The following is a 288,358-nucleotide window of genomic DNA, read 5'->3' on the forward strand; positions in this document are numbered from 1 at the left end:
CATTCCCATATTTCCCAATATATTTCCATATATTCTCTGCTACACCTACAACTCTGTAAGTAACTTCGATCAAATTCAATCTGCGTGTATGACGTATCTTTTTTTTTACTCTTCCATTTAAACTATCTGGAATAAACTTATTACAGAACAACCACCAAAACAAATCAACTGGCATTTTATTGAAAAAAATGTTTTAATGTGAATGTTTTAAATTGTTTATTGAAATATTTTAGCTTAAATTTTGCTATAAAAAAAACTTAAATAACTTTTTTATAAGCTGTTGTAATATTCTTATGTTAAATAATTTTTTTACCTAGTTGTGTGATATTACGTATAAATTTTGTTTTTTTGTTTTGTTCATATGACTATTTACAGTAACAACATATTATATACCGTGTACTACTATTAGCAGCCTGCCGTATGTTTCTGTGGTTGCCTATAAACAACCTAACAGGGAGTTAGTATTTATGAAAAGATCTGGCGCGCTCAGTAACCGCTTGGATGTCGTGCGTGAAGGATGTACTTCATTAATAATTCGTTCTATGTAGTGTTTTATTTATATATAACACATATACCCGTACTGTTTGCGAATAATTAAATGGCGTAACGAACAAGAGTTTTATTTATTTATCTTTTTATTGTGCCTGAATTATATTTACGACGGATTTTTTGTATAGTTATGAATTTTTTTATTTTTTACAATATGAATGTATCAGTGAAATTTATTTTTTAAAAAAATGAAAATTTTATTTTTAATTTTTATATTTTTTATTTTTGCTGAACTTTGTTCTTGTTCAACACCGCAATCTCTTCTACAGGATTTTCATCCAGAAGAGCAATGCACAATACGATGTCCTCTTCAGGTAAATTATTTTTATTAATTTTAAAATTGCATTATATTGACGCTTTAAAACATGGTTTTTATTATATTATTTTTTATTATTTTTTTTTTAATTCAAAATAATATTTTGTTCTGTTCAATGCTTTTTTGTGTTTTCTTTTGTCTCAAATGAAATTATAATTTCATCTTAACCAATAATTAATTAATTATAGACGACTAGTGAAAACAATTTTATTTAAGTTTATCAAGTATTGTAAAAGTATTTTGTGTAGGTTAAATATTGTAAAATTTTGGTCCGTTCCTTTTATTCAAAAAGCGGATTATGTTAACAGAATTATTAAAAAATTATCAATAATATTATTTATTTATAGATTAATAATAATTCATTTAGTTTTTATATTATTAATAATTATTTTGATTTACTTGAAGTCCGTCTAACCAGTTTTCTTGAAGTTTCGCATGAAAATATTTTGAATACAAGAATAATTATTAAAATATAATAATCAGTAACTTATAATATTAAGTGATTATAGGATAATCATAATTATTATTAATTTTTGTTAAATTGTTATGAATTTATTATAGATTGATTTTATAATTAAGTATAAATTAATTTATACTGCAATCGTTGAATTTGAGAGTTAATAATTTGGTCTTGTTTTATTCTTATTTACTTTACTTATTACTTTTCTGTTAATCTACGCAATTTTCTTTTAAAGTTATCTTCAGAAAATATGAAGAAAAATAAAAAAATGAATTATATTTTTTTTCATGACTGGAATTTAAATCCGTTTTATTCAGAAAAAAAAACAGTGAAATTATATCCTATTAATTCCTTTATTACTGTTTTTTTTTTTTTTTTTTTGATTACTCTAGTTTAATCACCGTTATTATACGAACAGTTTTACAGTTATTGGTCATTTTAAAAGATAAATATTTAAATCAGGAATGGTTATTTTAATTTAAAAAAAAAGAAAAAAACCTGGTCGAGTGATATTTGTATATGTAATGTTAATTCGCGCCATTTCACTGACGTACAGTTACTTTCGCAAGAAAATGGTTAGCCGGCGCCTTGTCTGATCAGCAATCCACAGTACATAGTGTATTTATTAAATGGTCATTAGAGTACTGTTCTCTCCGTAGCAGTTACAGCATGTTTTATTCTAAAAGATTTTTTTTTCAAGTAATATTTCGTCTCTACCATAATAATGGTACTTTTAATTATGTTCTTATAGTTAAACTTGTCAAATTAAACATATCATTTTTTTTTAGCGGATTTCCAAACAATTTGGAAATCGCTATTGTGCCTGGTCATGTTTATATACATGTGTATGTGTGTATAATATTTCTTCGTCCCCCTCTATTGAACGCAAATCTAAACCGATTTTGATGAAACTTTGAAATTTTTATAGGGCAATAGAAAATTATTGGAAATAGAAACCAATTGATTTGTAAGCGAATCGGTTGGCAGGAACCGGCATTAGAGCCAAAAAACGGGGTTTTAGGTTACATTTTCAGTTTTTTCGTTCTACTGAGCGCAATTTTTTTTATATTTCCTTTATTTTCTTAAGAATAAATTATTTTAAGAGATAAGACTAGTTTGATGCTTATCAACTGTTTCATACAAAGCCTATACAGCACTGGTGAAGAGTACAAAAATATATTTATACTATCATAGGTATATTTAAATAAATGATAATATATACTAAAAGAAATGTTTAATTGTATGTCACAGGAAATATTTTTTTTGATATCCTAACAGAAAAATCTTAAATAAATAATTAAAAACATTAATGCAATAAATGTATTATTTTTAGCGGATTTATAAATTTGTAGAAGTCGCTACTGCGCCCGAGCGAATTTCCTAATAGTGTGTCGGGGCGACGGGAACCCCAACTTTCTTTACGTTTTGAAGTCTCCTGAACACGATTCTGCAATGTGTGTGTGTGTGTGTGTGTGTGTGTGTGTGTGCGCGCGCGCGCGTGTGTGTGTGTGTGTGTGTGTGTGTGTGTGTGTGTGTGAAACATTATGTCTTATATTATGCTTAAGGAAAAAGCTGAAAATGAAACCATTAAACCCGTTTTTTTGGCTTTAACTCCAGTTCCTGTCTACTGATTCGCTTGAAAATCAATAGTAGACAGGAACCGGAGTTAAAGCCAAAAACGGGGTTTTTGGTTACATTTTCAGCTTTTTCCTTCTAATGAGCGCAATTTTTAATCGATCTTGATAAAAATTTGGTACGATGATGTAAACTTAATGGGAATAGAGCCTTATTAATTACCAAGCGAATCGGTTCACAGGAACCGAATTTAGAGGCAAAAAACTGGGTTTTTGGGTACGTTTGCAATGTTAACTAAAACCGGAAATCCGTCCTTCTGACGAACTTACCGTATTAATTTTATTTTATTTGAAAAATGACCGTTCCTGACCAAAATATAATATGAAAATTGGCTGTTAACCTGAAAATTCTTTGTCCAAGTACACCTGTCCAAGTACACCTAAATTGGATGAGAAACTAATAAAAAAATATACAGTTAACTGGTCATTTTTTTTATTTTTAAGAAAGATGTCTATCTTAGAGTAGTAATGAAATGAAATTATACGAATCAACAAAAAACATTCGGCAGATATGGGGCATTATTTTTGTACCTTTATTATAAAGAGAATTATTAAGTTTCATAATCATCAATAAAGATATAACATGACTATTGTAAAAGTCAAGGACTATGTTATAAATATAAATATTATAGAAATGTTAATTAATTGACCCCATTTAAAATTATTTATTTATTTTGTAGTTATTTTACTTCGCGATCGGTTCAGAAAATTTGATTATGTGAATTTATATTTAAAATAATTTCACTGATTCCTAATTGATTAATTAAGTTTAATAATTGATGTAACTATTTTTTAATTCCATTACAAATTCAATTTGATTGAACGGATAAATTTCACAATTATCTAGGAATTTTGAATATTATTATTTTTTTAAATACAATATCTATGTAATATCTTATATGACATGAAATCATTTGCTAAATTAAATTGTCAAATAATTCTCTGCATAATGTATTTTATTAATTGTACTGTTATTTTATAGTCATCAGATTAAGATGGATTAGGATATGAAAAGTCCTGTTCCAGCATAAAAAAATACAATCTATCCATCTATTCCAAGGTCTTTCAATTTCTCTTTTACCTTCAGGGTGAGTGGCATTTTGAAATTCGTAAAGGAAATCTATTTTCTTTCATTCTTTCCAAATGATCATCTCTTTTATAATTTTTAATAATGTTTTAATTTGAAATTCACTTATTATGTCATCTTTGATTCAAACGAGTTACTTTTTTTACTGCTCTTAAACATTTTTAACTCTTCTTTGTCGCAGTCGGTCGTTTTGTTGCAACTCATGTATCGGTAGCATACACAGTAATTGAAACAATTAGAACACAAGTAAACGTTGTGAAAATTATAATTTGTACGATAATATCACTTATACCGCATACTAAATTAATTTAACCCAAACAAAAACTTAAAAGATAAACGCAAAAAGATCGGTTGCAGAAATGTAGACGATTCACAAATTTTACAAAACCACACTTGTAATATCTTAATTAAGATTGGTTGAATATGAGGTTGTTTTTAATTACGTAGGTGCATCGCATCCTGTAATTTCCGTTTACTAATTTAATTTAACCCAAACAAAAACTTAAAAGATAAAACCTTAAAAGATAATCGCAAAAAGATCGGTTGCAGAAATGTAAACGATTCACAAATTTTACAAAACCACACTTGTAAGATCTTAATTTAAGATTGTTGAATATGAGGTTGTTTTTAATTACGTAGGTGCATCGCATCCTGTAATTTTTATCGAACGTGAATCACGCGTGAAACATTTCTAATGAAATAAAATCAGATTATAAAATAAGTATTTTATTTAAAGCGTCGAACGAAAACTTAATTTAAAAAGGAAATGCAGATAAGGAAAAAGATTAAGTCAAACATTTTTGATATCTTTATTTTATATATTTGTCTTCCTGTTTATATGTTGCAGCTAAGTGTAATTTTACAAAGAAAAATATATTAGCATATTTATCTATTCTGTTCTATTCATTAATAGATACGTATACTTATTTAAAATGAGTTTCTAAATACTTACTAAAAAATAGATATATTGTTTTGAATCTGATGACAGTTCTTTTTTTGGAGGAAATCTTTTTATCCGCTTTATTTTAAATGGCGTTATACCAGGATCGTACTGTATTTGGTTTGTTAGTTAAAAACGGTTTGTTATATGGTTTGTTATATGGTTGTTATATGGTTATATGGTAAAAATGGTTTGTTATATAACTTCATTTATTATTTTTGAAAATTTTATTTATTCAAGTAATTTGATCTTTCAGTAATTGCTGATCATTATTGGAATACGTTTAAAGTAAATTAACAATTTTTTTTTTTTAATTAAACTTAAAAAGATATTAAAAGCAATTAAAGTATTTACCAGCAAAAGAATCGTTTATCAAATTAGAAAATTAGAAAAAAATTAAAGAAAAAATTTTATTGCTTCAAAAATGCTCTGATGATGATGATGATGAAGATGAATAACCATTGAAAGAGCCAAATAGTTGGATAAATAAATATTTCTTCCTTTACAAAAAGTTTATTTAAACAATTTTTTTTATCGTTCAATAAAAGGTATTGAATAATAGTACATTACGCAACGAGCCTACAGTGATAGCTATTAATGTACGAGTACAAAGTAATTTACAACACGAGCCTTGGCGAGTGTCGTAAACTTTGCAAGAGTGCATTAATGACCACTATAGAGAATTGTATACCGTATCTTTTCTACGGCTGAGAAAATATTGGTATTAATGATTTAAATCAGTGGTAAAATATATTGTTTAAGGAATATATTATTTTATTTTTTTTAAAAATGCATAAAAATACATTTCTTTGGCAGTAAGTTACCGGTCATATGTTCTGCCTTTTCTTTAATATCGATCGGTGTTAAAGACATTTCTTCCACAGAATTGGACATAATTAACAAAAATATACAGTATAATGTAGAAAATTTTTTCGTTTTGCCTGTTTAGCCTCCGGGGAACCACCGTAAGGTATTACTTAAGAGGATGAATGAGGAAGTGTATGAATGTAAATGAAGTGTAGTCTTGTACAGTCTCAGATAGACTATTCCTCAGATGTGTGGTTAATTGAAACCCAACCACCAAAGAACACCGGTATCCACGACCTAATAAAAGTAACTGTCTTTACTAGGATTTGAACCAATATAAAAACTTAGTTATCTATTGGTGTACTTTCAAATTAGCCTCTGCTTGCTAACTACTAAAATTGCATTAAAATCAAAATTAAAAAAAACAGCTGATACATTAAGCAATATCCGCTTCTGATTGGTCAGTGGTTGAAAAGAGTAGGTTATTGATTGATTGGTTGAACACCTGTACATCATAATGAAAAGCTGTTTAATAATTAGGGGTCATTATGATACAGGTTCAAGTCGCGTAATTCACACATTATAATACAGCCGTAGAAAAAAAGTAATACGTATTTTTGTTTTAGTTTTTAAAAATATCTTTTGTTCGTAATTCAAAAGCGTTATCATACGTACATATATTTTAAATCTGTCTTTAAAAAGTTTTTATGTGATAAACCATTTAAATTTTTTAGGTTAAACAGAATGGCTTCTACCATCCGCCATTCTTTTTTACCAAATTTTTATATTCACTCGGGTAATTATTGAGACTAATACCACGGGTATTTGATACTAATACCATTAAAACTTTTTGAGTTACAAACAAATACAGGAGGGTAATATGTTACCCTCCAACTGGAGTAGTGAAATGCTTCGATTTCTTATTTTTTAGAAAGTGATAATAATAAGGTTCCCATAATAGTTTATTTATAGATAATTTTATTTTATCAGAAATATTGATATATTTGTTTGCATATTACTCCGCATTGTTTCTTCTGTTTTATTACATTTTTTTTTTTTATAACATAACTTTTACTTACTGAAAATTTAAAAAAATTCTCCCTCATAATTAAACCAGATGTCGGAAGTTCTTAGCAATTAGAATTGGTACAATACAGGACCCAATTTTATTGTTCTTTTTGATATACTATTCCATGAATATATCATTTGTATAAACATATTTATTGTTTACTTTTACATAATTAAATTAACTAGTTCAAATTCATAAGAGTTACAGTTACATATAAGTTGAAATTAAAGTGAGAATAACGTGCTACGTAATATTAATAAAGACTAATCATGGACCACCAGTTCAGTTTTTGCTTCCGTTGACGCCTAGATATGAATTTAGTTATTGTAATAATGGAAATTATAAATTCAGTTGAATTCATTTAAAAAAATGTCAGCTCCTTCATTTTTATAACTCTGTTTTGTTCTTAAATTATAATTCTTCACTCATTCGAAGTATAACTTATTTTAAATGAATGAATTAAGTTTTAAAAAGTTATGTTATTGAAACTTTAATTTTATTCTGTTGTTTTTGAAGCCATTATATAATAGGGAAAAATGTTATCATCAGATTGTATTTCTTGTTGTTTGGAGACCAGCTTTAAAATTCTGGCTAAAAAGTCTGTTTTTTTCGTTACTTTTTGTGTATAAATATGTATTTCTGCATAAAAATACCATTCCCATCTCAGAAACTGCTTAATTTATGATTATAAAATTTCATCTGGTAGGTTACGAATAGATGGTTAAATAAAAAAAAAAAAAATTGACAACGTTGTTTATACTTTCCTGGCATTGGTTATTCATACTTTGGAAGTTTAAAAATTCAATTTTTTTATTTTTATCGTCTCTCCTCCCCAAATATTATCCTTTAAGTATGTTTTTTGGGTCATTTCCCTTACTTAAGGGTGGTATCTTCGGAACCACCTTAAGTACTGCTCAGTTGTTTTTTTTTATTCTCCGGGACCACCGTTAGGTGTTTACTTCAGAGGACGAGATGAATGACAATTTTTGTAGCGTGTGAAAATGCCATGCCTGACCGGGATTCGAACCCGGGACTTCTGGATGATAAGCCGAGACGCTACCACTCGCGCCACGGAGGCTGGCGCATTATTACTATGTTTAGGAAGACATTTAAAAAAATCGGTTAAAAATATACAATAAATAATAAGCTTTTTCTATTTTTGGGAAGGGGCAAATTGGTGGTAATTTAAAAAAAAAATGGTAAGTCAAGCATGTACGCATATACTAAGCTTAATAAAGAATGAGGTATTATTTTTTTTAATTTTTGAAATTAACCATAAAGAAACTATCCGTCCCAACCCCTGGAGATAATTACCCCATATTTTTACCAATAAATTGCTCCATATATACGAGTGTGTGCCAAATTTTATCAAAGTCGGTTTATCCAGTGAAACGTTATGGTCATTAGCTCGGTAAAGTTGGTAGCGTATGAAGAGATGCCATCCCTGACCGGGATTCGAACCCGGGATGTCCGCACGAAATGCATTTTATTATTTTAATCAATAGAACTCAGTTTTTTTTAAAATATTTTATTAAATGTGAGGCTTTATCGGGATGAAAATATTTTTCGATATATTCTCCACATTAGTTATGAGGGTAAGCAATTCAAAATTTTTTCTACCATTTTTAGTTTTTAATAAAGCAACATCTGTAATTTATTTTTAATTTTTATTTTGTATCCGTTATTCGTAACAAATTATTTATTATTTCCTTTATACCTTTTATATATTTAAAAACGTATTGCAAAATCATGCAATAACTTCTTATAAAAAAAGATTCCTAATAAAAAATTAATTTAAAAGAGAATTGTTCAAAAACATTAAAAAAGTAAAGTATAACTTTTACGAAAGTAATAAAAAAAATTGGTTCTCATTTTTGATCTGGAATGTAGTAAAGTTCCCAAACATATTTTAATTTTAATAACCCTTTAAATGACGGAGAAAAATACAAAAAAAAAGAATTAATAATAAAAATTAAAAGAGTTAGAGCTAAAAAACAAAAATAAAAAAAAAATAACAGAATTTATATTATTTCGAGGTGGTGAATAAATTTTAAGAAACATTTTTTCTAAAATATTTCCTTAAAGTTTTCTCTATATCTAACACCCCTTCAATAAAGGCTAGATAAGAAAAAAAACATTTTCAAAAAAAATTTCTCTATTTCAGGTAAATTAAAAAAAAAAATGTAAATATTTCTTAATAGCTCTGTATATATAGTATAAACTTTCAAAAAAATTTGAAAAATTTAAACTGTAGCGAGATAGATAAAAAAAACAAAAACCTACATTTCAATAAGAAGTGGGTGTTGATTTTTTGAAAACAAATTTTTTGGTTTATTTATAAATAATTATGTAGGTAAAATCATTGCGACACATATACGTACGCACTTAGATACATACATAGCTATGTTTTTATTTGTCTCGATGAACTAGTTAGTCCCTAAAACGTAATGATTAACCAAAAAAACTCCATATTTCATTTTTTACATGATTACTTTTCCCTTTAATCGAGAAATGAGAAAATAAAAGTAAAATCTTTGTTTCTCTTCCTTTATTATTGGATCTTGGTTTCTCCTTCTGAATTTATTATTGTATGACAACCTCTCTCTCTCTTTTTCTGTTCAGCCTCAAGAACCATCGTAAGGTATTGCTTCAGAGGAAGAATGACGATGATGTGTATGACTACCTGATTATTACTGAAATAATTTGTGAATACTTCTGTTCCATTTTTTCATTTCAATTAATATTTTTTGAATATATTTAGTGTTTGTTTAATTTCTTATTTCACTTCAATAAACTTTATTCCTGCTGATCTAATAAAATTTTATAAATTTATTCGTGGTGTCATGTGATCGGAATTTTTATATTAATATTGATAATATAGAGACGAGGTCCATTATTCATTTATTTGGTATAAACTAGATTACTGATTTATCTTTTCGACAATAAAAAATATTAGTGTTTTAGTATAAGCTACATTATTCCATAATTTTTTTTGTTAATTTTTGTAAGTAGAGCAGAAATATCTGTAGGGTGAAGTTTAAAAATTAACGTAGTAGATAAAAATATGATATAAAATATGATAATTTTTATTACTATTATTATTATTACTTTATGATATGCCTAATAAAATTTCTTTTGCAAAACACATAAATATATTTTTAATTTCTTTCTCTAGTTATAATTGTATTTCAGTAAACCGTAAACGTACAGCAGATAACTTCTGTTTGTAAACACTTAGCATTATAAATGCATTTGATTTGCATGAGTGCGTAATTAGATTAATGACTTTACAATAATTTACGATTATAGAACTGAAGTATTTGTTTTCTTTTCCCGTGGACACAATGTTTAAAACGTCACACTTAAAATAAACATTATTTTTTTGGCTCTACATTGTAATGTAAAAGTAATTTTTAATCTCTTTTATCTTTGTATATATTTTTAATATTTCATCTCGGTTCTCTGTACTATATAGAAATAAAACCGGAGATTTTTATTCGGTAACTTTATTTAATCAGGTAATACTTTGGGGTACTTTCTGCTTATATATTATTTAAATAAAGTGAACCGTTTTAATTAAAGAAAAAAAGAATACTTTTACGCTTTTCTACGTAAAAAGTGATATATAAAAGAGAAAAGTTATTTTTGAATGATGCCAGGTGCAACAACTAAAACGGTTGTAGGCGGCCTGACATGAGATATGTCACTCTCAAGTTAATAAGTAACTTCATACCATGCTTAATGGGGATAGAAAAGGAGTGAAATAGGTTACGTTGTGTTCTTTTTTAAGTCGGTACATTTTACAGTACGGCAGTAGTGTCTTACTGTCGTAAAACAGTACAGTACATCGGTATTCCAAACCTACCTAAATACAAGAGATGTTTAGCAATATAAGTTAAAATTTTCACCTACTACATGGGGTGGTTGTGTAATAGTATCATCTCAGTCAAAAACTTTCCTCTCCTAGATTTTTATGTTTACGACCTTTTGAGATTTTCAGATTTAAAAATTATTATAATTCAGTTATTTTTAAACCTCCGGGACCACCGTTAGATATTGCTTCAGTGGATGAGATGAATGACAATTTTTTAAGAGTGAGAAAATGCCACGTCTGACCGGGATGGGAACCCAGGACCTCCGGATGAAAGGCCGATGTTAAAAAATTCTGAATACATATGTCAGCCTCTCCACTTAGTTTTATATCTGAAGATTCGAGTTTAAATTACTAAATTTTATGTAATTCTTTATGTGTTTAGGTCATTGATTGTTTTCAGAGGATTGGATAAGGGATTAGAAGGAATTGAAGGAGCTTTTATCTTCCGTAGAGTAAAATATTTACTAATTGTTATTTTTAAATTTATAAAAAAGTAATATATCATCAGAAGGAACTTTTTTAAGTAGTAAAATCTGAATCCATTTCCAAAAATCTGAATTCTATAAATTTCTGTACTTTTATTTTTTCAATCAATAGACTGAAATTTTTATTATTATATTTTTCTAAATGAAGAGTTACCGGTGTAAAAATAATTTTCAACCCTGATAAGGATATTTTTTGTTATTATATCCGAAAATCTTGTCATATAAGATATTTTTAAGAATATTTAATGACATCTAAAAACAGAATATCTTGACAAAAGAGTACAATTTCCGTTAATCTTTTCTTTAAACTTTTTCAGAATGTATCATATTTTATTACGTTTTAATTTAATTACTTTTTATTGATCAATAAAGTGATTAATTAAATAAATACAGTATTTAAAATGAAAGTAAAATAATATAGTATTAAATAAAATAGTGGACATTATCAGTGGGTAATTAAATAAAGAACTCTTTACAAAAAGTATTGCACGACTTTCCGGGCTACGAGAGTCAAGTCAAGCAAGATCCGGAATATAATGTAGATGCCGAAGCTACTTCAATTTTAATAGCTCTTTAAATGATGAAGAAACTGCAAAACAGTTTTTTTAATAATACAAATTAAAAGGAAGGTAAGAAACAAGAAACCGAATACGAATATATATTTTTTAAAGGTAGAGAATAAATTTTAAAAGGCTTTATATAAATATTCATTTATCGGTGTGGTAATAAATTTGCTTAAAGTTTTCTCTAAATCTGACAACCTCATCAATAAAAGCTACATAAGTAAAATAGAGTTTTTCACCATTTTTGGTCCGGGATCTATAATTAAAATTTTTTTTGTTGTGATTTCGTGATAGTTCCCAAAATTTTACCAACAAATTGCCTTATATATTTATATATATATATATATACAATTATATATATTAAATAATATATATAAATTTATATAATATATTATAATAATTTATATGATTATATATAAATTGTACAAGTATATGTATTTTGTACAAAATTTCGTCAAAATTTGTTTTACAGTTAAAAGTTAAGTTTCAAATATGCCAAAACACGTACATATTATGTACGTACGAACATTAATTCCATTTTTTGTTTGTTTTTTTGGGGTCCCTGGGTTATGAAACGTCGAGAAATGTAAAAAACCCAAATTCCAATTTTGATTGGTTACCGTACTTTCCTCCTTGCAGCCTATTTAGAACTATGACTTCAGGAAAGTAAAATGAAGTTTAAAGATATATGTGTATGTGTGTGTGTGTATATATATATATATATATATGTATGTATTTATCAAACTGCATTATTGCTCAAATAGCCGTAATATCAGAAGTGCAACAGGTTTACTATATGTGCAATATACAGGTTTGTTTAAGATAAATTTATCTTTAGTTTTATGGTGAGAAATTCAGTCATTTACGAGCATACAAGTAATATTAAAAAATGTACAAAAGTATTTCAGCATACTATTGTTTACTTATTCCTTAAAAAGGGTTGCGTTTATCTATAGCGATAAGAGTAATATGTTGACATTGTTTGTTTTTATTTTTATTTATTTTTTTATGCAACTGATTAACAATTTTACGCGCCAAAATTATAATTTTTTACAAGAAGGAGAACATGATAAATGACCTTTTTTTTATGTAAAATGACTTCCACGTAGAAAGAGATGATACGAGAACAATTGGCAACCAAAATGATGGAAGAAAGATCTCTCTCTCTCTCTCTCTCTCTCTCTCTCTCTCTCTGTGTGTGTGTGTGTGTGTGTGTGTGTCGGTTATTGACATCAAATCATTATTCTAATTAATATTATCACTTCTTCACTAATTTTTTAAAACAATTTTATCTCATTTAAAAAATAATTAATAATAACGATAAACTTAATGCTAAAAAAAAAAAAGTAGAAAATATGTCCTCTTACTGCAGAACTAGTACATTTTATAAGACTTATATTTCGTAAATGTTATTATAGTACTGATCTTTTTTTTTTTTTTTTTTTTGAGGTTTTTAGGGGCATCGACTACTTTGGTCATTAGCCCCATCCCACTTCAAAAAAAAGAAAAAAAAAAAAGGTTCTTTAATTCATATTTCCATGAAGAAAATAAGTGATCAAAATTTCAATCTTCTAATTTAAAATCCAACAAATTATCGCCTAGGCTTTCCTTTCGGCTATCCTTTCTTACGTTTTTCCATTCTGCGAACGGCCTCAACTTCCGACGACAGAGTGTCTGAGGCTTCGGACATGGCATCGTCTTCTCTTTCTGACGCCAATGATTTTCGCCGGCTTACATCAGGTGATGAAAGCTTCAATGGTGCTGTGAGCATCGTTGCAATTGAGTCTAAACTTGCAACCGATGCACTTTCGGCGGCTGATGAACTTGATTCAATGTCTAAGGCTGTGCTTGGGCCGGCTGATACAGATGCTCTCGCCACAGTTGTTCTCTGAGCTTTTGGGGCCTCTGTAGGTACGGTTTTAATATCGTCTGTGTCTGGTGCTTTTTCGATAGTTACTTGCACCTCCATTTTGGTTGACGCAGATTTTTCCTGTACTCTTGTCACAGTATCCTTAGCTATATGACTCGTCGTCGGGGTGATCTTTAGATCTTTGTCGGATAAATCAAGATTTTTCTTCATTACGTCTATTGCTGGAGTTATAATCGAAGATTTTGCCGGTACTGGCGCTGGTACGGGTCTTCTGTCGGCGACGTCAGTCCGGGAATGAGCCTTCTCATGTTTACTTTGTTGTATCTGATGAGTCGACTCGATCTTGGAATCAATGATTCTTTCTATCATTGTCGCGAGACTTGGTGCCATCGTATTAAGCAACTGCTCCACGTTGATTTTAGGTGTGGGGGGAGCAGCAGCTGCTTCTGCGTATGTAGTCGATGGTCTAGGTGTACGTAGGTTTACAATCTTCTTCGCTTCAGGGTAGCTGACTTTTTGAAGCGTTTTAACCTCCTGAATGGCTGTTTCTGATTTGTATACTGGGCAGTTCCTGGATCGACAGTTATGCTGCCCTTTACAATTAATGCAGACTGGAGGCTCTTTACATGGATCACCCTCATGTATCTTCATTCCGCATATACAAATTTCCTGCGCTTCACATCTAGCTGCAGTGTGTCCGAAACGTTGACATCTAAAACATCTCATCGGCTGCGGAATAAATGCCCGTACATCAAGCCGATGGATGCCAGCTCGTACCTTTTCAGGAAGACTTGGCCTATTGAATGTCAAAACATGAGAGGCCGAAGGAAGAATCTCACCATTTCGTCTCATAGAAAGTCTCCGACAATGTGTCACTCCCTGACTAGACATTTCCTGCACTATTTCTTCTTCAGTACAGTTAAGAAGATCACGGCAAACAACAACTCCTCTAGATGAATTAAGTGTACTATGCGGTTGGACAGTAACCGCAAATTCACCGATCTTCTTCAAAGTACTGATCTTGATATGATAGTAGATTTTTTTTTTCTGGCACGGTAACTGTAGAGCTATGCTGCGAGAAGGAAAATATGGTAATCAGCGAAAAAAATAGGGTATGATTTTTTTTTCATTTCTCTACGTTTCATGACCTAGGTAGCCCAGAAAAAACGAGGGGGGAAATTTCATTCGTACATATGTATATGTGTTTGAAGCTTAATAACTTTTGACTGGATAAAATGATTTTGATGAAATTTGGCACAGAAACTCATGTGTATGGGAAAATTTATTGGCAACAGTTTGCGGCCATAATTTGTAGGGGTGGGGTGGATATTTTTTTGGGGTCATTTTTCTAACATTTTTACAAACAACCCCACTTTATATTAAGCCCAGGACATTGGAACGTGATTTTAGAGGTGGGGGAGAAGAAACAAATACTGATTTTTTGAATTTTTAATATGTTTTTGGTTTGTTTAAACATAAAATGATAATTTTCCAATAATACTTCACCATAAATTACTCCTACCAAAAAAAATATAGGTAATTTTTCATTTTTCATTATTTTTCCATTATAAGAATGAATATTCAATGCCAGGAAAGAACTGGAAGTACTGGAACTGTTGGAAACAACTTTGATTCCAGCTTTTCCCGGCTAATATAACTAGTAAAATGCCTAGTGTAAATGCCTCGGTAGACATTTGCATCGGTGATTTATTTAACTCAGCTTTTGCTTTCGCTGTAGGTCTCGTTCGGACATCTTGAATGCCCTACTTCGTATCCCTCTGAACTAGCTAATCGAGCTACGGAAGCGCGAACTGCGCGTATAGTTCTACTTATTGTGTGCAAATTCCGTGAATGTCTCGTATTTCGAGGCAATAAACAAAACATACCACCAAAAATGTTCATCGCAATACCGAAATTTAGTCCTAGTTCCCTTAGTGACGTTTTTATATATATGCATAACAGATTAATGTTCTATACATTTTAACAAAATATCTCTTCCAATGAAGTTTGTCATAAAAACATATATTTTAATTATATAAATTTATTCTGCTTTCTTGATTTATTAAAGATTACTTGATGTATAAAATCAAATAGTATCAAAAGAAAATTAATGATCCTCACCTTATGGCGGCTTTTTGATGAAAGTACGTATTAACTTTCGGTCGCATGGTATGTGAGTGGGGGGAGAGTGAAATGACTTTTCTTTACATTATGAGGAGTACAGAAATACTATTGACTACTGAGTACAGAAATACTATTTTAAAGTGCGGTTTTCTTATATATTTATAGGCCAATGCATAAAATTTTGTAGCTCGAAAATCTCCAAAACTACTCAACAATTTCATTAAAATTTATAAATGCCTTAGTAGCGTATTTGAATTTGGGCATGTGAATATTTGATGAAGATTGGTTGAGTCGTTCTTGAGTTGCACTTAATTTAAGGTAGAAAATATTTAAGCGGGGCAAATTGGAAAGATGGTTCGTTATGATGCTACAAGTTGGAACGCTGACGTATCTGTGTATCTATTGTTAGCAATTTTAAACCAAATTAAAAAATATTAAAATTAAATTAACGAGAAGTCAGTCTTCTTGCGCAGAACTGCGCAAGTTTTTTTAATTTATTTTTGCATAAAACATTGTAATTAATAATTAATTAAATTAATCTTAAATTTGAATGTAATATAATTATTTAATATCGTTAATGTTCAAAATAAACTCTCCCCCCTCTCGCACTCTCTCTCTCTCTCACTCACTCTGTGTGTGTGTGTGTGTGTGTGTGTCCATAATTTACGCTATTGTATTTATTTGTAGTATTAAATTTTTGATAAACTGTATTTTTTTAAATAAATAAATCCAATAAGTTAACTGGTTTTATGTACGCACCGTATTACTTTGTACATTTAAAAATGTTTTATCTTTTAATTAAAATATATATACGTCAATCTAATATATATATATATATATATATATATATATATATATATATATATATTTAGATAAAATAAATTGGCTTTACAAATTTTTTTAATATGATATAAAATAATTAAATTGTTAGGTCGTTTCAACAAGGACAACCTCAATTGTTGTAAATTTAAATTGATAACAGAATATATCTTCCTTGTGAAAACAGATTTATCTATAGTAGCCATTTTATAAGGTAGAAAGAATATTCTACTTATTTATCAGTATTAAAAAAAAAACAACAGAATTATGGATGGAATATAGTATGTTTTTACTGTATATTTATATTAAAATGAGGTAGTTTTTTTTCGTATACATTTTTAAATACGGCAATTTACTGTGATATAATTATTAGAGAAAATAAAATTCCAGTAATTTATAAGAAAACTTACAGCTACTTTTCAGCATTGAGAATCCAGTCTTCCACAAGTAGGCCATACCAAATGGAAAAATGAATAATTACTGGTTCTTCATAAATAATACATCTAGTAATGTTTCCTATGAATATGTTTTTTTGTTTCTGATCGTTGATTGGTTTACGTTTTCACTAATTGTAACCCCCTTCACCAATTATCATTCACCAGTAAGAATCTATTTTATTTCTATAAATTCATCAACTCATTTGTCTGTCCTTTCCTTACTTTTTCCCGCTTAATCATAAAATATTGTAACTATTTAATGAGAGGAAAACTTAAATTAATTAACGTTATGTGTTTATTATTTTTTCCGAGTTTGGAGTAGGGTAAATTTAGCTCATCTATATCCTGATTAGCTATATCCACTTAAATTAGTTAAGAGCTTTTTTAAAGCATTTAGAAATAAAAAACGTTAAAAAGATTGTTTCCAGTTCAAATTGATATTTATTTGAATGAAATAGGCAATATTTAGTTTTAAGTAGATTTTATAATTAGAAAATTAACAATTGCTTAACATTTAAATGTAGTCATTAAGTTCATAGATTCAGAATATTTTTTCGAATATAAAGTATTAGAATTATGTTAGGGTATATTTAAACTTTCAATGAAAATAGTGTCGGAACGTTTGTTTTAAATAAAATAATTTTATAAAATGAACTTAAAAAGGGAGAGTATTCTACTACATACTTTTATTTAATAAAATATTGAATATTAATTTAAATAATATTTTTAAGGCTATATTAAAACAATTTTGTCACTTTAAAATTGTATTTCATTTAACAGTTCTCTATAATGAGGATTAAACAATATGTTGAATAATAGCAATCATTAATGACGAAATATTAATCCTCCCTTGTTTTTTTTTTTTTTTTTGCTTGTAATTTAACAGGAAATAGGAAATACTGTAATTTTGTTTAATTAGAATAAAATGTTACAGTACTTCTATATAAAAGGATAAATTACATTAATGCAGGATAAAAATAAATGGAAGCAAATTACTCTGGCGGCAAACAAAAGAATTAATAACAAACGAACTAGTTTCATAAATAATTTAAAGAGTTTTGTAAATAATCATATGTAGGCGCTTTGCGGATGCTTGTGTACTCTTTACGTTGATTTACACATTTTAGCATATTCATAATAGACCTATGTTGTGGGTTATCGTAGAGATAGTAATATGCTAAAAAGATAAACTTGTTCGATATTTTTTTTTGTAGTAAGTAACCTTTTTATGTCTGTTTTTGTGAATGTAGTTTGTCATGTTTACATTCAAAAGTGAATGGATATGGGTTATTTTTATGATTAATGTAAAAAATTCAATTAAGACGTTCGATATATGAAAATAAATCTGTTAATTTTCCTACAACATTCGAAATGTAAAGTAAAAATATTTTTACGGTTTTTAACTTGTGTATATATATGTTTAATAGTGATTTTGACTGCATTAAATTCTTTCTTTAATAAATCTATTCTAGACTTTCTTTAAGTATGACATATAAAGCATTTAAGTTAGAAATTGGCACTTAGATTTACCTTCTTTTAGAATAAGGGGGTTCGTTAAGTAGCTAGTTCTTATGAAGAGCAGACTGTAGATGTCACTTAAAGAGCTGAATATTAGTTGTATTTTAATGTGCTTTGATTATTGGTTATACAATAGAGTATTTATCTCAACGTAAAAATTGCAAGGAAACCTCTTCAATCCTCAATTTTTGTAGTAAGCCTGTTTTGAAATGCTTGTTATTCTTGAAAATGGCTGTCCCACTTTTTGGCAAGCTAGTTTCTAGATAAACAGGAGTTTCATATTGCTTCTACCATTATACAAATATGACAGCTATCTTTTTTCCTGTTTAGCTTCCGGGAATTACCGTTCAGATATTATTTCAGAGGATGAATGAGGATGATATGTATGAGTGTTAATGAAGTGTAGTCTTGTACAGTTTCAGTTCGACCATTCCTGAGATGTGTGGTTAATTGAAACCCAACCAACAAAGAACAACGGTATCCACGATCTAGTATGAATATGACACCTAACATAGGTATACTTAATTTGTGTAGCGTAATTAGTGGTAGCGTCTCGGCCTTCAATCCGGAGATCCAGGGTTCGAATCCTTTCTTTCTTTCTTTTTCCTGTTTAGCCTCCGGTAACTACCTTTTAGATATAATTCTTCAGAGGATGAATGAGGATGATATATGTATGAGTGTAAATGAAGTGCAGTTTTGTACATTCTCAGTTCGACCATTCCTGAAATGTGTGGTTAATTGAAACCCAACCACCAAAGAACACCGGTATCCACGATCTAGTATTCAAATCCGTGTAAAAATAACTGGCTTTACTAGGACTTGAACGCGGTAACTCTCGACTTCCAAATCAGCTGATTTGGGAAGACGCGTTAACCACTAGACCAACCCGGTAGGTTAGGGTTCGAATTCTAGTCAGGCATTTTCATGCGTAACAAAAAATTTCCATTTCATCTCATTCTCTGCAGCAGTACCAAACGGTGGTCCCGGGGGCTAATAAAAATATGAAAGATGGATACTACTAATTTAACTAAATAAAAAAAATAGATGAAGAGTTTTTTTACAGGAATATTTAATTTATACGTTTAATTTTAATTACTAAAAATCATGCTCGACATAAGGGTCAGTCATATTTTTTGGTTGTTAAAAATTATTTCCATTATAAGGGCATTAATATGCATTGTTATTTGTATTACAATTGTAAATCCTAATTACTTTTAAAATTTTAATTTTCTCTGTCTATGTATTTCTATTTTTTTTTTTTGGATTGTGCTCGATAATTAAAATAATAATTTATCCCGGAATGATAGTAATTAATTAAATGTAATCTTTTATTAAGTGGACAAGTGTACTTGTTATACATACATTTATAGTGCAATGCTGTTTTGGTGCAGCTGCTTTGTCTCTGACCTTGAGTTCTGCATTACGTCATCGATAGCTTTCAACCCCTTTGTTTTTATAATGTAAAGAATTACAAGTGCATTTATAATTCTGCTACACATTGTATTTGAGACGCTATTTCTATGATTTTTAATGGAAATGATTTAATTTATTCAGGTATTTAACTGGATTTATTTAGTATTTCAGTTGCAAACGTAATTGATGTATGTTTTTATAATTAATATTATCCATTTAAATCTTACTTTAACGAGACTTCCTTATTTATTTACTTACTTTTATGTTCTTTCCGTATTACAACTGATAAGTACAGGTCATTTAACTTACCAAGAAAAATTTAATTATTCCAAGGTCAAAGAATCTGTTCATTGATAGATAACATCGTAAGATATTTTGTATTTTCATTGGTTTTTTGTATGCGTAATCATTCCTTTTATATCAAATTCTATCCTACTTGCTTTTATCTCCAATATTTAAAACATTTGTCACATTAAATAATTTATATTAAAAAAAAAATCCTAATTTTTACTTTTTTTTTTTTATATGAAGCAATTTTTCTTTTTCATAAGTATATCTCTGCTTAAATTTAGTTCTTACAAATTTTATTTAACCCCTTTACTTAATAATATTTCATTATGGCCAGTCCAGGAGAGATGTCATGAATTTTATTTTAAACTAACCTATTGTTTTCTACTTGGACTATTCACAGATGGATTACATTATAAAGTTTTAGTTTAAATTTTTGTTTTATTTTATAAATACATATCTACGTTTTTGTATTATTTCATTAATTTTTTTTTTTAAACAAAAAATTTCTTTAAAACAACAAGCTAGAACTTTAAAACAACATACATTAGAAATATTATTTCTCGAACGAATGTTTATATTATTTTCTCATAAGGATTGTTTAAAGTTCCGTCATTCTGTCATTAAGTTTGGAATAATTTGAACGATTTTATGCAGATAAATATTTAAATTTTATAATAATGTATATTATTTATTCTACAAACAGTTTACGTGCACTAGTAAATATTAATAAAGACGGGAGACAGAGTTTACTACCATCAGTCTAGCTTTAACCACTCTCTTTTTTTGTTTAGCCTTCGGAACCGGCGCAAGGTATTACTTTAGGGTATGAATGAGGATGATATGAATGAATGTAATTTAAATGTAATATTGTACAGTCTCAGGTCGACCATTCTTGAAATGAGTGGTTAAATTGAAACACGAACACCAAAGAATACCGGTATCCACGATCTAGTATTCAAATCCGTATAAAACTAACGAAATCATCTTAAACGTGTTCGAAGTTAACTGATTTGTCATGACGAGTTCCCCACTAGACCAACCCGGTGGGTTAGCTTTAACCACTAATAATTGCATATGTACATACTATACATTCAACTGCTGATGTATAACGTTGTACGTAATTTCAAGTTGTAATCCACTATTTAACAATATACAGAGCAAGCAACATAAAACCGAACCCATAACGTAACCGGTAGGTTATACCGGAATGAAATTTTATGAACGATACGTATAAATTAAGAAAAACATAAAACGTAATTTAAATGTTGCATTTATTTACCTTATTGTTACAAAAGATGTTCAAATTGACTACTCTGGGCATCGATGCGCTTTTGTGCTCGACTGATCATATTGTCTGACGCAAAACGTTGTTGTCAATTACGTTGATAACAATGTTGAATCTCGTTGTATATTCACCTTCAGTTCATCGTTATTGTGGGGATTAGGTGTATAAAATCTCTCCTTTAAGTAGCCCCAAAGGTAAAAATCGCAAGTAGACAACTCTGTCTTTCCAACAACAATGTTTTCGAGAAGCCAGTTGCAATAATCAAGTCGTTTCGGTTTCTGCCTCCATCAGTTATTGCACAGTTGTAACGCGATATGGTTCAATTTTAATTCAAGAAGAATTTTACAAGATGCTATTTAACACCAGATTGTTGGGATAACCTGTGTAGTGAGTTTTTTGGACCGGCAGTAATCCTTTCATTATTGGTAATGGCCTGTGGAGTCCTAAGAGAAGGTTGCCTATTTCGTTTTGCATTTGAAACCGAACCTGTTGTTTTAACTAAATCGTGTATGCTTCTCTTAGCTGGGATACAGGCATTCGGGAATTTTTCTACCAATACTCGACGTGATTCTTCAAACGATCATCATGATATATTCAAACGAATATAGGCATCAACTATAGCGATCCTCTCCTGTATTTAATAAGGCATTTTACACAAACACAACTGCACTCACAATACTGCACTGCAACAGAACGTATACTGCACTGACACATAAACCACCTGAAAAATGGCAGCAGCAATCAGTAGTAACTTATACATCCACTAGTCTCGCTAGTTGTGTGAGAGTCTTTCATAAATAGTGTTGGGTAGCGGTTTCATTATGGGTTTGGTTTTACGTTGCTCATCCTGTATATATTGAATACATCATAATTGAGCCTAATTCTTGTATTTCGAGATACATTGAAAGCCCAGTTTTAAATAATTTGCTAGGAAACACGGAACAAGATTGTTGGAAGTTCTCCGAGAAAAGAAGAGAAAGTAATCCATAATATAATAAGTAAAAGTCATCGAGGTTGGTAGTATTCGTTTAAGCCAACCATTGTTTGTTATCCGGTATTCTTGTTTTGGAAGGAACTGTGAAATTTGGATTACTTTATCTGTTATACAACGTTGATGAACATATTTCATGTCCAATGAGGTAGAGAATGCTTTTTTGTAGTCTCATCTTTGGCTGCAAACATGTTGTAGGTTTTTATTTCATATCTATCTGAGGGAAAGGAGTTGTTCCAGTATCTAATCAAGTTGGTCGAACCAAAATCTAGGTTTTGGATTACTATTGGCCACGACAAATTCCGTAAACTTATAGCCTTGGACTTTTTATCAGTTTATTTGTTTTTACTACATTTCTGTTTATTCAAGAGTATCTTTTTTTTACACCCAAGTTCTGTCTACTCTTAATTCAGTGACCGTTTTCTACAGGTATTGTATGTTTGATTCTGTTATAATATTCACGCTGATAATTTTGAGAACTTTGGTGCCAGTGCATCCTTAGGATCACGTGACATCTGTATGAGGATTGATTGTAGATCGATCCGACGACTTCTGTTTCCTGTCCGGCATCAGCCCAATGATCCTAATGACGGAAGTGCTTATTATTTAAAACTGGGCTTTCTTATTATCTCAGAATGCAAGAATTTGGCTTAACTGTAATGTACTAAATATATATGCACTGTTAAGTAGTGGATTAAGACTTGAAATTATGTACGGTATTATATAACAATGGTTGACTGTATAATATGTGTATATGCAGTTACTAGTGGTTAAAGCTAGATTGGTAGTAGTGGTACTAGCCTGTAATATACACATACCAGTGCAATCGTCCGTTGAGTGGATAATGAGTTTTATTGTTGTTGGCCTTTTCACTATGCCTAATAATAATAATAATAACAATAATAATACCAGTACAACTCATTTGAATTAAACGGCCTTATCCTACTCTACACTACATACTCTGCTCGTATATTCATCGTCACTTTAATTTTGAATGCTTTTTTTTTATCTAACTACAATTTACGCATAACTTTAAATTAAAAATTGCAGATAAGTCAATTTCTTCGTCTTAATTTGAAATAGCGTAATAAAATAAAGTATAGTAACAGTAATCTGTACTAAGTAAACAAATCCTAGGTCATTTGTAATTCAACATGATTATACAGTAATATCCAAATAGGATGGCGACAAATCCCACTGTGGATCCTCATAAAACTATATTCCAAAATGAGTACGTTAGGATTAATGGAAAATATTTACTGAATGAGTTATATTCATAACTTCGGGTGTTTTTAGGATACCTGAATTAGCTTTATTTAATAGGAATCCTCAGGTACATATGTCCCTTGTTCATAACGTGACAGTATAAAACTAATGTAATTATTTTACTCCCTAGATTTTTAAGGCCAGATTTTATTGCTAATTAATACTGTAAATAAAGCCTATCTCCATGGCGGAGTGGTAGAGTCTCAGCCTTTCATCCGGACGTCACGGGTTAGAATCCCGGTCAGGATGGTAATTTTTTATAAAAATTTCGTTTCCATATCCCACGCACAAGCTTCAAGATTATGTGCTGATATCATTAAGCCCCCCAGAAAAAAAAACAACTAATGATAATGAGACTCTCTCTCTCTCTTTTTCCTGTTTAGCCTCCGGTAACTACCGTTTAGATAATACTTCAGAGGATGAATGAGGATGATATGTATGAGTCTAAAGGAAGTGTAGTCTTGTACATTCTCAGTTCGACCATTTCTGAGATGTGTGGTTAGTTGAAACCCAACCACCAAAGAACACCGGTATCCACGATCTAGTATTCAAATCCGTGTAAAAATAACTGGCTTTACTAGGACTTGAACGCTGGAACTCTCGACTTCCAAATCAGCTGATTTGGGTTGACGCGTTCACCACTAGACAAACCCGGTGGGTAATGATAATGAGACTGAATGAACGAAACTTGCTGTAATAATTAAAATTCTTATAATATCTCTGCAAACAATCGTCCTATTTTCAAAATTCAAACGGGATATTCGTGAATAGGTTGAAAGATGGATAACTTTAGCATATATCAGGTACATTCTCGATAATTTTAATTCTTAATATTTATATTTTTATATAAGAAAATAAAATAATTTTTTTTAAATTATTTCATTAAATTACGGTTGTAATAATTTAGTTAATTTACGGTTATAAACAGAAGTTATATTTTAATGTTAAATAAAACATATATATATATATATATATATATACCTTTTTTAATATTTTGTAAAATTTTAGATTAGAATCGCTTGATATCTTTTCAAACAAAATAAAATAACGAAAAATCGGTCTTGTTAGAGCATTTTTTTTTTTTTTTAATAATCTCATGCAAATAATTATAAGTGGACATGTATTTTTAAGTGAACAAGTTTTACTTTTTTGATTAGGTATATACATTAAATTGTCTTAATAATAATATGAATTTTCTGTTTTTAAAATTTTAAAAACCTTATCATAATATTTACAGATTTGTATAAAAAATACTTTCAAATATTAGTGAAACACAATAAATTTATTACAGAAAAATTGAAATTTCATTAAAAAAATTTTAGTTTACAATAGTCTGAGATTCCTCAGGAAATCATCACATTTTGTCGGTACGAGGACAACCAGCCCCGGTTAGTGGATACTGGAGTTGGTTGGAACTTTTCCTCTAAAGTACAAACGTATTTAATATAAATATATCCAAATTATGAGTTGTTTTTAACTTTAACATACACGTATATTAACTAAATGTAATAATTTTCATTTTAAGTAGATTAATTACGAATCATAAAGACTGTAGTCCGTTCCTGGAAGGTTCATATTGTTGAGCTACACGGGGCAAACAGAATGGTAAAAAAAAAAATAATTCGTGAATGAAATAATTAACTCGGGGAGGAATAGATTTGAAGGAATAAAGAATAGGATTTGAAATTTATTTAGTATTTAGAAGTCGGATTACTGTGTAAAGGAAAACAAATTTAAATCTCTTACCTACATAGGTTTTATAAAACGAATCTACTTTATGCTAAGTTAAGGTTTTGTCAGTTTGATTTTGACAATAGTTACTAATTTCCTTCTGGAATTATTATAACTAATAATAACTAATATGGAAAAAGGGAAAAGAAAGAGATAAAGAACGAATAAGATACTACGCACCTTAAACAAACGGAAAATTTCACCATCTAATTAAGTGAGACTTGAATTAGTATATGAACAAATTAACATGTGAGCTAAGATACTTAACATGACTGACGATAGAAGAAATAGCGTAAATTTGAAATTGCATAGCATAGTACAACGAGGCTTGTGAGCCAAAAATGATTGTCTATGTAAAACAGTCATTTAAACAATGTCCATATTACTATAAATAATTGATAGAGCAAGCTCTTAGTTTATCTTAACTTTCAGTAAACCGACTTAAAGTCCTTAAGTAATGGAATGTGATAGACAGATTAAGGGGATGGACTGAAACAATCCAACGCTATAAAAGTAAAATAGGAGAAACGTAGTAAAAATTATGTTGAGAATTACGTTTGCTTCAACGTGGTATATATTTTTATGGACACTGTGGAATTTTAGGATTGTAATTTCAATTAATTGTTTACGTGATATGTTTAAAATCACGCTCTTGGAACGTGATTTACAATCACATAACCCTAACGAAGGTCAGCCGACAGATACAATGGGACACATTTTCTATAATCAGTTTTTTTAATACTAAAGATCTAGAAATTAATTTATTATAAAAATTGTTTATATCAATAAAAAACTGCAAAATATGTAAAAATAAAATTAAAAAAAAAATTGATCTGGACACCACATGACTTCCTTGTACGCCTATTAAATTACATATACAAATTTTTAGAAGTACATAAAATTTTATTTCACTAATAACTTTTGATATTTTTTTATTTATTATTGAATTATATTTATCGTAAAAACTTTTGTTATAATTAGAGGTTAATAATTATTAATAAATCAATATATTTAAATTAAAAAAAAAGTTTAAAAAAAAGGAGATGAAGTGTGATTCGAGCCGATGTGCCTTCCCCTTCTAAGAACCAAATATTTCATTAATTAAAATTTCATTTGGCTATAACTATGAAACCAATAAGTACCACTTGTGATACATCTTGAAAAGCTCTCAATGAGGGCTTATTACTGCAGTTAAAAAAAAGTCCAAAATCCAAAAGAATTTGGATTTTGGGCTTTTTTTGGTTACTTTTGTTTCAGTCGATTGCAATCAAAAAGTGAGGTGTGCAACTAGGTGTCATAACAGTCCTAAATTCAAAATTTCAACATCCTACAGCTAATCATTTTTGAGTTATGCGAGACACGTACGTACAGACATCACGCCGAAACTAGTCAAAATGGATTCAGGGATGGTCAAAATGGATTCAGTTAAAATCTGAAAATCGAAATTTTTTGCGAATACAATACTTTCTTTACTTCGTACAAGGAAGTAAAAACAAATAAAATCATAATAGGAAAGAAAAAGTAAAAGAATGTTTATGAATTATCTGTTATTTGAAGGCATTTACGCAAGTCCAAAATAATTTGACAATCACTGGCGTTAAACTTTCTTTTTTTTTTAAATAAAGAAATTATTTCATTTTAAAAATGTTCTAAATTAATTGAATTTTTTTGTTATTTATATACTTTATTTGAGTTTGATTTTATTTTATTATTTGAGCTGGATTTAATAAACAGGTGATTGAGTACATAGAGAACACGCGTTAATCAAAATCGAATCACGTGACATTCACGATGAGGAGAGGTGATTGTCTATAGGTCCATCTTGATGGCGTTGTAATTCCGCAAACTAAGAGTGCGTGGTACCCAGGTCTATACCTCGACCGGCGATTGACGGAAAGTTCATATAAGAAAGTAGAGACTGCAACTTGAGATAAAGTTCAAGAAAATATTTTGGTTGTTGGGAAGACATTCTCAATTATCTTTATCTAATAAGCTTTTGGTATACTCAACATTTTAAACCCGATTTGGACCTAAGGGATCCAGCATTGGGGTACTTCGAACGAGTCCAATGCCGAAATCTTACAGCGGTTTAAAATAAACTTGCGAGGTGTATAACAGACGCCCCTCGGTGTGCAAAAACGGTGAAATACACTAATATTTAGGTTTACGATACATCTGGGAGGAAAAACAACGTTTCTGTTCAAAGTACGAACTATGACTTAACGACCACGTGAATCATTTAGCTTTGAATTTCCTAGATAACGGGGATGACGTTAGAAGATTAAAACACGGCTACAAGTTCTGGACCTTAGTGACTCCATAGTGTTTTAAGTATAACTTCAATTGTGATGAGTGCTGTGTGTTATCTTTGCGACCTTTATTTTCTAATTTATTACGTACTTTTCTCATTGTTTCATCGTTTTCCTTGCTGTTTATGACTTCTTTTATTTTTCTTTCTTTTGTTTTACTTTCTCTTGTTCGTAATTACTTAGTGTATGTGCTACTATTCACAAAAGTTCTTTGTATTACTTAATACTAGTGTGTAATTTTTTAAGAGTTTTGCTGGGAACTCCTTATCATGTGATTGCAAGTGTTGTCCAATTTATTCATAGTAGATAAATGTAATCGATTATAATTAAACTTTGAAACTAAATAAAAAAAATTATATTCTTTTATTGTACTGAAACAATTCGTTAACCGACCCATAACGACCCATTTCGTTAAAAAGACAGCACCTATTTGGATATGCCTGTACGTTGATTTTATTTTAATATTACTTAAAAGATAATCAAACAAATTGAAATTTATTTGGAAATTTAAATTTCTTGTACAAAAAACAAGAAATGTTTTCTTGTACAAATATTTACCAATCCTTCATTTTGTTGGTATGAAGATGATATTTTTGGTGTTTAAAAAACTCAGTCAAATAATGATATGAATGTATGATCTGATTGAAGTTAGATATAGGAAGAATTTTTGTGTGAAACCGAACCTTTCGGTGTTAGAGGAAGGCGCGGAGATCGCACTTCCGCGAACTGGTTAATTTGTTAATTGAGGGTTGTAAATTATGTAGATGGTCGTGGTTGGAAGAGGCCATACGAAGGCGATAGTAGGTTGTGTAAATATACTGATGGAAATTTCTGCCGAGGCATTTGCTTCGGTGGCATCCTGGCAGAGGCCAGACTGATGTCTGTGTTGAGTTATCAAGTTTAGAGGGTCTCGAAGACGTCCTCCGGTTAAACTCATCAAGGATAGGTACGGAGGTGATAGTGCGGCGACTGGGATCGTCACAAGGCGGTCTTTCCCTACGGGGGTCAGAATGTACAAAAAATTAATAGTCTTATCAGTTCGTCTTTATAATTATGCCTGAAAAAACTACAGTTCCAATCCTTAAAATTGATTTTATTTAAACACTTTGTTACGTATTAAGTTTAAAGGAAAAAATAACTCTTTCGAAAGGAAGTAAAAATATTGCCAGATATTTATCTTACATTTTCCAGTAAAGAAGGTTCTATTGATATTTTAATTTAAGAAGAAATAACAACAAATTCTCAGAATCTTCAATACTTTCGGTTCAAAAAAAAGAGACAAAATTTTCCGCTTTTTTATATTTAAGAAACTTTGAAACTATTTTAGTATATTATTTTTGTAACTTTTAAGTTAATATTTCTCTTTTAACACCACTTTATACAATTTTAAAAAGAGTACATATAAAAAAAAACAACAGAAAAACATTCAAATTACAATAGTTTTGCTGTTTTTACGTTTATTGGTTCGGATTCAATTATTAATTTATTTTCCAACAGACATAAGAGTATCGCTGTAACTGATCTAACGAAACCTTAGAAATCAGTGTGGGGGGGGGGGGGATTACTCCAACAAGGAAACAGCCTTACATGGTCTGGAGAGTAATATCACATCAACAGGTCTTCAAAGTGAAAATAAAATTATTTATTATTTAAATTTATTTTTTGATACAAAAAACATGATAATAATACATATTTTCCTACACTGGCGTTTAAAAAGTGCCTTATACATCAATTACACCGTTCATGTACAGTATGTTGAAATAATAGTGTAAAAACAAATAAATTTCTTTTTACTTGATGTAAGACGAATATCATTAATTAAAAATAAATTTTCTAACAAATGGTTAATTTGTCATTTTTCTTTTGATGTATCGTTAACGAAAAATAGATAGATCTTAAATCTAAACATTTATTATATTTGAAATTTAGTTAATATAATTTATACACATTGACAACTTGGCTAAGAATAAGCGACGATACCCATCATCATCATCTGGTGTTCTGTCTGGCGCCAAGTCCCTTACGCCACCGCTGTCTTCATCCATCTCTGACCCAAGTCTTCTTTGTTCCCTTGCAGTTTCCAATCCTTATTCTCGCTCGCTTCTTTTCTTCTACTGACCCGACAATGGAATTGTCAAGATTTCACTTCTTCTAACCACATGACCAAGCGATATCTACTGCTGACTATTATACTGTTAACTTAAAGTACATATATAATTAGCATTTGTAATTATAATATTAATATACATACACAGTACCCCTCGAAGAAATAGAGAAACGTTTAGGACATGTTCTATTGCTCAAAATAATGAAAAAGGTTTATGTAAACATAGATCTGTAAACGCTTTGTTTTCGTGTTACGGTTAGCGAAAGATTTCGCCCGGATTTCAGTTCTTCTAAACAAAAAAAGAAGCCCTACATTTGGGACCCAAATTAACGAGTAAAGTTGGTTGGTGATTTCTTATGTAATTTGAGCTGGGAAATAGGATAAAATAGGTACCAGATTTGTAATTCCAATTAAGATATCCGACGTAGAACACAAAATTTGGTGTCGAAAATTTTTTTTTAGGTTTGTTGTACAATAGCTTTGGTAAATGACTAATAAATGCGGAAGATTTAGTAACAAACCTTGTAGAGAATTTATTTCAGAGAAAATTAATGTAAATATAGCAATAAAAGGTAAATAAAACTTTAAAAAATCAGGTTTTACTGAAGTAAAACGGACGAAAAGTATACAAAATCGTAAATTTTTAAATCAAGAATTTTCATTATTCTTGAAATAGCAGAATAAAAGAAAATTATATGGTGGGATAAATGATAATATAACAAACCTCAGTTATTGAACTGTTCGAAATTCTCTCCTTCAAAATGAACACATCACTGTAGCCGACGTAAAATACTTCCGGTGGCGTTCCGTAACATAGGATCGTTTAGTATAAACTCAATTATATTTCGTATTTTAAAGAATAATTCTTCTGTAGTATTAACTTTTTCTTGATATACTATCGATTTCATATGGCCCAAAATAAAGTAATTTAGTGGGGGTTAGTACTCGTAATTAAGTCAGGTGATCGTCAGGCATTAAGTCAAGTGGTAGACCACTGGGTTGGTCTAGTGGTGAACGCGTCTTCGCAAATCAGCTGATTTCGAAGTTGAGAGTTCCAAAATTCAAATCCTACTAATGGCAACTGCCATTAGTACGATTTGAGCTTTAAAAATGTAAAGCTACTTTTATACGGATTTGTATACTAGATCGTGGATACCAATGTTCTTTGGTGGTTGGGTTTCAATTAACCACATATCTCAGGAATGGTCAACCTGAGACTGTGCAAGACTACAATTCATTTACACACGTACATGTTATCCTCATTCATCCTCTGAAGTAATACCTTACGTGGTTCCGGAGGTTAAACAGAAAAAAAGAAGTGGCTGACCAATCAGTCGTCGTAATTGAAATTACGTTGAAAAATTATTTGCGTAGAGAATGTTAAATTATATTTGTTAAATAAAACAAATTATGTGTTGTTTTTATATGTTCTATCTGAATTAGATTTTATAATCCAAATTTAATATTTGTGATAAGTTAAAATGAACATTCAATCCACATTCTATTTAGATAAATTTCTTGATGACTATTTATTTTACATAAGTATTAAAGACTGCAAAAGAAAATTATGTCCTTGCTACATTCAGTCTAAGACTTGAAATGACGCAAGTAAATAAAATTTAATAATGGAGTAGGGGGAACGTATCAAAAAAAGATAGAGAAAGTGACAAGATAAAAAATTCCCGAGTCCAACGGTCAGCCATATAGATCTTCATATATTTGAATGTTGTACACTGTTATTCATTATCAGTTAAATATTTTTGTGTGGCTGAATTTTTCATCATTTTTTTTTTTTTTAATTAGTTTTACTTTTCAGGCGAATATAGCTAGAACAGCTATATTAAAGGGGCAAGTATCATTGATGAATAATGGGATTTCTTCTAAAATAAAGAATCGCTGAAAGTGTGTATGGCTTGGGTTTTCCATTGTTTTTTTTTATGTTCTTGTTATGATATTAGTGTTCTTGTTTTACGTTTTTGTTATGATATAAACATTTTTGTTCTATGTTTTTGTTGTTCTACATTTATGCTTTGCTATGTTCTGTTTTATGTTTTTTTATGTTTCTGTTTTTTTTTTTTTATTCGTACTAATGTTTGTGTTGAACTCAACCTTTCCTATTAGGGTGTAGTTCGTTTTATTATCCGCCCAATCGATCCAGTTTTGTTTAACTCTTATTGATACGTTTTTTTTGTACGGATAACATCTAATGATTAGTAGTACAAACATGAAAATTTCATACGTGGCATTTGCATCGGTGGAATTCTGACTGAGGCAAGAATAAGACTGAGAGATGTTTTTTGCCTGAGGTTTTAAAAATGACTTCCGGTAAACTCCATCAGGGCTAGGTACGAAGGGGGGTGACGTTGCTACCGGAATCGTCACATGGTGGGTATCTTCTCCTATGGGGTCAGGATGAACATACATTATATATAAAATATACAATTTTAGAGGTGCGAGATAAATTTTAAAAAAGCCTTTTCTAAAAATATTCATTTACAAGAAATTGTTGACATTTCTCGATTGCTCTCTAAATGAAGTAAAAACTTGTAAAAGATTATTGGAAAAATACTTAAATCCAAGGATAATATAGCGAAAGAACAAAAAACATATTTCAGTTTTAAAAATTAGGGGTTGATTTTTTGAAAAATTCTTTTTTATTTATTGTAGGTAACAAATTTGATTCAATAAAGTATTTTATAAAATGTCTCTGAAGAAAATCGAAATCAGTTTTTTTCACGATATCACCCATCCCCCTCCTAATCGAATTTTGAAAAAAAATCAATATGATCAATGCCCCCCATATATAGAGATATTTAAGCCAAATTTTAAGAAAATTAGTTTTGTCAATTTTGAATAAAAGGCTAAAGCAGTGTGACGCATATACGTAAATATGTGTTTTTTATTTAGATGAACTAGTTGGACCAGGCTTAGCCAACAGTTTTTGCCTCCGGGTCGAAAGAAAACGTTTTTCACCAGCCTAACGAAGAATCAAAATTAAAAAAATGTTAAATACAAAAACGACTTATTTAAGTAAACAAAATTTTATTATTGAATTTGTTGTACTTTTATTTAGATTCATTAAAGAAATAGTTTGTGCACAAATATGAGTTGAGCTGAAGATTACTAAATATTTCTTGGCAAGTTTTTTTAAATTTCCGTATTTTCCATTACTCAGTTACTTACAAAAAAAGCTAATATTGAAACATTTTTCGCGGGCCGCATAAATTCATTACGCAAGCCGGATCCGGCCCTCGGACCGTATATTGTCCATACCTGAGTTGGACCCTAAGAAGTAAAGTTTTGCAAAAACAAAAACCGTACCCCAATTTTGACATGATCACCATACTTTTAACAAATAAACCAGCAACACCTTGTTCAAATGTTGATTCATCTTCAGGAGCACTTTCTGCTGGTGGTAACTTTCGTCCTGTAGTTCCTTCAACCTTTTGGATCAACCTTTCCATTATTAATCCTGCTTATGTTGTCATTTGATTCTAAACTTTTTTAGTTCGATGTTTTGTTCACTTTTCCATTCCATTTTATTCTTGCTAAATCATTTTTCATTCTTATTATAAAGTTTTCTTTTTCTCCTTCGACTGAGACTATGACCGCCAAAGGTTGTGACGTTCCTGATCTAATTGAAACACTATGAACCGTATTACATTAGCTGGTGTATAGGAATGTACATTTCCATGAAACATATCAACAAAGTAGAGACACTCAGAAGCACTATCCTTGACAGCAACCTTACCAAAATTGATCTTGTGAGTTACGGGTCCAACATTTATTGGACTAGACATCATAAATTTTAGTTCAAATTTAGAATCACAAAAATTTATTCAACCACTAAAACGTCAAGACACCTATATATATGAACTCATTTGGTGGTGAATTTCCCGTGCTAAAATAACAGGTAGTTTTCCCGTTTTATGATTGGATGAAAGTTATCTAATTAACAGAAATAATTATACCGTGTTATTAAAGTTATACCAGTAAATAACGATTGGCTTCTACTTCTACCCAGAACTTTTCCCATCTATCGTTTCCCCTTTAATATACCATTTCATTCTATATTTACCAGGAAAAAAAAACATTCTTGACTGATTTCGCTAGAAGAATTGCCGATAACTAGAATACCGCTGGTGTTCAAAAAAATGCTCGAGTTGTGCGAGGATAATGAAGTAATTTTAGTGATTAGGCAAGTAATAGAATACATTTTTAGATCTTTGATCGTCTATGAACTTTAAGTGAATTTAAGTCAAAAGCAAAGATTTCCTTAGTTGTTCTTCATTATTTTTAAAGATAAAACTCAGTAATAAAACGTTATTGCATAAGTTGTAAAAAAGTGATAAAAAATAATTACCCTCGATTTTCTCCAATGATTATGAAACAAGTTATTAAATTTCAAACTCATCGGTAAAAGATGAAAAACAGTAATATAAGTGGAATGTTATAAATCCAAATACCTTTTACGGTTAAATTATTTCCATTATTTTATAAAACATACAAACACTCACACCCTTTTTCCGACTACAAGTATTTCTTTCTCAAATCCTAAATAAAATCGAAACAGATGACAATGAAATATGTTTGGGAAAGTACAAAATTATTTAATGAAAAGTAAACAGTTTTATTTAAAAGGAAAAAATATGTATAATATCTTTTTTTTACTTATTCTTCAATTTGTAAACAAGAAATATAAACATGGAAATAAATTTTATAGACGATGTCCATTTTTAACAGAGATAAATATTTACACACACACGCGAAAGCGTCATAATTACACAGTACATTAACAACAATCCTAAACTAACTAAAAATATAGGAAAAATGTAAATATAAAGAAACAGAATGTCCGTAACCAAGGTTTTTAATGCTATTCTATAGCTAGCGTTTATCCTCTTCCTTTCAATATTTTCTTTGTCTTTGTTGCTTCGTTGTATTTTATTTATTTTTTTATGAAACCACAACGTTGTGGTGTCAGTGGTTTAACGTAATCTGTCTAGTTGATCCACCCTTATGTTACATTTATATAAACTTAAAAAATATATCTTAAAATTAATTTAATGAAGAATAAAAAAAGGCTTAGCTTATAAAAAATAATATAATTCTTTTATGCACAAAGATAAAAGAATAACTAGTTATGTCCATAAATTATTCAGAATATAATTTTAGTAGTGTAGAACCCCGTTTATCGTCACCCACGAGATCAAGCGATTGTCGGAACTAAAAAAAGATCGGCTATTGCGAGGAGTAAAAAATCATTATTAAAACGTATAGAAATTTAAAAACAGGTTGTATTATATGGCATTTTAAAGAATTGTAAATAAAGGAAGAATTATTTTATTTTAAATTAAAAAAAATTATACGTAGTAATAATATTTTAAATATTATTTTGTAACGGTCTTACAGAATAAAACTCCTAAAACAAATCGTGAATGCTAGAATAAAAGAAAAAATCACATTGAAGGGACTAAAGTACTTTTTGTTAAAATAATTAAAAACGTCTGATGTGAACACCACATGACTTCCTTGTACGCCTATTAAATTACATACACACATTTTTTGATGCACTTAATTTAAACTTACCCTATTTGAAAGCGATATACAGTCCTCCAATTCTTTAATATAGTGGACAGTTACATAATTGCTGAAATATTAGTTTTTATTAACATCAAATATTTATAAAATTATTAATTCAACAATCTTACATGAAATATTAGGGTAGAGTAGAAGTCCCTTTATTACTCGTTACTAGATCAGAAAATGTTAAAATCAAAAAAATAAACAGGAAGAAAATGTTGCAAACAAAGAAAGAATAAAAACATTAAGAGAAGATGATAAATATAAAGAGGAAGAAAACGTTATGACCAAGGAAAGAATAAAAGGATTAAGAGAGGATGTTGAATATAAGAGACAGAAAATTTGAAAACTAGAGAACGTGTACACAAATTAAAATCGGAAGAATTATATCAAACCAAAGAGCGATTAAATGATTGGCAAAAAAAAAGAAAAACAAATAAACGAAATTATGATCAACTCCGACTTAGGGAGAATATTGTCCGACAATATCAGATGAGTAATGAACTAAAAGATAAGAATTTTTTGAAATTTATTAAAGATCGGGCATGTATGCCTCAGTGAATATGTTGTTCTTGTGAGGGTCTATTTTTCAATCATTCTGTAGTTTACTTTAATGTAGATAAAATTAAACAGAAATTATAAAATAATTAAATAAAATTAAACTAGAAAATCCAAAAATAATACGATTCTAAATTACAATTTTCAATTAATATTAATCAGATGTTTCACCAAATCTATTACATATATAATTGGTATGTGTAATAATGCCTATTAAATTACATTACACATTTTTAAAAGTACCGTACATAGAATTTTATTTTGCTAATAACATCAGATTTTTTTAATATATTTTTATTGTTATTATTGGATTGTTATTTATTGTAATTTTTTTTTACAATCACGGATTAATAATTATTAATAAATCAATATGTATTTAAATTTAAAAAAAAGAGTTGAAATCTGATTCGACTTGGCAGACTGGTGTAGTGGCGACCCTCACGACTACGCCAGTCTGCCAACCGTACGTGCAAAATTTGTTTCTTTGTAAGTTATGAAACATTACAGTTGTGTGTATATCTGTGTGTAAAACATGCATCAGAAACAAGCCACAGTTGTAGGACTTTTCCGGAACGTGGCTTTAGTCGCGTGACGGGAAAGTCTGGTTTTGTCAGCTTTTTATTTTTTATTAATTATTTCAGAAATTAAGAAGTCCTTACTTTTAACAGAAACTCTCTAAATCTTAGTTTCCAACATAATTAAGTACTACTCGTGTAGTTAGGTTATTTGTATCGTTCTAGTTGAACTAAAAAAATGTTTTGTAAAAGTTTTGCAAAAAAACTTTCTATCAAAACCGCCATAAATTTTATAAAATTTCAAAAACTTAAACGAGAAAGATTTTAAATATCGTGGTTCGGGATGTTCAACGGAGAAAGAATATCTTGTTAATTTCCTTAAAATACTCTCCTATTTCAGCAAAGCATAATTACTATAGGAATACTGCATAAATTAAAATTTTGAACCTGATATAAATTATTTAATTATTTAATAATACACAGCGAAGTACTGTACATTTTTCCAATAAATATATTATACTTGTAAATTTGTGTGTTTTTACTTCCTTTCATGTAGTTATTGAGCTGTGACATCAGTTGGTTTGAATGTGACATTCAATTGGTTTTATACACTGCTACTTGCCAACAATCCACTTTTTAACCATAATTTATGCAGTTTTGGCCGTGCTCATAACAAAGAAAAAGTTCAAATTGACCCTAATTAGACCTTTTTTTTCTTTTTCCTGTTTAGCTTCTGGGAATTCCGTTCAGGTATTACTTCAGAGGATGAATGAGTGTAAATGAAGTACAGTCTCTTGTACAGTCTCAGTTCGACCATTCCTGAGATGTGTGGTTAATTGAAACCCAACCACCAAAGAACATCGATGGTATCCACGATCTAGTATTAAAATCCGTATAAAAGTAACTGCCTTTACTGGGACATAAACGCTGGAACTCTCGACTTCCAAATCAACTGATTTGGGAAGACGCGTTCACCACTAGACCAACCCGGTGGGTTTACCCAAATTAGACCTAAAACGATAAAACTTCAAAACTGATTTTTTGGACATCAACTCCCTTCATACCAGATCACACTTTGGGTTATTACAAAATTAAAGTACTATCGCGAAAATAGCTCGCAAAAATCTGATTTGGGCTATAAACATGGTGTTGTAGAACCAATGGGAAACAACCTCCCACCTGGTGGTGCACACAAAAATCTAATTTTGGCTTTCTAACACGTTACCTTTCAAGTTGCAACATGAAAACCTTGAAAACGTATCCAAAAACCTATTTTTTTTTTGCCTCTAACAATACCGATTCCTGTGAACCGATTCGCTTGAAAATCAATAGGGCCTATTCCCAATAGGGTTGCTACATCTCCCCCACCAAATTTCGTCAAAATGGGCTAAAAGTTGCGTTCGGTAGAGCGGATGAAAAAAATTATACATCCATGTAGTTATAAACATTGCAAAATCGTGTTGAGGAGAATACAGAACGTAAGGTTGGTCCCACTCCTTCCCAATAACCCTTTAGAAAATTTGAACGGGCACAGTTATTACAAAGTTTTTAGAAATCCGCTAAAAATTAACTATCTTAATATTTGTAAATATGTTTATAGGTAATTTTTTATATGGTAAAGAAAGTTGATGTAACGGAGATTACGAAATATAATGATTCCCCAATCCGATTATGAGATATAGTATTTTCTTAGAAAATTACAGTGTTTGACAAAAAAAAAAACTAAGGGAAAATCACATCTCTTTTTATGATATATATATAGAACCTTTTTTTTGTTTGTTTTTATACGTAGAATCCTAAAATCATTAATACGTTTTTGTTTATGTATACTTAGCCTGCATACGTATCAAATACTGTCTTTCTATAAATAATGCGATATTTGTTGATATTAAATCAAGTTTGCTTCCTTGAAAAGAATTAAGAAAAATTTACTTTTCTTAAAATTTCTAAGAAAACTGGCGGTTCGTTATGATGCTATAATATATAATATGTTTATTTTTGTAACTTTATTCGGGAAAATATTACATTTTTTTGTTTTTAATGTCAAGAATACTAATCTATTTTTTGATACTGTATATGTTCGTGGGTATATTTTAATTAGTTTCGCTGATACAGATAATAAATAGTATCAAGAAAACATTTGTGATAAAACTTAGTTACTTAAATTTAAATTAAAAATAGTTATAATTCAAAATGATTAACATAATTGAACTTGTTTTCTTGCAAAATAAAAATTCATTGATTTTTTTTAGTCATATCAGAATGATAAAAAAACCCAGAAAAAAACAGTTTATTATGAACAGCAATTTAAATTTACGAGTGTATTAAAAAATCTGACAATGTTGGCGTCGAATATTTTCAATATTTAAATAAAACTTTAAATTTATCGCTTTTCCAAACAATATATTTTGAAAATCATATTTACATTTATGACCGTGACTATCAGTTGAAAATTAAAAAAAATATCAAACTTGGTTTTTAAACCAAAAAAAGCTATAACGTTTGACCCCGTACTTTTATTACAAGCTATTCTGATGTTTTACATTATCTGATAACATTTAGTATTTATTTTTAAAAAGAATCTTTTTTTACTTCCTTTCTCCAGTGATAAAACTTAAAAAATTTTCTCAGCTTGGTAACGCCTAATTAAGAGAAAATATCGGGTGGGGCTTTGTCGGGACGCAAGGTCTTTGGTTTAACGTGAAACGTTACAGACCTTGGATGAAGTTCCTCCGAGCTACCGACAGACCAACGTATCTGTAGAGTTAATGGGAAAGCCACCATTGTGTTTTTTTAAAAATGAAACTGAAAGTCTCCAATGGAAAATTTTAGTTCCTTCATTTGGCCGACTCTACAGATAAATTGGTCAGTCTATAAGTCAACGAGTCACATTTAGTTATTGGATTGAAAAAAACAAGACACTGACTGCGTACTAAATTTAATTTTAACAAAAAGCAGACCCTGCACAGGAACCGTGCAGGGCCAGGGAGGTAGTCGTTTTGCTGAGGACGTCTTGGCCCGGTCACACGCAAGAGTCACTGGGTCGGGACGATCTGATGAAGCATTAAGGACCCTCGAGGTTTGAGGAGCGGGCGCGCGAGGGTCGGAGGGTACGCATGGGGGCATACTCGGACCCCGACTAGGAGTAGGGACGGGAAGAGTAGTCCTCCTGGGGAGAGTCATCACGGCATCCAGAAGCGGAGGTCGTGTTGCTTCAATGAACCAGGAGGGACCCCATTGGGGAGGTCCAATCGATTGACAATGCTGAAGGGCAGTGGCTAGACATCGCTGCGTCACATAAGGTAAACCGTGGCAACGTCTTTTGGGCGGTTACCGGTTGGCCTTGTGTGGTTAAAAAAAAACACTAAAAAGACACTAAATGAAACATATTTTTCGACTAATATTCGACGACAATTTTGTTCAACATTGTTGTGTGATATGAGAAGTAAGAGATATAAGGCATAATAAGCAGCGGTAGAGGTGTTCGCGTCGTCGGCGTCGTTCACTGAGCGCGCTTTGCGCTCGCTCGGCACCGGACATTGTAGTACCTGTGCGTGGTTCATAACCTCCCCTTTCCAACGATATACGTAATTTATATTTCCGGCTGGCTTTTGCGCGGGCTGAGGCTGACATATTGAATTTTTATACTTTTTTTTAAAAACATATTTACTTTAATTTTTTACACATAAATATTGTTTAAAATACATTTATTATTTCTTAAATCGATCTATCTCGACAAATTCTAAACACAACATACGAATCACCCCGTTATCACGTCTAAGTCGTAAGTTACACTTAATGGAAATGAGAGAGAGCACCAGTTTTCGGTGAGTTGCGCTGTGCCCCCTCACCGCCAACAAACTCGCCAGTGACGTAAACTAAAGTCGTATCGGCGAGGTGACTATGTAAGTTATAAAATAACACCGCATTTATTTCGCTGTGACTAATAGTTAGGGAATTAATAAGGCAGGACGATGTAGACCTTTTCGTTACGCTACAAATTTCGGTTCTGGTACCCGTATGTTTCGATGTGATTTTAAAGACGTTTCACGTCAATAAAATAATAAAAATGTTTCAAACCAATTGCTTGGAACAGTAATAGGTCAAAAAATTAAAATAACGTTTTGTTGTGCATTATCCTCAAACGCTGTAATAAGAATTAAAAACTGTTTATATCCTTATAACCCCTCAGTTAGAAAAAAAAATCATATTTAGTTTGTTAATGGTCAAAATTTAGAGAATATTACATTAGTTTATGAAGTTTTGCTTGTTTTTTCTCTTTTTAATATCTTTCAAAGAATTTATGATACTATCTTTTTTTAAATACTGTTTTCGACGATATAAGCTACAATGTTAAATATTTAAATATTATTAAATATATGTTAAATAAAATTGTTATAAGATTTAAACTGCTTTTTAGATAAAACATCCCTTGAGTAATATCCATAATATTTTTCGTTCAGGCCATATTTGTATTACTTTTATTTAGATTGGAATTTTTCTTTTCCCAAAACTTCTTCATTATCTATGCTTGTTTTTTCGTCTTTCTTCTCATTACTTGAGATTTCTTCTGGGTTTTATTTTTTCTTGAACCATTTTCCTTGAGCAGAGAATGTTTATAGTGTTTCTGATGCGTATATAAAGTTTCTTAATATCATAATTTAAAAAAAAAAAATTAAAAAAAAACTATAATCAGTTCTCTCTCCCATCACAACATTTTGTACTTGTATATTTGAAAATTTGTGCCTTTTTGCTTTATATTTCAGAAACCGTTTAATACAGTCATGATATTTTTTTTTTAAATGGTTTTCTATTTATTAAAAGGGGTTTTTCAACTAAATTAAAAGAAACGATTGAATAAAATCCATAAGGGAATGTTAATAGAGTTCTTATTTCAAAGGGGGTTGGTTAAAAAAAAAATAATTCTCATATATATTTTCGTTGAACAAAAATTATAAGTAAACACTGCTATATATTTTTAAAAATAAAAAATGGAAATTTATACCTCATTTAATAATAATAGAAAATATAATTACGCTGTCGTTACTAATAATTATCTTTTTTCAACAACAGAATTTTATTTCCTTCAAAAAGTCAATTTATATCATTTATCGAGAAAAAATTGTTTTTAAAAAAATATGTTTTCAAATATAGTGAAGTGGCTTAATTTTAAGAGTATATGTGGCTATTTTAAACCTGCTATTAATCTAATACAAAGCCTAGTTAACGCCGGAGAGTTGTTGTAGGCAAGTCATCACTTCATTCCTCTGTTACGGAAATGTATAATAAATCTTAATCTATTTTTTTTAATGATATATTAAAATAAAATATAGCCTATATATGCGCCAGTAGCGTGTGCGCGTATGTATGTACTATTTATATTATATATATATATATATATATATATATATATAAATAAATTTATTTATTTATAATAGTAGTTACTGTCAGTAATACACAAATGTGCAATAAAATTTAACAATAATTTTAATTTTATAAGTCTTTTGCAGATACATAATTCTACGAAAGACGTCAAAAAACGATTATTATAAGTATAAGTAATATAAGAATACATAAAAACAAATCGTTTGATTTAATTACAACTGAGTCGTTTTGTTTTGATTTTCTGTCGTACAAATTTTTATTTGTTTTTATACAAAAAATTCCACCGGAAGTTTATAATTTCTTCAGAAAAAACCGTTAGTAGTCATTTTTTGATACGTTAAGAAAGAAAGGGATTGTGGATAGATTTACGTTAAATTAGGATGCTACACCTGAGTGATTGCTCATTCCTTTTTAAAGGAAGTGACTATTAAAAAACATTGTTTGATAAGGGAAACCGAACTGGTTTTTTTAATAGTCTAAGCCAGATAGGCAACAGATGGGAGACGACCATAACACCGCTCCGCCTACTACAATTTTTATTATGTATAGCAGCCAAGTTACGTGCCTTTTATATATATATATATATATGCTACGTAATTTCTTTACGAAGCTTGAAATATTTTATCATAATTGTAATAAATATTTATTTATTTCCTGCTACTGTTTATCCGTTTCTGATTATAACATTTACCCGTTGTTGATTAACAATATTCTTTGCAAATGAATTTTTTTCAAGTTAAACCATTAAATATTCTTATTTTTCAACTAACCAAACTTTTCATACAAAAATAATAAAGAAAATAACTTTTGCAAAAGTATAATAACAACCTATATTTATGATGACCAACCACCCCGAAAAAATCGGGATCGTCCCGATTTTTAGGGTTGGGTGCCGTCGTCCCGAAATTCAAACGTCCTGAATTTGGCGAATTATAAAGAGAAATTAAGATTTGGAAAATTTATAATGGACAAAACAGAAGATATCGACAGAACAAAAGTGTATTAATTGTATTGTAGGACTTGAATAATGATGAGATAAATATATTTAAACTTAAATGTTCGCTGCTTAAATTTGTTCTCTACCTGACGGAAACTATGGTATCAGTTAAGCGGGCATTTTCATTAATGAATAATTTTTGGGATAAGAAAGGTCCTCGGTGACAATTGTGTAAAATATCTTTTGATGGTACAATTGAACTTTTCAGAAAGCTGTATAAATTTATGAGAAAATCAAAAACAAGGAACTTTGAGAGTTCTGACCTCACAGAAAAAATATTATTAGAAATAAAAGAAAGCGTAATTTACAAATACAGAGAACTAGACCTTCATAAAATTTCTCTTTCTTTCTTTTGCAATAAAGTTGTCTTTTTGAGTTAGACCTACACAAAAACCTTTAATTAAAATGGATTTTATTATCTTTAATTGACACCTTGATTTAATTTTTTTTTTTAAATTACAAACTGTGGAGCTGGCGAACAGGATTGTTAACGTTAAAAATCATGCTCTAGACGAGAATCAGTACTGTTCAGCGGTTTTCCTCGATGTCAGTCAGGCTTTTGACTGTTGACTTTGTAGGGTTGCTCTTTAAAGTGAAAAAGATTTTACGGCCAGTTTTCTACGTAGTGCTGAAATCTTACCTAGTGTTTTCAGGTTAAATATGGAGAGGTTTTGATGGATGTGTTCCTTATACAATCAGTGGTATCTCAAGGAAGCGTTCTCGGACCTATCTTGTATGTTCTGTTTACGGCTGACGTGCCAATTATGGCAGATACCACAGTTGCAACGTTTGTTGACGATAAATCAATTCTTGTTGTCCACGAGGATCCGGCCACTGCGTCTCGTTTTATTCAAGATTATATCACTCTCCTTGAATCGTGGCTTACATGTTGAAAAATAAAAATAAACGAAATAAAATCAAAGCACGTCACGTTCACTCTTGATAAGGAACAATGTCCTCTTCTTTCTATCTTCAATGTTCCGATCCCGAGATCTCAGGACTGTAAATATTTGGGTTTTCATCTTGACCGATGACTTACTTGGGTTGAAACATATCAAATCTAAGCGGAAAAGTTGGATCTCAAGTTTAAAAACATGTACTGACTGATAGGACATAGTTCTCGGCTTTCAGTAGAAAGTAAATTATTGATTTATAAATCAGTTCTAAAGCCTGTTTGGACTTACGGGTTTGAATTATGGGATACAGCATGTAAGTCCAGTATTTACATACTTAATCGCTATCAGACAAAAATATTGCGATAAATGCTAAACATACCCTGGTACATAAGCAGTAGCTTCATATATAACGATCTTAAATTGCGAACCGTTCGGCAGAAAATCACTCCGGTCAGCCTACGGTATCAAAATCGTTTGAATGGGCACACGAATTATCTGGCGGTCAATTTATTGGATAACACAAACTGTGATTTTTCAAGATTTCTAAGAAAGAAACTGTATGCTTAGTTTGCCTTATCGTTTCAATTAGGTGACTTAATGGTCCCGCTAGGTCAGTGGAAGTTGGCTGGTACTTAATGTTAATTCAAATGAAGACCTTATTTACTTATTGTTCAATTATCTTGCTGAACAGATTGTAAAGTTTCTGTGTCATTATAATAAAAAAAAATTTACAAACAATGGGATCTGTACTTAAAAGCGCAATGTCAGTTATTTTTATCTGATACGCTTATTTTATAGCTTCATTCATTTCAGTTATACATCTTTTGAAACTTCTTAAAGTAACTAAACTTATATAGTGACAAATATTTCTATTTTTAGTGCTACTTTTCGATAACATTTTTTTTTTCGTTTTAGGTGGGAGTAAATGCTAAATTTTCTATAAATAAATGATTAAAAAATAAATTAATGAAAAAATTGAATTTTTTTCAAATAATACTTCTGCTATTTGATCAGATACAAAAAATTAAGTATTTTATTGTATGAAACTATTGTAATAGGTCCAACTTGGGCATATACGGTATCAGATCTTGACGTTTTGACACCTAAGGAACCCAAAAAACCGGATGGAAATTTTCCGGATATTAATGTTCGTATGTACGTGTGTTCGGTTTTGGCCTCTAAATCACCTAATATCTCCAGAACTACTCGAAAATTTTGATCTAACTTGGTCAGATTACTTCTATACATGGCGTATTTATGCCTTTAAATTTTCCACTTAAAAGGTCAAGGAGGGAGACTATAGAGCAAGGCCACTCTCAGTATCTCAAGATTTCGCCTAAGGTCATATTTTTTTAGACACATTTGTTAACAATTAAAAAATAACTACTGTGTTTCCAAAAAGGTGGTTTTTTTTTGCAAAATCATACCTCCACCCCAAAAAATGCTGTTGTAGTCGTCTGCTATGTTGTAACGTCACAGGTGAGAACGGTAGGATTAAATAAATGGATAATACTGAAAGTGTATAAAAGTAATTCTATTTGGTTGGGTTTCATATTCGATCGTCCGGTTGGCTCGGTAGTTGGTGCGTTAAGCCTCGCGATTACACCACTCTGCCGACCGTTCATGCAAAATGTTTTCTAGGTAAGTTGTTAAATTAGATTAATTTTTAGTGCCGACTGTTAGTACTGCCACACCCACGCAAATTTAGTTAGAATTATTGAATTAAATAAACGAAAAAAATATTGTATTTAAATAAAAAGATAAATATTTTTAATTAAGTTGTATGTGTGTGCGTGTGTGTGAGAGCGCGCGCGCGCGTTAGCCGTGCATCAGAAACTTTCCCGGAACGCGACGGGAAAGCTGTACAACTTTGTTGCCAGCTTTTTTTCATCGTTAAAGATTCAGTATTTTTATTTATTTAATTAATTGAAATAACAAATTTTTAATAAATCTATCATTAAATGGCCGCCAGATTGACGAATTTCATTTTAGTTTACTGTTTAAAGGTGTTCACAAAATGTGTACACCCGATGTAGATTCAGTGTTTTATTAAAATAAAATTACAATTATAAAAATAAATGATAGACAGAAAGAAAACAAAACATTCTTAAATCTACGTTGTTTGGAAACTTTTTTCTTTAGTATGATTTGTAGAATAATTGTCCGTATTTTTTAATGACTTGGAAATTCGCTGCATATGTAGGTTAGCATCATTAACATTAGTTATCCGTATTAATGTTGTGCCAGATAAAACTACGTTACATGGAATGACTCAGGAAAAGTTCGCGGAAGCTGGTATGTACTGAATTAATATGTAACCGTCTTCCTTACAACAATACTTGGATTAAGCTTTGTTTATTGATGTTGAAGTATTGCATTGCACAAAATTGTTTTTTTCGACCACAGTTTTTGACGATCTCAAATTAAGCACACAAGTATTACTGTTTCACTACGTTTGTAAAAGATATACACCAACAGTTCCATTTAAAGGTTGGGTTAGTAAAACCGTTCCTACCATGAGAGCGATAAGAAAAATAAACAACCAGTACATAAAATAAACAATTTATTTATGAATTACATTAATGTTTATAAAACAATCTTCCCATTGTCATGTTTAATAAATTATAACATCGTTTGAAAGATCTTTCCACTAATTTATATGATATGTACTGTATTTGAAAGAATTTCTTTTACAAAACCAATATACTTTGTGTCAATGAATTTTTAAATAATAATTAAAAAGCTAAACAATAAAAAAACAATTGTGCCTCTTTATATAAATAGGCTTATTTGTTCACCCATCAGGTTGCTCTAGTTGTGAACGCGTCTTCCCTAATCAGCTGATTTGGAAGTCGAGAGTTCTAGCGTTCAAGCCCTAGTAAAGTGAGTTAGTTACTTTTACACGGATCTGAGTACTAGATCGTGAATACCGGTGTTCTTTGGTGGTTGGGTTCCAATTAACCGCACATCTCAGAAATGGTCGACCTGAGACTGTACAAGTCTACCTTCACTTACACTCATACATATCCTCTGAAGTAATATCTAACGGTGATTGTTGGAGGCTAAACAGGATAGAAAAAAGAAAGGAAAAAGGCTAATTCTGGTGCAGTTCCTTTGTTTATGCTTGGAATACCTACCGATTTCTGATGTAATCTGTATAATTTATTATTATGTATTCATTAGAATAAAGGATGTATTTAATTTTTTTATAACAGTCAACGAATATTTTGGTAATATATGGCTCACGCTAATCTATTTTAATGAACTCAATGACCTCCTCATTAACAGAAAAGAGACATCAGTTCACGGGTAGATAGTACCCCTGAACTGATGTCTCTTTTATATTTATACTGTTATATTTCATTTATATTTCTCATTTCATTTAAATTTTACATTTTTATTATATTTCTCATTTATATTTATACTATTTTTCATATATTTGCTTTTCTGACATCATAACGGTACAACTACGGCTGGCTCTACGTTTCATGACCCAGGGGCCTGAAAAACAAGGAAAAGGTTTTTCAAATACTCGTGTATATGTGGCAATTTGTTAGTAACATTTTGGGGTTATTATCTCCAGGGGGAGGAGTAGATTGGTTTTTGGAGTCAATTTTCTCAAATTTTTGCAAACAACTTCACTGTATATTAAGCAAATGCGTGCGTGCTTATCTTAGCATCTTTAAAACCTTTACTCCAAAACTACCTCTTTCCCAAAAAACCAAAAAACTACCTTTTTATTTATTACATATCTTTAACCGTTTTTATGTCTTCATTAGAATAGTAGTAGTGCAACTGACCCCAAAAAATACTTTGGGGTAATTTTGGGAGTAGGGAAGCCAATCAATAGTTAAAAATATCGATATTTTTGAATTAAAATTTTTTTGTTTTTTTTCATGTATCATTTTTCCATTAAAAAAAAATGGAAATAAGCAATGCTGGGAAAGTATCAAAACTTTTTTGTCAGCTTTTTATAATACTACTTCCTACATATTAAGCGATATTATCCGGTCAAGGAATTTTATTTATAAATTTCCTGCAAACTTGTTTCTGATCGCATATATATTTTAATCGATTTTCTGCTATTAACATTCGTTTTCCGTGGTTTTCGAATAAGTTTCAGTTGTTTCCAGTAATTTTATTAAGTAATAAAAACTAAATTATTTGTAATAATTAATAATATTAATATTAAGTGTCGCTTTATATGGAAGTGAAACTTGGACGATCGGAGTATCTGAGAAGAAAAGATTAGAAGCTTTTGAAATGTAGTGCTATAGGAGAATGTTAAAAATCAGATGGGTGGATAAAGTGACAAATAAAGAGGTATTGCGGCAAATAGATAAAGAAAGAAGCATTTGGAAAAATATAGTTAAAAGAAGAGACAGACTTATAGGCCACATACTAAGGCATCCTGGAATAGTCGCTTTAATATTGGAAGGACAGGTAGAAGGGAAAAAATGTGTAGGTAGGCCACGTTTGGAATATGTAAAACAAATTGTTGGGGATGTAGGATGTAGAGGGTATACTGAAATGAAATGACTAGCACTAGATAGGGAATCTTGGAGAGCTGCATCAAACCAGTCAAATGACTGAAGACAAAAAAAAATAATAATATTGATTTTATTTGTTCATTTATTTATTTTTTGTTGCAGAATAATCAGACGGAAGAAACCCATTTTGATGTTGGTTGTGGACCGGATTGTAAAATAGAACAGGTGATTGATGTTAATCCATTAATTAGTTTTTATTAGTTATACATAAGTTAAATCAGTAAATAATATTATTATATAAAAGTAATTTTAATATAGTGAACCTATTTATTGATTTATTTTTTTTGGTTATCTAATTTAAGATTATTTCAGTTAATTTTTACTCATATTAGTGACATTTGATGTACAGAATTTTATAATTATACCTTTTATTCATTGCTTTATTTCTATTTAATTCCTGTACATTCTTTTACAGCTTTAATATCCTATTTAAGTATAATTATAATAATGTTACTTATTTTATTGTTTATTATCAATAAATTTTAGTTTGTCTTTTATTTTTAAAATCAGAACCATTTGGCAGGTTCTTAATTATAAATTTATCTTAACCTTGCTTGTTTTCTTTTTCGGCCCTCATTTATTTTTATATTCATTAAAGATTATCTGCAGCCATTTTCCTTCCTTTTCCCACATTTATTTTTTTAAGTACTTTGAAACACTCATTTTCATTTCATTTTACTTCGTTGTCGATAAAAATTGAAAATTTTTTTTTTCTTAATTCCTACTTTTACATATAGTATGAATTTTCTAAAATTTTCTAATACAATCAATTTAAAAATATTACGGATTGTACAAAAATTAATTTTCATTCTTAATTTAAATATCTATTATTAGAAGCGTGAATAATCTATAAGGTACTTTAACAAATATATGAAAAAATTAACATTTTTACAAAATTTAATAGTTCGTTGAAGTATCTGTTTATATGTAACTGAGAGATGAATAACATCCGCTTTAAGGGTAACACCAGCCTTACTCAATAATCTATTTCATCTAGTGCTGCTATTATATCTCTACTAGCTATTACAATAATTATAAATTCATCTTATACTTCTCAAGTCCGGACTTTTCAAAGAAATCCATACAGTATTATTTTTAGTCGCATGGTGGTAGTGAGCGATGAAAATGGATTTTCTTTACGTATTAAGGTATGAGGAGTATGAAAATAACATTCGATTAAATTGGGATCATATATATATATATATTATACATTTAAAATAAAAAATAATTAAACATTTTATACTCTCCTTACCAGAAAAAAAGACGTGATTTCTCGAGATCTTTTGGTTTATTTCAAACCATCATCAGGGAATAAAAAAAAATATGATAAGTCAAAAATTAAAATAGTTACACAGTTATGACAGTTTGAATGTCAGAAATATACTGTTTATTATTGTTGTAACATTATACTTTTAACTTGTACTCTTTTTGTATTATACTTTTGATATTCAAACAGTCATGACTGTGTAATTGTTTTAATTTTTTTACTTATTATATTAATTTTATCTCCTGATAATGGTTTGAAATAAACCGAAACATCTCGAGAAATCACATCGTTTTTGCTGGTAAGGCGGATACTTTTTATTCTATTAAAGATTATCAACGGAAACCATGTTTAAGAAATTTACATATATATGTATGTATTTATTTATTTATTATAGGTCTGTGTTTAAAATGTTGTGGTTCGAAAATCTCCAAAACTACTAGATCAATTTAATTGAAATTTAGATATACTGTAGTAGTGTATCTAAAGTTAAGCTTGTGACAATTTCATGAAAATTGTAACTTCAGTTACGCTCTATTTCAGATTGAAAAAATTTTCGCGTGGAAAGTTAGAAGTGAGGTTCGTTATGATACTGCTAGTTGGAACGTTGTTGTTTCTTTACCTGCGTTACCTATTTTTACCAATATTATTCAGCGTATTCAGGAGCGTTACCTACTTTAAAGACCATGATGACTGATATATGTGTTTTTTATTTAAGGGTTATGTTGACTGTATAGGGGCGTATTTTTCCTACGTGCTCATCTAGTGAGTCTTATTGGTAAGCGAGTTGATACTTTTTGAAAAGGAAACAAATTAAAATAACGAAAAGTTAAAATTTTCGCCGGGAGAGTAAAAAGGATCACAAACAATCGTCTTCTTGCTTTATCGCTGTTTTGATCTTAAATGGATCCGAAAATGTTTTCATAAGTTAAATTAAATATTTTATTTTTTTATTATTATTTTTTGTAGTTACTTTATTATAAATTAAAATAGGTCTGATATTACGAAATACTAACAACTTACAAGTTTCATTTAAGTGTCATTAAGAGATTTATAATAAAACTACTACTAATTATATAATTGTATGTGTGAAATTATAGCTGGAATGACTACAGGGGGAGGTGTGGTAATCATGTCAGAAATGGGGTATCGAGTTTTTTTTTACAAATCTTTACGTTGTAGAGTTCAGCTAATTCATATGGCAATAAACATGTGTGCGCACGTATTTACGTATGTGCGTCGCACTGCTTTTGGCCTTATATATATATATATATATATCAGGATTGACCAAATCAATTTTCTTTAAATTTGAGTCAAATATTTCTATATTTACGGCATTTATCATATTATTATTATTATTTTTTAATTCGTTAAAAGGGTGGATATATCGTAGATAAACGAATTTCGATTTTTTTCAGAGGCATTTTAGAAAAAAACTTTATTAAAAAAAATTTGTTACCTACAGTGGATATAATTAAGAAAAAAATTTAAAACAACCTCCACCTCTTAGAATTGCAATTTATGTTTTTTGTTCTTTTGCTCTATACCTTCGGTTTAAATATTCTTCAAACATTGTTTAAAAGTTTATACTTCATATATAGAGCTATCAAGTAATGTCTTCAATGTTCTTAAATTATAGACCTCAGACCTAAAATGGAGAAAAAACTCATAAAATTTATACTTTATTTTTTCAATATTTTTAAACAATTTTCTTTTAATACATTTTTTTTTGTTACGGATCGCTTCGTTATAAATAAATTTTTCCTAAATTTTGGCCAAAGAGTAAGGAAGCCTCTAAAATCAAACAACTTTTTATTAAAAATTTGGCAATTTTGATGGTTAAATCTTATTTTGGTAATTGTGATTTGATTGGCGTAGCCGGGAAAGTCATGCAATACTTTGTCAGTTTTTTTAACTGTGTTCTAGATAAAGTCGTAAAAGAATGGAGGAAAAGATTGAAACTAAATGAAGTACAAAACAAGATTAAGTTACAAAATGAATAATCTTCAAATAGATTGTTTTATTTTAACGGACGATCTGGCAATAATCGCAAACAATTTTACAATAGAACAAATTAAAATAAGAAAGTTTAGAAAAACGGGATTACAAATCTCATACGAAAAAATAGAATGTGTGACAAATATTAAAAATACGAGTAAACCGAAATCTCTAAAACCAAACTGTAGTAAAATTAAAATAATAGAAAGAGATAATATATTGCAGAAATAATACAATATAATAAGGCTGTGGGAAAATCCATTTCATAAATAAAAACAAATAAAATTGAACAGCCTATCAACTAACAAAAAAAAAAATTATAATAAAAGATCTCTTTCTTGTAAATTAAAATTTAGATACTGTAACGCAGCCATTAAACCAGAATGCTTATGTTCTGCAAAAACGATGATACAGTTAAAACAATGAGACTGGAAAAAATAAACTGAAAAAGAAAGGACAATTTTAAGAAAGATTTTAGGACCTGTAAAAATATTCAAAACATTGAAAATAAAATGAAAAACTTACCAGAAATTAAAAAAAAAATAATGGACTCTGTATAAAAAAATAAGATTAGGTTACTTATTACTTACTACAAAATAATGGAGGACAAGAGATTTAAAAAAACAATACAATCTTTAATCATATTTCTAAATTAGAGACTGAAAATAACTAATTTCAAGAAATCGAAAAAGATGTAGGAGAATTAAATATTAATGAAGAGAAATTTTTGGATCGAAATACTCTGAGAAATAAAGTAAAAGATTTCATGAGTTTTCAGGAAAATCAAGAGGGAAAAGGGAAGAAAATTTTTCAAAGAAAAGAGACGAAGATGATCAAAAATGAGAGAGTATTAACAGAAAAGAAACAAGGTTGTTTTTTTTTAATGCGACCCCATAGATGGTCGAACCGAACACACACACACACACACACACACACACACACACAAACATGTATTTATTATTATGCATTACTTCTTAAAATAACAATAAGTAATTAAATTAGAAATCAAAGAATATTGTTGAAAGACATTACGGATAAAAAATTTCAGTGGTGTATGTCTTAGTAGAAGCTAGTGTACAGTGTACCAGTGTCGACAGTTAAATATAAACTATTTTTGTTCACAAACCGCCGGATTTTGCTTGACTTTGCCTCCTGTTATGTTAGTATGTACTACTTGTCCACGTGGTCAGATAATGAAAGTTATGGCCCGCCCTAGTCGAGTTGGAAAGCACTAGTTTATTACAATAACGTTTTAAATGAATAGTCAGTCAGTGGTTAGTAACTGTTTCATAAACTAATGTTTTTTTTTTTTGATCGAGTTAAAAAAAAAAGTTCAAGTAGTTGTCTGTATGTATACTTTACCAAAGTGTGCTATAAACCTTCCGTTATGCATCAGTATAAACATTTTAATGATCTGCGGTTTTGTGGTTCGGTTTTAAAAAAATATAATTTTTTTTTTAAAGAAAGAAGATTCTTTTTTTTATAGCCCTTAAAAAAAGATATTTATTTTATGACTGAAAATATAAGCTACATACATCTATTTTTCTGAAGACAGCTTATTGTTTTTTTATTTTTATTTTAATGTCATGATGTTCATAATAAATAAATTTTATTCTGTTTTTGTAAGGTTTTATCTGCGTTTTTCAGTAAGATTTATAAAAGTTTAAAAAAAAAAAACCAAAGTGAATTTGAAGTTCATTGTCGCTATAAATTTTATCTTATTTTCGGCTCAGGGCCAATAGCAAACTGTCGGCGTCTGCTTCTTTATATTATTGTTATAGTGTTGCATGTAGGCCAAAGGATGAACCCATCTATTTGTAGCCGTGAGAATTTCTATCAAGAAGTTAAATGTTAATGAAAGAGATGTCATTCTTCAAAGAAATCGCATCGTTTGTGAAATTTCATATTTTATATGCCCAAGTCATGTTTAATCTCACAGAACTTCTTGGTTATATGCAATAAATATATTAAAATACCATACATTACTTATTAACATAAAAAAAATTATATAATATGCACAAAAAATAAATAAACAATTTTAAGTATACTTTTGCATAGATTTAATTAATTTAAAAATGTAAAATTAAATTTCTTAGAAATATAAACGAGCACGCGCGCGCATGTGCATGTGTGGGCGCGCGCGTAAACGAATCATAAATAATTAAGAAGGAATTTTTTTATTAATTTCAGCAATAATTGCGGTATTTATAGTAAAATAATAAATCAGTTATAAACCTTTTTCTCTCTTTTTTTTTAAATTTCAAAAAAGAAGAGACATTTTCAGTTGGACCCATATGCATTATTATTTTTCGGGCAATAGCTTTAGTGTTATTGGAGGAGTATAACTATAAAGGGAAAGTACAGCAATCGGCTAACATTTTGGGTACCAGGATTTTTCAAAAATCCTGGTGCGTGGTTTATTTTTGTAGGGAGAAGATCTAGTTTTTTTGTTTGTTTTTTAAATATGTATTTCTCTTTTTAAATGAATGTTTTAGTAATTTTAAAGCTCATTAAAAATCTTTATTTTATTCTCCCAATGATGTGTTCATCACCACGAAAGCACCCACCTGTTAAATGTCTAAAAACAATATTTATTAAGTGCTGTGTCATATATATTAACAGTATTCTTAACGTTTATATTCCCCAATGTTAGTCTAATTTTTAAATGTACGTCTGAAATTCTAAATTATAGGGAAAAAATAATTTTTGGTTTGCTACAAAAATAAAAGAAATAACTATTTCTGGTTTTCGTTGACAGATGTTATAATTTTATTGATTTTATTAACTTCTCTGTTTATGTTGTTACATCTGCATCTTTGAGTTATCCCTTTAATTTATTTTACTTTGCCGGCATCATAGGTTTACAGCTCTGCTGCAAGAAGAAAGTATGATAATCAGTTAAAATATTAGGTATGAATTTTATGTTGTATTTATCGACGTTTCATGACTTATGGAACCCCCAAAAATTAGAAAAAGTGGAAGCTAATATTCGTACGAACGTATGCACGTGTGTTGGCGTTTTTGAAGTTAAATAACTTTTGATTGTATTAACCGATTTTGATGAAATTTAGTACAGAGGACTTGTGTATATCGAGCAATATGTTAAAAGTTTGAGTCAGTATTTCGAAGGATTTGGTAGGTGGTTTCTTTGTGATCAATTTTCTCAAAATTTTGTTAACATATTTCCAGTTTATATTAAGCTCAGTACATACGTATTTGCTTATCTTACCATTTTAAATATTTTGCCCGCAAATTCTCTCCCTTCCCAAAAATCTAAAAAAAAGCTATCTTTTATTTATTGTATATCTTTTAACCGAATTTTTTTGTCTTCCTAGGCATAGCAGTACTGCAAACGACTAGAAAAAAATAAATACTTCGTGGGCAATATTGGGAGTAGGGGAGCCTATCAAAGTTTAAATATCTTGATTTTTTAAATTTATAAAAAATCTCATCTTGGTTTTTTTTTTATACTTTTCTGATAATATTACAACAAAATTTCTTCAACCTCATCGTTAAAAAGGAAATCTTAAATAACTTTATATTGTTTGTACATTTTTTGTGGAATTTTTTTTAGTTTCTTCTAACATAGTAAACGCAGAAAAATCAAACAAAATCTTGGAAGGGGATTTTGGGAGTGGGGGAGCAGAAAAAAGGAAAAATATAGATTTTTAATCATTTTTCATGTATCATATTTTCTACTATATAAGAATAAATAACCAATCCAAAAAAGTATAACAACTTTGTTAGCTTTTTTTTTATATTTTGTTTTTATTCTTTTGTTTGTTATTTTGCTAAAAATCTTTTTTTATATTCTCAGTTTTAAAATATTTTAATTTCATACATTATTAAACCATATAATTAATATCATTTATAACAGTGCTCTTTAAATTCAATTATTCTTTGGTGAAAACTTCGGTGACCTTTAAAAAGCAAATTAAACGCTACTTTAGCTGCTGACATTTTAGTTTTAATGTATATACCCTTTCATTTATAGAATTCTATTTATTGAAGGGCTCCAGGAGTCTCAAAGCCATCAAGCTTTAGAAATTCAATTCTATTTAATTTTTTCTGATACATAAATTTCTTTTAACTTATCCTTTACGTTCACTAAATTGTATAGTATTTCAGGAGAAAAATTATATTTTTAATTTGTTGGTAGTTTCTTAAAACAGTTCTACCAATATTGAATACAAGTTATTACAACCTGCAGTGAGTGACCATAAGTGTTTGAAAGATATATTGATAATAATTAGTTTTAAAAATACAAATTATTTCTTTATTCAGAATACTTTTTACTTTTCTTCCGATTGCTATAGCAGAACTAACAGTTATAGAAGGTAAAGTATGATAATCGGTCCAATTTGAGCTTATGTGGTTTTCACCGGATCTTTACGTTTGGACATCTAAGGAACCAAAAACCGGATGGTAATTTTCCGGATCTTCGTATGTACGTGCGTGTATGTTTCAGGATGTTGGCGTATAAATCATTTTATATCTCCTCCAGAACTACTCGACTGATTTTGATCAAACTTGGTCAAATTACTTCTATATATGGGGCCATTGATGCCATTAAATTTTCAATTTAAAAGGTCGAGAGGATGAGGCTGTACAGCAAAGTCACCCTCAGTATCTCCAGATTTTGTCTAATTAAGATTTTATTTTTCTTAGGCACATTTTTTAATTAAAAAATAATAATATTTCCAAAAAAACCTTTTGCCAAATTGCACCCCCATCCCAAAAATGCTCTAAATAAACTAGCGGATAAGTGGGTACAGTGTGTTATTAGTACGCTCTCTCACCACAAGGAGCGCTAGTGTAGCACTGACGTACAGCTGCTGTAGTCGTCTTTCTATCTTTTTCTGTTTAGCCTCCGGCACCATTTGTCTTGTAACGTCACAGGTGAGCGGTACAATTAAATAAATGAATAATATTTAAAGTGTAAAAAAGTATGTAAAGTGGCCGCTAGTACAGCTTTACCCGAGCGAATGAAGTACGGTATGCGCGCGCAATTTAGTTAAATAAAAGTTAACTAACTAAATAAAAAATATTATATTTAAATAAAATGATAAATATTTTTAATTAAGTTGTGTGTGTAAGCCGTGCATCGAAAAACAACCCAAAGTTGTAGGACTTTCCTACAACTATGTTGTCAGCTTTTTGATTATCTATTAATAAATTTGACAAAATAATTTTTATTATAATCAGAACTATTGCTGTTGATTGTTAAGATAATGTAAACTGTTGTTTCGCTACAGTAAGAGGTACTCATTTGTTGCTTTATACTATAAGTTGAAGCCTTTTTTATCGCTGGAAAACATTAAACATGTGAGGTACAAGTAGGACTAGCTAGATATTTTTCTCTAAGAGTAATGATGTTTGCTGTATAGCCAGTTCTTATAGTGAACAAAGTAGTGTCAGTTTTAGTATATTTCAGATAGATTTGAATTTAGCTAGCGTAAATAGTTATTTGTAATTCAATGGCTGCCATGCTGATGTGTAACAGTATATTCAACTCGACGAAAAATATCCGCGCGATATTACTTTTTTCTTACTTCTCGTAATAAGCTGATACGGTATTTTATTCTTAAAAATTATCGTAATGTTTTTGGGAGTTAGTTGTTTTCATTTAGGATCGCTTATAACTGTTATGATTATGACGGCTAACGATCGTGTACATAAACAATCATTGTGTTTTCTTAAAAACGAAAGGCACACTGGCCGTTATCGCATAGTTTGAAGGTGTTCAGTTTCTTTTTGATGATCATAAATACATAATAACTACTGGTTTTAATTTAAGTCGTATAAATAAAATTTTTTAGCACAAACTAAACTATATTAAGAAGTTAGTATATTAATAATGAACGAGTAAATTAATGAGACGGTCAATGAAACATTTACGAAAGAATACGCTGAGGTTTATTTTAGCTTATTTGGGTTAAAATACCAGATAATCCAAAAATAAACAGGATTAAAGTACTTTGATAAGTTACGAAAAATTTTAGAACTGAAAGAAATATATATATTTTTTTAATTTTGTGGATCCTTAATACAATACGATCTCTCTGCTATAACACGGCCATACGGAGATAACTGTTATACCCGCGTTATTTCTACGGTAAAGTGATAAAGGAAAAAAACCGTGCCAGTTGAATTAATATTGTAACGCAATTAAAATATTACCGAATGTTTAGTTAAAAGATGTTACACATTTTTAATACCTTTCTAGAATTAGTTATTTATTCTTATATACTGGAAAACTGATGATATATAAAAATAAACCAAAAAAAGTTTTAATATATTCAGGAATATATATTTTTAAAATTTGATTAGGTCTGCCTTCCTCAATATTGCTCCTAAAGTATTTTTTTTTTTTTTTTTGTTGAAGTTATTACATTACTACTATGCCTAGGAATACAAAAAAATTGGTTAAAAATATGCAATAAATGAAAAGATACCTTTTTCGATGTTTTTTTGTGAAGAGGGGTAATTTTGGGGCGAAACAAAAAAAATTTAAGCATGTAAACATGTGTTGAAGTTAATTAAAATAGGATTATATTTGCAAAATCTAGAGTAAATTGATCCCAAAAAATTATCCACCCCAACCTTTTGAGATATTGACTCCAAAATTTTACCAACAAATTGCCTTAAACACACGAGTCCAATTTCATAAAAATCAGTTGATACAGTCAAAAGTTATTAACCTTCAAATACGCCCCTCATAAACGTGAGGGGGTAATGTTCGTACATGCTACGTACGAACATTACCCCCTCACAATTTTTGTTTGGTTTTTTGGGTCCCTGAAATTATCGAAAAATGCAAAAAAGTTACCTTTTTTTTTTATTTATTACCGAACTTTTATTGTTGCAGCGTAGTTTTAGAGGTAGAATTCCAGGAAAGTAAAATGAGAATTTTATGGAATAAAATAAAATTTAACAAAAATAAAAACGTGGTACTAAGTATGCATTGTACAGTATTTAATTTTTTTGTAGCTAAATTTCATTTTCAAATTTTTTTGTAGCGGTAAACTACGATAATTTAACCACTTTTCAAAGTACCTGATTGAAAATTCAGAATTGTAGTAACTGATTTCAATTCAAAATACCGTAAAGTAATTTACTGTATTACATAATTAGAACACATTATTGCATCAACAAAAAAAAATCTGAATGTATATAACTTAAAGTATATATTTATAAGACATTTATTTGAAAAATTAGGAAGTTATTTTTATTTGCTTGGAGTATATACGTTTTTACATTTATCTGTAATTTTACAGATGTAAATGTATTAGAGTATTTATTTATTCTGTTCAGCTTATTACTAAATAAAATTACGTAGTCAATTATTACGTAGTTAAAATGCATTTCTACAAACCTACTCAAAAGTAAATAGAGTTTTTTAATATTTGATAACTTTTTTTTTTGGAGACATTCTTCTATTCGCGTTATATTGAATCGTTATAACGGAATCGTACAGTATTTTGCAATATATAATTAATTTTGATTTAAAAGATTTATATCTGTTTAATGTTATTTAATCACAAAAAAAGAAATCTTTCTCAAAAGAGCGCGCGCGCTTGTGTTTGAGTGTGTATATATTTATGTAGTGAAAGAGAGAAATTACGTCTGGTCACCATCACACTAACATTTTACATGTTGTCAAATGCTGCGGGTTTTCAAATTAGGGTTGGCCGGCGGCCGCTACTGATTTTCGACCCTAGACCATCGACTCATTGATTGACTGTTAACTGCTCAATCTCTTTTTGTCTCTTGTACGTCCCTTCTGACTCTTTCCACTTATCGTTTTTATGATGTTATCCATATACCCTGTTCAGTGGGCGTTCACATCTCTTCATCGTAATCCCTTGATACTTATAAGGGTACGGATGATAAATGTGCTTGTCGTTTTGATGTAGTTTTTAAAAGTAACGACCTCTTTATTGTTTATTTACATCTAATATTGAAAATGCTTGTAGTTTAAATATCTGTATTATTGCTACCATCCTCAGTTTTCGTTACGGTCTATTTGGTATTTTATTGTTATTTTTGTCTCAGTTGTATCTTAAATTTTGTAAATAAATGAAAAACTTTCGAAATAAATCCGAATGTTTTTTTTTTTTTTTTAAGTTAAAAAAACCAAAATTATGTGCTTTTTATTAAATAAAAAAAATATATATATATATATTTTTTTTTTTATTAGTTTTTTATTGAAAAATCACAAAATAGCAAATAGCGGCAAAATGAAGTGGGGTAAGGAATTTGACTTTTCGAAGAAAAGTACGATATTACTTTCGGTCGCATGGATTGAGGGGGGGGGGTTGAAATGAGTTTTCTTTACATTTTAAGGAGTACGAAAAAACAATTCACTTACATTGGGGTTTCCAAATATATATATAGTTCTACATATAACATTTTGCAGCTCGAAAATCTCCAAAACTGTGGATCAATTTCATTGAAATTCAGATATGTTAAATAGTGTATTTGAAGTTGTACATGTGAAAATTTTATGAAGATAGGTTTTTTCCTGTTTGGCCTCCGGGAATCACCATCAGATATTTCTTCAGAGGATGAATGATGATGATATGTATGAGTGTAAGTAAAGTGTAGTTTTCTAGTCTCAGGTCGACCATTTCTGAGATGTGTGATTAATTGAAACTCAAAACCTCAACCACCAAATAACACCGGTATCTACATACAAGTATTTAAATCCGTATAAAAGTATTTTACTACCTTTACTAGTATTTAAACGTTGGAATTCTCGACTTCGAAATCAGCTGATTTGTGAAGACGCGTTTACCACTAAAGCAAATAAAAAATTTGAGCGGGGCATGTTAGAACCGTGATTCGTTATGATGCTGCAAATTTGAACGTTGACGTTTCCTTATCTTCGGTATCTATTGTTAGCAATATTGTTATTTTTTAATTTTAATTTTTTATTGTAGTGCGTTTTTGCCGAGTAATTGTTTTTTATGGATCCAAAAATTTATTTTTGTAAAATTTTAGATTAGATTGGGCTGATACATTTTCAAAAGGAAACAAAATAAAATATCGAAAACTCGGTCTTCTTGCGCAGAATTGCGAAAGGAGTTTTTTGGTTATATTAATGTTCTGAATCAGTTGATGTAATGAATCAGTATGTTTTAAGTTTAACCAAAATCTTCCCGGAACCCTGTCGTAGGAAAAAGTATGTAAGTACCATGATGTCTCTTGTCCGATCGGTTCAAAAGTAAGACCAAAGCTGTGGTACATACAATCAAATATTTGTTCGAAATTTCAAATTTTATTGATATACAGTTAACTATGTATAGAAATATATAGTATACGATATACATATTATATATTACTATATATATGAGATATTAAACAAAATAAGGTCAACAAACATACATAGGTATGTACATACCTTCCGGAAATTGTTTTGAGTATTTTTGGAATAAAGGAGTCTTCAAACATCAACTTTGGAGAAATCTTACATCCAAAAATTTTTCAAAATTCAGTACTTTATGGATATACTATAGCAAAATCAATAAAATTATAATTTGGAAAGTAAATTATATTCCCTACAACATAAAAATAAAAACAAATGTAAGGTCATATTCGTTAAACATTTTTAGTAAACGACTTATTTGGCTGAGTATTTTATTCCAGGTAATATGAACCTTATAGAAATTCAGATACTGATTTTTTGAAACACAAATTGATTTTAATACTTTTAAGTATCTCAGCCTTTCTGCCGGAGGTCCCGGGTTCGAATCCCGGTCAGGTATGGCATTTTCACACATGCTATAAATCATTCATCTCATCCTCTGAAGCATACCTAACGGTGGACTCGGAGGTTAAACAAAAAAAAAAATAAATAAATAAATACCTGTAAGTTATTTTTATTTTTAATGCATCAGAATATTTTTTTACAAAAAGCTTTAAAATTACTACGTATATGATGGTATATATTTTTAATGTTTTCTAAAAAACAACAATCTGATTTCACTTAAATATAGTTGTCCAATTTTTTCCTCATTTTTTTATCCTATTAATAATAACGTTTATTTTATAATAATTTGATTAAAAATCATTTAAGTTTAAAATTGTTGTGTAAACAAAAATCATAACATTTCCGGTCAAAAAAAAAAAAAATTATTTAGCTGAGTGGACCCCAAAATTTCTAGAAATTTGTTCATATTAAAAAATAATAATAATTTAAACAGGAAAAGGAAGTCATAAATTTTCAATACCATAATATTGTAGAGATGTTATGTTGAGGTAACAAATAATTTCTTAGCGTTTATCTTTAGAGAATGCCGTTAACGTTGATTACAGGACAAAAATAATTTTTATTCGATTACAGTATTTCATTGAATTCATTTTTATCAATTACTACCGTCTACTCATTCATGAATTCCTCCCACTTCTCATTACGTGCAGCTACTATTCTTTATCATTTAATCATTTATCTTGTGTAATTTTAAATTTGCTCACTTCCTTAGGTAAAAGTTATTTGTTTTTTTTTTTGCCTTAATTAATTAGAATAGTTTTTATTAATGATATTTGAATAAATACGTTATATTTTAAGTTAAACATTTAATATTTAAATGTCCATTTTATTTTTGATATTACAATCTTTTAAAGAGAATTATTCCTAACTTATACATTACTAATATAGTAGATAGATAACATATTTTTATATACGCTACTTAATATTATGTATTTATTATTATACTTGTAACAGAATATTTAAAAAAATAAAATCCTTCCTTTACGGTTTATGTACATTTTTTAAAATTTACTTTTATATAATTTTAGGGTTTGAATTATGGTCAAGTTTCAACTATAAAAAGTATAATTATAAAAATTAAAAAAAAAAATTATTATTTTTAGTTTAAATAAAACAAAATTAAATTTATTGTTTGGAAATTTTTTTTTTTGTACCACGGATGCAATTTTCGACTTGGTGAGGCCAATAATGGCCTAATTTACGAAATTATTATTTATTACTATGTTTATTGAATGATATATATCCAGTGGGAATAGTTTAATGCATACTTGCAAACGCTGTTTAATTTCAGGTATCGATATTTTTTTCTTTTAAGAAATTTGTAAACATCTTCTGTGGAAATTGTTCAATTTCTTAAGGCAAAAAAAAAAATTCTATATTTTTACATATTATTTTAATTTGATAATTCTTAGTAATAATATTAAAATAAAATTTCATATAATTCACCCTCACTTCCAGAAAATAATCTTTGGTAACGTTTTATTGGTTGTACATTTTTCATTAAAGTTTTTTTTAGTCTCTTTCATTTATGATAATAAATATAGAAATCTCAAAAAAAATTCTATTAAAATGTTATTAACATAGTTGTATTAATAACGAAGATAAGAATGATGGTTGGAATTTATTACTACAGTCTTTAAAGTTTATTACTCTTGAAAGTTTTACTTTCGTGGCAACTCTAGAACTACGCTGCAACAAGGAAAGTATGAAAATCAGTCAAAAATGAGGTATGGCAGTTTTCATTTTTCGACTTTTCATGACACAAGGACCCAAAAAAATAAAATAAGTGGTAGGTTAATACGTTTGTATGTACGTGTGTAGGCGTGTTTGAAGTTAAACAACTTTTGACTGGATAAACGTATTTTGATGAAATTTTCTACAGAGACTACTGTATATGGGGCAGTTTGTAGGTAAAACTTTGAAGTTAATTTCCATTGAGGATGGTAAATAGTCTTTTGGAAACAGTTTTATCAAAATTTTGCTAATATAATCTCATTTTATATTAAGATCAATTCGTGCGTCCTTGCTTATGTTACCATTTGAAAAAAAAAATTGCCCCCAAATTGCCACTTTCCCAAAAATCGAAAAAAGCTATCTTTTTATTTATTACATATTTTTACCGAATTTTTTAAATGTCTTCCTAGGCATAGTAGAAAACAAGTGATCGATTAAAAATAAAAAAAAATAAAAAATAATACTTTGGGGGCAATAATGTTGCTGTGGGGAGTCGATCAGAGTTTTAAAAATAGATTTTTTTTTTATCTTACAACATTTTTTTGGTTTACTTAAACTTTTAATATTAAAATATTTAAATAATAAACATTTAATAGTAATATTACAATACAATTTCATCATAATTCACCCCTATCCACCGAAAAAGAAATCTTAAATAACGTTTTATTGGTTGTACATAATTCAGTGAATTTTTTTTTAATTTCTTACATTTAACATAATAAATATATAAAATTAAAAAAAATTCTTGGAAATCAATTTTAAAGGTGGGGGAGCAGAAAAAATAGAAAAAATTACGATTTTTTTTTTAAACTTGTTAATCTTTGTTTTGGTTTATTTCAACATACAATGATAATTTTACGATAAAACTTCATAGATTCCCCCACCCAAAAAAATAAATCTTAGGTAACTTTTTTCTTCATGTATTTTTTATTTTTTCAGAAAATAAAAATAAATAACCAATGCCAGGAAAGTATTACTACTTTTTTGTCAGTTTTTTTTTAAATATTTATTGTAGAAAAATAAATGCATAGGGTTTTGTTACAGAAAGATTATAATGAAATATAAGCACATCATTCTAGGTACTGACTTCGGATGTTCATCCTTGACACAGGATATGAAACCTGTACAAAACCTTTTTTATACGTTTTTTACGAGTTGTTCCTCGTTTATTTTTTTCAAGAATATTATAAAATCATGATGCTCTGAAATATTAAAAAAAAAAATAATTGAAATTAATAACGAATTTTTAATACATAAAATTACTAAAATATTTTATAATTAATCCATTTAATTTAAATTCACGCATTGAAATTTTAGTAATGAGAGCAACTCATCAGTATTTAGGTTGTTTTGAATCAAATCATTTTACTATCAGTTGTTACAAAAAAACTAGACGTTCAATATTTCTATCTTCTTTTTTCTTTCAGAATCACAAATAATGTTAACTGAAATCTACCAATTTATCTAAAATTTTTAATATCGATTGATAACTAAATGTTCTAGTTTTACGCCTAAATTCGGTGTATCATTCATCTTTTTTATCTATAACCAATCATTTAATTGTTTTTTATTATTATTATTTTCATGTTTTAACTATCGTTTTGAATGTTATATTAAGAAATATTTAACATGTATGAAACCTGTAGAGCTAAGTTTTTGTATCGAGGTTGAGTTTATTAATAGTAAAGGTTAATATTAAACAATGTGAGAAAAATGACACGCAATCGAAAAATAACAGGAAACAATTTATATTGGGGGAAAAAATAATGGTAAATGAAGAGAAAAAAATCAGATCGTAGGATTTACGAATTGTTAAACGTTGTTGCGTATCGGTACGCATTTATTTGCTACATATGAATGAATGTGTTAACAATGGAGTTAGTGAAGAATAAATATGAATGAAAAAATATGGATGAGTTTTTTTTTATAACATGGTCAGGGTTTAAACTAGTAGAGCAAGTTGGGAGGTTAATTTCATACTTCAAGAGTGATTTGTTCAGGCTTCCGTGAACTTCCGGTAGGGTGTTTTGTGTCTACGTATGTCCTACTTTAGTTTTTGATTCAGGTGCATTATACTAGTTTTATAACGTTGTTACCTGATTAACTTATAATTTATTCTATTACATATATGATTTAAATATTTTGAAATTAATTCAAATGTATCTAGTTATTTATTTATATCACTAACATAGTTTTTAATAATTAATAAATGTATTTATTTATATTTATTAACTAAAAATCTTGAGGCATCGTATTAGATGATAATTTTTTTCATAATAATCAATTTGGCAAAATTTGCAACAATACCAAACCATTTTCCGTTTTGAAAAACTTTAAATTATTAAATATTTATTTAATTCTTACACGTAATCTCGTTTAAACGTTTGGAAGAACTTCAAAAAGTGAGAACGAGTTTTCAGGATGTAAAAAGGAATTATCTGAGTCTTGTTTGTTGTTAGTGAATATAATTAATATAAATGAAGTTGAGTTATATTAATTTTACCACGGAATTAATTATTATTTCCGTTATTAATTCACCACATAAGTTTACAAAGAACTTTGTACATGCGAATATGAAAATGGAGATTTGTCGTGTATTAAAAATGCCATTTCTGATCGGTATTCGAACCCGGGACTTCCGGATGAAAGGCCGAGATGCTACCGCTCCGTCATGGAGATCGATTTTTTCCCATTAAATTAAAAATATTAATATACTAATTTCTCGTAACATAGCGTAATATTTTGACATACAAAAACGATCTTATTTTGCTTCGTTTTCATTAAAAAAAAAATTAACTTCACAATCTAATAATCTTTCCATTAATTATTTAAATTAAAACATTTCTTCCCGATTGAATTTCGTATAATGCGAGTGAAAGGAGTAAAATGTAGAATCAAGGTATTTTATAGTTATGTTTCTCAGTCAGAAGAGTAATTGATGGTTTATCGGCTAGATACATGACAAATTTTATCCGTGCATATGTTGAGACATGTATAAGGATACGTGGCTGGCTAATGACCTTCTTAGAAGCTGATGGCACATCAAATAAAAAAAAAATATCAAAAAAATCTCCTTTTACAAAAACACCATAATTCTGTTGATCTATACTTACATAAATCTATATGTTTACATAAGTAAGTCTGAGTTTTCTGCATACTCATCGTTTTACGTGTACTTGTAATCAGTATTTCTTTTAACGGAACGCATGAATGGCGGGAGTTTCAATATTTCTCCCTACAGATCGCAGAGCCTGGACAATGTCCCTTAGTGTTGTATCATTCGATTATCGGCCGTGTTTCATGGGTTATTTAGTGGCGGTTATAATTTTTAAGTTTTGTTTATGGACGGATTTGGTGATTTGCGTTCCTAACCGTATGGAACAACGTGACAATTATTTACTGGGTCTGACCGTGGGAGACTAAGCTTTTGTGCCTCGTGCTCCCGGCGTGATTCCCCATCAGTCGGTCCGCTGAAGTCCTTTCGGTACTAACACCTTATGGGCTAGCAGGAATACGCCTACTCGGGCGCTAGTTATTTGGAGGGAGCAATGCGCCCCCATCTCCAGAGGAAGTCGCATGTGCTAACTGAATTAAATTGTAAGTTTTTAGGTTGGTGGGTAAGAGGAGTGTAGATCTTCATCTTCCTCTTCTTTCTTCTTTCGCCTGCACTTTCCGTAGTTGGCAGTAATCGAATTGTATTTCTTTTATCATTATTATTATTAATTCGTTTAAAAATTGATACGTTACACTACAAAAATATTACTTAATTATTATCTTCAATTATTTGTAACACTATTACTATCGTATAATTATTATTTATTTGTGTTAACAAGGACTACAATCAGTTTTATTTTCTTCATCTATTTCTTATTTTGTAATTGGTGGCTTTTATTGAAGTTTTCAGTAAAAAATCCATAATTTCCTTGGTACTTTCCGACAAGTGATGGAGTACTTCCTTACTCCTTCTATTTGCTACCCACGGAATAGCATAATACCATTCCTTTCGTAATGAACTGAGTGTCCCAGGAGGTATTGGCCAAACTTAAGGTAACTGATTTACGACATCAAAATAAATAAAAGAGATTGTATAAACAAATTCGCTATGTAGCTTTATTTTCTCCTCTGTCCGCCATTTTTTTAATTTTGATTTATTTATGTACTTTTTTAAAAAAAGTTTGTTTTAAGAAAGTATAAGGATATAGCTCAATGACGTTTGGTATACATGTACTTAACATCTTTTACAAAACAAGTAAGTTTGAAAAATGTTACGTCTGAAAATTCTATAATGGGCGTATTTACATTTTTTAATTAATAATTCTCATAAATATAGTTTCATGAATTACTTTTATGAAAGTTACGTCTTGCACTGTGAGCCGATTTCCGTGGCGGAGTGGTAGCGTCGCTGCCTTTCATCCGGAGGCTCAGGGTTTGAATCCCGGTCAGACATTTTTCATACGCTAAACGTTTTCATCGGAAAAAAATAATGTTATTCTGATCAAAATGATATTTATCTGTTGAAATGAGACGGTAAATAACTGAGATATCTATGAAATTTTAAAGCGAGTAACAAAGATTATGTAGTATAACTGTTGTATGCCTATTTTCACTAGTTTCAGTAATTGATTGGAAATAATTAATAATTATCTCTGTTATTAGAAATAATAGAACAGGCATAAACTTGTCAGACTACATGATATAATATTAATGATATATATTTATATATATCATATTTTGATGTTCTAAATTAATTCATAATGTTTAGTAGTTAACACCTCATCCGCTCTTTAAGTAAAATTAATTATGATCTAATCTTTGTAAAATATTTGTTTTATTTTTTTTTATGAGAAAAGTTATTTGTTCATGTCAAACTATTACTAGAATTTCAAAATTTTTTTTCCTTTTTGTTTGTTATTAATTGTGTATTTCAAAACATGTAGCATTGTGGCGCAAAATTCAAATTTTTAAGATGTAGGTGATGACACTAGTACTGAAATAAACAGGTTTTTTTTAAGTTTTTAAAGTCGGTTGGACAAAAAACAAAAATTTAATTTTCTGCACAATTGGTTTTAATTTTTTATTCTATGAGAGTTCTTCAAACCTCCGCCTGAATAACATTCTTTTAAAATGTTTATTTATCAATCTTTTTATTTGTGTGTGTTTTATTTTAACGTCACATTACATAAATTGCATTTTGTAGAATAAATTCAACGTGATATGAGTGACAGTGCTTTTGACTTTTTTTTGTTATTTTTTGTTCAGTCCCTTTTAAATTTCATGTGTTTTTTTATCCTTGCGTGATGTATATAATATATATGATTTTTTTTTAATTTTGGTTATTTGTTGTTGAAACTTCACCGTACTCTGTCTTTCTTCTTGAACTGGCCACCTTAGAATCACAATAAATATATTAATCATTTTTTTCTCTTTTGTCTTTCTTTCTTCCCAATATTTATTCATTCTTTTTCTATATTTTCGGTTTCTTTCTTCACTATCATCATATTTCTTTTTGAGTTTTTTCTGGAAATCCTTGTTTATCAAAATAATTGTTTTCTAAAATAATATTTCTAAATGAGATTATTTCTTCCATTATATTTAGTTCTTTCATATCCTTTAAAATTTTATTAAATCAGATGTTTTTATTTTTTTTTATTTTTATTATTTTTTTTATTGTAGACAAAATTAAATTTTTTTTTAATCAGTATTTTTTCTTCCATTCTGAAAAGATGTCCAAAAAAATGCAGTCTTCTTTTCCTTAAAACATGTGTAAGTTACGTTAAATTTAAAAATCTTTATTTTTTTTAATTCTCCGCTTATTCTCTTCAATTTTAACTACCCGTAATATTTTTCTCTCTTTCTTTTTTCTAGCTCTTCAGTTTCGCCTATCTTATTCGCACATAAACAGTCTGAGACATATAAGGTGTAATAACTGTACTGAAGTGCCGAATTTTTGATTTTCTGGAAATTGATACATATTATATGATTCTGTCTTTTTATTATTATTATTATTAAAAAAATTGTTGTACAAAAGTGTTGTACAAGTTGTTATATCTTCGTCCTGCCTATGCTTCAAAGGAAATTCATTTCCCCATCAATTTATAGTAATGAAATCGTTCTATTATGTGTTAATCAAATTACGTTTATCTATGTCTGAATATGTTTTGTTGTGTAGTCTTTCTTGGTGTGAGTAACATTATTTCCAACCTATTTCCGGAATATTTCGAGAAAATAAGATGAGTTGTATAACTTAATAAGAAAACCAAGTTTTAACATCGATTATTTAATCGATGTGAAATTTTTTTTAAAATTTACTTTCCAACATGATATAAAAATAAATAACATAGATACATGATTATACATATTCGATTTGAAAGACAAAATTTCTAATTTATCATTACCAGCATTAGAAAAACTTGAGCGTAGTTTGAGTTAATTAAAGACTATCGTATATTACCATTATTTGTATCAGTAATAACTCTGTATTAAAAAAAAAAAAAATGAAACAAATAATACAATGATATAAATTATACGTATATGAATAAAAAAAAAAAAAATTAACGGTTAAAATCATAAATTAATATCGTTAAGAAAACAGGCAGAGTATTGTATGACTTCCCGGCTATTAATAATAAAAATAAAACAAATATAGATATTTTTAGAGGTGGGGAATAAATTTAAGAAACTTTTTTCTAAAAGTATTCATAGGTTAAGCTTAACAAATTAGCTTAAGTAATATTTTTTGTAAATCTAACACCCCTTTCAATAAAATCTAAAATGTAATAAATTTTTCAATAGTTGTTTAATAATTAATATAATACATTTTTTAAAACACGTTGAACTAGAATATTTTGTTTTTTATGATTAATATTTTTTTATAAATAAAAACAATAAACATAAGGACAGATATTTCAAAAATTATATATTTCTTTACCAGTTAATCTATCAAAAAAATATAAATCTATGTACATCCGTATACAATTTGACGTGTGCGAGTTCTGTGCCAGTATAATTACATATATCCTTAATTATATGGAAGCATCAGGACGCGTGACAATTTTTTATAATAAAAAAAAAGTTGTTTATGCCAACTATTCCACTTAGCCTTAATATTATTATGGATATCCGTCGCAATTACTAAAGCAAAAAAGCGGAATACCGGGTAAAATAAAGCTGTCTCAATAATAATGATAATAGTAAAAAAAATAAAGTAATAATAAAATTCGTTTTAGAATTACATACGGCATTGTAAACATATTTTGGTTGTAATTTGAATTTTTAGGGGGCGGTTTTGTATGAAAGGAAACATAGAGGAAGTTTTTTTATCCTTCCGCTTTTTCAAACAATGAATGATGTTAACTATACATAAATCACAGTAGAATGTAACACAAACCATTGGTATACCTACCAAATAATATTTAAAAAAAACCTGAAAGAGGAGATAGAGAGAGAAAAGGAAACAATGTAACAAAATGTTCGGCTAAATGATGACACTCCTATAATCCCTCCACTACCTATTCATTCATACCAACTATCTCCGGTAAAAAAAAAAGAAGAAGAAAAATACCACATAAGGTTTACTGGTAACCAGTAGTCAATGTACGCAGAATGAATTTAACCCTTGTTGGCTTTTTGTTTTCTAAAAAAAACTGTTTGTGTGTGTATGTGTATATGTTTTAGTAATCATCCGGCGGAAATAAATTATAACGCAAAATGATGTCAACGTCCATATAGACTAAAAAAAACATATATACCGTACGCCAGTCAACTGGTAATAAGTGCAACACCCGTCACAAATTATATTATTATTATTATTATATTTATGTGAAATAATTAACAAACAAAATTAAACTGAATGTTACATTTTTATAACTTCAGTTACATATATATATATGTTTTTTTTTGTTTTTTAAGTGGCATTGACAGCTATGGTGTAATATAATCTTATGAAAATTCCGGCATTCTCTAGATATCCTGTGCGGATTTTTGGATTCGGGGCCCATAGGCAGTGACGTTCCTTGTTCGTGACGTATGAGTGAGGTGTAGTTTTGAACAGATTCAGGCCGACCACTCCTGAGACGTGTGGTTAATTGAAACTCAGCCATTAAGGAACACTGATATCCATGAGCTACTACTCAAATCCCAATAAAAATAACTGCCACTGCTTTTATTAGGATTCGAATTAACTACTAGGATTGGCTGTCTAAGTCGAGAGTTTTTGTAAAGGCAGTTGCTTTAATATGAATTTGAATACTAGACTGTGGTTATCGGTGTTCTGTGGTGGTTGGGTTTCAATTAACTATACGTCTAAGGAGTGGTCGGTCTTAGTGTGTTCAAAACTACACATTTACCAGGTCATTTACAACTAACGAACAGATGCGTTGGCATCTACAGAATATTGTTGACATCATATCACGGTGCTGTTACTCTGTGACCTGATGTACATAAATAAATAACCAGTGAATATTAATTATTAGGATTCGATTAACTATGATCATCAACTGTTATGATCATTAACTTGTATGTGTATGTATGTGTATGTGTGTGTGTGTGTGTGTGTGTGTGTGTGTGTGTGTGTGTGTGTGTGTGTGTGTGTGTGTGTGTGTGTGTGTGTGTGTGTGTGTGTGTGTGTTGTGTTGTGTTGTGTTGTGTTGTGTTGTGTTGTGTTGTGTATGTGGGGGGGTGTTATTTTTATATCATGTTCAATTCTGTAATAGTTTCAGTAGAATTTGAAAAAAATTCCAACCAGTTAAATCTGGAATTAAAAGTGGCAAAATCTTTTCTAATGGAAATGAGTTGTGTGTGTGTGTGTGTGTGTTTTAGTGTTATGAATACGTATTAGTTTATTTTTCTTAAATATTGTGACATCATATCGTATTAATTTACTCAAACCTACACACCTTTCTATTTTTGTACTATTATGGCAAATTATAGTATTATGATGCTTTGTTATATATATATCCTGATACGTGTACATGGATTATGAGAGCCCGTGGTTAAACAATATAAGTAGCTAGAAGGAATATAATATGTGTATAAAATAAGATAGGGACATCTTTAATGAATAAATATGAGGCTTCATCTTGCTGATGACAGTCAGATCTCGTTTCACTCTTTATATTGTGGACAACAAAATTTATATGTCAAATTCATTACAGTTAACAGTAGAATTTATTGCCTATACTTAAGTTTTATAAAGATCTATACTTATTATCTTAATTTCTGAGCATTTAAATATAATAATTTCTGAAAAATATTCAGTATTATTGAGGGTTAAATGTGAACTGTTATAATTATTAGAACCATTACAATTATTGAAAGCTAAGTAACTTTATAGTTGTTTTTTTCTGCATTTTTGTCAGAATATAATACTGTAAGCTAATCGTAATCTCTAGAAGGATTGTTGATTTTTGTAATGTTTGAAGATGCATAATATAACCATAAAATAACAATAAGTATGTCATTATTATTATTTTACTTAATTTAAAATTATATTTCAATTAAACCACATATAAAATGTAATGTAAATGATAGAAATAGAATTACCTATTAAATATCTGATGGTAAGCAAGGGTGTGATGTTACCAACACTACACCTGATCATCTCCTTTAATGATGATGAGATTTTCTTTATAATTCTGTTAAATATTAGGATTTTGTTCTCTAATTTATGAATATTAACTGATCTGAGCCGGATTTGAACTCTTGGCTTATAAAGCTAACATGGTAAGATTTTGTTTTATTTTATTTTGTTATTTTTTTAATAATACCACTATAATACAACCCAGTTAGATTAAAAGTAGTTACAACAATTATTCTGAATATTTGGCACAACTTATCAGTAAACCATCTTCATTATATGGAGATTTTTGAAAAGTTTATTATCATGACTACACCAAATAATAACTTACATAATCATTGTAATTAATAACTGATTACATTATCGAATAATTAATAATTTTGATCAAAATCTAAATTAGCTAATTTTTTCCCTTGGGCACATTGTCAGAAGACATTTAAATATAATGTAGACTGTAAGAGAGAAGAAATCCTTAAATTACGTTTACTTTCAGTATAAGTAAATTATAATATATGATTTATTTTAAATAATTTTTTTGGAATTTTAATTCTTTGCTATGCTTCTTTGATAAGGTTTTCCATTGTATTTTACTTGAATATTCTTTTTTAAATTCTTGAGAATTTCTATTTGTTATCAATAAAATACTCCACTTACCAGCTTCTGATGTAATGCTTAAAGAATATCCATCTAAATAAAATAAAATACAACAATTTTTTTGTGTAAATCATTTCATTTATTTTTTATTCTGTTTGTTCAGTAAAATTTGATTATTTAAAACGTTTATGTAATTTTTATTGAACTTATTTACATCAATATTTTTATAATTAAATTCTTAACGAGTTTTGTTAATAAATTTTACCCATTTATTAGTCATTTAACAGTCATTGTATTAAAAACCTAAAAAAGTTGTTTTCAGAAAACAATTTTTCAGTTTTACTTTGGATCTTACCCCATCTTACCCATCTTACCCTATATTATCAATAAAAGCTATCTTTTTATTTATGGTATATTTTTTTTGGTAGTTGGGTTTCAGTTAATCACACATCTCAGGAATGGTCGACCTGAAACTCTAATAGACACCCATTCATATCATCCTCATTCATCCACTGAAGTAATACCTTACGGTGGTTACAGAGGCAAAACAGAAAAAGTGAGAGAGGTATGTATAGTACTAGTGCAAGTGATGTCCCAAAAAGAATACTTTGGGAAAAATATTGAGAGTTGGGAGCCAATCATTTTAAAAATATCAATTTTTTTGAATTTTCTAAAACTTTTTGGTTTATCTAAACTTTTCTAATAGTTAGGTAATTTTTTATGAATAATTTTTTTTACACTATATAAGAATAATATTACAAATATTTGTAAAGATTTTTAAAAACTTGCTTTGTATATTTTAGTGATACATAAATAAAATGATTATCGTACATTGCATAAGTTTAATTATTAGGTTAATTTGGATTTAAAACCCCGCATAGCCGTTCTGCAGATTTTGCACTTTTTTACACCCGGTAGAGATTAAGGAATCTCTACCCTTCATTATGCCCGTATGGGGGATGTTTGCAAAAGTAATGGTGGAATATTGTAATGTCCAAAATTTCTTGTATTGTAAAATTTGTTTCAATTATGTAATTTTTTGTATTTTCAAATTTTTTTGTATTGTGCAAAATTTCATCAATAGGCAATGTATCAAAGGAAGTATGTTAAATTATTACTCCCTTCACCCTTAATTTACTCCCGTACTGGGGGATTTTTGCAACAGTAATGATTGAATATTTTATTGTCACCCGACCTTAGTAACTGTACAAAATTTCATCAATAGGCAATGTCAGGAAGTATGTTAAATTAAGGATGCAAGATTTCAGAACAAACATGGAAAAAAAAAATGAAAATACAATGCGAGTTAAAATAAAGCAAGTAATAAATAACCTACGCTTTAAAAATATTGCAACTTTGTTATCAGCTTTTCTTTATATTACATTTTTATAGGGTGACTTTAGTCAGAATAATTCAAGTCTTTTTTGGCCATCTTTTGGGCTTTCAGTTCTTAGCTTTCACTTTCTCCCAATATCTAGTCATTCTTAATGATATTTCTTTACGATCCTCTTCGGAATAAACCCTTTTTGTATAATTAAAAGTTCTTACTTTAAAGTTGGTATTCGGATCTTTAATAACAAATTTTAATTTTTCGGATTTATTAAGTAAATCTTCTTAAGTCAAATTTAATTCTTGCATGTCTTCTTTAATTTCTTTGATCCATAATGGCGGATTTTTTAATGACCATAATTAATCGATATTTCCCTTAGTAATTATATCCTGCGGTAATCTTAACAAGTGTGCACAGAAAGAAATTCGCTTTTTATATTATCATTTTTATAGTAAAATTTAATTATTTTAATAATATTTAAAATAAAATTATTTTACATTTATTTGGGTAAGGGTAATTAACTTTTGTGTCTGGTTCATTAAAACAAATATGTACGATATTTTAATTAAGTTTAGTGACATATAGTATGATAATTGGCAATTCGCTTATGACTGCTTCTGAAGTATTTTTTGAAATAACATGTTTATTTTAATTTATTTTTTTAATAAAATATAAATCCTAAATCCTTTAGAAATTAGATAAATAAAATAGTTTATTTTTAGGAAAAATAATGTGCTTTTTTCCTTTATATAATAATTACTAGCAGTTATTATGTTTGTTAATTTCATACAACATTTTAATGCTGTCCTGTTTAATAAAAGGAAATTATTTTATTTTCAATTAGTTAAGATGTTTAACAACATTTTATTTACTTCTTGTGTTTATATAGAAGAAAGAACGCTTCGAGAAAAACAAGTTTAAGCCTAAAAATATAGTTCTATGAATTCTTGTTGATAATTATACAGATTTCAACAAGTTATTAAAATATCTTTGATTTTTAAACGGGAAAATATTGGTAGAGATAAAATCAATTTAGATAAGGAATTAATTATTTGTATTATTTTTTAACATCATGCGCCATAAAATATATTTTATTTATTTAACATCTATTATAATTGGTTTAGTCACTTTTGATTTAGCCTATTATAAGATGACATTGGCCTAAAGTCCTCAATCAAAACAAATGTAAGTCTATATAGGGGGAATATTATTAGTTATATTAAAATAACACTTTAGTCTCCATTGATAAAGAGAAAGAGCACTCAGTTAAGATTGTTAAATGGTGTTTAAAGGTTGTGTTACGGAATATTATTTGGCTTTTTTCATAGTTACAAACCTACCTTATTTTCATATTATTAATTTTTAATTATGTTTTAAATAATTATTTCACATTTATAATTAAAAAAAATAATAGTAGTAATAGAACCTACCTCGGTGGAAAAATAATGAAAACAATTTATAATTTTTAAAAGATTAAGAAAAATACAATTTCTTTTGCAATTTTTGGATGTTAATTACCAGATATTAAAAACTCATGGATATAGCTAAACACAGAGGAAAAGATACCTTACCTAGGAGTACAACTACTCTTTTTTTTTGTTCTTCTGTTGAGCTTCCGAAACCACTGTAAGGTATTACTTTAGAGGATGATATGTATGAATGTAAATGAAGTGTAGTCTTGTACAGTCCTCAGGTCGACCATTCTTAAGATGTGTGGTTAATTGAAACCCAACCACCAAATATCCATGATCCACGATCTAGTGTTCACGATATCCACGGATTCAAATCCGTATAAAAGTAACCTTTACTAGGATTTGAACCTTTGAACTCTCGACTTCGAAATCAGTTGATTTGCGATGACGAGTTAACCACTAGACCAGCCCTGGTAGGCTAGGAATACAATTACTGTTGAACCTTAACCACTTCTCGTAAATCCTGATATATAATTAACTTTATTTTGAAAGGTGTTTGAAAGATTATAGGGAGATCAGTTTTGTAAATTATTAATACGATAATTTTTATATTGAAGTTTTACGAGGTCAACTTACACCCGTCCGGCTTTATAAAACAGATGAGCTGTTAGGTAATTTTAATTTTTGTATTAATATTTTTTTCTTCATTGTTTTGTTTGTATTACACTTTTGGCTAATATTATATAAAATATATTTAACACTCCTTAGTAACCATTTAAAAAAAAAAAATATCAACATTTTCAGTCATCCTTGCGACCATCCTCAGTAACGTGCTGCTATTTTCACAATAGCGTCAGCTGGTGTTACTCCTGGCTATTTTCTATTTTTAATTAGCCAGACACGTAATAAGAATGTGATCAAAAAATTTCTGTATAGTTACGTGTTTTTACAATGCAAAACTTACACGTCGTTACGTAAGTATAAATTTCAAATTAACGCCATCGTCAAATTTAATCAATAACAACATATAACGAGAGAAAAAAACCTGTCAACAAAGTTTTTATGCTTTATTGACATTGATTATTTATTTTTATATAGTGGAAAAATAATAGTACTTGAAAAAACTAAAAAAAAAAATCAAAAAAATCGATGATATTAATAGTTAATAATCGATAATATAAATTTAAACAAAAATCGATTTTTGGGGAAAGAGAGAATTTTGGGGAAATTTTTTTTTAATGGTAAGATAAACAAGTACGCAAAGAATCCAAAAGAAACTACCTACACCATCCCCTTGAGATATTGATCCCTAAACTTTTACCAACAAATTTCCTCACATACACAAGTCTCTGTATCAAATTTGATCAAAATCGGTGTATCCAATCAAAAGAAATTATTAAGCTTCAAACACGCATACATATTTACGTACGTAAGAATATTACCCCTAACATTTTTTTCATTTTTTGAGATATCTGGGTTATGAAACGTCGAGAAATGTAAAAACTCCGTATCCCATTTTTTGACTCATGAAAGCACGGTAATGATTGCCTTTTTGCAGCCTAGCTCTAGAGCTATGATGCGAGGAAAGTAAGAAAGAGTAAGTTATTTAAGTATAGCATTTATATATTTATTGTAGTACACTGTTTTGGGAAATAATTTATTAAGAATCTTTCGATGAGAAACTTTCCACCAGTTAGTCAATTAAAATTATTTCAATTTCATCACTGTGTTTCAGTTCACAAGTTTTATTTTAAATATGAATTAATAGGAAATGCGGTGTAGGTAAATTACAGGTCATTTTTAGATTAAAGAATTTATGTCAATTAGGTAAATAGAATCATTAAAAGCATAATACAATTTTTTATTCGTTTGAAGTTGTTTGGATATTTATTTGACTTTGGTCGATTCAAATTTAATTTTCGAGTATTTAACATTTATTTAGTGTAATATGAATTCCGCCGATCTCCATGGCGGAGTGATAGCGTCTCGGCCTTTCGTCGGGAGGTCCCGGGTTGGAATCCTGGTCAAGGATGGCATTTTTCATACGTTACAAAATTTTCTTTCATATTTATATGCACAATCTTCGAGCTTATATGGTGAATTGATCATCCAAAAAACAAAAGAAAAAACGTTTTAATGATTATATTCAGGTTTAGATTTAACGATATGAGTAGATTTATTTGTAAGTATGTTATCCGTGTAGATCTTTTATCATTTCTAATTTTAAGATCCTTTTGATCCATTCTAAGTCTTTAACAAGATACAAAAAAGTTGGCTTACCAGTTCAGAATATTTAACCATCTACTTATGAATTGTTTATGTATCCATCTACTTAGATGGATACACAAACAATTACCGTCCTTAGGATTAGAAATATTTCGCGACCCAAAAGTGTGGTAATCTAAATGAATTTTGATATTTAATATGAACTTCTCGAAAACTGCTCATTTTTTTTAATAGTTCCTGAACAAACTTTATTTAGTTTAGTAATTGATCTCCTTTCTTAAATTTTATGTAAGATTATTATCTGATAGGTCTTTACTGTGTTCTTCGAAAAATCTATAAAGTTTTATTAGAGAGGTTTCTTAAACGTTTATTTTTTCCCCATTCTTTCAAATTCTTAAAAATTATACTAATTGTGCCCTGTGGGAAAGAATAAAAAGAAAAAACACGCACATATAGATACGTATGTATATACAGATACGTATTTGTATAAACGTGCTACAGTCAATCGGAAATGCTTCAATAAATAAATTGTGGCTTAATACACAAACCGTGAAATTTTAATTATTCTGTTTTTTTTTTTGTTTTTTTTTTGGAGGGGTTATTTATGAAATAATTAAAATATTTACTTAATTATAATTATATATTAGAAGAATATAAGTGACAAAATACTTTTGGAAACAGGAAATGTGAATAAAAGAATGTACAAAATTAAAGGTTTACTACTGACATTTATTCATATCAGGAAGCTATGTCATGAGAATAATATAAATAACAAAAAAAAAAAAAACCACTACTACTACTTACGACTTTGTTTGGTACTCTTTATACAGCTTCCCGAGTTTTTTTAATTGTAATATTATTCTACATCCTGTCTATTTAATATATGATTATTAGGTTTTTAAATGCAGTGTATCTATAATTTTTGCTTAATTTATTATTATTAATATTTTACCACCACTCATACATTCATTCAACACCACCAGAAGTTGTAAGTCAGTTGTAACGTCTGTACTATTCTTACGCTTGCATATTAATTGCAAATTAACGTTAAATTAGGAGTTAACGTAGAGTAATTTTTTTTACTTTATTGTTTTTATTGGAGAAATCAATAAAAATAAAGTGTAGCAAAACCTACAAAGTTAAATTGATGACAAAAATATACGCAATTCCAAAATTTTTGTTGTGTATATATATATATATATATATACTAGGCTGTACACAAACAGGCTGACGAAATTGAGTTTTGATCATCTTACGAAACTCAAACACAACAAATTGGGTTAAGGGAATCAGAAGTGATCTGGTGGAAATGGGCATTCTGGAAGAAGAGATAGCTGACTGGGATGTTTCCAGGAAAAAATAGATAATTGGAAACAATTTAAAGAACAAAAACAGGTACGCGGGACGGGTTTAAACTGGACTAACCGGTGGCAGGTGAATGCGGTTGCGTTGCACATACAGTAACAGTGGCAGTGGATGAGTTTGTTTAGTCGCTGCGCTGAACAACTTCGTACTCCTTAAAAAATCGAAATTAAAAAAATAACCCGAAAACAATTTTTTAGATATTTATCCGAAAGTCCAAAGTTACTGAATATCTCGTTTAGTATAGTCTGAAATGGAGAAAATTTACAGTCATTGTTTAAATGTTTCTAACCTTTATTTCAACTCCTTTCAAGATCGAATTTCAGAAAATCTAGAAATTGGTTTTTAGATATTCACATGAAGATTACACAGACCAAAAATCAAATTTATATCTTCATTTATTACCGAGAAATTAAAAAAAAAATGTCTGGTTTCAAGAAAATTAAAAAATCCTTTTTTACCCTTTAAGCTCATAATTTAAAAAATCTGGAAATATATATATATATTTCCAGATTTTTGGAATAAATACATATATGTACTAGCGTCTGGACCGTCAATGGGTTCGTTTTCTCATACTTATGAATATGTTACTACTAATAAATACAAGTTAAAAGGTGTTCAATTTATAAAAACTGTCTATTATTTCTTCAGAGAAAAATTTGACCAGCAAAGGGCTCGAAACTTTCTGAAGTATAGGGTTTCAGAATTTCATCTCCCATATTAAAAATAGTAATTATAGCTGGCTATTCCTCGGACGAGTAAAATGTATTTTGTACGTTTCTTAGCATTAACAGACAAACATCACGAGGAAGTGACCGTACGTCATTTTTTCTACTTTTTTTTGTAGAACAGTTTGTTAAGTTTTTTTTAGTACACACACACACACACACACACAGAGAGAGAGAGAGAGAGAGAGAGCGAGACAGTGTGTGAGAGGGATTGTTTCCACAGGAGACTGGAGAAAGCCACATACATTTGCCCTTGCGAGAAGCATTGGTTGTCCATGTGAAGACCAGCGACTGAAGCGTCCGCCCTAGTGACTCGTTTATTGTCATCGAAAAGCAACTTTAACTGGAAACTGGAGCCGCTAGAAAGTGAAGGTCAAGTCTAAAGAAATGTAGGAAGTACACTGTCGAACATTTATAGCTTTTTATAACTTTTCTTGATAACTGAACCGAAAGCATTTAGAAAATATACAGAGAGAAATTTTTTTTGTAGGTAATTTGATTTCAAATACTGTAAGTGGTCTCTAAATTTGATTTAACAATAGTAAAGCTGAATATCGGCAAGGAATATAATCCGGTGGTTACTGCAAGCTATTAAAACAGCCACTATCTTAAAAAGGTGAATCATTCGTAACGGCAATAATGTTATATTTTTCCAGGCATAAAAACTATCATTTTGCAAAATTTCAGTTCAGTTGGTTGAATGATTTTTGCATGTAAAAGTAACTCACAGAAACCCTAGATTTATATATATATGTGCAAATAGAGGGTTCGTAACAGAATATTTTCTTTAAATATAATGGAAAATGTTAAGAAATAAAAAACAAAATTTTAATTGATCTTTTAATCTCTGGTTTTAATTTTTTGCCGGTAGCACACTGGGTATCGTTATCAGTGCCCGGACACAAATTACTAAAGTAAATGTTTAAAAATTAACCATTAAAATTTACCAATAAATATTTTAAAATATAAAAAATAAATAAATATTTTTTAAAAATAAATATTAACAATAAATAAACATTAAATATATTATTATTATTATATTTTATAAACAATAAATATTTTTTTATTTTATTATTTTTTATTTATTTTTTTACTTATTTTTAATTTTTTTTTTTTTTTAAACAAAACGATGTAAAACGCATATACGGTATAAGTTCGAAATAAAACGAAAATGAAAATAATATTAAAAAGCTAACAAAAAAATAAAATTGTCGACCGTCAAGAGACAAAGGTATAGTTTTAATCAAATTTTTAAATCCAGATATACAGCCCTAAGAAATCGTAAGACATTAGACATCATCAATACATTGTTGTCTAAGATACTTCGTATGTTAGTCTCTAGCTTAAACTTTCGGCACAATGCCGCGTAACAGACACAGTCCACAAGTATGTGTAGTGTACCGTTAGTTAGCAGTCGCAGCGAACAAAAACGAGTGCATCAGTCTGAGACATCAGATATCAATGAGTGAGCCTAGTATGCCTTATTACTTATTTATTTTTTGCCGTTTATTATAAACGCAAATAATTTCCAATTCACGACGGTTATTCCTACATGAAGAACTCCAAGGTGACACGATGCTTTTAGAAATCGGCACTAAATAAAAAAAAATTAAAATACTAACAATTTATTAATCCTTAATTTTGTAAAAACTTCAAAAAGTTTTCAAATTTAGAGCACGGTTAAAATTGTTTTTTTTTTTTGTAATAAAGTTTAGAGATATTTTTTTGTCTGGAGGGGAGGAATCCCATTTACGGACGAAGTATTTTGCTCGCTGTATGTCTGCGCCCTACCGACTAAACCTCCACCTCACCAACACCCTTCCCGGGGCCGGACCCGCAATTAAGCATAACACAGCCCCAGGAGGTGTCTTCGAGCTCGAGGGATCTAGAGTCCCTATGTATCATCACCGTCGCCCATCCACGCAAGCGCGGACGAATGACGACTCCACAGGAGGCTATCCGTCACCCCCTCGCTCTCCAGCATTTGTTTTTCACCTCTGTCCTTGGAAGTCTTGGTCTCCAGCTCGTCTTCAGAGTTTTGAGATTGATATTATTATATTTTCTTAATGTTGTTTTACTTTACAATTTTAGGTTTTATTTTTAAAATTTGTACAGGCCTACAAACAAGTGACTAATATGAAAAATAAAATCGTATAGAAGAAATATAAAGGCGAGAAATCTGCTTCATGATGAAAACAATATAAAGATAGAATTCAGAGAAATATGACGAAAGACACTGTTTGTAAGCTACACTGTGGAATACAGAAATACCGTAAATAACTATTAGTTTATTACGTTTTCATAAAAAAAAAGTTGGAAAAGGAATACGAAAACTAGGTAAACAGGTAGGTAACCCACCGGGTTGGTCTAGTGGTGAACGCGTCTTCCCAAATCAGCTGATTTGGAAGTCGAGAGTTCCAGCGTTCAAGTCCAAGTAAAGCCAGCTATTTTTACACGGACTTACTACTATATAATACTAGATAATACTATATAATACTAGATCGTGGATACCGGTGTTCTTTGGTGGTTGGGTTTCAATTAACCACACATCTCAGGTATGGTCGAACTGAGAATGTACAAGACTACACTTCATTCACACTCATACATATAATCCTCATTCATCCTCTGAAGTATTATCTAAACGGTAGTTACCGGAGGCTAAACAGGAAAAAGAAAAAAAAGAAAGGTAAATAGGTAGGTAAAAAAACAAACGGATCGAATTGAACATTTTTATTTTTGTTTATTAAGAAAGTTTTAAAGAACGTGAAATGTTTTAAATAATAAGAAACTAATATGAACAGATAATTTAAAATAAGTTTAAATTTCCTTCTATCGGAAAAGTTCTGGGTTTGGATCCTATAAGATTTATCATTTTCGTACACACTGAAAATATAACATATCACAGTAAATAAGAATAGCATTAAATAAATTTTTATCACCCAAACCGTGAGGTTAGGTATACATCTATTATTAAAAAAATAAATGAAAATTATTTGAAAAAAGTATTCAAAATTGGTTCTGACAAAAAAATATTATTAATTCATCAATTTATATTTATAAGTATTATTTTTTTTAATATTACGTTACAGAATAGTTATGAAATAAAAAATAATTTATTTTTTAAAAGTAGACGTAAAAATACTCATAAAAAGTTGACAATAGTTTTTTTTTTAATAATATCCTTGTCCACTGTTATGTATTATTTCAGTGGATGAGATGAATGATTTGTAGCGTGTGTTGTGAAAATGCCATTCCTGACCGGGATTCGAACCTGACACCTTCGGATGAAAGGGCCCGAGACGCTACCACTAGCGCCACGGAAGCCGGAGACAACACAGTTGTAGGACTTTCCCATCACGGGTCTTTTTTCTGATGCACGGCTTACACACACATACACAAACAACTTAACTTAAAGTATTTATCATTTTATTTAAATACAATATTTTTTTACAACAGCTGTACGTCAGTGCTACACTAGCGCTCCTTGTGACAGGAGGTACTATTGACGGAGTATACTCACTTAGCCACTAGTTTAGAGCATCTTTTAGGGAGGTGGTGCGGTTTTGAAAAAAGTATTTTTTTGTAAATATTATTTTATAATTGTAACAAGTGTGCCTAAGAAAAATAAGACCTTAATTAGACGAAATATCGAGATACTGAAGGGGTAACCTTGCTCTACAACCTCGCCCCTTGACCTTTTAAGTTGAAAATTTAATGATATCAATGACCCATGTATATAGAAGTAATGTGGCCAAGTTTGGTAAAAATCGGTCCAGCAGTTCTGGAGATATAAGATGTGAGATACCGAACACGTACAGGTATATACAAACATCCAGAAAATCTCCATCCGGTTTTTGGAGTTCCTTAGTGGTCAAAACGTCAAGATCCGGTGAAAACCGCAATTCCCAAACTGGACCGATTACAATACTTTCGCTTCTAGTGCTGTAACGCTAGTCGAGAAAGTAAAAATTTAAATACATGTTGAAATCATTTAATAAGTTTAATTTAAGGATCAATTTAAAAACGTAGTTTAAATTATAGGCCCTGGAAAATAATCTTAAAAAGTTTAAAATTTGTTAATAGAGAAAATCAGACCATTTTTTATAAACGAAAAAATAAATGTAAAATGCAGTTTGTGGTAATGCTGATTCTATAAAAAATAAACAATTTTATTTTTGTAAGTTATCAAATTGTATTCCGTTGCCTATGAGTGAATGAATGAAACTGGATTAGTACTTAAATCAGAGCAGTGTTACTAAGCACAAAATTTAAAAAAATTCTAGAAAGAAGTATGTATAATTAGTTTTAATATAGGAGAATAATAATTACATAAAATAATAATTACCCAATTATACCAAAAAATAAAACTATTATGAAATAAAATTAAAACTTTAAAGATCTTAACTGACAAAGATATATATATTTTTTTAAGTAACGTTAAGCGAATTTGCGGTATTTTCAGGTCCATCGTAATAAATTAATCGGCGATTATTTAATTTAATTTAAAATCAAACAAATCGAAATATCGTTTAGATAGTTAGAAAATATGTTAAAAAATAAAAACTGAAATTTCTCGTAGGCCAAAGTATTAAACCGTATAACGAGAAAATAATTGCGTTCTGGTTTGATTCAAGTAAATAATGTTATTTTCCTTTTAGGATTAAATAACTAGTTATGTTCTTAATCTTATTACCGTATATAACACATTTGTAAATAAAAATTTGTTCATAACATTTGCATACATTGTTGTTTTCATGTTGTGTTTTAAAATATTTTCTTTAGGAATTAAAAGTTCTCTGTAATGTCAAAATTCTACAATCAAATTTTTATTTGTTCAGGAATTAAAAGTAATATTCAAGATTCTCCTGATGAAATATATTTTCTTGGATTTTTAGAGTTCATAAAAAAATAATAAATTTCGAAGACTATTTAAAAATTTGTAAACATTAGATTTTGATTATTATTCGTTACCATTATCTATTATTTTTAAGTTCATTAGAGAAAATTGTTCTTGGTAATAGCAAAAAAAGAAAAAATGAAATGTTCTAGAAAAATATGTATTTAATTAAACATTTTTTGGATGAAGAGATTAATCTGTCCACAGGGAATGAGAATGAATATAAGTGAAAAATTATTTTAGATTTTTTCACAGATTTTTTTTGTTGTTAAAACTCGTTATTGCATCAACATAAAATCCAATCCAATCAATATTTCTTAAAATTCCTTCCAATCAATATTTCTTAAATGAGAGTGGTTACTTTGAAGTTAATTTTCATATTAAATAAAAAAAGTTGACAACAAAGTTGTAGGACTTTCCTCTCTGGGTTGTTTCTGATGCACGGCTTACACACACAACTTAATTTAAAATATTTATCATTTTATTTAAACATAATATTTTTTCATTAGTTTAATTCAGTGATTGTAACTAAACCGCGGGTGCATATAGTATTAAATTCGCGCGGGTGTTATGGTACTAGCTTCACGGCGGTCGGCAGGAACTAAACTAATGTAATTTCACAACTTACATAGAACATATTTCGCTTGTACGGTCGGCAGTCAGGTGTAGCCGCGAGGCTTAACGCACCAGGTACCGAGCCAACCGGGCGATCGAGTTCGAAACCCAGCTAGAGTTAGTTACTTTTACTTTTTTTTAGACTTTAAATATTATTCACTTATTTAATTCTGTCGCTCATCCGAGACGTTACAACATAACAGATGACTACAACAGCTGTACGTCAGTGCTACCAATATTTGACATATGAAGTAAATAAAATAAAATAAATAATTAATGTTTATTGTTAAAAAATAATTTGGTTGGCAACCATGTGGATGCGAAAAAGTGAATTTCCTACAGCGAAAAAGGGAAATGCCAAATGCCGTAATGCGACACTAGCGCTACTTGTGGTGACAGGGGGTAATTTTGATGCAGTATGCTCACTTGGCCACTAGTATAGAGTATTTTTTTGGGTGGGTGTGCGATTTTTTAAAATTTATTTTGCAAATATTGTTATTTTTTAATTGTTAACAAATGTGTCTAAGAAAAATATGATCTTAATTAGACGAAATCTCGAGATACTGACAGTGACCTTGTTCTACAGCCTCACTCCCTTGACCTTTTAAGATGAAAATTTAATGGCATGAATGCCGGTATGCAGGTGACCAAGTTTGGTTAAAATCGATCCAGCAGTTCTGGACATATAAGGTGTGAGACACCGAACACATATACGGACATCCGGAAAATTTCCATCCGGTTTATTGGATTCCTTATGAGTCAAAATGTCAAGATCCGGTGAAAACCGCTACACCCAAATTGGACCGATTACAATACTTTTCCTTCTAGAGCTACACGGCTATCTAGACGGAAAGTAAAAATTCTATTTATTCAATAATTTTATGAAAATTGAATAGGTATTAAAAATGTTGTCATTTTAGTATTCCACCTATTAATTGCGTCGTAAGTTACATTAAACTTTGACAACATCCGTGATATCTTGTACAATAATAATGAAATTTTGGACCGGATGTTTCTGTTTTTGCATAGTACCAGGTAACTGCAAAAAATGTAATATTATCATATATATTTTTATGCTAGAAGAGTTTTTTTGATAATTTTTAACCTTTACTTTCAATTTTGATTTTTTTGGTTCTATGTCTTTAATTTTATTATCCGAGAACGGAGCCTTTTGCACAACCTATCGGAATTAGGTAAGTTTTATGTAGTTTCTTTATTCTATTATTTTAACTTTTATATTTTAAAGAATTCGTCGGCGATATTAATTTTGAGTTTTATTTCACTTTTTTTTTACTTTTGTTTTAATAAATTTTTATTATATATGAAATTAATTTTACACCTTATAGGTGTTATTATTTTGGAGCTATTTTACCCTTTTATTAAAAAAAATTCCGGGCGATGATAACGCTCCGGCGTTTTTCACCCCAAACAAAAAAAAAAAAAATAATAAAAATAAATAAATAAATTAGAAAATAATATTATTAATTCTACTGTTATATAAAGAGACCTTTTTTCTCTTTTTTTCCTGAAAACCGAAATAACTATTGAACTTATCTTTATGAAATTCTAATGCTAGTTCAAACTTCGCTAATCTCACTACTATATAATTAATAAATAAAAAACCGTTTAAATAAATCATCTTGAACTTCTTTGACTAAATTTAATGTCATTGTCTATATCGATCATTGCCTATATCAATATCGTCTTTTTTAGACAGTTATTGTACGATTTACTAAATTTAATGTCATTGTCTATTAAAAAAAAAGTTCATTTATATTATTATTCTTTCTTTTCCTGCTATACTTTATTCACAATCGGTTTTATATTTATTTACAATCGAATCCGTAAGTCCCACGTGGATTGACAAATCCACGTGGTCAGAGATATTCCTCGTGAATTACCGACACCAATAGTTAATATTACTTCTCTTCGTAACGAGTAATAACAAAACACGTAAAAATAATCTCAATGAAAAATAAAAAAACAACAAATATAACAGATAACAACCGGCGCCTAAATTCTCTTTCGTAGCAACATAAAAGTAATGTAAAAATATGAGAATATAAATCAAATATAAGAAACAAGGCTGTCAGTAATAATTGATATTTTAGTCCTTAAAATTAAATTTTATTCATAAAAACGAATTTTTATAGTAATAAAATTAAAGGGAATGACGACTATTTACATATTTATCAACTGAAAAGTTGTTATTCATTCAAATTAATCTCTTTTATAATGTAAGCTGTGAATAACGATAACTGAGAGCAACAGCCTACATATAATTACTAAAAAACAATTTCCAATCTTTGTAATTCTGTATAAATATAGCGCATCGAAGCTGCAACGGGTGGGTAATAGTAGTTTATGTATATATATATATATATATATATATATATATTATTAAATATATTTACTTTTGTAAAAATTTATTGATTCATTTTAAAGAAATTCAGATTTGAAATAATAAAATAAATAATAATTGTATTTTTATGAATTTATTTTTTACAGCCTGGAAAAGATTTTTTTTTAAATTTATGTTTTTAAAGACATCTAGATTTGGTTTAGGTCAGTGATATTCATTAATAGTTTTACCGACCACTTTTTATTTCACTATTATTATATACATTAAGTTCGAGAAACGAATAAAGAATCTTACACAAAGTATGTTTCAAATAAATAAATTTATTAACAATTTAGTTGTTTGTTCATTTCATTTAATTATCTGTTGATTTTCATATTTTTTTTAAAGTGGATAATATTGCTAGGAATAGAAACCGCAGATAAAGAAATGTCAACGCTCATAACGAATCACGCTTCAAATTTGCCCAGAACAGATTTTTTCGACATTAAATTCAGCATAACTCAAGAACAACTGAACCAATCTTCAGCAAATTTTCACATGCACCAGATACACTATTACAGCATATCAAAATTTCAGTGAAATTGAAATATTAGTTTTGGAAAGTTTCGAGCAATAAAATTTTATACATGGGTGTTTATATACCGCGCGCGCACCCAATACACACACACACACACACACACACACACACACATATATATATATATATATACATACATACATACACAAGTATATATATATTAGAAAAAAAACGAAAATGTTACATGGATTATGTTTATCATACATAAAACATAAAGCATTAATGTTTTTGCCAATTGTAACTAAATAAAGTTAATGAATTTAGCGTACTAAAAACAACAAAAAAGTTTACAACGAAAAGCTTCAAAATCCTGAACATTTTTAGTGGTTTTACAACGAAAAGCTTCAAAATCCTGAACATTTTTAGTGGTTTTTTGAGTTGTGATTTTTTAATACAGCTGTAACCCCAAGATTTACCTTTTTTATCCCCAAAACACAAATATAATTTTAGATAAATTTTTTATATCAAGAAGTGTAAATCGTTGGATCGAATGAATCGGTAGTGCGCTACGCGCAACCGCTCGGCGCACCACCATGGTCCGTTCTGCACCAATAGCAGCTAAAATAAAAATGTGTGCACATACTGCAAACAAACCCATGTACCATCCTTTTTTTATGGGAAAGATATATATATATATATATATATTGTAACCCCAATTTAAGTGAATTGTGTTTTCGTACTTCTTAAACGTAAAGAAAATTATTTTCACTACCCCGCTTCCGGTTGCATGGTTGCAAGGTAAGTATGTTATTCCATACTTACCTTCGAAAAGTTGGTTAAAGAATAATGAATAATAAATACGTATGATTAAAAACAAACAGTTCCAGTAATGAAATCAAATTGTATAAATAATTAGGTCAAAGTAGTAAGAATTAAAATAAGATATCCCATTTCTTTTTTGTTATTACGAAAAAGTTATTAACCTTTAACCTCAAAGACAAAAAATAATGCGCCATGTCTAGAATAAATGATAACGATTTCATTGTACTCTTTGAAAACTTCAGTAGTGTTCTTGAAGAGTCAGTAAATATTCTTTAATAAGGTTTAATTCCAACAATGAAATTAACTTAAAAACGTAAAGGTTGGAAGGAAGGATACAAAAACATAAACAGGCTGGATAATTATTATAAACAATTTAAAACAATCGTTTTATTTTATTCTTAAATAAATATAATGATTTAACAAGTAATTACCACGTAATTAAAAAAAAATCATATATTATTAAGTAAATAAAGAAAACTCTTTTTATCTTTTCTGTTATTTTGTCTACATTAACAAAAAATGTCAAAAGAGGAAGTGTAAACGTAAATAGTTACGGAGGGCGAGAAAAAAGAAGAAATTAAGAGAACAACAAAAGCAAAGCCAACAAAAGCACATCAATTTCGCTTGTCAGTTGTAGGTGGCGCTGGCAATGTATCTAAAGTTAAATTCATTCATTTACTATTCAGCACCGGCAATCCGATGGAAGAAGAGAGGGAAAGTAAAGGACAATGTCGAAAGGGGGGAAATGATACAGTAGTAAACTGATGGTGGGGTGAGGATGTTAATTCCAGACTTCCTCATTACGAAGCATGGTGGTACAACACTAACAATACATATATATATACAGACTTTGTATAGTTGGTAACACTGGATTCTTTATATACAGCACATACTTACTATTCATATAAATAGTAGAGTTAAATTATTGTCTACCCCTTATTTCTCCCCACCATAAATAAAATGTTCTAAAAAAAAATCTTCTCAATTAATAAAGAACAATTCCAAAACTTAAATTTCCGTTCATCTTATATTGAACACGCACAGTAATTAAAAAAAATGTCGTCAAGTTCAACAACCTTCAAAATTAATTAAAAAAAATTTTTTTTTTATTAACTTAATTTTTTTAACTAACCATTTTGTCGCATTTTTACTATTACCAACATTCCCTGCCGCAATGTATAAAGAATTATGTGTAATTTATTATGTTAGTTATCAATTATTCCATTATTTTATCGAGATATAATAAAGTTTTTAATTAAAAATTAATATTACATCACTTTATTGAAGTAATTTTTATTTATAATTGGGTAAAATTGTTGTATTTTTAAGTACTGATTTTTTTTTTATAATTAAAATTAAATGTTTAAAGTGAAATAAATGCCATATTATGGATTAAATTTTATCATTTTTGTCAGTAGTCTTAACCATTTTTTTTAGTAACAGGTCCTGTTTTATATTATTAAGGAACATTGGGTATATTTTGAAAATACGTTGGTGGCCAATCTTTTATTTAAAACTTCCCCAATTAGAAAGTTGGAATCAGAAAAGGGTTTACGGCAGCAGATACGGTGGAGGCTAAACAGGAAAAAGAAAAGAAAAATGATCCCAGTAATTTCACGATCCACTGTTCTTTGAATCTGTTCCATAGAAAACAAGCCTTTTTACCACTACTAGGATTTTCGGGTTTTCGTACGTATAGACCTTCCTTCCTTTTTCCTATTTACCCTCTGGGGATCACCGTCAGGTATTATTCAGAGGATGAATGAGGATGATGTTTGAGTGTAAATGAAGTGTAGTCTTGTACAGTCTCAAGTCGACCATTTCTGAGATGTGTGGTTAATTGAAACCCAACTACCAAATAACAGCGGTATCCACGATGTAGTATTCAAATCCGTATATAAGTAACTGCCTTTACTAGGCACGAACGCTGGAACTCTCGATTTTCAAATCAGCTGATTTGCGATAACGCCTTCACCACTAGACCAACCCGGTGGGTCGTAAATGTAGACCTAAGAACTGTAATACGCGCGCGCGCGCACACACACACACACAGAGAGAGAGAGAGAGATACATACATATTATACACTAGTATCCTCATCGTCCCTTCGCCCGCACTATGTGGTTACTTACGTTTCCCGTTGCGGTAAGGAGGTTGTTTAGCCGGTCAGGGTTCTGCCCCCTGGAACCCCTATTTTCATTAAAGTCATGCTTGTGAGAATAATAATGATGAATAAAAATTAAGCTTGTTCAATTTATAAAAGCTATCAATATATTGTATTTCGTTCAGAGCAACAGTACAGAACTCACTAATTGGTTTCTACATTTCTCGTCACGGGTTCCATCGCGAAATACATAATCATAATTACAAACATAAATTACCATCTCAATGTTACCATATCTCTAAGATTGATCCAATAACTGTATAATAAAACTGCAAAATTATATTTTTTATTCCTTAAAATATTAAAATTCAAAAATGTGGAAAATTTTTTTTTTAGGTTTTTTTCTGAAGAGTATTTGCAAGCACAAATCGAGTGAATATCTTGTTTAGTACAGTCGGAAATGGGAAAAATTTGTAATCATTGTTCAAAATGTTGTACATCTTTTCACCCCTTTCAAGGTCGAATTTCAGAAAGTATAGAAACTGGTAGTTCGATATTCGCATGATGTTTTATTTTCGTTGTCATTTCCATGATTGTTGTCGGTATAATAAATATACAATAGAGGAAAAACACTGCTGTTTGTGGAAAAATAGCTCCTTACATTTTTCCCTGAATTTTTTAACGTCCTCAAATACAAATATTGTATACAATATTCGTGTATTTCTGGAGACCATTATATATAAATATCTTTGAAATAAAAAAATGTGTATTTACGGAGATGTATTTATATAGTATTGCGTCTAATTTATATGTTGGAAATGGTTGAACCAAAAATTACGTAATTTTATCATATGAATTAAGAGGAAGTATCCGTAATTTTTTATTTTATTTTTTATGAACACTGATGAATAAGTTGAGCAGGTGTTGCGAGGGGATTCTTTAGTATTATGGAAATAAATAAAAGAAAATTTATTTATGCTTACTTTATTGTAAAAATTTTTATTATTAAGAGTAACATTGAAACTAGAAATAATAAGAATAAAAAATTTGATGTTTTTTTACCTGATTCTTCAAATAAATATTTCGTTATATAATGTTTTTAAAATTCTGTACCTATCAAATTAGATTTTTTTTTCTAAATGAGACATTATCTCGATGGAAACAATTTACAATACTAATCATTGGGTAAGATTTATATAACCGTTATTTATAAATTATCATTTTAACAACTTTTTTTAATAAGTTATTAAAGTAGAAATCGTTTTTAAACTAAGTAAAATAGTAAAAATAAAATTAATAACTTTACGATGAGGCGGGAGAAAAGATTTCAACTCTTCAAACCCAATGGTGGAAAATTTCAATTACATATTTGTAGACTATATATTTTTAAATCTTTATCCTAAACTGTTATTTTCTTTTCATTCTCAAATTGATTTATTAATATTAGTGAGGTATAACTTTTAAAAATTTCATATTTACCTTCTGTCCATTAAAACGACTTTTATGAAAAAATTGTCTATTGTCCTTTTTTCTCAAAAGTCTTGTTCTCTTGTTACTCGTAATATTGCTGTTCTTATTTTTTATCTTGTTCATTACCATGTAATTACAACAGAATTATTTTACGTAAGTTTAAAAATAAAAAGTATTAAGTAAAAAGATATGTTTCATTTTAAAAGTCTTCATTATGTAGGTATTAAATAAGCTTATTTTATTATGACATTTATTTCCTTTCACAAAATGTTTTTCCGCTTGAAATGTTTAAAAGTAGTATAAAATGTAAATAAAAAGTAATATACGAAAGTAAAAACAGATGTTTTATAAAATTACATTAGATGTTTAATAATTATTTAAAATATATATATTTAATGTGTTCAAATTTTTTAAATTACAAACTCCGGACCTTTTTTTCTTTCTTTCTTTTTTTTGAAATTCCGGGACCACCGTTAGGTATTGCTTCAGAGGATGAGATGAATGACAATTTTTGTAGCGTGTGAAAATGCCATGTTTGACCGGCATTCGAACCTGGGACCTCCGGATGAAAGGCCGAGATGCTACCACTCGCGACACGGAGGCCGGCCAAACGCTGAACCTAAAAGGTAGAAAAGTTTTTGAAGATTTTCTTTTTCTTATTTAGTCTTTATTAAAGGGGAAGTTAGATTTACAGAAAACTTTACTTAAGAAAATTTGTTAAACTTTCCTTTTATGAATACTTTAAGAATAATGTTTCTTAAACTTTTTCCCACCTTTAAAAATAATCTGGTTATAGTTCTAACTTTACAATTTTTACTTTTCTAGTATCATACCTCTAGAACTGCTGCAAGAAGAAAGTATGGTTTTTGGCATTTTTCGACGTTGCACGACCCAGTGACCGCAAAAAACAAAACGGGAAGTTGAGGGGATAATGTTCATACGTACGTACGTACGTGTGTTGACGTGTTTGAAGTTTAATAACTTTTTACTGGAAAAAACGATTTCAATGAAATTTGGTAGAGACTTTTGAATATAGGGGTAATTTGTTGGTAAAGATTTGGGGTCAATATCTTTAACGGCCGATTAGATTGTTTATTTGCGGTAGATTTTCTCAAAATTTTGCAAACATAATCCCAATTTATATTATTAAGCTCAGTATATACGTTCACGCTAACATTTTCATTTTTAAAAAAATTTCTAGCCCCCTGAATTCTTTCTCTTCCCTCCAAATAAAAAAGCTATCGTTTTATATATTACATATTTTTTAACCGACTTTTTTAATGTCTTCCTAACGTAGTACGACCTCCCACCCACCACCGCCCCAAAAAAGAATACTTTAGGGGTAATATTGGGGTCAAAGTTTAAAGATATAAAATTTTATAATTTTTTAAAACTTTTTTTGGCTGATTTAAACTTTTAATAATATTACAACAAAATTTCACCATAATTCACCCAATCATCAAAAAATAAATCTTAGATAACTTTTTACTGATTGTACATTTTTCAGTGGAATTTTTTAGTTTCTTCCATGTAACATAGTAAACGTAGACTAATCGAAAAATGTTCTCGCGAGGTGATTTGGGGGGGGGGGGGCAGAGGAACATAAAAATATATAATTTTTTTTTTGAATTTTTAAAATTTTTTCATGTACCATTATTTTTCCACTAAGAATAAAATAACCAGTGACAGGAAAGTATAACAATTTTTTTGTCAGTTTTTTATTATTATTAGACGGGAAAGTCATACAATATTTTACCAACTTTTTTTATTATAGTTGTAAAATAAATTTTCATTTTCCTAATGTATACGTTGCATTCTTTTCAACTGATGAACAATAAGCAACCTCTCCCACGACCCAATGATATGAGGATGTTTTGTATGACATGTAAATAAGTTTAGGTGAAAGACGCGAGACGATTTTTTTTTGTACGTGTAGTTAATTGAACCCTAACCACCAAAGTATACCGGTTTCCACTATCTAATATTCAAATTCGTATAAAAACACCTAACTTTTACTAGAATTTAAACCTCGGAACCTTTGACTTCGAAAATCGACTGTTAAACAACTGATTTGTTACGAGGAGTTAACCACTACACCAGCTCGGTGGGCTTTTGCAATATAAATAACTTAATCTACTTGTAGAAGGTGCTTTTTATGAATGTAATGCTTTTTATGAATGTATTAGGAATATAAAGTGTATTCCGAATTACATAAACCCGATAGGAACGTATTCTATTAATGTAAAGAACCATTTTTCCAGTAAAAATAGCCTCAAAAATTATTTTTTCATGTTATGGATATTGAAAGATTTAACCCAGTCTAGTGAGTGGTGAACTCGTCATCGTAAATCTGATTTCAAAGTCGAAAGTTCTAAGGTTCAAATACTAGAAAAGGCAGTTAGTTACTTTTATACGGATTTGAATACTAGATCGCGAATACCGGTGTTCCTTTGTGGTTGGGTTTCAAGTAACCACACATCTCAGGAATGGTCAACCTGAGACTGTACAAGACTACACTTCATTTAAATTCATACATATCATCCTCTGAAGTAATACCTTACGGTGGTTCAGTAGGCTAACCAGAAAAAGAAAAGCATACTGAAAGATTTGGTCCCAAACTTTTATCATAAAAGTATAACTGGTAAATCACTTTTTTCGATTTTTTCCTAGTTTTAAGGCAAAATGAATAATTCTAGCCATAAATTCTTAGGTAAATTTGGATAAAATATTCAAAGGTCTAAATTTTAACAATCCTTCATTAAAAAATTAATAGTGTGAATTTTAAAAGAAATTAACTCAAAAAGGTACATTTTACTGTTTAATCATATATAATAATAACTAATAATAACTAAACAATTTTGGAAAAAGGTGGAAATACTAAATGATGATGAAAATTTACTTTTTTTCTAATTTATGTAAATAAATGCTTACATTTTAGTTTTTATTAGACGCCAGTGAAGGAATCACTTGAAAAGATTTGAATACCTCTTCAATATTGGACGTGTTGGATTCTGATGTGTAAAAGTACATCCGGTTAAAGAAAGAGATTTATCTTTCATGATTTTGTACGCGAGATGTATAAAAGGTTAATGTTTGGCAATGCCTCGTTGAAAAAAACACACCATTTTCCGAATAATTTGTCTCGTTTACATTGACGTTGACTGTTTTGTTTTGACACCAAGTAGATATTTTTAATTACATCCAAGTTGCAGAGGCGTGCCTACGGCACGCCCTCCGAGCTAGGCTCTCCGGGCGGGTTGCCCTGGCGGGCGGCGTCTCTAAATGGGATTATTAGGTGTCCAAAATTGATTACCTCTTATGTAAAAATATTTTTTTTGAATGATTAAAATTGATATAACGAAAGTTAATTTAGAAATTTAACTCTAGAAGTTGATACTAACGAATCGGGATTTTCCGCTAATGATCGGTACATTCCGGTGCCTACTTTTTGGTTATTGTTCATTATTCTTTGAAGAAAAACAATCATATAAATAAAAGAATATATAAATATATATTTCGCATATATATATATATATATATATATATATATATATATATATATATATATATATATATGTACGTTATTTCGATATATAATACTATAACAAGTATGCACCTGACCACCGCGAGACATTTACTAACGAATCAGGATTTTCCGCTAGTGATCGGTATATTCCGTTGCAAAGCTAAGGAGAACGGACACACACACCACTCACGCACATACAGAGAAAGAAAGAGAGAGAGAGAAATGCTCTTTAGTATGATAGGATTAACATTAGTTAATGTGTACTGTGAGAATAATTTTAATTCGAAATTAATAAGGCAAACTGAAGATAAAAAAAAATAAGTTACAGAAAAATAAATTTATCTCTGATTGAATTTAAACCCGATTTGATATTCAGCAGATCAAGGTTTGACAGTTAACCGCAAGAGAATACACATACTATGTTGCAACTATTAGATGACATTATATAAGTTTTTATTTATTTAAAAAAACAAACATCTCAAGGTCATTTGACAAGGACACTAAAGTGCGTAGACTCTTAATATATTAATGTATTTTAAATGATAATTTGTTATATTGTTGTCAATCTCAATTTATTTTCAATTAACATCCAAATGTTAAATGATTATCAAATTCTAATTTAAGTTAAATAATTTTACTTTTAACTAATTGGCAAATAACAAGTAATAACAATTATTACGTATCTGCCAATCATCATTAAAATTGTTATTATTAATAAAAGCAATACATTTATCAATTCAATCATTTCTATTGTAAATACTTTTTTAAGTTGATTTATATTTGTAAAAAAATTATCTATTTTAAATAATATTTGAAATCAAATTGCAAAGAGAAACATTAAAGCACGAAAAGAGCTAAAATAATCATCATTTACAAATGACTTAGTAAAATAAATGCAAATACAAACATGAAACAAATTAGAAAAATTAATATAAAAGATGTATTATTAATAAATAATAATAACAAAAAGATAAATACTTAAAAAAACAACAGGCATTATACTACAATAAAATAATTTTCTGGCCATTTTTAATTATTTCTCGTCGATTAACCACGTCCAAAGAATTTGAAGAGGCTAAAGGAATATTATCATTTATATTTTTACATTGCATAAATATGTTTGAGTAAAAATAAATATAATGGAAATAAATAACAAAGAGAATTTAACGGTGAGGAGAGGTGAAGGAAGTATAGAAAAAATTAAAAGTTACAGATATTTCGGAACTACGGTGACACAGGATTAGAAGAGCACAATGGAAAATAAAAGGAAGAATAGCGATTACAAAGGAATCCATCAATAAGATAAGGTTATTATTATATGGTAACAATTAGGAATTAAGAGTTAAGGAAGAGGTTAGCGAAATGCTGTGGATGAAGTGTTTTGTTGTATGAAAGTGAATCATGGACGATAAGAAAGAAGGAGAGGAACTGAATTGAGGCTTTTAAGATGTGGATATGGAGAAAATACAATGGACGGATAAAGTGAGAAATGGGGAAATAAATAACAGAATTAAAGAAAGAGCAGTTATGCGTGAAATATAGAAAAGAAAAGGAAACTGGTTAGGACTTACGATTAGAGGAAGAAAAATCTTATAAGTGCATTGGAATTGTCATAAAAAGAGATAGGAAGAGAGAAAGAAAAAAAGAAAGAAGAAGAATGAAGTTAATAGATGAGGTAAAAATTGGAAGCTGTAAGGGCACATAGAAGAAGGCTTGGGGCAGATGTGGATGGAGAGAGAAGTGGCGTAGGAACCTGCCGATAGCAGAACACCAGATGGTGAGGTTTGAGTGATTACGCGAAATTTTTGAAAATTATTTATATTATTAGATCTTTTGTGATAAATCTGTATCTTTATTTTGCGTGTTTACTGAACTTATTTTATTTTTTTCAACGTTATCCAGATTTTTCAAGTTATCTTAAATATATTTATATTTGTGTCATCTATTTTCTACTAGAAAACCCGGATTTACCCATTAGGATTAAGTTATGTAATTAGCCTTCTTATTAAACTACCGAACTGAAGGCAGATTTCCCAGAGCAGTCCATAGAAAATTCTTATACTAAGAATGTCCTCGATTTTCAGGTTCTGATACTCTTCTTACTCTCAGCTTTGAGTTCTGTCGGAAGAATCATTCCCATAGAACCCAAAATTAAGAAAATGTTTGGATGGTAGTAAAGATTATTGATTAGAATGATTATTCCCGCCATATTTTTAGGATTGCTTAATTTTAAAGATTAGGAGTTTGTTCTCCGAAAATTTAACCTGATCTAAAATTAATTATTAAATGCACGTGATGTTAAAATTAGCAGGATATATGAATATGAGACAAATTACTACTCAAACTGTTGAATCATTTTTTCTAGTACATGTTCTAGACTGCTATTGATATTTACGAAAACTAAGAGAAATTTAACGATAATGATTTAATATTACAATCTTGTCAAATTCTCGTATATTGCAGTAATGTTGGTTCACATCACTAAACCTTGCCGTTAATGGGAATCCAGTTGCCTTTCCGAATTTAAAGTTCCAGACTGCTGAGATTTTTAGACATCTTTTCAAGAGTAAAGCATATTATGAAGGCTTGACTGATAAGTAAGTGAATGGTGATGATTTCCAGATTAAAAACCTGTACCTTGAGATAATGAACCTCGTCCAGAGAGTAGCTTAAAGCTTTATCCAAACAGCATATGCCCACTCTGTCTACAAATACTCGTGAAAACTATGTAATTTTATGCAGGATTGAAACACTAAATTAATGATCAATGATTTTCCGTTGATATTTAATCATTTTTTTCCATTTAAAAATTAAATGGGTTAAAGGGGGAGGGTACATTCCTAAAGGAATGGCCTTAATGTTTACTAGACTACCTTGTAATGTTACTTAATGTTTACTAGATTTTGTGTAGTTTGAAAGTATTTAAAAGGAATTAAAGTTCATTCATTCTCCTGTTGGTTAGTTATATTAAACGTAAATTTGTTGTAGATTATGTAAAAGCGATTAGAATTTTATAATAGCAAAAAATTTATAAGTTTTTGGTGGAAAATGTGACTGAAATATCATTTTTCTAATAATATATTTCACAAATGTTTTAATACAGTGATCAGTTTAATGACATGATCTTGATTTAACTGCTTTGCAAAATTAGTTTAATCTTTCAAAGAAGTCTCATCTTTCAAGTGAAATCAATCTCATCTTCTCATCAAAAACAGTGTTCCAGAAATGGCTTTAAGAATTTCTTTGTGTATAAAAGTCAAACTATACGAAATATTTCGGGCTTTTTTATTTAAATTTTAAGTACTCTTGACTGCAATTAAGCATAAAAGATAACCCATAGGATTGGTCTAGTGGTGAATGTGTCTTCGCAAATCAGCTGATTTCGAAGTTGAGAGTTCCAACGTTCAAATCCTAGTAAAGGCAGTTACTTTTATACGGATTTGAGTAGTAGATCGATGGATACCGGTGTTCTTTGGTGGTTGGGTTTCAATTAACCACAGATCTCAGAAATGGTCGACCTGAGACTGTACACAAGACTACACTTCACTTCACTCATACATATCATCCTCATTCATCCTCTGAAGTATTACCTGACTGTGATCCCCGAAGGCTAAACAGGAAAAAGGAAGGAAGGTCTATACGTATGAAAATCCGAAAATCCTAGTCGTGGCTGGGATGTTATTTTTTTAGGGCTAGAATGTTTGCTTGATTATTAGCACATATCTACCTTTTTAAATAACCCCAAAGGTAAATGTCTTAAGGGATCAATTCGCATGATTTTGGCGGCCAATTTACATCACCATTCGTATCATAACACGTCCAGGGAATCTCATGCGCAATAATAGATGTTTTTTCGTGTTGTGTGGCATGTATCGCAGTCTTGTTGAAAGTAAAGATCATAGTGTCAATTCCATTTAATTGAGGCCATACACTCAGCATCTCATTAAAACGCTCTGCATTCACTGCAATAACATTGCCTTGATTTATTTTCAAAGAAAAATAGGTCGATGATTCCTCCGTACCATAAACCGCACCAAACTGATCATGAATCATGATGATATTTATTCCAAAATTTCCAAGATTTTTATTCATAGTGTTTTCTTCTTCCAAAATTTGACAGTTTTGTTTATTAACTGTCCCGATTAACTAGAAATGAGCTTCGTCGCTAAAGATGATTTTATGCGCAAATTGTGGATCTGTTACTTTTCACTGTAACATACAAGTAATCAAATTTTTGCGTCGCTAATGGTCCGTCACTTCAACTCTTGAGCCTGCTAAATTTTTTTCTGGATTCAAGTGTAAGATTCTCCATAAACTTGTCCCAGAATGTAAAATTTCTGAAATCGCGGTCGAAATTGAACTCCGAAGATAATCCTGAAATTGATTTCGATGGCTCATTTGCTACAGTTTCTCGTGCAAAAGAAAGTTTACAGCAGAACGTGCAGTTTTTGACCTATTTTTGGCCTAAGTGTAGTTTATTGTAAACAGACCTAGTGTTTTTAAATTTTTTCACAAACTCTTGAACTGCTTGTTCAGAAGGACTCGAAAGCTCCGAATAAGTTAAGAATTTTACGATACTTATTTTATGATAAGTTATGAATATTACGATTCTTTTATGGACTGACCATTTTTATGATTTCAATACGCTGCTTTTGCGAATGCAAGGCCCTGGTTAGATTTGTCTATTACTTAATTTAGTGCGTATAAAAGTTTACCTGAAATAATGAAAACATTTTATAATTATAGTCATTTAAAATCCTAAAGCCATATTTGGAACACCCATTGTAAATTTAAAAAAATTCCTAAATGTTACAAAACTTTTAAGTTAAATAAGTCGTACGATTTTTTTCCAAAGTTTGACATCACTTTTTACGATTACTGTAATACTGTGTTAACAAGAAAGTATTAAAAGTTTTAAACTTTTTTTTATAAGAATTCTGATACTTGTTAAATTAACGTCATAAATTTCTCACTGTGTCGTGTGAAAGCATTACAATATAAGATTCACATCAAAAGCTGATGGCGAAGTGGTCCACTCTTTTATTTCAAGAGAGGATGACAATGTTTAGTTACTAGAGAAATAGGACTGTCAGTGAGGGGGAGGGTAAAAGAGTAAGCGAATAAAATGAGATAACTTGGTATGAGAGGAATACCGCACGAGTATAAGGAGGAGGAAGGGGGAAATGTTGTTGAATGATTATATGGCTTACTAGTGTTATTTTTTTTTTGTTAATAGATAGAGAAGGGGAAGGAGAAGCCCCGTACATGCAAATAAATAGAACAACCTATCTAAACCAAACACTACCACCGCTCTTGGTGATTCCCACGCGGTATATCCCTTGTTTTATTTCCCCATCTCCCCCTCAAGATCAGGATGTCCCGAATCAATTTATTTATTCACTCATTCATTCAGTGTTCACTCTTTATGTGCACCCTTCCTGTTTCAGCGGTCTACCTCCACCACCTTCTCCCTTCTCTCTTTGTCTTCAGTATAATTTCTGTTTCCCCACAAATTCTACTACAGTGACCCCCTTTTTTTTAATGTATATGTTCCGTCCCCTATCAACCCCGTCAAGCTTTTTTAATCCATTATATTAAAAGTGACTGTAATTAACAAACAAATAACTTGAATTAATTTTGCTGAAATCAATTAAACTAATTTACAAGTTTATTATTTTATTCCTGTTTATTGTATTTAAATTATATTATTATGAATCAGTTAAATTTAAATTACCTTTCACTCGTTTTTATTTATTTATTTTAATATTAAAGCTCGTACATCGCTATAAAAATTTTGTTTAATCATGATGTTACTGCAGGATACCAAAAAACAAAAAGAAAGTGTTGGGGGGGGGGGTAATTTTCGTATATACGTGTTTGGGTTATTTGAAGCTTAATAACTTTTAACTGGATTAACCGATTTTGATGGAATTTTATAGAGACTCTTGTATTATGAGGCAATCTTTTGGAGGTCAATATCTCCAGGGAGCGGGATAAATAGTTTTTTAGTGTCAATTTTCTCAAAATTTTACAAACATAACCCCACTTTATATTAAGTTCAGTACATGCCTGTGTTTTGGTGCAAAAAGAACTTTTGCACCAAAACTCCCCCACTCTCAATAATCGAAAAAAGCTATCTTTTGATTTATTGCATATTATTTTACCGAATTTTTGTTGTTTCCTAATTATAATAGTTGGGAAGTGGCCAAAATAATAATAAATGCTTTGAGGAAAATATTGAGAGTAGGGGAAAAAGAGAGAGGATAACCGATCAAAGTTTAAAAATATCGATTTTTAGAATCATTTAAAAGTTTTTTTTAGTTTATTTAAATTTAATTTTTTTTTTTTTTTTTTTTTTTTTTTTTTTTTTTTTTTTTTCTACTTCCCTGGGCCGGTTCGACTTGTTATTGCGCCGCCCAGGGGAGTGTCTATAGACTCTAATAGGCCTCCCCATCTACCGGCTATATACCGGCATGACAGGTCGGCCTACCAGTTCAGATCTTTTGAGACTATTTTATGTTGCCCTTTTTTTGATAACACACCTTACCATGAACGTCGTGGTGTGGTGTCGGGTCTTTTGAGTCTCCTACATCTAACTAACCCTTGGAGTCCTCAACAGTTCATCAAGACCGACACACCTCGGCATGCCGGCTCTCCCCGTTGAGGCTTTCCACCCTTCCCTAACACTAATATCCCAGTATTCGGTCATTCTTGTTCTTCTGTATTAATACCTCCCTTATGAAGTATGAGATTCTCTTCCATGTATTTTCATTTTCTAACATTTCTTTTACTATGTTGAAGGAACTTTTTCCTGTCATATTCGCTGTTGCTCTTTGGGTGGCCCATTTGTTGCACACAAAAAAGGTATGTTCTACGTCATCTGACCCCTCACAGTACATACACGTCGAATCGACACGTCTTCCTACTTTGTGTAGATAATAGTTAAAATTACCGTGCCCTGTGAGGAATTGAGTAACAAAAAATCTACCTCTTCATGTTTTTGTCAGCTGCTTTTTGTCAGCTTTTATTTTAAAAGAGAACTATACGGAAAAACGTTTTGAATAAATAAAATCTACACATTTTTATACATTTTTTTTTTAATCTCATCAGTAAATTTGAAATTATTTTCATTTATTTTAAGATCATAGTTTTAAGTTATACTTACATGTAAATGTTTAGGGATATAAGAATAAACTCATGATATATAACCAAATCGAGTCGAGACACAAATCATCTTAGGATTTTTGAAAAAAATATAATACTCATGTTTAAGAACAAGTATTTTTTTGTCGGTTTTAATAACAAAACCTTCTTCTATACTATAAAGAGATAACATAGAACTAATTCTCTGTTTTCTTTCCATTTAGCCAAACTTACTTTTAACACATTAGGCAGTCAAGGATAAACATAACAGCAACTGTATTAAAATTTCAGTAATTTAATTTACTTTTTTGCAATAATTCATGTTGTTCAACAACAATTTTTTTTGAACCACTGTATATTTCCATTATAATTTTTTTTAGTAGCGTAAAAGTTTTATGAGTTAATGCTTGCTGGGGGCGTATCGTAGGTGTAGAAGTGTAGAATTGAAGACGATTCAGTGAGTATTTAACAATTTACCAGAAATAGCTAGTTGTTATTGGCTTTATACTGACTATACATTTTGCCTTACACTGAAATAATAATAATGACGCTATGTAAATTATGCATTCTGCAGGGAATCGTATGCATTTGTTAGATTACGCTATTTACTTATGTATTTTATACCATACTTATTTTTAGAAATTCCTATTTCTTTTTAACCCTCTAAAATTACAATTTATTTTAAAACATTTATTCTCGTGTGTTAAAAATGTTCAATTATCTTTCTACGAAGAGATGAACTAACATGTAAGCGAGCCTATATGAGTTTCCCCTGCTCAGCGATAATGCACAGTAAACGGGTCGATTAGTGATAGAAACATACCATTATATGATTTACTAGACCATATTGCCTTGTTACCAATATTGCAGTCATCCACCACAATACGGGTTGCATTCGATCCGTTATCATCCGGTTGTACCAAATTGACTTTATCTGGTTGAAGTGGTATAATTCAGCTAATAAAAATTCTCCATTAATTCAAGGAGCAAGATTAACTGCCAATTATTCAACAGAATTTTAGTCGGAAATTAAACTTCAGTATGATTTCAGCTAATCTATCTGAGGACTACACGAATCATCTTTCCATTAATGCATTACGACTTCGATATGCAACCGGTTATTTTTGTTTTATTAATAGCTGTTAATCAGGAACCCACCGGGTTGGTCTAGTGATGAACGCGTCTTTCCAAATCAGCTGATTTGGAAGTCGAGAGTTCCAGCGTTCAAGTCCTAGCAAAGTCCGTTATTTTTTACGGATTTAAAAACTAGATCGTGGATACCGATGTTCTTTTGGTGGTTGGGTTTCAATTAACCACACATCTCAGGAATGGTCGAACTGAGACTGTACAATACTACACTTCATTTACACTCATACATATCATCTTCATTCATCCTTTGAAGTAATACCTAAACGGTAATTCCCGGAGGCTAAACAGGAAAAAAAGCTGTTAACCCAGGCAGTTGACTACAGCTGACTAACCTCGAGAGATAAAGCAGCTCATTGATAAGCAATCAAGCATAACTACTTTGTCTAATCTGGGAACACCTGCTAATCGGATATGGCATGATCTTTGAAATTCCAGGATAAACGGTAACTTCTGAAAGAAGATGAGATATTGGAGGACCCGAGAAAAGTGCTGCCTAGGGTGTAAAAATGCAACTTTTCTGCCCGTCGTGAACGAAATGTGCCATCATTACTTTCCGAACTTCGAATTTCGGTTGGCATAGTGGATGTTTTGATCACTTTTTCTTGTCTTTAAGGTTAGAAATTAGCCGTGGTAATAGATACTGTGGTCAGATTTCCCAACCTGATTTACAGCCGGTCTTAAAGCAGAAGCTTTTTCTCCCGAATTAAGTATCCTGTACGGGGTAGGTTTCCGGATAAGTAAAAGACTGTGATTAAAAGTAATATAAAATCATCATCAAACACTGGAAAAAAAATTGAATAAAATTAATCTTTTAGTCGTATAAACTTTCAGGTGTAAAATTTATTCTTATAATTTCTTGCACTTACTGCCGAGTCAGTTACGATAATTTGTTGTTCATGCCTACAAGCGTATTCGTCTTTAAAGGAAGTTATTAAATGACACATATGAACACTCATCCACTCCATGTACACGCATGCGCGTGTGTAAGTATGTATGTGACATAGTTGGATGTTAACAAGAGTATGTAAATAATTTTTTCTTTTAATGTTATGTGCATTGCCATTTTAATTCACATATGTTAATTATTTACATTAAAAAGATATAATCATGTCTGATCTCATTAACATTTTTATATCTTGCGTTTTTTTTTATATTATTTATATGTCTTTAACAATAATATTTATTGTTGTTTTTGTAGTAAAAATCTTTCTTTCTTCTTTTAAAATCAATACATTTAATAAAATTATAATCGTTCCTATGCGCGCATCACGCAAAATCTACTAGATAGATTTTAATGAAACTTTGCAAGATAAGATTTTAATGAACCTTTGAGGCTTGGTCATTATCTGCAATTAGAATTATCACGGTATTCCTATCAGGGGGTTAAGATATTAAAGATATTCATTAAAAAGAAAAATGAATCCTTTTATTATACTTCTGTTACCATGATAAAAGAAAAAAATCTCTTTTAGTTCAGATCTATATACTTTTAAATATTTTATTATACCTTCTGTATAAAGTCGAAGTTTGTCTTGTTTGTTTTCGCATCACATGAGAGCTAACCGAACGATTGTTTTCAAATTTGCAGGATCATTCGAATTATTCCTGTGAAGGTTTTTGGCTATAGACCAAGGCCCTAGTTCCCCTTGGGGATTAAAAATATTAAAGAAAAAAGATTAATTCTTTTATTATTATATTTCCTTCGCTTCTTTCACTACGGCAACAGAAATAAGTTATGAATTTTTCCTCGTCAAAGGTTTGTGTACTTAAGTTACCATAGTTACTACTTTTTTTCAGGTTTCTATAAAGCCTGACTCCTTGAATTGCTTATCAGTACTATGGGGTAACGAACACTGCGGGGTCCAGAGAGCAGAGCTCTCTGGCTAGTCGGGAATGGCGACCCGTCTTTGTTAAGACGGGTCGGGCAAGCAAAGCGAGTCCCGAACGGCTAGTGATTATTATAAAATTATTATTATATTTTTATATAGTAAGCATCGACTATCTGGTCATTAGCCCTTGTCACAACTTAAGCTTTCCCACTCTTATTAAAATTAGCGATTAAGTCAAAAGGCTAGTCTTGTCAAGTAGATTATATGGAAAACTAACATGTCATAAAACAGTAAAACTCCAGATGACAAGGGTGTATAGAGCTCCTCACTCCTAAAAATATATAATCCGTTCCTAAAGAGATGTCAAAATTATCAAAAGTGAGTGTAAATGGCCCGCAGTTATTAAAAACACATTCTTAATGTAATTCGTCATTATCTCAAAAGAAACACAAAATACAGATAAAAGAACATCAATAAATACATATCGTAACATGAAATGTATTACATGTTAAAAGTCACAGCTGCTCTAACAGAATTGTTATACAAAATCATTATGATTGTAAATAACTTAAATTAGTACATTTAGCCTACTTTTTTTGGATTTTGATCGTTTATTTTGGCTCTTGATATTGAATTGTCAGAAGCTAAAAAAAATATGATTTCAAGAAAAGTAATCTTTCTTATTATTCAAAATCTTCTAAAAAAATTAGAGTTTCTTGGTCCTCTGAAACAGCTGAAGCGCGTGATTCTCCGTTAGCTGCTGACAGAAGCCGCTACGCTCGGACTTAAGCTATAGTAAATTTGCTACGCGTGTTACAATTAAATTCCTCACGAGATCATACTGATGTTATTGTAAAGCTACCATGGTCACATAAGAATAGAAGTGCCTTTAGCTATAATATGCTTATTAAGTACGCCGATCATGGACATATTGGCACCAAGACAGTAGAATGTTTGTATTATCATGCTCGGAAATGGAAAGGAAACAAAAAGGGATTTGTTGTGCGTCAGGAAAGGTTCATTTTACTCCATTTGAAGAACTGTCGATGGTTCTTGAAGGACTGTTGAATGGAGACTTAAAAGATTTTTTAAACAGTATAAAAGCCTACAACAGCGCTTTTCAGATGACTTAGTTTGTAGATTTTATCAGTATTATTCTCACAACCATGAAACCAGCTGGGGTCTAAGGGGCAGAGCCCTGATTGGATAGCTTTTATAATTAATGTCTAACAAAATGTTAATAAACATTTGCTATTAAATTGAATTATTAATATAAAACATTAATTCTTTACTCCGTTGTATTTGTTACTTTATGTTAGAAGCGGGTATGGGTGGATTTTCTTATCATTCTTTATGTATCATTGCCAGTAAATTGAAGTAGTTTTATCCGTTGTTAACATTTTTAATTCCTCCATAGTCTGTTGAAGGAATGTCTTTTTTATCTATCTTCATTATTGTAGTATATATTTTTTTTTCTTTTACAAGAGTTTATAAGAAACAGAAATTTAAAATTAACTGAAACCGAAGATTAAAAAATATAATTCAAAAAGAATCTTTTTTTTGTTAAATAGAATTTAATAAAATAACAGCTGTAGTAGTGAATATTGGCCTGGCGTAGTAAAGAAAAATAATATGTTGATAAACCTGACGTCCACGGGCCGAGTAGGCTAATCTTCATTTCAGTGTTATCAATAAAAAAGGGTAAAATGTTATCAAAAAAAGGTTCAATAGTTTAAAAAATATTGTATTATAAACTCTATTATGCGTTATGATAATTATTGTAATAGTAAAGTATTTCAAAGTATTTTTAGTAACATCAGTCATGACTAGTATTTTATTTTTAAATTATTTTTCACGGTAGCCTATTTTAATATTAATTTACTTGGAAATACTTGTAATATTTTTGTTAAATTAATTTTAAACTAATAAAATAGACTTTTGAAAAAAAAATCAAAAACTTAATAAAACGTATAAATTAAATAGTACATAATTTTTCGTTAAATTTCTACAATGTATTTTGGAGTCGAATAAAAAATATTAACAATTAACTAATTCCTAATTTAGCGTTAACTTCATGAAGTTGAATAAAAAAATTATAATAATAGCTATTTAGTGTGTTTCTTTGAAGTCGTAGTCGTAGTAAAGTTTCTTTGAAAACGTAAGGACTGTTAAATTAGTTCCAGTAGATTATCAAATATAAAAAGAAGAAGCAGTTTGACTGTGTGCTTGTAATTGTTAATGTTTCAAAGAGATCCTGTTCATTAAAAAAAAAAAAATCAACACAAATAGATGTTTTTTTTTTTATTTCTGTAAAATTCGACAATATAATAAATAAATACGTATAAATTCTGTAAAATTCGAACCCGGAAGTCCCGGGTTCGAATCCCGGTCAGGTATGGCATTTTCAAAAACGCTGCAAATCATTCATCTCATCCTCTAAATCAATACCTAACGGTGGACCCGGAGGTTAAACACAAAAAAAATTCGACAATAGACAATTGTTATTACCTTTAAGTTAATTAATTTATTACAAAGAGTTGTAAGCAGTACAGTAAAGAAAAAGATGACTACAAAGTTTTAATATTTTCCTGGCATTAGTTATTTATTCTTATATAATGAAAAAATTATGACATGAAAGTAAACTAAAAAAATTTAAAAATCGATATTTTTTAGATTTTGATCGGCTCCACTGTCCTAGATAATGTCTCCAAAATATTTTTTAGGTCACTTTCATTACTATTAAGCCTAGGAAGACAAAAAAATCTGTTAAAAAATATGGATGAACAAAATGATAGTAGATTTTGAAATAAATAAAACGATAAATTTTTAGAGAAGGGGAGAATTTTGGGGCAAAATATTTAAAAAAATAGTGAGATAAGTATGTGCGTATGTACATATTTAATATACATACTTAATTAACTTAATATACATACTATGTAAAGTATAAGAACATACGTACTACGTACTATGTAATTATATGTTTAGTCTTTACATACATACTATGTAAGTCAATGTATAGTCTTTACCATGTAAAGTATAAGTACGTATAATGTACATACTTTATATAAAGAGGTTATGTTCGCAAAATTTTGAGAAAATAATAACTATAATTAAAGAATATTTTTGATAATTAGTTATTTTTATTTAATTAAAAAAATTAATTAAAATACTAATTTAATTTTTAACATTTTTATATTAAATATAGGTTTAAAAAACTTTGCTATATCTATTTAGAACAAAACGTATCAAAAGGTATGAATATTTATTGGAATTGATAAAAATGAAATAAAAAAAAAACATCTAACTCCCCAGAGATATTTTTACCCACAAATTGCCCCAGATATACGAATCTCCGTGCCAAATTTAATAAAAATCAGTTTATCTAGTCAAAAGTTATTATTAAGCCTCAAATACACGTACGTACAATATTACCCCCTCCCATATTTTGTGGTTTTTTGGAGTTCCTGAGTTATGAAATGTCGAGAAAAACCTATGTTCCATTTTTTGACTGATTTCCGTACTTTCCTTCTTGTAGCGTAGCTCTAGTAGAGCTATGATGCCAGTAAAGTAAAAGAAATACATTAAAGTTTATTAATTTTACCTAATGATATTTCTCGTAGATGTCTACAAAGAAGTAAACTTGTAGGGCGCACACAGAATAGATATTGTGTGTGAAATGCCTATGTGTGACATTTATTAAGATATATTTATCTAGGATAAAACTAACAGGTATTTTAATTCAAATAAATTCAGAAAATACAATTTTTAGTCAAGTTGGTTGTATCATAAATAACCCTCTTTTATTAGATGTAGGATACTCCTTCATAGTTTATACTTGTACTTTAATAAACAACAAATACGTTGTAACTTTTAAAAGATAAAAATAGAATTTGGTTCTTTAATCTTGAATTAAGTATTAATGAAAATTATAGAGGGATGGAGTTCTACTTGTCTACTAAATCTATTGAGTTGTAAGGATGATATGAGCGTAAATTATAAATAATGACGAAGTTAATTTAAAACTTAACTATTTACCATCCCTAATAAAATGGGCGGCATTATTAAAGCGCAAAGAAATAGGAAAAAAGTGAATTAAAATTGGTTGTTACGTAGACAAATTATTTAATTACAATAATTAAGAGTTAATTCTAATTTTTAGTTTTTCTTTTTCGAATAAAATGCAACATATCATAAAATGTTATAGAACTAGGGGCTACCGGCGGCTTCGCACGCGTACTGGTAGCAATACAGCCTATAAAAAAAAGAAATAGAATTAAACAAAAAAGAAATTTATTGAAATCGGTGCTGCAATACTCGCCGAATGGTGAAATTTACTTTTCACAAATTAATAAAGTTTTTAAAAATTGCATAATTTTCGTTTTTCAAAACCATTAACCTATAGGTAGGGATTTTTTTGTAGCTTTTATGTTTTTCTATTAAAAAAGGAAGAAAAAATTCATAAAAATCGGTGCCGTAGTTTTTGCAGATTTCCACAATAATAACTTTTTTCTTGCTATATTATTGTGAACTATGTGACCAATAGTATATCTTCTTTTTCGGTGGCATTTCGATAAGTTTGAAGGATAGGAATCAGAAGTTCCAATGCAAAATTTCCAGAATTATTAATTTCTCTACGTAACTATTTTCTCAATATTATTTTGATACTTCTAATTATCTTACTATAGTTTTCGAAAATAATTTTTAATAATCATCGATTTCTGTATTAACGATTTTATTTTCTTGTTATATTATTGTAAACTTAATTGCTTAGTGGTTTCACTGAGGAAATGAAAAGGGATGTGGGGGTAGTTTTCTCATAATGAAATTTAGATAAAACTTTTCCCCTTTTTGGAACTAGTGTGTACAACATTTCATCACGGTAGGAATAAAAATGAAGATCAGTATAAAAGACAATCGAATACACAAAACATTCTTTTTTATATAAATAGATGATACAAAGTATATCCGTTTACGGGATTGAAAAAGATTATATCGACAGCAATGTCAAAACTTGCATTAAGAAATATCTACAGAAATGTAAAACACTTTTATTCTGGGACTTCACACTCTAGAATAACTTGTTTTGGATTTTTGGAAACTAAAGATATACATAATAGCAGATATCATCGTGGAATAAGTCAAAGATATAAACGAGATTCCAAAATGATCCATTCCTGAATTGTGAATTAATTCCTAACATAAGTAATTATAATTGCATCATTGGATACAATGAGATTAAGTAATGATCTTCCTAAGCCTTCCTAAGTTTTAGCACATCTTGTTATTTGTTTACATTTTTATCTAAGTGTTTAATTTACTTAATTTTAATTAACTTCAATTAAAAATAAACCCACATAAATTTTTTTTATACGTATTTAAAATACGATATTTAAGAATTGAAATAATAAATTAATTTCGGTTTATTTAAATTTTAGTTTTTATCTAATCACAAAGGGCATATATATATATATATATATATATATATATATATATATATATATATATATATATATATATATATATCATTTTGTGCCTATAAGATCAGAACAGTTGTACTTATTTCCATAAAATAGTTATCAAAATATTAATTTCAAATGTACAGGTAATACTTGGTAAAGAAGATTAGAAAAATAAACCAAAATTACGTACATTTGACGCCATATTTTCTCATGCTGAAAAGCCAATATAATTTATCAAGTGAGGTACCAAACAAACTGTAATCGATTAACTTTAAAATCTATCCTGTTGTTAACAAAACATATGCAATAGACTCGAAAAATAGGCATAAACATTTTTTTTGTGTTTCAGTATAAACGGTTTATGATCTGATGTTTTCACATAAGTTTGTTTTATATACGTAAATAACCGTTAACAAAAACACGATAGACGAAAAATATTACGTAAATACTGATGAGGTCAAACAAATAGAGTCACTCGGTACATTCTTTTCTTCTTTTTTTCCTGTTTAGCCTCCGGGAATCACCGTCATATTACTTCAGAGGATGAATGAGGATGATATGTATGAGTGTAAGTGAAGGGTAGTCTTATACTGTCTTAGGTCGATTTTGAGAAGTGTGGTTAATTGAAACCCAACCACCAAAGAACACCGGTATCCATGATCTAGTATTCAAATCCGTATAAAAGTCAGACTTTACTAGGATTTGAACGTTGAAACTCTCGGCTTCCAAATCAGCTGATTTGGGAAGACGCGTTCACCACTAGACCAACCCGGTGGGTTACCCGGTACATTACTGCACTAACACAATCGCACACGCTGCACTAATCTCACTACTACAAATAACAGCTAAAATAGTTCACACTAAACACAGCATAATTACAAAATTGTAAATAATAGGATTCCGTAATAATGCTATCAATTGCTTCTTTTTTTTTTTTTTTGAGTGTGAGAACATCAGTTACTTTAATTTAAAGAAGAATTAGGAAAATCATTTTATTTTCTAATTTTTAATAGATTTTTTTTAGTAGGTTTATTGGATTTTTTTAATGTATTAATTTTATTTTAGTTTTTTTAAAAATATTACCTAAAATAAGTATAAGTTTATAAATATTTTGCTTGTTTTTAAAGACTGTTTGTACAAATGGAAAAATGGAAAACCTGCAGCTTAGTAAAAATAAAAGAAGAATGCAGTAATCAGGATATTATAGTGTTTAAGGTTTTCCAAAATGTGAAAATATTTATTTTATATTTACATAATAATTAAACATAGTTCATATAAGTTTCCATACTAATTTTCTTGAATAGTCACACAAAAATACTTTGAATACGAGGTGTGGCTGTTAAATAACGAGACTAATGCTGCTTCAGAAGAACTTTGCATGCGCCAAATTCGTACGACCGACAGTTGTGTAGCGTATAGACTTCTCTTTCGATTGTTGCCACTCCAGTTTCTGTAAACATATTAGTCTGGCCATTGCCTTCGTTTGGATATCATCTGTTTTTTTTTTTGTTTTGCCGAAAAAATGATGAGTCTTTTATTAGAGCAAAGAATTGTCGTGAAATTTCATATAAAACTTGGAAAAACCGCTACTGAAACTACTCTTTTATTAAAAAAAGATATGGCAATGAATGTTTATCACGTGTGCGGGTTTTTGAGTGGTTTAAGCGTTTCCAAGATGGCCGAGACGACGTTGAAGATGTTGTTCGTCCGGGTCGCCTTTCCACGTTAAAAACGGATAAAGTATTGAAAAAATTTGTCATCTGATCCGATCTGACCGTCGGTTAACTATTTTTGTATTTATTCAAGGTCCTTGCTCAACTCCGTAAAAAAATAAGAGAAAGACGACTCGAGTTGTGGTAGAACAAGACATGGGTTCTTCATCAGGACAACGCACCGACTTGCACTGCATTGTCTGTCAAGAAGTTTCTAGTCAAGTATAACATCCCTGTATAAGACCTGGCACCATGTGACTTTTATCTGTTCCCCAAGGTCAAATCTGCATTAAAAGGAACAAGATTTCAGATTGTCGAAGCTGTGAAAGAAAAAGCGGCACGCGTCGTAAAATAGCTCACAGAACGTTTCCAGCACTGTTTCGAACAATGAAAAATTCGCATAGCGTTGTAGGGATAGAAGTATAGTGTATATTGAAGAGGATAATAACTAAATATGTATTGATTTAAAACAAAATATTTTACAACATTAGACTCGTTATTTAATAGCCACATCTCGTATAAAAGAATAAATTGAAGTCGACATTTATAGTAATCAAGTAATGATTCAATCAGTGATTAATGATTAAAGTGTTGATTCAGTCATAATGGTCTTCAGTTTGAACCCGTAATTATTATCGGTAATAATAAGTAATAATATAAAAATTATAAAATGTTTAGTGATATAAAAAAAAAATTATTAAATACTAATATAAAACCAATTTAGATTTTTTTTTTTTTTTTTTTTTTTTTTTTTTTTTTTTTTTAATTTCCTTTTAACTTACTTAAAAATAAAAAACCTTTCAACGGGACTACCAAAAGAACATCCTCTATAAAAAGAACCCTTGAAATCATCTCATTTAAATGAAAAATAAAACTTGAACTTACAATAGAAAATTAAAACAAAAATTATATGTTGATCGAATTTTGAAGTTGGTGGTTACAACCTGGACTGTAGAGAATGTTTTACTCTTAATTTGGGCTTTTTCTTAAAAAAAAAAAAAAATACTAATAATAGAAACTATTATTATTTTAACACAATAGTAATAATAGTAATAGTTGTATTAGAAAATTACAGTACATTTTGTTACTTAATATTTTACAATTGAATAAATTGTAGTAGAAACATCATCATCGCTGTTGTCTTTTTGAAAAAGAAAAAAGAAAGACATTTTGATTCTGACAAATGTTAATTTAATGACAATTCTAGATACCAGTATTTTGTTTCACAGGAGTGCTGTCATTTTTTAATCAGTACATAATAAACTGAGAGAGAGAGAGAGAGAGAGAGAGAGAGAGAGAGAGAGAGAGAGAGAGAGAGAGAGAGAAAGAAAGAATGAATATATGAGAAAGAAAAGTAAAAACAAAGAGAGTGTTTCATCAGTTAAAGAAGATAGGGTGTTTCTATGAAAGGTTAGAGACCCGCATTGGGGTGTTAGAACGTCAGTTTGGGAGTTAAAGATGCGTGTGCCGACTAATATATATATATATATATATATTTGGATATGTGTGTGTGTGTGTGTGTGTGTTTTGTATCTAGAATAATTTAGGGTGGTAGGGTCACTGCACTTCATCCCTATTTCATTGTTAATGACACTGAACCCATGTAAATCATTTATATAAGTGAATAAATGCCATGCTATCCTCTTTAACGGCATTACAAAGGTCATACTTTGATTCTTATATATGTACAGTAGTTCAGTACAAATGTTTATGTAGATTTTTTATTTAAATAATAATATACCTTCTTTTTATAAACTAAAAATCTTTTAACACAATTGCTAATTAAGACGTATTCAATGAAACATTGTCTTCTTATAAGAAAGAATATAATGTATGCTAATTTATTTTTCATTTAAGTATTTTATTGAAAAACTTCTGAATCTGTTGAACTAATGATTTTATCTTTCATTAACCGCGTTGTTTCAAAGGATCGGGTTTGAATAAGGAATCGTCGATTTCTTAATTTTCGATATTTTTAAATTTCTTTATAGGCGAGTTAGTTTTTCTTCACCAATCACAATCTTTACCACAATTATCTATTTTCAGATACCTTCCATAATTTTGTTTTTCATTATCTATTATAAAAAAGCAGTCGACAAAGATTTAATACTTTCCTGGCATTTGTTATTTATTCTTATATAGTGGGAAAATAATGATACATGAAAATATTGCCTAAGATTTCTTTCTTATGGTGGGGATAATTTATGCTGAAGTTTTATGGTAAAATTATTGTTATTTGTTTAAATAAACCAAGAAATGTTTAAAAAAAATAAAAATAAAACGGTGTTTCATCATTTTTTCTCCTCCCCACCACCAAAATCACTTTCCAATAATTTTTTGTTTTGTATCACAATAGTTTTAAATAATATAGAATAATTGTATATATATTTTAATGAAAATGTAAGTTTTAATTCACTTTTCATAAAAAATATTGCCAAAGGCTTGATTTATTTTTTTAAGAAATGTATATAATAGATATTTCCTGTAGAAAATTTACTAAAGAAAGAAATAATAATTTAAATTTCCATATTAATTTAATTTTTAACATACAGATCGTGTCATTAGCAACATAGTGACCATCCTGAATGCATAATTATCCTGAATGTATTCATCCTGAATACTTGAATTAGTGATTTCTTGCTATTTTATTACGCAACCGATAAACGTAGATTATTCAACAAATCGTATGTAAGTACTGCAATTATCAGTTTTAACCACCGTCGATTATCGTAACTATTTTTTTTGAACAACTTAAGTTTAATTTTTTGTTATATTACAGAAACAACTTTAATTTCTTTCTGAATACGAAATAATTAAAATAATTTCAACGATTGAAACGATTTTAGTTTTCTTTGCGTTGTTAACTACTTCAATCCATTTTGAAACAACCATAAGTTGGATAATACAATCTATTGCATCTTTATTAATATTATTTTTGATGAGTAATTAAACAAATTTTGTGATAAATAGCTTGTAATAAAAATTGTATTTAATTTTTATGATTTAATATTAAAAATTCAAATATTTACTATTGAGTGAAATTGTAAATGGATTGAATTTTAATTATTTTGAATTAATATATACTGAAATAGTATCAGAATTAGTTTTGAATTGAAATTACATTCAAATAAAAAAAAGAAGAAAATGTATTAAATTACTTAATTCCCTGATTAATACATGCAGAGTGATTCCAAATTGCACGAAAATCTCTCGGGAGACGATTCTTTAACCAAAAATAAGAAAAACAATTAATATAAACATAGGTCAGAAAACTGTTCTTTAGCGAGTTTCGGCTAGCGAAACATTTAGCTCTTTTTTCTACTCTCTCTGTGAAATTAAATCGTACTAAAATTCTTGGGGAACAAATCGAGAGATCAATTTGGTACTAATTTATGGTTTTCAATCTAAAAAAAATTGAATAATAGTGGTCCCAGACTTCTTTCTCCCTTAGGTTTTAAAAAAACGGGGTAAAACACAAAATGTTTTACTGGAAAATACATTGTTTTAGGCTTGAAATAAAATAACTTTGTTTATTTACAGTAAAAATAAAAATTTCTAGTTAACTTTGTAAATAATTTAATTCTGAAAAAAAATTATGTAAATAATGACTAATAAAATTAAACAAAATTTTGAGAAATCTAACTTTAATTAGAAACAAAACACAAACTGGATCGGAAAAGTTATACGATTTTAAACAAAACAATTTTCATCAATGTTTGAACAATATAATAAAAAAAAAAAAACAAAAAAAAATTGAAAACTTACCAATAACGGAAAAAAGAATAAAGAATAGATTAAAAAAAATACTTTTTGATTTATTTTCTAAAGATTGTCAATAGCAAACTGGTTACTTGATAAATCTGTAAACATTTCTTTAAAGAAGTTGCTTAATTGGCCGCCATTCTGTTGCACAATTCAGCACGGCGAATCTATGCTAGCTGGTCAATGTTTTTGTTATAAATTTATTAAAATTAAAAGATAAAATCAGAAAGATTCCATTAGGTTAAGATTCTGTAAAAGATCTAAAGCAAGACTAATTTTGGTTATGAGTAACATTTACATAGATTAAAAAAAAAGAACTGTAACTTGATATTCTTTTAAATTCTTGTTTTGTAGCTTTACTTTTTTCTTTTATTTTTTTACCCTTTTACCTTTGAGTAAAAGAAAGATTTTTTTTATGACTTTCATAATCAATCCTTTGTTTGGTTTGATACATTTTTCCGTTCCTTTCTATTTTGAAGTAAGATCAAGAATTTATCTTGATCTAACCCTATCCAGGATTTTTTACCTTATTAATAAAAAGAAAATGAACAGGGAAGAAAACGTGGTTTTTCGTAAGAGAGAGGATCACTTGCGGAAGATTCCGGAAACAGGTAAAGTAAAAAAAAATAAATAAATAAAAAAAATAAATGAATTTTTTTTAGTTGCTTAATCCGAAATTCGGGTAGGTAACAGGGATTTACCAGGAGGTTTTACCATGGGCAAGTTGTATGTAAATACATTATTACTGTTAGCAACTAACTACACGAATTTCTTTATTGTAAACTAGTTTAAAACATATTTATGCCAAAACTAAACTTGTAATGTTTTTTAAAAATCAATATTTTTCCTTGAGTTGAACTGAAAAAAAGGTAAATAGATTGGATAAATGGAAAAAACGAATCATTAGCCTTGAAGGGGAGAATGGATAATTAATCATAATAACATTGTATTATATTACAGAAAAATTGTACGAAAATAAATTATACCCTGGGTAATAAATATAATTTTCCTAATTGTTTTTTTATTATTTTAGTTTAAATTTACTTTCCATAGATATTAAAAAATGAGGAGAAAAATATTATAAAATAATTTATCGTAGGTGTAAGGATTCAAATATGTGTTGGTTGTATATGCATCAATGCGTTTGAGAATAACAGAATAAAGAAAATGTTGGGAATTCCATCAGAAGTGTTCGTTCAAAACTTTCAGAATGATAAATGTCGATTGTAAATTTAAGGATTGATGGGAAGCGTGGGAAGCTAAAATTATCTCCAGGAAAGATCCTCTTCTATTCCAGTCTCTTCCAGTTGAACACGTGCCGAACTTCCAAATTAACTCTCCGTCTTTCTTCTTCTCTAGAGAGTAAGAGAAGACTTTCTCTCTCACTCTCTCTTTCTCGCTCACACACGCTCTTTCTCTCAAATAATTTTCTCTAATTAGCTTTAATAAATAGTTTTACACTAAATTACTGCCGAATAAACGTAACATGTACACTAGATATTTGCTGTGGAATTTGCCTTATTCATAGAATAAATATGTGTTACTACTCATTAAAATAATTTATTATATACATGTACCTATATAAAATTATTATTTTTTAAAAAGTCCGTAACTACTTACGAGCTTAATTATAATAGTAATATAGTTACAGTTTTTTTTAAAGCAAAATTAAGTAAAATCTTGTTCAGATTAGGTACTCTTGCGTGTCTATTTTATACTTTTAAGTAGATATTAATTTTCTTGTCATAGTTTTTAATAATTTAAACTAATAGCTTTACGAGCTGTCGTATATTTGTTTAGATGCTTAATGAAAGGTTGAAGGTTCGAATTTCGTTACATTAATTAAAATATCTAACGAGTAATTTCTCAGCTAACCAAGCTCTAAAGAATCTAAAAGTAATTAAATTTAATAAAACGTCTTCAGCGTTTTCGGTACCTGTTAAATGTTAAAAGTTGATATATTCGTTTATCAGATGTCCAATTTAAAGAGTATAGTTTGTTAATAATAAAATTTTACTGAGCATGTATTACAATATGCTAAAAAATAGAAATATCATTAGCTAGATATTTCTTATATTTATTAGATTATATTTTGTTTAATTTCATTGGTTTTTTTTATCGTTGTAGGGTCGGCCATTACATTTAATTTTTTTTACATTAAAACAGAATTATTAAAAGAAATAGTAATTTATATTTTCTCATTTATATATGTAATGATAATTAGTTATTTATAAAATATTATAATATTTATTTTTTTATCGGTAATTAAATCCTGATATTCCACAGTTTTATATATATATATATATATATATATACACGAGGGATATCTCTAAAGTAAAGATCGCTGGGAAATTTCTCTCCTTAAGGTTGGCGAACCTATGTCGTTCATGGTCACGCTAATAATGTATACACTGCATTGTTGTCTGTAAGTTGTAGCGTTTAGTGTCTTTGATTATTTGTAAGTTATTACGTTATAAAATGAATAGCAAAATTGATTGCTACCGACTGTGCAATACGTGGAATCATACATTTTTTAAACCATCAAAACGTTAAGCTGGCTGAAATTCATAGGCAGTTGGTTGCTGTGTACGGTGATAATGTAATGAATGAAAGGATCATCCGAAAATGGTGTGAAAGGTTTAGAAATAATAGAATTAATGTGCTGATGAGGAACGTTCGGGGAAGCTTGCAGTAATCACCGAGGATTTTAAACGCGTCGATGATGAAATCAGAAAAGATCGTCGCTCAACGATTTCCGACCTGGCCCCTTCTTTTTCCTGTTGTTTCAGGAGCTGTTATTGGTCGCATTGTTCATGACCATTTAGGTTTCAGAAAGGTTTGTGCACGTATCTTAACGGAACGTCACAAAAAAATCCGAATGGGATCTGTTTTGGAATTTTTGATAAGCTACACAAAAAAAGGTAATAAGTTCCTTAATTCAATTGTTATCGGCGATGAACCATGAATTTCGTATTACACGCCGGAGAGAAAACTGTAGTCAAGTGAATGGCGTCATCTTCAGTCACCAACCAGACCAACAAAGGTCAGGCCACAATCATTTGGGCGCAAACTGATGGCCACAGTCTTTTGGGATCGGTTTGGAATACTGCTGACTGATTTCATGCCATGTGGATCGACTCTATAAATGCAGAAGTCAACTGCGAAACTCTAGGTTAAGTTACGGAGCGCCATTCAAAATCGGCGACGTAGGCGGCTGACCGACGGCGTCGTCCTTCTGCACGATAATGCACGTCCACATGTTGCGGGTTTGAGACGTGATTTACTGAGAACTTTTGGATGGGAAATTTACGATACTCACCATATAGTCCGGACTTAGCTTCTTCTGATTACCATCTGTTTGGGAAATTGAAAGAATTTTTGAGTGGTATGCAATTCGCAGGTGACGATGAATTTAAAATTGCTGTTAAGTAATGACTAAATGGACTGGCGGCAGAAGAATATGACGAACGTATATTGAAGCTAGTGTATCGCTACGATAAATTTCTTAATTCATGTGGCGATTATGTAGAGAAGTAATATTAGGTATGTAGTTTAAGAGAAATAAAAAATATTTATAAAGTTTTCAGATTAAATTTTTTTGCAATGAAACGGTCTTTACTTTATAGGTAACCTCTCGCATTTAAATATTGTTATTTTTGATGTCATAGCAATCTTTATTTTAAATTACACAGCTATTCTCCAACCGCTGTTTCCTACCTTCGGTTTGATCTACCATCTGGCTCCACAATTAAAACCAAGAAGCATCTTGAAAGCAAATCTGTCAACTATTCATTTAAAATAAAATTTATTGCTGTAGAATTCTTTTCTTAAACCCAACTGGGTGTATAAAGCTCAGAATTTTTCTTTTAAAAAAATATAATTTAAAATCAACCCAAGACTTACAATCAAAATTTCTTCGTTTATTACAAACTCCAACATATAATATATTAAACCAAAATATAAGTAATATAGGGATATTACTTCTGTAATCATACATTTAATAATAGGTTTATTTCGTAGATGATGCTACAAAAACATCAAAATTTCACACTAAATTGCCGATCCACAGTCCACCAGGCTGTTCTAGTGATTAACACGTCACAACTGATTTTCGAAGTCAAAGATTTTGAGGTTCAAATCCTAATAAATGTCATTTGCTTTTATACGGATTGAATACTAGGCAATGGATACCGTGTACTTTGGTGGTTGGGGTTCAATTAACCACACGTCTCAGGAATGGTTCGTCTGAATCTTTTCAAAACTATACCTCATTTACGTTCATACATATTAATCTCATCTCATTGGGGCGTGGAGGAGAGTTTGTTTATCAACAGACTGCAACGTACACATTAGGAAATAAAATTACCGGTCCTAAAGAATTCAGCTGGTTTGATGTCTTGCAGACGATTGTAAACAAGTGGAGCAGGGATCATTTCCTTTAACTTCACTTTTAAATAACTTTATTTTTTTCAAATAACATTTTTCATTGTAATATTTTTTTTAATACATATAAGATAATATTGAATTTTTGTTTCATTTTCATCACATTTCATGTTAATAATTTGTTATCAAATTTTGTTATTGTGCTTTAAACTACAATACTAGGTTAAAAACAAATGCTGAAACACTAATTTACATATATATACTCCACTTGGTTTCCGCACGTTTGTAAATGATAATATTTATAATAACTGCTTTTCTTATACAAATAACTGCAATAAAAAAAATTGCAAACTAAAATAAATAACAGAAATAATAAATACTGAACTTTCACCTATGACCGTAAAATAAATAAATTTATAAAAACCGTTAAAAATGTAATAAATTACGTAAACTCAGTATATGAAACAAACAATAGTCTAATTTCCAAAATAAACTAGATTTAACACAGTGTAAGTCAGATTGACTGATACATGTGTTAAAAACACACATCGGCCAAAGACCAAAGCGTGTATTAATATTACATTTAAACAACGAACATCAGCAATAGAGGAAAAATCACTTTTCTTACTATAAATCAAATAGCTTTTCATATCATACATGCACTCAATAACAAACATCAGACTCATGACATCAATAAATTTATAATAATTTATACTTGCTTCAGAGAATGAGACGAAATAACAATTTTTTAGCGTGTGAAAATGCCATTTGCGCCACGTAGGCCGGCCAATAAAATATACCAATCAAAGTTTGTATTAAACTGAGAAAATTATTACATAATCAATTATACTAATAAACAAAGAATAAAAACTGATTTACATTTTCAAAAATGACATTTGAGTAAAATAGAGACATATCAAATTCAAAAATCTTTTAACATGCGCGCACAAACATACATATAACCGAAATTAGGTAAAGTATGAGTACATTTATCAGAAATTATATCAATACTATTAAACCCACCGGGTTGGTCTAGTGGTTAATTCGTCATCACAAATCAGCTGATTTTGAAGTCAAAAGTTCTAAGTTTCAAATCCTAGTAAAGTCGGTTACATTTATACGGATCTGAATACTAGATCGTGAATACCGGTGTTGTTTGGTGGTTGGGTTTCAATTAATCATACATCTCAGGAATGGTAGGTCTGAGATGACGTTACAAGACAAGACTTCATTTATATTCATACATATCACCTTCATTCATCCTCTGAAGCAATACCTTACGGTGTTTCCGGAGGCTAATCAGAAAAAAGTCAACACTATAAGTAATTGAAAAACCTTCAACAAAAGATGTTTCATAAAAATGAGGACGAATATTTTCCACAATAAATAAAACATACTAATTCAAATAAATGATACATATAATATTATCCAAATATTAGATAAGAAGACAATTAGCAAGATGACCGTCATCATTCCATGACAGTAGAGAAAGCATCAGCCAGAAGTCTGGAAGATCAAAAAGGAGAAGAAAAACGTCCAAAACTCAGATTCTTTTTCCTTCACTTACAGTTAACTAACCTAGAGGCTGCCAACCGCCTCTAAATTTTAACCATCATCTTGTAATGTTATAAGATGATTAATTAAAATTTTTTATTGTACGTAAAATGCAAAAGATTAATTGGGATTTGAACCTGAAACCTTCCTTTTAAAATACTATGATGATATTAGACATTATATATTTGTAGATTATAATCGAAAACTTTTATTATATAAAATTTTATTTACTAAAAATAATTCATTATATCATGTACAGATACGCAGTTAATTTGGTTTCGTCTACGACATTACTTAAAGCTAGACGTCCATTTTTTTTTAACTCTACCCTATTCGTTATTAATATAAAGTTATTTTCAGACGTTATTATTATACTATATGTATATTTTGATATTCTATTTATCATTTGAAAGTTTATATACTATTTCTAGGTTGCGTTTTTTTGTGTATCCCCCAGTCTAATGTAATTATATACTGAACTAGTGAACTACACATGTCTCCACACATAATTCATTATCTGTAATTATATATATTGAAATACAATGTCATCTAAAAACTGATAAATATACACTGGTTAAATCAATTAATTATGTCGACCCCTGACCAGTATTGTTTTAATTTTAAATTAGTGTTACAGTAACTTAGATTATAACTGATAATAATACTTATTTATGTGCATAAATTAATACAAATTGTAAATGTATTAAATTATTAAATTCTGTTAACATTTTCAGCTGTTGATGACGTGGTAAATAAGATCCATAATAATAATATTTTTTTCTTATAAAAACTTATATTTTATTCAAGAGTAATAATCCGAAAAATGGTTTAATTTCAGATACAACTTAGTTTAGAGTTATTGTAAGGAAAAATTATTATTACAAATCTTATTTTACCACTTCATCAACAGCTGAAAATGTATTTTCAATAGATTACTTTATTTTTTGTTTTTTCGTGTTGTTTTTTTAATTATAAAACTAAAAGAAAGTATTATAATAAAACTTTATTGCAATGTATATTACTGAAAAGAAATTGTAAAAAAAATCATTAAACAGCCGTATACAAAATATGTTGCTAAACTTTCCCAGAAAATGATCCTTGACCCTGAATTCTCACCACCTGCACCCTTTTTAGATTCTAAATCCAAACTTTAATAGCATTCAATCCTTTCATTCATTTGAATAGCATTCAATTCAAATGTAAATATTTATGATCTAGAAAAATTAAACAATTACCAATAAACAAAACTTAATATCCTGAGTTGTTAATACCAGTATACGAATAATAAAACGCATGTACTTACGAACGAATAGAATTTACCCCTTCCATTTGTGGGAGAGTAAAAGTTGATAATTTAATTTTTTAAATTTTTCATGACTCCTGACTCCGAGAAAGTGGAAAAGTGAGTTATAATACAAATACTATACTCGATTTTTGATGAAGCATTATATATTATAACTGCCAGGATTTAAAACTAGATGCGGAATCTGTTTTTAGTGCAGAAGAATAGCAAGCAACATTAGATAAAAATTCGGGAATTAAACTTAAAATAAATGTATTAATAAAAAGGAAATATTAATAACTTATTTAAAAACCGGACAGAGAGTTATATATTTTTCCCAACTTCGCCGAGAAATATATTTAAGTGGTATTAGTATATTCAGAAGCAATCTTACAAAATTTTATAAAAATTGGTTGATCCAGTCTGAAAATATCAAGCGAAACAATAACTGACGAAAATACACAAAAATATTACGTTCTTATCACCCACCCTAGATGAAATTGTCAAAATACATAAGTAAAGTGACATATTAATGTAATGAAATCTTCTAATTATCACAAAAATATGATTTTGAATCCAGAAACGAGAAAAAACATTGATGTTGACACCACATGACTTCTTTGTACGCCTATTAAATTACATATACACAATTTTTTAAATGAAAAGTACAACAAAAAATTTATTTCATTAATAACTTCGGATATTTTTTCGTATTCTGTCTATTTTTTATTTTATTATTATTAATTATTAATAAATCAATACATTTAAATTAAAAATAAAAATAAAGTTAAAATAAAAAGGGGATGAAGTCTGATTCAAATCGATGTGCTTTCTCCTTATAAGCTCCAAAGATTTCATTAATTAAAATTTCATTTGGCTGTCTGTAACTCTGGAACTGATAAAAATAAGTACCACTTATGATATATCATGGAAAAGCTCTCAATGAGGGATTATTACTGCAGTTGAAAGAAGCCCAAAATCAATTTTCTTTTTAATTTGGGCTTTTTTGGACACTTTTGGTTCAGTCGATTGTAATCTAAAGGGGAGGTGCACAACTAGATGTTACAACAGTTCTAAATCCAAAATTTCAACATCTTACTGCTAATTGTTTTTGAGTTATGCGATATATATATATATACGTACGTACGTACAGACATCGTGACAAAACTAGTCAAAAACGGATTCAGGGATGGTCAAAATGGATATTTCCGTTGAAATCTGAAAGTCGAAATTTTTCGCGATCACAATACTTCCTTTACTTCGTACAAGGAAATAAAAAGTAATGATTGCCCCCTCCCCGTTTTTATGAGGGGGGGAGGTTTGAATAAGCCTTAATACCATCAGAAAGTATTTTAGCTACGTACGGGACATTAAATTATGTTAAAATTAAATTATTTTATGAATAAAACTTTGAGACTGGAAACCTTAAGGTCCGAATATTTCTGCCTCCTTGACCAAAATTAAATGGACTCAGGACTCAGCAATCAACTTTCTTGATTTCATCCAAAGTGGTCTATCCAGTTTGGTGGTATCGATAAAAAAAATCAGGCAACTAGATACACACACACATACATATATATATATATAAATTTTGACACGTTCAAAGCTAAAATTGGTATGAAATTTTTTGGTACGAAGAGGTCGTGAAATGTCAATAACTGCAAAATTGGGTGTGGTTAGCGTATTTTCCCTTACATGGTATACTTAACAAGTATATAATACTACTATCCAGCTTGGAAAGTAAAAATTAATAATTACGAAACATTATGCCAAATTTTTACATTTTTTTTTGTGTAAACGTAAACATTTTTAATGTTATGCAATACTGAAAGTATTATAAAACTTCCAAAAACATACGTTATTAATTCGTTTAGGTAGTACGAGTTTTGAAAAAATTCTTGTTTGTAATATATATGTAAACGATTACCAGATTTGAAATATTTGTTCACAGATCGAATAATTTGATCATTTTGTTTATTTCATCCTTAGGATGTATAATAAAACTTACATTCGGAAATTTTATTGTAACGTAAACTTTGCATAACATCCCAGAATGGTTAATTATAATTCACAGAACAGAATTAATGGTTAATTATATATATATATATATATTTCAAACAACCGGGTCGGCTACACGTGTAGTAACCGAATACTTAAAAATAAAATAACCACTTGTTTATTAGCGGCAATACACCCCTTTAATTTCCTTTCATCTAAATTTGAATACTGTTCTACCATACGTTGTGTTCTTAATAGCACTACAATTACTAAATTTATTAGATAACTACAATAGAGGTTTACAGTAATGTATTAATGTAATACAAGCAATGTAGGCTTAGTATTTTATGATTAATACATTGCTAGGGATCAGTTTAAACACTACAACTATTAAACTAAAACAATAGTATTAGTGTAATTGACTTCATCAAAATCATTTTATATTCTGTTCTCTGAAGGATATTTGACGGCTTAAATAATTTTATTAATAGTAGTAGTAAAACTAGTAATGTGCTTTGTGTTTATTAACTTGTTAAACCCTCAGTTGAATATATTAAACCGCACTAAAGTTGATAGAAATTTATTTGGTTGCTTTACATAATTTAAATATAAAAAGTTAAAAAAAAAATTATTGATAAGTGTATAGGATTTTACGTTAATTAATATTTTATATGAAAAAGCAGAATTTTTACTTCGCTGGCTCGTAGTTATAGAGTTATACTGCAAGATAGAAGTATTTTAATCGGTTAAAAATTGGGGTGTGATTTGTTTTTCATTTCTCGACGTTTCATTACCCAGGGACCCAAAAAAAAAAGAAGAAACTTCGAAGACCGATCGTTATTTTATTCTGTATTCCTTTGTCTCGCTAAAACACGCACCCAGTCATCATTATCCTCAAAGTAGATAAGCTACCTGTATACGCCGAACAATATTGCTAAGAATAGATACTGCAGATAAAAGAACGATAACCTTGCAACTTTCAGCGTCATAACGAACCACGTTTCTAACTTGCACCCCTAAAATTTGTTAGATTTAAATTGAGCGTAACTTAAGAGCGATTCGGCTAATCTTCATAAAAATTTCACATTCTTAACTTTAAATATATTGCTACAACATATCTAAATTTCAGTGAAATTGATAAAGTAATTTTGGAGAGTTTCGAGCCAAAAAACTTTATACATTAACTTTAAATATATATTAGTGGCTCCTTGCGCTCCGTAGCGTTATTATTACAAAGTAATGTTAACTTATATATTTAAGAAAAATCGGCTAAAAACCTATTCCATTTACAACACGTCTCATCCTCCAACTTCCTTCTTTTTCTATGTATGTATTATAAAGGGAAATTAAGCTTACCGGATCAAACGTTTTCTTGGAGATTACGGAGAATTTTGATGTTCCATGACTTCCCTAAAAAAAAAAAAAAACAACAAAAAAATGTTTAAATACTGATAAATCGTGAAATATACATGGCCTGTTTTTTGTTTGATAATCCTAGACTGGATGGACTGATTTGGATGAAATTTACTTTGATTTCTAAATATGGTGCGAGAATGCCGTTTTATTTTGGTCGAAATTGGTCAAGGAAGATACAGATCTCATCGGTCTTAACCCTCAAACTTTTATTCTAAGAATAGATACATTTTTTCAAACTTAATGCGCCTTATATAGTTTAAGATAATTTCTGATGGTGTTTAATCTTATTCAAACCCTTGTAAAGTGGTGGGGAGATACATTTTTATTTTTTGCTGTTTCAGCACAAGAATTACATACTTGTGCTAATTAAATATTCCATTACATCAGTATGTTATTTTGATATGTATTTGGAGAGTTTCATGTAGGGGTGGGAAATAATAAGTCTAATATTTTGCATTTTTTCTGTCAGTTATATTTTTGTAACGATATCGTCAATTTGGATTAATAGATTTTTATGAAAATTTGTTCGATGATTACTAAATATGGATCATTGTTACCATTTAATTTTGTTTAAAATCGGTCAAGGAAGTGGGGATGCAGTATGGGTACCCTATCTCAATATTTTATTCGTTCAAATAATTTTTTTACATAATTCTTTACTTGCGTATTTACATGTTTTAATATTCCACTTAATTTTCCTTCTAAATGGAAACCTGAGGAAGGAGAAGAACTCTGTAACTAACTATATTGATGGTACATTTATCCGTGCTTTTTAAAAATATTTATAATTAGATATTGGTACGCATAGTTTGCTTTCTACAGTGAGTAAATTTACTAAACTAAGTATTTGTTATCGTATCTTATTTAATTACTTTTATCACAATGGGGTATCAAAAATAATTATTTAGCTTGTAAATACAAGTTATCTAAATTATCTATAAATAGATTTATTTCACAGATATTACATCTGTTTTTGACGTAACTCATCGGTTTAACTTTTAAAACTAATAATATTAACGGTTATTATAATTTATGTATTATCAGAACATATTTATAGGTGGTGTTTATAGCTTTAAGAAACTAATAACATCAGACATAAATAAATAAGAGATATAAAATTTGATTTATAGTCTTGTTAAAAAATTAAGTTACGTTTATTAATATGAATAATATTTGTTCAGTATGTTCTTTTTTTATTAATTTTATTGGTTATTGACGAAACAAAGAAGATTCTGTTATATTTCGTATAAAAAAAATCAATCGTTCCTTTCTGTTTTTTTCTAGTCATTTTAGATTGTGTTTGAAATAATTAAAGCATCATTATATATTACCTTTTCTTACATGCCGAATACGATCATTCTGTATTATTAAATTATATATAAACTAGCTGTACCCGCCACGCTTCGCTGTGGCAGATTGTGGTTGCATGGATGAGAAATGAGAAACAAAACAAAGCATACGTTTCATAGAAGTTTAATTTTGCAATACTTGTGGATATACAATATTTTTTGTTTTTCCACTGTCTGCGTAGATAGACTTTGTTTTTCCGAGTCTGCCGACTCGGGAACACGCACATACAGTTGTCCATGTAAGAAGCAATCCGCATCTAAATCTAAACCACACAATTCTAAAGATTGACCTTGAGCTTTATTGATTGTGATTGCAAATGCCAATCGAATTGGGAATTGCAATCTTTTAAATTAAAATGGTATATTGGTCGGGATCATGGGTATTCGAGGAATGAGGACATCTTTACCTTTGAAAGGCCCCGTTAAAATCGTTGCTTCCACTACGTTATTCATCAATTTCTTAACTGCAAGTCGCGTGCCGTTGCAGAGTTTTGGCTGATTAATATTCCGCAACAGGATAATTGGCACACCTATTTTCAATTTTAATATGTGTGGTGGCATCCCTGGCAGATCAAGTGAGTTTAAAAATTCCGTTGGATAATTAACTACATCTGCTTCCACAACGGTGTCTATCGACTTATATGTAATTTCCTCACTTTGAATGCTGGATTGAATAACATTATTAAGTTGATAGACATCTTTATTCATTGCGGCAAGGATAGATCGTTCACTGAGCCAATCGTGAATTCTGTGATTAATTTGAATATCAGGAAATACTTTTTCGATCAGTTCTTCTTTTGATGTTACTAAATTACAAAAATTATCAAATGATATTCGTCTAGACGTCTCATCGACTGTCAGCTGTCCGTTTCCAATGTCCAATAACTGTCGTGAGAATACCTCAGCTGATAGATCGTTCTGCAACTGGACACGCATATTCGTAGTCAACTGCAATGTACGTACGTGTCGCCACAGTGTTGAATATTTCAGGCAAACATTTATTTCGTCTGCTGGTGTCGATCGAGAAATTACAGGCAATCTTTGCCTAAAATCTCCTGCGAGCAATATCAAAGAATTCCCGAATGGTTGAACGTTTCCACGCAAATCTCGTAACGATCGATCAAGAGCTTTAAGCGATTTTTTATGTGCCATCGTGCATTCATCCCAAACAACGAGTTTACATTTTTGTAATACTTTTCCCATACGGGATGCTTTGGAAATATTGCACGTGGGAGTCTCGATGATTTGCATGTTTAATGGCAACTTCAGAGCTGAATGCGCAGTCCTTCCACCTGGTAAAAATGTCGCAGCTATTCCAGACGAAGCAAGAACTAAGGCTATGACATTTGTTGATCGAACCGTTGCTAGAATCAATCTAATGAGGAATGTTTTCCCAGTTCCTCCTGGCGCATCCAAAAAGAAGGTCCCCCAACTTCGTCATTTATCATTTGCATTATGCGATCATAAATGCCTTTCTGTTCACGCGTTAATTTGGGAATGTTTGATTGGACATATGACTGAAGATCACCATTGTTGTAACTCTGTTCACGGCGTAAATCCACATCAAATGAAGCAATCGCAGCTCGGGTGGGTATTGGCATTCCCAATTGGCTAAGAACTTTATTTGCATTAGCTAAGCACTTGTCTTCAATATTTATCAATGCTTCGTTGTAAATGCCTTCTGTAAATTCAGACAAAACTAAACATTTAACCTAACAAAGGATTTTTTGGTCATTATATAGGGATATTATTTTCTGTGTATTTCGTTATTTCGACTTTTTTTGTTTGCATAGTCTTAAGTCTATCTGGGCTATAAGAAAGTTGGGTATTTAATTTGTTTAGTTGGGTGTTTTGTAAATAAATTCTTGGTGGCTTTTCTTTTTGTTTTGGTGTTTTTTTAAAAATAAAATACAGATGTTTTAGCTGTTAAATATAATTCAAAGAAATTTGTTACTTAATCAGTTGTGATTTTGTTTACATTGGCAACGGCCATACGGGCTCTTTGTGATTGGTCGTTGTGCTTGACAGCGGCCATCTTCCATTGATCTGATTGGTTTTCCTTTGTTTACATTTCCAAATTAAAAATAGATAGATAGATAGATTTATTAAAAATAGATGAAAACAATGTTTGATGCGGGTTATATATCGTTCTAAAATTTGAACTCAATCGGTGCAGAACATTTTGAGTTTTTGAAGCGTACACAAAGGAACTTAACATTTATATATATATATTTATAGATATATATATGTTTATGAATATATATACACACAGTTTTCCCATGAAGAAAAGGTTAAACTTTCAGGACATGTTCTACTAGTGAAAATAATGAAAAATGTTCATATAAACATAGGTCTGGAAACGCTTTATTTTCGAGTTACGGTAGCGAAAGACTTCGCCCGGATTTCTGGTCTTCTAATAAAATTAAGCTTTACTGTAATTTTCGGGATCCAAATTAGGGAGTTAAGTTGGTGGTTTCTTATGTAATTTGAGCTGGGAAATAGGATAAAATAGGTCCCAGAACTGTTTCTTCCGTAGTTTTTATGATATCCAATGTAAAACAGAAAGATTCGGTGACGAAAAACATTTTTTTAGGTATGAAGTGCAATAACGTTTTTAAATGATTAATAAATGCGTAAGTTTTATTATCTAAACTTGTAGAGAATCTATATATCAGAAAATTGATGCAATAAAGTTTATAAAAAACAAAAAAATAATCAGTTTTTGTTATTACAAACAAAATTAGTAGAACAGTTTTATGAATTTTGAAAAAAATAAAATCAGCTGAAGGAAGAGTAAAGTATTTTATAGAATTTTTAATTATCTTGATGAAAATGGAATTTTTTTCATTGGGTTAACAATAATTACAACTTAATTCCGTTCATGCTATTTTCGGACGAAGCTACTTTTACCCGTAATAGCATTAACAACACACGGAATTTACAATGGTAGAGTGAAAAAAACACACATGCTATACTCGAATCAAATTTCCAGGAACGACTTTCGGTGAACGTTTGGTGTACCATGATCGACAACCAACAGGCTCTTTCATACTAGAAAAACGTATCGCTGGCAGAAAGTATCTGCTACTTTTAAACAAATAATTTCCTTAAGTGCTTCAGAATTTCTGATTTGCGAGACAAGTTGAAATGTACTATCAACTTGTTGGAGCTGCAACGCACTTTACGAATAAAATAAGACAATTCTTAGATGAAATATTTACTGGTAGATGGATTGGACGTAGAGGGCCGGTAAACTGGCCACTTAGATCACCGAGCGTTAATTCCTTATAGTTTATATGGATGGGTGAAATGCAAGGTACACAAACAAAACGTAGACACACGTGATGAACTGATCACTCGCATTCTGAAGGCTGCTGCCCTCATCAAGAAACGCTAAGATATCATTAGGTTGGCGACAGAAAATGTAAGGAAACGAGTTGAAAAGTGCATGATGTCAATGAAGAAATTTTTGAACATTTGTTATAAATTAATACAATGGAAACCACATTGAGTATTTCATTTTAAAAGTATTTTCATTTCAAAGGTCTAAATTTGTTGTACTAAAAACTAAATTTGTACAAATTCATAACATTTTTCTCTTTTGCTTTTAATAATAATGGTTATTAAAAATGTTTGTAACAATGGTTAATTTTTTAGTCATTTAACTAATCTAAATAACCGTGTTTTTCGTTACCAATTTTTTTTTTTTTTTTTACGTTGGATATCATAAAAACTGCAGAGATACAGTACTGGAACTTGTTTTATTCAATTTTTCAGGTCAAAAACATAAGAAACTATCAAGTTTACCCCTTATATAACGGCCTAACAATTTCAGTATCACCTTATCTCACCGGGGGAACTGAAATCCAGGTGAAATTTTTCGCTAGCAGTAACTCGATAACAAAGCGTTTTCGGACATTTTGTACGAACCTTATTCAAGCTCTAGTATCAGTTTTCAGATAATTTCCTTCTGAATCACACACACACACACACACACACACACACACACACACACACACACACACACACACACACACACACACACACACACACACACACACACACACACACACACACACACACACACACACACACACACACCCACACATACACACTCACACTCCCCCCTGTCTCTCTCTCCTGCTTCTCATATATATATATAAATACACAAATATAAAAAATGGAATACAAATTTTATTTGTACGTTGTTTAAAAAAGAGTTTATTTAGTATTATTATTTTTGGTTTTTGTTTTTTTTAAAAAAACTGAATCAAATTTTTCTACATATTTCTATATATTACTTTCCCAGCAGATATTAAAATAACTATATTGAAGGGGAAGGTTTGGTGATCATTCAAAAATAGGGTATGTATATATTATACAGTAAAATCTCCTTATTCGCGGGGGTTATAGACCGTAAAAATGCCGCGTATACTGAAAACCGCAAATATAGAACGGAACCAATAATCATTTAAGGAAGAATGGTTAGGTTCTACGTAAAATGAAAAAAAATCTTGCGTACTTAATTAGGGCGATGTTATTGATGAATTACAGACGACAACATTAATTATAAGCACTGGATTAGTACAGTACGTAGGTATACTACACAAAAATGTTTAACAAAATACAGTATATTTCCTAATCTACTCGTAAGCACTCACCTAACTGTTTGATTTTAAAAACGCACTACAGTACGTATAGCATGTACTGTATTAGAAAAATGTTCAAATCATACTCGGTAATCGCCTTAAAATGTCAAGAAAACAGGACTACTTACACTAAAAGTAAAATTATTGTAAAGGCAATTTATAAAACTAACCTACAGTATTTTGGATTGGATTTACAAAAATTTGTAATTTTTCCTTGTTTCGCTCTTGTTTTTAAATTTGTGTGAAGTTTTGTGTATTCTTGCATGGATCTTCAATGTTGCGCTTAATGATTAAGCTTCTATTCAAAGATGGATCAGCATTTATAAAATACTGGATAAGACCATGGGATAGTTTAATGCCTTCGGTAAGGGTTTTGACATTTAATTGTTTTCCAGGGATCGTATCTTCTATCTCTTCACGCTCATACTCTACCTGCGCCATTAGATTTTTTTAATATTTTTATTTTTTAATGTCACTGCATTATGTAATGTACGCAAATACGGAAAATTTTAGCTGCGAATATAGAAAAGACATCGCAAAATAATATACCGCGAATAACGAAATCGTGAATGCGGGTAGCGCGAATAAGGAGATTTCACTGTATATGTATATACGTACATATGTAAGTCGCACTGCTTTTGGTGTTATATCTCAGTATTGCCGGAACCGATTTTGCTACATATTATTTATACATATGGAGCATTAATTACATTAATATTTTTTTTCAAAATTCATTTAGGAGGGGGGGTTATCGCGATGAAACTAATTTCGATTTTCTTTAGAGGCATTATAGAGAAAACTATTAAAATACATTTATTACCCATAATTCTTTTGAAAATATCCCAAAAATATTTTTTTTTTTAAATCAACCTCCCACCTCTTAAAAATGGAATATATGTTTTTTGTTCTTTCGTTTCCCTTCCGTTTAAATATTTTTCAAAAACTTTTTGAACGATTATACTTCATACATTGAGATATATGAAGTATAAACAAGAAATGTCTAATATTCTTTTTAAAATTATAGACCCCGGACCTAAAATACAGAAAAGTTTGGAAAATTTCTTTTTATTTCAGCCTTTGCTAAAGAGGGTGAATTAAGATTTAGAGAAAACTTTACTCAAGCAAATTTGTTAAGCTTATATGAATATTTTTTGAAAAATGTTTCTTAAAATTTATTTCCACCTCTAAAAAATATGTGTTCTGTTTGTTTTTCTCTAACTCTTAATTATTTTTATTAATGTCCGGGAAAATCATGCAATACTTTTCCAGCTTTTTCTTATTTGCTGAAGACGTACGTTGTCAAAAATATTCAGAGAATAAAAACTGAAATTTATTAATATAGATTTATATTATTATAGGAAATATTTTCTGAATTTTTGAGACAAACCTCTGTACCCCTTTTTGTTGGACTCGTATTCTTTGTAATATTCTTATTAAGTATTTATTTTAGCAAAATGTTTCAAACGAGTGCAATTAAAAAAAATATAACTTTAGATTCATTGCAGTCATCGAACAGTTTTCTAAATTTATTTTGAGAAACTGTTTTTTTTTTATGAATAAATTTTGAGAAATATTTTAACGATCAGATAAAAAAAAATATTTTAAACTATTTTATTAGGTAAAAGATTAATCTTCGTTCCGTTTCCTTTTTTTTATAATGAATATGTCGCAGGGACATGATAAAAACGGATATTTGATCAAATCCCGAAGGAAGATGATGATCAGTTCACGAAATATGTTAAAATTACAACTCTGTGGGGTAATTTTAACATATTTAAATATGACCCTTAACTGTTTTAGTGAAAAGATGAAATAAGTCAGGACACGCACAGCTCAATACGCGAGGAAGGTTGCGCGTATTTTTATTATTGTTTTCTATATGTCGAGTTTTATCAAGTACCTACCGTAGAAAAATGGATTCAGATATAGAAAAAAATCAAAATTAATTACAAAATTGACTATAAACAAAACTAACTTGACTTTAAAATTAAACTAAACAAAATTAACTTTTACAAAATTAATTATATTATTTCATCTTTTCACTAAAAAAAATAAGGGATTTGATCAAATCACTTACTTTCTTTAGGGAAATCAGCCCGCAGGGTTGTAATTTTAGCATCTTCATGAATTTATCATCTACCTTAGGAATTTAATCAAATCTCCGTTTTCATAATTTTCCTGCGATAAATAGATTTTGACTAATATTTTAAGTCAGAAGAAAATAATATTTTAAAATATTTTATTATGTAAAAGATTGTAAAAATTTTGTAAGTTGTTTAAATCTTAAAAAGTTTTTTTCGTATGATTTACACGTAAATGTTGTATTTTAGCGAAAAATTTCTCGGATAAAAATTAAATTTATAAAATAATTTCTATTTCTTTCAGGCACTACTTCCACTATTCTGATAGAAAGGCTGTTTTATTTATTCTCAGGAAACACATTTTTACCAAGATATTTTAAAGACCAATAATTCAAGCAAATATAATGTAATAGAAAGAATAAAATTCAATAACGGTTTCGGGTTATTAGAATAAGATGCTTAAAATTTTTTTTATGTAAATATAAATCTATAACTAGATGTAAAATTCGATTATTAAAAAAATCATCACTAAGTTATAAACTATATTGTGAAAACTATGGTTACTAGCAATAGAGAAAAGTTTATTTCTTTTTACAAAATAATATTCCATCTTACTTCGAATAATTCAATTGAAAACCAAAGATTAGCTTGCCGCTGTATAGTTTGATACCATATCAGTCAGAGTAGAGAGTTTATTAGAAGTCTCTACTTAGACTGCTTACAAAAGGTTTTTCATTTTTAGTTTATTTTACAAATTCAGTTTTCTTCAGATTTTCTTCAGTTTAAATCAACAAATACAAATGTGTGTTGATTCTTTTTACTATTAATATGCGTTTAATAGTCAAAATGGGCAACTAGTTGTAAATTTTTAGTTTACATAGGTTCTTGAGCGTTTTTTAAATTTTTAAATAAAAATAAATTTTTATTTAGAACAATTTTCGTCATTAACATTTTCCTCTATTCTGATCAAAGATTTCTATTGGTTAACGTACTGGATTATCCAGAAAAAACATGGAGTAACGCAGACACTAAATTAAATATTTTATAATTACGCAAATTTTTATTTATTGTATTAATATTACGTTAATTTTAATGAAAAATAAAACTGACTAAAGCATTGTGTATTTATTACAAAAGCACGCTACTGTAATTTTAATATAATCTAAATTCTAAGCGTCGTTGGGTCGCCCACGCAAGTCATTTCAGTACAGTATGAGCTTAAGAAGTTAAGAAGCTTTCTTATGTCAAAGGACATCTGCTTCTTCTTGGCAGCATCCTTTATCTTGATTCATAGCTATTGTACTTGTGTGTTTGTGTGAGTGTTTTCATTCCAGTGGACCATCTTCAGTTGACTGTTGTCTTGACCGTAGAGATAACTGCTAATACGGATTGATGGCTCTTATAGACACGCGACAGGAAGTTACTTTGCAGTCTTGTTGTCTATTTGTCGCTCTTTATCTATCACCCTTCTTTATCGCTTATTATCTTGTTCATAAATAAATAAATAAATAACATTCATGCTAAATTGTTTCATTTTATTTGAAATTAAAAAAAAAGAAGAAATTATTAGTTTTTGCGTTGGTTAGGCAGATTTGTATATATATTTTTTCATCCGATGGGATTTTATCTGATTTCTAATTTATTTCTCTTTTAGACAACGGCACAATAAATATCGTTGCAAATTTTAAAATTGCGGTGTACAGACAGATTCCAGTTCTAAAAGTTTTGAAGTTAACATTATTCAACAATGGTAATTACTCTATCGTCACAAAAAAATTTCTTAATATCATGGAAATTAATTTAAAAAAAAAATGATATTCGCCTTTAATCATGATGAAACAAATTACGTGAGTTATTTCAATGGAAAAAAAAAGTATGGTAAATTCCTTAAAATCAAGGGGATTTTTGTTTTTTAGATAGTTCAGTTTCTATTAAATATTTTTACTTTCTAAAATGAAATAAATATTTTTTTTTAATAAAATTTTTATGTTTACCAAAACTATTTGATTTTATTTTAGTATGTTTTTGACATCATTTTTTACTTCCTTGTACGAAGTAAAGGAAGTACTGTGATCGCGAAAAATTTCGTTTTTCAGATTTCAACGGAAATATACATTTTGACCATCCTTGAATCAATTTTGACTAGTTTCGGCATGACGTCTGTATGTTCGTACGTATCTCGCATAACTCAAAAACGATTAGCCTTAGGATGTTGAAATTTTGGATTTAGGAGTTGTTGTAACATCTAGTTGTGCACCTCACCTTTTGATTACAATCGACTGAACCAAAAGTGTCCAAAAAAGCCCAAAATTAAAAAAAATTGTATTTTGGACTTTTTCTTAACTTCAGTAATAAGTCTTCATTGAGAGATTTTCTACGATATATCATAAGTGGTACTTATTTTCAATTGTGACAGAGTTATAGCCAAATAAAATTTTAATTAATGAGATATTTGGTTCTTACAAGGGGAAAACACATAGGTTCGAATTCGACTTCATCTCCCTTTTTTAAGTTATTATTATTTTTTTTAATTGAAATATATTGATTTATTAATAATTATTAACCTGTGATTATTAAAAAAAAATTACAATGAATAATAATTCAATAATAACAATAAAAAAAAGAAAAATATCAGAAGTTATTAATGAAATAAAATTTTATGTACCTTTCATTTAAAAAAAAAATATGTATGACATTTAATAGGTGTGCAAGGAAGTTATGTGGTGTTCACATCAGATTTTTAATATTGAATTTAAAAACTAGTATATTGTATTATAATAATACAATAAAACTTTTTTTGTTGACCTATTTCTTTTATTTTAAAAAGAGAATAGTTAAATAAAATAATAATAATAATAAAAAAAGAAACTTAAAAAAATTCTCGAGAATAAAAAATAATCTTTTTAAGTTTTTTTTTAATTTTAGACTTTTTAAAATTGGCATTAAATTAAGGGTTATTATCCTTTTTTGTAGGGTTTTGACCCTACAAAACTAATGACTTGACTAAAACTAATATTTTTAAAAAGTAAATTACTTTTAAAAAAATTTCAAAATTTTTTATTAATTAAAACTTTTTTTTTGTGTTTGTACCATAATATTATTTGCTAGAATTTGTTGAAAATTAATTTATAGGGTTTTTGAAAAAATTACAACTTAAAAGTTTTTCACACGCTTTGTTATTTTAAATTATAATGAAATTGAAAAATAACATAATTTATTAGAATTGCATTGCTGTATTAATTACAGTATTATATATTAAACCTTCATTACTCATTCATAAATGTACATACATTAGTTATGGTTGAAATACTCTGCTTTACAAAACTGTTAAAAATGAATTTTATGTAATTTTCCCCTACTAATAGCACCACCACCTGTTTGTTATAGATACATAAATGCGATAATATTCTGTAATCGAACTGCATAACCAAATTTGGACATAAACAGGTGTTATTATGTGTTTAACTGCTGATTATTATTATTATTATGAATAAATCATGAATGGTGGCTGTGCATTTTTATTATTTCCGTAATCTAAAACAGCAATGCTATTTTGATAGTAACTGAAATAATTATAATATTAAAAAACTGTTTATTTATTCTTTCCTTGATTTTTGTACTATTAATTCTGTGGAAAAAACTGTTTTTTTTTGTTTTTTTTTTTTTAAGTCAATTTACTATGGTTTTATTTTCCTAAAACTATAATGTTGATAGCATAACCTTATTATCTCTAATATAAAGGTACATAATCTGTTATCAGTTTTATTTTTTTTTATGAAGTGATTTTTATACCTTTTATTTTTCATATAAAAAATTTTAATTCTGATTTGAAAACGCCATAATTTGGTTATATTTTTATAACAGATAAAAAAATGACAATTAATTTACCAAGAAAACTCAGTTTTATTATTATTTTTAATAAAATTTACAAAAATTGATTTATTTTTATTAAATAGAAGAAAATATTTAAAGATTGTCTTTCCAAATGTGTAGAAATATATCACATTCTGCACTTGAAATGAATTTCTTTGAGTGGAATGAGATTTCGTAAACGCTAAATCCTTTCTTGGCAGTCAAACATAATCAGATTACTATTTTCTTAATCTATTACTACTACTGGTATGTATAATAGCTTAAAATTTCATAATAGAGTATTACAATAAACGTGACTTTTCTCAATTTTCAGGAAAAAGGTTCACTACTTAGTATTTGTACCAGCTACGAACGACCTATCCAACACGACGCTGTTATTGATGAAATGTATATCGATGCAGTACAGTGTAGTCCAAGCATCAGAACACGACTTCTGTCTAAGTGGATTCGAATTTGATGGTTTGGAGGACACTTAAACAAAACATGTTTTATTCTTATTATTAACAGCCAGTTCAACATTTACACCCAGAACACGGCCCACTTTGCTCGGAGTTCTGCAACTGGTGAAATACAAATCAACTACTTGACAAGTATGTTTTGTTTATCAACGAGGCAAATTTCATTTGTAATGGCGTCGACAACTTGTGCACTGAGTGTACATTGGCAGAAGTAAATTCTCATGAAACAGTGGAAGGCAATTTTCAACACCGATTTAGCATCAGTGTATGTTGCAGCCTTCTTCAAAATCAGTTATTTGGACAATTCATATTACCTGATCGCTTAAGTGCTGAGGTCTGCTGGTGCTAAGATGCAGAGTATTGTTTAGTAATAATGGAAAGAATCGTGAACAATTTATTTCTTCAATTCGATTCTTTATACTGAATGAAAGAATCGAGAATTGGTTTGCTGAAGAAACCGGTTCTGTTTACGATTTTCAACAATGAGGAGGATAGGCGTTAGAAAACCAAATCTTTCTCAGTTACGATTTGATTCAATTCAAAGCAATCTTTCCTAAGGATGTGAAGAGGAGTTGAAAAAAGAAGAATCGAAGACATTTAGTTGTTATGCATCAGCTAGTCAAACAGGAGTTTGAAGAGAGATGAACCGCTAAACATGGGCGAAGAAAAGAAAGAGAGCATGTACATTAGAGTTTACTGGTATTGGGGGCAAGTAAAAGAATATTTGAATTGGATGAAAGATTCTTTTTTACGAATCCTTCTGAGAATCGAATCGAATGAATCGATTCCTGACAAAGAATCATTTATCTCACCACTACCGTTTAGCCAGCACGAGAATAGAGTTGCAGTATGAGGCATGAGGAGGGAAGTAGCAATACCATACGTCAATCTGTCTCACACACACACATTTGTAATGTCTGTCTCTCTCACATACATGATAGTAGCTTGCCTTTACTACATTCTTTAGAGGTCTATTCACGTTGTAGGTGAACAGTATAGTTGATGTGCCTCCCCATTTCTGTTGTGCTGTTTCCAATCATTTAAATCATAATTTCCCTGAAAATAGATTGTCGTGGAGGTCTCAGGAACGGTAACTGAGACTGTACAAGACTACACTTCATTTACACTCATACATATCATCCTCATTCATTCTCTGAGTATTATGTGAACGGTAATTACCGGAGGCTAAACAGGAAAAAGAAAGCCACCAAGTTCACCTGATTACCTTTAGATTTTTGCTTCTGGGGATAGTTGAAAAATATTGTGTATAAAAAGATCCATTCTCGTGTGGAATTAAATGTTTGTATTTTGGCTGAACATCTTAAGGACAGCTCTGAAGAACTAAAAAGAGCAACAAAAGCAGTACAGAAACTTGCCAAGAAATATGTTGAAAATGGCGGGATTAGTTTTGAACATTTATTATATACTGATACATATAATGAATTCACTTTGGTGTAGTGTACTGTTTCTAAATAAAATTCCAATTTTTCGAACTTTTCTTTGTTTTATTGAACTTATCTTACATTATTTGATTCAGTATTAAATCCTCTACAAGTCTTTTTTAAAAATTTTATGTGTACATAAAATCAGCGTGTTTTACCTCAATTTGTTGGTTTTCACCCCAAATTTCTCAAAAATACTGCAGATACTGTTCCAGGACCTATTATATTAAATTTATCAGGTCAAAAACTATAAGAAATCATTAATTTTGTTCGTTAATTAACATCCTAAAAATTTCAGTACAACCTCGTTACAATGGGGTAGCTAAAATCAGAGCAAAATCTTTCACTAGATGTAACTCGCAAACAAAACATTTTAGGATATGTGTTCATATAAATATTTTCCTTTATTTTCATGAGTAAATTAGGTTTTGAAAGTCCTGGGAGAACTTCATTATACATCATAATAATAATAATCTTTATTCCACAAAATAAACAAATTACAAGTGAAAATAAAATTATTTACAGTTCTGTATAATTTTGGTTATTTTGTCTGAATTTACATTTTTTTTTTTTAAATTAATCAATAGGCAGTTAACTAAGCTGTTATTAACTGCTTTTAATATATTTTAATTTTATGCCTGGTATAATAGGTTGTTTAGTTTATTTTATTTAAATTATTATTATAATATACTGGTATAATTTATTGTTTATCTTCTGTTCTTGTTGTGGATGTTAAAGTAAATTCTGTTTTATTTAACAAAATAATTATTGTAAAATGTTTATCTTATGACTTGTAATTATTATGTTATTAAAACTTTATTGAGCAGGTTTTCAAATGCATTCTTGGTATAGTATACACAAGTTAGTTTTGGTGTAGAATACACAAGTTAGTTTGGTAATAATTTTTTGTTTATTATATAGTTGAATTGTATTGTAAATAGCTTAAGAAATAATTTCTGATCATTTTTTTCAGACTACTTTAAAAATGGAGTTTGATTAATTAATACAGTTTGTTTACTCCAATAGTTAGTTTGATTTTTTAGGCATTATTTAGATGTTATTGTGATATGGGTACATTTATCGATATCAGGTTGTTTTCTCACTGAATTTTTATTGAATACTTATTTAATCTATTGTTTTGTTATGTTATAAAAATATTTAAAAAATATATTATGCTTTAAATAATGTAATCAATCTTTATGAATTCTAATCCATGATGTCATCAGTTTCAAGTTTTTATTACTTTTTAAAAAAATAATATTAAATAAATTCTCTAACTGAGTGATCTATTTGAATATATTTAAAAATATATATTTATTTTTATTTATTTGTTTATTTTTAAATTCCTTATAAATTTATATTTTTAGTTGAATGTATATCATATTTAAAGTGGTAATTGAATAATTTTCTGAATCTGATTTAATGAAATGATTATATACTGAAATTATTGTAAACTAATCAGATCAGATTGTTAGAAAAAATAAATAATTTTTTTATTTCTATCGGTACATAATAATACATTATGTGCATCACATCATTATAAGATGAATTTTAAATAAAAAAATAAATTATAAGATAAAAAATAGAGTTATGATTAAAGTGAATGAATGGGATGCTGATAAAACATATTTTATTTTTTATTTTATTATTATTTTTATTTTAGTTGCCGGCCTATGAAGCGCGAGTGGTAGCATCTTGGCTTTTATTCAGAGGTCTCTAGTTTGAATCTCAGTCAGGCATGACATTTTTCATATGCTACAAAAACTACATTTCATATTCATATATACAAAATTTTGAGTAGTGTAAAAAGTTTTTTGTTGTAAATTTCATCAAAGGACGCAACTCAAAATATGCATACATTACACTCTAAATCACACACACTTTGAAAACATCATAAAAAACTGATAACAATTGTAGGTCTTTCCAACATGCAGCTTTTTTCTGATGCGTAGCTTACACACACAACTTAATTTAAAATATTTATAATTTTATTTAAATATAATATTTTTTGAACAGCTGTATGTCAGTGCTACACTAGCACTCTTTGTGGTAAGAGGGGTACTATTGATTATTATATCTACTTAGCCACTAGTTTAGAGCATTTTTTGGGATGGGGGTGCAATTTTTAAAAACATTATTTTGCAAGTATTATTATTTTTAATTATTAACAAATGTTACTAAGAAAAATAAGACCTTAATTAAGCAAAATTTCGAGATACTGTTTGTGACTTGCTCTATACTCTCAACCCCGTGACCTTTTAAGTTGAAAATTTAATGATATTAGTGCCCGATATACAGAAGTAATCTGACCAGGTTTGGTCAAAATCATCCAATAGTTCTGGAGGTATAAGTTGTTAGACAACAAACATACACATGTACATATGAACGTCCAGAAAATTTCCATTCAGTTTTTGTGTTTTTTGGGGGGGGGGTTCCTTAGGTGTCAAAACGTCAAGATCTAGGAGAAAACTGCATATGCAGTTGTATGAAATTGGACTGATTACAATAATTCCCTTTCTACAGCTATAGCGCTAGACGGGAAAGTAAAAAAAAAAAAAACGTTCAATGAGCACCTTCATATACAATGGTGCCACAAACAGCATTCTAGAAGCAATCGCTTGTAAAATTTAACATTGAGAGAAAGATAGCACAATTGAAGGAAAAAGTTTCTAACCTCCACCTTAAAATAAGTGGAGTGTAATTAATTTTAAAAACTTTTTAATCCTAAGATGTAATACATTTAGGTTGTCATTAGTATCAAAATTCAAAATGTTAATTTTATCTCCGATGAACTTTTTACTGTTTTAAAGGCATGTACAAAGTTGTAATATAAATTAAAGAAATGAAATAACGGCATTCACAAATGTGCAGGATAATATTTTTTTTTTAAAACACATAATGAGTTTTATTATTTTATACTTGTTTGGTAACATAAATTTACCTCATTGAGCAGAGATAGTATTAATGATGCACTCCATTTTATATTCACATCAATTACACTAATTGTTAGTTTACCCAACTTTTCCCAGTATATCTTATGGTAAAAGCCTTATGAAGTATTTGATGTATGTGAGGAAAAATAAACAGCCAGTTTCTTTGTTGAACATTTCACTTGAGGACCAAATGTTACTGTCATTTTGATCTTTGGTAAACATATTACTTGAGGGTCAAATTCCACCAACATTTTGAGGAGTTTTGCTGATATGAAACATATATATATTAGTTTCAGTAAAAAATGCGTAGTTAATCCCTTTACCCTTAAATCTTTCTAATAAAGCTAACATGAAATACCTATAGTTCTTAATAATGGATATATCATTTTTGGAGTTATTTATCTTATAAATGAAATTGCCTGCAACAGTAGGGTTCGAATAATCCTGTTATAAAAATACAGTTATTAAGATAAGAGTTATTTTTTATCATATGCTAATATGTTTGATTTTTTTTCAGTGTGCAAGAGGATGTAAGTTATGGGACCAGGCTTTACAAGCTGGATGCCAGTCTGTTTGTGTAAGCACATTTATCCTTATAAGTTATTAAAAATTTGCTTAATTTTATATTTTTTATAAGTAGTTTAATTTAATTGTTTAATTGAATTTATTTTAAGAAAACAAATCACAGTGTGTACACCGTGAAACAGAAATCTCTCTCTCTCTCTCTCTCTCTCTCTCTCTCTCTGTGTGTGTGTGTGTGTATATGTGAATACACACTGAATTTGAACGTGGTATCGGGAAATTTTTTTCATCCTTTCAATTTATTAAGAAACAAAAAAAATTAAAGAATAAGAATTACAGATTAATGCAAAAATTAATAAAAATCAATCAAGTAACATATATTTTAGGTTTAAATGAATATGAAGACATTAAAATATTTATTGAACAGAAAGAACTTAAGAATTTTTTAATTGTGTTCAATGATACATAAACATATTTCTAAAAATTCCAACAATTTAAACAGTAGATACATTTTTTTGAAGATATTTTGCTGTTAATAGCAGTAGCATACTTATTGAATTGACTCTTTTTTCAGTTATATATAAGAGCTTTGTTAGTTGTATTTCATAGGCTTGTCTTTTTTATAGTATCTTGATGTATTTTGTTGGAATATATGTTCTGTATTAAAAAATACTTATACATTTAGATTGTAGTTAAATATGAATTTAGTTATTAGGTTCCGATAACAATTAAAATATGTGTGAAGATCGCATAAATATGAAGAGAAAGTAATTATAAGCAAACAGGTTAAAGTATTAATATCTTTGTAAAGTGCACTTAAACTGAATTAATTTATTTTATATAAATAATATTCTGTTGCTTATAATCATTAAATAATAATGTTAATAATACATGTAATCATCTACTAGAATACCCATAAATGAATTTATAAGTGAAATAAGATGTGTGTAACCTATTAAAAATAAAAATCGCCCATCATCTTGAATTCATTACATTTATTTTTTTTAAATTAAAAATAAGCATATTTTATTTTAAATAATAATATTCCTCTGCTTATTTGGGTATATATAATTGCTAAATAAATTGACAAAAATTCCAGAAATTCTTGAGTGATGAAGATCCATTTCTATTTTAAAGCATTTGAATTAATAGTCTTCAAAAAATCAAATTTTGCGCATGTACACACCACTGGGACAAAGTTTAACCCTTAATTCAGATAATCTCTCTTAAATTTATTAATTTGCTTGTTTGTTGGCCTATTTACTGTGATTATTTAAAAAAAAAATTATATATATATACACACGAGTATATATATGAATTGAGTTCAGTGAAAGACTGAATATATTACATTTATTGGTGTTTTGTATTGGCTAACACCTGATTTTATTTGCTCTGTCAGATAAGATATTTAAAAGGTTATTCAACTCTTGAGGTTTATAGAAAACATGGCATTACATAAATTAAAAAAAGAAAGGAATATTTAATATTTTAATGGATGTATAATGTGTTATTTCTTTATACAATGATATTATTCTTTTAAATATTAGAATTCTGGTTTTAATAATAACATGAATATCAATTATTTTAATGTTAAAATGAGTTTGCAATCATTAAAACTATGGCAATTCATTTCTTTGAACTGGTTTAACATTTAATATCTTTGTTTTTTATACTTTCATCGTAGTACAATATTACTTATGTCCGCCAACAGTCCAACTAATGTTTTGGACTCATTATCCACTTTAAAATCTGTGTCATCTTTCTCCATCTACACTATATAACAAAACAGTTTCTGGTCTGTAGGATGTATATGAAGGTTAAACTGGTTGTGGTGTTTAGAGCTATTTCCATTATATTTTAACTAGCCTTGCTTTATAGAAAATACATTCTACTAAGTGGTAGTTCAATCAACTAGGTTGCTAAAATTTCATATCAGCCTTTGGAGGGTTTTAATTCAAATTTTAAATGAGTTTATTTTGATGACACGTCCCTTTGTACTTCAGTTCCAATGAAAGGTACACAATAAAAGAAGGATTACTGGTTTCAATGCCTCAAAAGAAAAATGTTAATATTACTTTTATTATTTATTTTAATGTATATACATGCACTTAGATGAAATTGAAAAGGTGTAATATGACTCCTTTCTTTTTCTCCAACTGTCTGTAAATGGGAAAGGCTAAAAAAGAATTAGTAAGAGGCAGAAAAGGAAACAAAAATAAAAGGGGAACAGCTATATTTTTATATTCTAAATATGTTTGTATGTTTTCCAGTAAAGCATTAACAATATTTTTGGTACATAATATACAATTAAAAATAAATTAATAGCTTGTAAAACAAATAATCATAAATGCACCTCAAGTTACAAATTTGTATATTAAAATTAAGAAAGAGAAGTATTTATGTAGTGAATAAAATAATAATAACGGTTTTAATTTGATTGTTCTTTCAGTGGGACATGTTTCAAAAAAATTAGTAAGTAAAGAAGAATGAAATGATTAGAAATGCAATATCAAAAGAAATGTATAAACGTAAAAAAACTTGTCAGATTTGTTGCTGTAAACTTTTAAGTAAAATCAACTTCTAAAAATGGACTAAAATGTTAAAGATAATAATTTTTGTAATACTTCCATAAATTTTGACTCTGAAGTCAAAATTAAAAGCAACCAGACAAATTTAGTAAAATTTTTATCATGAAATAAAATTTTATATGTAAATCCTTCTAAAATTTGTTTTTACTAATGTTTCATTGCAATCTAACTAATGAACAATGAGCATCCCCCCTATGGCCCAATGAGATGAGGATGATATATATAACATGTAAATGATATGTAGTCCTTACAGACTCAGGCCGACCATTCCTGAGATGTGTGGTTAATTGAACCCCAATCACCAAAGTACACCAGTATCCACTGTCTTCTATTCAAATCTGCATAAAAGCAACTAAATTTTACTAGGGTTTGAACTTCAGAACCTTTGACTCTGAAAATCAGCTGTTCAACAACTGATTTATGATGATGAGTTAACTACTAGACCAGCTTGGTAGACTATCTAAAACTGCATACTAAAAAGGACTGCCTTGGAACTTTAAATTGACTACCCATGTTGTGAAAATATAGAAATTTTAATAAAACATACATTAATAAACGTATAAAAATATTTTAAACGTACAAAAAAAAATTGTTAATTGGACAAAAACTCCAATCTATTGGAAGTTTAGGTACATGAAATGATGCTCTTCAATAATACTTAAACTTTACTGTACGCAAATGTATGTGTGCGTGTATACGCACACATACATTTTTTTATATATATATAAAAATATATATATATTGTTTTATAAAATTTTGTATACATTTATATTTTATTTATCATAAATGATAAAACTCTTTAAAAAATTAAGTTCGTGTAGATAATATTCATTATCATTAGTATGTTTAAATAATATTACTATGGAAGTACAATGAAAACAAGTTTATCCATTATACCTTTATTCTAGTAATAAATTACTTAACCTAATCGAATTATGAGTAGTTCCAGCTTCTTTGCTTTAAAAAAATTCCATGTCTTGTATTTTTTTGACACTATTTGCATGATCAATTTTTTTAACATTTTTATTGGTTGTATGAAATTTTACTTTAATGCTAAAGTGTAATTGTATATTGTTTTTTTCTTTTTCTTTTAGAATGGAACTCAAGAGTTCTTGTTACCGAAAGAATTGTATTGTGTGATTGGTTGTAATGATGCGTTGAATAGATATTTTCAAAAGCTTAAAGGTGATTATGAGATCAGTAGAATTTAATTTATAATGCTTAAGAAAGTTATTTAATAATTTTAACTCCTGTTTTATATAGATGTATGGGACTTTTTTAACCTTAAATTCATAATAATTGATATTATAATTTATAAATATAGTCTGAGATTAATGCACTTTCTCTTGCAAGAATGTGAGCATTATCGTCTATGTAGTAGAAGAAAGCCAAAACATGAAATTTTATGACATAGCAGGCTCAAAGAAATTACTTTCGTTCATTTGTCCATAGCAAGTTATTTGCAGTTTTGTTGGAGGTAACAACTTGAAATGGCGATGTATTTTAATTCAGTGTAGTGCAATGATGTGTTGAATATATATATTTTCATAAGCATAAAGCTTAAAAGTTGAACGAATATGAGAATGATGATATTGTCAATCAAAATAATTTATACTAAATTAAGGAAATTATTGTGTTTTATATATATATATTAAATAAATATCTAAATTTTTAATTTTATAAATCTCTGTTTTCCATTTCCATGCCTTTTTTTTAATCATATGGCTACTTATTCTACTATAGAAATCGGAAATTTACTGATTCATACAATTTATCCTTAATGTTTTAACAAGAAATAGCTTGAGTTTAAAGCTTTTAGAGTTTTGAAGTTTTGGTTTCTGAGTCCTCAATAAAAAAAAATAAACCTTGAAATGTTTTGATATTACTCTTATTTCAGTCAAGGAAAGTGTCTTAAAATTTCAACTTTCTATGTCATCAGAAAATATCCGTTTGAAAGATAAAGAGGTGAAAGGAACTGGAAATTATATTTATATGTATATATATATATATATATATATATATACTTGGAAACATAAGTAGCCATAGCTATTTAAGATTTAAACAGTTATTTAAGATCTGAATTTTCATGTTTATTTTCTAATGGTTATGATTTTATTCATTTTGTTATTTTTACTTTATTTGTCAAGTAAAAGTATAAAATAGAGTACAATAGAAAACAGCTGGTCATTAATAATGTTAACTAACTACCAAAGTTTTAAGAGAACAGATAGCTTCTTTTACAATTTAATTTAATTTCTTTTCATTTATAAAAATATATACATTTTTAATTATATACGCTTTTTTTATATAGATGTGATTGGTACACCACCACCTCCTGCACTGGTGGCAGATACTTTGACATCAACATCATTAAGACTTGAATGGGAAGGTATACGTGTACCAAATATTAGTTATCTTGTACAATGGAGGTATGAGGAAATTGCTGATACTTGGCAATATTGTCGAAATCAGAGTTGGGGCCCGCATCCTACTGTTCATGTAGAAAATCTTCAGCCTTATACTAAATATAGGGTAATATATATTTTGTTACTTTTTTTTATAATTGTCTGTAGTATGGTTGAACAGTTAAAGTTTTATTTTATTCTGATGTGTAATAATTTAATAAAATTTTTTATTAGTGTTGTGTATTGCATTTGTGTAAAGTGTTGTTTGCATGTTTGAATACATATATACATGTATAGGTATTTTCCTTCAAGAAAAGAATGTTTTCAGATGGATTGGAGGCATTCCATTTAAAAATTGGTTATTCTTAAATAATAATGAATGAATTAAAAAAAGAGTGAGAATATTTAGGACATCTTTATTGTAGTTAAATAATAAAGCAGTGTAATTGTCAAATCAAATGAGAGACAACTTGTGTTTATACATTGTCATATATACTTAAATTCATTATTTGTACTCATTTTAACATCCAAACTTCATTGTTTTATGATAAAATATTTTATTTAATGAAAATGATATCTTTCTCGCCATAACTTACCCTTTTAATACATTCAAGTGCTGGTGGTTCAATGTATATGTCAAGAATTAGTTTACATAATTTTATTACATGTGCTACAGAAATGTGCAGAAATAATTTTTTATGCTTAAGGGAAGGGATAAAAATTTACTTGTGAGAAATAGTATAGCGTTACTAATTAAGGTCCAATGTTACAAGTTAGTTGTAAGTGTCGAGCTAGGCAATCTACACTTGGTGCAGTAAGTGTAAACAGCTATGACTATTAAAAATGGCTGCACCTAGATTATTCAATTAAATATTTATGTAGTTCAATTCAATTAAATATACATATAGCTCTATTTCAGATGACATATTATAACTCAATACAAAATGTATGTACTTAAATTTTATTAACAAAATCTTTCTGTTAATTTACAAAAAATATTTCTCCAAAATTTTAAATAAATATTTTTTCTTCAAAACCTTTTAATAACTTGTAAATTATTATTAAGAATCCCTTTATTTTTATTTATTATATTTCTGATATTTTGGTTTTATTATAATAATTTGTCAAATAATCAGCATGTCCAACAATTGATAAACAAATGACAGATTTTGCCATTATTTTTGTTAAGTTAAATTGTTCATTTTGTTTTAATTTCATTTAATGATATACATTTACACTAATAATATCATAATTATTTTCATCATGCTATTTTATGTAAGTACAATAAATAAGAGGGTACTTAGTCAAAATATAAATGATGGTAGGCATCAATTATGAGGTTGTTACCTATATAATGGCTAGTCAAATTGTTCCAGCATAATATTTATCACTTTTGTTTACATTCACTTCAAACTCATCTGACACAAAGTGTAACTACAACTATAGTGAATTACATTATGAGTAAATAGTGTGTGAGGTACAAAAAGGGCAATAAATTTGCATTGAGTGTGTTTAAGCTGTAAGTAACTATTTTTTTATTTTTATTTGGAGAACCTAATTCAATATGATCAGAGAATTTCTACTCAGGGCACCAGCAGCACGTTACTGATTTTGATTTATACAGCTTCACATGATGGAACAAAAATTTGATTTCCACAGAAAAAATTTTTCTCTCTTAAAAAAAAATTGAAGGCACAGTGACCAAGGTAAAACTTTCTAAAAGAACACTCGTTCATTCTCATCAAATGTGAGAGTAAACTGTAAACCAATAACCAATAATTAGAGTTACATGAATTTTTTTTAATGAAAATTATATAGTAATTTATTGTTTATACTGAAAATTTATTCTAATATTTAGTTTTTTATTTATTCTTTTTTACAGTTCCGGATTGCATTGTTGTTATCGCCACATGATAGTGAACCAATTGTGTCAGCGCCAAGTCTTGTTATCAGTACATTACCTGCTGGAATGCCATCATCACCTCCAACCATAGTGAGGGCCACACCTGCTGATCCAACTCGTGTTTCGTTATCTTGGGAACCTGGTCCTTTTCCAAATGGTCCGATCCTTTCCTATGTCCTCCAAATAAATGAGCTGCCTGATGGTTATTCAGCTCTTAAGGTTGGAAAATGACTGTTAATTTTATTGTACATTGCTTACTATTTTTCTCTTCTTTTATTTTACTATTTCACTCTTTCCATAACTGGAATTCTTTTCTTAATGTTCTTTCATAGTAATGATTTTGAAAACTAATCTTTTTCCTTTAATTTCTAATACATATCTTAAATTTTTTCAATTGCTTACTTATCTGCTTTTTCTGATGAATTTTATTTTTTCATTTTTAAATACATGTCAATTTTGTTGTTATAACTAGGATGTCTTAACTTATTTTGACGTTTTCCGTGCACATAAATGTGATAAGTTTCTCTTAAACACAATTTGACAAAGTATTTTTACTAAATATATTTCTCATTCTCTTCCAACAGTTATGCTTTTTTAATTTTGAAAATAAAAATTCTAATTCATAATTTTTGTGACATGTTTTGATTGAATATATAATATGGCTTTTTAGAAACAGCTTTTTTTTATTTTAATCTACCATTTAATCTAATAAATTACTTTTATTACGTAGTTCAAGCATTTACTTGGCAGCTCTATCCATGTTGTATGTTTAATTGTATTTTCTGTTTAAAAGTACCTTTAAAACCTGTCCTTATTTATCTGTTTTGTTTTGTGTTGTGCATGTTTTGCATGTTTATTAATTTTGTTTTCCTATGTAATGTGTGTCTCTTTCCATATTTGTACTTGTGTAATTTCTTACTATTTAGTTTTAAGTTTCTGACTATTTAGTACTACATTTTTTATTTAGTACTACATTTAGTACATATCTTAATATTTAGTTTTAATTCTATACAAGAGAATTAAAACTAAATGAATACAGAATAGAAATGTTGTATAGAATTTTGGTTATGCCAATATATAAAAGACATCAGAAGTCAAACTGATGTTATCCAAGATTTAAAAAAATAATTTTTTTACTATAAATATTTAGCTTAATTTTAATTACTAAATCTTGTATCAATGAAAAAAAAATATTTTTGATTAAATTGCATTTTGATAATACTTTGTTACCTGTAATTTTTTTTATTTCTTTTAATGGACTTTAAAATTAGGTAATGTTATCTGAGATTTATAGCTGCTTAAAAATTTTCTTTCATAAGGTTTCTATAAGTCTATCATTAGGCACACAATGGACCATAATTTTCCTTTAATATAAATTTGTTCTTGTATTATTTGAAAATAACTTATAGAAATGACTCCTGTCCTTGTAGACTAAAAATGAAAGAAGTTTTGTAAAAAAAAAATGGAATGCATTATGTAGTAATTCTTATCTTAAAAAATTTAAAGATTTTGTAAAGCACTAATTTATCAATATATTTAAAATTATTTCATTGTTTTTGTAATTATTATTATTTTGTAATGATATTTCTGGTCTAGGATATTCCTGCATCAGAGAATAAAGATTTCTATATGTTTCAAAATTTACAACCAGCTCGAAACTATTCTGTAATCATTTCAATGAGAAATGGAGCTGGATTAGGTCCACCTGCATCTACTATTGTTACTACACCTGCTTTATCTAGAGGTATATACATTTTTTATTGCTCTTAAACTAAAACTGTATTTACTTATTTAAATATTTGATACACTGGTATTAAATGTTGTGTATGACATTTGTTCAAGACAAACCTGTTAAATGTACGTGTTGCATTAAAAAAAATAAAGCTATATAAAGTACACCATATGGTGTTTTGTGAAGGGACTTTCAGATTGATCGAAAAAAATTGATAGATTGTGATTTGACTGGGTTTTTAAAAAAGTTTTTCAAGCATTATTGTTTTCACTTGTTTTTGACAAATCTTCATGGAATGCTACACACCTCAATAATGTTTTCAAATCATAAAGATTTATTAACAAAATATGAAATCAGTTACAGCTCTGTATTGTGCTGCTTTGCAATATTTATAGTGTACATAATCGGCCAAACAAAAGCACAATCCATCATTTGGTTAAAAAATTTAAATAAAATTTTTCTCTACTTGGTGTTAAAACACCAATTCACAAAAGAAATGCAAGGTGTCAAGAGAATATTGCTGCTGTCGGTGCAAGTGAAAATCAAAATTTACCAATTTCATATTCTTCACAAGAACTGGGCCTTTCTTCAACAACATCATTGCAAATTTTTTGTAAAGATCTTGGTCTACACCTGTATAAGATTCAACTAACTCAAGAATTAAAGCCATGGGATCATTCTTTGCATCAGTGGTTTGTTGATTGGACTCTAGAGAGCAGCTCAAAGTGGATTCAAACTTTCATAAAAAAATCCTCTTTTCAGATGTATGTCATTTTTGGATTGATGGCTTTGTAAACAAGTAAAATTTCCACATTTGGGATGGTTCTAATCTACAAATGATTCTACAACGACCATTACATTAAGAACAAAAATCACTGTTTGTTGGGGATTATGAGTTGGTGGCATCATTGGGCCACTTTTTTCAAAAATGACTAAGGAAATGCTGTTGCAGTAAATGTTGAACGTTATTGAGCTATGATTTGTGATTTTTTGTTTGTAAATTTTGGAAAACTTTGATTTGAATGAGATGTGATTTCTTTAGGATGGTGCCACATAACACATAATTGCTGAAACATTCAGTTATTGTGTCAGAAGTGTGGTAATTCAATAATTTCATGAAATGGTAATGTCAACTGGCCACCAAGATCGTGTAATTTGACTCTCTTAAGACTTTTGTCTGTGGTTAAGTTAAATCACAAGTGCACAATAACAAATCACAAATGATTGATGCCTTGAAAGTAAATGATCGATGTTATTAGTGGAAATCAAGCTCTATTAATTCAAGTTTCTATTAAAGACTTAAGTATCTAGTCAAGTTTCTATTAAAAACATCGCGCAAAATGTTTTTAATAGACTTGGCTATGTCAAGCAAAGCTGTCGAGGCCGTATGAATGATATTGTTTTTCAAACGCAATGTAATGTTTTAAGCTTCAAAATAATATAAAGGATTTGGTTGATATTATGTATACTTTTCATTTTATTGCAATTTTATTTTTTGTGTTGAAAATGAATGGATATATTTGTTATGGCAGACCTATGCTAATTAATACATATAAAGTTGTATGAATAAAAAAATTGCTTATATTGTTCAATGTTCCATTTTTTAATTTTATCATAGAAAGTTTCAAGGATGTCTTTGTTCAGATTCATTTGTTGTTAAAGTCGTAAAGTTGTATTGTTAGAGTTTTATTTTTATTTTTGCATGAATTTAGATTCCCTCATGAGTTGTGAGGTTGTATAAAACATTGAACTTTAACTTTTTTGTTCTTATTTATTCATTGTGTTTTATTGTTTTGCTGTAACATGTAAATTTTCTTTCAAGTGTTCTGTTTTGCTAAATTTAAATGGTATCCTTTTGCATCATTTGAGTATTAAGAAAGTAAATGTCAACAGCAAGTAGAAAACCTCACTTAATTTAGTACAGTTATCTTTATTTTAGAAATTTTATGTGTCTTGGATGCAATGGTAAACTATATTTTCTTATGAGACTGAGATACTGTCTCAGGAGATTGCATCATGGAAATTAAAAGAATTAATAAGAGATCATGTTCCAATCTCTCAGAATGACAACAGTGGAATCAAAATTCAGTAACTCCATTCCTGTAGATATTTAAAGCTAGATAACTCTAATGGTGCGGTTTCACTCCATGGATTTGTTAATTGTAGTGGCCATAGACTTCAATGTCACTTAAAACAAATCTTTATCTTCTTTCCAAGCTCTTTAGCCTGTGGTGGATCCTGGCCTCTTTCATAACCATACTTCAAGCTCTTCAATCCTCAGAAATCATTCTCCATTCTCTAGTACATATGTTTGATTTCTGTATTTCCAATCCCCATTCTGAGTCTATCATATTGTCTTCACAACTAGTAATTTTTTTCAGAGTAGGTATGTCAGTCTTATGCCCAACACTCCGACTGGAAGGAATCTTCTGTCAGGATTGTCATACCTTAGTAGAACGTTTCTCACTGTCAGGTGCCAAGAATTCGACCCACTGGGTTGATCTAGTGGTGAACACGTCTTTGCAAATTAGCTGATTTCGAAATCGAGAGTTCCAACGTTCAAATCTTAGTAAAGACTTTTACTCTCTTAGTTACTTTTATATGGATTTGAATACTAGATCATGGATACCGGGTAGTTGGGTTTCAATTAACAACGGGCTTTGGTAGTTGGATTTCAATTAACCCTTACATCTCAGAAATGGTCAACCTGAGATTGTACAAAATGGTCGACATGAGTCTTGTACAGTCTACACTTCATTTACACTCATCCATCCTCTGAAGTAATACCTCATGGTGATTCCCAGAGGCTAAACAGGTGCCAAGAATTCTTATTTTCATTCTCTTAATGACAACCCATGTATCAGCATGCACCCACAGTTGAGACAAGGATTCATGGAAGTAGGATATGTTGGCAAAACTGTCCAATGGCATGTACAGAAGGGTTTATCCCATTCAACAGCACCAGTAGGCACTACTTGGCATTTTGTACTGTTATCTCTTTGACATCATCCTCCACCAATGTACTCTACTTGATTTTGACTTGAGACAAAGCTTCTTCCAGATTCTACTAGAGTTCAATCCTTCATCTACATTTGGTGAATTTTACATTGAGGTATATTTCAAAAACATTAATGTTTTTCTTAATTATGAGCTAACATGAGCTAAATGTTTGTAGGTTTTGGAGATTTGAATTGTGAACATAACTTGATCCATTTTTAAGATAATATTTTAAATTATGTTAATTAATTCAGGTTTTAATAGAACATTTGCTTGTAAGAAAAAAAATTAGTTTTATTATTAGTAGAATTTTTTTTTTTTTTAATTTAATTAGTCTATAAAGTAGAAATTAGTCTTGTGTATCATTTTTCCTTAAAAACTAGCCAGCCCTGCCTTTACATATCTCTATGCATTGAAGATACTGATTTTGAGGATTATCTTAACTTTTAACTGAATACCTGATGCACTATACTTGTAAATTGGGATTAATGACATTTAAATGTTACAGTTTTAAATTTTGTGCGTATGTAACTAATTTATATGTTTATTCATCAGCCCAAGGTTGGTTTGGCCTTTAAAATGTCACCAAAACATCTGTGCTTATTTTTCAGTCATTTTTTCACTCCCTGCTGCTTGTAACATATTACTAGGCAATGTATTTTAGATTATGTTGTTTTATTCATAATTATCAGATTGTGTTCCAAGAGGTACATACAATCTATTTCTCATAGGAACATGCAAATTTTAACAAGGTCTTAGAAATCCTTTTTATCAAAGGTGGACAAAAAATAAAAAATTACTGCTCGTGAGTACACAACGTATGATCACATGGGAACTTCATACAATCAAGACCAAATAAAGAGATATTTCGTAGGTTCTACCTTTATGTAGCTCCTTGACTTTACCACACTATACCCAATGAAATGAAGAACTTAAATTTTAAATCCATTATTAAAAAATTGCTGTTAGTCAAATGTTTATTTCTTTAAGTTTATTTTGTGTCTTCTCTATGCAGACATATATTCTTCTTTTTTATCTACAAAAATTTGAATAAATAAAATAAATGAAATTTATTTTATAATTTGGTTGATATTTTGGATTGTTAAGATACTTGAAACTTCTTTTATTGTTATGTAATTTTAACAGTATCAAGGTTTATGGGCATAGGTTGGATGTTAATTCTTATTGTAAATAATAATAATGAGTATTATTTAATTCACTTTTGTTATTGGCAGCACAGTGCCTTTATGCTTTATATATATATTCTTTTTTATTCATTTAATGTAATTAAAATATGTGTAACTCCTATACATGTTTTTTTCTCAGGAGTATCTAATTTTTCTACTCCTTTGAAAGAAACTATAACAAAAAATTGTGGCAGAACTAGATATATTAGATTCTTTAATAATGTTAATAGTTTTTAAGTACAATTAACAATTAAGTTGATATAAACATTTTTTGTATGAAAATCTAATGTAGCTATGATATTTTCTAAAAAAAATTAGAAGTAATGAATAAAATAAAATAAATAAATATTGCCATCATAACTTAGAAAAATATTTATACACGTTATGTAACTATCATGGCAGCATTGTATGAAAATTATTATCATATATGTTGTAATTACAGGTTATTGATGATGTATAGAGTCATAAAATATTCAGTTTAATACAAGATTTTGTTGTAATTGAACAAAACTAAGGTATTTTGATATTTATCTATGTAGATTTTTCTCACAGTTGATTTTAGATAGCATTGTTGCTAACTTGTGCCGGAAAATTTACTGATAAGGTAATACTTTCAGACTTATAAACATATTTTCTTTTTAATATAATAAAAAAAATATATTTTAATATATTAAAAAAAATTGTAAATGTGATCTACATAGTAACAGAGAAATTACTTTATAAAGAAAATGCTATTATATCGACCCATTGATATGTATCAGAGTACAACAATAATACTTTAACCACTTTGATTTGACTTTTTAACTATGTGCAATATTATTCATTGCTGGATTATTTTTGTCTTTAATCTGACAATTCCAAGAAAAAAACAAAAGGTGTCACTATCATCCTGAAAGAAAAGATGTTCCTTAATCTCAAAAATACACAGTTAGCATGTAAAGTGCTAAATTTTTTTAGAGTTTTATTACTTATAATGGATTAATTTATGATTTTTTTATACTCAATACGACTTTGTTTTGTGTTATAGTGAAAGAAACGCAGCAGCTGATTCTTATATTAGGTACTCATCATACAGTTATTAGTCAAACTGCTGATATGATCGATGAGCCCATTATAATGTACAAAACAACACATTTTATCAAAGGTAATTTTAAATGGTTAATTTTAGATTACAATATTTTAATCATTATTAGTTCATATTAAGGTAAGGTAGGTTTATTATAGTAGTGACAGAAAGTTGTGAAACATAAATTTAGTATTTTTATTTATATGTTTTCTTCTTTACATTGACTCCATTATTTGACTTAAATAATGAGTATGAATATTAATCTAACTGGGAATGTATAACATTCTACAATTTACAGAAAGTTACTGATCAGCAAAAAAACTAGAATTATTTTCTGTTGGCAAGTATGTTGGCAGTGCTGCCCTCTCCTGCTAGGTAGGTACGTTTACTAGCCATTACCCCTGGTCAGTTGCCAGGTAGCGTTAATGAGAAACCATTATAGTGGACAGAGTGATTGTTTTCTTAAGCCCCTCCCAATACTTTCGGTTATTTTACAATGGCAAATTTTAAGAAACAATCTGCCAATATCAAATTCTGTTTCCTGTAAAAAAAAAAAAACAGCAGTATATGCAGGTTCATTGCTTCGGGAAGCTTATGGAAAGACAGCTCTAAACCAGGCAAGAATTTATGAGTGGTTTACCCGGTTCAGAAGTAACCAAATGTCACTTGAAGATGAACCACCCATTTGGGTTAAGAAAAAATCACTGGAGGCACTTAACACTCTGTATCAGCTTTTTAAAACAAAGAAAAAAATAATTAAATTAGGGATCTGCTCAAAGTTTGCAATATTTATAACAATTTTAAAAGTGTTAGCAAACAAAAGATTGTACTTTACAGAATTGAGCAAGTTACCTTGAATAACTTAAATTTCCCATTAAGTATTTTAATAGACGGAAGACAACACAGTAAAGAAAATTATTGTTATACCGTTAAACTAAAACTGCATTAGTAGCTATAAGATAATACTTTTAATTTTTTGTCAAATAAGATTCCATTTTAATGTTAGTAAAGTATTTAAAACTAATTGTTTTACCATTTATACATAAAATTAAAAGAATCTATATGCATAAAATTAATGAAAATTATAATTTACAATTATCAACTTACAAATTACATTATATTACAACACAAGCCTTATCACTTAAAAAACAAAGTTTACTTTACACAGATCTTTTCATTTAAAAATCTACAAATTTTTAATATTAATGTTAGTATTAATTAAACAATTTAGATATGCTTATGTAATAATTCTATACTTTTATAAACCAATAAATTCAACACACACACACAAATATATATATGCGTGCGCGCACATTATTTAGCTATTTGTATTACTTTGACTGAATTCTATTCATTTTAATGTTTAACAATTTATCTTTTTAACTATAAAAAAGATTATAAATAATTATGACTGAATAACAAAAATTTGAACTTTGTACAAGGTATGATTTAATGTGTTTAATAACTTTTATGTATGTTACTTTATTGATAAAGGAGTTCTTTCTTTTTTTCAACTTATTCATTATTTTTAAATTTAATTGAAATTCACCTTAGTAAGAACTCCAAACAGTGTTGTTTATTTTCTATTTCACATAACTAATTTTTAATCTGATTAATATAATGCTTTATTAGGTTTAGGTTATTTTCATGCTATCGTTACATTTATAAACATAATTTTTATGTTTGTGTATGATGAATAGGTTTTTATTTATATTATTTTGTATAAGATGAAGTGGGCAGATAAAGTGAGGAGTAAAATCATGTTAAACACAGTTTGATAACATAGAAAAATAATAAAGAACCGAAAAAGAAACTGGTTAGGACAGTAATGTAAAAGAGAATGTACATTAATGGAAGCTCTTAAAGGTATTACAGAAGGAATGAGAGGAGAAAATGAGAAAGTAGAAGTTTTTAACAGAATAATGATGTCAAACTGAAAGCATACAAAAAGACTGATTGGCCTTGGAAGTTGACTATGTACCAAGATCTGCTGCATGGCAGATCATTCACAATCATCATTTATAAAATGTATTAGAATATAAGTTAGTTAAGGAGTTGTCCAATTTATCAATCTTAAATTTATCAAATTTAATATTATTTTAATATACAGGAAATTTTTGGGTTTCCAACTTCAGATATTTTACTGTTCACATTTACAGAGTCTTTATAAAAGAATGGTGGACTTTTGAACATGGATTAAATGAAAACAAAAATACCTCCAGTTGATGTTTGTTTAACCGATTCGTTATCGCAAACAAAAACACTAATGTTTTTACAAAACTAATAAATTTCAATATGTGCACCATTAGTCACTTCACATATGTCCAAGTAATACTTAGTTTCTGCCCATATCCAAATTAACATTTCTTCTGTTATGGTCACAATTGCTTCATTAATTCTTTCCTTTAAGTGACATAGGTCTTATATTGTTTGTGAGAAAACAATATATTTTATATACCCCTACAAGAATAAATTGCAAGGTGTCAGGTCTGGACTCCTTGGAGGCTATGGTATGGGTCCTTGTCGGCCTATCAATCTATGTCCAAATTTTCTGCATTATATAATTAATGCATTATAGTGCGGGGTGGGGGGGAGTGCCATCTAGTTGGAATTGAAATTGCTGTATGTTTTCGAGTTCATCCAGTTGAGGAAAGCAGTAATTGTTTAACATGTTGAAGTAAACATTTCCATGAATAGTCTTTTCAATGAAGAAAACAGGTTGATTACATGATTTTTCTGCAAATCATAATCATAATAATATCGTCTGTAAATGATTTGTTTTCACTAATTTTGTGGAAAATTTCAACTGTGAAATTGAATTATTTTTTTCTCCATCATCAGGTTTTAATTCCTGCAGTAGCTGGATTTTATATGCATGTAGTTTCAATCTTTTGTGTAAAACTTTGTGAATTGTTATTTTTTAAATATTAACTTGAGGCTTTGAGAGATAGATTTGTTAGGACTTCTGATTGCAGATTGTTTAATTCATTCAACAGTTTTGTCCGATACTCATGGTATGCCAGTTGATTTTTCCTTGAGAACAGATCCAGTTTCTTCGAGCTGTTTGAACCAACATCGTATATTGTTTTCATGTGGTGGCTGTTTTCCATATTCACACTGAAATGCACATTGAACTAAAATTTTGGAATACTTCAGTCTGCCATAAAACACACTGCTTTCTCTTCAACAGTGAACATAGTAACAACTAAACACACCTCAGCAACAATACAAAAATTGGTATGATGGTTTGAATTGCTGTTACACAAACTTTTGGGTTGGAGGCTATCAGAGCTGCCAACATAACTTCTCAAAATTTCCTTACTTCCTTGATCTTTTTTCTGTTTAGCCTCTGGAACTACTGTCAGGATTACTTCAGAGGATGAATGAGGATGTTATGTATGAGTGTAAATGAAGTTGAGTCTTGTACAGTCTCAGTTCGACCATTCCTGAGATGTGTGGATAATTGAAACCCAACCACCAAAGAACACTGGTATCCATGATCTAGTATTCAAATCCATATAAAAGTAACTGTCTTTACTAGGACTTGAATGCTGGAACTCTCGGCTTCCAAATCAGTTCATTTGGGAAGACGTGTTCACCATTAGACCAACCTGGTCGTTTTCTACTCCCTTGATCTGAATTACAAAAACCCCACCATTCTTTAACCCCCCTCTCTCTCTCTCTCTCTCTCTCTCTCTCTCTCTCTCTCTCTCTCTCTCTCTCTCTCTCTTCTTTCTTTCTTTCTTTCTTTCTTTCTTTCTTTTTCTGTGTGTGTGTGTGTGTGTGTGTGTAGAAAAAAAAATTATTACATTATTAAAAATGAATAGAGAGAGTGAGAAACAATGAAAATTAAAGTATTATTTTATGTACCCAGTTTTATACCAGCGTGACATATGCTGCGTGATTTGCCCCACATTCATGTTATGTCAATTTTTGATGTAGTAAGTGTTTCTTTTATGAAAAATAAGCTTTTATTTTATAAAGAATTTTCTTAATGTTTGTTGAAAATTCTTTACGAACACTTGTTTTTTTTTTCATCAGGTGTAGCTGTACATGTTCGTCGTGACTTATTATTTGTTTCTGATTCATCTGGTATGGTATGGGTCACATCATCGAAAGAATATACACCTCCTAGTTCACTTTTGGGTCCTCCTTCATCTAACTGGATACCACATGATCTAAGTGTTGATTGGTTAAATAATCAATTATATATATTGGTTCAGGTTTTACATTCTGGTACAACTTTATGGCAAGTTGTTAGATGTAACCTTGATGGATATAGTACTACAGTCGCTGTTGCTGGTCTTTTAACAAAACCTCATCATATGGAAGTTGATCCTTATAATGGGTATGCTTTTATTTTTTTTATGAAAAAATTAACATTATGAATTTTTAATGTCAGTTGGCTCTATATTTCTATATTTAAATAAGTTTATCTAATTTAATATAAAGTATATTTAATTGAATTATATAATAATTAGGTGAAAAATATTTCCTTTACGAGATAAAAAAATTATATTCTCTGTAGGTTTTTGGATTTTGTTTGTACACAGTCCCTACAAAAAATTTCAGGATGGAGGCTTTCAAAACAACAAAAAAAGTTGGAAAAAATTTATTCATATTTAAGCTTCTACATTTTTTGTTTCCCTTTAATGTGTATAACATTTATATTGATTATAAAGATTGTTGTCAAAAGCCCTAGAGAATTCTTTTCCATTCTCTCTTCTTTACCATTAATATAATTATTAGTTACTGGCTACTGGTATAGTAGCAACAACACCCTGAAATGATTTGAATCATATATGGTCCTCTAGCATTATCCAAAATCTATAATAACAACTGATTGGCAGTGATGATAATCACTCTCTCATAGGTTGGGTGATTATTTTAAGTTCATGAACATTCTTTTTAATATTTTAATAAAATTAAAGTATTTAATTTTAAATACTTAATACCTTATTTTTAGTACTTAATAACTAAAACATTTAAAATTTCAGATGATCATTTTCAATTATTTATTTATTTAAATAATAATTGTTATTTTACTCCCAGTAATAATAGAAAATTTGTTTTTTCACTGAATATATTTTTTTAAAACCACTATTATGGTATATATTAGTTTTGTAAAAAGTTTTTAGTAGTATCTTCAAATAAATTGTTACAACTATAAGAATGATAATAAGACTATATGGAAGAAGACTCTCTAACTGAAATTTTATAATAAATACAAAAATTAAATTGATTATAAAACTCTTTTGTTTCAGTTATTTATTTTGGGTAGTTAGAGGTGGTGGTTTATATCGTCTTGATCTGGCTGAAGTTAGTAATGGAATTAGGCATGAAACGTCACCAGATCTTATCTTACAAGATCCTGATTTGGGAGCATTTTCAGTTGATCATACCAGTTTCCGCATTCTAGTCCCACAACATAACAAAAATACTGTTCTTGCCGTGTCACTGGATGGGTAAGTTGTAAAATGATAATTGTTTATTATACAAGCATCTTATTTAGCTTAGTAAATTGTTATTTGTTATAAAGTTTTATTATAAAGACTATTAAATATTTTTAAATTGCTTTAAATTACTGTGAAAGTTCATTAAAGATGGAACTTACAATTCATAAATTCTTTTACTAAAAAATCTATCTTTTCTCTAAAAATGTATATCTATATAGAAAAATGAATAGTTGTAGATGATGTATTTGAATAAATGAGCGTTAATTTGTTTGTTCACTACATACTGATCTATGAAACGAAGATTTAAGGAAGCATACCAAAAGAGATGTAATTAAATTCAGTTTCTGAATTACAGGTGATGTCAAGCACATGGAAAATAAATAGTGTAGTAAATATAAGAAGGTGTTTTATGGTTACTTTTAACGAATAGGAAATGAGAAAGTTATGCAAAGGATGGAAGTGACAGAACACTTAGTGTTATGTTTAAGTAGAAACAGTTGCATTGGTATGGCTATGTGAAGTTAGTGATGAGAAACTCCGCTTGTAGGTTTTAAATTTTATATTCAATAGAAGAAAGAAGAGTTGTCACTCTAAAATTCATTAGAAAGTCTCTTTATTGCTTTATAGGGAAGAAGAATAATCTTCATCAGGAAGACATCACAAATAAAATCAGATGGAATTTAGATGTGAGAGATGGTTATAAGGTTGTATACATTGTTTTGAAGAGATGCTAAATCAAATTTGTGCCTTATTACCTCAGTATATTTTTTAATTAGTTATTTAGTGACATTTGTTCATAAAATTTATGAATTACTATTTTTTTAAATAGTTCCTTACACTGATTTGAGAAAAAATACTGAAATGTTGAAATACTTTTTTTTTAAAACCAGTGTAATGAATAAGATATTGATCTACACACATTTCTTTTCAGATATCTTTTAATTGTTTCAGGCATGAAGTGACTGATATAAGGAATAATACTCAACAACCACAATTCCAGAATGTTGTATCATTAGCAATGGCTAATGGACTTTTTTATTGGACAAATGGTGAAAAACTATTTACAGAAGAATATCATTCTGGTCAGAATAGTTATTTTCATAATATCGTTTATCCAGATATTATAGAACCAAATTTTGTAACTATCAGTGTTAACATACCATCATCTCAACCGATACCTTTACCTGTAAATCCACCAACTGGATTACAAGCTGTATTTGGATCTGATATTGCTAAGACTTCTTGGCAAATACCGCATCTTCTTGGTGGACAAGGTAATTTTACTAAGTAATTCTTTATTAATTTTTATGAATCTTTCTAGCTATGAGATTTTGGCTAATTAATTATCATGGTAGAATATTAATGGTTGTTAAGAAGATATTAATTATTTTGTGTAACCTTTTATTCAGGTTAACATCAATAATTATTTGATAGTGCATGCTATTCAGAAAATAAAAGGACTGTCCATTCCTCCATAATATTCAAATTAATACACCTCCTAGTGCTAATTGAACTTTCTACATCTGCTAGTTGTGTGACATTGGTGTGGTCAAACCTTAAGAAAAGATTAAATATTCACATTACTACTTTTATGTTTTTATATGCTTGAGTGTATTCTGTGTGTGCAGAATTCTGGATGTTTGTTAATTTCATTGACTTAAATAGACTGCATCATTATTATTATTATTATTATTGTTAATGATAGAATTGAACACAATTGTTATTTTTTTATTAATTGGTGGAATTCTTTGCTAATTTTTTTTTACGTTTAGGAAAAGGAGCATGGCAGAATTGGTCATATATATTAAGTGTTCAAAAAGTGAATTCTGCAATAGATGGAAGTGATGTTAATGAAAAAATTGGTCCCGATGAAGAAGAATGTAGAGATATTAATTCTACATGGCATACAGTACATTCACTACAGTCACAGACCGAATATGTTGTACGGACTGCTGCTTACACTAGTGCTGGTGTAGGACCATGGAGTACGGAATTTAGAGGTAAAACATTAAAACAAAGTGATCCTGGTAAAGAGCCTAGTATATTATGGGCTGCAGCAGAAGGACTTCTTTTGTCTGATGTCATCGGTGATAATGTTCAAACATTACTTCACAGAGAAAATCTTAAGGTAAATTTTCTTTTGAATTTCTAGTTTTTGTACTAAATATTATTAAAGAATTTTTAGTTTAAAAAATACATATCTGGATTGAAAATGTGTATAAACAGATTCAGAATAAATCAGAGCTTTTTTTACATCATTTTGAGTTCATTTGAAATTGTTGGATTAATAATACTTGAAAACTTTTTTTTTCTATTTTTATACTTCGTCATGTTAAATAATTACTTAAATATGTAGAAGTTTTACTGTGTTTTTATCTGTGGTTATTGATCCAAAAATTATTTAACACTATGAACTTTTATTGAAAGTAGATTGCCAGAACAACTAAAACGTTGTATTAAATTTTGTTTTGTTCATCATTTAAAAAGTTTATTATTTTGCTAATGCTCATTTATTTTTAGCCATAACAAAACGAATAAAATAAAAAAAGCTGTAGTTCTAGTATACAATCAAATGGTGTTAAAAATATTTATGATGAAAAATATTGATATTTATACACATTTTATATGAGAAAAACAAAAAAAAAAGCATTTTATTTTATGGTCATGTTTTCTTTTTCTTGAGGCGTGTAATTTTTCATCGCATGCAAGGTAAATTAATTTACCTTTATCAACTTACTTAAACACTCAAATAATCTCACAAAGCTTTGTATCTAACAATTTTCATAATGCTTTATATTTTGGCATTTAAAATAATAAATTATTATTAAATCATTTTTATCAATGGTGAATTGTCAGGAATTTTTATGTGAAGCTAATGTTGTTATTAGCTTAAAAGATAAGATACAATTACATGCAGAGCTAAGTATGAAAACTCATTAAAGTAGTTCCTTCACTTTTAAAGTATAAAAAAAGTGAAATGACTGCTTGTAATCAGAATATACGAAAGTTATTTACCTAAATTTGTTTTTATGAATTTTAGATATGTGATTTACTATAATATAGTTGTAGATTTTATCTTAAATACTAAAATTTTGCAATTATTACAGCATAATAGTGAGCTTTTCTCTATCTGTACATTATACATCAGAGATTTAGTAAGTGCAATGAAATAATTCAACTTGAGAATGACATCAGAATATATTTAAAATGAAATATATGTTTTCCTTCAAATAATTTGGTAAATTGATATATGTTATTATGCTACCTCAAACTGACATTTTACAATTATTATTAAGTAATTTATAATAATACATAGCATGCACAACCAATATTCAAGAAGTATTTCTATAAAGACTGTTTTGAGTTAATAAATGATTGAAACTTTGAAAGTGTAGGAAAAATGCTTTGATTAGTATTGCAATAAAAAAAAAGAATAATAAAACACAATATTGTAACTTAGAACCAGTATGTAAAACTTGCATATTTCATTACCAGTTCTATTTTATGATCAGTTGTATTTAAGTTTACCATATAAAATAGATTTACAGTTTATCTCTTCAGATAATATAAAAGTTGGAAGACCAGGATTTTATACTTTCATTTTTGTTGATGGAGGTTAAATTAATAGTTTTATAATTAGTAAATAAGATGTATTATTATGTATAAAGGTTTTAATAATGTACAATCATTTTTTAAAATCTTATATCATCAATAGTTACATTAATTTATCAAATTTTTGTTAATATCTATTATTGAAATTTTTTCAGATAAAATTTTTTCATAATGTAAAACATGTATTTAATTTTATTTAAGCATTAATTGCCGTTTGCTGTGTTAAACTGAATAGAGTTAGAAGCTCAAATTTAATGCAGACTGTGTGTAAACTAAATTAACTATTACTACCATTTAAATTTGCATGTGTTACAAATATATTTATATTTATTTAATACATCTATACAGACAAGTATTAATAATAACAAAAATGGACCAATATTGGTTGATAAGAAAAATAATGAGGTATAAATGTATATTTAATTGGTTGAATTTAGTGGAAAGAACTATAGAAAGAGAATAGAGAAATCAAGTAGAAACTGACTGTTATAAAAAAAGTATCAGAATGGAAAATAGAATGTCTTAGAACATTCTATATTTATCAAATTATAAGGAGGTTATATAAAAAAATTTAAAATCATAAAATGGATTGGGTTAACAATAATTCTGAATTAGTTTAGAGTCATGGCATTTTTAGTTTTGTTATTATTGTTAATAAAAGTGGACAAATATGAACAATAATATAAATAACTTATTTTTCTTTATAGGATGAGAAAGGTATTCATCATATAACTGATATAGCTTGGTATCGTGATCAGTTATATCTAGTTGCTAACACAAGTAATGTTTATTGGTATAATTTGACCAGCCATAATCATGGGAGATTGAAAGATATGGAATCTGTTGGTAGCATTGCTGTTGACTGGGTTGGAAAGAAATTATACTGGTCTAAACCAAAACAACAGTTGGTAAGAACCTGTGCACTGTATTTACATTATGATATTAGTATATTTACATATATATTTTTGGTTTAGAAGGTTAGCGTAACCAGATTTTTGTAAATAAATTGATTAATGTACTGTATTTATAAATTGTGTGTATTTTTAAGTATTTGTAGAATGCTATTATGATTATCATTGTCCAGATAGCCTCTGATTATTGTTTATGATTGTAAAAATCAGCTGTGAGATCTGATCACTTATTTCATTATATTCTGATCAACAAAAAAAATTAAGCTTTATGTAATTTGTTATATCAAGAAACTTAACTTTAATAACCAGTGACTGAGTAAGAGATGTGATAATCTGGAAGTGTCCAAGATAATTAACTGATTATCTTTCGAAAATTCAAGTAATTCATCAACATATTGATGTGCTAGTTAAATTCAAAAGATAGCACCTTGATAGTTTTTTTTTTTTTTAGGTTTTCTGTTACTATGTTTAGTTGGTTAAGCTGTTATTTTTTGAATTAAGTGATTTTATCACTCTTTTTATTAATTGAATTGTATCAAGTCAGAGTATATACTTTACTATTTCCTTTCATCTTTGATATTCCTCTCTGTACAGTTCTTTTCACTTGGCAGGCTAATCTTATTTAAGCTTCATTTTTTCCATAAATTTACTTTTAAAATCTTCTGAAAATAATGTATTTAGAATGTTATATTTGTTGTACATTTATTTTCACTTTTGATTTTATACTTGTATATTCAAATAAAACATAAAGTCAAACAAATGTTTTCTGATCAATCTCCAAATTGTTATTTTAATTAGAATGTATAAATACAAATATTCTCACATTTTTTCTTGAATTTTCAAATTATACTTTGAATATAATTGATGTCTTTACAATCTACTGCAGCAATCTAATACTGGTCATTGATAATGGCTAACAAATAAAAAGTATTTTCTGATGTTCTATGTAGTCAATATTTGTTTTAAAAATCTTTTATGAAAGTTATCTTGAAGAAAAACATTAGGACCAACAGAGGAATTTCCTATCCAAAAGAATCATCAAAATCTGTTTGATAAGAAGTTAAAACTTAAATAAACATAAAAATACTTGATCAAATTTAGATCACATTTATGATTAAGAAAATCAGAAGTAAATAGAGAGATATTTTGATTGCTAAATTCCAGTCTTTTACAATCTGCTTTTATGTAAATTTGCAACTTTTCATTATTATTTTAAATGTTACATTTTATTTATTCTGTTTTTTATTTCTTCAATATTCATTTTGTCTAAATTAAATTAATTTTTTTTTTTAATCTTGTAGATAGTAAGAGGTAATATGAATGGTAGCCAGCACGAGCCATTACCTATACTGACTGTTGCTAAAGAGTTAAATGTGGATGCTATTGAGGGTTTTATTTATTGGTCAACTGGTCATGCAGTTGAATGTGCTAGATTAAATGGTAAACAAAGGAAAACATATTATCCTGCTGAGTTATTTTCAGGAAAACAAGGTTTGTTCAGTTTACTTATTTTTAATGTAATATAATGTATTTTTACAAAGGGAAGTACATCACTACAATAAAAAAAGAACAAAAAGGAAACATATTTTGTAAAAAGGTTGTTTATAAAATAAAAGGGATTTTTATTTACCTCATTTCCTTGCTTAAATAGCTACAAAGAAGCATTTTTACTTTAAGATTTTAAGAAAAAAATATACTTTAAGACTTTTCTGCGGCCAGTCAAGGCTGAATTTAACTAAAAGAGAATTATCTTCTGAGGTCCCCAATCACATGATTATGTAAAAATCAAAAACCTAGTATATTTTGATTATTTAAAATTTTGTTTGTTACAAAATTGTTTGAAGGAACTATTCCTAAGGAATTTTTTTCCTTATAAAAATATAATCTTTGGATAAACATTTGTCAGCTCAACTTAAGATGCATACATGAGGTCACAGTAAGCAGTGAGTTAGAGGTTTCACTGGTTTAAGTGTTTTTAAGGTGCTTTTATTTAACTCACTCTTCACGTGAGTTAGCTCTTTCATTTGTTGTTCTGTCAGTGGTGGGATAGTCAAATCATTGTCATTGGTTTTTAACCTACTTCCCTATAAGCTAGCAAGCTCAAAATTGGTACATATTCACTGTGGATTGTAATGTGATGTGGTACAAATGTCTTTCACATATAAATTGTTTTCAATAGAAAATTTGTTTCAAACATTTGTAAAAAGGCTCATTTAAAAAATTCTTTAACAAATGGGAACTTCATGTAATTTATATTGCTTCTTTTGATTTGTTCAAAAGATTCATAAAGTTCTTATTTATTTTAATTTTAATTCACTGTTTGAGTCTGTCATTCTGTTGGCGGCAGGATGATGAAAACTTTGGGATCAATTTTTAATCTATTTCCCAACAAGCTAGTGAATCAAAATCTGGATGTACATTCATTGAGGATGACAATGCAATGCGGTGCAAAACATTTCTTGAATAAATTGTTTTCGATAGAAAATTAGTTGTTTAAAAGAGAGAATTTTATTCATATTACCTACTCAAAGTTAGCTGAAAGAGTGAGTGTGTATTGTCTGACATGCTTCCTCTGCTATTATGTTGATTTGCTTGATTCCTCAACAGTGTGCATTCAACTTGCTCCATGTCAACAGAAAAGTTTCATAGATGTTCTTCTTGGTGAAAATTATGTATTTGGTGGTGTTATGCTAGGTACTGTATACTTTACATTTACACTTTTTGTTGGGACAACAGTAGTTTGTATATTTTATTCTAAAAGCGTTATTAAAACTACTTGTTTAACAGTTTTTCATGACTACAAGTATTTGTCAATTAATACTAGTTATTGTTTCTTCATTTTTCATCTATTGAATTTGTTTACTTATTTTCCTGTGTATACTTTTTCCACAGAGTCTATTGGTAATGACTGTCTAACAATCATTTTTGAGTGTAATCTTGTTTTCCAAGATGCAATGTGGTTCAAAATGGTGCTGTCAAATACCAACAATTTTTTCTTCTTCACATACACCATGTCTGTAATTGAGAATTGGCAGTCATCTACGCAATTACAACTCTTTCTACAGCTGACCAGAATAAAGAAGTGGTTGACCTGGTAAACTACTATCATAAATTCTTCAACCTTGAAACTCTCCTTCAACCTGGATTTACTTTATAGTACGAGTTATGGAAGCAAATACTTCAATTGAAGTGTCGCCATATGTCCACAGTACTCCAGCTTTTTGACTTTTGCAATCATAAGTATCCCTAGAAACTTTGAACTGTCTTGAAGTTCTGAAGCACAGATAGATGTGGTATGTTCATTGTTATTTTTAGTTTCGACTGAACACACTTTTATGAACACATCTGTGCTTTTGTGCATGTTATGATGTTTTTGAAAATGTTGATGGCAAAAAACCGACATCAATTTCACTTTTGAAGTTGTTTTGTGTTTGAGGTTTTCTTAACATATCAATTGTGCTTTTTTTATTTTTAAAAATGTGCAATAAATTGTTAAAAAGAGAATGCACAAGTAAGATTGTATTTATATTATATGAAGTATGACAATTAAAGCAATAATTCAGAATTCTGTTGACAATGGCATATTATGTTTGAACAAATTTTAGGTTATTTTCCAGATAACAGTAAGAATTTTCATCATTGTAATAGTAATTATATTGTATGGACTAACACTTGGAACAAATTAATGCCTCGTGAAAATAAAAGAAACTTAGATTTTAATGCAAGGATTCTAGGTTCTACTAACATACCCTTGCAGAACTCTTTTCCATCTATGTGTTACAATATATATATATATTTTATAAACTCTAATATTCTAAGATTTTTTATTAAATAACCGTAAAGTTATGATATAAAAATTTATACCTAATTTTTTTAGATTTTCTTGTAATAACTAATTCCGATTGTTTTTAAAAATACATTTTTGTTTTTGTGTATATTTAGTTCTTATGTTTTAAGTTTCTGAATCCTCATAGCTATGATATTACATTTGCAAATTTGTTATTAGCAAATATTAATTCAAGTAAATTAGCTTTTAAAATCATATATTTTACTTACTTATGTTTATATCCCAAATAACCCAATGGAGCTAACTTCTGAAAAATTTAATAAATAAGTCTGGCAGTACAGGAATTTTTTTTACTACTGCTTCTAGGGTTAAGATACTTCTGTTATCTATTTACTTAAGATTTTTATAGAAATTAGAAGAAATAAGTTTAATCAAATTTCTCTTAGTATTATGGTGAATATATAGTTCAGTTCTTATTCTTACTAATTTACAATACTAGAAAACCTTACTCTTATACCAGAACATCTTGGTAGAAGAAATCTTTCTCATTGATTCTTAAACATTTTTGCCCACTGCCCACATTGAGAATCAAAAATTTTCTAGTACCTCCCAAAATTTTTAAACTTGCCATTTGTTAAAAATAATAATTGCAATTGCTGTTTTGTTTTTTTGTATTTCTCTATGATTTTTCTGAACCAAAATATTTCATTTTAAAGAGAAAAGGTCATTTTTGTCTTTAATGCTGCATATCTTCCGATCTAAGCAATGTATTGGTACAAATAAATATAGAAATTAAAGGGTTTTGATCTAGCTTTAATTTCAAATGAGCTCTTTAGTGTAGCATTGCAGTTTTTGGATTTGGTTCATTTTGTGTTGAGATATTGAAATCTTTAATGATTGAGACTTGTAACATGATTTTGGGTTAAGCCTATTGATTTTGTAACATGATTTTGGGTGATACATGTTGCAGTATCAATCTTTAAAGATTTCAATACCTCAGCACAAAATAAACAAAAGCCAAAAACTGCAACTCTACATTAAAGACCTCACAATTTGTCATTAAAGCTAAATCAGCTAGATCAAAACACTTTATTTCCATATTTATTTTTATCAATGTGTTGCTTACATTGGGAGATATGCGGCATTAAAGACAAAAGTGGTCTTTTCTCTTTAAAGTGGAATATTTCAGTTCAGAAAAATCGTAGATAGACATAAGAAAACGAAATTGAAGTTAAAGTCTAGCTTTTAAATGATTTTAATGTAGTTTACTGAAAAAAGTTTTGTTTCCCCGATGTGCTCGATCAAAGACGAAGAAAAACTTTCAAATTTTTAAAACCTTTCTTCTCACTGATTGTTTTTATAATCTGATGATTTTTGAAATCTGAAGTATACTGTCAAAAAGTAGAATATTCAAGCTTTATTATTTTTTTTAATTGTCTCAGCTTCTTGGCAGCAAAGTTAAAGTAGTTTGAATAAATCATTTTTTATCATAAATTATAGGTGTTCCTTTAATTTTTTGTACTAGTATAGTAGGTATTTAATTTTGCTATGAAATATCAGGAAAATATAATGTTTGGTTTTTTTTTAAATTAGCCTTCACCTTCCTAAACTGCCTGAATGCCCCCAATCTTCTGTGGGCCTTCTACCGCCCCCTGAAGCCCTCCAGTGCCCACAAGGGGACATTATCGCTCTTTTTAAGAACAAATGCTTTATGTTAAATCATATTGGAGTTTTAAATATTTGTGATTCTGCTGCTTGTACTCTTAATTAAATATTTCTCATTTTACATGGATTTCTGCAAAGAACCGGTTTGCTTACAATAAACAAGATTTTAAAACTTGGAACTAACATAAAAATCAGAAAGGAATAAATTGGTGGTATTGTGCACTAGACTCTACTAATACAATTTGCCCCTTCTCTACATTTAAATTTGTATGGTGTAAGATTAAAAATAATAATGTAACACAGTGTACTTGTAATGTGAATCAATACAGCAAATTTTAGATTAAATAAATAAATTTTTCTTTTTTCCTTGAGTTTGAACTTTTTTAATAAAAACTTTATGCCATCTTTTTCTTATTTATAGGCATTTTTTTATTGCTGTTATATTTATTTTTGTGAAATGAGTTGATTTTTAAAATCATTAAAAATTCATAGTTTTACATGATGAAGAAGATAAATGTTTTGTGTAATAAATCAGTTTAACTATGGAAATTTATAAAAAAAATCATTAACAAAATCATACGGTTATGTTATTACAAAATTTTAATTCCAGTTTTGTTCAATGTATTTTAACAGACTCCATTCCATATACTTCTTTTTAAAAAATTATTTCTGTATTCATGTGTAACATAAATCTACTAACACCTGGTGTTGATACCTCATTTGGTTTGTGTTCAAACGCACAACCAAACACCATAAGATGTCATTGTTAACACCATAAAATTGGCAACAACAACACAGTTAAGAAAGACAATGGTTGATGGATGCAATAGTTTTAAAATACAGTTTTAATTATAAACTATTTTCCTTGCTGATATTGTGGTGTAAAAATTTATGAATATTAATTATAATTTTCAGTTATGGGTCTTACATTGGATATGGATCGACGTGGTGTTTATTGGATTGTACGTAGTTATGAAGGTTCTACTCTTTATAGAGCTGTTATGGCTGATGAATTGAAACTTGGTGAAGAAGTAGAACCACAGAAAATATCCAGCCTTCAGTACCCTAATATGCAAGGTAAACTTTTAATCATTGTGATTATAATTGATATACTCCTTGTAACATAACATTAAAGTTTTGTCATAGCATATTAGTATGTTTTGTCTAACATACTATGTTAAATAATATTTTCATGATGTTTTTACATTCTATGTAAAACTGAAGCAGGTCAACAGATTTGCATTTATCTTTTTGTGAATGATTGTACAGCATAGTGGAACAGTAAATCACCTAAGAAGGAATATGTCAACTCTGATTTAATTTTGGATTATATCTCAAGTTATTTTTAAGAGTTCTCCCTACCTTTACTTGATGAGTGTGAATTTTATAAAAGAAATTCAATGGAAGAATATCAGAACTCATAAAGTTCACTAAACTTTTCAACAGAACATTTTTTTGAAATTTTTAACAAGATTTCCTTCTACATAAAGCAGTTTTTTACATTTACTTGCTGAATTTTTTATTTTACAAGATTTTCTTACTTAAAATTGTTAAAAATTATTTTAATATTTATTTATATGGTTGTTATGAAATTGTCTAAATAAAAATATATATAATTTATCCAAAATACAATTAATTATTTAAGGGTAATAATTCAATATTCAATAATATTTTAATTTGGACTTTGAAAGAAGAATCATCAAATGTAAAAAAAATTGTAATTATCTTATAATTTCCTGATAAATCAATATTTGGTGATAATTTTTTAAAATTTTGATTAATTTTATTTTACTTTTCAGGACCTTTATGTTATTTTGATGATCATCTGGTGTGGTTGAGAGATGATCATAATGCTGTAATTGGGAATATGGAAGGACAATATTCAGCAGTGTTAAGTGGTCTCAGTCTTTCTGAGTTGAGTGCTGTTGCTATTCTTGATACTGCATTACATCCTTCCCCTAGTAAGTTTAAACTTAAACTTATTATTTCTGAATTTTCAAAGAAAAGTACGGTATTATTTTCAGTCACATGGTAGGAGTGGGAAGTGAAAATGAATTTTCTTTATATTTTGAGGTATGAGGAATATGAAAATTGACTTAAATTGTGGTTTCATTATATATCTATTTATTTACTTGTCGGCCTATGTATAAAGTTTTGTGGCTTGAAAATTACTAGATCAATTTCATTGAAATTTAGATATGCTCTAGTAATATACCTGAAATTTTGCATTTGAAAACTTGATGAAGATTGGTTGATTGTTTCTGAGTTACACTCAATTAAATGTCGAAAAAATGTAAGTGGAGCAAGTTAGACAATTGATTAGAATGAGTTGATACTTTTTCAAAAGGAAACAAAGTAAACTAACAAAAAATCGGTCTTCTTGTGCAGAACTACACAAGAAGTTATTTTTTAAGTACAAAAAAAGTCTATAATAAATGGAATACTTGATTTTTGAAATTCTAACTTAAATGATACTGTGCTAATTTCCTGAAAATATTCATTGTTGAAATATTGATTTGTTAAGTTATTTATTTAAAAAAATTGTGTAATTTCCAGTTTTTTAACAGCAGTTTTTAAAAGTATATTTTGTTTTAATTTTTCACCTCATCAAAAAAGGATTTGGTTTTTGTTTACATTTAATAAGTACTTTTCAAACAAATGTAATAATGTACTGTTTCGAAATGAAATTCAACATTTTATAACTTTTTGCTTTATTCAACTTATCTTACACCATTTTGTTAAGAATAAATTCTTTACAAGTTATATTTAAAAGTTTTATGTGTTTATTACCCATTTAACAAAGTTAATCAAACGTAAAAAACAGGAATTTTTACCCCAGCTTATTGGTTTTCATCCCAGATTTCCCAAAGACTTCTACAGATATGGTTCTGGGACCTATTTTATATAACTTTTCAGGTCAAAAACCATAAGAAATCACTAATTTTACTCCTTTATGAATGTCCTAAAGAATTTCAGAATGACCTCATTTCACCAGGGTAGCTGAAACCCAAGTGAAATCTTTCATTACCCATAACTAGCAAACATAGCATTTTAAGACATGTTTATATAAACGTTCTCCATTATTTTCATGAGTAAATAATTATGAAAGTATTATAAATAGTTATGAGAACTTCATGATACACTTTGTTTAACGGTAGACTATTCATGCTTAATATATTTTTATTTTTTTTCAAAAACGGTCAATTTAATATCCATCTAACATTATCCTAGATATCAATAAAACTTTATGTAGGAATTTCCTAATGGTCAACTATATGTCACACAGATTTTTTTCATGTGTATTAGACTTTAATTTTTAAACTTGATTCAGTATTTAATTAATATCTGATTCTTTTATTTTTCAGAAAATATTGATTTGGATTCAGTTAACGTAATTCCTGAATCAATTACAGCTGATTCATTTGCAATTGAAGGAACTTTTGATTTATTTTTTATTAAGTGGGCTCCGGTTAAAAATGTTAATTATGGACAAGTGTTTTATGAGCTTAAAATTCAACAACCTACTAAAAGAGATACTGTGGTGGGTGATAGTTTAATTTACCATTAAAGTTGAATGTTTTATGTGTATGTGTGTATGTGCGCACGTGCATGTGTGCCTATTTGTTAATATGTGCTTGGATGTATATGTAGTTATCAGCAGTGCCTTAAGCTCTTCATTAACTTAACATATATTGTAATTTTGTAATTAATTTTATACACTGCAAAAAGATAAATTTCTCATTACAGTGAGTGTATAATTTTTTTTGGGATCTTATTAAAACGAAACTCAAAATAGTAATATTAAGTATTTTAATGAAAGTGATTTAAACCTTGTTAGTTATTATTTTTTCTTCATATTTAATACTCATTTCTACATTAAGTATCTTGGTTGAAAAACTTCATTGTAATACTTAAGTATCTTCGGTGTCATCTATGTTATCCTTATTGTTATTATTTTCAGCTGAATGAAATGATTATAAATTTTAGATTGAATTATTTTTATACTTAGTATAAGTTGATAATTTTTGTTTTATTATTTTTATTGATATATTTGGTTTTTTAAAGGTTGAAACAACAGAAGTGTACTGGAGATCATCAGATGGTTTAGAAGATCTTCCACCATATACCTTATTAACAGTAAGTCTGAGGGCATTGACCTATTGGGGAGTTTCACCTCAAGTAACAGTACAACTGTATTCACCACCTTCTACACCATCTGCTCCAACTAACCCTCGTGTGTTTGTTTCATATATGAGAAATCCTATAAAAGAAGAACAGGTAACATCTTTAACTATTAATTCACCAATTATTATTTAATAGATTATAGACCTTGTCAATAAAATGAAAAATTATGCATGCATGGTAGCTAACATATTTCTTTTTTAGGGAATTGGAGATGTTAAAACTTTAAGAAAAGTTAAAGAACAATCTAATCTACTTCACGTTTCTTTCCCTTCTTCATTTATTAGATGTATATTTTTTAAAACTTCCATTTTATGATACGAGTAATTATAACATAATAAATTATTAAACTAACTTAGTAATGAGAATTATTTAGTACTAGAATGCCTGGTTTTTGTTCAGGTTTATCTAATATGATGCTTACTGCTCCTTTCTTAATATTTGGTTTATCTAACATTTCTCCCACCACCACCCCATTCAGACGCCCTAAAGCAGAACACCAAATGTCTATGCCACAAATGGCTACTGTGCCTCAAAACAGTTTAGCAACGAATATCCTAATTAGCTTCTAGAGCTTACCTAACTGCTGAGTGGAATAAGCGTGGTGTCCTACACCACTCACTTGCGTGTCCCCCTGCTCACTTGTCATATATTACTAAAATGGGTAGGCGCACCTCATCTACATACTAAAATATATGACTAGTCAATAAATAAAAATTTATTCTGTCAAGGACAGCAATTTGCTGCCACGCCTAGGTCACTGAATGCCAGTAAGTACCTGTTCACTATATTATAGCACTTGGAACTATATTTGACCGATAGCCAGGCATTTCTCGAGGGTTGCTTCCTACAGCAATCAGTAGGAGTCTTATATCCCTTAAACTACTGATGCCGGTTGAACAAAGCAACGGCATCAAGGAACTCCTACACGGTCCAACAATGCGGCTCCTGCCACATTCACTTATAAGTGGCCAATTTTCCTTTAAGTTCCAGGGTTGCCTGAGTTCTGCCCCCTCCAAGAGCTCGACTGGACCTCCCCACAGATGCACAGCTCATCAGCTGCCAGTTGGAACTGAAACAAATATTGGTTCAAATTCGCATGGTTGGAGAGAACTTGGGCTCCCGTTGCCCTTAAAAACGAACTAGAGGTGTAGTTCCAAGTCCTCCAAGTCCTGCATAAATCTATACAAGGACCGACCCTTAGTCGTGGTGTACCATTCTTGCTGTCATGCTTCCATTGCGAGGCTGTAAAGCCTCCTCCACAGGTGGGAGATGGGCTGTTTCAAAATTAGAACTGGTGCATTGTGATCACCGTTCCGCTTTGGTACATGCCCGGCTCAAAACTACATCCCAAATACCTCGGCCTCCCTATCTCTTCGTAATTTCCACATGGCCACCCACCACTACTACAACTTTCACCACTAAAGCGTTTGGGAGAGCCTTTTCCGATACAGTGGTAGCCTCATAAGAGGTTGTTTTAAACACACCAGTACATACGATTAAGGCTCTGCACTGAGCACTCCTTAAATTTTGAATAAGTGCTCAATTTCTTTCCAACCTATGTACCCAAAGGAATGCAGCATAAGTGGTTGGTTAACAAAGCCGCTTGCGCCGATCTTCTAGCTGTGGTCGTGAATTACCACAAACTAACAGGAGACAGTCATCGGCAAAAGCCTGGGCCATGACCCCTTCTGGGAATGTCAATCACAGAAATCCATCGAATACCAGGTTCCACCACAGCAAGGAGCCAAGAACGGAACCCTGCAGACCTCCCCTGGTGACTGATTTTTCCACAACTAGGTGCGCATCCTTAAACAGAGCCATACGGTTAGACAAATATTCACGTACCACAGCCTGCAGGGCTATGCGAAGATTGCGATGTTCCAACTCATAGAGAACAGAACTCCAACACATGGAATGAAATGCCACTTATATGTCAATAAAAGTTGCTAAAACATATTTACAGTTGACGCTTTGCTCAGCAAGAGCATTTAAGATGCAGTCCTCGGTGCCAACCTCTTTCATGAAGCCGTAGTGGCCTCGATTTAGAAAATTGTTCATATCTATGTTTTCACATAGCTGTTCCTGGCAAAAGGCTGATGGGTCGATAACTGCTGACCTTACTCGGTTTCTTTCCTGATTTTAAGAGCACGCTCACCAAAGCCACCTTCCAACAAGTCAGAAAGCAACCCCAGCTAAGCTCATCCTTCTTTAATAAAATATGTACTTAAAATATTGTTTATCAAAGAGTTCTAATAATCATGTATGTTATATATATATCATATTAGTTTTCCTTCAGTGGTAAGTAATATAATAATAGTAGCGTAAACTTATTTTATTATTTAGAATTCTTATTTTGGTTTTCAGGAAATATTAGCAGTATTTCGTTGGGATTCTCCAGTATCACCAAATGGAATTATATTAAATTATGAAGTGTACTGTTCGGTATTACGTGCTGAAATTGAATCGTGTAATCTGCACAAATTGAATGCTGATAAACAGGAATTGATTGTACCTGATATACCTCATAACACTACTATATTTTTTAAGGTAGTGTATTTAACTCTGCATGAATTCGTACTTTATTTACTGCTTAGGCATTTATAATTTATTTTATTACTGTTTCTTATTTATACAAATTTTCAATGGCTTCATCTGGTGTAGCATGCCTGTGGCAGCAAAAAAATTATAACCATTGCAGTTTAATTTTGGTGAGCTACAGGAACTAGTTACCAAATATAATTCTGGCTGTTGGGATTATACATTTATTTCATACCCTTCAATTTCCAGGATGCTACTCCCTTAGATATTTCAGGTTGCAGAATAATCAGATTATAAGGATTTACTTTACTGTCATATCCAAAACCCAGTCATTAATTAATTAGTCATTTTTACTTTTTTATTTAAAAAAATATGAATAAACTAAATAAATATACTGAAAATGTTAAGTTTTATGTATAAAATACTTTATTCAAATCAGAACATAATTATACATTACATAGATTACTTAAGGAATCTTAGATATACTATATTGTAGCTAAAAAAACAAAATTTCTGTCATATTCCTGAAGGGATCAAGAAAAATCATGAAAAAATTTAATCAAAACAACACTCATGAGATGTTCTGATGAGCTCCATACAACATTACCTCTAATTATTTCTGCCCTGTGTCTGCATGTTTTTAATTTATACCCTCCATTCTTGACTTTATTGGCTTTAATTTCTTTTTTCATTTTCTCTTCTTGCTTTATTATGTTGTGTGATGCAAAATTAGTTTTTGTTTAGATATATATGAATATTGAAATTTTTCCTAGGAATGAATTATTTTTATTTACCTAAACTTGCGCATTCATAATTACAAACAAATGAAGATATTAGAAATTTTAATTTGCCAAAATTTGTAAGAGGAAAGATAACCACCTATTTTTCTCTAATATATTGATGGTTTTGTACACAGAATTATGGAAGCATTGATAAAAATTAAATAAATATTTAGTGTGATAACTTATGAGTTACCTTTAGTAGCACAATATCATTCCCTTGTATCTTTATATTGTAATAAAAAAAGCAGAAAAGATAATAAAGGTATTAAATGTACATTTCATACTAACACATTCATTTCAGTTTCACAGTTTATTAATCAAAAACATAATTACGATAGTTTTTATTGCGAAGAAAGATATATTTATCTTTAAATATGTTATGTTATTATATGTTATATATCTTAAATATGTTATGTATATATATATATATATATATATATATATATATATATATAACATATTTAATATTAAATAAAATATAAACCATCAAAACACAGTAAATAAATAAGTTAAACTTACCATGTTAATTCCAAGAGTTGATTTTCGCTGAACCCGCATCTTCAGTTGTTATTAAATTCTATAATTACATTAGAAACATATATTTTTATGATTTTTTTTTAATTGGTCAAAATTGTTTTTTGTAAATTTATTATGGGTGAATTTGCAAGTTCTGCTGTTCAGTACTGGAAAAAAATTGTCTAACTTTTTATTTTAACCAGATTATTTGTACCACTTAGTGTTTGTAAACTTTAGAAACATCATTAAACTTCTTTTGGGTAATTTGAAGATATTTTAATGTAATGTAAATCACTATTCTTATAATGTAAAATTGTCTAGTAAATGTATATACAGTGTATGTATAGTGTGAGTTTTTATATAAATATATTGGGGTTAGGGAAAAAGTTTCTTTGTAGTCTCCCAGTAGATGGCTTTAGAATTTCATAACTCAGATAATATTTATCAAATCTTTCAACACTTGAATGCAGTTTAAAGGTGACATATTACTTAGTAGTTTTTTTTAGAAAGGTGATGATTATGTTAGGTTATTTATTTAAAAGTTATTCCATCTTGTAAATGAATGAAAATGAAAAAGAAATTCGATATATTTTGAGATTTTATTACAAAAAAGGAAGAATGCAACTCAGGTTGCTAAAAAAAATATGATGTTTATGAATATTATGTAGTATCAATGCATGTGGTACAAAGCTATTTCAAGCATTAACAATTTGGAAATCCTGCTGTAAATGATGCACCTCGCTCTGGTTGGCCCATTACTGAAAAAGCCAATCAAATCATGAAAAGAATTGAACGAGACTGTACATCAGCAGTGATGGTATGAGAAAAAAATAAATAATGAACTAAACACTGACCATAAAACAGTTTTAAACAATTTGAAGAAGGCTGAATGTTTGGGTGTCACATTATCCAATAATGAAAAATTTATGGGGAATAAATTTTCATCGTAAGTCATTGAAATCGCTCATTATGGACAATTAAAAATGAATCACATGTAACTAAATTGTAGGGAAATGATTGTGGTCAAAGTAAGGTGAAGCTCTGCAGTTGGTGGAAAATCCAGGTTTGAGACCAAGAAAACTTAACTTTCCTGTTTATTTGGTTAGATTGGAAAGGAATTGTTCATTATGAGCTGGTGCTGCCCAGTCAAACGACTGATTCTATCCTCTGCTGTCAACAACTGGAAAGAGTATGGCAAGCAGTCGAGACATAGCTTCCAGAATTAATCAGTAGGAAAGGAGTCATCTTCCATCATGACTGTGCCAGACCCTGCACATGTTTGGGGACCCTCAGAAATTGAGAAATGTAGCTGGCAAGTTCACAGGAAAAAATCCTGTGAAAATTCAGTTATTCAGTGATGGAATTATTTTACCTCAAAAATGGTAAAATGTAATTGACCACAAACAGTACATATTTGGTAATATAGACTTCTTTTGAAATATCAAAACAAAAACTTTGTTTTATTTTCACATGAAATGTAATGTTTTCCCCCATCTTTTAATATGAAGTGTCCTGTATGCTGGACTGTATGTCTTATAAATATCTGAAAAATGAAGATACCACATACTGTTTAGATTAACTATGCTAAATTGTAAATGTATATCTTAAGTAGGGAAGTATGATTTGATGGAAAGGGGAAAAGTAAATTGTGTACGTTATATCACATAGTTAAAAACATCTTGGAGATGTTAATCACTGAAAAACTAATTTTTGTAGGTTTATCTTAGGTATGATTTAGTAGAAAATCTAATTATATATTACTTATAGGTGGCTGCTTGTACTGAAGTTGGTTGTGGAGAAAATACACATGTTGTACAAGGTGATTCTGGTGTGGAAATGCCTGTACCTCGTTTATTAGTTAGTACAGTTGATGCTGTTGAAATAACTGATTGTGATAAACGTGAAAATAGAACATTAACTCGTAGTGGTTCTGTAATTGATTTAGCATATCTGAGTCAGGATGACAGAGCTTATTGGATTGATGACAATAATCATATTGCTGCATCACAACTTGACTCATCTGGCAAAACTAAGGTAAATATAGAAAGATATATTTTATAATAACAATAATAATAATAATAATAATAATAATAATATATATATATATAATAATTTATACATTATTATCATATTTAAAAATTATGTATAATTAAATATAACATTTATTCAATAAATAAAAGAGATATTGCTAACTTTTAAACAATATTCTCAACAGAATACATATTTTCTATTATTTTGTGTAATATATTAATATTATCTTTCCTTTTTTTTTCTAAACAGTTACTAAGTTTAAACGGAACAGGATTATGTCTTGCAGTTGACTGGATTGGTAGATTTTTATATTGGGCTGAACATGAAGAAGGTTATGATGGTACTGTTGTAAGAAAGCTTGATCTTAATAGAGCACGATCCCCTCCAACTACTGTATTTGTAAGACCAAATCCAATATTAAAAATTGAAGTCTCACCATTAAACAGGTATAATAATATAAGATTCAAATTCATGTATAATTTTCTATACATTGTAACTTGTGATTGTTTTATTTGAGTCTGAGCTAGCTTTCACCCTATATAGAATTTTCTTTTGAATTAGTATAGATGAACCATTATAGATTGTTTTTAAGCTTGAGAAAGCTTCGTTTCAACCAAGCTACCGTACTAGTGTTATGATCAAGCATAAAGTGTTGAATAACTTTAAAATGTTATTCCAGTAAAGTGTCATAAAATAACTTCAACTGCTGTAGTCAAATTAAAAACTTCTCTGAATCTTTTCAACACAGTATATTATGGATACTAAAATTCAAACTTAAAGTACTGATATGTTCTCAATATCTTACTCATTCTTTTAAAGTTCTTATAATATGATATAATTTTTTTAATTTTTGATAATGATTATTTGTACGGTTCAAATTAGTAAATAAATATCAAATGCTATTTTAAGTTAATTGTATATAGCAAGAGAATTATTTAATTTTTTTAAAAAATTGACAGTAAATACTACAGTGTATTGCAACATAAACATGATAATTTCATGTGAACAGTAAGCATAAAATAATACTGTAAAATATATTTTTATTTCAGTCAATGTTTTTATTTGTCAAATCTTCATTAGTTTACACTATTTGCTTATAACACACCATTAAAAGGAAGAGTATTTTGGAGATATTTTTGTGAATATTTTTGTAATCTGATCAATATTTGGATAGCTGTAATGAGAATATAATTTGAATGTTTCAGTCACATCCCGATCTGTTTGCAATATTGGAATTGGAAGGTTTAGTTTCAAAAGTTTATCTTATAGTCCATTCAATAGATAATTATAAAGTAATAATAACAATAATAAAATAATAATTGTAAAATAAAATTTTGATGAATGAAATTTAAAAAATATATATATATATTTATATATATATATATGTGTGTGTATAAACTCTTAACATTCCTAATCTTACATGTGAGAAAGACTCAGTCTAAGTTCTGATAAATTCTATTCAGAAGGTGATAACCATATTTCAGTTTTAGAAAAGTACAAATGCCTATTTTTGGCTGTTGATTTTTTACAAGTAGGATATAAAAGATCATCATATTTATACATATATTCAGTCTTCCAGAGGATAAAATTAAGCTTATTACATAAAATGATATCCTTGCGTTCATAAATTTCCAGTTTGCTTTAATTAGATTTCTGACGAAGTGGAGGTCCATTTTTATCTAATAAGTTCTCAAACAACCTTTTTACCACTCGCTGATTGGAAATAGAGATCCCAGCCATCCGAGGTAGCACTGTTGCCCCACTCTGATTTGGGTAAACAAATGGCTACCCTGCCACCAGCTATTATAAGGAATAAGTCAGATCAGGGCATTTTTACATTTTTTCCAGGAACCGACTGATTCAAAATGATTTACAATAATTCAGTTGATAGTAATTGTTAGAAGTGTTATACCTGTTATTTTTGGGTAATCTTATTTTTATGTTCATTTTTAATCAGTTTTTATTGACTGAAGTAATTTAAGTTTCATTTATTTCTTTTTAGAATTGTTTTGTATGTTTGTCATGATAGTATTTAACATATCAGCATTATATGTGATTTTATTTGTACTTTTCTTAATTCAGAATTAAATGGTTTGGATGCCACTGATTAACAACATTATAAGCAACATATTTCATAAATGAATATTTAATTAACACAATGGCATTCATGATAAATGTTTTTTTTTTTCTAATGCTGTATATTTAGTTTTCTTTCTGATGTTACCAGTACATTGAATTTCTTTGCCATATATTATAATTTATTTTTAATTTTGCTGATCTCTGTGGTGAAGTGGTAGCATCTCAATCCTTTTTCCAGAGGTCTCAGGTTCAAATCCCAGTCAGGTATGGCTTTTTTTATACACTATTAAATTTCCATTTCATGTTCCCATGAAACTCCTGTACAAACTTAGAGCTTGTATGGTGAATTAATCGTTAAAAAAAATTATTTGTTCTCTATTCTAATCTAATACAACAGAGAATACTGTTTCAGTTATAATAAAGAGAAAACTGTTTTTGAACTGCTAGCATATATATTTTGACTGGATAATTAAGAAAAAGGAGGGGGCTAAAAAGTAAATGTAGAAAAATATTTGCTGTTATGTGAATACATGTGCACAAGTGTGTAAGGAATTGGCCATCAAAGCGTTGTAACAGGTAATTAAATTCTCGTATGTGGAAGAATAAACTGGAACTTGGTTTGAAGAAATACAAAATATGAAATACTGTTAAAAAAATAGATGTATTGTATTTGAAAGGAAAGATTGCATAATAAGATTGTTTTATAAATTAATTGAATTGCTGAAAAATTGAAAACATGGTAAAATCTTAATAGCTTTGAAATTATGTGAAAAAAGAAAACTATGTACCATATATCTTGTAATGATAAATTGATTTTATTTATTGTGTGCTTGAGTCATTACTAACATTTTCTTTATTATATATTTTATGTATAATTAAGTTATGAACACTTTTTTTATTTCAGTATGATATATTGGGTTGAAGAGGAATCAAATCATGTTGGAAAATTAATGAAATCTCAGTCAGATGGTACCAACATGCAACATTTCTTCTCTAGAGATTCAAATTACCATACAAGGTATTTGTTTTGTACTTTTTTATCTTAGAATTGTTTTTTTATTTTATTGTTTTTTTATTTATTTCCTTTTTGCTGTAAGGATAACTCATTAGCTATGTCAGTATTACCATCTACAATTGTCTCAATCTTTTAATACTTTCAATTCATCTAATTCTCTTAAAATTAATGATCCATTATTACTACAATGAAAAAAAAAATTGTTAAGGTGTACATTATCATGAAGTAAGAGCCGTTTACTATTATAAGACAGCCCTGCTAGCTTGAGTTGTACATCTTTCTAATCTTTCAGGCTTTATTTATTGACTTTAAAGCTTGACTTCATAGCAGTGAATTCCTCTGCACAACCATCTTAGTGCTAGAAAAAGAATATGCTCCTTATTCAATAACTATACCTTTTACACTAATTTTTTGGTAGTCTTAAATCTAGGTTTTGCTATCTGTAATGATTTCAGATGTAAAATTTCAGTCATAATGTTTTGTTTCTTATAGCTCCTAGCATATATCAAACTCTTAGTGTTTCTAGTCAGATGTCAGGAGCCTGATGATGTGCTTTGCAGTGGTAGTGTTTTCTGAAATTATTTCTTAGCATCATCTGACCAATTTCACAATCACATCATAAAATACATGTATGGATAGGTGAGAGTTCTTATCAATAATTTTTGTATTTTTTAAAAAATATTTTCATTTCTCATGCTATTGCACTATCATCCCATTTAATAAACTTCAAATAATTAAAGTTTACTCTCAGAAACCTCAAAAAGAATTATTGATTGTTACGGGGGTCAGTTCATGCTTACATTGATGAACACACATTAGTCATTTTTGTTAGCCATGTGGATTGCAGAATATTTGTAATATTTTATCCCAGAAACATAAGCAAGATGATTTTTAGGGATAAAGTAGAATGCTTGGCAGATCAATTTAAGAGACCTGTGATAATGATCTTTAACATTGTTGTGCATTTCTAAGGGGTCCAGAAATCTTTTCAGTGGCACCTGATTGTTCTTATGTTTTATATATTGTTCTTGTTATTTTAATAACTTTTTTTTCATATAAAAGCCACTAAATAAAGGCTCAGTTTATGAAGAGAAACCTGCACCAAACAATGATGTGCAGAAACTTATTTTTAAAACATGGCTTTGGTTGTTGGTGTTTTATGTAACAGTTAAAACATTCTTTTTTAAAAAAAATCCTTAGAAGTTTAAGATATTGTGAATCATTTAATTTTACTTCCATTTTTGTATTTATTATTATTATTATTCATTTAAAAAATTCACCTGAACAGATACAGTATAGTTACAATAAATAATCTCTAATAATACACATAAAGTCTGCTCTCAAAAGTAAATACTTGAGTCAACAGCAAGAATAATGATAAACAGTAAGCAAACAAAAAATCATAATTTACGTTTAAAACAATATTACTTTAATACCACTCAAAGTAGAAAGGAAATAATTTATAGGAAAACAAAATATACTAAAAATCAATTACAAACACAATATAACTTTTCATTTACAATACGTATACTGTAAAATAAACAATACAGTAAAATATCTCTTATAAAAACATCATTTAGAGGAATAAAAACATAAATATCGAAATTAAAATAATTAATATACTATAAACTGTTAAAATCATAGTCATCATTTACATCCTTACCCTGAAGGGAAAGATTTCACCATGTGACGATTACGCCACCTACCTAGTCCTGATGGGCTTTACCGGAGGTCATCTTCTAGATCCACAGACCGATTGACATCTCTCAGTTATCACCTTGGCTTCTCTCAGAATGCCACTGATGCAAGTGCCATGAATGACATTTTCATTGGTTTAAACCCTACAAACTGTCGGCCACCATGGCGCGAGTGGTAGCATCTTGGCCTTTCATCTGGAGGTCCTGGGTTCGAATCCCAGTCAGGCATGGCTTTTTCATACACGCTACAAATCATTCATCTTCATCCTCTGAAGAATGCCTAACGGTGGATCCGGTGGTTAAATAAAAAAAAAACCCCTACTAACTAACAAATGAAAAACAAATAACCGAAACTACTCATATGAAATAGACTAGTAGAACAAATCATAAATTTTGAGCTAAATACATCAACAGAAAATTAAATGAACACAACAAAATAATAGGAAAAAAAACAATAATACCAAACAAAACTTCAAAAATACCTATTATTGAAATAACTCATTTAGAGGAAAAAAAATTGTTACCTGTACTTTTATAAGTGGAAATGGTAAAGGGGCTTATATTAAATGTAAAAAAAATAAATGCTTATTTGGGAGGTTGAAAAGGGGTGAGAAATGGTATTATTGTAATTTCTAGTGAAAGTTGGTGAAAAAAAGTTGTGTTTATTTAAGACAGAAAGGCATACATTCACCAAGTTTCATCAAAATTAAATTATTTTTGTGGAATGAAAAATAAAAAGCGAAAAAAAGAAGATTTTTCACATTTTTCTTGGAAGTTTTGGGATTATATTAAAAGTGACCTCTACAAAAGTTATAGATTTTTGCATGATCTACAACGTTTGTATTGGAAAATTTTTTTTCAACCCCCAAACCCCCCAAATCACCCTTCCACCATCTCCACTCACGCATTTATTTTTTTTTTATGTTTATTATAAGCCCCTTTACCATTTCCACTTATAAAAGTACTGGTAACAAATTTTTTGCAAGTGTAATTTGGTTGGACTATATCATGGCAACTAAAACGTCTAAGTGACCCTAACCACCCATGTTACACAAACATCCATTCCTATATCCCTTTCCAGCTCGCTGAATAACCAAATATTTCTCAAAACTCTGTACTATAACCCATTTGGCCTGGCTTTTCTAATTGATAGTTAAATCCAAACAAGAACCAGTATCTCCAAGCTGCCTCACAACCTCCAATCGTCTCTGTTCTCATAACGAAGACAGACATACAAAATGTGAAAAGCATCGTCCATCATACCACAACTTGGACACAGACCTGAATCAGCCAGGCCAAAACAAGCCAATTTATCCCTAAAAGCACCATGGCCCAAGTCATCATCTACAGAAAAATCCTTCAAATATCTCTTTAAGAAATAGATAGAAATAAAATTACCTAAATCAATATCTAGAATTAACAATAATAATCGACTAGCTGCATTATATAAATCTCTACTAAAGAAAACTTTATTTGCAAGAGGTATATAAATATCACTCATCAAAGAATGCCTAGTTATATAGGAATGATTATAATATAACTTAAATAATGTTGATTTTTATAAATAAATAATAATACATTTTTAACATATAAATTTATAAGATTATCAATGTTAAACAAAGAATAAAGCAAATCGTTAGGAAAAATATATGGTTTAACGAGACAAATTTTTAATGAGGAGTCAATTAAACTCGAGTTAAACTAGTAGCAAGTCGAGTACATAGTCAATTGTATTCTCCCAAACCAAAATACCTGAATAACTGCACAATAAACCATTCTAAGCTGCGTGTAAGAATATGCCTAAGAATCCTTAACTTGCAAAAGAAGCTGCTAACTTTCTTAACCAAATTATCTATATGGATTTTAAACTTCAGATAAGAAGTTAATTCTGCAATTTCTACTATCTTGGTTTCTAGTAAGTGCTAGTCTAAGGTTTTGTAATCAACATTGTTATTAAAATTTACATACATATTACAGGTATTTACGATCAAAATCTATCTCATGATACTTAACAGTATCAACAAAAGTTAGCATAGTAAGTTTTCAAGTACTCATACTAAGCTGACAGCAACCAGATTTATGTAAAATAATTTTTTTTATTAATAATTTTTCTCTTTTTAAAAAATAAACTATTTAAGTTTTAATTGCATTAATGCACAAAAAAGCTTTATACATCCAATCATTAACCAATTTCAGACTCTGATTAACCTTCATTACAATATTATCAAAAGGACCATCACCATAAACAACGGCCATGTCATCAGCAAAACAAACAATTTTACCCTGAATATTCAAGCTGAAAATATTCATATATACCAGGAATAAAATCTTGCTCAAAACAGTACCCTGTGGAACCCCAAAAATCACAGGAAAATCACTAAATACACCATTTAATTTAACACATTGTGTTCTATTACTTAAATATGACTTTAATTATATACAAATCAATCCCCCTAATACCAATATTATGCAATTTATTCAAAAAAAGTGAATGAACAACAAAATCAAAGACTTTTTCTATAGCCAGAAAATCTCAGTGTCATGGACATTATCATTCAACCTTTCCAGAATCAGATTTGTAAGAGTAAACAAGGCATTATCAGATCCAGTGCCTGATCTGAATCCAAATTGATTTCTGCTAAATAGATTAAATTAAAACTTTAACCTTAATTAGCTTAAATATAAATCTTAAGTAACTTTAATCTGTAAACTTAAATCGATTTAAAACCTTAACATGCTGGTTGTCTGAATTTATGCCAATGGATTTGTAATATTTTAAGCTAGAAAATGTTCTAATGAAATTTAACTTCTTTCTATTTTTTTTTTTAAAATTAACCTGTATAACCTGAGAAAACGATTCTTATTTGAGATGGCAGGGTGTCATTGTTAATCTACAATGTTTTACTGGCGAGAGAGAGAGAGATTAATTGAGAGAGAAATAAATAAATTGAGAGTGTCTGAGTGAATAACCTGATAGACTTACATGACATTTAACATGTTCTTATGCTGTGCCTTCTATAAGTGATGTTGATTACTTGATAGATAACAGGATATGAAAGGAGTGCATAATTTATATAGCTAGTTAAAAGTGACATGGCTAGGTAAAAATGATAATTGTGAAATATCACCAGTAGTAATTAATCACTTGGATTTCTTCATACATTCCTATGTTATAATTTACCAAATTATTATGAAATGTAATGGAAACATTATAGTTTTCACCATTTCTTTTCTGAAATCATTCATTTTAATTTTATTTACAGCATCAAAATTTAATAATAGCAAATTTTTTATTTTATGGAAGTTAAGGAAATTTTTAATAGCTAAAAGAATTGGAAAGTCTTTTCTTCAAATTTAAGTCTTTTTACTAACAGAAACTATGGTTTCTCTTCTTCTGCTTTCACCTTTATACATCCTTACAAGTGTCAGTCGCTATTATATTAAATTATAACATTGGTCTTGAATTAAGTGAAATATAATTAGATTTGTGATTGAATGGAATGTTCTTTACTATATTTGTATTAAATATTACATAATCATAATTTTGAGTTAGTGACAGTCTTTCATTACTTTTTTCCTGCAATGTTATTTTGTTGTGATTTTATATATTTGTTCTAAGACTACTGTTCATTTTCTTAGGTCATCAAGAAATGCCTGTGATTGTCCAGAAAGCCCAAATGTTGGTTCAACAATGACATTAGATCATCAAACTGGTGGTCCTGAACCTCGTCTTTTATGGATAGATGCAGCTCATAATTATATAATGTCTGCTGATATGAATGCTTGTGTTTGCTCATTACTTGTTAATACATCAGTTGTTGGTAATGCAGGTAATGTTCTTTTATTTTTTTCAATATGAGCAGTATAAAAGAGGCATTACTTATTTTATATATTTCAATAAGATCATCATTATTTTGGAACTTGTTTCATCTTTAGAAAGCAATCATAGTAATCCTGAAAACAGCCCTAGCCACTCCCAGAAATAACAAGAATCCCATGATAGGCCTTCTGAGGAAGTGAAGAAGTAAGTAATTTTGTATACCAGGTACCTGAAACTTAATGTTTACAAAACAAAACAGACATTGATGAATTGAAATAAAGATTAATTGATGAACCTGCTCGTGTACCATCAGACATGATACAGCAAGTTATAAACAGATATTACTTGAGGTTAGCATACTGCCAACCTGTAGAAAAGAAGCATTTTGATCATTTATTGTAGAATGTTATGCTTTCAAAATTTATTTCATTAGTATTTACAATCGAAAACATTAAAATTTTTAAATAAATACTGTAATATTTAAAGTAAATAATATCAGTTAATATAGCCGTTTAATTTGTTGTGTTGTTGATTATTAGTTATTGTTTATTATTATCAATATTATAACACTGTTTAAAGTTCATTACTTTATGCATTATGAATGTAAAATGCAATAAAATTGTTCATGCAGTGTGTATTACCTCGTTTAATTGTTGACTTTCTGTCATTGCAATTTTAATTGCTTATAACTCGATAACAAAAGGCATTAATATAAAAATGGGTTTCACCATTGTTTTTCTTGTAAAATTTTAAGTCAAAATCATCTGCCAAATGTCCACCTTTCCTATTTAAAAGAATTAACTTTCACTCAATATGACAGATCCAAAATGGTGGACAGAAATTAAAAATCCATGACAATGTAGATTTTTTTTTAATTATGTAGAACACCATTTCTTTCTGCCTCCAACTACCTCTCAGATATGCAGTATAAAGTATTCCATACTTAAATATCACCTGGTATGTCTTTCTTCATTGAACAGAATATATATTAGACATCAACATCCCAAACCCATTGAAATGCAGTTGCTAGTCATCCATACAACCTACAACGTATAATATCGACACCTGTATTTTATTCACATAATTTCTGTCTGCACAATCAATATTCTTAGAAATATCAACTGTGGTGCCTCTTGTAGCATTAAAGCAACAGTTTAATGTACCTTTTCTGTTAATAAATGATTTATCATATACTCTGCCTAACTCAGTATAGCAATTAGAGGTATCTGTGACAGTGTTGATAATAGTTATATATAAAATATTGTAAATGGTATTATAAAAAAAAATATTACTTAGTAAAATGAAATGTACACCTTTAAGAATTTTCTATAGAATTTTGAATTTTTAATATAAGAAAAAAGAGATTATGCGTGATGTATTTGTTTCTTGATTTTTTTTTTTGTTAAACAAAGCAATAAGCAGATGCTATAGATTTCCAATATATACCCAATGTGTTAAACATATACCAATGAATTATGACCACAATCTTTTCATTGTAATTTGTTTGTTTTATATCTTAATTATTATTCTATAAGTCTTTTTTATTTTAGTGTGTAATGTAAGTAAAATATTTCAAATTTATTTATAGTAATTTTTTTTTCAAGGTTTGCCTCCAACGTCTATCACTGTTGATCATAAATTAGTTTATTGGTCAAACGCAACTGAAGGTAGAGTTTACTCATTAGCAAAAAATACTCAACTCGGTAATATGGTGATTGCTAATCTTGTTAGTGGTGTAACTGCATTTAATGCATCTGGTGTGAGAAATATTGCTGCTGTTGGTCAACATCTTCAACCATACCCAGGTAATTTTAATTGATTAAATAGCTTTTTCATTCATATCTCTGAATTGTAAATTCATAATTTGTTTTAAAATTCATATGTAAAAACATATTGTTATTTTTAATATTTTACATTTTGTGCTAAAAACAATAAAATCTGCTATAATAATTATTTTAGATCCCACTAAATTGCCAAAATCCTTTTAATGGGATGTCTACAAATCTTGGTTAACAGTAATAGTAACAACACGAGAAACAATAATAATTATTCTCAAAAATAACAGCTGTTCTATTATTATACCCAAATTAAACAAATTTGTGGTTTTAAAATATTATTTTGTTGTATTCCAAATTTAAAATTTCAAACATTTCTATTTTATAAGTTATGAACTTATTGCAAAATACGAGATGCTTTCATGAACTAATATCAGTACAATAGAAACAATGTAATTTTCACCACTTTTTTCATAAATTACTTGATCCTATTTAATTTTATTTATAGCACCAAAAAAAAAACATTACAATAGTAAAATTTGTTATTTTGTGGAAGTAAAGGAAATTTTTAATAGCTAAAAAAATTGGAAAGTCTTTTCTTTAAATTTAATTTCTTTTACATCAATATAGTGGTCAGTGACTCAGATTCTTGAATTTCCCACAATAAAGTTATAAAGTTTGGTTCTTTTCAATGCAGAATGTGACACACTATGAGCTTAACAGTAAAACAGGTTGTGTAATTTACAATCATTTGAAATGAATATTGAAATATAGATAATTTATTATAGTGTTACGTTTTAGCTGTACCTCTCAAATTACATCTTCTTTTCTGACTGAACTGTACTGATTGTAATAATAGGTACTAAAAAATCATGATATATTAATAATCTTTATATTTATTTTCAAGCATTTATATATTTTCCAAAAAATATTTAGCCATGTATCTTCTTCATATTGTATGGTGTCTAGACCTCCCTGGGCACCTACCTTGGCTTTGTGGTTATACATTTACCATACCATGACTGTAAATTTACTACCATTATGTGAGCTATTCTTTCTAAGAAATTAAATTTATTAATCACACCAAAAACTGGATTGACTTTGACCAGTGGTACTCTAAGCTGTTCTTCAAAGTCTGAGCAGTATTGTAGTAACTTGATTTATGAGTTTTTCTGACCAGTTTCTTTGTCTTTCTCTTACCTCTCTCAGAAGGCTACAACTGATACAACAACTGGATAAAAGTATGTATGAAAGGAAAATGTTTTAAAGCAGAGTAAATATCTTGATTTTTCTCCAAAGTTAATTTTAACTTGGACATTAAATATTATGTTTCCAGTAATTTTTAATAATACAATGTATAATTTTTTTGTTTAAATTGGTTTCAGTTGCTAGATGTTTAACACCAAAACCACCTGGTATGGCTGAACTTGTTGATCATAAAAGTGATTCCATTACAATTGGTTTGCCATTACCTGAAAGAGATCCTGACTGCAGTAATGTGTCTTTAGCCACAGTACAATTCAGTGTGTATTATGGAACAGCATCTATCACTTTAAATGACACTGCTTCATGTTTGACAGATCTCACACTTTGCCACATTACTGTAAGTATTATTAGTCAGTCATTACTTATTTCTTATTAAACTACTAATCTTATATCAACACATTGAATATTAGCAGTGTATATTAAGTTTTTATTTTCAGTTTTATTAGAGACCTGGGATTAAAGTAAAATAATTTTTGAAAAAAATAAAATAATTTTATAAGTTCTGATACTTTTATCACTTGAGGATATGTTTTATTGCATTTAATTATAGTTTCTTTGCTAATATCTCCAAAACTAGTTTAATGATTATAGTCAGTATTAGTTGAGATTCATCCTTAGGGATAAAAAAAATTTAATTTTTTCTTTTTAAAGTTACCGTATTTCAGAAAGTTTTTCATCCAATTCATTGCTACATATCAGTGATTGTTGTAGATTGTCAAAAATGTTAAATACTGACAAAAAAAACTTGTGTCATTATTAAATTATAATGTATTATTAATCATCTCAATATTACTTAATCTTCTTTTGAAATGTGGAAGTTAAATGTTTGTAAATTTTTTTGTGTTTATAGAAAAGTTTTGATCAGACTGTTAAAATTGATGGGTTACTGCCATTTACAAAGTATGTATTTTTTATTGGATTACAAAATCATTATAGTGAATTACAACATCTACCTGTTACTATTGGACCACCTGTTGTATTTCAGACTCTTCCTGGAGGTAGGTGATTCCAATATTATCTAACAGCATTTAATTGATGATACAAAGTAATAGTTCATATTGCATAATCCATTTCTTGTAATATTCAGTTGGACTACTCATGTTTCAGTAAAATTTACTAACTAGCCTTACAATTTAAAAAGTATTAACTAGTTGTGTGTGTGTGTGTGTGTGTGTGTGGGTGTGGGTGTCTGTGTGTGTGTGCATGCGCATTCTCATGAACACTATCAAAATGATTGTTGTTTTGGTATTAGGATCTTGATATTTACTGTTAGCATCCATGAGGAAATGCAATGAAAGATCTATAAGACTGAAGAAGTGGGAGTAAATATAATTAGGTAAAATTTGTCATTTGGGATGAAATAAACTTTCAAACAGTAAAACAATTATTTTTTTCAAATTGCTTTCTTTAGTTCCTGAAATTACCCTACTGAAACAACCAAATTTACCCCTTCGTCTAGTACAAAGCGAGGCTGAAATGTAATGCACACTGAAATATAACAAGAATAAAATGCTGCTCAAAGCGGCAAAGGTGCTCCTATCTTGTAGTTTCATTCCTCTGCTATTCGCATTTCATAATTAGTTGTCCCAAATCCTCTTATTTTCTGCCAGTTGCAGATGTTATTGAGTCGAGTACAACTACTATGTCAGCATGTTCAAAATAATTTGCAATGAATGAATTTTTATCTGTAGAAAATGTGAAACTGGTGAGATTCATCGTCATTTAAAAACTGGTTATGGTGATGAAACTGTTGATCAAAGTAATGTGAGTTGGTGGACAATAAAATTTTCTGCATCAGAAGCTGGTAAAGTAAATACTGAAGTGAAAACACCTCATTTTAGTGCTTTTAAAATACATGCTAACATACCTTAGGAGACATATATGTCGCATTGGACAATTCATAGAGGTGATAATTCTGCAAGACAATAATGCTCAGTCAAACACATTACATGCAACTGCTGAGACTGTTATGAAGTCAAAATTAGAAACTGTTCCACACTTTTCTTATTACCAGAAAACCTTGGAATTTTCATTTCTTTCCATAATTAATGAGGGATATAAGGATATTTATTTCTCCATCGATGATGAACTGAAGGACAGAGTGAGGTAGTGGATCGACCTCATATTCTTCAATGATGGAATGAGAAAACTGGTTCACTGTTGGAAGAAATGTGTAGCTGTAAATAGTGACTACGTGGAAAAATAAGGTTTTGTAGCAAATAAAATTTATTTTTATGCCATATTTGTAATATTAACATTGTTTTAAACATGTTAACATAGTAGTTGTACTTGACTCAATAACAACTGCAAGTGACAGAAAATAGAGGGGTTTGTTACTTTTGTATGAATTGAATACTAGATTGTAGATACCGGTGTTCTTTGGTGGTTGGGTTTCAATCAACCACACATCTCAGGAATGGTTGAACTGAGACTGTACAAAACTACAATTTACATTCATAAATATCATCCTCATTCATCTTCTGAGTAATACCTGAACAGTAATTCCTGGAGGCTAAACAGGAAAAAGAAAAAAAGGGAGGGTTAACTAATTCTGAAATGTGAGTAGTAGAGGAATGAAACTACAAGATAGCCTTTGTTTCATTTGACTTATCAGTTTTCATTGTAACTTATGATTGACAATGTATTACATTTCAGCCATGTAATATTGATTTTATAAAAAATTAATTGTAATATTGATTTCATAAAAAAAATATAAAATTGAATGATATATTTATTTATAAACAGATGAAATAAGTACTGTTATGTACCTTTTTTTTTACTTGAGTGGAATTCTTATAAAGTATACTTGCAATGTGTGTAAATTATTTCTTCAGTGTTGGGAATGTTGAGTTTATAATATAATTGTGTGATTTATATTTGTATTAAATATCTACATTCAGTTTCCCTGAATTGAATTATTAATAGTTCTTCCCCTCCAACAATGAATTCATCTGACTAAAGCATGTTTTCTTTCAAAAATAAAAAGGGAATAAATAGTGCAGAATTATCTGGTTAATGCACTTTAACATCTGAATATGGCAATTATATGACAAACTCTGTGCCAAGAATACCTTTCTTATATTGTTTAGGACTTTAATGCTATTTTAGCAGCTGATAGTTGCAATGGATAAGTCAAACAGCCTTTGGGTTGATGACCATAAAAAACATAGTAATTTTGCCAAGCAACTGGCCAAAGTAATGCTATAATCTATTTTTCAATAATTATATCATCAAAATCTTTCATGGTGTGACTGTTTAGTGTCCTGATTTATGAAGATTTTGAGAATTGTAATTCATCAGGATTCTTTTGTTTTGTTACCGACAGGTGTAATGAGACTATGAAATTTAAAAAAAAAGTAGGATGTTTCAATTGTTTAGAATCACTGTACCTAGTACAATGAGAAAAGAGTTGTGAATTGTTTTATGTTTTATCAATTGATTTGAAATGTTTTTATAATCATTTAATCTTGAAAATTATTAATTGATAGTAAGATAGCTTTTTTCTTTAAACCAAGCTGTACATATTATGAAGAATTATTTAAGATTTGTTGAATATTAATGTGTATTATAGTCATATCTTAAACTGACCTTTGCATGGGGCATCTTCCTCTTGTCACACTGTCAACCTGTCATGCATACATGCAATGTTCTTTTGGTATTTGTATTTAAACAGATGTAAATATATTTTATTATCATGAATTTTCAGTTGAAATATAATAATATATTTGTTTTTGACACTTGAAATATTTATTATTATAAATAAATTTCTCTTACAATTTTATAACCCTAAAAAAGTAAGATTAAAATAGAATATTTATTAAAAAAAACAACAATAATTTAATTGTTAATTTTGTATTTCTTCATTATTTAATTATCAATAATACAAGATTACTTTTTGTTCTTAATATTTTTTTGACTTGTACCTTCCTTTTCTTTTTTTTAACTTGTTATAAAGCAACCTTTTTTGTTTTATATTTTTGCGTGTGTGTAGTGCAAGAGAAATCTATGTGTGTTAACTTGTATAGAATAATGCAATTTAGATTATTTTTTCTTTTATTACTAATATTATGTGTTGTTTTACAGCTCCATCTGCACCCAGAGATGTTATGGTTACTGTAATTAATCCAACTGCAGTTAGAGTCATGTGGGAACCACCGAAACAATTAAATGCTGAATCTGTGTGGTATGAAGTACTCTGGAGAACTGAAACTGTAGTGGAAGGGGTTAGACGTAAGGGTGAACAACCTGTGCTAAACAATCCTAGTGAAAATAATTTAAATTCTGTTGATTTGCTTAAACTAATACCTGGACAAGATTATCTTATATGGGTTTGTATACTGTAATTTATTCCTCTTTGACATACTGTTATGTATATGCAGGGTTATTATAAAATAATGGTGGAAATAAGATTATTAATTAAATAAAGCAATAACTTAAAACTTAAAAAAGAAAAGATATAGTAATAGTAACTTAAAGTAATATTAAATAAACAGTATTTTTTTATATTAATTTTTATAATCAGGTGAAGAAATCTCATGGCAACAAGTTAATTGGAGGCTACAGTATCCAATCCTAACCAGTAACCTGGAAATTTCTCTTTCAAAACATGGTAAAAAATGATATTAAAATGAGGTGCTGTGTATCTTCTTTCTGAGAATAAATGATACTTATTTACATTTTCGACTTCTTCTAGAACAAGGAACTTTTTTTTAACCTCCAGGACCACTTTTAGGTATTTCTTCAGAGGATGAGATGAATGACAATTTTTCTAGAGTGTGAAAATGCCATGCCGACCGGGATTCGAACCCGGAACATCCAGATGAAAGGCCAAGACGCTACTACCCAAATCACGGAAACTGGTAGAAGAAGGAACCTGTAGTTATTTAACATAGAAAGAATTTTAGCAATTTTTCATTAATTATTTTGCAATAAAGAAGAAAATCCCATCAAAAGATTTTTTTAACACAATTAACATTAACTTTAGAGTTGCTATTGGTTTTTCCAAATGAGTGTATGGATCAGTTTACAATGTTTGAAGTGTTTCTATTAGTTTACCTATTTACATGAAAATTAGCTTCATCTGTAAGAATTACAGTTAAAAAATTATTTATTTTTTATTTTTTTTACTGTATTTGAATTTGTTTGTGGTCATATGATGCCTTTTATTAACTTTGTATTGATTTTTTATTGAATTTGAAACTGGAAGTTTCAGTGAGAGATGGATCTGTTAGAAATCCTTATCCAAGACTGCCTTAATTCATTCAAACTTTCTTCTGATACTAGTGATCGGAATTTAAAAGTTTGGTTTAGTTTGGTTTAAAGTTTGGTTTGTTTAATTTAATAACTGATCAACATGCATTACATGGTGGCTTGTTAACATATGTTATAAACTGTAATTATCCTGACTTAAGTTCAGCAAATGACTGAACACATTGTGCCTTCTCTTGCTAGGAAAGATAATAACTACAAATATACAAAACATATGTAACTAGGTGTGAAGTAGTTTTATACACTTTACATCTGGATGTATCTATTGAAATACTGTTGTAAGTTCTCAGAATATCCTTGCCAAATTAATTATTTAATTGCCTACCATTATATTATGATAATCCTATAACTTGTATTATACTGATAATTTTATTTTGTTTGTAAATTATTAATAATTTTGTGTATTGTTGAAATTAAACCTGCTCATTCAGCCATATTTTCTAATCATTTGTAATTTAGTAATAAGTAAATAAATTAATAAACTGTAAATGCATTATTTTAATTGTTTCCAGGATGTTATTTCTTGATTAATTTACATTGTTTGTACATAACTAACACATGTTAACATTGTTGGTTCATTAACTGGTATGTTCATGATAATAGTGGTAATAGCTTTCTCACAATCAATGAAATGTTTTCAGTAATGTTTTGTAACAGTAAATGTTAGAAATCAAATGATTATTATATTTATTTGATTCAGTAACTTTATCTTTTAACTTGGTTATTATTATTAAAACTGATAGTATTAAAAAAAATGTTTTTTATTTGAGAAAATTACTATAAATTTCAATATCCAACGAACAATAATTATAAATTTCCAGTTGAAATTATTTTCATATCTATAAAATTTATGAATCTTGTATTTACTTTTCTGCTAGTAAAGTAATTAAGGTAATTATGTCATATTTTATAACTCTTCTTTACTAACAGCTTTTAATAAAATTGAAATTCGTCATTTTGAAAATGACATGTCAGAAAATTTAACTAGATCGCATTTTTTTTAGTCAGCTTTCAGTATTTTGTTTGTGTAAAAATGAAATATTGCTAAATGAAAATAATTTTTTATATAATTTTTTTTTTCATTTGAATTATTTAAATGTGTTTCACGTAATGCATTTTTATTAGATAATTTTTTTTACAGTAACTAAAAATCACGTATTTTTTATGTACGTTTACTTACTGAAAGGTTATTGTTATATTCGTATTTTTTTCTATTTATAAATCTAATCTTTTTTATCTTCTATAAGAAATTACTTAAGATTCAGAATGTCATCAGATAAATATAATATTTGAACAGTTTACAAAATTAGGTAAAAAAACATTTAAAAAAAAAATTTGACAACCATCAAAGCATTATACTTGTGTACAGAGATACAAAAAAGGCACCTGAACATTACCTGTTAGTATGTGTTTTTCTTATTTGTAGTTAATAAATAATATTTTTATACAGAAGGTAAAAATTCTCTGATCTCATATTATTTAAAAACTTCACTTTTAACTTTATTTAGTACAGAAATAACTGAAGACCATAAACTTTAAGTAAAATTGAATATATTATTAGAAGTTTAGTTGAATTAAAATTTCTGTAATTGTATTCTTATTTAGCTTTGATTACGTAACATTTAATTTATTGGCCGATGTTAGTGTCATCTGTATGAATATTGGTCTCAAGGTTCTATCAGTATGGGCTTTTTACTAAACCCATACAATTTTTTAAAATATATTTTGTATAGTATTTTAGCCTTTTAATCTCAAAAAAAACATTCTTGTATTGTATATTTCAGAGTCATTTTATTTTTATTTTTTTATTTTTTTTATGAAGGTACGAGCATATTCTGAAAGCAGTGAAATATACTTAGATAGTGACTCAGTATCTGTTACAACATATCCTTTGCCAAATAATATTACTTTGGTACAAGCATTTCCATATTCATTGAATATATCATGGAATTCTTCTCTTGGTGCTAAATATGTAGAGTAAGTTTTAGTTTTTAATATTATTTTATTTATTTATAACTTATTATTTAACAATTATATTTAACTCTCATTACTTGTTGATTTTTGCTATTACTTTACTTACACAATATACACACACACACACACACACATATATATATATATATATATATATATTTTTCAATAAAAATATTTACACAATTTGTAATAATTCTTTTTAAACATTTACAGGTGTGTGATGCAGTATTATGATGTCAGTGCAGCAGAATGGTTATCTGTACCTGTTACAAATTCTACAAATGATGGAATCAATTATTATTTTGTAGAAAAATTAAGTCCAAAAACTAGATATATGTTTCGCCTGAATATTCTTTATAGTTCTGAGGCTGATATTTTCTTATGGCCCCCAGATAATAGATTCACTTTTAGAACTCTTGGTAATTATAAACGTTTATTTTATTATCCTTGATTACATTTACCTTTATTGGTTATGTTTTAATTGATTGATGTTTTATACTGGCTACAGACCTGATGGCCATGAATGTAGTTAATATATTTGATGTTTGTATTTATTTTTAATTTATTTTACATTTATTTTACCCAAGTCTTGGAATTGAGTATTGCCTTCTTATTCTGTAGTATAAATATGATTATTTTAAATATATACTACTATAGCAAAAATTTCATAGGTGAACAAATTTAGAATAATTTTACACAAAACAATAATAAAATTATGAACACAATAAAAATATCAACAAATTAACATTCAGTTTATACATTACACTTGTTTAAACTCAGTTACAGTCTTTGAATGTGTATGTATTTTCCTTTCTCAGGCCATTATTAATGAAACAGTGGATAAATTTACTATTTTAAAATTACTGGACAGATCTCAAAAAAGAAATGTAGGATCTAAATATTAGGAAAATAGTAATAAATAATTATAAGTCTCATAGAAAAATATCTCTCTGTAGGTTATCTTCCCCTATATTTATAAAGTTAATTTAAAAAAAAACTTTTTAATTTTTTTTTTTGTAATTAATCACTGCAGAAAAATTGTTTGGATTTTAATAGCTTTAATATTTAATGTATAATGTTTTGATCTCTTCAAAATTATTTTACTGTATCCTTTTTCATTAAATATTGGATAATTTCTGGTACAAATGTCTAAATTGGATCATTGGATCATTTTTGGTACAGTATTAACCCTCTGTTTGTACCATAATGATTGATGTTAGGCAGAATGATGGAGCTTTATTAAATCTAAAGGACACATTTTTATCTAGCTAATACACCAATCATCATCTGAGCAGTGCTTACTTCTGATGAGTAAAATAACTAACCACTATTCCCATAATTCTCAGCCAAAGACGCTTCTCAACTATTGCCTTGACAAACATTCTGTATATTAGATGATTTAGATTATTAAATAATGAACATTTTTTATTATTTTTACTAGGTGATAGGCCTGCAGCTCCAGGAATTCCAGTACTTCACCACCTTAGAGGAGATGTGTATCAGGTAGCTTGGGAACCATCTAAAGAAAATGGTGGAATCATAGAGTTGTATTGCCTTGAGGGTAGACAAGGAAATGGTAATGAACAACAACCTCAATTTGAAAAACAAGAATATAATAATTTAACAACTATCGCTACAATGTCAACTACTGCATCACAAGAATGGTCTATTTATTATAATGGCACTGGTGTGTATTTTTTCAGTTTTGTTGCTTACTTTTTTTATGTTTAAGTTGGGAAAAGCTCTGCCAGCCACTGCTTGCCCATACGATGGTAATGTCAGACTCTCACTGACTAAAACTCCTCCCCCTTAATACAGCATGCTCCGATACCCACCTTTCAGCACTACTTAGAGGCATGTTGCCTTTATTTACCAGATAGTGTACACTTTTACTGGCATAGCATAAAGAACTGTGTTTTTTTTTTTAATATAAGATAAAATCATTTCTTCTGCCATTTTAAGAAAAATAAATATTCCATGTTAGGTTTAGTAAGAAAAGAAAGGAATGAAGTGGTTCCATACTACCTGCATAATAAATCAAATTTTTTGGAACTTTTTATCATCTATTTGGAGTCAGAACCACAGCTGTAACAGTTATCAGAACAGATAATAACAGAATAGACATAAAAATTATACTTACAGATAATATATATTTTTTTAAATTTACAAAATGATCTATATTTAAATAATACAATGCTTAATATAATACAATTTTGTAATAATACAAGCAGGATTTAAAAAGAAAATAATTGTGGTAGTACTATATTTTGAACTAATTAAAAGATAGAACAAAAAAGTTGGTATTACATATGTTAATTACTTTTATTTTTACTATATTTTAAATAATATTCTTATTATTTTTTATTTGATATTTTGTTTTATTAGATAAAAAAAATTTAGTGTTAAAATCGTATAAGTTAAAAGTTATATAGCCATGTTTTATTTTTTTATTAGGCTTTATTATAGCCATTATTAAGCTTTAAAATAATCTTTAAAGGTATAGAATAATTAGTCTGCTGAGAGTAATTTCAAAGTTTACTGTAGCTCAGATTTGTCATGGTGTTAATAGCAGTCACACACAAAAGGCTTATTTCTTAGCAGTTAACAGAGACTTACAATTATACTAGAATAGATGAACAAAACAAAGTTTAATATTGTTTCACATCTGTATGGCAAGTCTACTGAAATGCAGGCGACATTCATTGTGACATTTTATCAGAGTTTACCGCAGGAACTGACTGTATAGTGATCTCATCATTACTCTTGTAGAAAGAAACTGTAATGCCAATTTTTATATCTCATGTGTTTTATACCTTGGTAGATGTAATACTGAGTTAGAGCATCATCAGCAATTCTAACTTCAAATATTCACTCTCTTAAAAATTCATGTATGTTAGAAATAATCAGTAAAAGCTATATTACTTTCATGAACAATTTTTAATTGATAATATTTTGATTGTGAAATTTTTTATGAAATCTTTATCGTTTTCTAAGCACTCTCATAGTAATTTTAAGGGAATCATTAAAAAGTTAACATGATTAAGGATGGTGATGATTATGATAAATAACATATTAGGCAAGAGATCTTTGCAAGGTAGGTGCTTTAAGTATCTGAAATACTATTTTGTAGTATGATAAATGGTCTGAATCATGTGAATGCTATACTATTCTTGACATTCTTATAAATAGAAGAAATTGAATCGCCAAAGAAATTAGTTACAGAGAATGCTTCTCGTCTTAACATATTGTACGCATTGCTTTAAAAATTTTTAAGTGTACTCTGTTATGTAATGAGGTAAATAATATATCTTTAGTAATATACTGCAGAAGAAAATTACTGTATTAAATCAATATTTTTAACAATATTGGCTTATCCCATATAAATATGAATTATACTAAAATATAGTATTAAAATAATTACATTAAAAAAAGAGAGAAAATATAACTACCCATAGTACCACTTAATTAGAATTATTGAATGCACACTATTTCTAATAGCTCATAAAATGTGTACAGTTACAAAGAAAATGTGGTTGTGATAATTACATTCTTAAAATTTTCTTATTTTATAATTTTTTTGTTTTGCTTTTTAATTAAGTATTGATCTTTATGATAAAAGGTGTAAGTTTTATTTATATTTTTTTTTTAATTTCATTTTTTCATTTTATTTTCAGAAAATTACTGGATAATAACAGAATTAAGTTCCAGCAGTAAATATCAATTTAGAGTACAAGCTAAAAATCGTTATGGGTGGAGTGATTACAGTGCTACTAGTGAATGGTTTGATTTAACAACTGCAGCTATGCTGGCTCAACAAGAACTAGCTCTTGTGTTATGGGCCTTGCCACCTCTTGTTATTACATCTTTATTACTTATTATTGGATCTTTCCTTTGTAGTAAGTATTATTTTTTCATGGGTCTGCGATAAAATTAGCTGTTTATAATAATAATAATTCAATTTAATCTTAGAATATAGTTTATAGAATATATTTAGTTTTCAAATATGTAAATTTCTGTAGGATTAATATCATAAGAAAATAATTTTCCATCTACTTTTAAATTGAAATCTTCTATTTTAGTTATATTTTTATTGGAACTGTTTTCATGAGTTATCACTAATTCATACTAACAGTTATTGAATTTGTTGGATTAATCTAATTTTGTTTGTTATCTGTTATTTTAGTGTTCAGACAAAGAGAAAAAGAAAAGAAAGGGTTACAGATGATGACAGCCATTTCACTTCGATCTGGTAACACTGATGTAGAGCTGGCAACATTGAGAGAAATGCCGAGAAGAGGGAATTTTGTTCATAATTCAAATGCATTATATACAGCAGCTGATTTTATTCCAACTGATAGGGAACTTGCTTTATTACCACATATTAGTAGAGAACAAATTACATTAACTAAATTTCTTGGAAGTGGTGCTTTTGGTGAAGTATTTGAAGGAAAAGCTAAAAGTCTGCCTAATTCAGGAAATTTTGAGACACGTGTTGCTGTTAAGGTAAATATTAAAATTATTTTTTTAATTTTGCAGTTTCCATATTCGTACAGTTATTCTTACTTAAATCATTTATAATATGTTGATTTGAATTACATGATATTAAAATGATTATTCTGATATCATTTTTTACATATGTGTAAACATAGTTACACTAAAGAAGAGACTGAAACAGAACAAAATGTTGTTCCATTCCTAACATTTCTTTTTGTCTAAAAGTAAGATTTAAATCTTTTTCTACTATTAGGGAAGTTGAATAAAATTAAGATTTTATTCCTTGTTATTTTGAAAAAAACTTATTTGTGTTTACCTGATTAAACATATTAAATTAACCAAGAAATGTCAGCAAGACATAAAAATAGTCTCTAGTATTTAAAATTAAAAAGTAATGGTGAAAGTGGATCATATATAAAAAAGAATACTTTCAGATAAACATAATATTATTTAATTAGTATGACATTGGTCAAGTTACAGGTAAATATCTCGGAAATGGGCTATCAGGTTTCAAAAAATATATATACAAATTTATTCTATTTAGTTTTACATTTTTTGATTGGTTTGAAATATTTTTCAGACATTTATTTAAGATGATTTTTTAGGTAAATCTGTAAAAAGAATTTTTTGTCTTTAGTGCTCTTGATTCTGAAGGCTGAATATAGATTATTTCCTGAACTAAGCTAAAATTAGAAGAAAATTACAAAAGAGTTCATGAAATTAATTTTTTTTTTTAAATTAACCTACACAAATAGAATTTGTTTTATGGTGGTATTTGTACTGATTACTAAAACCAACCAGTAACATCTAAGAAATGACATATTTTAGGTGGATCTTGGTTTAAAGTTACATGTAGGTTATGTAATGTTATTTAAATGAGCTTTTTAGATACAATATTTTTATTTCAGACATTACGAAAAGGGGCCAGTGAGCAAGAGAAGGGTGAATTTTTAAAAGAAGCTCAACTAATGGGCAACTTTCAACATGAGCATATCTTACAGTTATTAGGAGTTTGTCTTGATAATGACCCAAGTTTTATTATAATGGAATTAATGGAAGGTGGGGATTTATTGAGTTACCTTCGTGCTAATCGACCTCTTATTGTAAGTACATGAGTTCATTGTTTATAAAATAAACATCACTATTTATTTATACCACTTGAAATATAATGGATAGGTGTAAGAGTATATTTATTAATCCTTTCCAAAATATTTTCTATCTTGCCCTGATTTTTTTTCCTTTTTTTGCTTGATATCACCACTAACTTGAAGCTTGTGTGAGGAATGTGAAAATGGAATATTTTAGTGTGTGAAAAATCTCATGTCTGACTGGAATTTGAACATGGAACCTCCAGGTTTTTAGTTTTAAATGAAACAAATGAATTTTTATATCACCAAATTAGTTCTGATGGGTTAAGTGTAGATACATTTAAGTATTTATTTATATTCTTCTGATTACAGGAATAAGGATCCCTCATATGGAGGATCAAAGTGGAGCTCATATTACACTTTAACTTCAAACTCAAAAAAAAAGAAAAAAGTTGTTAAATAATGTATACATTTCTAATATTTTGAAAATTTGTTACATTAAAGAACTGCAATCAATTAATAGACTGCCCAGAATTTTTTTTTTTGTATGGTAGCCTTTTAATTAATACCATTTGTATTTATGAATTTTATTCTTTTTTTTTTATTAAAAATTAGTTTTTTATTACCTACTCCTGTTATCTGTTATCTTCATTAAAGAAATCTTTATTATTTGCATAGAGATCTTTGTTTTTTGGAGTCTTCTCTTGACTGGTAAGATGATATTCTCCATTCCATTTTGTTCTTTCCTAATCATTTAATCTCAATTTACTGTATCTTACATCATCAAATATCTGTTTCATGTATTTTATTGTTGACTTTCTATACAGTTTTTAATTTCTACAGATCTCTTTGTCATCAAACTAACTAAACTTTGATGTTTAATTACACGACCCATTAACTTAGTTTACCTCTTTACCAGGTTACTGTCACAAATTTCTTTATATACATTTATACTTAAAGGTCATTTTAAAATTCATTTTGAATTTTATCAACCCTCTTAATTTTCAACACCTTGAAACATCATATAAATCAAAATGAGGTGAACTTTTTTGCTGCATGTGTAGTGTGATGGTAAATAATTAATGAAATTAGTGCTTTTGTTTCTTATTCAAATAAGTTTTTTAAATGTACATTTTTGATTAGTTTTTTGTATTCATATTCATATGCAAACTTTTAAATTAGTTGCTCTTTTGTGTTTTAGCACACTGAATCTGGTTTAACATTAGTTGATCTTTTGGCAATGAGTGTTGATGTTGCACGGGGTTGCCGTTATTTAGAAGAAATGCATTTTGTTCATCGTGATTTAGCGTGTCGTAATTGTCTTGTTTCTTCGACTGATCCTTCTACACGTATTGTTAAAATTGGGGATTTTGGTTTGGCAAGAGATATCTATAAGAATGATTATTATAGGAAGGAAGGAGAAGGATTACTTCCTGTTAGGTACGTTTATGTGATTATATTTTTAGTGGTTTATCAATTTAGTAATTACAAGAACGTAAAAAAAAAAGTTTTACCTATTTTTTTTTTTTAATTAAGTCTTTAAAAAATATAAATATTGATGTATACATTTTCTATTAGCTAATTTTATTTTGATAAACTCATTTAATAAAATTTGCGTTGGATTACTTAAAATCTCACAAGATATTAGTAAAAATGGTTTATAAGTTTGAAAATTAATTATACAAGTATATATGCAAGTGGATATTTCAGGGATATGATGAATCGGTAAAATAACATGATTTATGTATTTGATTAGAAACAGTAATTAATCTTTATAAATAATAATGTACTTTATGCTATTAATTTATCCACAGGTCAGTTAATAAATAAACTTCTGTACATCATTTTAAGTTGCTAAAAAATAATGGATTTTTTATTTTCAAGAAATTAAAAAATTTATAATTTGAGTAATTAAAATTAAAATAATTTTTAATTTGCCAAGAAATATCTTTTTCTTAATAATACCAAATGTATTAGAATGTGGAGACTTAATGAACTACATATTAAAAAAAATTTGAACATCCCTTGTGGGGATCGAACCCACGACCTTTGGATTAGAAGTCCAACGCGCTATCCTCTGCGCCAAAGGGACATTGACATAAATTAAATCATACTTTAACTTCCATTAATGATGAATTAGCTTTATTTTATTTTTATTGTGTCTGTGGGGAATTAAATAAGAAATCAGTAATTGTGGTAAACACAAATTATTGAAAATGGTATTTTTGTTGATAATGACAATTTTTACTTATATTTTACTCTGTTGTTTGCTCTGGATATTAATAATAGAATAGTTGTAAAATAAATCATTTATAACATCTTATTAATGATAAATATTACAATATTTTTTAGGGGTTGAATAATTTATTTATTGAACATTAAGTTTATTATTTCTGAAAAATAATTTTTGTTAAAACATAATATTACTATCAAATTATTTTAATATTTTTAAGATATTTTTTTTTTTGCTTTTGGATAGGTGGATGGCACCGGAATCTCTAGTAGATGGCGTTTTTACTAGCCAGTCTGATGTTTGGGCATTTGGTGTATTAATATGGGAAATAATGTCATTAGGTCAACAACCATATCCTGCTAGAAATAATTTAGAAGTTTTGCATTATGTAAGAAGTGGTGGAAGACTGGGACGACCTATTAATAGTACTGATGATATGTAAGTTTATACTGAAATAATGAGATGAGTTTTTATATTTTATTTTTTTTAACCAGTGTTGGATATAATTTTTTAAGTTTTCCATTAAAATACTTGTTTATGAACATGTTTGTTGTCTAAAAATGAATTAGCAGATAATTGAAAATGCAGACACCTTTTTTAACACTTATATTTCTTTCTCTAAGTAAACTTTTTAAGACAGCTACAGATTAATTTTTTTTCACGTAAACCTGGCAAGAGTGTCATTTTATTTGAAATGAAACACATTTTTTCATTTTAGTCACCATTCATATAAGATATAGTTTTAAAAATAGTAATTTAGTTTCTCTGATATCATTCATTTGTTTATTCGTTGAAAATCCTTAACTATTTTTTTTTAAATTCTGTCATAAAATCACACTAATTACTCTGAAAATTTATATAAAATAGTTTATTATTTATTTTCCTAATCTGTATTTATTTATTTGCATCTGTTCAACTAGTGAAAAATAAGCAACTCCTCGCAGTTGTACCGAAAGAGATGAGAATGATATATATGACATGTAAATGAGGTTTGTCTTATACAGACTAGCCACCATTACTAAGATATATGATTAATTGAACCTCAACCACCAAAGTAACCAGCATTCAAATCTGTATAAAAGTAACTAGCTTTTTGTTAGGATTCGAACCTCAGAACTTTTGATTTCAAAAATAAGCTGTTAAACAACTGATTTGTGGTGATGAGTTAAGCATTAGACCAACTCGATGGGCTAAAATAATTTGTTATAATAAAATTCACCAAAACAATAATGTTGTAAGAAAAATATTATTATCACTTTGACAAGTTAAAAAAGTATTCTTACCTTATTTCATTAAGATTGTGTTTAAATATTCCCTTTTGAGCTTGCATGATAAATTAATTATCTAAAGGATACAGATGATTGAAAAGAATTCAGCTTAATATTGCTTTATTAAATGTATATGTATATTTTTTAAGGTACGAGCTGATGTTGAAATGTTGGAGTTTCCATCAAGAATCAAGACCAACATTTAAGTATTGTCTAGATATTCTTGAACAACTTAAAGCTAAGTGCCAACCTACAAGGCTAGTGTCCACACATAATGGGCATATTATAACCAGCATTCAATCGTGTAAGTTTTTGTAGGTAAAAATAGGATTATTGTAATTTTAACCTTATAACAGTAGTTTACTACTTTAACTAGTTATAACTCATGTGACCAATGTATCTTATTTGCATTTATTGATTTTGTTTAGTTTTATTCATTTCAGTAATATTATCACATGATTTCCAAACTTTATTTATCCTCATTGTTTTCTTTAAATGTCAGCTATATAAGTTTAACAAATATTAGTTGCTTTAGAAATATACCAACTACATTCTATAATGTCTGTAATGATACTATATTAAACTACGACAGTACTAGTTAGATAAAACATATTCAAAAGCTAGTACAACAGAGTAAGGATGAATTTATTACTCACAAAATATATTAGGTAGAATCTAACTTGTTACACGTTTTTAGAATATAGTCCCCATTGAGCTCCAACAAGTTTACTAGTCCTGAAAGATGTGCTACAAGCCACTTTTTGACAGAACGTGACTTTTTCAGAACAGGTTTTATGAAAACAGATGACATAAATCTGTAAAATCTTGTATTAGTTTAAACTAAGCTTAATGATTTTGTTGTGTAAACAAAACAGTATAAAATACATTTATAATATTGGTCAACATTACTTTGCTACGTGATTCTTGTAATTGTTGAGGAAATGAAAGAAATGAGTGTTAATAAATTGTAAAAACGAAGAATAAACAACATGTAGACTATACATTTTTTTTGTATATGAGTATTCAGATGGGTAAAAAATTAGAGATGTTTTCTGCAATCTGTTCATCTAGCGAACAATAAACAAACCCCTCCCCAGGTACAATGAGATGAGGATGATATGTATGACATGTAAATGAAGTATAGTCTAGTACAGACCCAGGCTGACCATTCCGAAGATGTGAGGTTAATTGAACCTCAACCATCAGAGTACATGGGTATCCACTGTCTAGTATTCAAATCCATATTAAAAAAACTAACTTTTACTAAGATTTGAACCTCAGAACCTTTGACTTTGAAAATCACGCTGTTAATAAACTGATTTGCGATGAGTTAACCATGAGACTATCCTGGCAGACTTCAACTACAATTTCAAATTTTTTTTTGTGCAATCATTGTTAATAATTTATTTAGATCCTGGGTAAGGTGGTATACTAAATCTATCACAACTTAATGGCTTCATAACAACTGAAACATCTTAGAAATATCATCCTGGATAAATGAAGAATGCAAAATGAGAATAAAATGCAAAGGCTGAAATCATAAATAATCTAGTATCTGAAGATCATAAAAGTTAAAAAAAAAATCACTTCACCCTATTTTTCTTCATTTGAAGAATTTGATTGCATTTATTAATTGCTAGTGATCATAGCAGGTAATAATTTATAAAATAAATATCTCTTTAACATTTTAAATTATTGAATCTAATGTTTATTATGTTTCTAAAGATTCATTTAATTGAAGAAATAATTCTGTAAAACTTCAGCAATAAAAAACTAAATAATAAATCGGTAACTTCAAATAAATAACTTTGGCTCAGTATTTTTTTTTTTAAATACATTGGATTACTGAGAGTAATGGTTTTTAAAATTACATATTTTTCAAGTACTGAATAAGATTGTGATATTAGCCAGTAAGTACCAGCAGTTGTAGTTTATCAGCTAAATTCTTGGTGACATACAGAAACGAATTAATGTTTTTTTTATTTATTACTATTTATATCATTAGAATAACTATTGAAAATTATGTAACATAGTTAAACTTTATTAAGGTTTTGTAAATACTATTCAAAATACTTGAACTTCAGTTTATTAACTCTATCCATATCTTCAAAACAGCCTCCTTGCTGAACAGCTACTTTTGCAGTAACCAATAGGGGTGACTGCATAAATAAGGTATATATAAGATTGTATAGAAATCTTCTTTTTTTTATCAATACTTATTTTATAATTAACTTCGCAAAATCAATTCTTTTGTTACTGTGTTTGTTCATATCCCTCTCTTTACTAATTATGTCAAAGACAAAAGTATAAAACGAAATACCACCAAGAGTACAGAATTCAGTAATGCTTCTTACCTTATGCTTATCGTTATTTCATAAAAGCGCTTTCGAGGGTTTCCTTCATCCTCAGTAAATAAAACATTAAAACAGTTAATATATAAAAATATGTAGTCATAAAAATTAAAAAAAAAATTGTTATGTGGCTAGCCACACATACACATAACGTGCAATAAATATTTTTCTTCGTGAAGTGCAGTACTGTATGTGTGACTAGCCACATAACAACATTTTTTTTTAATTTTTATTACTACATATTTTTATATGTTTACAATTTTAATGTTTTAAGTTTAATGGGTGATTTTTTAAAAAGAAAAGTTTTATTCATGAGAAAAACTCTTGAAAGTGCTTTTATGAAATAACAATAAGCATAAGGTAAGAAGCATTAATTCTGTACTCTTTGTGGTAGATTGTTTTATACTTTTCTTTTTGACTAGTTTTATTTAATGTAATGTATTTTACAGCAAGTACATTGAAGACTGAAAATAATGATAATGCTCATGATAGAAGAATGAGTGAAGTAGCTGTTGACCAGGGAAGTGGAAGTGCTGCTAATGTTCCAAGATATTTAGAATTACTTTATGATGAAGGTGATACCGGTTATGAAATTCCACGACCACATGAGCATCAAAATACACCTACACGTGATAGTGGTCATGCGTCCACTGTTGAAGAAGATATTTCTAGTTTAGAACATTTATTACCGCATAAAAATATAACACTAACTCCAAACAGTTCTTTAAGGTACTCAAATATGATTAAGACCACAACTGATAATTCATCTAATTCTAATCTGAGTGCAATCAATAATAATTCTGAATTAAGATGAAAATTATATTTAGATATATATATTGTTTTTTTTTGTTTTTTTTAAGTTAATTTAGGTCTCATTTGATCATGGACCATATCAAATGATATACAGTCATGTGAATTCAATAAATAAAAAATTGATGTTAATTGTTGTCATATTGGAAGTAGAGCAAGAATCTTTTGCATATGGTGTCACATATGTTGGCAACGAGCTCTTTCTGTAACTGGTGAACAAAGAAATAATGAAAAAAGAGATTTTTCCTTTTTTATCTGTCATCTTTTTTTTTTTAATTACATAGATAAGTTACTGATTTGAACTACTCCTGATTTGATACTTGTAGCACATGGTTCCAATATTAACCAATTAGCCAATAAATCTGATTCTACATTTCATGAATAATGGTTTGTAAAGTAAATAAATCTTCTGTATTTATTCTCTCAAATCTTTGTCATGGGTTGTGTGATGGATAGAAGAAAATATTACATTACCTTCTGATGTTTTGTTCATAAAAAAAGTGAGATGGGGAATAAAGTGATTAGAATACAATTATAATTTTTGTATTAAAGTATAATTTGTAAATAAAAGTACAAACCATATGGTATTTATATTAATGTATATTTTTTGATGAATGTTATGTTGTAAATATTTATATATTATTAAATTATTGTTGTAGTTTTATTAATTTATATAAGTATAATAATAATATATATATATAAATGAACTGTCAAGTATAGTAATTAACCAGAAATCACCAAATGAGAGACATCTGTCAATAGGTATTGCATTATCTTAGAGAAAATTGATGTCACATTTGGTGAGATCTGTTCTGTTTCTCTATGTTTCAGGTCATTTTATTAATACTGTTATTAAGAGTTAAATAAAGTAGAGTGGGTATAATGTAAAAACTATTATTATTATATTAATAATAATACTTTTTTTTATTATTAATACATATTACTAATATGTATGTATTCTTTGTTGCATTTATTTACAAACAAGTTCTTATAGAATTGATGGAACTATTCTGATACTTTTTTTACATGATCTAATTTAATTCATTATACTTAATTTTTTTTTGGTGGCTTCTACTTTTTATTACATATACATATAAAATATATGTTTCAATAAACATCTAGATTTTGGTTATATCTAATATCAAGCACTAATTTCATTATTTATGAAACTAATGCAGACATAAGAGCATCAACATTGTTTTTAATACTCTTACTTTGAGTTAAGAAGCCAGTTTCATTGAGAATTACATCAATAAGTAGACTAACTGGAGTGTCTGTACATTCTGTAGTAATGTTTATAGCATAATAATGACTATATAGTTAATCATACACTGATGTAATTGAGTTTGAGTTATTAGATTTACTTCATTTAATTTAATTAGCTATTTGATTTTAATAATGTGTCTTTTGTGTGACTAAAATGTAAAGGAGTTGTTAAAATTATCATGATCTTCAAACAGTGGTCACATATTTATTTTCAGATATTCTTAATCAATAAGGTATTGTGCTTTTTTGTAAGGTTGTATAATATATTAATGACACTACAAAATAGCATTCTGTAAAATCTAAATGAAATATGACAAAATCATTGTAAATATTCATCATACACCAATTAATTAACAAGTCCATTTATTTGTATAACTAATAGTAATTAATAAAATTAATTTATCCTACATTTATTACAGGATCTTGGTTGATTTTGATGTGCTAGAAATTTGTGTTTGTGTGAGTGTGCGTGTATGTATGTGCTATAAGTTGTGTCTGTTTTTTTTACGGATTGTTGTTTTTTTACTTCTAGAGTTGCTATATAGTAAGTGTGGTTTCATCCTTTATTGTTTATGTAAAAGTTTTCATGTATAACATTCCGTGGTCCCAACAATAGTCATTGGAGAATCTTCATATAGATTCAAAAGCTAGCTTGACTCAAGTAACAGTTTTGAACATTTATCTTAGAATAAAGTATAATGTAGTTAGGTTTAAAGAACATATTTGACAAAGAAAACTTTGTTATCATAAACAGCAGATTTTTAAAAATTTAACATTAATTTATTGTATAAAAAATCAAAACATTTTTAGGTCTTATCCTCCAAATGTCGCTTCTTATTTTATTTTTAAAAATATATTTATAAAATCTATACACAAAAAAGCTGATTTAAGAGATTTAAATGTCTTAGAAAATCAGTCATTTAAAAAAGTTATAATTGAAAAACTGACAAAATTAAATTTTTTTTTGCCACAAACAAAAAATTTCAAATTTTTTATCACATTCTTTTGAATCAAGGGCAAAGTTCTGTTGCTATATTTCATCTTCCTATAAATTGAGAAGTACCCTTTTTGCAAAGACAGTGCAAAGAAAATTATGTGTAAGTTAGAAATGGAGAGAATATACCAAATTTATTTTATTTTAATTTTTAGAAGGATACCTAATTTAAATCATTTATTTACTTTCTGTAAGTTATTTATGAATTCATAAAATCTATGAAACCAGTTACAGATTGTGAAATTTAAGTTAGAAATTTATGTCACCTTAATCTGAATCAGTTTTTCAACCTATAGGATTTTTCACATTCATTTATTTATTTTTTTTGAAGCTGAATTGTTTATCATCCTCATTCCTACAAGAAGTTTTTTTAATTACAGTCTAACATCCATAATTAAAAATTATTGCATAAACTTATTTATTGACTATTTAATGTAGACAGATTAGATATATACAATGAAATCTTGCTAATTCTAATCCCAAAGGAACCTTAATATTAACAACATTTTCAAGTATGGGATTTTTGTTAAATTGTCAAAAATTTCAGAATCTTTCAGCTGGTTAAAATGATTAAAGGATTTACACAATTCTTATCATAAATAATAATTTACTAAAATAAATAAACATGCGCATGCATGGATGCACACACAACATTTTATTTCCGAAATGAATTATTTAAAAAGAATACATCATTACTTACACTGCCATACGTTTTTGACAGAATGTAATTATAGTATTTTCTTTACTTTTCATAACGAAAAAAAGGTTAGCATATTAATCAAAATTAATATTTTCTGAGAAATTTTTGTAATATCTCTCCTTCAATAAATATTGTTTTGAGCATGTAATGATCTACTGTTTCATTGAATTCACAGTGAAGAGTTTGGTAGTGTTGCTTTCTTTGTAATTAATTATTAACTTATCCTCAATTTGTATTTCTCTTCTTCTTCTACTTCTTTGTTGATCACTAAATAAAATGTGATTTAAACACTTTATAAAGAAAAAGTGTGTTTTTTTAATCATTTTATATGATATAGTTCTCTTTAGAAATTTATTACATTTTTCTCTTACTTCTTTAATTTCTTTTCATTTTTTTAATCATATCATTGACATCTAAATAAATAACACAGTGGTATCATATTATTAGCCCTCTGTAAGTGTTTAATTAACATTTTTTTTGATTATTGGGCATTTTGAATTATGTGTGTTGAAATTACCAAGGTTTCCCCCTGTATGTATATGTATATATATTAAAAATACTGAATACCAGATAGGTATGATAACAAACAAGAGCACTTATCAAAATGTAGTGCTTTCAAGAAGTTCTTTGATTATCAGCATAAAATTGCTAAAAAAGGAACATATAATAAAAACATAAAATTTTACCAAAAATCAGCTTAGTTAACATGTTGTAAATCATAATTTCCTTATTATAAGAGATAAGGAATGGCAGATAATAGAATATCAAATAATAGCAATCCTATGGAATGATAATTGAATACCAGTGATTTAAATTTTCATTAGTTATCATGGCAATGATAGGAAATTGTAATTAATGTCAATGCCAACTTGGGTGATTTTTTAATAAAATTGTAATTTTATTTATTTGTATTAAGTTAATAAATCTGGTGTGGTCTTTAGTATATTTGGTATATAATATTATCTTTATATGGGTGTACATATTAAGTGTGTGTGTGTGTGTGTGTGTGTGTGTGTGTGTGTGTGTGTGTGTGTGTGCACGTGCACATGTGTGTGTTGAATTGATGGGTTTATAAAAAATATAGAATTATTACATAAACATATCTAAACTGTTTAATTGTTTCTAATATTAATGTTAAAAATTTGTAGATATTTAAACAAAAAAATCTGTGTAAAGTAAACTTTGTTTTGTAAGTGATAAGGCTCGTGTTGTAATATAATGTAATTTGTAGGTTGATATAATTGTAAATTATAATTTTCATTAATTTTATGCATAACAGATTCTTTAATTTTATGTATAAAATGGTAAAATAATTAATTTTAAATATTTTACTAACATTAAAATGAAATCTTATTTGACAAAAAAATAAAAGTATTATAGCTACTAATGCAGTTTTAGTTTAAGGGTATAAGAATAAGTTTTCTTTACTGTGTTGTCTTCCATTTACTAAAATACTTAATGGCAAATTTAAGTTATTCAAAGTAACTTGCTCAATTCTCTAAAGTACAATTTTTTGTTTGCTAACACTTCGAAATTGTTATAAATTTTGCAAACTGAACAGATCCCTAATTTAATTTTTTTTTTTGTTTTAAAAAGCTGATACGGATAAATTAGTATAAAAAATGTCTGTACAAAAAAAAGAACTGGTAAAATAATATCTAAAAAAAAGTTATTTACATAAATAAATTATCAGGAATATTTAAATTGCATAAATACATTTATTAATTTTTAATTAAACAAAATAAATTAACTTTTTTCAGATTATAAGTTATTATAAATTTCTAGTAAATTAATAATATAAATAGTTAATGATTTATTAAATATTACTTAACATTTTCTTTTAATCTCACAGTTTTACAAAATAAAATCATAACCATAAAACTGTGATGTGTTTAATAAAATATTACCACTGTAGTCCACAACAAAATTTAGTTCAAAAAAATTAATAATAACATATAGTGATAATCATGAACATATTTTTTTAATAAAACAAATATTTCATGTAACATCTAATCTCACAACCAAGAAAAGATATTTTGTGCAGTTAAGAATTGAATGAAGATGCCTAAATTGCATTCAGTATAACCATTAATTTAAGGTATAATTTTTAAAGCATTAAACCAAATAAATACATATTTTGGTGAATCTAATTATGTTTCATTTGTAAATATCCTATAAAATAGAAATGTCTGATCATTAAAAAAAAAATTTGATATTTAAAATTAAAGATATTTAAAAAAAAATAAATTGTTTCTATTTATTTATGTGTACATAATCTTAATTTCAAAATCAGAATTATTTCATCATTTAATGGAAATAAGTTAATTAAATCCACTAGACCGCACTTTAAGTCTGTGTTTATTTTTATTGTATGTACCTCCTATTCTTATTTACATATTAAGCTTCTTAATATTGTATAACACTATCAAATTTTGTTTGTTGAGTTATTTATTTCCTTATGCATTTATTTATATCTATTAAAAGAATAACTATTCATTTATTACTGCATTTGTATTAGTTTTAATTTTGTACCTTATTATATTTAATTTATGTTAAATAGTTAGGCTTAAAAAATAATCAGTATACATAATATTTTGTGAATATATCACAAAATATTTTTTTTTAATAAAATGCATTTATTTAAGTTTATGCTCTGAGTGAATAAAATGAGAAGAAATTAAATATATTTTCAAAACATATTATTTTATAATTTTATTTGAAAAATAGATTAATATAAACAAGAAAAATTGTAATATATTGTTATAGGAATGACAGATCACTGGCATTTGACTACTGTGTTGGGTCAAGAGATATATTTTTGATCCCAGGATTACCCTGTTTTGTAGTCTATGTTGTACCTTTCTGACATCACATTCGTGTTTAGTTATGCTTTCTGAGAACCAATTTTTCTTAAGCTTAATTATATTGCTGAAAAAATCTGCTGTGGTTAATCTTTAGGTAACGTTTTTTTTTTTTTTTTGATAGTAATAATCTGGTGGCTGACACCTACACAGACTGATTTTTATTATATTTTGAAATTTTTCAGATACCTTGCACAAATTCATTATTTTAAAGTCTATCTGGAGCTGTCTTTTTTTCATGTATCCTGAGTGTACCTATACCTTGTTACAACTTCAGAAGCCAAATGTTTAAATGTAGAATTCCCTCATTGTTAACTGTTTGTAATGTATTTATAAATTAATAATAGTTGCTATAAATATGACATTTACATAGAACTAAAACGAAACATTTCTTTCTTAAATCTGTATTTTATATAGTGCATTTACTGGAAGTAGAAGTAAAGTAAGAAAATAGGTTTTTATAAAAGTAAAAAAAACTAAAAAACTGCTAAATAATTTATTTATTTAATAAAATTTTACAAACAGCTGTAATATCACATAAACCTATCTTTACATCTGCAAAATATCTACTAAGTCATATAATACATTAAAATTTTACTAAATAATTTTTGGCTTGAAAAACCTTGTAAAACAGGATATAAAATCCAATTTCAGTTGTATAAAAATTTTCTCCTTCAGATAAAAAAAAAAAAATATATTATATATATATATATATATATATATATATATATATATAAATGCTCTTATATTTTTTTAGAATAAATAAAAAGTATCATAAAAATTTCAAAATACTATAGAATCTAATATAAACTCTATAAAATAGAAAATATAATGTTATAAATTATTAGTACTTTTCATAAAATAGTGATTAGTATATCCTAATATTGAAAGTGTTAAATGTGTTATTTTATAATATTCTTTCTTCATTAAGGTAAAGTAGATAGTTTATAAAACACTAGCTTCTGGTTTGGAATAAGAATTAAATGCTGCTTCATCTCATTTGCTTATGATCCCTAATTCCAAAGTCCTTGAATTATTTCTTTTTAAATTAGTAAATTTTTTTATTTTTACTGTGTAAAATTTCGTTATTTTTACTGTGAAATGAAATTTACTCCTGTATGAAGGTATATAACATTGTTTTGTTATAGTAGAATAAATAATATTAATTTGTATTCCATCATCAAACCTAGTCTTTCTATGTCTGTGACATATGTAAAACATCGGAAAAGTATGAGGCACAGTCAGTATTGCTTTCTGTAAAAATAATGATGTTCACTGACTTCAATCAGACCCTTTGGTGAACAGAATGAAGATATTATTATTATTGGTCTGAATTTTCCACATAATTTCAATGCATTTCGGTGAACTTGGCATGGGAAGCTTGTTATTTTGTGGAATGACTGTACTACCTCAGAAGTGATCTGCAATTAATGTCAACTCGCCTACAACAATTGTTATTATGGTACCTATACTTACAAGCATTATCATTTAGTAATAAGTTATTAGATAAGAGGTGAAATATAATTTTAAAAAGTTTTACAAGTTGGCTTGTAAAGATGTGATCTCAGGAAGGTTAGTGTTTAATTTTTATTTTAGTATAAATAACTAGGGTTGGCTTTCTTAATTAGTTGTTTTCAGATATAGACAGATATTAAAATTCATGTTGTTATATACTCCACCTTCATATATTCCAAATTATAAATTTATTGTCTAATTGAGTAGTAAAACAGCTAAAAATTTACCTATAAAATTTCATTCTATAAGTCCTCGGTTTGATTTTTGACAAGTGTGATTTTTTTTTATTTCATTGCAGCCTTAATTTTTTTTATATATAATTATTTTGTTGTAGATTTTAAACTATAGACATTAATTTCTTCCATAATGAAATCACAATTTCAAAATTCCCTCAACATCACTAAAAATTAGAGTACATTTTATTATTAAAATATCCATCAGTAGTTTAACCAAAAAAGTTTCCATGCTCAAATAAAGGGCCGATACTAATTTTACTTTTTTGATTGCTGTGTAGTAAATTTTTAATTGATTATATAATTTTATTACCCCAAAATATTAACTAAATTTATGAAAACTAATACTAATATATTTAATAAGTTATAAAAGCCTATTACACTAGCAGACCAAACACAATAATTAGTTTTATGAACTTAATATCGCATATATTTTATGAATAAATATTATATTATCTTCACAAAATATTCTGAAATATAACAATATATTTTTATATTCCATGATTTTATTATAGAGCTGAATAAGTAACTATATTAAAGTGATTTAAAATTTACTGTTCTCTTAAATATTTAGTTGTTAATGATCAGTAAGTAATATGTATATTTTTTTGTGATATTGTTGAATTGATTATTTTTAGGTCTCTTAAGAGCCAGTCGGTCTTATCATTTTAGATTTATTGTAATACATGTGATTAAAAGCATAAACAAGTCTAGTAGTAGAATTAGACGATTTTTTTTTTGTTTGTGTCGCTAGGATTTACCAGAATTACAAATGAGAGCGTAAAATCCAGATAATTGTGCTCATTTTTTGCTGAAGGGCTTATAAATATTTACTATCATATGAATAGAAACATTATAATTTATTTTCAAGGTAACTGTGCTATACATAGTTTTGTTTGTGAATGAATTGTCTTTCTATTTCATAAAATAAAATTATAATTTTTTCTGACAAAGTATTTAATTGAAGGTTTTACAGACAAATTAATTACTGTAAATTTGAATTTTTAGCAGTTTTTTTTTCACATCACTTTATGGATTGATTAAAAGCTAAAATCATTTAAATTATTTTTATTATTTTCATTAATTTCTTCTTGTTTTATGAAAGTGCAGAAGTGTAATAGGTATTACCATTACATTTTATTAATAAAAATAATATTTAATAAAGATCAATCAATTTAATATTTAGTTGTATTTTTAATACAGTCAACTTAGATAATAATTTTCATTAAACTAGTAGAGCAGTAAACTCTGAACTGTTTTTTTTTTTTTTTTTTTAATGTACTGCTAATTTGTATAAAAGTTCATTTTGATATTTAACGCTCATCAGTAGGTAAATTGAAATGATAAAAAAAAAGGAAAAGTAAATACAAAACATAATTAAATGGATTATAAATAAATCACAAATGCTTATGAAACACTAATTAATTATTTTCTTTAAAAAAATAATAAAACAGCAATTAATTTTAAAATAATATAATTTTAGATAGTGCAAGTCAAAAGATTTATTTTTTGTTAAGTTATTTTTATTTATAAAAATAGATAAAAAATTTGTGTAGTTTTTCATAAATATTTTTTCTCATTTCCAGTTGTATTTTTACTAATTCCTTGTACCATCGAATTATAATGATGGTTTAAAAATAGAAATGATAATCTAATTTTATTTTTAATACACATTAGCAGATCCCTGCTAGTTTTTTTTTTTCAGTAACCATTTAGTATAGTTCATTCTTTATATTGTATATGAATTTAATGATTGTATAGTATTGCATTGTTACAAAAAATAATCATTTATTTCTACATATTTATTATTTATTTTGTTTGTTTTCGTATATTTTATTTATTTATTTTAATTACAAATTAAAATTTATATCAGTTTACTTATACTTTTCAATTATTTACATCAAATTAATTGCATTTTATAGAATTAATTTTATAATGAATTGTTTGGCAAATTGTTTTGTGCCTATATATATATATATAATTTTAAAATATGTAATAAATCTTTATTGCATTTAAACATGAATTTAAAGTAAGGAATAAGTTCAGAATTACAATAACTTAAAGATCTTTATTTATTTTCTTTGTAATAATTAAGAAAAACTTAAATTATTTAAAAAGTATAAATAACATTTATTTTTATTTTTTTCCAGTTTTGTTATTTTAAATTAATATTTTATTTGTATATATGTATATTGCGTTATGTTGTAAATAAAATATTATTTTACGTGTTTAAAACATTTTCCTCTTCATTTTTGAATTATGGAATCATATTTTTTACTGATCTTTGAAGTGTCAGTTCTGATTATATTATTAATGTTTTTCTTAGAATATTCTTATTTTCTTAATTTTTTCTTTAGAAGAATCTAAATTCCTTCTAAAGAAAAATCCTTTAATCGGTTATAAATAATGCGTTGTTATTATTTTAAATTGATTATTATGCCTCATAACAGTCTGGAACCACTTTTAGATACCAGGTTTTTCATGAGGTGTAGTTATGTCCAGATTAATCATATTAGTTCTGAACTGTTAACTTTTCCTCAACTATTCATGAAAGGAAAAATATATTAATTTTCTTTCATTGTAAATTAAAGAACACTTAATGGTTATTAAGATATAACGATTATAATAATGCTCTTCATAGATTAGTAAAATATATTTTTATTAGAATCAGAATTTAAACTGATTGTGATAAACTTTATCTTCATAGTTTGTTTTTTAGTCTAAGAAAACATCTATTAATCAAAGCTCATATTTTAATTTATTTATTATTTGATATTAATGCCAAAAGGAGGGAGTAACCAATAAATGAACAAAAAAGAATGTTTAGAAATAATGAAAACTTAGGCTAACATTGCTGAAGTAACACATCAGAAGAAAACATAATTGGTTGAATGAGCTCTGATATAGAAGAAGAATTACTTAATTTGTGTGCACATGCATGCATGCGTATGTGTGAGAGAGGATTTTGGATTTGGATTTTAAAAGGGTAGGATTGCCTTCTACAATTCAAACCCAAAATGGGTTTGAGCAGAAAAATATGTAGATATAAATATGTATACTTTTTTAAAGTAAGCAGAATTCTACATACAAGTAATAGGTAGTTTTATTTATAATTCGACTTAACAGTATCAAAAATAATATTATATTTTTAGTTAATTGCTGTTTTATTTTTTTTTTTAATGAACTAAAAAGAATCTTTTTAGTGTTTCAATAGCATTTGTTGACTCAGAAACAATTTATTTTGATCCAGTGAGATAGTTTATCTCTTAGAACACACAAATTTTAGACACAAAAAAAAAATTCTTAGACACAATTAAAACACACAAAGTAGAAGATTTATTAATTGTTTTCAATTGTAAATAAAATGATATTACCACCTTATCAAACATAAACATTTCTTTAAACATTCATCATCAAGTTGTAAATTTAGAAATTAAATAGGTTTTCTCATTGCATTATGAAGTAAAACATATTCTGTTAAATAAATAAAAAAAATTAATACAATTTAATTACATCTACTGGCTTTGATTATGTAATACAGATTCAACTATGAACATTCACACAACCAGTATGATTTTTCTTAGAGAAAGTATGTTTCAAGAAGTATGTCTTGAATAACTCCCGTTACACCTCCTCCGGAAATGATATCATTGATTATGTTATCAGGCGCTGTATGCTATCTCACCTCCTGGATTCTGTATTACATCTTTTGTCTATTTATAATAAAACATTTTCTGACCCAGGTTTTCCTAGTTTCTTAGTCAGAAGCATTAATGATTTCCATATTGAAACCTGGTAAAGATAAGTCATGCCCTTCAAGTTATGTTATCACCATGAACGGTACCTTGTGCAAGTTGATAGAACGAATGGTAAACTGTCGTCTAGTATGGTACTTTAAGAGAAACACCCTAACTGTTTCCACCAAGGCAGGTGGTCTAACTATCATGTAGTTCGCCTGCTACCAATGAGACTGGGGGCACTTCGCTCGTGTATTTAATGGTGGCCTCCAGTAACTAGTTTGAAAGACTTGTGTGCTTGAAGTGTATGATGCGTGTTTGTTGCAACTGTTTGGTGTGCTTGTGGCATGATGTGTGTGATTCTTGTTTTTCTTGCTCTGTGCATGATTGGTGTATGAGTGTGTGTGGGGGGTCTTAAACCCTCTTCTTGATGAAATGCTTCCTTAAGATGTTCCAGGAAGGGTGGGGAGCCAGTGGTGGAGCTTTAGTCGGTAGTACGCAGGTATACATACATGCTTAATAACATTAATATGCGGAACTTGTTAGCGAGCCCGACACTGCTTACGCGCCTGTAAATGGGGTTCCTTCACCTCTTTGGTCCTCCAGAAAGAGTCCTCCAGACTCTTTCCTACTTTGCCAATTTGTCATTTCTGTATTTTTCAATATGGAAAAGGCATACGACGCGGATTGGCGGAAAGGAATCCTAAATATACTGCAGGAATGGGGTATACAAGGAAACTTCCTTACAATCATCAGAGGTTTCCTTAGTAGTCAGTCCTTTCAAGTTCGAGTTGGAACAGTGCTATCTGACAATTTCACACTAGAAAACGGAATACCAAAGAGAAGTGTCCTAAGTGTTTAGTTTGTTTGCAGTGATCTTAAATATTATAGTAAACCGCGTGCAGAAACCCGTTATTTTTAGATGATTTTTCAATTTTGCATTACATCTAGATTTTTAGCTTCTGGTGAGAGATTGCACCAAAACACAATAACCAGTTTAGAATCGTAGTGTATTAATGACTGGATTCACCTTTTCCTCGGAGAAAACGAAATGCATTTGCGTTTCTGATTGAGGAAACATGTTGATACTCAACTGATTTTAAATGGTGAACCAGTTGAAACATGCACCCAAGTTAGGTTTTTAGAATTAACCCACCGGGTTGGTCTAGTGGTGAACGCGTCTTTCCAAATCAGGAAGCCTAGAGTTCCAGTGTTCAAGTCCTAGTAAAGTCAGTTATTTTTACATGGATTTGAATACTAGATCGTGGATACCGGTGTTCTTTGGTGGTTGGGTTTCAATTAACCACACATCTCAGGAATGGTCGAACTGAGACTACAAGACTACACTCATACATATCATCCTCATTCATACTCTGAAGTATTATCTGAACGGTAATTACCGGAGGCTAAACAAGAAAAAAAAAGAAAAAGTTTTTAGAATTGTAATTTGACCAGCGACTGATATGGGTAACACATTTAAAGGAGCTGAAGGTAAAACGTCTGAATATTAGACATATTATGCGTTATGTATAATATTTGTTGGGGTGCTGATCGAGTATTTGTGTTCTGGTTCTACCGAGCACTGGTCCGTTCCTGCTTGGCTACGGCTGCATGGCTGATTTGTCTGCACGAGCCACAGCCCGTAGGATGTTTGATATAGGTCATTAGTAATTTGTCCGTTTTGCTACAGGTGCTTTTTGTTCAAGCCCCATGGTAAGTTTTGTAATGGACAGTGGTGAACCATCTGTTTGGTATGACGGGACCAAATAATCTGGTCATATTTATCTTTTATTAAAGGGCAAATCATTCAACCTTTCATGTGTGTTCTCCTACCTGCATCTTAATCAATGTGGAGATGCCTGAGATCTACTGCTCCATTAGGCATCAGAGCTCTGTGCCTTTTCTTATCTCTAAATATACAATCACCGTCAGTCTCATTGTGATTCAATCTTATTACCCTTGGTGCTTTCTCTCATAAATTATTGCTTTAGTCTTTGTCAATGTCATAAGAAATACATGATACCAATCCAGGAGCTGTAGCTTATACAAACTGCTTCCAACACGATAATTCTGTTGGTTGTGATTTTGTGGTTGACAAAGAACATACATGTTTGTTTGGCCTTCCCAGCATCATCAATATTTTTTTCCATGCTATTAATAAGGCTTTTAATATATACTTATTATAGACATTTTGACATATACTTGTCTCTTCAGATACCACAAGTGCCTTGCAGGTGATTAGAGTACTCCAGACACCATGTTGTCTGTGAGATTCAGTCAGTTATTTCTGGGATGACTCAGTTTAACACAAGTGTGAGCTTCGGCTTCTGCTTGGTTCCCAACTATATTGGAATTTCAGTTAATGAGCATGCTGTTAGCACGGCAAAAGAGGCTTGTTTGCAGCTTGCTTTCACTAGTCCCAATGTTTCAGACGATCTTGTCTGTTTTCTGGAAAGAGTGGTTTGTGATGTGTGGCAAAAGAAATGGAATGCTGCCATCAACAATAAACTTCAACCAGTTAAGGACACTGTAATACCAAGGAGTTTTTCATGCAGAACAACCGTCAAAAGGCAATGATTATTTGTGGTTTATGAATAGGGCAACTAAACTCACTCATGGACATCTCATGTTTCAGAGTGATGGACTGTTTGTGTTTGCTGCTGTTGCTGAATAACAGTACAACATATCTTTGTGGACTATATTTGTTGTGCGGCATTGCATAGGAAATTTAAATTAGAGGCTAACATCCAAAGTATTTTAGGAAACAATATGTCAATGTTATCAAAAAATATCTTGCCTTTTCTTAAATATAATCAGCCCAACATTTTGACAGGTACTTGTCTGTGTAGATTCCATGAGTATCTTACAGGTGTGCATCTATATTCAAATATTTAATAATAATTTTAATGTGTTTTATTTTTTTTCTGTTATTTTGTTATGTTATTTGGCTTATTCCAGATGATAATTTTGTTATTTCAATTTAAATTTTTATTATTGTTATTTAATTGTCGGTTTTATTTCGCCTTTAGGATATGACATAGGCTTAGCATAAGTTTTATTCTGCCATATGCATATCCGTATAGTTTGAGCTTTTTTCACCTATGCTATAGTATATGGAACATTTTATTGACTGTGATATTGCAGGTTGCAATTATTATTTCTATTTATTTGTTTCATTTCTTATTATTGTTCTTATTTACTTTCTAAGTTTTATTTTGCCTTCATATATGGTGTAGGCTTTTTACAAATTATTTTCTGTGACACTTTGTGTTGGTGTTAATTTTTATGGTAGTTGTTTATAACATTGTATATGTTAAAACAAATTGGGTTTTTATTTTTTGTATTTCTTGTCAACAGCTTCTTTTGTATACATGTAGCATTTTTATATTCCTACCCATGTTTTAAATAAAAATAAAACTAGCAAATTTTAGACTGATAAATTTTAGATAAAATGAAATTTTCTAAAATATTTCAGATCTTTAAATTTTCATGTTTAGACATCAGTGTTAAATTAATGGTAGTATGGTTTTGCCATTTAATTTGATGATGACTTCAAATCTGAAATTTAGAAATGAATTGAAAAAATTTTGTTCACTTATTAGTGGTATTTTGAAATCATTTGTTTTTTAGTTTATTTTACTTTGATATTAGAATACTGAAGTGGTTTTGTTGAGGGATAATTCTTGTATATTGATCATGCTGTTGCTACTCTGAACTAAATTTAATTAATTACCTTTCTATTTGCAGATAATAGAAAATTGTGTATGATTATTTCTATTCATTCATGTTTACTTGTTAAAGAATCAGGTAATATAAATAATTTTACAGAAAATGAAAACATAAATTATACATTTTTTATTTTATATTATAAAACAATATTTTACAAACATAACAACTTTACAAATATTTACAATACTGGTAGATTAAAATGTTATTTTAAATTATTTTTGTGTACATTTACTATTATTTTTTTATTATAACTTATACCTAATAATAATATAAATAATGTGTGTTGTGTGTGTGTGTGTGTGTGTGTGTGTATGTATGTGTGTGTTTGTGGGTCTGAAATATGGTTCATTAAGATTTAATTACAAACCTTTAAATACTCTAAAAGTCTATAATGTCTTCCAAACAGAATTCAGTTAATATTTTATTTACAGTAAAAATTCATTCAGAAATAGTGAAATGGACTTGAATTATTTTGTACTTAATTGTGTATATGATGAAGAATAGTCAAGTAAAGACTAAAACAGAACCTTATAAATCTAGAAGTAATTGCAGTTTAAAAAATAATATTGATTTTTTTTTTGTTTTGTTTGATTTATGTTTTTGGTCAAGATTAATTTATATATTTGAATTTATGTCCTGATATATAACTAGTTTTATAGATCTCCAAATGTAAAATGGTAGGTAGGCGTTTTTCTATACATTCTTTTAACTTATTTTTTAGCTTTACAAGAGACTAATAATATTAAGTAAATTTTAACTGCTTTTAGCAACTTGCTGGGACTAATGACCAAAAGTAAGGACTGTTAACTTAGAAAAGAGACTTTAGTAAAACTTTTTCTTTTTTAGAAAGTATGTGCTATAAAATTTTGAAATGCTTATCTTTAAAGATTAAATATAATTATGAATTTAGGTGATTATATTAAAGTTTTAAGCCAATTTTCTGAGTCTAAAAGTAAAATGATTTTATTTTGTACATGAGTAAAATATTTTGTTTCAAATTAAATTCTGCTGATGATTTTTGGGAGCTATGTTACTGACTATATCATTTAATTAAACTGTAGAAATAATTTCTTTGATGAGTAATTATGATAACATTTGGCATTTGGCTTTATTATTAGGGAAAGCTTAAATAGTTGTTCTATCTTGCCAAGAAAATTTATACTTTTGCCGGGAATGGAATCCTGTACCTTCGTGCCTGTAATATGCATTAATAATACTAACACTCATATTATTAAAAAGAAAAGCTAATGAGATGGCTGAATTATATGCATGAGAAAGAAGATAGAGTTGTAGTATATTTTGTGTGTGTAGGAGAGAGGAGCTATTACACAATAAGTTAACGTTTTAATGTGTTATACTACTTGTAATACTGCTTCTGGTATTTCTATACATTTTTATATTTACTATTTTTATTTTGTTTCTCAATTTTAATTTATTTTCCTTTAAATGTTAGTAAAAATATATTTTTATCACTTTTTTCTTGTTATTTTTTTCTTTAATTATGACTTAAGTGTACACTTAAATAAAACTTTAAGTATGAAAGTTAGATTTACTCATTGGCAGTGATTACGTTGAATCAGTATTTTATATATGTATATAAATTATTTTATTTTATATATATATATATATATATATATATATACCATTTAAATTATCACACTCTTAGTGTTTCTAATTAAGTAAATAAAAATCACAGTTGTAATTTCTACCTTGGTGACTGACTATAATGTTGGTTATGATTTTTTATCATTTACTAATTCTTTGCTTGTTAATAACTTCTTCAGTAATAACCTCCTGAAAAAAGAAAAGATTACCATAAGTTTAATTACATATATATGGTTTTTTTGTATAATTTGGATTACAGCATATTTAATATTATTTTTATACATTGTCATATAACTGTTTACCTTGCAAAATATAAATGCTTGATATGCAATATTAATGGTTTTTTTATGAATTCTCATTTTGGCACCATGATTGAATGGTTTTCAATACGTGAAATAAAGGCATTGAAAGATATTATATCAGTTGCTCCTGATAATTGCACAAACAGTCTTAAGAACAAGACCTGATGTCAATTTTTTTTTAAAGAAAATGAAGGTACATTTAATACATGAACTTTTGAAATAGGTTCAAACCTATGCCATCAAAAACTTTTTCTGTCCTTTTTTTAATCCTAATATTTATTAATCAAATATAAATCATTTTAAGTAAATCTATAAGTTTCTGTCTTATCAAAAAACCTTAGCTAATTAAAAAAATTACAATAAGATAAAGGAAAAAAGCAAATCTCTTATTAATATACTGATGATAATGTTATACTCCTGTATATAATTTTATTTAAATTAATTCTTTTCAATGTTTAGAGTATTAACTCATTTCAGTTGTTTTATCTAAAATTTATATATAGTATTATTATATCATAAAATATTTCTTACCATGACTGCTTAATCCTTTGTACCCTTTAAAAGCACTGGCATAACCTCCTCCTGCGTAAGATCCATGACTTTTATATCCACTACTACCAAAATGCAGACCACTTCCTACACTTCCTAAATTTTTAACATAACTTGATCCAAGACTATACGGTCCATGACCACCATTATAATGAACTGAACTGGGACCGAGACCAAGAAAACTTGGACCATGACTTGCTCCAGAACTATAATGACCTGAACTTTTGTAGCCAGATGCATAAGGTGAAGAACTTAAGTAAATACTGCTGCTGTGAGGTGGTCCGTAAGATGATGATGGTCCACTGCTGAAACCATGTCCACCGCTTATATATGATGGTGAACCTGAACTGTAACCTCCTCCATGGCTTCCACTTATATAAGATGGAGCACCACTACTGTAACCACCTCCATGATGACTTCCACTATATGATGAAGAACTACTGTAACCTCCTCCATTGCTTCCGCTTATGTAAGATGGTGGACCGTAGCTGCTACTTATAAATGAAGGTGGGCTGCTGATGTATCCGCTTCCACTGCTTACATATGATGGATGAGAACTTCCATGACCTCCGCTATAATAAGATGATGGAATGCTTGAAAGACTACTTCCATGGCCTCCACTATATGAGGATCCACTGTAACCTCCAGCATGACCACTGCTTACATATGACGGTGATGTAGGACCACTACTGTAACCACCATCATAAGAGCTGCCACTATAATCTCCACTGCTTGAATAAGATGGTCTACCTGAATAAGATGAACTGTGACTTCCTGATGAATAGTATGATGGCTTACTGCTATATCCGCTTACACCTCGATGTCCACTGCTGCTATAACCTCCTCCATGTGCACCACTGCTTATGTAAGATGGTTTAGTACTATAAACTCCACCTCCATGGGTTCCACTGCTGCTATATCCACCACTGTAACCACCACCACCACTATATCCTCCATGTCCTCCACTACTATAACCAGTATCATCACTGTAACCACCATCATTGCTGTAACCACCATTGCCTGCATAATCTCCTCCAGAATATCCCCCACTTGCATAACTTGATGCACCACTATAAGCTCCTCCACTTCCTCCTGTATATCCAGATCCACCACTGTAATAACTTCCTCCATCTGATGCACCACCACTGTAATATGATGGTGCGTAGCTTTGTACTTTATGTACTCCTTTATAACCTACAGTTGGTGCACCGTAACTATATGATGGTGTTCCAGCTGACTTGTAGTCTGTATCTCCTGCAGCATATTCGTCATACACTGTGTCAGGTGTTCCTGACGCAGGTGATATTGGCACTCCATATGCTGTAACATAAAAAACGTGTGTAAGTAAATCGTATATATTTTATGAACAAAAATGTGTGTGTATGCATGCATGCATGTGTGTGTGTGTGTGCACACACACATATGTAGATATGCATGCATACACATGAAAATGAATAAGTAAAACAGTTAAATTAACAGATAGCTAGTTCTAATCAAACTTTCCCCCTAAAATCTCCAACCGAGTAAATTAATTATATCTATGTTACAAATTTCAACTTTATCCCATTTTTATTTTTTGTTTTTTTAAATATTCACTTTCAAATTACTACTCAAAGTTAGTAATTGTAATAAATTAATAATAATCATAAAGTTAGTTGTAGTTAATGTAAAAGTAGCTTAAATGTAAATGTCACTAAAACAATTTCAATGATGACAAAGTGCCTAGTGTGTTAAGAAAGAATTAAAATTGTCATTAATGTTCGTTATTTTTGGAAATTAAAAATTACATATAATGCAATAATCTGGATGAATTTAGAAAAGGGAGGGAATTTTCTTTCGTTTAGTAATTCTCTTAGCACTCCCTCAAATCATGTTTTAGCTCATAATCTGATTATTATCAAATGAGTAGATGAGCTTTTTAAATACATTACTAGAAAAAAATTATCTGACTTTGTTGTGTCTTTTTTTCTATAAATTAGATAAATGTTAAGATTGATTGTAAAAATACAAGAATCCAAACCATTTCAGTATTTACAAATACTTTAATAAATAACTCTAGTTTAATAAAATATAAATTTAAATTTTAGAAATATTACGAAGCCTGATCTTATGCATAAACAATTCAGCCAATATTTTAGTTTTATATACAACCTCCAGACAGGAAACTCAGTTATCCTGCCAGAATGATGTAATAAATGGAGCTAGGACAGTGGCTGAAAAAATTCCATGGTAATTATGCAACTAACAAGGGTTGAAGGATAAGAAAAGGAGCGGGAAATCTATGGATAGGCTGCCTCAGATTGAGAAAGATAGTGTACCTGCACACTTGCGCAAGATCAGATTTTAAATGAAATAAATGTCTAGGAGAGTAAAATGTAAAAGATATTTTTGGTAATTATTTAGAAAGATGACATGCATTCAGAAGGCAATAATATTGGCATATTCATTGTTATCGTTACTGTTTTAATCTTCAATAAACAAAAAGAAAGTATCGCTCTACCACAGTTTTTAAATTTTATCATCTGCTTGTAATAATAATAATAATAATAATTCTTTTTACTTTTTCATAATGTATGAGAAGGGAATAAAAGACTATTATGACACAAATATTAGTATTCAAATAACTGCTATATTTTTGTATAGTCTGTTCTAATGGAAAGACATCAATATAGCGCCTTTCACCCAAGTTAAGTCCCTTGTAAGTTTAGTACTGTACAAGCGAATAATATACATTATTTTTGGACTAAATAACTTATTATTGTATACAATTATTGATTCAGCCTAACAATCGGCCAATAATAATTAGATGAGATTAGTAAACGTTAGGTTATGTTTGCTGATATTGTACAAAGTTCAGAAACTAGTTTAACTTTATTGTCATTTAATTGCATTAATGTTTCATTACAATCTATTAATAACTGAAATCAGCCGACAAAACTTCAATGAATTGTATTTAAGAATGAATAATAAACATCTGGTATGAATTATATGAAAAATAAAAAACTGTAAACACAAGAAGAACATTGATAAAAATTGAAAACATTGCCCTCCATGCAACAGAATATGTAATTTTCTGATTTTTCATTTTAAAATCTTTATAAGTCAAGAACTACAATAAAGTGACACTTTTTTTGTATTAAAATATGTATGGTTGTTTTACAGTATTACAAAACAACAGCATCATTTACAAAGATTTGACCAGACTTTGAACGTGTTCATCTTTCTAAATAATTACCTTTTTTTTGAACCTAAAATTAATTGTGTCCATAGTAATTTAGAATTGAAAATAATTTAGAAGAATATCATTTTTAAAAGTAGTTTCAATCTACTTTTAACATATTAGTTTCTTAAAAAAAAAACTAAAAGAAATTATACTTTCTTTAAAACCTAGATATTTTTTTTTGTTTAGAAGTGAAAGGATATTCCTACATGTAGTTTTTTCAGCTATAATGCTGCTGCATTATGCTCATTGGAAATTTTTATGATTTAAAATAAATATATGTTATCAGTCAAGTGTGTAAGATTTTCATGATAGCTCTATATTATGAAAGGTTAAAAATTTTATATGCCCTGTTTCTACACATAATTGAGAATAATGTCATTATTTTATCATTTGAATATTGAAAGAAGTTATAAATTTTTTGTTGTTTCAAAAAAAAAATCAATGAAAGTAACTACAAGATTCAATGAACCTACAACCATCGCCTCATTGACCTTGGGTTGCGTCTGTTCGTAATTGCAATACCGGTATCGGTTCTGATCACAGAAAGTTCAAGTTGTTTTACAATGATTTTGTTTTGCTTTCTCCACGATTGATTAATAGCAACGGAGACAGGAGTAACAATACTGTATTATTACTATTAATATGCAGTCTCCGGTATAACTGACTAAATGCTGTTTTTTATATACGTATATAATATAAATTTAATGTTATCACTGCCAGCTGGAACAAAACTTGTTTTGCTTGCTTGTTGTTCAGTACCTGGAACCACTTTCTTTTTCTCATAATGACCGCGACCAAGACCTACACACGAGCTAAAGGAGAAAAGAGAGCATAATGTTATAAAGGTCACTATCCTTGTCTTTCTGTTTTTGTAAGCTAAACGTAAACATTGCATGTACATTTAGCATATTTGTACGATGTATTTAATTATGAATGGCTGTTAATCTCAAAACCGGCTTTATTTCATTTTTGTTTTTAATTTTTTTCTTTTTATTAAATATGTATTAAAAAGGAAAAGTTAATAAAATAAAATTTTTTGTATAATATATTAGCTTAGTTTCTTTTAAAAACTTAACAAAATATATCGAAGTTTTTGACTTATAAATAAATAACTTTTTATTAAGGATAAATATGATGCCTGTTAGATATAAATAGTTTTACAAAAATTTTAAACATTCCACTATATTAACATTAAATTTGAATTAACTTTTGTTTGTTATTGATAATAAAAAAAAAAAATTAAGTGGGCTGTTTATTAAAAATACTTCTTTTTTGTTTAAATTTCAGTATGACTCATTCAAATACGTGGAATTATTATAATTGTGTTTCTCGGTAAAACTTGATGGTTTTATTTTTACTCGTGATTCAAGGTGAAAGTCAAGAAATCACTGACCCGTTGCGTCCGTTGAAGATTGAAAAAAAGAAGGAGAAATAAGAAATAGTATATCCGTAATTCAAACTAGATTAATAAAAAATAACAGATTTAAGTAAAATTAAAAATAACCTTTACTTTTTTGTTTATTTATCTATTTTATTCATTACGTACGGCAGTGAAGTTATGAGAAAAAATTCATTTGATAACAAATCCGAAGAAAATTTATTTAATGTAAGATTTTAAAATTAATTTCATAATTCTTTCAGTTCCGACATTTTCCATACTGATGTTATTGGTTTCTATGTCGGTGTCAGATGACAATAATATTGCTGGCGGCTTCCGTGAGTTACTCGTAAATCTGTCTAAATTATTCCATATTATTTATCTTCTTAACTCAAGAAAACTACTAATTATATCTCCTTACATAGAGTACATGCCAGAACTACTCCCTGAAAATGACCTTAAGCGACTGAAACCGTTATGAAGAAATTTTAAAATGTTGTAATAAAATAAATTATAGGTTTTTACGTTACACACACACACACACACATATTTGTAAAAATTACGTTTTCAATCATCAATGTCGTCATCCTCAGAAACTTGGGCTGTTGATTTGCATACATTTAGTATATTTATTAAATGAAAAGACACATTTCATAATTATAATACTCTTTTGAGTACATTCTTAATATTTGTCTTTCTAATAAAAATAAACTTCGTTGCCTACAATAAAATCTGATGCAGAATGATAACAGAAGCACTACTAGTCAGAGAGGTTAGTTTCAAAGACAATTGGAAATATTTTATTACAAAATTTAGTCCAGTTATCGTTATAAAAGTTTGAGTTTGAAACTAATGTGTGTGTGTGTGTGTGCTTCATTAGGCGCGCCGCGCACTTTTAGATAGGCATTGAAAAAGTCAGATCCGTCAGGCTCTGAAGTGAAACGCTCATTCGTGTAAATTCGGGCAAGCCGAATTTAGCCGAGCGCGAGAGAGTCTGCTGAGTAGTGGTTTAAGTATGATCCGTCCGTCATATTTTGTTAATACTCATTCGGGCAAACTCGGTGAACCGAGTTTGTCTAAGCGAAAGACAAACTATCAGTTATGCGTAGCTTCTGTTACCGGCTGTTTCGTTTTACTTTAAATGCGTTTATAACTGTTCGGTGTATGTGTATTATTCGTGTCAACTGTAATATCTATCTTTCAGTGTATACGTTTAGTACTTCATTTTGATAATACTGAAAATATTATTGATATCATATTTGCTATATTTCCAGCTATTATGCTGTACCTTAAAATTTTCTTCTGAATGCACGCATTGTGTATGTAAGTTAATTTATGTATTTCTCATACGTGTATATGGATGCGTCAGAATAATATTTCAGTGTATCTTTTTTGTTGTGCATACAGCTAACTTTGTCTACTTCGTTTATAATATATATATATATATATAATATATATATATATATAATATATATATATATATATATATATATATATATATATATATATATTATATTATATATATATATATATATATATATATATTATATATATATATATATATATATATATATATATATATATATATATATTTATAATATATATATTATATATATATATATATACTATTTTTAATATTAATAAAATATTTAATAGTGTTTATTTTATATTATTTTGTATAGATATCTAGACAGATTTCAATCATATATCTCGTATTTTTGTTTACCAGGAGCCCATTGTTTCATTCTTAGATAACGATATTATTGAAGGAAATACTGATTTACAAAATCAGCTTCAGCAGAATAATTGATACGTAGTTATAAGTGCACACATTGCAGATCTAACGATTATACGAATGAAAATAATTTTATCTACATCTGTAAGTATATATACATGCTATACTTACGTACTTACAGTACACTTACGTATTATATTATAACTTACTGCGTTCTCATATAGACTTCGTTTATCTCAGGCATATTTATATATAAAGCACATTAAAAGTCTAAAAATTTAGACTTTTAATAATAAAAAGTTCAGATATCTCCATTAAATATTAAATCTGTATAAAATTATTGTAAACTTTTTTCGTTTATTTTGGTTTTGATTTATAAATTAGTAAACTTGCATTTAAACTTTTAACTTTTTTATATTTGTTCATGCTACCCAAATCATAAATTACCTTTATACACTAAGGAAATATTAGATTCAATTTAAAAATTGTCAAAAAATGTTTATTTATAGTTGTGGACATTTAAATATTGTTAAAAAAAATAACCCTACGTTTAACACAATTGAAATTTTCTAACTAGAACTTAAAAATCTGTCAATAAACTAATTTTATGGTAATTTGACGGTATCCTAAACGAGGAATGGAGTTGAAACTTGTGTTGTGATTAATGTATTATAAAATTGATTAGATCAAATAAATTTCATTTCTGCCTTAAGTAAACATATTTTTCAGTGGCTGAAAATTACATAATGTATAAAGTTGAAAGAAAATAACACTTCGCCGATCTCTGTGTTGGAGTGATAGCATCTCAGTTTTTCATCCGAGACCCACCGGGTTGGTCTAGTGGTGAACGCGTCTTCCCAAATCAGCTGATTTGGAAGTCGAGAGTTCCAGCGTTCAAGTCCTAGTAAAGCCAGTTATTTTTACACGGACTTGAATAGTAGATCGTGGATACCGTTGTTCTTTGGTGGTTGGGTTTCAATTAACCACACATCTCAGAAATGGTCGAACTGAGAATGTACAAGACTACACTTCATTTACACTCATGCATATCATCCTCATTCATCCTCTGAAGTATTATCTGAATGGTAGTTACCGGAGGCTAAACAGGAAAAAGAAAGAAAGTTTTTCATCCGAAGGTCGAGGGTTCGAATCCTGGTCAGGCATTTTTCCATATTCAAAATGCTAAAAACTCCATTTCTATATTAGTCCACGTGTAAGCTTCTGTGGTAAATTAATTAATTTATCAGGAAAAAAATGAGATTAACTGGTTTTTTGTTCATTTGAGAAAGTGTTTGTTTCGCGTTGTACGTAGAAACGAAAATATAAAATCTTAGTACTTGGCATTATTATTATCTTCGATTTTATTTGAAACTGTGCAGACTAATAGAAAAATTTAATAATTTATTCAGTGAGTCCTCGTAAAAGACTTTATAATTATACGAGTAATAGTTAATGTTTGATGCGGTTAATCTTCAAATATTTTAATAAATAAATAAATTTTAGTAAATAAAATTTTAATAGTGTCTTCAATGACTAAGTATTAACAATGAGCGATTAATTATGAGCAGCAGATTCTTTCTTCATATACAATATTGTTTCTTCTTTCACTGTGTACCAATCTTTCCATGTTTAGTTGGAAAGTGATAGACGGGGGGGGGATTCATGACTCGATCAAGTATACATAAAACCTTAATAATTGGCTAATGATTTATTTCATCACAGAAGCTTACGCGGGAATATGAAAATGGAAATTTTTAGTGCATGAAAACGCCATGCCTGATCGGGATTCGAACCAGGACTTCCGGATGAAAGGCCGAGATGCTACACTCGCCACGGAGATTGGATTTTTAATTTAGTTTATTTGGTACTTACGTATTAACGCCACCGCAGCTACAGCTTTATTTTAAAAAAAGTAGTCAATCGGATTTCGGTGGAAAATGAACAGTCTCTTTATTCATTTTAATAAATGGTTATTTATATTTATTTATTTTATAAACTTAACCAAACTTTAACCTACGCTCGCTTCGCTCGCTAACCTTGACTAATTAACACCGTAATGTTTTGAGTATTTATTTAATAAATGCAGTAATTATTGCAATTATTAATTATTTAAATAAATAACTAATTGACAGGAGTTAATTAGTCAAGGTTAGCGAGTGTAGGTTAAGTTTGGTTAAATTATATTTATAAAATATATAAATAACCATTTATTAAAATTAATAAAGAGACTGTTTTGAATCTATGTTAAACTTTATATCGGTCCATTTTCCACCGAAATCCGATTGACTACTTTGTTTTTAAATAAAGCTGTAGCTGCGGGGCGGTAATAGGTAAGTACCGTTTATTTATTTTTAGTTGTAAGATAATCATTTAAATGTTATTTGAGTGAGGATTATAAATTTGAGTAATATTTTATATTTTAATGGGATGCGCTATTATTATTATTATTTCCGAAGGAGAAAGCAGATTAGTAGAGTTTAAATTATAGAATAAAAATGTGATGTGCTTGAATCGTTTGTTGTCTAATGATCTAATGAATAAACAAAAACAAGCGTACTGTAATGCAAACTGACGTATTGTGGTCGGTGAATAAACGTTATTACAATATAATACCGAATGTTCTCGTGATCTTCGACTGAAACCTATTTGTAAATATAATTTATTTTCCTTGTCATTTCCAATTTAATTATTTGTTATGCGATATGAATTGATAGTTTTAGAAACACTAGTTAGTAAATACGTTACGTATAATTTGGATTATTCTTTTTCTTTAACTTTTAAACTAAAATTAAGACAAGGTATGTGTTTTTAAATTGCTCTATTATTTGTTACGTGAACTATAATTAGTATTAAATTAATATTTTGTTTATTTTTAATGATTTAACATAGTTTACAATCTGTTAATCATTAATATAGCTAATTAAAAAAATAACGACTTAATGACTGACTAGTCGTATAAATTATTTTTTTACATGACAAATAAACATTTTAATTATCGATTAACTTTGGTATTCTGATATTCATTAAAATGTAATGTACTAACAATAAACGTGAATGTAATAAATCTAGTGAATAGCAAACCGTAAAAAGTTCTAGAGAGTGGTCTCGATTAGCTAGTTAATTCATCTATGCTTCTGATATTATATATTTACTCTTATTATGGCATAAATTTGAGTTAAAAGTTGAATAAGTATTGACGTAACATAAATAAAACAAGGAAGTAATAAATGTGAAATTATTGTAGTTATAAATCTTATTTATTTGAAACTGGGAAAGAGAAAAAAAATGCTTTTGTTTTACTTATTTTTACTTTCCTGCCATCATAGATTTAGAGGTATGTTGCCAGAAGGAAGTATAGTAATCAGTCAAAAAATGGGGTACGGTTTTTTTTTAATTTCCCGACGTTTCATGAACCAGGGACTCCAAAAAAAATGTTAATTGGGGAATAATGTTCGTATGTACGTATATTGACGTATTTGAAGTTTGATAACTTTCGAATGAATAAACCGATTTTGATAAAATGTTTTATAGAAACTTGGGTATATTAGTCAATATTTTGGGTTCAATATCTCCAGGGGGTTGGGAGATAGTTTTTTGGGATCAATTTTTTCAAACTTTTGCAAACATAAGCCTACTTTATATTAAGTTGTTCACATGTGAGCATGCTTATCTTACCATTTAAAAAAAATTTCTCAATAATTTCCCCATGTCGAAAAATACGATTTTTTTTTTGTCTTCCTAGGCATAGTAGTAATGCAAGTGATCTAAAAAAATAATAATAATACTTTGAGGGCAATATTAGGTGTAGAGTAACCTTTTTTTTCTCCGGTTAAGGGAGTAATTAATCCCACCCATTTACGGATGAACAAAGGGTTGAGCTCACTAACAGGTTCCGTATGACGTATGTAGCCTCCGCCCTACCGACTAAACCTCCATCTCACCAGCCTCCCTCTCGAGGCCGGAAACCGCATTTAAGCATTAGTCAGCCCCTGGGACCTATCAATGTTTAAATATATCAATTTTTTGAATAAAAAAAAAATGTATTAAACTTTTAATAATAATCCCATCCCCAAATCTTAGGTAACTTTTTATTGATTGTACATTTTTCAATGAAATTTTTTATATTTAAAATAGTAAACCTAGAAAAATAAAAAAACAAATGTTGGAAGGGGGGAGCAAAAAATGTACCAATTTTTTGAATTTTAAAAAATTTTTAGTTATTTAAACGTGTAATAATAATTTTACAATAGAACGTTTTCATAAATTACCCCCATCCCTAAAAAGAAATCCTAGGTAAGGTTTTTTCATGTATTGTTATTTTTCTACTATATAAGAACAAATAACCAACATCAGGGAAGTATTACAACTTTGTCAATTTTTTTTTTAAATGCCCAAATATGATATTTACGATAATGTTCACATCCGTAATGTTTGTAGCGACCTAACATGAAATAAAAGTCTCATAGAAAATTAGATGACAATTTTTAAGAAAAACAAACATTACATTCCACGTTTACTAAAGAAAGTGAGGAACGAAGCGGTTTCCTGTTGCCTTCTTCCCTGAGCTAAATATACGGTTGCATATTAGCATGTCAACCCATAGTAATTAAGATAATATTTAGTTCTTAGTAGTGGCAATTTCACTTTGTTCAAAATAGGGACTGGCTCTTTCAGTGGTAAACATTATTACAATCAGAGATAGCAGTTTTGATAACTATTTCTAATATTTCACTAATTTATATTGTTACAAGCTTAAAAAGGACTGGGATTTATAAATAATGTAAAGCAACAAATTCATATATCCGTTTCTGTTGTGAAATAATGCATTATATATATCGATTCATGTCACAATGGTACGACAAAATTATAATATTTTAAATAAAAATTTAATAAAAACGAGTACTACACTAACCAAGTTAGTAGATTTATACACAATAGTTTTTATTAAATAATTTACAAGTGAAAAAAAAAAACGTAAATTGCAGATTGGTATGTGAAAGTGATAAATTGTGTGTCTTTGGTTCATTTAATAGTTAAATAAAATATCCTTTGCATACCAAACGCTGATTTTATTAGCAAAAACATATCTCTTAAGGTAGACGTAAATCTATTTTATTGTGTGATATTTCCCATACAAAATCAATTTAATTTATGTAAATAATCTGATAATACTCACATGGTGCAGGAGGTTCTGAAGCTATGTTTTGTATTGTCAGCATAAAAACTCCGACCACAATAAACATCTACACAAAAGAAATAACAATTAATTTATACAAATAATAAAAAAATAGAAAAAAAGAAATTATACTTGGCTAATTTTTACACAAATTTAAGTTAATATATTATTATCCTAGCATCCATGTTGCAGCTTTGCCCGCGTAATACGGTTACTTGCTCTTTTCCCGTCTCGATCAACTTTTCTTTTTTTTTTTTAGTCGTCATTGGAGGTAGATGCAGCCAGTCGCACATACAGGAACAGTGGCAGAGGTTGTGTTGGTCGAGCCGCGTCGCACCTCTTAAAAATCGAAATTTAAAAAAAAAACCGAAAATTGTTTTAAATATTTATTTGTAAAGTATGCAAACCCCAGTTTAGTGAATATCTCGTTCAATATAGTCGGAAATGGGGAAAATTTGCAACCTTTGTTCAAATGTTTTTTTTTTATCTGGGTGATTCAAAAAGGACTTCACAAATTTAAAAGCAAATGAAAATTTATTTAGATAACTTACAGATTTGTTTGTCTCATTTCATTGCAAAACACATCAAGTTTTGACTCGCGTAGTTTACTCGTATTATTACCGAATTAACCAGAGCCACCAGGCTCTGAGGTGGCAGAGGTTCCAACAGAGCTATCACCAGTGTTATTAATAATGGATATATTTACTGGTGCGGAACGTGCTTGCTTTGTGCTTTAGTTTCACGATTTGCAGTCAGCAAATGCAGCTCAATGTATTTCGTAGAGAGACGGTAGGGTGTTCCCTAGTAGGCATACAATCTACTCTTGGCACCAAGCCTTCGTTGAGACAGGCTGTTCTATTAAACATACAAAATCACCAGGACGTCCACGCGTCCCTGAAGCTGTTATGGATCAAATCTGAGAAAGCATTTCAGGTAGTCCGAAGAAATCAACTCGACCTGTGTCATGTGAGATTGCCATTCCACAAACGACTGTTTGGCGCTTATTACGTAAACGATTTTACTTGAAGCCATACAAAGTAACCGTGGTTCAACACATTGGGGATTACGACAACGTTTCTCGGCTGCAATTTTGTGTGGAAATGATATATAGAACTGCAGACAACGATAAATTTGTAAACACTGTAATTTTTAGTGATAAGTCAATCTTTTATATCAGTAGCAAAGTGAAAACCCATAACTACTGAATGTGGGATTGCAAAAACCCTGGTGAAACCTTTCAGCACATTTGTGATAACCCTAAGGTCAATGTTTTTGCGCCCTAAGCAAACAAAGACTGTACGGCCGGTTCTTCTTCCAGATAACCATAAATGGTATCATTTATCTGGATATACTTGAAAAGTTTTTAATTCCTCAGTTAGATGATGATGACCAAGATGGACGCCATTGCTATTAGGAAGACGGGGCACAAACTCACTACCAATTACAAGTCCCCTATTTTCTTGATAATCGATCCCCAGATCGTTAGATTGGTTGTAAAGGTCCAACTGCATGGCCAAAACGCTCCCTAGATTTGACCTCGGTAGATTTTTTCTTGTGGGGGTTTCACTAATGATCGGGTTTATAGACTACCTTTGCCTGCTGATCTTGTTGAGATAAGCCTTCGAATTAACGACGCAGCTGCAGATATAACACCCGACTTTCTGGCTACAGTCTGGAATGAAATCGACTTCAGGTGGGATGTTTGTCTCATTACAATTGGAAGCCATACCAAATCACAAAGTGAATGTTAGGTGATAAACTTGATCTGTTTTTCGATGAAATGAGATCTCATCGAATATGCTTTTAAATTTATAAGTCCTTTTTGAATCACTTGATATTTTGTATTGATCTCATTATCTTCGTACACTTTACCACTATTTTATTTTCTGTCCGGTAACAATAAGTTTATGCCCAATTACAGTTATTCTATTCCTTTTCTTTAAGATAAAAAATGAGTTTTGTAGTTTATGAAAAAATGCTAATCCTAATCGGAACTCGAACCTAGAATCTTCCGGATGATAGGTAGGAACGATACCACGCGACTAAAAAGGTCGATATTATATGGAAATTATACATAATAATCTTCAAGGTTTAATATAACCTATAACTACTTTATTTTTTGATTTATTAATTTCATTGGTCATAGTTCTGTTTGATTATTTGTATATTAAACTCTCCTGGCAATTCGAAACCATTTCTTTTTATTTAACTTGATATATGCATTCTCATTCCAGATATGATCTACTTACATTGTACCGTTAAATGAATAAAATTTTTATTTGTATTCAAAACTATTATCAGTCGGTTTAAAGTTTTTTTTTTTTTAATAATAATATTATATTAATTTTTTGGAATTCTGTTTGGGTTAGTCTTTAATTATATAATCTTTAATCTTGCCTTTAAGAAATTGTTTTTTTATTAAAATGATTTAAACGAAACAGTTGCGTGCTGAAGTTTTTATCCAATTATAGGGATAAAAAAAAATAAATCTGATGGTATCGGTTTTATCTCTTGGGCATTTGTTGTTAAATTAGATTAAATTATACATTTTGCCCTGGCAATGTAATTTGCTAATACTACATACATAGTTGTATCAAATATTCTTTAAAATTTTGTATAATCATATCAACCGATTTAGGATAAAATAATATACAATTTTTTCAAACAAAATAATCTATGAATAAAATTATTACCTGATTTTAATGTTTTATTGTCTTTTACCTTACTGTATTAATTTTTTTTAAATATTTACGAGCTTATAATGTTTTCCGGTTTTGATTAGCAGTATGTACTGTTTCTAAAATTATGCTTCTGGACCCTACATAACTGTACTTGAATTGACCAGAGTTTCTACTCTTAAGTAGAGCAAAACCAGTATTCCAGGATAAAGCTGACTACATATTTAGGTAAAATATTTCCAGCAGCATTTCTAATGTAGCAATTGTTTAATGTTAATTGATTTCCTAGGATCGAATGTAGCATTTTTAAGAAAACGTAATTAAGATTATCCGACAATCTCTAATAATCCCCGATTAAATTCTTAAAGGTAACTTTTTGTTCTCAAAGAATACTTTTTCGGTGTTTGGCCAAATGTAGTTGAAAATGGAAAAAAATATTACTTCATAAGAGCAAAACTACTTTCCAATTCCACTAATATTTTAAATGATTTATTTTATTATTTTGTAAAATTAAATTCCATTTATACTAGTATTACTATAATTTTTAAAAAAATAATATAAATGATAGATTTTTTGTTTTTGACCTTTTAAATAATATATTTAAAAAAATATCTAAAAATTAAAGTTCTTAAAGCAGGAACATTTTTTTCCCATTTTTTGAAGTCTTTTCAAAAAAAATTAGATTAAAACATTCTGAATTAAATATTACACATTTTTTGTAGTACCATTTTTTATTTTTTTTATTTCATTAATTCCTTAAGTCACAAAATGTAATTAAAAAATTATTCAATCTATATAATTGCTATATTGCAATTATTTTATGCACTGCTATATCGTAACTATAAAAGTTATAAATTATATTAAATGCTCATAATAGTTGATAATTATAATTTAATTAACCTTGATGTAAGTTTATGTTTCACTTTGAACTGGATAATGTAATACGAATCGTTCATAACTGGATGCTACGTGATATAATTTATGAATAATAATAATAATAATAACATTTTTATTTAACGTTTAATTTTATGTTTTAAATTTCATAATCATGATTTTTATTTCATATATATATATATATATATATATATATATGTATATACATACAAGTACGGGTGACTGAAAAATAACTTACAATCATCTTTAACTTTTTTATAATTGAGATAAGTGGATGATGCATTCTTCCTTGTATAAAGGGGCTACTTCAATGAAAGTATATTTCACTCGTTTTGATTTTTGGGTGGCGGGAAGGGAGCAACTTAAACATTTCAATTGGGATCAATGGTCATTTGATTTATCATTTTAATGAAATCGATGAGATGAGAAAAATGTTACAATTAAAACAAAATTCTGATCGCCGGAACCAAAATTATGGCCAACAATTTGTTTGTTTCAGGTATCTTTCTTTCTTTCTTTTTCCTGTTTAGCCTCCGGTAACTACCCGCTTAGATAATTCTTCAGGACGAACGAGGATGATATGTATGAGTGTAAATGAAGTGTAGTCTTGTACATTCTCAGTTCGACCATTCCTGAGATGTGTGGTTAATTGAAACCCAACCACCAAAGAACAATGGTATCCACGATCTAGTATTCAAATCCGTGTAAAAATAACTGGCTTTACTAGGAATTGAACGCTGTAACTCTCGACTTCCAAATCAGCTGATTTGGGAAGACGCGTTAATCACTAGACCAACCCGGTGGGTTTGTTTCAGGTATCTAGAACTACGGTTTTATGCTCCTCTTTAATTTTGTTGCTATTTGAGATACCCCGACTCTCTGAGACTCAGTAAACGTCATCACTTTAGAATATTTGGCCTTCAGGGGTTGCAGGGCGGTTCAAAGATTTTTAAATGGAACATATGGTCATGTAATAAATTGTTTTAAAGGTCTTTGGGAAACAAGAAAAACGGTGTCTAAAAAAAAAATTTTCGCTATTTCAACCAAAGTGACGACTATAATGTCATTATGTTAAATAAAAATTGAAAAAATTAATTATTACAATTTTTTAAATATATCTTTTAATTAAGCCTACAGTCTTGAATAATTCTATTTAATTAAATAACAGTTTTTCAATTTAATTATTTTTTCATGTGTATTTTTTTTTTTTTGGTTGATAATATCGCTACATAAGCTTGAAGCTTGTGCGTGGAATATGGAATTTGAATTTTGTAGCGTATTAAAATGCCATGCCTGACCGGGACTTACGGATGAAAGCCGAGGCGCTACCACTCTGCCAAGGAGATCGGCAGATCTCTCAATTAATTCTCTTTTATTTAAAAAACAGTCCTATAATCTCATGAATTATGTCTCTACAGTTTTTGGAGTAATATAAAAAATTGTTGTGGCTTATATTAAAACTATTCAAAGCTAAATCAATAATAAACAATTTTCTGCACCCATTCTGAATATAATATAATATTCTGATCTCCAAATGGCTTAGGGGAAGTTAGATGCTCACATCCTTGAGGAGTCTGATTAATTATTTTTGTAGGATCTTTTCGTCTCGTTTTATGGTTCTTCCGACTGTAGGTCATTTATCACCATTTTTCCCTACTCATGAATTCTTTGCTTCCCAGTGCTTTTCTAAGGGTTTAGGCTAGGCGCTAGTTAAATCGTGTTTGATTTCTTTAATTTGTTGGATTTTTATTACTTGTATGGTTTGGCGGTAACGGATTTCGTTGTAAATAAGTTTTGGGACTCTTGTTGTCTATCCAATGGTTGTTTTTTTAAACTGTGACCTCTGCGCCAGCTGTGGTCTTATATACTAATCCATTGTAATATCATACAATAATATTTATATATAACTATGAAAAAATTATAGGATAATGTGTATAAATAGCAAAATAAATAATCAATGCGACTGAAATAATTTAAGTAGATGGCAATGGAAAATAAAGCTCAAATATTTATGTTTCTTTACCTAATTAAGAATTGCAATAAACCAGTTTGAGAATAGAGGGTAAGAAAGAATCTAACAGATCTATTGTTTTGCTCATTATCTATCAATAATAAAAAAAATAAGTCTAGAGATTTATTGTATACCAATTAATAAATTATACAGTATGAACGAAGTATGTTATGATTTAAATGCATCAAGCATACTTTCGGTTTTGTTTTGTTAATTATACTTTTAATCCGATTAAATTTGGCAATAAATTCGTCAACCAGTTCAACATTTTAAATTTGTTTCATACTAATGTGCATGCGTGAGTTCAGTATTAAGAGTGTGTTTTGTATTATTAATAAATACGGTATTAGATTATTGATCAATCTTTGTTTAGTGAAAGCAGCAACATTCAGTGTTCGATGTAATACAAAATAGCTTACAAGGTGACATCACTACCAACTTTCTTTCCAAATTACGGATGACATTTTACGTTTCACACAAATTAAAAAAAAAAAAAAAATCACTCCACCATATCACAATGTCGTCGTCACAGTTATTTCGTCATGCTATATATTAGTGCGTAACTTGCTCAATTACACATCTCCGGTCAGTTTTGTTCAACTGTAAAATACATTTTGTGTTTTCCCTCCCGTAAATTTAGTAAATAGTTATTATCCAAAAATCTTTAAAGCGCGTTTTTTTCTAATTATTAAAAATAATGTTGAGAGGTTTTGCAAAATTGTTTTATTTAGAATGTTTAAAACATTAGATATTACTTGTTTTTATGTTATTTAGAAAAACAAAACATTTTCGTTTACGACATACGCTCACAGAATAGAGATGAAGAAGTCGTTTTGTTGTAAATAGCTATAATTAGAAATTACAATTACCCTCCTATCTGTAATCAGGTTAACACACACACACACATTTTTTTTCTGGATTAATTCTTATGATATTCCAAAAGAAGCTTCAAATATACAGAGCGGTTTTCTTGATTTCAAGCCTGTATTTAACCGTCTCCCTCGATCATTTAATGATTGTATCTATAATCACGGAAAACTGGGCCAAGTTATTTAGTTAATTAGAACCCAACAATAAAATTTGAGCTGGGTTGATCTTCAAAATATCAACCTCCCGTCAGGCAAAGCTGACGGGAGGTTGCCTTTTTCATCTGCAGCACACCGATTAACCAAAATATTGTGAAACAAAAACCTAAGATGGTTATAATGATATCTATATTTAATTAAAATAATTTTTTACGTTAATGAATAACATTTTCTACGTTTGATTGATTAATTAAGTAATTTGATAAATCTATCTGCGACAATAAATCTATCTGGGCAAAACTGTCGGAAAAAACGTTAATAACTAAATATATTTTTAAGCTTACGGTTGTAGAATGGCGGGAAAACAGTAATGTTGCAAAGTTTCATTAGGAGAATAACTTTTCAAGAAAAGAATAGGTAATTCTATTTTTTTTTTGTATTACTTTTAAGGTCAAACAATTGTTACATAAATTATAGTCCTATTTCTACCTTAACTAACTAATTTTCTTTATTCTTTGAAAATAGAAATTTATCATACATTTATAAAAATATGTATTTAAATACTGCCTTTTTAAGGGCTTTTATTTTATTTTTGTAAAAAAAACTTGTGTAACTTTTGTTATAACTTAAATTTTGGTGCTACACGGGGAGAGAAAAAAAAAGAGAATTGCTGTTACTTCCCTGGCATTATAGCTCTAGAAATGTGCTGAAAGAAGGAAAGTATAGTAATCAGTCAAAAAAATAAGGTATGAACTTTCTGCATTTCTCAACGTTTCATGATTCAGGAACACCAAAAAAAGGAAAAAAGAGTGAGGTTACTGTTCATATCTACGTACGTATGTTGTTGTGTTTGAAACTTAATAACTTTTGACTCAATAAACCGCTTTTATTAAATTTTGTACAGACTCGTGTGTATGGGATAATTTTTTGGTAAAATTTTGGAGTCAATATCTCCAGGGAATGGGGTAGATAGATTTTTGGGATCAATTTTCTTAAATTTCTGGACATAAACCCCACTTTATAACTCAGTACAAGCATGCTCGCTTATCTTAACGTTTAAAAAAATAATTTTCTCAAAATTCCCTCTTCGACACAAATCGAAATATTTTTTATTTATTTATTGCATATTTTTTGGGGTTCTTAGGCATAAAAATAGTGCAACTGACTCGGAAAAATCCGATCTAAGTTTAAAAATATCGATTTTTTTGAATTCTTTAAAACGTTTTTGTTTTACTTAAACTTTTAATTATAATATTACAATATTATAATATCATCTCTGCCAACCACAAAGAATAAATATTAAGTAATTTTTAATTGGTTGTACATCTTTTTATTGAATTTTTTTTTAATTTTTCCATTTAACTAGTAAACGTAGAAAAATATTAAAAAAATCTTGGAAGGTGATTTTTGAATGGAGGAGCAGAAAAAATAAAAAACCGATTTTTGAATTTGTGAACTCTTTTTAGTTTATTTAATCATTTAATGATAGATATTTTACAATAAAACTTCATCATAAATTATCCCTACTCCAAAAAAAACTCAAATAATTATTTTTTCATGTATAATTATTTTTTCACTATATAAAAATAAATATTCAATGCCAGGAAAGCATTACAATTTTCTTGTCAGCCGTTTTTTTTAATTTCCGAACTACATAACAATCATGTTGTACGTAAATTATATCATCTGTATTCGGACATTCATTATGAATTTATTTCCTTTAAAACCAACCCGGTGGGTTGACTAGACCAACCCGGTGGGTTAAAGTTATTATTGTTTTCCATAAAAGACCAAAAAACCTATTGAAATCCTATATTTTTTCCAAAATCTTAATTTAAAAAAAAAGAATGTCTTATGTAAAACATTTCTGAGTTGATCAACTAACTTTGTATTTAAAATATACTGTATCACAAAAGAAATTTAAATAAAATTCCAAATTTAACTCGGACGTAATTCGGACAATCATTTGACTTAAATCGGTGAATATTTTCTTACTACCACAGTGTACTCACAACATTTCTGCTGATATTCTAGTTATGAAAACATCAGGATCGTTCATCCGTTTATTAAATGCATTCAGAACAATATACTGATATTTATTTTTGTTTAAAAACAGAAAATTACAACTATTCTTTGCATTAAAAAAAAACTTGCCCAGAAATAAGCAAGAAGACCGGCTTTTCGTTTCCGACGTCCTCACTACTTCGCAGTCAGAAAAACATTGATTTTCAGAGTACAAGGCACTACATAAATATGTTCGGTTAACCAGTAGGCCCTACAGATAAGGATAAAGTTTCAACTCACTCACTACATAAATGTGTATGAAAAATACACCACTATTCAGTCAACATAACCTCACATTTTTTTAACTTTAAAGTGACCGTAACTAATGAACTATTCAACCAATCTTCATCACATTTTCACAAACACAATTTCAGATACACTGCTACAGCATATCTAAAATTGAATGAAATTGATGTTTTAGGTTTTAAGATTTTCGAGTCAAGAAATTTTATACATAGGCCTATATATATAAACGCGTATATATAAGGAAACTACATTTAAGTAAATAGTATTTTCGTACTCGTCAAATGTAAAGAAAATTAATTTTCACTCACTAATTCCACCATGCGACTGAAAGTAATACCTTCTGTAAATATATATTTATATATATAACAATATGATTTCGGGTATAACCTTTTTTTGTGAAAGCAGATGTTGTTACGGTAATATAATAGTGTACTATTGTTCGATTTCGAACACATTCAACTTTCTAACCTAGACGGAACGAGGCGGAGAAATTAAATTCAAAACCTTAAAAAGACAATTAAAAATATTCGAAAAAAAATTTCTTGAGTAAAATTATTTTTATTAATTGACCACCGTATTAATGAATTTACTGAACTGATAATGACTTTCAATAGTTTAATGAACTTTTATAATTTTTTTCGTTGACATTTACAATAATTTAAAATAAAAAAAATCCCTTTCGGCACGCCGGAAGGCGGAGGTAGATTTTACCGGTGCTAAGTAGGGAATAAAAAAGAGTTTCACATTAGTGTTAAGAAAAACTTCAAATTTACTCAATACAACATGTGAAAAAAGTTTCACATGTTTAGCATACGACAATTCCTCCTATCTTCTTATAATTCCAGCAACATTTTGATCATCCCTTGCCGTAAGGGTTGGTCATATCAAAAACTGTTTCAGACAAAAGTTTTAGGTAATGTTTAGAGGAATATCGACCACTTTAAACTGATTTGATACTCTGCCTATTAAGGGAGATATGATTTCTTTGTTTACGAAACCCTACCTTTTCCACCCCGTGAGTCAATAATTGGTGATATCAAAAAACTTTGCTTTGATACGTTTAAGACCCTTATCCAAAGAATAGTAGGAACTTTAAACGAATTCGATACTTTACTTAATAAGAAAGTTATAGCAATATTTTGTTTTTTTTTCCGAAAAAGCCTTCCCATTTCCATCTCGATGATTTGATTTTGCCTATTAACGTACTCGACCGAGATTTTGGATCGTTATAATTTATGTATAAATTTGAAAGTGATTAACGCAAAATTACGGCAGTTATCTTTTCCACAAGAATCTGAAATATATTTACATATATATAACTATATAGTTTGAACTGACGGTGGTTTTGGGGTCTGGGAGATGTGAAACGCGAAGATACATCGAAATTTTCCGGAAGTCGAATCATGGTACCCATTACCATAGATAGTTTTCTTATGAAATATATCGAAAATTATACCCGTAAATTTGAGTAAATTTATTTCGACCTTCCAAAACTTTTTTAATCGAGATAATTTTTGGAAAGTTCCTTATGTATCATATATTCTGTTTACTGTTTTATATACTTTTGACTTTTATGCAAGATGAATTTATTTTAAGGGGATTAGGTTCTTTTTTTATCGCTTTATTAGGATTTATATTTATATATTCTAAATCGGGAACGCTTCATTTCTATATTATGAACATTTTATAATAATTCTTCAGAAGAAAATTTCGTAATGTTGAGAACACATGTCGTATACACACATACATTATTTGAATACGTACCAAATACATTGAAAAAAAAAAACTGGTTCATTGCAAAAATCGATAATTTAAGTTATACCATTTATCCTTTAATATTTTTCGACACAATATTTAACCGTGTATTATAAAATATCAAATGCAAGAGCTTAGACAATAATGCATGACTGATAAGGTAATACGGGCCTGAAGCAAATGTTGTTCCACAAATAATGTTATAATACATGATAATTTAGATACGGCCTAATATTTCACCAAACTTTCTCTGTCAGTAGATACGGTTGATTCATCAATTAATTTATATTACAAACATTTTTTAGTTTAAATTGAATTCAAATATCCAATCCTTAGGATTTGAATTATATGAGCGCTAATAGCATAGTTTAATAATGCCGGGATTTTAAAAACGTATTTAGATTAACGCATTATTATAAAGAATAAGTAAATTTGGACTGTTAAAGGTAATTTAATTTCTTAAGCGAGAAAATCGATATTTTCTTATTTTTCTTTGGTTAACAGCCCTTAGGTTGGTTGGCAGCAGCTCTTCATGCTTCTCACTTATCAGCCTTTTTCTTTAGCTTTTAATAAGAATCACAGTTTATATAGTCCATTATTTGTTTTATGAACTCCCTGTTTTAGGGAACTGGGCCGTCCCCTACAATTTCTCCCTTCCATCTGCCTCTCTATCATCCTCTTAACCAGATTCTGGTGCCTAAGAGTGTCCTATTAGCTGAGCTCTTCTTCTTCTTAATTGTTTCAAAAAGCTTCTCTTTTCGTTAACTCTCTTAAATACCTCTTCGTTTGACACTTTTTCCATCCAACTTATCTTCATCATCGTTTTGTAACACCAAACTTCAAAAGCTAAAAGTTTCTTCTTTTCCTCTTCACCAATTATCCATGACTCGCTCCCATACAATGCAATACTCCACACAAATGTTCTCAGTAATTGTTTTCTCAACTCAAGGCTTATATTACTTTCTGTAAAAAGGTTTTCTTTTTGTTGAAGTCGTTCTTTTCGTGTTGTATTCTACTCACGATTTCTTTGTTGCTTCTTCCACCACCTGTTATTTTACTTCCTAAATATTTAAATTCTTCTACTTCCTGAATAGTCTCATCTGTCAGTGTTCTGTTCGTCCTTAGTGCTTACCAGTATTTTGGTTTTATAACTATTAATGCACATATGAAATTTTTCTCTCAGTACGCTATCCGTAACATTTAAAATGCGTTGCAAGTCCTCTTCGCTATCTGCAATTACAGCTACATCATCTGCAAATCTTAATATGTTAATTCTTTCTCCCTGAATCTTTATACCTACACTCACTTCCTCTCTAACTCTATCGATGGCCTCTTGTATATATAAGTTAAATATGAAGACAATACACTCCTGAAGACTGTTACACTCCTTTTTTAATGTTTCCTTATTTTTTTATCGATCTTTTATCACTCAAATATTCAAAATCTTTATTTTGTGCAGGTTCTGTATTCTACAGAATTCAGGTTTACATCTACGTAAAGATATAGTAATTTTCAACTGGATTTTAACTTCATATTAGTGTTGTCTTTTGTTTATTTAAACCCGAATAAATTCGCTATTTATTTAAAGAGTGGCTGAAGCTCAGACCGATAACTATTTAGTTGTCGGCCTGAGTACGTACAACATATATATGTATATTCATGACTGGGACTTTATATTCATGTCGTTAACATCATTCTATTCTCCTGCATTAGTTAATATCTACATAGTACTGTCGGTTCGAGTTCAAAAAAAAGTAAAAATCCGTTATTGCCCACAACGCTTACGTTGTATACTCACAACGGTTAACCATTTTTCTATAGACTTTTACTGTTAAGGGACGATTGCAAAAGGTTATTTATTTATTGTTTTTTTAATTTATACTTTTTTTGCGCGTTCGGAGAAACTGAGTGTATTTTCATCAAATTACGGAAGTTGCGCGCGCCGATGTAACACACCTTGAAGATTTGCGCAGGCCCAAGTGAATCAGTTTGCACGCACATGCGTGTAGTGTCTAATTCAGTCAGTCGTTCAATGCAATTAAGTGATTACCACGTTTTGTAAACATAACAGATTTCTAGTCGTAATAAATATATATTTATATACACGGATTTCTGAAGACTGATATTAAAAAAATGTGAATATTGTAGTTCATATTCATACAGCTTTATTTATATTGCAGTGTATATTTATTTATTTTTTTTTTTGTGTATCAAAATTTGAGGTTATATTTACGTAAATATTATTTTTTATGAGTAAAATTATACTTTTTAATGACACAGAAAATAGCACACATCAGATAAATTCTTGATTTTGCATAAATAATTTTTAATTTACAAAAAATAAAATTTTTGATAAAATACACTATTATAACAAAACTATTTGTATTATATTTTTCATATCATAAGTCGCTGATATCCGTCGTGCCTATTCAATCGTCATCCGAAGAATTAATGGAACCAAACTAATCGAAATATGTTCGATGAACTTTGTTTTATATGATAACGAATACTTCAATGCTTTTTAAACTGTATAAAATAAATATTACTTAATTTAAGTGTTATTTATTCAAACTTTTATTCATGGTATTTAATATCATTTATTGATCGGTTGATTCAGTTCAAATTTGTTTAAATGCGTAAAAAAATTATTTTTTTATTCACACCAAAGAAGTATAAAATCTTACCTGCGTACGAAAGTACACACGAGCTTTTTTTTACTTCTGAGACCACCTTTAGGCATTGCTTCAGAGAATGAGGGATGAAATGAATGAAAATTTTTGTAGCGTGTGAAAATGCCATGCCTGACCGAGATTTGAACTCGGGACCTCCGGATGACAGGCCAAGACGCTACCACTCGCGGCACGGAGGCCGGCAAAAGGTTATAATCTAACCAAACTTAACCTTTGGTTAGATTATACTGTATTTATAATTTTATAAATAAAAGTTCATTTGTAACTAAAAATTTGTTAACAAATTGTCTAACAAAGTACCATTGTTTAACAAAGTATCTAGTCTATAGAAAAATGTTTAAGCGTCGTGGGCATAAAACGGATTTTGACCTAAAAAAGAATAAACAGAAATGAAAGAATAAATATAGAATTCGTTTTCTGTTTTTTATTTATAAAATTGCAAAAGCATATCTAATATCTACAGGAAAGGAATCTCAGTTTGCTTTCGTTTGTAAATGATATGACATTAATGAGAATATAACTTTACTTATGAATATATTAAGAATTGTGTATATTATTGTTCGAGTTGCATTTTCCTTTACAAAAGGAACTGATAAATGGTGCATAGCATAAAAACAGATTAACTTTCTCAATACTTAAACAATATATATTCTCTCTGTTATTTACGACCCCCGCGGTATGTCCTTATTTTATAACCCGTAATTATTTAAGTTACTGTTATTTCTTTTTCTTTGCAATTATTTTCTTTATGTAAGATGATATTGCCATTTTATACTATTTTGTATTATTAATATCATTACTATAAACTGTATGTCTGTAGGCTTCGTTTGTTTTACTCTACGTAAATGTAAAGAGTGTGGGCTACTTTTGTAAAAAAGAGAATTCATTTCTGTTTGTAGAAATCTGTATGTTGTTAAACTACTAATAATTTAAATAAAATGCTAGATCTATAATTCTTTCTTGGCATGATCTTGAAACGTATTTTTTATTTTATTGACCTTTGATTCTCTTTTTGAGCTTAGTAAGAGAAATTAACTTAGAATTTCATCCATTTCCTCATTAAAATAAATGAATATGCATATCTAACTTTTATATTTAATGATAATTAATCTCTTTTTTCAATCATCTAACTCTTTCGGTGTGAATTAAATTATAATAAATAAAATTATCTATTATCCAAGATGTAAAGATAAACGCAGATCCTTTCGTCGATATTCTTTATGAGAAGTATTCTACAAGTTCACTAAATTCTAACCGGATAAGATAAAAATATTCCTCATAATTAGGAAGCAAAGCAAAAAAAAAAAAAATAGTTATTTTTAATTTAATTGTAATTGTTTAATATATGGTCATTTAATGAGAAAAATAAACATAAATATTAATAAAAAATAAATAAATTTCAATTAAAAAAAAATCAGAATATCTAACATTTTTATACATTCATTTATTTATTTTTGTAATTTATTTATTTATTTCTACACTAAAATATCAAGTTATACTTTTAACAAAGGTATTTTTATATTTTACTAATTTTTTTTTATTCATGTTATGTTAGTTTTATAAATGGTTATATTAGTTTTATAATGAACCTGAGTTATATCAATTATTATAATGTTATTTTAAACTACCTAACATAAAGTTTTTAAAGTTTAAAAGTCAAACAAAAAATATTAGAGATTTTTTACATTTTCGAAAATTTCTTACTCTTGATGTATGTCGTAATTCATACTGAGAGTAAACGTATATATACCTATTCTAATCATGAAAATAATAAAAAATTTTCATTTACACATATGTTCTAAAACGTTTCGTTTGCGAGTTACGGTTAGTGAAAGATTTCGCTCGAAAACCTTCGCTAACGACAACACGTTTCACGGAATTCGAAATACTCTTACATCTTAACGAATTTTAAACATTAATTCAGTATTGCGCATTGTTGGGCAGCTGTTATTAGTTTATTGCCAACTTTGAGATAATTTTTCTAATAATTTATTATATTTCTGTCATTAATAAAAATGTTATTATCTAAGTAATTACTATTTATTTACTTTTATTGTACAATAATTGTTGTGTAATTTCCGTTTTTTTTTTACATTTTTTAACAGTAAATTTTTATTTTATAAATTTTTCCCATCACCAAAAAAAATCTGATTTTTGTTCACATTAAATAAGTACTTTTCTGACAAATGTAATAATGTATTGTTTCTAAATAAAATTCTATTTAACTTTTCTCTGTATTCAACATATCTTAAAACATTTTGTTCAGAATTAAATTCTCTATAAGTTTTTTTTTTAAGTTTTACGTGTTTATCACCCATTTAACAATGTTATTATACGAAAAACATAAAAAAAAACAGTTTTTTACTCCAAATTATTGGATTTCACCCAAAATTTCTCAAAAACTACTATAGGTGCGGTTCTGGGATCTACTTTATTCGATTTTTCAGGTCAAAAATCATTAATAAATCATTAATTCTGCCCCTTTATTAACGTCCTAAAAATTTCATTACGAATTCATTTCACTGGGGTAGCTGAAATCCCAGCGAAATCTTTCACTAGCCGTAAATAGCAAACGAAGCGTTTTAGGTCATATGTCAATATGAACGTTTTCCATTATTTTCACGAGTAGAATAAGTTTTGAAAGTACGGAGAGGACATCGTGATACACTCTGTATATAATTTCTTATAAACATTATACCATTCTTAAATTAAAAATATCTTTGCGCAACGATTGATATTTTTAAGATTAAGAAAAATAATACATACTTCTGCATATCAGACAGCCGACATAATCGATATTGATTCTCTTTAATGCTTTTCTTGTTTTTATCAAGACCTTGGTTTGTTATTGTTTTCGTACATTTTTAATTTAAAAAAAGATAAATAAAATTTAAAAAATGAACAAGTTTGACTTTAAAATAAAAATTATACCATAATATTTTTCTTTAAATGTATACTTTGGAAGTTGTTGCTATATTACGATGTAATAAATAGTTGATAGTTTGTTTTTTTTTTCAGTGACTTCAACGAATAGAAATATAAAGAAAGATATATATATATAAAAAATATACATTTAAAAAAAGAAAATAAATGTTTTACGACTGTTAAGTTTTTAGAACTAGGATGGATTGTATTGATTGATGGAATGAACGAATGAAACAATATTCTTCTAGGATAGTTGAATTTAATTTATAAAAGGTACTAAATAACATACTAGATAACTAAACCACATAAGTCACGTTAGACGAAGAAATACACGATCGCATCAGACGGGATTCTTAACTCGAATGGATGTACGAACTGGCTCGCAGGCCAGCGCTAATAGAAATTAGAGAGCAGCACTAGCTGGCTCAAACTAGGAACGGAACGTACCGCCCACCAATTATAATTACATAAATTATAATTCTAAAATACAAAAGTAATATATGAAAATAATCAACATAAAAATCTTGAAAGTACACAATAATTTAAAGCTACTTTAAATACAAATTCCATTATTGTAAAAGCAAAAAACTACAAAAACAAATAAAATTAAAAAATAAACATCTGAATTTGGAAGAATAATTAAATCTATTAACAGTTCTTTTTACAATTGTATTGTTAGTTTTTACATCAGCTACTCTAACTAGTCCATCATCTCCTGGATATACCTTAACAATTATTCCCAATTTTCGCATTAGTGGAGGGAAATTACTTTCTTTCACTATAACTACATTGCCAACACAAATGTTATTATTGGAGATCTTACATTTATTCCTCTGCTGCAAGGAATGTAAATAGTCATTTGACTGTGTTTTCCAAAAGTCTTTCAATATTTTTTATATAAGCTGCCAACTAGTAAGTCTATTTATATTAATGCCTGAGAAATCAGGATCAGGTAAAGAAGTTAACGGAGCAAAGGTTAAAAAATGTCCAGGATTAAGTAGAGCTGGATCAGAGGAATCGGTTGATGGCAAGTATAATGGTATGAAGTTTAAGCATGCTTCTATCTGAATTAATAAAGTGGATTACTCTTCGTAATTTAAAACAGAATTTCCCAATTACTAATTTTATGTTTATTTTAGTAAAACTTAATTTAATTCTATTGAAAGAAATATTTTGGAGTCGTACGTATACTGATGTAATTTATATTATCAGTTATCACACGTAAATAATATTATTGTATATTAAATGGTTTTTATGTATATGCGCGTATTCAGAAATTGTAGGTAACAAAACAAAAATTATATTATTAATATTTGATTCCAATAAACAAATATTATTATCTGTACTGGTTGAAAACGACAGATATCTTATACTTAAATTTTTAATTTCTATAAAAATGCTTTACTGTTTATTAATAAAATCAAAATTTGTCATTTTTTGAAAGAAAAACAAATTGGCTGGAAAAATACAATAGTTAATATTACTTCTTAAAAATAAAATGTCTACTTTAAGAGGAAATCTTGACTTGTCTAAATAAAACTGGCTATTATTAGCAAACAGTACAGGAAGAATATCTGAGTCTGAATTAAAAATTTAAAAAACCAGGATAGATAAATTCGATTATGCTTAATAGAAATTAATTGGTTTTTTTATTTAATGAAAATAAGTTTCCATTATTATATACTTAATAATAACAGTACAATTTAAAATTTTAGCAGATTACAATATGGTTTCAACACTTAATGTGTAAAAAAAGTTACATCTCGTTTCAATAATTACCCAGGTTTAGTTAATAACAATTTGTTCTAAAAAATTTTGTTTTATTTTTAATTATATTAAAATCTATTTGAACGATTTTTCTTAAAAATAATAAAAAATAAATCGAGAGTTTAATTATTTAGTTACCATAAGCTATATTAAAGTAGAAATAAATAATTAGATAAACGTGTTTGGCGAGAAAGTAAACTGAAGAAAAGTTGTCATCATTTAAGTGCTTTTACTTAATAATCAATCTTTTTTTAATAAATAGAGAAAGAGAGAAGTTATATTTATCAGCGATTAATGTTTAATGATAAATAACTGAAAGTCGATAAAATTTTAAAATTACAAGTAATTAACATTTAAAAAATATAAATTACCCAACAAAATTAAATGTTTTTTACGGTTAAGTTAATCGTTTTAGGGTGAGATTAACACAAGTCATTGTATTTCATGATTTTTAAAAATGTTTGTAAATTATTTTATGAACTTGTTTTACATTTTTTTTTTTTTAATATGAAAGCTTGATTTCTTTTTTTTTCTTTTTAGGTAATAAATTTATCACATAGTCGGAATATATATAGCATACGTAAAAAATCCAAACCTGATCGAAACCTAGGACTTTCCAGATGAAAAAGTGGGACGCTACCATTCCGCCACAGATACCAATGTGGTAATTATTTTATACTTTTTATTAATTTTATTATTTCCGTATTTTATTTTTTTTTATGTATAAATATTTATTTTATGTATAAGTCTTCGATTAGATGTTGGTAAGACGTGATTATATATAGGAAGGTATCCTTCGGTTTTGTTTGGAAGTAATTACATTACTGAAAGGGATTTTAGGTTGATGATAATGTGGAAATTGGTACCTATAAAAGACATCATTACTTTCAAAAATAGTATTGATATTCTCATAAATAAACATTTACCCCGTGCCAGGGTTAGTGGGGAATCATTAATACTAAATTATTTTTCCTTCGTCTTCCTCGCACTAAAGGGGATGACTTTATAAAATTAACTTCGTTTCTCTCAGTCATCTCAGACTAATACCGCTTGTACCGTAAATGATTAACAATCATCACACAATTAACAACTTATAGTTGCCTCCTACTCAGGATAGGAGATATTTATTAATATAAAAAACAAAATACCCGCATGGAACAGTTTATATATATATTATTGTGCCAATGTTTACCTAAATCAGAAGAGCCGCAGGTCTATTTTGAATGATTCTTTTATTGTTAAATTTTTTAAATATTTCAAGAAGTATCGGCCTCGATTTATTTAACTATTTCCATAAATGGGTGGGCAGTGCTACTTGACCGAGAAAGTGTCCGAAAATTTATATGTAATGATTTTTTTGTATTGCTGAATGAATCGCATACAGAAGAACCGTTTGAATAGTTCGGTACAACAACGGCACCACCACCGTTGGTGTAGTGTTTAACTCGTCATCGCATTTCAGCAGATTTCGAAGTCGAGAGTTCTAAGGTTCAAATCCTGGTAAAGAGAATTACTTTTATATGGCATTTAATACTTTCTTTCTTTTTCCTCTTTAGCCTCCGAGAATTACCGTTCAGGTATTACTTCAAAGGATGATATGTATGAGTGTAAATGAAGTGTAGTCTTGTACAGTCTCAGTTCAACCATTCCTCAGATGTGTGGTTAATTAAAACTCAACCACCAAAGAACACCGGTATCAACGATATAATATTCAAATCCGTATAAAAGTAATAGCCTTTACTAGGACTTGAACACTGGAACTCTCGACTTCCAATTCAGCTGATTTGGAAAGATGCGTTCACCACTAGACCAACCTGGTGGGTTACAGCATTTAATAGTAGATCGTGGATACCGGTGTTCTTTGGTGGTTGGGTTTCAATTAACCATACAAATCAGTTTGAGACTGTACAAGACTACACTTCATTTACATTCATATTCATACATAATATCCTCATTCATCCTCTGAAGTGATACCTTACGGTGGTTCTGGAGGCTAAACAGAAAAATAGAGATAACTGATAACAGCAATGGCGCGAGTATGTTTAAGTATGATTCTTTGATGGCGTTCTGTGAAGTTTCAGATGTGTGCGTTTAGTTGCTTCGATCAAGTATTGAGTAACGCAAACAAGTTTTGATATTTTCTAAAAAAATAATAGATTTGAAGTTTGAGCTGTTGTAAAGTACTTTGTTTTAAAATGTTTAACTTTTCTTGTGAAATTAAATAGCGTTTCACAACTGTTATGTAATTATTGGTTAAATAAAGTAATAATTACCGAAAAAAATCAGACATAAGCAGATTACGCTTACTTTTCCATTTTTAAAAGTTACATTCCATTTTAAGCATTTTTCACTTGAATTTAAACGTGATTGTACATCTATTCAAGACACTGAACACTCGAAACGCCAAAAACCACAACGACTAACGAAATGGTCACAAAAATCATCAGCTCTGTATCAAATGATTGTTGATTGAAAGTACGTGAACCTACTGACATTGTAAACATCTCGGTAGACCAGATCCATTACATTTTAAATAATGTTTTGGGTATGAAATTGTTTTCCGTTTGATGTAAGTCGTTTGCTAACACTGGAACAAAAAACCATTTGACTGACCACCTCTCAAGAATTTTTAGACTTATTTAAACAAGATTCCGCTGAATTTATTCTACATTTTATTACAGTAGATGAAACATAAATTCACCATTACATGCCAGAGATAAACAAAGTTTTTAAATAGAGGGTGGGAGCAAGTGAAAGTGCGCCAAAGAAAGCGATCTGCAGTAAAAGTCTCGGCTTTATTTTTTTGGCATTCTAGTGGTATAGTGCTCGTAAACTAGATTACTTCGAAAAAGGCAGAACTATCACTAGAGAATATTACACTTAATTACTGGACCGATAGAAAGGCACTATTCAAGTTAAGAAAATGCTCTTTTAACATGATGCATCTTCACACACGTTTCTGATTGTTGCTGCAAAATTCCGTGACCTACGCTTCGAAGTGATTTCACATGTGCCATATTCGCTGGGTTTTGCTCCCAATTTCCTTTTCCGTTCCCAAATCTGAAGAAGTGGATCGCTGGTCGAAAATTCACTTCAAATTATAAGGTCAAAACTTAGGCAACTTCTTATTTTGCATATTTTGGATAATCTGAGGATATTAAAAACTCGGAAAATCGTTGGTCTAATCGTATCGAATTGTAAGGTGACGGTTGAAAAATAAAAAAATATTTCTGAAAAATCGTATATTTTCTTTGTTTTAGACTGAAAACTTTCCGAACGGCCTAGTAGCTCAGACAATTTAGAAGTTAAGATAATTTTACTTTGTTTTTTTTATTTATAAAAATTAGGGCATCCAATATTTTTTAGAGGCCATAGCCTTACGATTATAGTTGAACTGGTTCAAGACAGAGACGTTTATGAAAACGTTATTGCCATATTTAAAAATAATAAGCATTCCGTGCCAGGCTTACTAGGGAAACTAAGGAGTGAAGTAGTTCCTATTTTCTTTATTAAGCCAATTGCATTTTGCACACCAGGATGTCATGTCCACAGATTATAAGTGATATTCAGCTTCATTTTTTCATGCAGTAACTGTATGAAATCAGTGTATAATGATGAATCATTAATCTCAGTGAAGAATATTTTGATTGGTGAATTTTATATCTTATATTTCTTACATAAGAAAGATTTCGATAGGTAAAATAAAGGAACAAATTAACGTGTACAGTTCTGTGAAAACAATACATTAGACGCGTTGCCTCCACCCTAACTGAATTTATAAAATCGAAGCCTTTTATATTTTATTAAGCGTATATTTTTTCCATGTTTATTTGTATTTCGTACAAAATCGAAACAAATTAAATGATTACCAGAGATTTGTAATTGTCACATACATTAAATTCTCCCTAACTTAAGTCGTTAATCATTCCTGACAATTTTAGATGACTTCCATTATTACTAATAACAAGTATTCTATGCCAGGCTTACTAACTGAGAGAAGTGGCTTCCCCTTAATTTATCTACTAATGAAACATAAGATTACACGGCAACATGCCAAGCCCATGTTTCAATTTTACGATAAAATATAGCTAAGATTCTAATCAGGGTAAAGCCAGCTTCTACAGTGAACAAAATGAAGATTTTATAGGGTTGAATGTCATATGGCATTCAGTCCTATAGAATCATAGCTATATTTTATCGTAAAGTGTTTTCTATGGAAACTACCCCACTGGATGAATCATTTTTATTGCGCTTAATCAATTAGCATACATTAAACAATAAAATTAAACTTCATAAAATATACTACAAATTTTGTTATAGTATGTGATATTTTGAATAGAATTTTAAACATCTATAATCTTTTGGGTTTTTTTTTTTGGTGGGGGGAATCCTTATCGAACGTTTTCTTCTAAGTATTATAAAAATTGTTAAGAGTACAATCACTCCGTAATCTAACTATTATAGATAGAGAAAAATACTATATACTTTATATAGACAAAAAATTAAGTTTAAAAATTAAAATTAGTGCACCATATTATTCAGAGCATAATAATCTAGAATAATAATGATAATATTATAAAATTAAAGACTTTTAATGAAAATGTTTATATGCTCTATTAACCTACATAGACAACCTAATACATTTTGTATGTTTAGAAACTTATAAAATATAAACATGTGTTTTAATTAATATTTTATTAATCATGTTAATTTTTTGTAATATTTAATAATAAATAATTGATGGTAACGAGGAACTGCATAAATTAAAATTGTATTTTTATGAATTTTAATATAAATCCTTTCTGGACTTGTACATAACTGACAGTAATTGGTAGAACATAATAGAGAAGCATATATTTTATTACTATATTTTCATTTTTTTAATGCTCAATCACATTTTCAAGTGTATGTTTCTTTTAATAAAGGAACTGACCCACTATGTAGTAAATCTTTGTGTTATACATCTCTAGTGCTATTTATATTTTTTATACTTGGTAGTGTATGAAAAATCAAACCTTTTTGATTTGATGTGCATACTAAAGGATTCTTCAAGAATTAGTAAAACTTATAGAAGGATTGTTGAAGGTCACGAACTGATAATATATATATATATATATATATATATATCTTTAAAGAAAAAGAAAAATTGTTCCATTCTTCTTAAATGATATTTAGTAGGATTTTAGAGTCAATCCAGATTAAGTACATTAAATAATATTACGAAATGTGTTTCAAATCGATTTTTTAATGAAATTTAGATATCTAACTTAAGATTTTTTTCTGTTTTTGCTACCTACACAGACGTTTCATAGGATACAAATGAAAATAAAATATTAATTGAATGTATAAAATAGTATAAATATTAAATTTATCTAAAAATAAACAAATTTATTAATAAAAAAAAATATATACTTATAATTTCATTACTGTTATATTATTAACGAATTAAAAAAATATTTATTTTCATTTTTATAAAAAGCACGAAATTTATCAGATTTTAAAAATTTTTCGTAAAATTTTTTTTTGAAAAAAATATATTTGTATAATCATACGCTTGGGATTCTTTTTCATAAAATAAAATTTAATAAATCTCTATGGAAGACATTTTTTAAAATTATAATCTCATATAATTATTTATTTTTTATTTTGTTTGATGGTAACAGCAGGATGACCTGCTGATAGAACCTGGGACCTCTAGGTTCAAGTTCCGGTTTCGATTAATAATAATGATAATAGAAAGTAATAATATTTTTTTCTTTTAATTATGCATAAGTCTACTGTTTCATTAAGCTATTTTCTTAACACCTGATGGAATATGCATTCTATTGAAATTGGAAAATACTATTGTATTTTTAATTTTTATTAATTCTGTAGAAAATAACAATTAAAACGTAAAAAAAATCAATAATTGAAGACTTAGTACTCCTGTCAATGATATCTAAGCTTTTTATAACAGCACGTATTAATAATAAGTATACAATTAGGATTTGAATTGATTAAATTAATAAATAAAATTTATTTTTATAAATTATTATTATTAAATAAATATAATAATAAAAAAATAATAATGTATACGTAATATTGTTTTGTTTTTTAAATCATTCCTACTTTTCCTCATATTTTTCGACGAATTTTATAATATTAAATCTAGAGAAAAATTAGTTATTTTTTTATTAATATTCTATAAAATAATTAAATAAATTTAAAATAAAACAAATATCTAATATTATTGTTAAAAAATATTTAAAAAATATTTATAATTTTCAGTAACAGTTAGTTATATTGAAATATAACCTTTCAGTTTTATAAAAAAACAATATTATAGTAGTATTGATTTTCATGTAATATAAATAAATTATAAAAGTAATCGATAATCTAACATTAAAAGGTTGATAATTTTGTTATTAAATAATCCATTAATTTAACTTACCGTGGTCATGTTGTATGATTTGATTGTAACCGGTCGATGAAAATATTTTTTTTTATAATATGTTCCTTGATGTTTATTATAGTCCTTAACTGAGGATACAAGCGGTTTTGCTATTTATTCTTCTACCTTTATAAGAACAGCTGAAGTGGAAGTTATCTTAGAGTGGGGGGTTGAGAAATAACTCAAGAAGGGGAAGTGACGAATACCTCCGTTGTGATAGCAGAAGAAAGATTTTTTTTTCTTAACCGATATTAACAGTGAATAGAATTGATAGTTTGTTATATGTTATTCATAAGATTACTACTAAAACACTCTCCAATAGTAGTGTCAGTGAATCACACACACGCACACTAGTGTCACTTTCTATAACACGTAATTTCTTCAACGTATTAATTAACCATCGCATCGGCTCTTTTCATCATTTCATATGGAGGGAGTCAGGTCATTACATATTGCCGTTTATCAAAGGTAAAAGACATGTATACATAAATACACACACGCAATACTAATTCTACTTTAAATAAAAATTACTTAAACACCGTTGCCAATTTAATAAATAATAATTATCAAATTAAAAAGTGAAATTTTTCTTTCTGTTATTATTATTTTCTTTAAATTGAACTGTTAAAGTGTATGATGACGCTTATTGTTAAAATGATAGTAATAAAACATTATTTTTAAAGTATTAAATGACTTGTATTATGCCCACATTTACAGATTATATTAAGTGTAACAATCGATAACTGAATTGCTGTAATAAATTATTATTTTTAAAGAAACTTTAATCGATAATTTATACATATGTTATTTTTCGATTACCGGGTAAAAATTATTGTAGTTTATTAACCTCATATTATGTAAAATATATGTGTATATATTTAAACATAAAAAATATGTTAAAATAAAGGTAATTTTTAATAATAATAATTTAATAATTCAAGAATGTTTGTACTATGATTTAAGAAGGCCAAACGTAATAAAAACGTTTCCTATACTAATATATTTTCTGTAAAACATTTAGGATTTCCTGAAGAATGAAGGTTTTTAAAAAAGTATTTTTTTTTTAAAGAAAAATTTTGTTTTGCTAAACGTAAGTAAAATGTTTAAAATGAAAAAAATAAAATAACTAAACGATTTGTTACACTCAATTTTTCCTTAATGTCAAAACATCTGATAAATTGGTATAAATTATTTGTATTTTTATTTTTGTCTTCAGTCATTTGACTGGTTTGATGCAGCCCTCAAAGATCTAGTACTAGTCGTTTCATATCAGTATACCCCCTACATCTTACATCCCTAACAATTTGTTTTACATATTCCAAACGTTGCCTACTTGCACAATTTTTTCCTTCTACCTGTCCCTCCAATATTAAAGCGACTATTCCAGGTTGTCTTAATATGTGGCCTGTAAGTCTATCTCTTCTTTTAACTATATTTTTCCAAATGCTTCTTTCTTCATCAACCTGCTGCAACACCTTTTCATTTGTAATTTTATCCACCCATCTGATTTTTAACATTCTCCTGTAGCACCACATTTCAAAAGCTTCTAATCATTTCTTCTTAGATACTTCGATCGTCCAAGTTTCACATCCATATAAAGATACGCTCCAATCATATACTTTCAAAAATCTTTTCCAGCGTTTAAATTAATTTTTGATGTAAACAAATTATATTTCTGACTGAAGTCTCGTTTTGCCTGTGCTATTCGACATTTTATATCGCTCCTGCTTCGTAGATTTTAGATGTAATGTCATATTAAATCAAAAAGCTAAATATTTTCTCAACTCTAATTCTAAAATTAAATCCAAAATTCAATATTATTACTTAAAACCTTTTTGATTAAACATGTGCTAAATAAACGGTTCTGTTAATAGCAATAATATTATTTGGTTATAAGATTCACAGCTCCAAATTCTATGTTAAATAACTTTTGTTACGCAAAATTAAACTTACGGATTTAAGAATACCGTACATAAGAAATAGAAAATTTTTATAGGCCCATACGTAGTTACGAGTGGACTACATGTAATTACGTGTTAAAATTAAGTTTCTTTTAATTTCATCTCCTACTACTGGAAGATCGTTTGATAATTTCCACAGTAATCAACGACTACTTCAATCCACACTTCATGCATTAAATTATAGTTTGAACTACCAGGACATTTTTCTTCGTCACAAATTTCTCATTCATCTAATAGTTTTTTTATACTTTTTATTATTATTATTATTATGAGCCTGAGAAATGAATGCTTTTTTCTTCTGATAATATGACCTATATTCAATTTTTTTTTCTACATTTGATAATTCCTTTCCATCTTCCACACCATTTTATTAATTACTCTTTTTTCCATATATTTTCTTGTTAGGATTTAGGTTAATATGCAGGTAATATAGAAATTTCTTCATTTTGATAAACATTTTTTCTCATTATTTTTATCCGTTTTATTTTCCTTATTAGTGATAAGATTTTTCGGGCCTAGGCATTGCATTGGTTGGAGGTAGGCGAATTGGCATCGTGCCACGGTTATATTGGTATCATTTGTGATTCGATTTGGGGCTCCCACTGGCGGGGGTGGCCGCGCTGCCGAGGTATGGTAGCCCGTGCGACCGGGGACGTGGCTTCGTTTCGCCGGTGGCGGTCCCTGATTGTCACTTAGTAATGCCGCGCCCGCGCGAGACACCATGATGGGACCGGATGGGAATGCGGGGTTTGTCCCCGGCTCCTGCGCGGACCGGAATGAGGTTACGTTCCCCTTGTTACGTGACCTAATTTGGTCGACATATTGGGAGTAGGTCTGAATTTCTATGTTGCATAAAACATAATTTTGATTGGTATTAGTGTAACAATGATTTGACTTACAACTCGTTCGTTTACTGAGGCATTCACAGTCACAAACGGTGTTGTCAAATTTAGACTAGGCGCGGGGTCCGCGCTTCCGCGGTCTCGGTTAGTTAGTTTGAGTGAATCATGTTAGGTTGGATGTGAAGATGTCCATTTGAGGACTACGTGAAGGCAAAATTTGATTTGTATTTTACTGATTTCAATTTATTTTGCAAATTTCTGTCGAGGCATTTGCATCGATGACATCCCGACTGAGGCCTGGCTGATGATTGAGAGAGTAATCAGTTAGAGGGTCTAAAGACGACCTTCGGTAAAGCCCCTCAGGGCTCGGAACGTAGAGGGTGGTGCAGCGACCGGTAACGTCACAAGGTCTTCCTCTACGGAGTTGGGATGCTAGAGAGCTTGTGAGGACCGATTCTGATTTTTATTTGCACGTTAACTGGAAAACCGAAAGGGAATGGAACATTGTTACTGGCTTTCTTTAATTCTTATGCAGAGGATGGTTGAGGGGATCTGATACTGTTATATATGTATAGATAGAATAGCAGTACGGATAGGTAGGGACCCTTCTGGGTACTTATTTGCCAAGCTAGGCGTTTTGGCATCGAGCACCAGTTAGCTGATATATTCACTGTTAGGATGAGATGGATATGTGTAAAATTCTGTGATGGAGCTGAGGTGTGGGAGGGTGTAGGCATTGATCTCGCTTCCGAAATCGGACCAGAGCAGAAAGAGATAGGGTTTGTTTTCATTACAATTTTATCAAATTTATGAATTTGTTTCTTAATTTCTTGAGTAAACAAAGAAGAATTTCTTTAGTTTGAATTGTGGACAATATTGTCGTTGTTGCGATCAACACTTGTTTTGTTGGTATTAGAATAGTATTTTTGGTGCTTAAAAGACTTAATCCCAAATACTGGTTTTATTGCATAGTCTAATAGAAATTAGATATTTGAATATTTTATATGGGAAACCTTTGGTGTCTGTGGAAGGCGCGGGGATTGCGAATTGGTTAATTTAATAGTTTGGGGTTGTAAGTTATGGTAGGCGATAGTGGTTGCCTGTCTTCGTGGGGCGAGTGGTAGCGTCTCACCCTTTCACCCGGAGCTCCCAGATTCGAATCCCGATTAGACATGGCATTTTCACACACGCTACACGCTACCTCTGAAGCAATACCTAACGGTAGACCCGGAGGTAAAAAAAAAAAAACAAAAAACAAAAAAAAGTGGTAGTGGTTGGAAGAGGCCATTCGAAGGCGATAGTAAGTTAGTAAATTCGCTGATGGAAATGTCTTCCGAGGCATTTGCATCGGTGGCATCCTCATGACAGGCCAAACTGATGACTATGTTATTATCAAGTTTAGAGGGTCTAAAAAACGATCTCCGGTAAAGCCCATCAGGGCTAGTAACGGAGGGAGTGGTGTGGCGACCGGGATAGTCAAAAGACGAGTATCTTCACCTACGGGTGTTGGGATGCTCACATTGAATACTTGTAGGGGAAAACTGTAGAAGTTAATCTTCCCTTTTATTTGTGATTCATTATTGTAAGTCAAAGTTATGAGATATTAAGTAGTTTGAAAACCCTTAAAACCCGATATTCTTTTATATACATCCGTATTTATTGTATTATTAAAAAACCCTTCATTACTATAAAAGAGTTTTTTAAGCTTGATAAGCGTAAGGGATATATTTTTTTATAAACCCGATTTTCAAGTATGTTCATTTGAAACCCCCTTTTAAAATGGTATCTATCATTTGCCATAGTACTAAATAAATGTTAAATATTTTCAATAAAAAGGTTTTGTAACAGAATAATCATTTAATTATTTTTGTTTTTAATGGCAATAATAATATTCTTTGTAAATTGGACTAAATAAGTCAATTACATGAATAAAAACATAGATAATAATAATCTTAATAAAATAGGGTTAATACTAGTTTACAAATGATAGGTAAATTCATATGAATAATTTATAATAAAGTTTTTTTTTTTTTGTATATTAAAGCAAATAAAAGTTATTGACGTGCAGTAAATGCATAAAATATCTTTTTTTTTCTTTCTTTTAATTTCTCTTTTTTAAATATTTTTTACCCTATTAGGTTAACTAAAACTAGTTATTTATATTTATATAATTATAAAGATATTTCTTTATTTATAAAAAAAATTATAACGTTTGAAGTAAAAGTGAGGTTTGTAATATTTGATCACTAATTAACTGTTTTTACGTAAAGTAATTGATGATAGGAATCATTAAGGAGTACATTTAACCTAGTAATAACATTGTAATTTCTATATAAATATATGTGACCCAATTGTTTTTATCATATTATTTAATGCATGTGCATATTACTACTTAATGTTGTTTTCTAAATAACAAACTCTTTTGGAAAAATTTCTCATAGTTATTTTAAATCTCATAAGTCTGTACCTATTTAAATTGAAATTAATTTACCTTTTGTTTTATTTTCTTATATCAATTAAATATAATGGTAGTTTAAAAATGTTAAATAAAAAAAATCTTTTCGGCTCGCTGGAAGGCGGAGGTAAATTTCATCGGTGCTAAGTAGGGGATAAAAGGTTTCCAATCATATGGTTAAGAAACACTTCAAATTTACTCAATACGACGATGGTTGTATGTGAAAAAAGTTTCATATGTTTAGCGTAAGACAAGTCCCATCTTCTTACAATTCCAGCAACATTTTGGTCATCCCTTGCCGTAAGGGTTGGTCATATTAAAAATTGTTTCAGACAAAGGTTTTAGATAATGTACAGAGAAATAATGACCACTTTAAACCGATTCGATACTGCACCTATTAAGGGAGGTATGATTTTTTTTTGTCTTAAAAAATGGGGTGGATAACCCATTTTTTCCATCCCCTGGGCAGAAAAAAAACGTTACTTAAGCCCTTATCCAAAGAATAGTAGGAATTAAAACGATTTCGATATTTTACTTAATAAGAAAGTTATAGCGATATTTTTTTTTCGAAAAAGCCCCCCATTTTCACCCCCATGGTTCGATTTTGTCCATTAACGAACTTGACCGAGATTATGGGTCGTTATATTTTATATATCAGTTTGAAAGTGATTGGCGCAAAATTACGGCAGTTAACGTGTCCACAAGAATGTGAACTACTCTATATATATATATATATATATATATATATATATATATATATATATCTCTCTCTCTCTATATATATATATATATAAACTTTTGGACTGACGGTGGTTTTGGGGGAATGTGAAACGCGAAGATATGTCGAAATTTTCCGGAAGTCGAATCATGGTTCCTATTGCAATAGATAGCTTTCTTATGAAATCTAGATTTTTTTTGTTTTACCTCCGGGTCCGTAGTTAAGTATTACTGCAGAGGACGAGATGAAAGATTTGTAGCGTGTGTGAAAAATGCCATGCCTGACCGGGATTCGAACCCAGGACTTCCGGGTGAAAGGCCGAGACGCTACCACTCGCGCCACGGAGGCAGGCTTATGAAATCTATCTAAAAAAAAATCTATCATTAATTAGTTAAAATATATAATCTCTCTCTCTCTCTCTCTCTCTCTCTCTCTCTCTCTCTCTATATATATATATATATATATATATACATAAAGCAGTTATGATGAAACTGATTAAAATTTTACTTTCTTTATTTATAAGATTTTTTTTTAAATAAAAATAATCCTACAAAAGTGCAAATTAGTTTAAGCTTATTAACCAAGACCTCCTTGATAAACATATCAATCTTAATATTTACATAAACATGAAGAAAAAAACAGACAAAATCATGTGTCTGTTTTTCTTTTTTTTTTAAATTACAACTTTCATTTAACTGAATGCATTTCATTCAATCTAATTTTACACAAGCATTAACTAGTCGGGGCTCTCACTTCGTTCGCTTGACCGTCTAGCGATAGGTCCAGGGGGACCCTTTCACATTGTTCGTTACCCTCATTGTAATGAGAATAATATTTTATAATAGTTAAAGCATTCAAGCTTTATAAAAACCAAAAAAGGAAACTAAATTACAAAAGACAGAATGGTAGTAATTTTTTTTTAACCTCCGGGTCACCGTTAGTATTGCTTCAGTGGATGAGATGAATGATTTTTAGCGTGTGTGAAAATGCCATGCCTGACCGGGACACGCCATGCCTCGCGCCACGTAGACCGGAAGAATGGTAGTAATTATGTTAACTAAAGTACACCGACCTTTGACAAGGTAAACTCTAAAACTTATGTCTGTTGCCAAAGTTACAAAAATATAATAATGAAGTAAAAGGATTAATTTTTCTTTTCTTTTTATGAAAGTTTTTAATTCACAACTTCACCCCCAACGAGGCTAGTGCCTCGATGTATGGCTTCAAACTTTACTTGGGATAATATGAGTGTATCCTGTAAATTTAAAAGGAATTGATCGGTTGATTCTCGCATGATGCTATTGCAATAAAAAAACAGATATCATTTCTGAATTTTATATTAGATTTGCTATATTGGTAAATATTTTTTGATGTCTTAATTTTTATTTTTTTATCAAATAGAATGAAAAAATTTTGATTACACCGGGTGATTCAGAAAGGACTTCATAACTTTATAAGCATATAAACATTTATTGAGATAACTTACAGATTCGGTTGAAATCTCATTTCATAGAAAAACTCATCAAGTTTGTCATGCAACATTACTTTGGTTGGATTTGGCTTCTATTTGTAATGCGACATTCATCCCACCTGAATTCGATCTCATTCCAGACTGTAGCCAGCAAGTCGGGCGTTACCTCTGCAGCTGCGGCGTTAATTCGAAATCTTAGCTCAACAAAATCTACATGCAAAGGTGGTAACCCAATCATAACCCGATCTTTATTGAAACCCAGCAAGAAAACATCTAGCGGGGTCAAATCTGGGGAACTAGGTGGCCATACAATTGGACTTTCACAACCAATCCACCTATATGAGAATCGGGTGTCAAGAAAATCTCTAGGCGGTAGTGAGGTACTACTTCGTCTTGCTGATAGTAATGGGGTCCATCTTGGTCATCATCATCATCTAACCGATGAATTAGAAAATTATGATGCATGTCCCGATAAACGATACCATTTGTGGTAGCCTCCTTGAAGAAGAACGGACCCTTCTGTCTGGAAGAAGTTGTTTCAACGAAGTTTTGGTGCCAAGAGTAAACTGTATGTCTATTTTGAGGCTCCCTACCGAGCTCTCTACGAAAATTACGTTGAATTGCAATTTTTGAATTCAAATCGTGAAACCAAAATACACAGCGAGCATGTTCCACACCAACAAATGTATCCATTATTAACATCACTGGTGACAGCGTTGGTGACCGAATTCAGTAATAATGAACTGCGTGAGTCATAACTTGTAAGTGTTCTCAATAAATTTCTACATGCTTTTAAAATTGTGAAATTCTTTTTGAATCATCAGATATTTTGGCGTTATAAAAATGAATCCTAGGAGTGTAAGCATTAGGGGCTTTTCTATATAAATGGATTTAATTGTCAGTGAAGTGTAATACTAGATATTATGTGATATAATACTTTATTATAATTACATTTTTAAATTAAAATTTTTTTGAAAAGCATTTTCTCGAAAATAGTTATTTTTTACTTCCTTGTATGAAGTAAAGGAAGTATTATGACCGCAAAAATTTTCGGTTTTCAGATTACAACGGAAATATCTATTTTGACCATCCTGAATCCATTTTGACTAGTCTCGGCGTGACGTCTGTACGTACGTATGTACGTATCTCGCATAACTCAAAAACGATTAGCTGTAGGATGTTGAAAGTTTCGATTTAGGACTGTTGTAACATCTAGTTGTGCACCTCCCCTTTTGACTGAATCAAAAGATTCCAAAAAAGCCCAAAATCCCCCAAAATTAGGATTTTGTAATTTTTTCTTAAATGCAGTAATAAGACCTCATTGAGAATTTTTCAACGATATATTATAACTGGTATCTATTTTCATTGGTTCCAGAGAAATAGCCAAATAAAATTTTGATTAATGAAATATTTGGATCTTAGGGGAAGGCATATCGGTTTGAATCAGACGTCATCTCCTTTTTTTTATTTAAATATATTAATTTATTAATTATTAACCTCTCATTTTAAAAATATTTTTATGATGAATAATAATTAAATAATAACAGGAAAAAAAGATATGAAATAATATCAGAAGTTATTGATGAAATAAAATTTTATGTATTTTTCATTTAAAAAAAATGTGTATATGTAATTTAATAGGCGTACAAGGAAGTCATATTGGTGTCCACATCAGTTTTTTTGTAGAAATAAATATTTTTTTTTATAAAGTCACTAAAAAGAAAACAAATTGCATTTCTTTTAAGATAATCATAAATTTGTTTTTATTTTATATATATATATATATAAAACACCCGTTGAACAAGACTAACCAAAGCTGGACAAGTCATTTTTGTTTAAAAACTTGCAGAATAAAGGTGGTAATTTAATTAATTTTCAGAAAAAAATTTAAATCTCTTCCACTTCAGTCGTGGTTTGATTCAGACGGAACTCTGAAAGAGACGGTTCTTTTGCTTATCTGGTAATCTTAACCCTAATTTTTAGTTCCAAACACACCTTTGAAGTTCAAAAAATACCGAAAAAATATTAATAATAATTTAATTTTTACAAAATCTAGACATATCTAACTTAAAATATAAAAGATATTTTCCAAATTTAGTTTCTTTTGAATGAATAACTCAGACTTGAATGTCGCTCATCCAAGTCAATGTTTTGCTCCCGGAGAGGCACAACCTCCTCCTCGAACAGACGACGGTCTACATCATAGACAATGACTCGAGGCGTCCTTTTACGTTTCTGATCCACCTTGACCTAAAGACAGATTTTGAAATGACTCTGTCTTTGTCATCCATTACCACTACAACCAATCCCTTCCTAATATCCTTCATGTTCCTAATTTTCAAAATTGAACTCTTGCCCTGAAGGGCAGTCTGAAATTCCTCTGTAATTTCTTCAATTGTCTTTGTGGAGCCCTCCTTTCCTGTTTAGCAAGATGACTTCTGGCTGCTTGCAGGCTAAACTGGCCTCCCTCTTGCCTTAAACATTTCAGCATAGCGTTTCCGCTCCGCCATAATAGGCACAGGCACTGGAACCGAAACTTCCTCTTCAACTATAATCTCCTTGACTTCAGCTAGCTTAGAGACAAGCACCTCTAAACCATTCGCCAAAGCAGAGAACATTGCCTTAAACTCAATAAGCCTCTGTAGTACTCGTCTGCGAACCGCTGCAAAGACGCTTCGAGTGCCTTCAAGAAATCCCAATAACGTTGTTCCTCAAATTGTACTACTAGAGGGACACTACCACCAGCCCTGCTCCCAACCTTAACGAAATCACTAGAATATTTTTAAGACCCGAGTGGACGTACCTGCCTGACTAGCTTAGCTTTCGTCATCGGAGGAGAAGACAGAGACATCCCCCACTCCCTTCTCGACAACCTCATCACTTCTAACTCACCTGGACTTACCTTTAAACTCTCCAAAACCTCTCTCCACTCCCCAGAACAGAGGAAGACTCTCCAGAACAGATGAAATTGATATCTTTGCCAATGTTTCCCTAAGTAAATAAAATAGGCTAAGCTAATCTATTGACTTACTCGCTGATCTACTACTTTGTCGGGAAAGCCCACAAATGTGACAACTGCCTCCACCGAAATACGGGCAGCCAGAGACCTGATTTTCCCCTGTTACTCTTCGCATCTCTTAGTCGCTGTTGGATCGTTTACTCAAGTGCAAGCAATTACGAAAACATTGATTACGGCAAAAGAGCGCAAGCAGAACTAAAACGAGTCCTACCTGGGCGAACCCTTGGTTATTACAGGGTACTTAAACCAACAATCATTTCTACTTATTCGCCAAGTGGCTTGTAAAACAAAAAATTGATCGCTTTACAAGGCCCTCTTTGAGGCGGATGTACGTCTAAATCAAACACCGATACCAAGAAGGACTTCGGCGAAAATGGACAAATGATGACCGCACTAAGCTTTTGATACGGATGCTGTTAAAGCCTTAGTCAGTAAGATTTCAACACCGGTTGAAGGTATATACTCGACCACCGTAAACACCAAAGCAGACTCAAATCACAGCAACAACTTTGATCAGACGTATCAGAAGGACCAAAGATATATATATATATATATACATTTGCAATGTAAATTTTCGGCCTAACTAGATGTTTTGCTTTATTTTTTTTAACTGTAAAATAATTAATTGTGGAATAAAATAGCCATTCGTAGAATACAACATATAGAATAACATCTGTGCATCATTCACTACGTATGTATTTTTCATCGGCGTAGAAAATAACGTCTGTGAACAGAACATTTTTTTGGAAAAAAGAAGTTGAGAAAAATAAGTTCTTTTGGATATTGTAGGAATGATTGAAACAACACATTTTAACTATGGAATTTGAAATCAAATTAGATCAAGTGTTAATAGTGATCGTAGGCTTATTACCAAATTAAGAAGTATGTGGGTTGACAGGACGGTTCATTTGCATTTATCCAACCAATGAAAATAACAGGGATTTAATTAATTTTAAAGATAAATTTTTTTTTTTAAATTAATAGATTTTCCAGTAAAAATTGTCTAGCTGTATAATTTAATAATATTATAAAAACAACTGATAATAGCTATGTTATGACCAGTCGTACGGTATTGTGTACGATCCATCATTAATGTTAGTATAATGTTTATAGAACGGTTACTGACCTTAACAATTAAGATGTTTATAAAATTTAATACATCATTCAGTAAAAAAATTATTATAATTAAATGGGAAGCTCTCATGCTATCAATTAATTAATGAAGTTTTCTGACTACTCTTTATTTTTTTAATGAATGAAGGTAATGATTTATCCGGAAATAACTATTTTTATTATTGTTATTTAATTTTTTTATTATTGTGTAAATTTTTCCTTTATGTAAATTAAAAGAGAAAAAGTAAATTTAAACCGCTTCTATCAGCAGTAAACTATTCTAAAACTACATTACACACGGTTTTCTATTTTATTGAAGGAAGTGTTGGAATATTATTTTCACTCTGTTATTCATTATTATATATTACCTTGTCACTTTTATAAAATCAAGTATTTAATGATTTTAAGATATTTACACAATACATTGTGTGGCAATGGTAAAATGGATAGGGAAAATATTGTACGATGGTACAAGTCTCGTAATTGATTACAAACAGGATTATGAAGTCCTCCACGGTTTTTTTCTATTTGATGGTAAACTTTGATGTAGGGTTTTTTGGATGTCATACTATATATAAAATATTAGTTTACGTTTTCTGCAGATACGCTGTTATACGTATTGTTTGGAGATCTCATAAGCGTACACAAAATTACGTAAAATATTTTAATTATTTGCTTATTAGAATTTTATTGTAATTACTACTAATGTATTACATAAGCAATAACAGTAACGTTTTAGTAATTGTAGAATGTATTTTTTAAATTATTCTAACTCTCATTAAAAATCTATAAATTAAATAGAGTAATTACGAGTCGGTATTATCATCAGAAGCCAAGCGAATGTTGTACTGGTAATAAAGCTTAATGATGTCTAATTACGTTTTTTCTTAAAACAATAAAAAGGGTAAGGAATGTTTTATACGTTAAAACTACGCTACCGGCGCCTAAAATGTAATATTTAAACAAATTTTATTTTTATATTTTATGAATTTTGTTATTTTCTTTATACAAGTTTTGCAAAGATATGTAAAACATTTCTGCTTTTTTGATTAAAACCTTTAGTTAGATTTTTTAATCACTTTGGAACGGAATACGTTGTTTATCCCAACAAAACGCTAGCAAAGTATTGAGTGAATTTCCTGGATATTAATAACACAAATTAAAAGAGTTAGAGCCAAAAAACAAAAACAGTATATATAAATTTTTAGAATATTTAGGGAAATAAATGTTAACAAAATATTTCTAAAAATATTCATATATAAGTTAAGATTTACAAATATGATTAAGTAATTTTTTTTTCTAAATCTAACACCTCAGGTTAAAATAAGAAAAAGAAAATTCTCATTAAGCTTTTCTGAATTTTAGGTCTGGGATCTATAATTTTAAAAATTGTAGGCATTTCTTGATTAAGCAATACATGTGAAGTGTTAACTTTCAAAAAATTAAAAAAAAAAAAATAAACCAAAGAGAGATAGAGAAAAAAACAAAGAAACGTATTTCTAATTTAAGAAATAGAGGTTGATTTTAAAAAAAATTGAATTATCTACATGCAATGTAGATAAATTTCCCAAAGTAAAGTTTTTTCTTAAGTACCTATAAAGAAAATCGAAGTTGTGTTTTTGCGGTATCCCCATCCTCTGAACGAATTTTGAAAAAAAAAATTAATATAGACAATCCCCCATATATAGAAATATTTGAGAAAAATTTGAAGTAAATGGTTCAGTCAATCCTGAGATATAAGGCCAAAAACAGTACGACACATACATACATGTTTTTTTTTTGTTTTTTTTCCCACACCCAATTTTTGAAATGATCACCATATTTTCGGCTTTAATATATTCTAGCTATATTCGCCGCCGGATAAATAAAATGAATTCAACAAAAAGAGAATTTTACAAGTCAATTATTAAAATGAGAAATTTCAATAAACTAAGTATACCGCTTGACGCCTCTATATTTCAACTTTACCTTTGAATTATTGTTAGTCTTTAATAATATTACAATTAAATGCAAAAAAAAAAACAAGACTCTCTTAGACTCAAATAATTTAAATTTAAATCAATTTTTCAATTTATAAATGCTGTATAAAAATAATTCAAGCCTTTTAAAAATATATATCTGAGAAATCTTTTAAAAGACAATGTTTGTGCTCGTTATACATTCATGGCAATTTCAGACTTTCAGCCTGTTCTTCAGTAAGCTTTTAACTAAAATTTTACAATTAGTATCAGTATAGAAACGTCAAAAAATCGGGGAAAAATTCTTCTAAGTCACTTAAGGAGTTGAATTAGTGACAGAAGTAAGAGATGGCTAAGTATTTTCGCCTTCTTTTTATTTATATAAGGGAAAGTTACAAAAATAGGAAGATAAACCGTATGTGCATTCCTTGATCTTTTAGTTTTTTCTTTGTTGCCTTCTAGTTGATATTTTTTGATTTATAGTATTAAATTTACAAAAAAAAAGTGAGGGTGAATATGAATTGGTTTAGTTAATAATCCAGTACTCACCGGGTTGGTCTAGTGGTGAACGCGTCTTCCCAAATCAGCCCAGCTGATCTGGAAGCCGAGAGTTCCAGCGTTCAAGTCCAGCGTAAAGTCCAGTTATTTTTACATGGATTTGAATGCTAGATCGTGGATACCGGTGTTCTTTGGTGGTTGGGTTTCAATTAACCTCACATCTCAGGATTGGTCGAACTGAGAATGTACAAGACTTACACTTCATTTACACTCATACATATCATCCTCTGAAGTATTATCTAAATGGTAGTTACCGGAGGCTAAACAGGAAAAAGAAAGAAAGAAAGTTAATAATCCAGTAAACCTGAGTCTGTACAAGACTACACTTCATTTACACTCATTCATCCTCTGAAGTAATCCTGACGGTGGTTTCGGAGGCTAAACAGAAAAATATAAGACAAAGTTAATAATCCAATACAAAGCTCTTTGATCCTGGAAACGGCGGCGCGGTCTTAACTGCAGAACTTAATAGTTTTTAACTTAATAGTTTAGTTTAGTTTTTAACTTAATAGTTTAACCGAAGTTCATACCAACAGTTAGTTTATAACACTAATCTCAAAATGCGTATTGCTTTGATGAAAGGCAACTTTTATAATGGAGATGGCACATGGAAAAGTGATTTATTATTATCAACAATTATGTTATTTATTATATTATTACACTTCTCCATTTATTTAGAAAAATATAAATTATTAGAAAGAATTTTGTATTACTGTACTTGGATGCTGATGCAATACATGAGCTGAAAGTTAACCCCTCGCCAACTGTTGTGTCTAGTGTACTAGTCTATTGAGTTATAATTTTATATACAAATGCGTCATGTCAAACCGGATGATGTCATCTGGTTAGGTAGTATAACAAATCCCGCTCGTCTGTCCCGCCTAAGCCAGCCGATAGTTCGTTTGACAAAAACAGAGACAACCTTCAGCTCGCTTAATGTACATAAAGAAAAGTACCTTTAGGTCTACTGTAAAATTTAATAGAATATAGAGTACCCGGTTGGAAATTGTTACTGTACATACCTAAATAAATGGCGCGAACTTAACACAGTGCGTTTCATAATTGATTTTCTAAAAAAAAATCATTTTACTATTGAAGAACCTTTTAATAATACAAAAGGTTTAAATGTAAACAACATTTAAACAACGTTTTAAATGTAAACATTTAAATCTTTGTTACCTGTTCTATCAAGATATGGTTTTGCACTCATCCAGTTTTTCTATCTTCTATTTTTTTTATAAAAAATCTGCGAAAATTTCGAGTTTAAGCATATTTTTTTATCTCTTTGATATTAGATGAATTAAAATTAAGATGAAGGTTTGTAAATAGTAACCATTTTTTTTTTTTTTATTAATGTTTAGTAATATTTTTTTTTAAAAGTAATTTATATTGACTTGATCGATAATATATATTCAACAATATCCTTGATCAAAGCTAAGAGATATTTTACCCTTTTTATCAAACATTTGTGGATAAGAAACTACTTAGTCACCGCTATCATTGTCCGACCCTTTCGGTTATATCTGACAAAAAAAAATTCCATCTAAATATGATCGATTATAATTTTAGAAAATATTTTTAAGACATTTAAAAAAAAATGTTTTAACGTTTTTAATTTTTAGGTAAAAATCGGGAAATGATGGAGTATATTTGTGGGCGGCTGTGGTTTTATATAGCATTGATTCTTTGCAATAATTGCAATCAGTTTTTTGATACCAGAAATTTAAATAATTAGATAAATTTCTCCATTCCTTCTATTCTAGGGTAATTTTTTCATCTCTTAAAAATTAGCAAGATCCAAACAAATTTCCCACCTTTGTTTAATTTTTATCTCCTTTTACGGTTCTTAATTTCTAAATTTTCTTTACTAAATTAATCTAGCTGGGTAAGATTTATAAACCTTGTTTTTTTTCCTCGGGTGTTTTTCCGCTTCGTTTTGAAACATTCTGAATTAAAGTTTTACAAACAATTAAATAGATAAATAAATCTTCATTCTCATCGATACATAATGTATTAGGAATATATAAATCAAAAGATCGGCACATATAGATCTAATTAGGAATAGATAAATATCTACTACGAATATAACATAACCTGGGAAGGTTATATTAAGGCTGTCTAAATCTTTTCTGTACCATTAATCTCTCTGTTCTTGTATCTAAAGGTTAAAATACTTTAGAAAAAAAAAACGGTGTAAACGTAGTAGAATTTCATTTTTTCTCGTATTAATCAAGAGAACATTCCAGAAATGGATTTAAAATTTTTTACACTCTTAACAAACCGGATGAAGATCCGCTTACTTTACCTCAGACTTCATTATTTTGAAAATTTTTAATCATATTATCTTGCAAGGGTACCACAGGGAATAAAATTAAATGGGGTGAGGTAATTCTTATGAGGCTTGAGCCATTCAGAAAGGCCTATAAAACAGAAAAATATTTTTTAGATCAGTTCCATAGTTCCTGAAAAAAATAACAAACTGACTAAGAGTAAAAACTTTCAAATAAAAAGCTGACAACGAAGTAGTAATTGTTTCCTGGTATTATTTATTCTTATACAGTGGAAAATGATACATAAAAATAAACAAAAAATTAAAAAAATTCATAAAAACAATATTTTTAAATTTTTATTGGCTTTCACTCCAGTATTGCTTCCAAATTATTTTTTTGGGGTAATTTATACTACTACTATGTCTAGTACCATATAAAAAAGATTCATTAAAAAATATCTTAAAATAAAAACCGTCTTTTTTCGATTTTTGGGGAAAGAGGAATTTACGGTACAATTTTTAAAAAAATATGGTAAGGTAAGCATGCACTCATGTATTAATAAATACATATTATTATAATTTAATAATTATTATAATTATATTATGTAATTAATATTATTATAATATAATTAGTATAAAATGGAGTTATTTTTGTAAAAATTTAAGAAAATTGATCCCCAAAAAGCTATCTATCTCATCCCTTGGAGATACTGACCTCAAAAGTTTTCGAATAAAGGGAAATAGGTTTCCCCATAAAGACGAGTCACTGTACAACATTTCTTCAAAATCGATTTATGAAGTAAAAAATGAAGTTTCAAGCACGCCAAAACACGTATAAGTACGTACGAACATTTCCCCAAATCTTTTGTTTTCTGGCAAAATCCCTGGCTCATGAAACGACGAGAAATGCAAAAACCCGTACCCCATTTTTTAACTATTTACCATACTTTCTTTCTTTCAGCATAACTATAGATTTATAATGTCAGGGAAATAATAATGTAAAATGAATTCAGTACGTTTCAGAGCAGAATCTGACTATGGGTTGGTCTTTGTAAATAATTAAAAAGCAGTTCTTGGAATGAATAATAAAAAGCTGGCAACATTGTTCTTGAACTTTCTCGACATTTGCATTGACGTTGAAAGTTTAGCCCCACCCCAAGAATTAAAGTTATTACTATTTTTTTTAACCCTCACGACCTAAATTATCTTATTTATATTCTTTCTTACAAAAAAAAAATAATAATAAATAAATAAAAAAATAATAATAAGATCCGTTATAATGTAAAGAGTACTAAAATTCTTTATTGAGGAATTGTTTCTCGAGTTATCGTAAAATTAGTTAGACGATTATTTTTTAAGATAATATTTTAATTTGCTGCATTTGAACAAAAAAATACGTTATACTTCTGTAGTGAAAATTGAGACTATTCTATCTTTATCAATAATCACTTTTAAAAAAAATTTCGAAACCAAGAGGAAACAAAAATGAAAAAATAAAAAGGTAAAAAATTGTTCAACTCTCTATTTTTTAGAAGTGGATAACATATTCCGAATCTTTATGGCAATCTATAACTGATACTTAAAAGTCCAGAATACGATTAATGACTATGTACGATAATTTTAAAATTTGTCCAATTATTTATTAGTAAATTATTTATGGAATATATAAAGTATCAGAAGTGTTGTCTTTGTAAACAATTTGAGACTGGAAAAAAATGGAGGTAATATGCGATTATAAGAACTCAGTAAGAGAATTCTTTTCTTACTTCAATTCTCCAACTTCTACCTACACGCAGTACTCCTGTTAAACCGCGCAACTCGGTGGAATGTTGGGTACCCATCCCGGTGGAAAACTGAGTCGGTGAACAGACACGTTTTTGAGGTCAGTGGAAGACAACGGGAAACCACCACTAATAATTTTTCTTTGACAACTCCATGGATTTTCTCATTTTGACCTCTCCAATATGTTTTGAGGCGAGTGGAAAGCCGTGTATGATGGAGATTGAGTCACGACGCTCAGCAATGAGTAAGACGACTGATAAGATAGATGTAATGAATCATAAGGTTAACCCCTCCTGAAAAAAAAAATTAAATCAGAAAAACTTTCGTGGTTTAATGAATTATTTAATTTTTTTTTTAATTTTTAGGTAAAAATCGGGAAATGATGAAGTATATTTGTGAGCGGCTGTGGTTTTATATAGTATTGATTCTTTGCAATAATTGCAATCTATTTTATGGGAATGTTAATATGATTTACTACCAAGATAATGAAATTCATT

General features: G+C 28.9%; 2 protein-coding genes and 1 non-coding gene across 3 annotated transcripts; 1 reads left to right on the top strand and 2 right to left on the bottom strand.

Annotated features, from left to right (window-relative positions):
• Window positions 1-517: 517 nt before the first annotated feature.
• On the top strand, window positions 518-216,732 carry sev (receptor protein-tyrosine kinase sevenless). Its single transcript, XM_075371462.1, has 37 exons — window positions 518-863; window positions 48,532-48,594; window positions 145,724-145,783; window positions 149,411-149,501; window positions 150,628-150,848; window positions 152,604-152,843; window positions 154,221-154,368; window positions 159,568-159,684; window positions 163,648-163,954; window positions 164,871-165,071; window positions 166,014-166,336; window positions 166,835-167,190; window positions 169,382-169,582; window positions 170,887-171,076; window positions 175,953-176,114; window positions 176,837-176,998; window positions 178,403-178,578; window positions 179,103-179,315; window positions 181,587-181,769; window positions 184,826-185,092; window positions 185,339-185,535; window positions 188,073-188,186; window positions 193,520-193,710; window positions 195,305-195,505; window positions 196,861-197,078; window positions 197,592-197,739; window positions 200,825-201,069; window positions 203,832-203,986; window positions 204,197-204,402; window positions 205,425-205,670; window positions 207,658-207,879; window positions 208,167-208,486; window positions 209,386-209,580; window positions 210,767-211,005; window positions 212,045-212,236; window positions 213,216-213,370; window positions 215,867-216,732. The coding sequence occupies exons 1-37, from the start codon at window positions 738-740 to the stop codon at window positions 216,229-216,231; spliced, it is 7,416 nt and encodes a 2,471-aa protein (XP_075227577.1). The 5' UTR covers window positions 518-737; the 3' UTR covers window positions 216,232-216,732.
• TRNAR-UCU (transfer RNA arginine (anticodon UCU)) lies at window positions 211,585-211,657 on the bottom strand. Its single transcript has one exon. It is a non-coding gene; the product is annotated as a tRNA-Arg (tRNA).
• A 16,114-nt stretch (window positions 216,733-232,846) lies between the features above and the next one.
• LOC142328126 (uncharacterized) lies at window positions 232,847-269,804 on the bottom strand. The gene is made up of 4 exons (XM_075371654.1): window positions 269,716-269,804; window positions 245,231-245,297; window positions 233,701-235,038; window positions 232,847-233,056 (listed from the first exon to the last, which is right to left on the bottom strand). The coding sequence occupies exons 1-4, from the start codon at window positions 269,722-269,724 to the stop codon at window positions 233,043-233,045; spliced, it is 1,428 nt and encodes a 475-aa protein (XP_075227769.1). The 5' UTR covers window positions 269,725-269,804; the 3' UTR covers window positions 232,847-233,042.
• Window positions 269,805-288,358: the final 18,554 nt, after the last annotated feature.

The sequence above is a fragment of the Lycorma delicatula genome, chromosome 7 (assembly GCF_047948215.1).
Source record: "Lycorma delicatula isolate Av1 chromosome 7, ASM4794821v1, whole genome shotgun sequence".
Lineage (NCBI taxonomy): Eukaryota > Metazoa > Arthropoda > Insecta > Hemiptera > Fulgoridae > Lycorma > Lycorma delicatula.

Excerpts from the sequence above, each read along its gene's own strand:
- sev (XM_075371462.1), top strand. The coding sequence starts at position 738 with ATGAAAATTTTATTTTTAATTTTTATATTTTTTATTTTTGCTGAACTT. Across the intron at positions 203,987-204,196 it reads CTTGGTGCTAAATATGTAGA|GTGTGTGATGCAGTATTATG; the intron begins GTAAGTTTTAGT and ends AAACATTTACAG. Across the intron at positions 209,581-210,766 it reads GTGCTAATCGACCTCTTATT|CACACTGAATCTGGTTTAAC; the intron begins GTAAGTACATGA and ends TTTGTGTTTTAG.
- LOC142328126 (XM_075371654.1), bottom strand. Across the intron at positions 235,039-245,230 it reads TTCAGAACCTCCTGCACCAT|CATATGGAGTGCCAATATCA; the intron begins GTGAGTATTATC and ends TTTATGTTACAG.